Source organism: Hemicordylus capensis, chromosome 2, assembly GCF_027244095.1.
Source record: "Hemicordylus capensis ecotype Gifberg chromosome 2, rHemCap1.1.pri, whole genome shotgun sequence".
Classification (NCBI taxonomy): Eukaryota; Metazoa; Chordata; class Lepidosauria; order Squamata; family Cordylidae; genus Hemicordylus; species Hemicordylus capensis.
This window is the reverse complement of record NC_069658.1, coordinates 311829935-312118292: the sequence shown is the minus strand read 5'-3', so window position 1 is coordinate 312118292 and position 288358 is coordinate 311829935. Positions and strand designations below refer to the sequence as shown.

Below are 288358 nucleotides of genomic sequence, written 5' to 3'. Positions count from 1 at the left end.
GGTGATGCAAATAGCCTCTGCACATGCACAGAAGTAACAAAAATGGCCTCTGCACATGTGCAGAGGCCTGAACCAGGCTGCAGCTGCCCTGGGCTGTCATTTGGGAGACCGACAGGGGGCTTTGAGGAGCCCTCCCTGCCACCTTCATTGCTTTTCTGCTGCAGCTTCCTCTAAAGGGATGCTATGCAAGCCACTCTTTCACTACCCCCCCACCTACCCACCACTTTTACTTTTACCCTCTGGATTAGGGATGCCCCCTTTACTTGTAAAGGGAAATACTCAAGGATTACCCTTCATAAGTGTATCCAAGCTTGTCCATGAGCTGCCGGCGGTTCTTCAAACTGGGGGATGCTCTGGTTCGAATTCAGATTGGCATCTCCCTTTGGAGGGCAAGGCTGGTTCAAATTTGGACTGTCCAAACTGGGCCAGCTTGATGCTGAGCCTGGCTCGAAGTGAGCTTGCTTGCACATCCCTAGTAGCAGTCCCTAAGCGTTCCTGTTTGTATTGTTTTGAAGTGTTTCTAATGACTGTTAATAAAGGCAATGAGATAATTGTGCAGGTGACCATAGCATAACTAACTTGGCCAGTGGTATAGCAAGGGCAGAGAAGGCCCATGTTTATCCACTGAACATGGTGGTGCGACTGTTCCTGGGGCAGCATGTGTACACACACCCAACTCACCCACAGCGGGGTCTCGGCAGTGCTCCTGCCACCTGCTGCCCACTGCCTTTAGCAGGGTTCCTGGGCCTGTCCTGCTTCCATCAGGCCTGCAAGCCTGCTGGGAATGGAGGTTCACATGTACCTTGATGGAGACAGGGCGCATGTGTGCCTTCCATTCCCAGGGGTGCTCCAGCCTGACAGAAACAGGAAGGCTCCATTCAGGCTCAGGAATGGATGGTGAGCAAGTGGCAGGCAAGGGGTGACGTGAGCTGGTAGGTGACAGAAGCAGGGGTGATGGAGACAGGAGCAATGGAGTTGGGAGCAGAGCGAGTGAGTGGGTGGACAGCAAGAAGCAGGGGACAGCAGGGACAGCTGGCCAGTCAGAGTGGGGAGGTGAGGGAGGCAGCCCTCAGAGGCAGAGTGGCTCGTATTCCAAGGACACCTTGGAACATTGGTTGTTCCACCCCTGAACTTGGCCATTTCATAAGGCAATGGCTGCCATTCGTCAACTTTCAATAATAACTTTTCAGGCAATTTTCACAATGTCATGTGTTCTACAGCACAATATAATCCAACATGTTTGAAAACTTAAATTTGTATCTTAGAAAATTATAAACTGTGAATCTTTTTCATATTAAATATATTATATTTTAGATTAATTTTACATAGACCAAAGGCTTCCCCCCGCAAGAAGCTCATTTAACCAGATAACTATGCAAATAATTGTAATGCCATTTTAGCTCTTCTGAATAATAAATTATCTTGTGTTCCCAAAACATGGCCCACTTTGCTTAATAATATTTTATTCAGCAGCTAACCCAAGAGAGAGAGAAATGTTAAACATTTAATGAGCAGTAAGACAAAATACACATTAGACAAAATAAAAGGAGAGTCCTATGATAATTTGGCTATTTTATTTTTAAAACAATCAGAAGTGAATGTCTCTAGAAATCAGCTGTTCCTAAATTTTTGCCAGTCTTGAAATGGATGCTTCCATCATCTTTGTTGAGACCAGAAGAAATGCAGACAACCTTTGGGAAACTCAGGGCAGGAGCAGTGGCATTGGCTTAGTAGAAAATCCAGGTTAAAGGCTACAATCCTAATACACTGTTCATCAATAAGTCACACTGAATAGAGTGAGATATACCTCTAAATAAACAATGTATAAAATTACACTGTGAAAGAGGTTTTTTAATTCTATCTATCTATCTATCTATCTATCTATCTATCTATCTATCTATCTATCTATCTATCTATCATATATATGGTGTATTTCCACAATGCTTTCCAAGTGGTTTACAATTTTAAAACAAGCAGCAAGACTAAAACAAATGAAAACAACTGACATCTTCAATAAGACAGCATAGATGCACTAGGAGGAAGATCCTCCCATGTTGCGGAGAACTTCTCACTACCACTATGCCTGTGTCTCCGGCAAGGTGGTAAAGTGTATCATCAAGTCAGTGTTGACTCCTGGTGCCCACAGAGCCCTGTGGTTTTCTTTGGTAGAATACAGGAGGGATTTACCATTGCCTCCTCCTTTCATCATCTTCCTATATTGCTGCTTCCTGATATAGTACCAACGGGGATTCGAACTGGCAACCTTCTGCTTGTTGGTCAAGCATTTTCCTGCTGTACCACTTTAGGTGGTGTGTCTATAGCAGGGGAAAGATAATTTTGATGATCTGCTCTAGCTCCGGAAGTGTCTTGTGCAACCTGAAAAATATGAATTAATTAATTAATTAATTAATTAAATTCATTCATTATGGTCACAGACCAGCAATAGCTGAAAATATGCCCCTGAGGGCTGTGCAACCCTCAGGGACATGTTTTTGGGTGGCACAGGACATTTCTGGAGGTAGAGTAGATTGTCAAAATTTGCTCCCATACTACTGATACTGCACAGCTGGAGAAGCTCCCCACAGCATGGATGCATCTTCCTGGTGCATCCATGCATCCTTAGTCAGAATGTTAGCCAATATCAAAAGCAGAAGGCACTTGGTGGAAAACCAAGATCAGCATTGAGTCAAGACTAAGCAAATGCCTGTTTGAATTAGGCATTTTTATGTCATGGTCAATTGTGGGGAGTGTGAGAGATCAGCACACTTGTGGGGCAAGGGTGTTCCACAGTCCAAGTGCATTATCAGGTATGCCATGTCCCATGTCATCACCAACCACACTTCTGTAGGTGGCAGGACATGAAACAGCCTCCAGCTAACTATCTTAAGACTATGGGAAATCTAATGCTGCTTTCAGCAGAGCTAATGCCACCTCCTGTTGCTTGTGTGATTATAAGAGTTAGGAAAGCCATAGTGTTTTCCCTCTAAACTGGAAGGGAAAACCTTTTGTTTCTGTTTCATAAAGTTGGTTGCAGAGAGGTGCACATACATTGCAAAAAAGCAGTTAAGAGCTTTTGTTGAGATTGCTTTTCATACCTCATAATCACTATAGTAATTTTATCAACACATATTAATCATCCACCCCTCCCCATTATTATTATTATTTTTTTAAGGAAAAAGGGATGTTGTCTTTGGCATGCACACCATGTGCACAGCTAGCATTGTGTGGCCAGTGAATTGACTAGAAATCTAGGCATTCCAGAGGAATGATCACAGTGTGGAAGCATTGTCCTACCCCACTGCAACTAAGTGGGGAAGGACAATGCTTCTGACCCTTTTTAAACAGTGGCTGGCATTCTGTGCAGCAGAAAGTTGACCTTAGAAGCCCAGCGGGGCTGATGAGCAACACAAAAGCACCGATGGTGTTGTGCAACAGGGCAGCTGTGGAATGACTTAAAACATCTTCCAGACAATTGTGAAGGGCATTGACAATTGTGCAGCAGTCCCACAGTTTCCTGTTGCATAGCTGTGTGGAATGTTGGATGCTGGTGCCCCGAAGAGAAATGCAGTGCCAGTGGAAAGAAAGCAAATGGTGTCTGGCTGGGATCCCAGGGACCATTATTTGAAATAACCTCCCCCCGTGCTCTCATGTATCCGTCTGACAGATGTGCTCCACCCCTATCAGCCACTTCTCAAGGGCATTGTTCATCTCCGTTTCACCCTCTTTTCCCCTGCCAAAATATTCAAAATTGTTTGCAAACCCTTTGTCTTTAACTGAATATTTTATATGTTTTAAGGTTTGTTTTTTAAATTTTGGCTCTTTGTATTTATTGTGAAGCACATCAAGACTTTTGTAATAGGTAGTTTATAAATGTATTGAATACATAAATGACAGAACCTGCATAATCTCCTACAATCCATTTACAATATTTATCAGCCATGTACTAAGTATAGAAATAGAATTTTCTGTGCTACCATATGTATGGTTCTCACTGTCATGAAAGAGCAAGGTATGTCTGTTTTAGAGGTATTTTCCTATTTCATTTCTAATATAAGGCGGGGGGGGGGGTCATTTCCTTGTTAGGACATTTTTAAAAAGCGTTTCTGGACCATCCAATAGTGATATACTAGGAAACATGGCAACTGTGAGATATTAGACCACAACTGTCAGCTTTAGTGTAGGCAGGCAAGGAGTAGGAGTGGGGATGATTGTTTAGTGCTTTGGGGGCTCCACCAGCCTCAAAAGCTAAAGGTGTTGGGGAGGGCTGAGGTCTCTAAAATGGTCTTGACCTCTATGGAGCTGGCAGAGAGGAGCAGGATGTGCACCAGTCTGATCCAATGCTCTGAGCCAGGGTGCAATTGCCCTGAAGACTTTGGGGTATGGACATTACTGTCTGACCTCCAGCCTAAGTGTAGGCCTGCATTGTAGAGTAGGGGGAGGGAAATATACCAGCTGCAGTCACATTGTCTTTAATGCTTAATAACATTGTAGTTGTTTATCCCCATTTTATTGTCCAGGATCTTTATTGCATTGTGTCATCTGGTGTGGGGGCAATTATAGCACAACAAAGAAAGATAAGACTATTTCTATGTTGTTGTTTTTTAAAAATATACCAACTAATTATTAACTTAATTATTATTAAGTCTGGAATCCAGCCTAGATTAACCTGGGAGTAAATTCCATTGGGACTTACTTTCAATTGATATGCACAAGACTGAGCTGTCCTTCACTGAATACGCCTTACAGCCATATGATTCTGGTACAGGTTGAATCATAAACAGGACAGAGTTTAGTCAGAACCCTTTGCTTGATTTGACTGTTTTTCCAGGTGTAGGAAGGCAAGGGCAAGCAATGGATGATTATTTATGGGCATGCTGGCACTTGATAAGTCAGGATTTCCATGAGAAAAAAGCCCATAGCAACCACACAGTACTGTCACAGCAAGAATGAATCCCAGCAAAGGAATTCCAGTGGTCACAGTAGTTCTCTGCTGGAGGTTTTACAGACAGGGCTGTTACCCTGAATCTCTTCCAGAGAAGAGTGTGTGGGTTCACACACCAGCCAAACTTACCCCAAAGTCCATCTAAGAACATTGGAAGCACTCCACACAAAAATCAGGCTTTGTCTTCCAAATTCTAGCTTATCTCGATGTATTACCGGGTTTTTAAAATGCTGGTTTTAAGCAACTTTTCCTGAAAATGCTGTGGCAGATAGGCAGGTACACTGATGTGGAATCATTAACTTGAAAAGAGGGAAACCCTCTTTAGGAATGCAGATATAGGCTTTAGAAATCTCAACTCACCAATTGGCTAGAAGGAAAACATGGAGGCATGTGATGTGAACCTGCACAAAACAACAACAACAACAAACCAACAACCCAAGGGTAGGGGCTGCTTCCCTCAATGCTGTGAGTAATTTAGATTGGCATTGCTAAACATTTAGGCCTCTCTGCAGCATGAAGCCATGTGTGAATAACTCTCTCGTGAACTTTAATATAAGCATGCTTTCATTTGCAGTATCTGAGGACTAAACTAGACATGGTGGCAGCAGCATTCATTTAGCTGTCCCCTTGATCTAGAAGGTGGGGTGTCTGGGTGTTACTTTAACAGTCATAGGAGTGTATAGGAAGGGGATGCTGAATCCTTCCCTTCCTATATCTTACCTTTGACGGCTGCTTTAAGCACTTTTTGCAATACCAGCAGTGTCCGCTTCCATCATGTCACAGTTTACCCTTAGCTATCTTAAGTCATTTGGGGTGAGTTGCAAATGGACCTCTTTTTCCCCCAGACTGATTTAAATAATTGCCCTAAGTATGCCATTAGTCAATACAGAGCTGAAAGAAATCCAATTATTGAAACAGGTTGCTGTGACATGAATATATCGTTAACATATTAAAGCTATTCAGTCATACTTAATAATGGAATTAGCCTGCAGGCAATTTTACAAAGAAAAATGAACATTAAAGTGATCATTATTTCTTTTTTGCAAACTCCTAGAACAATATCCTTTATGGTGTATTAATTAATTAATCACAACAAACAAGTTATATCATATACCCTGCCTGAATTTTTCTAGAGTCCCTTTCCTCCACCCCCAGCACGGAATTTAGTCACATTCTTTTACACCAATGGGCAGCAACTGGCAACACTGATATTCTTCCTTGCTAGAAAAGAAAGAGGGCAATCAAGACTATTATGGCATTGTGATGCTATCACTGTTGCTTGGAGGGGTGTAGCAAGGTTGGAAACTGGGAAGGGGGAGTGAAGATGAATGCCTGGCTGCCCCCCTGCCACCTCATCCTTCACATCCCAATGTCTTTGCTGCAAAACTATAAAGACGTGGAGAAATTATAGTTTTTAGAAGGCAAGTAAAAACTTGGCTTTTTACCCAGGCTTTTAGATAAGTGTGCTGTTTTTATTTCTTGTTCTGCTGTTCTGTAGGATGAGATTTATTTATTTTAAATTGTTTTGTATTTTCTAAAAATATTTAAATTTAATATTTGTATTGTTTTAATAGTTTAATTGAGTTGTATTGTTTTAAACTATATTGTAAACGGCTTTGAGATTGTCTCAATGAAAGGGGCAAAACAGTGGGTTGGGTGGCAACACTGACTGATGTGAATTAAAACAAACCACTAAAACAATAAAGAGCTAAAACAAATTAAAAACAATATAACAACAATTAACAATTTAAAAACATTTTAAAACAACAATTAAACAATTACAGTTATTAAAAGCCCCCAAATTGGGTTAGAATATTAAAACCGATTAAAAAACCCTGGAAAGCCAGGCCAAACAAATACGTTTTAAGGGCTCTCCTGAAGGCTTATAGAGAATTCAAATTGCAGATTTCCACAGGGAGTGTATTCCACAGCTCCAGAGCAGCTATAGAGAAGGCCCGCCTCCTAACTGGAGACGAACCTTCTCAGATGACCTTAATGTGCGGTGAGGATCACACAGAAGAAGGCGCTCTCTAAGGAAACTCAGGCCTACAGCATTGAGGGCTTTAAAGGTAATAACCAGCACTTTGTATTTTGCCTGGAAACATATCGGCAGCCTGTGCAATTGTTTCAGAATAGGTGTAATATGGTCTCTCCGGGTTGCCCCAGAGACCAATCTAGCTGCCGCATTCGGAACTAATTTAAGTTTCCAAACTACGTACAAAGGCAGCCCCATGTAGAGCGCATTGCAATAGTCAAGCCGGGAGGTTACCAGCTGGTGCACCACTGTTTTGAGGTCATCCTCCTCAAGGAATGGGCGCAGCTGTCGAATCAGCTGAAGCTGATAGAAAGCACTCCTGGTCATGGCCTCCACCTGAGAAACCAGGGTGAGGCCTGGGTCCAGGAGTACTCCCAGGCTGCGCACCTGCTCCTTCTGGGGGAGTGTAACCCCATCCAGCACAGGAAGATCTAACTCACTCCTCAGATTCTGAGCCCCCACAATGAGCACCTCCGTCTTGCTTGGATTCAGCTTCAGTTTGTTATCCCTCATCCAGCCCATTACTGCCTGTAGGCAGGCATTTAGAGAATGAGTGCCATTTTGTCATGTCCCCTAGCTCTGACAGCGAGGAAGAAAGGGAAGCTGTCGGCATTTCAGCCGAGTCTGGAATGTCTGAAGGGCAGAGCCCGACTGCAGTGGAATTAGCTGACGGTTCAGAACAGACTCAACAGCCTGAACCAGCAGAAAATGTCAGCGACCAATCGGGGGATGATTTAGGCATTGGAGCTCCACCGACACCACAGCAACGCAGGTGTTTCAAACGCAGGTCACAACTGGAGGCGGTGCAGAGGAGCAAGCGCCTGTTATCGAAGGCTGACAAGCCGTAAATCCTGACACCTGGGAGCTTTCGACTGGCTCCATAAATTGGAGCCTCTGACTCCCACTCATTGCTGAGTTTCAACAATTGTCATTCACCCACAACAAGCAGCCGAGCCGTGTACTTCACTGGCCTTGGGCCAGACCTTGACACATTTCCTGAAGAGAAAGGGAGAAGTAGATTTGGGTGTCATCAGCATACTGATAACACCTGGCACCAAATCTCCTAATGACCTCACCCAGCGTTTTCATGTAGATATTGAAAAGAATTGGTGACAGAATGGAGCCCTGAGGGACTCCACATAACAGCTCCTGCTTTGAGGAGCGACTGTCACCAAGCTCCACCATCTGGGATCTACCCGAGAGATAGGAGCGGAACCACTGCAGAGCAGTGCCCCCTATTCCCAACTGCCCCAGGCGATCCAGAAGGATACCTTGGTTGGTGGTATCGAATGCCACCGAGAAATCCAAGAGGACCAACAGAATCACACTCCCTCTGTCGATTCCCCAGTAAAGGTCATCCATCAGGCTGACCAAGGCTGTCTCAACCCCATAGCCCATTCTAAAGCCAATTTGAAATGGTCTAGATAATCAGTTTCCTCCAAAACCGCCTGGAGCTGGTTAGCCACCACCCTCTCAATTATCTTGCCCAGCCAGGGTAGATTGGAGATTGGCCTATAACTATCCATTGCTGAGAGATCCAGGGAAGGCTGCTTAAGAAGTGGTGTAACTATTGCCTCCCTCAAACAGGGAGGCACCCTACCCTCCCTCAGCAATGCATTTATGATATTAACTAGGCCATCTCCAACAATCTCTCCGCTAGATCGAAGCAGCCAGGTTGGGCAAGGATCCATAGAACAAGTGGTAGGGCGTACCGCTCCAAGCAGCTTGTCCATGTCATCAGGAGTCACAGGTTGAAACTGATCCAACCTAACACCGCAAGAGGGATCGCGGGATACCTCCCTCACAGACCCTGCAGAAATAGTGGAGTCCGAGTCAGCCCGAATACAGGAGATTTTATCCGCAAAGAACCCACTAAAGGTGTCACAGCAGAGTATCTCCAGGAGCTGATTTGAGGCAGAAGGAGCAGAAATTATACTCCTCACCACCCGGGATAACTCTGCCATATGAGAACCCGCAGACGCAATACGCGCTGAACAAAAACGCTTTTTTGCTGCGTGCACTGCCATTGTGTAGGTCTTCAAATGGGTTCTATGCTGCATCCTTTCAGATTCGAGCCAAGGTCTCTTCCACTTGCGTTCCAGTTGCCTACCAAGCCGCTTCATCCCCCGCAACTCCTCCGTATACCAGGGGGCCATCTTAGAAGCAGGCCTGGAGGGATGCTCAGGAGCAATAATATCTACTGCCCTGGTGAGTTCTCTATTCCAGGTTCTCACCAGGGCATCAACAGAATCACCGGCCGCACCAAAATCGAAACCCTCCAAGGCCTTTTGGAAACCTGCTGGGTCCAGCAGCCTTTTTGGGTGGACCATCCTTATAGGTCCATCACCCCTGCAGGGGTGGATTGTGACCGTGATACCAACCTTAACCAGGTAGTGGTCTGTCCATGACAATGGGTAACCACCAGATCCCCCACCCACGGAACACCCCCCTGATCCAAACAGAAGACCAAATCCAGTGTGTGGCCGGCAACATGAGTTGGTTCAAAAATTAATTGGGACAGGCCCATAGTTGTCATGGCCACTATGAACTCCTGAGCAGCACCAGACAAGCCAGTCCCAAAGTGGATATTGAAGTCCCCCAGCACCAAGAGCCTGGGAGACACCAACACTAACTCTGTGACCAGCTCCGCCAGCTCAATTAGGGAGTCAGTTGGGCAGCGGGGTGAGCGGTACACCAACAGAATCCCCAATCTATCCCTAGTTCCCAGCCTCAGAAATGCACGTTCAATATGTCAACTGTATCACAGGGGCCCTGGTAAGGGAGATAGTATTTTTTAGGGGTGTGCATTTTTGATTTTTCTTGTTTCGATTTGTATCCGAATCGAAACACCCCTGTTTTGTTCTGTACCCAAATTTTCTGAATCCGAATCAGCCTTGTTTTGTTTTGTAGCCGAATCGATTTGGATTTTTAAAAAGGATCCCAGGGCAAAAAGAGTGGGTGGCGGTGGTAGTGTCCAATGGGTGGAAGATACCACCCAAATTTCAAAGGAATTAGGCAAAGGGCTGATTTTTTGTGAATTTTTTAAAGTTTACACATCTTTAAGAATTTTCCCATAGGGAATAATGGGGATTCCAGCAAATGTATCACTTCAAATCAAGGGGAAAGGGATGACCCGGAGTGGAGTGTGGTGGGTGGTAGTGCCCAATGGGGGCAAGGAAACTTCCAGAATTATCTCAAAAGAATTAGGAACATAAGAAACTGCCATATACTGAGTCAGACCATTGGTCTATCTAGCTCAGTATTGTCTTCACAGACTGGCAGTGGCTTCTCCAAGGTTGCAGGCAGGAATCTCTCTCAGCCCTATTTTGGAGAAGCAGGGAGGGAACTTGAAACCTTCTGCTCTTCCCAGAGCGGCTTCATCCCCTGAGGGGAATATCTTGCAGTGCTCACACATCAAGTCTCCCATTCATATTCAACCAGGGCAGATCCTGCTTAGCTATGGAGACAAGTCATGCTCAGCCACAAGACCAGTTCTCCTCTCCATTGGGCAAAGGGCTGATCTTTTGTGAATTGTTGAAGTTTACATGCCTTTTAAGATTTCTCCCATGGGGAATAATGGAGGTTTCAGCAGCCCCATAATTCCACTTGGGGGGCACTGGGGTCTCCCAGAGCGAGGGGTTGTGTAGTGCACATAGGGTGCCAACCACCTCCATACCCACAAGCCCTTGGGGTACTGGGTTTTGTGTTTCTGAGGTGTTCATTGTAGATTCTCTGGTAGCATATGAGATTTTCAGTGAAAAACAAGAATCCACTCTCATATGCTACCAGAAAATCTACACTCAGAACACCACAGAAACAACAGAACCCAGCACCCCATGGGTTAGCCACCCTTCCCCTGGCCAATGTGGGGTCAGTAAAGAGTGGCAAGAAGCAAAAGAGCCAATGGGGAACAAGGAGGGAATTGTCAGCAGGTCAGCCCATGATTTAGGTAACCAATCAGAAGGCTGGAAGGGTGGGAAATTCAAAGAGATATCAAACACAAAATGGAGACTGACTCAGAGATCACCACAAAATGGAGGTCCGAAACAACAAAACATTTTGTAGCCGAAACAGGGACATTTTGTTTTGTATACAAAACTTTTGGATCTGGAAAATGGGTGTTTTGTTTTGTCTACAAAACACCCCAAACAGGCTGTTTTGGGTACAAAACGTTTTGTATCCGAAATGTTTCGCACATCCCTAGTATTTTTATGGACCACAGCCACTCCACACACACACCCCCGGCCCACTTCCCCTAACCTGCTACAAAACAGAGTAACCTGGAGGGAGAAGCTGAGCCCATACTGGGCCACTCGCCTCCCCCAACCAGGTCTCAGTTATACATGCCAGGTCAGCTCCTTCATCCATGATCAAATCATGGACAATTTCGGTCTTATTTTGAACTGACCTGGCATTACAAAGGAGCAAGGTCAGGCTCTGTGGGTAGTTGGTGCTGCTCCCCAAGGCCTGAGACTTGTCAGAACTGTTGGAAGCAGAAATAGTGACTAGATTACTCATTTCTCTTCCCCTGTAACGGCCAGCTGTTCTGCCAGCGCCAGTTCTTCTATTCCCCAACACTACAGCAATAGCTGGCCCAAGGCTGCCAGGCGCACCCCCTGCATCATCCCCCTCAAGAGAGCCCAAACACATCTTTTCAGGTATAGATACACCCTTGGTTATTTAATTTTGCTAATCTGGCATTCTCCCAGAACAGTGAATTAGAAATAGCTCAAACAGTTTTAGTAATATCAAAGTAGATTTAAAGAGTACATGCTAACTCTTAAAATCTCTTATTTCTGTTTCACAGTTGGTCCAACTAACCATTATACAGGTGTGGGCACCTTGATAACTGTATTTTAATTTCTGTATAATATAATCCATAGGTTACATATTGTCTGTGGTGGTATAGAACTGTATAAATAAAATTTTTTATAGATGTAAGCACCTTAACTTAAAATCTCAGGGTCCTTTTGAAGCATTTCCCCCTCTGTAGTTTCATTGGCATTTTCTTCAGTGGTTTGGTCTTTAGACAGGCTTAACAGCAATGACCTTGGATCGTGTTTGCATTATTTTCAATTGCCAAAGAAATACTAAATTAGAGTACAATAACACCTCAGTTAAGAGGTGGTCAGACATATGGTAGCGTTGTTGAAATGTTGAGATGATGGGAAGAAGCTGATATTTCCTCTGTTGTTGAAGCTGTGGTCCATGTTCTGGATTCATGCTATTCTGGCCTTTGTTTTCCTGATGCAGTGCATGGAATCAAAACATCAGTTCTGTTTTTGAATTAATGTTGAATTTTGCATGTAATTTAAAGGTCATCAATTCCCCCCGCTTTTTATTTCAAGTAAGATCACAGCATTACATATAACATAATCAAGGATGAGAATTATATAATTTAAAGGTCATCTCTAAAGAATACAGAGCAGAAAAATTGTATTTGTAGAAATAAACTGCATGTCAACCTGAGACGAAACAACTCTACATGCACAACTTTGGCACATCCTTTTAAATATTTAAACATGGAAAAAGGTTTGGGTTTATTTTCCTACGGATTTAAATATAAAAAATACAGTGCTACACTTGAAACTTTTTAAACTTCTAAATACATCCATTTTTTGTTTTTGTCAATTCTATACACTTATGTGGAAATAAGTCCCAATGGGGACTTCTGAATAAATACATACAGGATTGTGCTAGATTCCAGATAGGAACCATTCTATGGCTTTGCCAGATAGATTATTCATTAATTCTTAGGTAATTCTATTCTTAACAAGAACAGGCCTAGAAAAACCTAACCTTTCTGGTGGGAGGTCATGCATTAATTTCACTTGAAAACATGCCTGCTAGCATTCTGTGCAAAGATTATCTATAATTAATAATACAAAATAGTAATGCAAAAGAAAAGGGAAGCTCTAGTATGAACAATACAGTTTTTCAGGTTACGACACTATTGTGGCTGCTAAAGGACTTTTACTTAGTCAAGAACAGCTGGTACCCTCACCCTGTCAAGCCACTCCTACCACACATTTCCTTGAATCTATCCATCCAAAGCTTCTTCTACCTGTTCACCTCCATCTCTGGCAACCAGGGGCGTAGCTAGGGGAATGGGGGGGCGTGTTCACCCCTCTCCCCGGAGGCCCCTCTGAATGAGGGAGATAATGAAGAAAATAGGGAGAGGTGGAGCTGTAGGGCCCTCAGGAGCTGGGGGGCCCAAGTTGTTTGAACCCATCTGCTCAATCATAGCTACACCCTGCTAGTAGCAATGAAAGTCTCCTTTTTAGCCACAATTGCTAAATGGCTCTTCCAGGTCCAAAAGCAATAGACTTCTGGCACCAGATGCTGGGGCAGGCTGTTGTCCTCGTGTCCTGCTTGTAAGCTTTGGCTGACCTCTCACAGAAACAAATTGCTGGACTAGACAGTGAGTCTGAGACAAGACTTACTTAACTTCAAACCATAAACTGAAGGCAAAGCAGAAGACGAGTTGAGCCTAAATGCACAATTCTTCCTTTGCCCCCACATTTGCAAGACATCCATTTGTACAGAAGAGACACTGATGAGCTTAAGAGGAAATTGACTTGGCCAAGGCCACAACACGGAATACAAGACAAAGAGGCCTGAGTCCCACCCAAACCTCAAAGCCATTTCCTCTTCCAAAGGTTACTGCTTCTTTGACTCCATGTGTGCTGAAATGATATGCTGTGCCACACTCTGAGTTATTGCCACATCAGCTTTCCTAGGTTTTCAGAGAGACAAAAGGAACAACAAATTCAAGTAGCCTCAGAAAGGAATGTGGCAAACATTACTTCTTCACACAATGCACAATTAAGTTATGGAATTTGCTGGTGCAAATTGTGATCGTCACCAGCATAAATCACCTTTTAAAAGAAAAAAATAACTATCAACAAATATTAGACTTCAGTGTTCAGAAGCAAACTACCTTTGAACCCCAGATGATTCTGATTTTCCTTTACTCTAAATGCTATCTGTATCATAATTGCTATTATATGACTAGTTATCCCAGCCAAACAGCCTATTTTTAGCCTACTTTCCAGTACAGGTTAAGAATCCTTTATCCGGACTGCTTGGGACCAGAGGTGCTCCGGATTTCTGATTTTTCCTGATTTCGGAATATTTTCATAAATGAGATATTTTGGGCATGAAAGATTACTGGGTTTTTTTTTTAAAAAGGTTTTATTTAAACTATATAATCAAATAAGCATTGAATTTACTCAAACATGGCATTTCAGGTGGAAATGAAACTCAGATGAAAATGAAGTTCCTTCATGCCTTCCCGCCAAGCTCCTTCCCACCTTCCCTCCTTCCCCTCTCACATGCTTTTCAATGGGATCACACTCACACATTTCTCAATGAGATCACACTCCTTCCCGCCTTCCCTTCTCTCAGACTGGCTTGAGAAGCCTGTGAGTGGCAGTGCTTCAGAGGCAGTAAACAAAAGGCAGATAGCAAAGCCTGAGGGGAAGAACTAAAAGGGGAGCTAATGAGCTGTGGAAGCAACAACAGTGAGTTTAGGGTAGGGTAAGTGATCACTCCTGCAAACTGCGCATCCCACCCAATCTCAGCCCCAACGCTTCCCAGCCGATTACAGAGCCGCTGTAATGTTCTCTCTGTGAGTTGCGGGCTTTTTGCTGCTTTGTTATACAGTACTGTATATATTCTGTTAGCTGCTGAGTTGGGGCCGGGATTGGTTTGGGGGCTGAGGGGGTTTTTTTGTGTGAGAGAGGTTGCAGCTACAAGCAATTTTTCTCTCTCTCAGTGTGGTGTCTGGATTTCAGAGCTTTCCAGATTTGGGGAGTCTAGATAAAGGATTCCCGACCTGTAGCCTTATGAGATAACCCAACATTCTCTCTATGTGTGTATGTGTGTGTCCGTGTGTCCATCTGTGTGTCCTCCCCCATCAACACCTGAACCAATATGAACCAAACTAGGTGCAATGGTAGGGACACATAGGGACAACTCAATGGCATAGTATGTGATGATGTCATCCATCCCAATCAAAGATGGTAGAAGTGTAAACTTTTGAGGCTCAAGGTGGGCTAACTTGTGAACCGCCTAACTGATTTGAACCAAATATGCTACAGCTGTAGGGACACATAGGGATGCCCAAATGGTGAGGTGTGTGATGATGTTATTCACTCCAATTCAAGTTGGTGGCTGCATGAACATCTGAGGTGCAAGTGGGCTAATTTGTGGATTGCCTAACCCATTTGAACCAAATTGGGTACAGTGCAGTGAGTGACACACAGGGAAACCTCAATGGCATAGTTTGTGATTATGTCATCCACACTGATTCAAGATAGTGGACACATAAACTTTTGGGGTGCAAGTAGGCTAACTTGTGAACCACTTAAGTGATTTGAACCAAATTTGCTACAGCTGTAGGGACACATAGGGATGCCCCAATGGTGTAGTGTGTGATGATGTCATCAACCCCAATCCAAGATGGACTGGGGTTGATGGCATCAACCCCTAACCCTAACTGCCCAGAGATGTAAGTTTTGGGCGGTATAAAAATATGTTTAAATAAATAAATATATAAATGTGTGAACCTTAGAGATGCAAGTGCACTAACTTGAGGACTGTCTAACCAATCTGAACCAAATTTGGTACAGTTGTAGTGAGTGACACACAGGGACACCTCAGTGGTGTACTTTGTAATAATGTCATCCACCCCGATCCGGTGGACACTTGAACATTTGAGGTGCAAGAGATCTAACTTGTTGACCTCGATTTGAATGAAATTTAATCCAGTTGTAGAGACAGTGAAAGGAAAGTCGGCTGATTAGTTCTTACTAGAACAACTTGTATTAATTTTTATGGGATATCTATTTCATTTTCATCAAGTCAGGGAAGTCTGGCTTGAAGGGGAAGACTGAAAAATCCCCAGCCTAAATGAACTAAAGCTTCAGCTTTCTTTATTCTCTCTACAAGCCTTCCCCCATTGCCCAATAGACTACAGTTAGAGTAAGGGGCAGGACTAGGGTGTGGCTCTTACCAATCACACAGACTAGAGGAGGGGCTTCTACACAGTATATAAAGGAACTGCCTGAGCTTTAGTTCATTTGGTTTGGGGAGCTCCCTCAAGCCCAAAAGCTTCTCTGATATATTCCAGTAACTCAGGGACAGAGCCTTAAGAACTGTAGCCTTAAAAACCAGCCATTGAGGGCTTTTGCTCAGCCCAGTCTGAGCTGTGATTAGAGTGTAGGTTTTGGTTTGAAAAAGATAGGGGTTTTTTTGGTGGGGCAGGGGCGGGGAGAGTCCATTAAACATATTATGAACCAGGAGAGGAAACTCTTTGGAAAATATACTGTATAAGCTTTTCCAGAATCACAGAGAAACCTCATAAATATTGAGCCGCTCTGAATTGAGTTTTCCCACTGTTAATTCTAAAGCAACAACCAGATTGTGAATTATAACTCCTATGTCATCATGTCATGAGAATATATCTCTTTTCAGATTCCATACATTTCTTACTGCAAAATTAATTTCCCTCACAAATTCCTCCCTACATTTTATTTTCCCATACGCAGACAATCCCAAAAGAAGGAAAGAAATATATGTTTTCTTTTCACCTCCCTTAGTTGTGCCTTCAGTTTTAAAGTTTGTGCATGGGGTTGTAAATGAGCTTTTGGAAAGAGGAAAAGGGATCTAGGCCCTGGAAATTCACAGTCACAGATACTGCTACAATAAAGCAGTCTGGGCCATCTCTCAAGAAAATTACTAATTTTCTCTGAAAGAAGTGAGATTCTGATGCAACATCAAGGTTGTGCCTCAATCTGTACCCCTCCTTTACAAAGTACAGGATTGGTGTGACCCTCTGGACCAGTTCAGGTGATACCTTGTCATCCCACACAATTAGAAACAGGTCTGAGAGCATGCCTGTTGTGACATATTTTGTGATATCCCTATGCCCTTCTGGCATACTCCTTTATCACATTCGTGAGTGCAGGGCTGTTTGTCTGGATGTTTAAACAAGTATTTAGAGTGTGTGTAGAGAGGCCATCTCTTTAATGCTAAGTGGCATCCTGGCACATTTATTTCTTGAGTGGGTTTCTCTGAATGGCTGCTCTACATGTGCTCCAAATACTTGTATTTGTAGTGTGTATGGAGTTGTTATTTGGATGACTGCCCCCCTCCACACCAATGATAATGTGTGCATGCCTGCAAATGATAAAGGATGTGCTGGGAGGGCATCAGGACATCATAAAAGATGTCATGAAAAGTATGGGCTTGGCACATCCCTTTTCTAATCATGTGGGCAGGTAAGGTGTCACCTGAACTAGACTTCTGATATCATCTGTTGGGCAAGCATGGAATAAATCTTGCAGATCCCATTTGCACACTGGCATTAGTGCACTGTCACCTTAAAGTGGCGCAACGGGGAAATGCTTGATTAACAAATGGTTCGAATCCCCACTGGTACTATATCGGGCAGCAGCGATACAGGAAGATGCTGAAAGGCATCATCTCATACTGCGTGGGAGGAGGCAATGGTAGGAGGCAGGAGGAGGAGGGAGGAGGCAATAGAGGCCACTCCTGTATTCTACCAAAGAAAACCACTGGGCTCTTTGGTGCCAGGGGTCGAAATTGACTTGATGGCTGTAAGAGATTTGAGATGCCCAAACCCCCTTTGTAATTGGGAATAAATGGGGATCCCAGAATCCTCATATTAACAAGACCTGTGGGTTCTTTTTGATGGTCTTGGCTGTTAGGACTCTCAAGACCCAAGAAGACATGAGGAGAATGAAGGGGTAAAATCAATCAAAAGGATTTATTTCTCACCAAAGTCCAGATAAATCTCAGCAATAGCAAGACTCTTTCCCCTTTCTCTACAGCAGTTAAACAGTTTAAGCTGACAACTTCAAAGATTTTCAAAAACAAAACCCCTCCTTGTGGTTACTCAATTCCGCTGGGCTCACCAAAAGAACCTTGTGTTTCCTCTTTCTACTGGATGCCGGGCGTTGTCAAATTGATCGATCGACTCCCTTCTCTTCTTCCTCTTTTCTCCTCCCCTGTTCTCCCTAATACCTATCCCCAGATTGGGGTTTATGCACCCTTACCTAGTCACCTACGCATTAACAATGATTGGATAAAGAAGTGGTCTTGACCATCAATGATCTTTGGTCAAACTGGTTCCCTTTGACATTTAATATTATTGGCCAGAAAAATATGCGAAAGCAGAATATGGGCGAAAACATGGGCGAGCGACCCCTTCAAGCGCAACACTGAGTTTGATGCACTCTCGTTTTTAGACAGTGGAAATGAGGAAGTTTGCCTGAGCTGACAGGCCAACTCTCTAATTTTAGACAAAAGCTTAGGTGGGGGCTATCCTTGACAGAATGGAATATTACTGGGGAGTTTGTATGGTCAGTTCAGGAGAAAAGATATCTAATTTGGATGTAATGTGGGAGACTTCCACCCATTCAAGGTAGGAGTGTGTGTTGGACCGTAAAAGGATGTCTAATTTTGAACATAGTGCGGGGGATTTGGGAAATCACCTATATGACAGCATTCGCCCATGAGTTCGTGCCAGGGCCAAGGCCTGAACTGCACTCAAACCATTGGGACTCATGTGAAGCATTTATCTAGCATAATATGGCTAACTTATCTAATACAAAAATGACCTCTATCAGAACTTACATGGCACACTTTACCTTTACTAGTGCACTGCTGCCAGCCAGAGCCTTCATGCCTCTTCTTTAGGTCCCTATCCTCCTCATCAAGGGATGAGGGAGTGGGGAACAGTTCAAATCAAGATGCATTTATTTTCATTCTGTTTTTGCCCTTGAGATGACAGTTTCACAATCGGTGCACACTCTATCAAGAGCTGTCACTGTCTTTAGCAGTTTGCTGTGTTCTTTTCATACCAAAATATGGATGAAAATACTTCTCAATTAGACATGCTTGAATGCTAATTGCAAATAAGGGATCCAATGAATATTTCCTCCATTTAATTGAACAAATGTCTCTATTATTAAATCAGTCTCTAAATCGCATATAAATGATTCACTAATACTTCATCTGTCATTGAACAAAATGTTACTGAATAATTTATTTTGCATCCAGTCCATCCAGAAGGATTCTAAAAAAGAAGCAAGGTGTATAGCAGAGAAGAATCAGATCTAATATATTACCTTCTTTCACTCCCATTAATTAGTAATTAAGATGGTAATAGTAATTAAGATAGGTACAATGCTGTTTACATGGGTAGAAGAAGAGAAGATTAGAAGTATAGAGATGAATGTGTGTCCTTACTTGATAATGTGCAAAGCTTGCTGCTTTCCACCCTTATGAGCCTTATATGAGGGAAGATAAGAAAATAGGTAGGGAACCTAGCTAAAGAAGCCAAATGGACTATGAAAAGGAAGTAGACCTTACTCCTTTTTCAAAACAGCATCTGTACAAGCCTAATGACTTTGGAATGTGTCAGAGGACTGGTTCAGGTGATACTTAACCTCTGGCCATTGTGTCTGGGCAATGATGATGGGAGCTGTAGTCCAACAACATCTGGTGACCAGTGTTCCCTGTAACAGGGATTCCCAAATGTTGTTGACCACAACTACCATCATCCCCCATAGCACTGGCCTTTGACTGGGGATGATGGAAGCTGTGGTCAACAACATCTGGGCATTAGGGATGTGCAAACCGGTTTGGATCCGAACTGGTTCGGATCCGAACCAGGGCAGTTCGGCAGTTCAGATCCGAACCGAACCAGTCATCAGGTTTGGGCTGCAGGTTCGAATTTGAACTGAACCAGGGGTGGTTCGATTTGGACCGGTTTGGACCAGTTCGGACCAGTTCAGACACCCAAAAATTGTTAGGATGGTAGCTAGCACCAAGGGGTACCTGTCACCCCAACCCCAAAGCAATCGGACACTCGTACGATTTTTAATGAATTTTTGAACATTATTTTTATTTTTTTCTCATAGGATATAATGGGACTTGAACCAGGCCATTATTTCTTATTGTGGAGCACCCATGGGTGCCAACAACCATGCAAACCCTGAAGCAATCAGACACCCTATGATTTTTCATGAATATTTGAAATATTTTTAATTATTTTTCTCATAGAGTGTAATGGTACCCGAACCAGTCCATATCCCCTATTGTGGAGCACCTAGGGGCACAAAAGCAGGGTGGGTGGTAAACAGACAGGGGTGCCTATCACCCAAAAAATCCCAAGGCAATTGGACACTCTTCTGATTATTGGTGAATTGTTAAAGTATTTTTGAATTCCTCATAGAGAATAATTAGCAAATGAGATTTTCAATGAGACACCATGAATCCACTCTAATATGCTATCATAGAATCCACACTCAGTACCTCAGAAACAACAGAACCCTGTACCCCATGGGTTAGAAACCCATGGGGGTGGTGGCACCCTATGTGCACTACACCACCACTCGCTCTGGGCCACCCCAGCACCCCCCAAGTGCACTTATGGGGCTGCTGAAAGCTCCATTATAACTTATTATGAGGAAAAACCTTAAAGACGCGTAAACTTCAACAATTAACCAAAAATCAGCCCTCTGCCCAAATCCTTTGAAAAAATTCAGGTAGCTTCCTTGCCCCTACCTGGCACTACCACCAACCCCACACTGCTCTAGGCCACCCCTTTGCCCCCGACGTGAAGCTATACATTTGCTGACACATCCATGCTTCTTTATGGAGAAAAACCTTAAAGACGCGTAAACTTCAAAAATCACTTAAAAATCACCCCTTTGCCCAATTCCTTTCAAGTAATTCTGATAGCTTCCTTGTCCACCCTAGGAACTACCAGCCACCACACTCCACTCTACGACACCCATTCCCCCCGCCCCGACGTGAAGCTATACATTTGCTGCAATCCTAATTATTCTCTATGAGAAATTCAAAAATACTTTAACAATTCACCAATAATCAGAGGAGTGTCCAATTGCCTTGAAATTTTTTGAGTGATAGGCACCCCTGTCTGTCTACCACAAACCCCACTTTTGTGCCCCTAGGTGCTCCACAATAGGGGATATGGACTGGTCTGGGTCCCATTATACTCTATGAGAAAAATAATTAAAAATATTTTAAATATTCATAAAAAATCATAGGGGTGTCTGATTGCTTCAGGGTTTGCATGGTTGTTGGCACCCATGGGTGCTCCACAATAAGGAATAATGGCCTGGTTGGAGTCCCATTATATCCAATGAGAAAAAAATAAAAATAATGTTCAAAAATTCATTAAAAATCGTACGAGTGTCCGATTGCTTTGGGGTTTGGGTGACCGGTACCCCTTGGTGCCAGCTACCATCCTACCAATTTTTGGGCATCTGAACCAGTCCGAACCAGTCTGAAACGGTTTGGATCTGAACCGAACCAGGGGGTGGTTCGAACTAAACCAAATCTGAACCACCCCCTCCTGGTTCGGACCCGGTTCGGATCCGAACCGAACCGGGTGAACCGGTTTTGTGCACATCCCTACTGGGCATCCCTGTTACAGGGAACCTTGCTGGGGACCCAAAGCTGGAACCTTCTGGGCTTTGTCTGGCCTAGTCTAGTTCGGGTCTAGTTCTAACCTGAACCAAACCAGGCCAATCGGTTCTGTGCACACCCCTACTTCCTATTGCCCCAGGAATAACAAGAAAAACAGTATGGAAAGGTTGGGGATGCTGATGGAGAGGCTGGTAGAGAGCAGCTGGAGAACTTCTCCCAGCTGCCTCAGAATGGTTTGCCAATGACTTTCCTAACTGCAGGAGAGAAGGAACTTGGATCTTTTCCAAAAGACTGTGCAACTTTCCCAGGACTGCAGGAAGAGGAAATAAACACCAGTTTGGCAGTCTTTGGCATTTGGCAGATGCTATGTCGTACAGCCTTGGCTAAAGCCAGTCCAAGCTCAAAACTGAATCAGAGGCCACTTTGAAGACTATGGCGGCCTCTGAATATGAGGGCTGTTTTGCACAACCTACATATTAGGAGAAACTTCATAATAATAAGGTAAGTTTGACAAGTACCTCAGAGATAGAGGGCTCACCCTTGCTGGAAGTCTGCAAGCAGAAACTTGACAGCCATCGATGCTACTTTTGAAGAGCCTCCAAAAACTTCCGCTGGTACAAAAGACTGTAGCAAGACATATGACCAGTGCAGGTTTTTGGAGCATATTACTACCCTGCTTGTTCACACTCAAGTACTCAAGGTAGGAGACATCCCATGGAGGCCAGTTTGCAGATAGCCTTCTGAAACCTGAAGCCAGCAGCCCTGACCTCCTCACATCTGCCTGGAGATGAGCTGTAGCCCCTGTACTGCCCGAGTCTTCAAACCATCTTCAAGGGCAGCCCTGTGTGGAGAGCATTCCATTTCATCAGAATACATGAAGAATCTTTATGGCTTGAAGACAGCTGTTTATCTCCACAGAGACATTCTATAAAAGCTGTCCTCATACAGAGCAAAAGGCAACATTAACTGAAGATTCTACAACCTCTTAGCTTCAAGCAAAGCATCTAGAGAGCATATCTTGAACTGATAGCTACTTTTTCTCTGAAAACTAAAGAGCTGTGGCTGGAATGAATATTTCATTGTGCTGTGTCACCATATGTATGATAATACAGACTTGGAGGATATTAAACCTAATTGCTATCTAATTTTTTAAATGCCATTTAATCCACTTTGGGCCCTTAAATCATCATTTCGACATACTAATGAGATTCTATTTGTTATCATCTTAATAGGCCAGACTGGGTAATTTGTTTTGCTCTTTCTAACTTTTCATTAGATATAGAGAAAATTAATCCAATCATTATGTGAAGCTTTTGCTCAGTAGAATTACCAGGGAGAAAGAAAGCTATTTTGAGTCTCCCCAGGTGTCTCAGGAATATCAAATAGCAGTTATTTAATGGAGAGCAGCCACAATGGCTTGCTTGTCATTGATCACTTCTCTTTAGTTTAACTAATGTCAACAAATGAATTGGAAAGGCCAGGCACCTACTCAACAACAAGTGGTCTTTATCTCCCTTGAGGAAATATCTTAATCAGTGAATCACAAACGGCCAATACTATTCAACTGCTAGTTCTAAAATATATGTTTCTATAATTTTGATTTGCTTCCATGCTACATGAGTGAACACTAGCATTCTCTCCATCTTGCCTGTTTACTCATGCAAACTTAAATATTCTAATCCTTAATCAAGATATTGCTTGTTCTCACTTGAAAGCCTATGAAAAATTTATCGGTGTTAGTTTGGATTGTATAATAATATTGGTGTTTTGTTACATTAAAAGATGACTCTAGGTGCACTGAGGTAACCATTTTGTAACCAGTGATGTTTGCTTGGCTGGTTGTTTCTATCTTTGTTTGTTTGATGGCATCCTACACCATCCAGTGTCCTGTCCAATCAAATTCAGGCAGAACTCTGAAGGCAAAGGCTTCAGTCACTCAGTTTAAAAGGTGACAGCTGGGCTAGGATTGGCTGGACCTACCTGAACATTCTGGGGAGACTAGAATATAAATAGAGGATCTGAAGAAGCTCATGGGGAGAGTTGGCTGGAGTATCAGATGGAGAACTCTGGAGGAAGAATGGCTGATGAAAGGAGGCCTTTCCCCTAAGGCAGCCTAGGGAGCAAAGCAGAAGGGCAGATATTCAAGACCTGGTCATTAGAAGGGTTGAGAGGGAGCTGGAAGAGATAGCTTCAAAAGAGCCAAGTGTCTGGTCTGAGAATCTCACCTAAGGAACTTTGTCCCTACGCCTTCAGGAAAACTAGCAACTGAGAGGGCAGTTGGCTAGTGAAGATACCTCATCTTTGGGGAGCCTGGCAGTTTAGGGCAGGGGTGGGCAAACTTGGCCCTCCTGCTCAGCTGTTGTTGTTTGTCCACCCCTAGTTTAGAGGCTAAGTGACAGCAATGGAGTGGAGGACCAGACTGAAGACTTTAAACCTGATACAGCAGACAAGGCAAAGTTGGACAGCTGCAGCAGAACCTTTTGAGCCCAACATGTTAAGGATACCAGCCAGAAGAGCTATACAAAAGCTCCCTTTTATTCTGAGGCTTGTGTCACCAAGGTGCCTCGGGAAATGAGACAGTGCAGAGAGGCAATATGGAACATGGTTTCGGTAGGAATTAAGGCTAAGCCCAACCTATTTCGACCATCTCTTTAGACCTTTAAGATTATTTCTTTACAGTTGGAACTCATTATCCATGGGGGGTTCCATTCCCACTGATTTCTGCAGATAACAAGTCACTGGGAATTGTGGGGTTAGATTCCTGGAGGTAAAAAATTACCCCCAAAATCAGTTAAAAAGCAGAAATAAGTGAATTAAAATTCTGTGCCATGCTCTGCAGGTGTCCAGCTGTCCCACCACCACCACCAAAAGTCAAAATCTGCTAATTTTCTGCAAAAACAAAACAAAAACAAACCCGACTTGTTTCTCTGGTGTTTTTCTTTTCAGTAGCAATTTAGGAGTTGTATCCTCAGACTAGGTATAAAGTTTCTTACCCTAACCTTATGAAGTAGGCTTCTGAAAGCTTTAAAAATACAGATCTGGTAAGAAGGAGAAAGTCCTGGCAAGTGGCAGCAGGCCATAGGTGGGCAGGTGTGCAAGATGGGAGATGGGCACAAGTGGCGGGAGGCAAGGAAGGGGTGTGTTCCAAGCAGCCTGTGTTCCAAGAACACCTTGTGCAAGCTGCCTCTTGTGTGAGGTAGAGAAAGGAGCTCCCTGCCAGTGAATCAATGTACCTCTGACTGAGCAGGCTGAGTAGCCGGCTTCCAGTACTGGCCATGGCTACTACTCCATGTGCAGTACTCCAGTACTGGCATGGCCACTACCTGGAAGAGGGTCTGTTCAGGCCTTCTTCTGACCATCCCCAGTCAGTGTTTCACTGAAGTGCTGATTGGCTTGGAGCAAGACAGGAAATAAGCTCTGAGCCAGCCAGCCCAGCATCTCATCAACAAAACACCAAATAGCAGGAGGGGTTGAGGGCTTCATTCACCAGCTGGGTGGGCAAGGGGGTGCACTGGGTGAGGCAGGAAGGGGTGCATTGGTAGCTCAGGGACTGTCATCCCCCCCTTGCACCATTGTCCCCACACCCATGGACACCATATATCTCAACTTCTATGCTCATAGGAACATAGGAAGCTGCCTTTTACCAGGTCAGACTGTTGGTCCACCTAGCTTGGTATTGTCTGCACAGACTGGCAGCAGCTTCTCCAAAGATGCAGGCAGGAATCTCTCTTAGCACTATCTTGGAGATGCCAGGGAGGGAACTTGGAACTTTCTGTATGCAAGCATGAAGATGCTCTTCCCAGAGGGGAATATCTTACAGTGCTCATGTGTACTCTCCCATTCAAATGCAAAACAGAGTGGGCCCTGCTTAGCAAAGGGGACAATGCATGCTTGCTAACACAAGACCAGCTCTCCTGCTCACTTGCAGCCTCCACACATGTGGATTGCCCCCTTCCCCCTCAGTGGAGATAGCAACTATGTATGCACAGAAAGTCTCCATGGAGTAACTCTCTTCACTAAGGGAATGGGTTATCTCTTGATGAATTGGTGGGGAGAAGAAAAGCTTGATAAAAGCCTCTGCTTACCTAAACAATAAAATTATTTCTCTGTTCAGCTCCTAGAGAAAAGGGACATTTGCGGGGCTCTTTCCAGGTGAAAAGCTGCAAGTAACCTAAACACTGAATTTCACTTTCTATTTCCTTTCAACTTGCCAAAAGTATTTAAGGAGGGAAGACGAACAGACCTGCATGTCAGAAAATGCATGTAAGCAGAATATAAATGAAATGAAAAAACAAATGAATGAAAGAAGTTTTTATTTAAATTTTTCCTTTCTCATCATCTTTTACCTGTAAAGATGTCTTAAATTAAGAAAGGTCATAGTCAGTACTCTCTCTTTTGTTTGCTGACAATTCCACAGTGTACCCATATTCAAAATAACCCAATGCCTTACTTTCAGGAAATGACTTGCTTGTTCAATGCATCTGTCCCAGTGAAGCCACAGAAACCACTAAGCTTTTCCCCAGAAGAATTAACTTCTTTTTGCAGAATGAGACAGCTATGACTGGTCTCCTTTAATCTTCAACAGTCTCAAGTAACTTCCAAGACAAACTTCTGTTAACACACTTAATGAGTGTTTTCTACAAGATGAGTTCTCCAGACCAAAAGTAAACAGGAACAGTGACTTCTGCACACATTGCTAGTAATAAGATACTTAAGGATGACTAATGAAAGAGAAGGCGGCATAAATCAAAGTATACCCCCTGCCCAGCATAATGTACTTAAATCCATTTTGATAGTTTTTGTACCTTGTAATATCTTAATTGAACATAACATACTGCAGTATCATAATTTAAGGGAAATAATGCCATCCCTCATGATGGGCACAGCTAATATTAGATGGAACAAACAACAACAGGCAAAATATATCTTTATGCTCTATCACTACATGGGTGGTGGAAGAAAGGTGAGGTGCAATGTTTTCAAGTTTTGATTCCTAATATTTACTCCAAGGCCACCTATCTTGAAACATTGAGATTATACTTCTTGATCGTAGGTAGCCTTAGTGCTTTATTCTGATGAAAAACCCGTGGTGTGTAATGTAAGTTGCCTATGGGTTTGGCGGATGTATTTTAAACTACAGTTCTGGCACACCTAATTGGAAATCATCAATGGGCCTTAACTTTCACATCAACATGCTCGATGGTATTCACTGAGGTATTCACAGGTATCAGCTGCACCAGGTCTTCCTCCTGACTTGACTGTTATTTAGCAATTGTTTACTCATCCCCACAGTCTTCAAGTTCTACAAAGCCACTCCTGAGGGTTGGGGAATCCTCTGGTAAAGATGGGATGTAGCATGGGAGGCTGCTGAGGGAGGGGAAATGAGCAAACATTCCCCACTCCCTTGTACAGAAAGAACATAGGGATATAGGAAGCTGCCATATACCGAGTCAGATATATTGTCTGATTGGTCCCTCTCGCTCAGTACTGTCTACACAGACCGTAGTGGCTTCTCCAAGGTTGCAGGCAGGAGTCTCTCTCAGCTCTATGTTGGAGATGCCAGGGAGGAACTGGGAACCTTCTGCATGCAAGCAGGCAGGAGCTCTTCCCAGAGCAGGCCCATCGCCTGAGGGGAAAATCTTGCAGTGCTCACGCATGTAGTCTCCCATTCATATGCAACCATGGCAGACCCTGCTTAGCAAAGGAGAAAAGTCATGCTTGCTACCAACTGTCCTGACAGTTGGTCTTGTGGTAGCAAGCATGACTTGTCCCCTTTGCTAAGCAGGGTCTGCCATGGTTGCATATGAATGGGAGACTAGAAGTGTGAACACTGCAAGATATTCCCTTCAGGGGATGGAGCCGCTCTGGGAAGAGCAGAAGGTTCCAAGTTCTCTCCCTGGCTTCTCCCCTCAGGAGTGGCTTTGTAGAACTTGAAGACTGTGGGGATGAGTAAACAATTGCTAAATAACAGTCAAGTCAGGAGGAAGACCTGGTGCAGCTGATACCTGTGAATACCTCAGTGAATACCATTGAGCATGTTGATGTGAAAGTTAAGGCCCATTGATGATTTCCAGTTAGGTGTGCCAGAATGGAAGTGTCTTCCATTCATGCAAATCCAGGGCACAACCCTTCCCCCTGCCCCCATGGATGACTTATATAATATACTCTCTTTTGCATCATACTTTACTTAAAAGGCAACAAAACAACAATAGCAACCCCCATCATTCCTACTCTGATTGTCTCACTCCTAGACTACTGTAACGGCCCATTTGCAGGCCTTCCCTTTGCCCCTCTAGCCCTTAGATGACTCTGGAATAGTTCTGATAAACATTATCATTCCCTTCCATAGCTATAATATGCAGTTCCTATTGCTGAGTCCCTGTTTTGGCTTTCTTACAAAGACTGCTGTTTCACTTCAGACAAGGACTTCTTTCTGACTTCTCTCCACATTCTCTCTATGGCTGAATTCATGTAATATGCACTTGAAAATTAAACTGTCTGGAGGCTGCATGGAAAGCTGTTCCTAGGAATATTTATTTATTTAAAATATTTATACCCCGCCCCTCCAGTGCACTACTGCTTGGGGCAGCTCACAACAATGAGATAGATACAAGATACAATAAAAGCAATAACATTAACTAAATTAAACAAAAAAGTTGTCAGATTAAAAACCACAATCATTATTAGGTTCAAATTAAAGGTTATTTTAAAAGTTAAATGCTGAAAATTATAAAAAGCTAAGGAACCTACCAGATATAACCAAAAGAAAAAGAAAAAAAGGAGCATGAAAAAGCCTCCTTAAAAAGGTGTGTTTTAAGGGTTTTTTAAAAAAAAAATTGAGGGAGGGAGCATGGAGAAGCTCTTCAGAGAGGGCAATCCAAACCCGAGGTGCCACAACCAAAAAGGCCCTGTCTTTAGTTCCTGCTAACCAGATCCCTGTTAGTGGCAGGGCCTGAGGTGATGAGCGGAGGGCCCTGGCAGATTCATATGGGTGAAAGTGGTCCAACAGGTACCGCGGCCCCAAGCTGTGTAGGGTTTTAAATGTCAATACCAGCACCTTGAATCTAGCCCGGAAGCAGATTGGTAGCCAATGAAGCTGATGCAGAATGGGTGTAATACTCATGAAGCAACTTGCACCCATGAGCATCTTTTCTGAACCAGCTGAAGCATCCAAAATGTCTTCAAGGGCAGCCCCACATAGAATGCATTGCAGTAGTCCAATCTGGATGTTACCAATGCATGAGTGACTGAGGTCAGGTTCGTGGCTCTCCTAGAGCAGTTCCTTTGATTTCACCCTGACACCCCCATTCTTTTTGGGATTGTGGGATGGGATGTGAAGCCACATTCAGAAAGCTCATGTATGTGGATAGTTTTCAGTTCAGAGCAGCTTCCATGTGGCTAGATTTTCAAGCAGCTACCACACCACTCTCTGCATGTATGAATGGACTTTTGAAGCAGAGTAGGGTTAAATGCCTAACCCTACTCTGCTTCTACCTCACCAGTCCTCATTAATAAAAATAAACAGCAGCAGTTTCAGTAATAAAGGTAGTTGGCTGCAAGATCACCTTATCTTGGGGAAAGGAAGAATCTGGATGTCCTTAAGATCCTGATTGGTAGCTGTTGTGATCTTGAGCCTTAGTACTGACAGTACAAAGTGTCCTAAAATAATGCAGCTCCTTGACAAATATAGTTAATGTCCATGTGCCTATGGAAGAATCTTGACTTAGCCTTCCTTAAAGCAAGAAGGATGTTCTCCCTCAATAGCACCCAAGCTCATACAGAGAGCCTGGGAGGATTTTAATTGTCTCGTTTAAATTGGCCTTCCTTTGCCAATTTGCCCCAGCTTAATTCTAGGTTTCAACCATGTGGTGTCCTGTGATTAGTTCAATAATGTCTCTGCTAGCTCATGTGCAGGAGAGGAAATAACCTCTCCCCAGCTTCAACAGGTGCAATCAGGAGGGCTCTATAAGCAATGAGCCAACTCAGGGGGACTATGTGTGGGGTAATATCTCACCCATTGTAGGGAGGGATTGACACTATCTTTGAAAGAAAGGTGATTGTGAGCACTCTCTCTCTCTTTCGCTGTCAAGTCAACAAGGGATATGTCCTAAAGGAAGATGCTTTCGAAATGCCACAGATATGGGAGAGCAGGATAAAGAAGCCACTATTTTGCACTGAATCCCATTATTTTCCCCTTCTTTCATTCCTCAGCTTTCCCCCTGCCCATGCCAACACTCTAGCGGGTTTCTAGGAATCTCATCATGTAAAGCCTTGCAGCCTTTACCTGAGGTGATTTATCAGTCCAGTATGTCACAGCATCTTCTGCTTTTTAGCCCATGCTAAGAGAGCCATGCTAGAGAGCCAGCATGGTATAGTGGTTAGAGTGCTGGACTAGGACCGGGGAGACCTGAGTTCAAATCCCCATTCAGCCATAAAATTAGCTGGGTGACTCTGGGCCAGTCACTTCTCTCTCAGCCTAACCTACTTCACAGGGTTGTTGTGAAAGAGAAACTCAAGTATGTAGTACACTGCTCTGGGCTCCTTGGAGGAAGAGCAGGATATAAATGTAATATAAATGTAAAATGTATTTTCAAATATGGCCCCCAATGATCAGAACAGCATATTCTGCATTATGCATTAGTGCTGTTCTTGCTATAGAAAGGCACAACTGTTTCAAGGATGCTGGTCCAGCCCTGCATTTATGATGTTTAAGGGAAAACCAAAGACAACCACAGGGCTCTGTGGTCACCAGGAGTTGACACTGACTCGATGGCACACTTTACCTTTTAGGGAAAGCATACCTGCCAATGGTGGATTAATGGAGAGGCAGCGTAGGCATTTGCCTGTGGCGGCAAAATTGAGGAGCAGCAAATTTTGCCCTTCCTCAAGTTTTGCTGCCCCTCTCTGTGGGCAGCGGCAGCTGCAGCAAGGGTGCTGTGGGCAAGAAGGAAACCCCCCCTTTTACCTTGGGGGGGGGAAAGGCAACCTTTTTTTGTTTAAGGTAAAAGGGCGGCAAAAGCCTTTTTGCCTATGGGCGGCAAAAAGCTTAATCTGCCCCTGATACCTGTCCCAGTGACGGCAGCAGCTCGGGATGCCATAGTGGCTAAAGTCTATTGAAATCATCAGGCATTTTATTTGCAACTAATATGTTCTATTGATTCATGACTGACTGACTCGAGATTGGGAAAATGTCTCCCATTAATTGTACTGTATGTGGATAAAAGGAATGCATGTACGTAAGCAGTATTTATTTTTCAGCAAGAGGCATTTTGTGTGCTCACACTTCTAAGTATACTGCCATACAAAAAGAGTAGGAATGCTCTGTGTTCTGTAAAGATATAAAATATTTTAGAAATCAGAGATAACTGGGCTGAGAGAGTTGCAAGAAAGATCAACTATCTTTTCAGCTATCCCATTGCAAGAGGTTTAATTTATTGCTTAAGGAAAGGAAGATAACTTTCTGTCAAGGAGAATACATAGATCTTGGTATCTAGTGTTTTTCAGATGATTTCTTAGGCCAATTACAAACTCAGTAGTTCTGCATCTTTAAAACAAATGCAATTTATTTAGCCCTTTGCTCCAATGCAAGAAACTCCTCTGCCAGCATTCTGATGAAGAATAACCAAGTACATCATTAAGCTAATGAGACTCATATGCTCTTACAAAAAAACCCAAACCCAAATGAATGAGCAGACATATTGAAATCATGCTAAAAATGCACGTGTTGATTATCCCTTGCACTTTTTCTCATGTAAATCACCTGTATGTAAGGCATCTGGTGGAAGAAAACATCTTACTGCCTTTCAGCTCATTCTTAAAAGCAAAGATTTGAATAAAAGAAATAAAAGATTCAGGCTGCCAGAATCACTTCAAATTGCAGGAAGACTGCAAGTCACAATAGAAGCCTATTGACATACAGGAAATGGAACTGAATAGTTCCATTTAAAATCTACATAAACCCAAGATTTCAACTTTAAAAAAAAAAGATATGCATCCACAAATTTCAACCCCAAGTAATAGGATTTCAACAGTTTCTGTAATGTGCGTGTTTCAACTGCCTTATCTGTATTGGCTCTTCTCTGTCTCAAACTCTGGAAAATAGAACTTTCTCTATCATTATTTTACATAACTAATTTTTTGCATAACCATTTTTGGAAGGGTGGTATATAAATCAATCAAACAAAGACCCTGGAATTCTTGAAGGGAAAATAAACTAGTTTAAATTGGTCAAGATTTTTTTAGTTTAGACATCTCCTGAGGTGGCGATCTGATGCATGCTTGTTTGGGAGTAAGATCCATTGAACTCAGTGGGATTTAATTCTGAGTAAACATGCATAGGACAGGCTATGGCTGAGCCATTTTGGAAGGGCGGTATATAAATCAAATAAATAAATAAATAAAATAAATAAATATGTAATAAGTATTTTAATCTAAGTCAGTGGCTAACATCCTGGATAGTACTGCACTAGTATAATAGTGCCTGACAGCCAGATTAATGCTGCACCATAATGCAAGTGGGAAGGTTTTTGGTGTGGGTTTTTTGGTCTTTCTCCCCTTCTCTCTGAAGCCTGTTGTGCTTCCAAAAAAAAAAAAAAAAGTTCCTGAGGGAAAAGAGGTAATCAAAAATGGCCCCTTCCTGTTTGTGGGATGGCATAGCATCAGTATGGAAGTCAGCCTATATGATTGATTGATTGATTTAATAGACCCCTATTAAAAAAGCCCTCCCTTGATCCCTCCAACCTGGACAACTATAGACCTGTGTCTAACCTCCCCTTTTTGGGCAAGGTGATGGAGCGTGTGGTGGCGTCCCAGCTGCAGAGGGTCTTGGATGATACGGATTATCTGGACCCTTTTCAATCTGGCTTCCGCCCTGGGTATGGGACTGAGACTGCCTTGGTCGCTCTAGTGGATGACCTACGCCGGGAACTAGACAGGGGGAGTGCGTCCCTGTTGGTTCTGCTGGACCTCTCGGCGGCGTTCGATACCATCGACCATGGTATCCTTCTGGGCCGCCTCTCGAGTATGGGAATCGGAGGCACTGCGTTGCAGTGGTTCCGGTCCTTTCTTGAGGGGAGGGTTCAGAAGGTGGTGCTGGGGGACTACTGCTCGGCCCCGTGGCCGTTGGTCTGTGGGGTCCCGCAGGGATCGGTCTTGTCCCCCATGCTGTTTAACATCTACATGAAGCTGCTGGGAGAGGTCATCCGGAGATTTGGACTGAGTTGTCAGCAATATGCGGATGACACTCAGCTCTATCTCTCCTTGTCATCTGATCCTAGGGAGGCGGTGGATGTCCTGAATCGGGGGTTGGAGGCCGTGATGGGTTGGATGTGGGCTAACAAACTGAAACTGAATCCGGATAAGACAGAGGTACTGTTGGTCAGTAGGAGAGCCAATCGGGATGAGGAGATTTTACCGGTTCTGGATGGGGTTGCACTCCCCTTGAAGGAGCAAGTACGCAGCTTGGGGGTACTACTGGACCCGGCTCTGCTTTTGGAGGCTCAGGTGGAGGCGGTGGCCAGGGGTGCCTTTGCACGGCTTCGGCTGGTGCGCCAGCTGCGTCCCTTTCTCGAGAAGGCAGATCTGGCCACGGTTACCCACGCCTTAGTCACGTCGCGGCTGGATTACTGTAACGCGCTCTACGTGGGGCTGCCCTTGAAGAATATCCGGAAACTGCAGCTAGTGCAAAACGCGGCAGCGAGGGTTTTATCCAGAGCTGCCCGTTGGGAACATATCACCCCCATTTTGAAAGAGCTGCACTGGCTGCCGGTTCGTTTCCGGGTCCAATTCAAGGTGCTGGTTTTGACCTTTAAAGCCCTAAACGGTTTGGGCCCAGGGTATTTGAGGGACCGCCTGCTCCCAAGGGTTGCTGCCCGCTGGATGAGGACATCTGAGGGGGCCCTGCTCCGGGTGCCGACAATGAGGGAGGCCCGGTTGTCGTGCACTCGGGACAGGGCCTTCTCTGTTGCTGCCCCCAGACTCTGGAATGCTCTCCCAGTGGCCATTCGTTCCTCGGACTCCATCACGGCTTTTAGAAAGCTTTTAAAGACTTGGCTTTTTACCCAGGCTTTTACATGATTGTTTTCTACTGCGGCTTCTCTGTGTTCCTATTTGTTGTATTTGTTGTGTTGTTTTTATGCCTGTTTTTATATGTTTTTGTACTTTTAACATGATGTTTTTATTGTGTTTTTATTGTATGTTTTTAACTTTTGTAAACCACCTTGGGGTTATCTTTTTAATGAAAGGCGGTATATAAATGCAAAAATAAATAAATAAATAAATAAATAAATAAATAAAGTGCTGTCAAGTCGGTGTCAACTCTTAGCGACCACATAGATAGATTCTCTCCAGGATGATCTGTCTTCAACTTGGCCTTTAAGGTAATATAATAGCCAATATAATTAATTAGATTTAAATTGTCAGGATTTCTTTTATTACATTTTTAAACAAATGCTATATCTCTTGCAATAAAGTTTAAGTATTGTGGCTCTTTTGAAATGTGTTAATTATGTGCACCATGTTGGGTAAACTTTTAAAATTCATGTAGCTTTTTCATGCTCTGCTATCCAGTAAAGGTCATGTTAAAAGTCAACATGCCATGTGCTTTGTTTCACAATTAATTCCACTTCTTTACTTGGGTTCTTAAAAGATGTTGTATATTGTGCTCTGTCCTTCCCCACCCGCCCCATGCCCATTTAGTGTCTCTTTCAGCTTAAGTGCAGCTGTAGGTTGTTCTCTACAGCAGAACAATGCAAGCTGAATACAATATTATTTATATTTTTCTCATTCCATGCAGTTTTCTCATGGGACTGGGACCAACATTGTGGCATATGCAGATCGGCTCCACAGGGAGTTGCGGGTGGGCGGGGGATTCTATTTTCAGCAATCCCTGGCAAGCCAGGTGGCTGTACTGGGCAAAAATCAACATACATATGTGCCAAGGGATGGCCAGACTGCCAGAGTGAGCAGTTTCACTCCTTCTGTTGACCAGTCACTGCTACCTGGAAAGGTGTTGGTGTGGTACCCTTCTCTGGGGCTTGCATGAAGCAATGAAGCTGGGTGGTGACAGCCCTGGGGCTTGCATGAAGCAATGAAGCTGGGTGGTGACAGCCCTCTGACTCGCATGCATTTCTCTATGGCTTGCCACTCTTATGAGAGAGCGGTCCTTGGGAAAATGGGCATCATCACACATTATTAACAATTCAGCCCCTGAAACACCATCCCGGTGTACCCCAAGATGGTTATTCTCATGAGTAATGCCATAGAATGCAGGATTACACCCAATGGGAAGTGGCTGGGGCCCCCTTCCCCTACTAATTTGTATAAAAAATGGAGCAGAGCCACTCAAGATTTCCAGGGGCTGCCTTTTAACCCAGACCCCGGGTGTCACTCCCCTGGCATGTGTTTTCTTTGTTGGTAAACAACTGGGTTGTCCAGTTCATGGTGCCACCAGGACTCCATGTGCTTGTACAAAATTTTCTTCATCCCTTGATGTGTGGAGACCTCTCCACAAAGTGCCCATCTTGTCATCCTATCCCCTTTCTCTTCAGATTGCCAAAGTGGGGGAACATGAGACACAGTAGAAAGTGGGCATTCCCCAATGTGGCATTTCCCTTTGACATGCTTTGAAGCTTGAGACGCAGCAATGTGGTGTTCCTGTTGCTGGACAATGGCTGGAGGAGTGCAGAGACAGCGGGGGGTGGGGCAAGCACGAGCAAAGAGAAGAGACCAAAGAGAAGTGTGGCAGGCATAAAGCTGCCATGTTTCTCTGCTTGTCTGAGCTACCCTCTCTATGGTTTCGGCAGCTGTCATAGCAGTTACAGTGGTGGCAGAATTCGGATGACACAATGCCACCTTCAAACCTCATGTTGCAGCCGTGAAATTCACTACAAACTGATGGCTCTGATTACAGTTCAGATCAAAAACTTGGGGTCACTTTTGTGAACAAACCACAGTTTCACGCATTCTGACAACCACACAATGGAACCTCTGCCCCCTTCACCTCCAGTTTAGCATTATTTGTGAAGGCAGCCATACTCTCTATCTTTCAAACAAACTTTATCTTTTTATTTAAGGTAAACAGGTTCACAGAGCTCTCTCAGTTTGTGTCCTCTCTCCTCTACAGCTAGGCAGGAAGTGGGCAGTTTTTCCTCCTACCTTGATTCTCCACAATCATTTATCCCTCCTCCTATCTAGTTGTTTGCACCCACACAACCAAAAATTGGGAGAGCACACAGCTCCCAAACCTGGGTAGGACACAGTTTTTGCTTGGGTGAATGGGCTCATTGTCTTGGAGATGGGCAGGCCTATTAATAACTCACCCACTTGGAGTGCATTTTGGTTCCATCTTGTCGTCTGCAGGTGGACTCCTTCATGTTGTTCCACTCCCGGCTCAGTATGTGTCATTGTATATATTGTATGTGTCATTGGTACAGTCTCCCTTTCTGCATTCCTCTCCTCTGTACCTTTCTCAGGCATGTCTCCTTCTTTGTCAGCATGGGATGCACATTCTGTCTTTGTTGCCCTGTGCTGAACTGTCAGTTGGTTATCTGTGTACCTCATATCTAAATCCATGGGTGCACCAGATTCTTCTGCTGTTTTCTGGAGGTGTTGTCTGTAGGGGTGTGCATTTTGGATTTTTCTTGTTTCGATTTGTATCCGAATCGAAACACCCCTGTTTTGTTCTGTACCCAAATTTTCTGAATCCGAATCAGCCTTTTTTTGTTTTGTAGCCGAATTTTCTGAATCCAAATCTGAATCAATTTGGATTTTTAAAAAGGGTCCCAGGGCAAAAAGAGTGGGTGGTGGTGGTAGTGTCCAATGGGTGGAAGCTACCACCCAAATTTCAAAGGAATTAGGCAAAGGGCTGATGTTTTGTGAATTTTTTAATTTTACACATCTTTAAGAATTTTCCCATAGGGAATAATGGGGATTCCAGCAAATGTATCGCTTCAAATCAAGGGGAAAGGGATGACCCGGAGTGGAGTGTGGTGGGTGGTAGTGCCCAATGGGGGCAAGGAAACTTCCAGAATTATCTCAAAAGAATTAGGAACATAGGAAACTGCCATATACTGAGTCAGACCATTGGTCTATCTAGCTCAGTATTGTCTTCACAGACTGGCAGTGGCTTCTCCAAGGTTGCAGGCAGGAATCTCTCTCAGCCCTATTTTGGAGAAGCAGGGAGGGAACTTGAAACCTTCTGCTCTTCCCAGAGCGGCTTCATCCCCTGAGGGGAATATCTTGCAGTGCTCACACATCAAGTCTCCCATTCATATGCAACCAGGGCAGATCCTGCTTAGCTATGGAGACAAGTCATGCTCAGCCACAAGACCAGTTCTCCTCTCCATTGGGCAAAGGGCTGATCTTTTGTGAATTGTTGAAGTTTACATGCCTTTTAAGATTTCTCCCATGGGGAATAATGGAGGTTTCAGCAGCCCCATAATTCCACTTGGGGGGCATTGGGGTCTCCCAGAGCGAGGGGTTGTGTAGTGCACATAGGGTGCCAACCACCTCCATACCCACAAGCCCTTGGGGTACTGGGTTTTGTGTTTCTGAGGTGTTCATTGTAGATTCTCTGGTAGCATATGAGATTTTCAGTGAAAAACAAGAATCCACTCTCATATGCTACCAGAGAATCTACACTCAGAACACCACAGAAACAACAGAACCCAGCACCCCATGGGTTAGACACCCTTCCCCTGGCCAATGTGGGGTCAGTAAAGAGTGGCAAGAAGCAAAAGAGCCAATGGGGAACAAGGAGGGAATTGTCAGCAGGTCAGCCCATGATTTAGGTAACCAATCAGAAGGCTGGAAGGGTGGGAAATTCAAAGAGATGTCAAACACAAAATGGAGACTGACTCAGAGATCACTACAAAATGGAGGTCCGAAACAACAAAACATTTTGTAGCCGAAACAGGGACATTTTGTTTTGTATACAAAACTTTTGGATCTGGAAAATGGGTGTTTTGTTTTGTCTACAAAACACCCCAAACAGGCTGTTTTGGGTACAAAACGTTTTGTATCCGAAATGTTTCGCACATCCCTAGTTGTCTGTTACATTTGAAAATCAGTCCATTGTCCAACTGCACTTTATAGGATCATTGGTTCTCTTGCTGAACTACTGTTGCCTTGTGCCATGCTTTGTCCTGTTCTGTTAGAGGTTTTTCCTCTCATGGTATCCCTTGGTACTATTTCTGGAAGATTCCTGGCTGATCAGTTGTAGAGCAGGGCCTGTCTCTGTTGCTGTTGCCTCCTCAGTTCACTCAGAGATGCCCTTGTGAATCCTGACTCAAATTGCCTCCCGCTTGTCGGTAGAAGTGTTTTAGTTCTCTTACTCAGAGGTGCTCTTACCCCTCAACTTAAGGGCTGAAGTCCAGGGCCTCCACAGCCCCTGGGGCCCCCTAAATCCTCTTTAGTCTGTCCCGAGTGATGTGGTCACTTGGCCAAGCATGCTAATGTTTAATTTGCAGGGGAGGTGAGCCTCCTGGGCTCCAAAATTACCTAGATGCACCTCTGCTCTTGCTCATTAGCTGTTGTGCAGGACTTGAATTTGAGTCTTGGGATGGAGTGTTCTAGTGGTCTAGTAGTGCTAGATATGGGTCTGTTTCTGCCATTTTTGCTTTTCTTAGGAGGTTTTTTGAGGGGCCTGTTTTTATAGCTGATTCTACCTTTCTGTTACTTTGAGAATATCCTAGTGATGAAGTAATGCAATCAAAATCCCAATCTTTGCTTAATTTTTTGAATTTTTTGCAACAAACTGGGGCTCATTGTCTGAGAAGACGGTGGTTTGGTATCCCACAGAGTGCAAAATGTGCTTTTATCTTGCATATGATTGTTCTGGCAGAAGTGTCTGGTAAACAGTCTATTTCCCCAAAATTGGAGAAATAATGTACAACTAGCTGATCCGGCGCAGAGCATCTACACCCCTGTCTCTCCCCCACATCTTCATTTCATCTCCATCTCTTCAGCCCCAATCCACCCTCCCCCCCCTTTCAGCCCCAGTCTGTTCTTCCCCTCCCAGTCTGCTTTCGCTGACTGCCCGCCAACGGCACTCCCCCTCCCTGCAGGCCAGCTGTCCCTGCCGCTATCTGGCAGCTGCTTGGAAACTCTCGCGAGAGATGCCACACATGGGAATGTGTGTGTGTGTGTGTGTGTGTGTGTGTGTGATAATATAGTCCTCGTTGTGTGTGTGAGAGAGAGATAATATAGTCCTTGTCTACCCAGCTGAACAAATCTATGTCTACTTTACTTTTGCTCACAGTGTCTCTGGTATATCATGTGGTACTATGTTTTCTCTGGGTTGGTGATCTTCCCAGGACCTGCACACTGCACATTTCTACATGAATGTCTTAATTGCTCATTCATTCCTGGCCTGTCTGAGACATCCTTTTATTTCCAGATGTGACATGTGAGGAATGTATTTTGTGCATGATCCCCCCCCCCGCCGCAAGTGTTCCTAGTATCATTGCTCTTTCTCTCCGAAATAAAAAATTATATTGGCACAGGATGCAGTGAGAAGAAACAGTGTGGGGGACTCAAAGGAACACTCTGCTCCTGGGCCTCTCAGAGTCTTAAACTGCTCTCACAATCAAATGAGCTGCAACTTCTTACCAGCAGTGGCATTTAGGTGGTTGTTGTTGTTTTAAGCAACAACAAAAAATATCATGAGATCAGTCACAAATCGCCCAGAAAAATATGTACTTCCCTCCTTACATAAAGCTGATAAATGCTGGGAACTAATTTCAGAACCATTTGAACTGCGAAGAAAATAATGTGATATATTGTGGAAACATTTAAATAATTTGTATTAAAGTGATGGACCATGTTGCTATGATAAATCTGCAGCTCCATTTCCTACAAGTGTTCCATTTAGGGAAAACTATTCTATTTAGCAGCAAATATATTATTTTGATGTCAGTTAAATTTATTTCTAAGTAAGTGTACTTAGGACTGCAGACTTTAATTGTACAGATTACATTTTAAACATGGAAAACTTACACACACAGATAACAATTAAAGGTTTTTAATGTTTTAAAAGAGTGTGAACATACTTTGGTACTACCAAAATCTTCTATTGCCTCCTGCCTGGTGCATTTTGAAGACAGTACTTAAATTATAGGGCAGGGGAAGGGGACCATCTCTCTTAACTCCCCGCACCCCACCCCCCCAGTCTCCTTAGCCTTTTAGATGGCTACAGATTTGCTGCAAATTAGGGGCAACCAGGAGGTGGGGTTGTAGATTTCATTAAAAGTCTCCTACTCTTTTGCTCATAATCGAACCACCTATGAGGAGTCCATGACACTAGTCATTAGCAGGATATGGTATACCCTACTACCTGCCCCCCAAACAAATGGGCCAGATTAAATAGAATCTTTATAGGAGGTTTTCTATGGACTATAAAATACAAGGCCATTTTTATGCTCCCTTGCACTATTAAGGGGAAAAAAATAGCATTCTCCTTTCTTGATTTTGCCACCACTAAAGAAAACACTTATATTTTGGACCTATGAGAGACTATCCAGCCACATTTCAAAATGGAAACTGAGGACCATTGAAACAGTGGCCTAGCTTTGAAGACTATTTTGTGAGGGTTATCTATTCTCTTGTACAGAAATTTGAGAACAGTGTTTGGTGTAATGGTCCATGTTTCAGCACACTTAGCTTTTAAGTAGGTTCCAGCACAGGAAACATAGACGTGTGACTTCCTTATGTGGTCACTTGTAAATGTCAACACTAGAGAATACATTTCACATGGGTTGCTAGTGAAACATTCAGACTCAAATAATATACATGGTATGGAGGGGGAGAAAGTGAGATGAGGAGAAATAAGTTGTTAATATTTCTAAAAGCCACTGTAAGGTATTGCCTTTACCAAAACCAACAACATTGTGATTTTTTTAGTTGGTCCTAATAAAGCTACTACACTACTGTGATTCTGGAATTTTCTAAGGGATCAGCATATAGTTTTTCTATTTATATTTCTGTGTATATGTCATCTAAATAACCAACTAATTTTGAAACAAATTATATCTCCACATTTCTTCTGAGGTTACAGATGACTTTGAAGCTAGCTTCTTCCCCTTTGCCTGTCACTACTTCTTAGATGATGCTGGCTGACATGCTGCCCAGGTGATGCTGGCACGTCCCGCAACAGAGTTTCAGCCCATTGACTGATATCCTGACTCAAAGTGTCCATCCTTCAAGCAGTTATGAGAGCTTGTGCACTGCTCTGCTGACTGACTGACTGAGTGCAATTGTGCCAGAGCTATTGTGCTAATATTTGGGGGCACTCTCCTGCATTCAAGAAACACTCCGTGGAAGCGGAGACACATCCCTTAAGTCAGGACCACCTTTTGCCACAATTCTACTCCTTAGAGCAGGGGTCCCCAACCTGCGGCCCTCCAGATGTTGCTGATCTATAACTCCCATCAGCCCCAGCCACAATAAGTTGTAGCTGGGGCTGATGGGAATTGTAGTTCAGCAACATCTGGAGGGCCGCAGGTTGGGGACACTTGCCTTAGAGATCTGCTGGGGGGAGGCTCTGCTCCACTTGCTGAGGTACGACTGATGTGCACAGGGAACAAAGCCTTCTTGATGAAAGCCCCCAGGCTCAAACTTTGTTCCAACAGATGTTCAGGATGCTCTTTTCCAGAAGAAGCTAACAGAATGCCCCTTCAAGAGGATCTTAAAGACTTATTGGCTCCACCACGTTTTAGGGATATGATTAGCACTTGCTGTTCATTTTGATGGTTTTGTTTTTTTACTTTGGATATGGAGTGTGCACAAACCAAAAATAGGAGTTTGATTCCAATCTGGATCGAATTCAAACCGAACTGTGTGCTGCTGAATGAGTTCAGTCAAATGGACCAACCGATTTGGTCCGTTTGACTGAAATGTTTGGGTGATTCAAGTGGCTATACATGTAAAGGGAAATCCATGGATTCCCACGCCCTTAACTAGTAAAGAGGTGGGAGAATCCACTGAAGAGAGGTGAGGTGGTGGTGAGAAAAGTAGCTTAAGGTGCTTACTGGTCCAGCCCAGTGTGGCTGCCAGCACTGCTGTTCACCACCGCCGCCCCCCACCCCGCCGGGGCACAGCCCAAGCACATGATGATCCCTCTTTAAGCAAGCTGCCCACATGGTGGTGGTCTGATTCTGGCCTCTGTGCATGTTCATGATGGCTGGCTTGGCGGGTTTGCCACCAAGGTGTCCCTGGGATCGAGCACAATCCTGTCAGTTCGCATACTTGGACAAAACCAGGCTTGGCTTCGTACAGGCTCATTATGTTAGCTATAAAACCTACTATGTAATTCAGAGATGGGCTGAGGCAATATTGCATCTCTGAGGCACAGTTCAGTGAGGCGCTTCACACGACATGTGTGAAGTGCCTGTTGGGGTTCTGTGGGGGGAGCTTAGCCCGCTCCATCATGTGGCCAGATTGGCTGCCCACACGGCTGCTGGCTCCATCATGGAGCCGGCGAGCGCTGTGGGGATCGGGGGCCGTGTGTCCCCCAGAAGATCAGGGATGCCCCACACGAGTGCACAGGGCATCCTGGAGAGACCCCATGAGCCTGGGAGGCTGGCTTCAGCCTCACAGTCGGGGGCCTACTCATGTGTCACCATGCACCGGAGTGAAACATAAGCAAACGAATGAGGTTAACGGAGTGCTCGCTCCGTTAACCTCATTTAAGGGGAGGGTGTTCTAGGTGGGCTAGCCGCTTTGGGAATATCGGGCTTGCCCACAAGCCTGGTGGTTCTCACGATTGATGGAAAGTGGGCTAAGCTGAACGTATAGCTGAATTATTTAGCATTAGGAGCATGGAACCCATGCCTTTAACAGCCATCTGAGAAGTAGGGGTGTGCACAACCCCCAAACCACGGTTCAGCTCAAATTCAAATTGAACTCAAGCTGAACTGTGTGCTGCCAAATGGTTCGGTCAAGGATTCCCCTTTACAAGTAAATGGGTGGGGTTCCTGGCTTCTGGTTGTTTCCATTATTGCTTAAGGGGTGGCTGGGAGGATGGGCAATGCGAAGGGTTGTCAAAGCGTCTTTTTACCCACCTGGCTAAGTTCTTCAAGCCTTCTTACTTGCCTAGTACAGCTGCTGGCACCTCTGCTTCCCCCTTCCCCAGCACAGTTCATAGCACAAACGTGCGCGACCCTACCTCTTTTAGCAAGCCACCCGCATGGCAGTGGCTTGGTTCCGGCCTCTCCAGTTGCACAGTGGCCACTTGTGTGGCATCTGTGCATTCTCAAAGACCACACAAATGGCCTCCATGTATCCATGGAGGCTGGAACTGAGCTACCACCGAGCGGACATCTTGCTAAAAGAGTCAGGATCACACATGTTTGGACTATGAGCTGCACGGCGGGGGGGGGGGGGAGCGGCTACACTGGCAGCTGTGCTGGGTGAGTAAGAAGGCTCTTTGACAACCTCTGTTGCCACTGCCCGCCCCCCAGCTGCCCGTTTGGTGCCAAACTGGTCCACCTGAACTTGGATTGGTTCATATCAATTGCAGAATGAACCACCCCGATCCAGTCTGCGATTGAACTGGTTCATGGTGAACCAGTTCAGTGTTGAATAGTTTGTGTGCACCCTTGATGAGAAGCAAAAATGTATCTGTTGAAGCTTCATAAGGAACACAATGATGGAAAAAGCCTCACATAATACATTTATAGTAAAGATATGCGACTGCTAAGGGCACATGACTCTTTTAAAAATAGATTACAGGCACATTTCCCAGATCATCAGGTGCCAGGGCAGCTTGAGATTGGAGAAAAGTTTTCAAGAAACTAACAGTGCAATCCTAAGTAGGAGTAAGTTCCAATATCATCAAGCGTGTTTAAGCCCTAGGAAGTGTGGTTATGACTGATGTGTACGTGTCCTATACATGAGTACATTATGAAACTTTGCTACTATTAGTAAAATTCTTTTTACTATTGATAGCACTGCTTTACTACTAATGCTAGTCACAATACTACTATCATTATTTGAACGGAAGGTTTCTTTTTTAATGGTATCCCCTGTGGACCTGGTATGAATCTCTGTAAGAAGGAGTGTGAAGACCTGTGAAGATTGTAGCTAAGCAAGTAACCATTTAAAGGGCAGTTAAGGGTTTGCAGGTTGTTCTTGCTGTTAGAGATGATGATTTCCTGCCATAAATATTTTGTATAAGTCTCTAAATAACCATTACATCATCATTAGAAACCCCAGAGAGAGGCAGTCAGGAGTGTCCAAAACTCTGGATGCACCACTCTGACATTTCTAAACAATTTGTAATGGTTAATCTTCACCTCCCGTACTGTGCAACAATCCCTTAAGAGCCACATTACAATAAGCCACAGTACAAATGAATAACAAATATAATATTCAGGATCTAAGGACATTCAAGAGTGTTTATTGTACAACAAAGTGTTGATTGTTGGAAATGAAGGTGGAAGTCCATAAACTGTATACAACCATCAATTTGGTAAGGAAATATGTAAATAAAACTAGATGCAGGACCACTTACTGAGCATAAACCTAGCAGATGCACATCAGCATGACTCTGCTTTAAATTCCATTAACAAGTTGAGCTGAATAGGGGGGGAAAGTTTGCATGACAGGTTTAGTTAGCCTTATTTCCTATAAATTTTCCCCTATAACACAATAAACTCACATTATGAGTTGAAAATTGATGACTCAAATTTATGTTAATATGCCTCATGGAAACAAACTCCCCAAGTGTAGCTGTATTTGTTTCTTGAGGAAAATAGAGCAAAAACAACAAACTAGGATTTCCTGGTATATTGGACCATTTCTTGCAGCATGAATCAAGGCTTGGGAGTGGGGGTGTTAAATAAGTCACCAGGGCCTTTTTTTTACACAGCAGGCTTTACCATGAATTTACTGTGAGGCTTTACTGCAAGTTTGAAGTTTCCCCAAAAAACCTATACAAAAAGTGGATTTTTTTTTTTTTACCCTGGATATAAATCAGGCTACACTCTGCCATGAAAAACCTGAATTGTGTGTGAATTGCTCCCCAATAGCTTGCAGGGACTTTGGGGTAAATCTGACCGATATGTGAACGCATACCCTCTGTTCTGGAGGAGATGTGAGCTAAAAGCCCTGTGTGAAAAATGCCCAGTAACTGCTAAATGATCAAGAGGCACTTTAAAAAGTTGTTGTGGCTCTCAGCAGGGAGAGAGAAGTTCTTATTCAGCCCAGCACAGTGATCCTCCCGTGACTGGTGCTGGTCTTTCCCTGGAGTTTTAAGGTTGTGAGCTCTTTTGGGACGGAACCATTTTTTTTTCTTTTTACTATGTAAACTGCTTTGAATTTTTTTTTTTTGCCCAAAAGTGGTATATAAATATGTTTAATATTATTAATTAAGGATAATATTACCTCATGTGTCATACCAAAATGCTGTCCTAAGGCCTGAATTTGCTGGAACAAAAAAAAAAGTACTTTGTTCTAAGAAGTATCCTGTTCTTGTGCATTATATGGATTACAGATTAAGTCTGGCTTGATTTGATTTGAAGAAATCCAAGGAGAACTGTGCCACAACAACATGCAGAAGTTATGTTTGCATGGAATAAGTATATGGATGGAGCTAACAGGATTGGGCCCATTGACCCCGGGTTAATCTTTCTCCTATGCAATGAGCCTATGAACATATAAAGTATATATGCAAAGGTTTTGTCCATGTGTTCTGTACCATGTATTTTTGCAGGGTACAGATTGCATGTACTGAGATTTTGTATGTATAGCTTCAGCTTGAAAAGGGAAAGGGAAAATGTGCCGTCGAGTCGATTTTTACTCCTGGCAACCACAGAGCCCTTTGGTTGCCTTTGGTAGAATACAGGTTTACTATTGCTTCCTTCTGCGCAATATGAGATGATGCCTTTCAGCATCTTCCTATATCGCTGCTGCCCGATATAGGTGTTTCCCATAGTCTGGGAAACATACCAGCAGGGATTCGAACCGGCAACATGCATAGTTTCTGTGCAGAAATTTAGAGGGAGGGTGAGGGTGGAAGAGTAGAGTCAATAAACACAATCCTACATCCCATGTTCACATGTTGATTGCACACAGATATGTAGCTCAGCTATTTTAAACCAGCGCTGCAAAATCTTGCTGCCCTGTCAAGACAGATCAACTTGAAAAGTCTCAGCTCTTTTGAAAGACATACTTTGTCATATGTACTTTCAGATGCATATGGCACATCTGAAAGTGTAGATTCTTCATCAGGACATAATGACACTGGCTTACAGTGTCAAGGATGCATAGAGCAAGGATGCACAGATGCAGGGTTAGAGTAGCCTAACAGAACTTCCCAACTAATTGCAGTGGTGCAACAGGGAAGCACAAATTTTTGATGCCCTGAAAATATAGTGGCAAAGAGGCCTTCCTGGGGAAGGGGAGGGTGTCAAAAATTGCAGCTTCCCCACTGCATTGGTGCATTTCAAGAGTTCTGTTAGGCTGCTCTCTCCTGCACTGATGCAACCTTGCTCTGAATGTCAGCCATTATTAATAGGCTGTAAACATGTATCTGCTGTTTATCATGCTATTTATCTTGTGTGGCTGTAATTCAAAATCCCCACAGAATTCTCCAGATTTCACCTTAGATATGAATGAGAGAAATATTCTATTCCCTCAAGGATATTTCATTTACATTAAAGGTTTACTTAATGGAAATATTCTTTGTCCCAAAATGTGGCATATTGATGCATGTCATTAGTCATTTATTTTCTTAGCCTTTTTTCTTTATCTTCCTTTTGACAGACATATCAAATTTGGAAGGTGCGATTTTTTATTTTGCTTCCAAAAGAGATACAAATTTCATTTTCCTGAAAACTGCAAAGTCCATTACTAGAACAAACAAAAGAAAAGGATTAAAGGGAATCTTATAGCTCACTCTTCATTCCTGACTTCATTTGACCTAATTTACAGATCTTGGTTTCTCCATGAGACGGAATATGATTACAAAGAAGAGAGCGGAAATTCCAAGATGGAATTGCTGGAAAAGTCAAACTGTAACTAACATCTGACCATTTGTATCAGTGTCAGGTTTAAGCCTCTTGCTCCCTAATGAGCAACCTCTTCTCAGCTGACATTTGACATGTGCACCCCATCCCAGCAAACCATTTCCTCGAAAGTTGATTCACAGATGCTAAGTATTAGGCAAGCTACCTGCAGATGGATCATGAAGCATCAGCAGATGAGATTAAGGAAGTGAAAGGAAGACTGCTGACCTTATAAGAACCATTACCTCAGCAGGATCAGCGCTCTTATACTTCACAATAAACCCTTATCCTGACATCAAACAGATAATTTGACAAATGGAATGCCATACTTTGTTTTACTGAAATCATTGCTCAGACATTTGCTCTGCAAAGAGTGGTGCTTACTTAACCAATCTTGGCTTCTATTCAAGTCAAAAGCAATGGTCATTCTTGTCTGTCCATAACTCAGATCTGTTTCGCAATATCTGCCCTTAAGAAATGGACATGGCCAGTCTTTTACAGTTTGTCTCCAGAAGCAAAATAGTACAGTAAAGTTTATTCTTAGAAGAACCATGCCAGATTGCCCAGTCACTCATTATTTCCAGCAGATAAAAACATGTATGGCAGTGAATAACTGAATCCCAACCTTCACTTTTTTGTGATTTTTAACATCTGCAACAGTAGCTTGAGTTTTTGTGAGATTATGTTAGGCCTGTTCCACACATTGAACAAGAAATACAGGTTAGCCACTAAGATGCTCAGCGGGGAGCCTTCGGGCAGTTAGAGCTCTCTGATATTGACCTGTATGATACAGGAAGAATAAAAAAATAAGTCATCTCTAAAATGGTAATGTGGTAAAAGGCCTTCAAAAGCTTTTCAGCGTTATTGCAGGCAGTTGGAGATTCTTGCCATTTATAGGTTGTTTTAAAAACTACATTACACCTTAACAATGCATCAAAAGAGCTGTATATCAATTAGGTTCATATATAACAATCAAAATTTGAAAAAAGAAGAAGAAACTTGAAACAGAAAAAAGTAAACATTAAAAGTGCCACTCATGTTAACCTCTTCTGAGTGAACATTTAAGAAAATATCAGTTATTTTTGGAGTACTTGATTAATTCCATTCTGTTTACCTAAAAGTAATTTAGCACTTTATAGATCACACACTTAACTACTGTGTGTGTGATCAAATCACATATATGACTATGATTTGCAAATATAGCTATTTCAAAACATTTATTTCTTGTTCTTATATGGTACTTCAATCCTCCCCCGCCCCGCCCCCCCCTGCACTTTTTGTACTAGGTCAACAGTAAGGACCTATCCTTTTTCCTGGTGATGGTAACTGCCCAAACCTATTACACTTTATGGAGATATAAAACTGATGAGATGAGAGGGGAAGACACAGGCTTTCTCTTCCTCTTCCTTTTAAAATGGTAACGTGTGATATAGAGATTTGTGCTCATCCAATTCTCTATGTAGGGTTCAGATACAATTTTTAGAGCAAAAGGGGTGTTAAATCTTTCACCCCACCCCCTACTTTCCGCTCCACGGTCTGTATCCCCAGGCCCTTTTCTGCTCAGTTGAGCATAAACACTAGAAGTGAGCTTGGCTGAAATAAAAGCTTGGGGGAGGGGGAAGTAACACCACTATGTGGTCAGGTATGAGAAGGGCATGCCCCTTTTGCTCTAAGAACTAACATTATGAGGACTGAAAGGAAATGTGCTACTAGGAACGTGCTATCGCCCTCTGGATCAAAGCACTGAGAGTGACCTAGAGTTGGAGAAATAAATAAGAGAGGCGTCAAAGAGGGACAGGGCAGTAATAATGGGTGACTTCAACTAGCCACACACAGACTGGGTAAATTCACATTCAGGTAGTGAAAGAGAGGCCAGATTTCTAACTATGCTTAATGATTGTGCCTTAGAACAGTTAGTTGCAGAACCAACCAGACAGATGGTGACCTTGGACTTAATCCTGAGCAGTGCCCAGGACCTGGTGCAAGATGTCAGAGTTGCAGAGCCAGAGGTATATCTAGAGAAAATAGTGCCTAGGGCAAGCACTGAAATTGCGCCCCTTGTCCAAACTTCTGACACCCATCTTTCAAATAACTTTACCATAATATCAGCTGAAAAATACAAGTCAAGCTTGTTAATCTTTTAATATTTCAAAAACTATTTAGCAGTGGATGTAGCCAAACCAAAAAATGCTGGAAAACTACAAATTTCAGTATGCTGGGGCTCATGAAATACCCAAGAACTATGTGGAGGTGTACTTGGAAAACTAAACAGAAGTGCCTGTCTGATTCTCTACTATGCATTGTAGCATTACTATTACATAAGTTTTTAAAATAAATGGAGAATTTGACTTTTCCCAGATACCTTGAAGATAATTAAAGGATATGCAGAGTAAACTGTGTCACTGCTTGGAATATATTTTAGTGTTTCAGAAAGTCAGTTAAAATGAGAGAAAGAGAGCAAGAAACTCCCAGTGGGCCTTAATACTAAGGATTTCACACTGGTTCAAAGACAAACTCACCATTAATAGCTATATTATTAAGACATCACATTTAACTCACTTATACAAGAAGCAAAGTAAGAGCAAATGAATATAATCCTAACTCATAAGCTTCAGCTCAGTATTCACAAGTCCTGATTCTCTGTACATAGTGCCAAACTAAATATGTGAACAGTGACATACTATATTAAAACCTGTCGCCCCTTTGGGGGGCTTCCTAAAGGCTGTGGGGGTTCTGCAAAGGTTTCCCCTCCCCCACTGGCCTCTAGGGCCTCACAGGGACCTTTTGAGCATGTGCAGTGGCCATTTAAAAAAAAAAATTTTATTTTTAAAAGTGGCCACTGTGTATGCTCAAATGGCCTCTGTGAGGCCTGGCATGGCCTAGGGCCTCACAGAGGCCATTCGAGCATGCGTGGTGGTTATTTTGTTTTCGGCAGCCATTTAAAAATATTTTAATTTCAAAAAATGGGGCCCCCTTCAAGTGGCGCCCGGGGCACATGCCCTACCTGCCCCACCCTAGATATGCCCTTGTGCAGAGCCATTGGGTAGCAGTGACCATAGTGTGATCCAATTCAGTATATATGCAAGTGCAGAATTGTCAAGGAAGTCCAACAGAGATGTGTTAGGCTTCAGAAGAGGAAATTTCTCAAAAATGAGGGGACTGGTAAGAAGGAAGTTGAAAGGGAAAGTCATGAGGTGTTGTGAGCCAAGCCTTATTCACACTCTGCATATGTTCCAGAGCTAGCAGTGAGAATGAGGCTTGTTCACTCTAGCCAAACATTGGCTCAGTTCTTTAAGGCAGCCATGTATGAGCTGGATTTGAAAGGAGAAAGAAGACACCATAATCTCAGAAAGTTCAATGGGCTTTATTAAGGCAAATTGGTCACAAAGGCATGAATGATAGACAAATAAATCAAACAATTCAATCACATTTCCATTTGTAGTGTAGTGTACAAAATCCTAACTATCACGTGTGTTGCATGTGTGTGTTCACAGTAACTACTCTAACTAGCACGGGATAGAGAAACTGGAAAGGAGAGGGAGTTGCTTGGAAGGGTGAATGGCAGGATGCCAGGGTTTAGTAAAGGGGAGGGAAGTCTGAGGCAGAGGCTGGTACTTGAGAGAGGCATATTACTGGATCTTGTCATGGCCAAACAGATGTGAGCAGGGCTATGTTCATTGTTGGAGAGCATTGCAGACAAGGCTTTAGATGAAAAGCTGGTGTAGGAGTTCACAGACAGAGATAGCCCCTGATTCCTCATCTCGTGGAAATTACAGGCTGGTCAGCTGAACCTCAGTGCTGGGTAAATTGATGGAAAGCATACTTAAGGACAAAATTGTTAAGCATATAGAAGAACAGGCCCTGTTGAAGGAGAACAAGCATGGCTTCTGCAAAGGAAAGTCTTGCCTCATTAATCTTTTGGAGTTGTTTGAGAATGTCAACAGGCATGTGGATAAAGGTGATCCAGTTGACATAGTATACTTGGACTTCCAAAAAGATTTTGGTAAAGTTCCCCACCAAAGGCTCTTGAGTAAACTTAGCGGTCATGGAATAAGGGGACAAGTTCATGTGTGGATCAGTAACTGGTTGAAGGATAGGAAACAAAGGATAGGTATAAATGCACTATGTTTTCAACTGTGTGTTTTTATGTCTGTTAAAAGTTGTTGTACACCGCCCAGAGCCTCTGGATGGGGCGGTTAATAAATAAATAATAAATAATAATAATGAATTGACAATTTTCACAATGGAGGTGGGTAGGAAGTGGGGTCCCCCAGGGATTGGTACTGGGACCAGTGCTCTTTAACTTGTTCATAAATGATCTAGAAGTTGGGGTAAGCAGTGAAATGGAAAAATTTGCAGATGACACTAAACTTTCTAGGGTAGTCAAATCCACAACAGATTGTGAGAAGCTGCAAAAAGATCTCTCCAAACTGGGGTGGCCGACAAAATGGCAAATGAGGTTCAAAATGGCAAATGAGGTTCAAAGTAAGCAAGTGTAAGGTGATGCAAATGGCAAATGAGGTTCAAAGTAAGCAAGTGTAAGGTGATGCATGGGGGGGGGGGCAACTTCACATATACACTGATGGGATCTGAGCTGTTGGTGACTGACCAGGAGAGAGATCTTGGGTCATGGTGGAGAGCTCACTGAAAGTGTCGGGTCAGCTGTGGAAAAGGCTAATTCCATGCTAGGAATCATTAGGAAGGGGACTGAAAATAAAACTGCTAATATCATATTGCCCTTATACAAATCTATGGTGTAGCCACATCTGGAATACTCTGGTCACTATATCTTAAGAAGTATACTGTAGAACTGGAATAGGTGCAAAGGGCAACCTAGATGATCAGGGGCCTGGAGCACCTTCCTTATGAGGCTAGGCTACAACATCTGGGGCTCTTTACCTTGGAAAAGAGGCAACTAAGGGGAGACATGATGGAAGTGTATAAAATTATGCATGGAGTGGAGAGGGTGGACTGAGAAATCAATACCAGTTGCAGGGGAGCAACAGCAGGAAAGAGGGTATGCAGATACCTCTTGCCTGTAGGCTCCCCAGAGGCATCTGGTAGGCCACTCTGTGACATAAGATGCTGGACTAGATAGGCAGGGCTGTTCTTAGACAGGGGCAAACCGGGGTGTAAACAAATGGGTCTGTCCAAATGCTGGTCAAAGAGCTACAGAAACCTGCAAATGTCCTCTTTCGCAAGGGGACAAATTTGGTGCCATGTGAAGACCTTTTCATTTACCCAGGGCCTTTAATCTTTTGATTGTACTGCTACTTTTTATTGTCTTAATATTTGTTTGTTTGTTTATTTATTTATTTAAGTTTTCTTATATGCCAAGGACGCTAGGTGGTGAACAACAACAATACCAATACCAATTCATTTAAAATAATAATAATAATAATAATAATTAATAATAATAATAATAATAGTTGTTGTTGTTGTTGTTGTTATTAAAGGGCAAACACCTGGTGAAACAGGTGGGTCTTAAGAATGGCCTTAAAAGCAGCCAGGGAGGGGGCTGAATGAATCTGGGGGAAAAGAGTGTTCCAAAGAAGGGGGGCGGCCACATAAAGGGCCCTCCTATGGGCCCAGGCACCACACACTACACCAGGGCCTGGGACACTAAGGAGGGCCAGCTGAGAAGACCCCACAGGCCGGGATACAACTGGCTGAGCACCCATGTTGTGATGGTTTTATGCTTTTGCTTCTAAACCACTGTGAGAAACTGTTGGCAGGTGGTATGTAAGTACCCTGAATAATTAAATATATTTCTGTTGGTTTGTGTTTAGGATTCTCAGTCCCTGACCCGGAGACTGCATCTATTTCTTCCAATGTTTTGGAGTAATGAGAGAGAGAGAGAGAGAGAGAGAGAGAGAGAGAGAGAGAGAGAGAGAGAGAGAGAGAGACAGACATTATGCATAGCAGCATTGCTTGACTCTTGTTCTAGCAGTCATTTTATTCACGTACTGCTCTGGCCTGCTGCAGAGTGAATTTAGAGCCTTTGCTGAAGCAGAAAAAGGGCAGGCAGTGAAAAAAATGATTTCACTCCCCCAGCTTTGTGCAGGGGGTGGTGACTTTGCACTACCTGGCCTGTGTGGAGCACAGGGTGGGGTTAGGCTGTAGGCATCAGGAAGAGGTGGGGTGAATTTTGGAAATTCCCCACCTCCTTTACCATTCACGGCCTGCTGGTGAGACTCCCTCCCCCTCCCTCTCAGATGGTTTTTTTGCTGGTCATCTGTTTGGGGGCCAAGTGGAAATGTTTTGCTTTTCAGCAAATTGGTCTAGCAGGGGAGTTTTTTTACCTACTCCATCCTGTCCTCTTTAGTTAGTTTTGCTTACAGCTGGCAGGCTCAGTGCAGGCCATGTTTCCATTTAGAAATAGGTTTATTCAGTGAGCATCCATGGGCATGTTTTAAAGGGGGACTACCAGGGGCAGAATAAACTTTCTGCTGCCCATAGGTAATGAAATATTTGCTACTCGGTCCCCAGAGACAGATTTCCCATCAGCGGGGGTGGGGGAAGGGTGGGAAGTTTAAAAAAAAAAAAACCTTTTAAAAACCACCACTGAGGTGCAGAAGGAAGAATGAAGAGCACACATGCAGAAAGGCCCTGAAATGGGCTGCAGCTGGCTGAAGCAATCATTTGGGAGGGTGGAGGGATGGGGGAAGGAGTTCCCATCACTGCCTCTGCCATTCCCACTGGCCTGTCCAAGGGATGGATGGGATGGTCATTTCAAATTAGTTCATTTGGGAGGGCGGGTGGAAGGAAATGGGCCACAGCTGCCTGCTACCCAGACTCTCATATGGGAGGGTGGAGGGATACAGGAAGGAGTCCTGAATGCCACACTCGCTATCCACCCTTGCCATCCGATGGCTGCTCTTCATTCTTCATTCCATACCATACAGCGGCACTTTTTAAAAGGTAATTTTAAAAAAGACTAAGAACTTTCCTTCGGCCCCTTCCCAGCCATCAGATTTTGCCTCCCCTCAAAATTTGCCACCGGAGGCAAGTGCCTACTTTGCTTATGCATTAATCACCCCTGGAGACTACCCAAACAGTCCTTAATAGCTTGGCAGCTTGAGGGCTATGACTGGGAGTCGGGACAGGGGTGAAGCTGTAGGCACCTCTGTGCCCAAGAGCCACTGAGCATCCAGGATGAGCCACTAAGGTCTCCTCGCCCCTGGCTAGGGTTCCCATCACCACCACCAGCCACCTACAGCTGTTGCAGCCAGCTGCTTCCTTTGGTTGCTCGCCTGGCTCCAGGCCCATCCTCCTTCATCGGCTGGGCTCCTTCCATTGTGGCTGATGGAAGGAGGGTGTTCATGCATTCCTGGTGGGCCAGTGAAGGAGAGTGGGCCTGGAGCCAGCAGGCAGTGACAGCAGGGGTGCCAGCTGGGTGGGTGGGCAGCCAGCCAACTGGAGGGGGGAGGCAAATGTGCAGGAAGTGAGTGGGGTGTGTGTGTGTCTGTGCACTGCCACAAGTGGGGAGGCCATACTGTGTTCACCTGTGGGAACCTGGGCCCACTCTACCCTTGCTTCACCCCTGGATTGGGACCTTCAACTTTGGTAGCACCACCCACTTCAAAAGCAGAATGGCTTGTGGGGGTGATGCCTCTGAATGACTCTGACCTTCCATTTGGGCGATTGGTGAGGAAGAACAGGGGTTAGAATGCCTCTGGACCTATGCTCTGAGCCAGGGTGTAATTGCCCAAATACTGTAGGTTTAAGGCAAGTTTGCTTGAGTCTGGCACCTGGCCCAACCACTCACTATGTTGTTTCAATAAAGTTGTGACCACTTTCACCCACAACTCTGATCAATGTATTTTTCTTGCCTCACGTCTTCATTGATATGGGGACAATGTTTGAAGCACACAGTAGCTTCAAACAGTACCTGTTTGAGCTAATGAATACAAATCCCCTTTGTGTTCAAGAGAAAGAAGTTTTAAACATCTGTTGCTCGTTTTGAACAATCTGGAATTTGCTTTGACATCCATGCACAGCAAAATGTGGCTTGTTCATAAACTTTGCTTAGAACAAGTCAGGATACAAAACTGGGATTAAATTTGCCATGATATCCAGGCCAAAAAAAATCCCAGTTTGTTGTAAACAGAGTTTAGGAATAAGCTAGGATATGAAACTAAGATTGAATTGGATGCCATGGCAAATTAAATTCCAGTTTCATATCATGGCTTTTTCACAAAGTCGAGTTAGACCAAGTCGTGGTTTTCTGGGTTTGGACATCACAGCCAGTTTGTTCAAAGCCAAATCTGGAAGTTTAAAACTTTCTCCCCTCACATGTGAAGGGGAAGGGAAGACCACAGAAGCCCAAGGCTCATGGATGCCATGTAGAACCATGATTAAACAGGTTTCCATGTAATATCTGAACGGAGCCAGTGAAAGAGCAGGGCACCATTGTTGTATTGGCTGTACGTCTTGAGCTGTTGCAGCATCAAGATGTCACAGCCATCCTACTGTAATGCAAATCATTGCAAGCCTGTTATAGGAAAGGTGCTGATAATCCTTTGTTTTGAAAAAGTTTCCTTTAAAAAAAAAATTCAGTCTATCAGAAACATGCTGAAACAAACAAATAAATTCACTTTCGGTGCTAGCTATTTGTAATGAGAGCACTAAAGCTTGTTCTAGTGTATTTTCTTCTGTTACTGTTTCCTCTCCGTCTTCTGCACAACCAGTTACTTTTGTAGTTGTTTGACAGCACTTAACATTTGATGATGCACCATAAAGTACTGATCAGCAGAAGATAAATGCTGCACTTTCATTTGACCTTTGGTTGTTTTGCTTTGTAAACAGAATGCAAGTGATATGCCTCAAGACAGGCATGTAGATTTGATTTTATTTTTTTACTGCTTGTAGTCCTTTATACCTAGGGAAACTCCACCTGAAATTATTTGGAAAAGGTTCAGTCATAGAATCAAGAGTAATTGCTTCCTTTTGATTATACCTACAGAGTCATATTGTACAATTACAAGAGTCACAATGGCAGAAAGAGATGCTCAGAAAGAAATTTATATGACAATGTAATATTTCATAATATAACACTTGAAAATTAGCTTTGACAACATGAGAAAGAGGGTATAATATTTCTGAAATATGGAAACTCTTACATTTCTGGTCTTTCATAATTGCATGCACATTTTTCTTATGAGCTCAGCAAAGACTCGGGCCAGGTTTGTCAAATGACTACATACTGGTGGGCTGAAGTCATCAGAAATTCTGTCAATAAAGGCTAATAATGGGAGCTACTGGGCATTTTTTCAAAGTAGAACTCTTAAGAACTCATGAACTCATGAAAATATTCCCATCAGGTTGGTAATTTGGCAAGATGTTTGAATAGATATATATTCACCACTTATTTTAATTGATTGATAGTTGGATGTATTTGCGTGGGTGTTGTGCAATTTGTTCATTGTAGTGATTCAAATTAAACTAAACTAAACAGTTTCCCAGCCAAACATCACAATGGGCACCATTCCTGTTTTCCAAATGAATGTCATGTTCTGTTTTTACAGCTTGTCAATCATTTATTCCAGGTATTCAGAATATCACGACTTGTAAATAAATATGTGGGGTGGGAATTTACTAATCACCTTTGTATCCTACCTTCCTCCACAGAGTTCAAAGTAGCATTCATGAGGATTAATCTATCCTGGGAGATAGGTTCAGCTGCATAGGAGTGACTCACTGATCAGTTTCATGACTGAGCAGAGATTCTAATTTGTATCTCTGTGGTCCACCACTCTATCCCAGTACCCCATGGGTGGGCATCAGGTATTTTGGGAGCTACTGTTGACTCCCAGGCTTATCTGAAGTAGCTCTTGGGCTTCTGGACTTGCTCCTCCCACCCCTTCCCTTCCAGGTAGAATTACAAATATGATTGGCTGGTTGAGTGGGGGCATGGCACACCATTTAAAATCTCTCTCTCGCTCTCTCTCTCTCTTTGAGTGATCAGGGATGCTTTTAACTTTCTATCCTATCAAGTATTGTCCAGTTTCTGCTCCCACAATGCAGTGCTCCTTTTGTGTCCTATAGCAGAATTTCCCCATGATTTAAGGGTGGGTAATATTTAAAAATCCCTTATTCTGTTGATGTGATTTTTTTGTTCCAGCTGCCATCTTGCAACTGGCTTCCACCTGCTCAAGAGAATCTGCTTTGATACAGAAGGTCCCAGGTTCAATCCTTAGCATTTTCTAGGTAGGGCTGGGAGAGATGTGTTGGAACTTTAGAGAGCCACTGCCAATCAGGGTATACAATACTGAGCTAGATAGACCAATGGTCTGACTCGGTATAAGGAGTGCCTATGTTCCCTCCTGTGCTATTTGATGCTGATAGCTCCCAAAGGAAAACAAAAGCTAAACTAAGCAGTGATTCCAGAAATCTTAAGTCTGCCAGCCCTTACTCTACATCACTTTGGTTCTCAGCCAGCCAAGAGCTGAACAAAGCAAAACATCACAAAGCAGGATGTAATAACATGGGGGGGGGGGTTGTTATGTTGGTATATTATTTATCTATAATACCAGCAAACATTTTAAGGAGCTGATCCTGTAAGAGCCTCTAATGACCTCTGGGCTCCTCAAGAAAACAGAACAGAGGTTCATGTCATTTCAGCAAACTATGACAAGTGGTTGCTCTGTTCCACTTGTGATTCATCATGCTTGTTATACAGTCCTTGCTCTGGAATAGCTCTGCAGCTGTTCTAACAATTTCCTTAGAAGCCAAGATCTGCTTCCCCATGAACCTTCAAGAGAAAGGGAACATCACCAGAAGTACTTGTCACAACTGCTGTGTTTTGGGTGGTGCTGGGCTCAGATATTACTCCAGCAGCTTGCACAAGTGGACAAGTTGCATCCTTGGGATGGTTCTTCTGATACACTTAGACCTGACCTGATGTGTTCTTTTGTAAATGTGGATGAAGCTCTTCGTGAATCTCCACAATACCCTGTAGGTGAGACATGAATTGTCACCCTTTTAGGGTTCCCTTAATTTGGGAGGAACCCTTGTATCTCATTATTCTGCCATGCATTGATGGATGTTTACAATGTTCAAGATCTGTTTCAAACCACTGCCATCTTTAATAAAGCTGATCTTTACCACTGACTAAGCAAGAGAGAGTGTGTCTCCTTTTTTGTTAAGTCAGCAAAAGTCAGCTTCAAAACGCTGGCAAAAGTTCGGAAACTCTCATTTGCCCAGACAGAGGGGAGACTCTGAGTAATTCATCTTCTAGGTTATCAAAGATAGAGGGAGACAGCTCTTTTCCACTTTGTTTTTAGCCCAAAACACACTTTGAATGCACGGCAAAGGGGATTTCAATAAACAGAGTCCTATATAAGCCAAATAAAAATCAGATCGGAAAACATTATGTTCAAAAACAAGAAAGAATCCTTTGGCACCTTAAAGACTAACAAATGTGTTTTAGCACAAGCTTTTGTGGAATGGAGCCTACTTGGCAATATGTTTAAGGCAACAGCAGTTTAGAGCTTCACTGTCAGTAGTGGTACATATTTTTAAAATGAAAAGGAAACCTTAATGCATCCTTTAAAAAGCTGCTCAGAAACCTGAGAAACTACCGGACAATTTTACCTAGCATAGTGAGTATAATTTGCATCTTCTTCCTCTTCTTTTTTAAAAAATGAGGAAACTTGATGCCGCTCCTTCCCTCTCCTTTCCACATTAATACTTTAAAAGGCACACTATTCATTGTTTCAATATGTCCACTTCTGGTTGTTGAAAGACCTGGACATTTATGGTCTGCTGCTCACTACAGGAAGAAGCTATATAGCCTATGCGGAGGTGAATGATGGAGGCAACGCTGGTGACTTACCCCTTTCCATCTCAAGAATGAAAAGGGTCCAGATGATCCCCCCTTCCTTCCCCGTTCTATATTACCATCCCACCTCCCCACAAATCAGCGTGGGTGGGGGTGGGCTTGGGGAATCCCTCTGCTCTAAGACATGGACCAGGCGGCGGGTTGACATTCTGGAGTGCGGGAGTTTCACCAGCATCAGCAATCACGTTTTCTTTGTGCGTCTCCTTCCCCTCCAAACGTAACTAATGAAGCAGAGTACAAGTGAGGCGTTCCCCCCCCCCACCCGATAACTCAACAAACCGGGCAACGCTGCTATTCCGCGGAGTGGTGGGGAGGCGCAGGGAGAGATCAAGGGGTCTCGAAAGGCTTGGCATCAGGGTGTAATTAACAGTGATTGATGGGCCACTGCCTCCGGGTTTCAGGTTAGATAAACAATTCGCGCAGTTGGTCAGTTTCCCTGTAACTTTTTTTTAAAAAAAGTCCCTCCTCTCCTGCTTTCCAAAATCTCCCCTTTACTAGGAGGCAGCAGCAACAGCAGCTGCAGCGGCGACGGCCACCACCACCACCACGCACCACCCCCTGCAACAAGACACACCGATTGTGCATCTGGCGGTAAGTCGCTTTGTGGAGAAGCGAGAGCGATCGGAAGGGGTAGCTCGTGGGGGGCTGGGACGGACGCGCTGCTTGTGCCATTGACTAGAATGGCTGGAGAGGTGGGCAAGAGAGTCGTGGATGCGGGACGGAGGGAGATTCCTCAGCCGAGAGATCCGCGCAGGCTTCAGAAGAAAGAGCCACTCCAGGTCCACCAAAAGCGATTCCCTCACAGTGCGACTAGCTCCCACCCCGCTCCCCTCGCCCCTTTCTTCAAGGCTTTAGCCACACACTTCAGTCCAAGGACTCTCCGGGTCTACTCGTGTTAATTTCTTTGCAAAAACTCTCATTTCTTGATTTTCTCCCTGGGTTGGAATGAATCGCATCAAGGCCCCGGGGAAGACAAAACAGCCTTATGGTCACTGCAGCTCGTCTGGAGAGAAAGTTGGCTCTCTCTCTCTCTTCTAATCCTTTAAGGAGAAATCAGCCCAGGACGACCTGAACTCTTGAAGCTAAGGCTCTTAGCCTCACAAAGTTTCGTAGCATTAAAGTAATTGAACAGCATGTGGCTCCTTCTAAGTGGTGGGACCTGTAAGCACACAAATAAAACTGTGGCAGTCCAACAGAATACAAGATTCTATGAGCCAGGAAAAATTTTTTCAGGCTTCCAAGAAAGAAAGAAAAAATCCAGCATTAGCTTGGGTAATTTAGGAAGTACATTAACAAAAGGGTGGGGAAAGAAACATAACAAGAATTGCTTCAAAATGTTTCCCAGCTATTGCTTCGCTGCAAACAATTCCCTGGGTGGAGACTGATTAGTGAATGTCTGCAAATTAAGTGATAGTTCAGAGCAAGGAGAAAAGTTTGTGGACAAATAACAAGCTCTCTCTTCTAAGTCTGCAGTTCCTGGGTGATGGCATTTTTCAAAGCCTTTGGGAAGCTGAGAAGAAAGAGGGGGGAAAGCCACTATTGAGCACTGTAGACATGGGAGGGGAAAGTGACAAAGCCTTAAATTTGCTGTGAACTTCTGGCTGTGTTACGTCAGTGTGGCCATCAGTGTTGCGTCTGGCCATCAGAGTGCAAAATGCTGTACAGAACACAGGAGTGACTCTAAGCATAGAATCTTATCCTGGGCCAGTTTGGCTGAAGCAACCTAGTTTAACTACAAGGCAACTGAAGTGATCAGAACAGGAGGTTGGGACACCTTTTCTGTGAGGAAAGGCTAAAGAGTTGGCAGTTTTTTAGTTTAGAAACAGTTGACTCAGGGGGAACATGACTGAGGCTTATCAAATGTGAAGGCTTATCATGGTGTGAAGAAAGTGGATAGGGAGACATTTCTTCTTCTTTCATCATATTAGAATCCAAGGGCATCCTGTGAAATGGGTTGGCAGTAAATTGAGGACAACCAAAAGAAAGTACTTCTAATTTCAACACCAAATTAATGCATGGAATCAATGCTCAGACAGCTTTAAAAAGCAATTAGGCAAATTTGTGGAAGAGAGGCATGTCTGGGGGACTTTTCCCAGGGAGGGGGCAAAGACAGCAATCGTAAACTCACTTAGCTGGGAGTAAGCCCCATTGAATTCAATTGACTAGCGTTATGTATTCATTCATTCATTCATTCTGTCAATCATATTTTTATACCACCTGATATGTAGATCTCTAGGCGGTGTACAGAGTTAAACCATAACAATGTAAAACAGAATAAAAACAGTTAAAATTCACAAGACAAATAAAAACAATCTCACAAGAAAAAACAGATAAAATAGTTTAAAATTAATTTCAGTTAAACGCCTGGATTTGTTCAGTCCTGGGGGGCAACTGCTTCCCCTTGCTCCTTCTCCAGACATTATCCATGAGCTGGTTCAGATGATGAGGATGGAGATGTACCCGGAGTGCACCCATCCTGACATCACTGCAGGACATCCTGGTGTGCTGTTGGGGCATCCTTCAATCACATGAGAGGTATGTTCATCTGAATTGCCCCTCTACACACGCTCCAAAATTCTGGACTGACCTGTCTTATAGGATCGATGTAAGGGTTACAGAAAGATAATTATATGTGAAGAACTCTTAGCATATGAAATAGTTATATCAGTTATTAATACAATGGTCAATGCATGCGGGGGGCGGGGGGGGGAGGAGATGAACTTTTGTTCTTCTTCTTGCCCACTTCTCTTCTTACCTTTCCCTCATTGTCACAAAAGGATTTTTATAATTGAAATTTCTTCTCATGGCCATATCTGAGAACTCTGGGTGAGAAGAGAAGGGAATGAGATTGGTATCTGAATCACTTTGTTGGCTTGATATCCATAGCAACTGAGCTTCTTTGCAGGACCAATACACATTTCTGTTGGGGGCACAGAGATGGAGCCTCTGTGTTAGAAAAGGTGTGTGTTTCCATGCATCACTATGGTATCCCTCTTCTTCTTTATAGATCTCAAAACCTGTTTCTTGAAACAAGCCCAGCCCAACAAAACACCTTTTCTGACACAAAGGTTAAGCACTATACCAGAACAAGTAATACATGAGCCAATTGTTATTCTTCCAGAAGGAAGCTTTCCTGACCAACCCAAGGAAATGGGGCTTGGGAGCGACCCCAGGGGAAATTTAACTGGTGCTCTGAAGCATGCAAGCTGGGGTGACTCATTCTTTAGGTAGAGGTTCTACACATCCTCCTCAGCATGGGGGTAGGATAGAAGTTGACAAAGGCACACAAACTAAAGAAACTCATTCAAAAAGAAAGGTGTGATGTAAGCAAAACCACACACATGCACACACACATATGCATGGACACCCACAAGACAAAGTAAAGGGAGACAGTATATCTATAATCAGTAGAAGCCTAAAAGCCAAGATTGGTGAACAAGAGTGCCTGGTACTATGAAAGATATAAGAAATACGATGAACAAAGGAAAATCAATGGTTGCAACTATCCCATTAGATACAATATATAGGAAATAAAGAATGATTATTCTAAAAGTGGCATAGTATTTTATGTCAAACTAGTGTTTTCTAGCCCGTTGTAATAACGGGCGCTAGTAGGGGAGAGTTTTGCTGCCTTCCGCTGCCGTCTCTGCCTTCCCCGTAGCCCCTGCCCCCGCCCTCGCCCTCTCCCAGCCGGCCCCGCTTGCCTGGCTTTCCCCCGCCGCCTCCTCCACTCGCCGTCCACCGCCAGGCTTCGTTTTTTCAGGGCGGCCGCTTCTGGCCGCCCAAGATGGCCACCGGGTGCCGGTGGTCGTGTCTCCCTTGCCCTGTTCTGCGCCTGCGCTTCGCGCAGGCGCAAAACAGGGCAGGGAGGCACAAACACACGCTTGGTGTCCGTCCACGGACGGACACCAAGCGTTTTATTAGAGAGGATAAGACACTAGGGCAGTTCACATGATCAGATCTTGGGTAGGAAACAATGAGTTCTACCCAAGTTTGAGGTGTGTGTGTGTTTTTTTTTTTTTCTTCTCATCGTCTGTGAGTGAAAAACAAGCTTGGAGGTGGAAAGCTTGATCATTTGCTAAGCCCCAGCTGGGTAGGATGGTTTCCCCTCCTATTTCGTTCTCAAGCTGAGAATGACCTTGATAGTATGTGGCGGCACTTTGAATTAATGGCTCCTAAACATGTTTAAACAAGTAGTTGGAGTGCAGGCTTAGGGCCATCCAGATGAAAATTCTCCCCTCTCCCACGTGATCAAGGGATGCACCAGGTGGGCATTGGGCTATCTGTGAAGAATGTCCCTGCTTGTGCACACTTGGTACACGTGCTCCTTCATTATGTGGGCTGGGGTTGGTATTGTTGGAATTGGCTCATAGTATCTGTTCTGTAGCTGGCTCTCTGCTGATATTAGCCCTAGTTCTCACTGAAGTGCTTGGCTTGTGTCACGCTGGAGGGGGGGGGGAGCTTACATGCATGCATGTTCCTTCATACAACAATAACAAAAATCTGTATCAATAAAACCCAGCTTTTCTTCCTGAAAATTGTGAAGGGGTTTTCTTTTTTCTTTTTGTATGGAGGACAATACATTCATGTGATTCCCATCATTTGCAATCTGAAATGGTATAGCCCAGTCAGAGGTCATATAGGCCAACTCAGTGAGAACTTGGCTTAAATATAGTGCCTGCTGGTACTAATAAATAAATCAAGGGCTACTTTGGAAACCGAAGCAACCACAATGTTATAAGGCAGTGTGATTCCACCTGTAATGTCTGATACTACCAAGTCATCCTGCAATAAGGACATCATTTACAAATCAAGAATCCTGTTAAACATTTCATCTGGCAGCCCCACTATGAACCAATTGTTTTTCTTTTGCTGGACAGTTCCCTGGCAAAGAAAGAGTGTGTGTATTTTGATAAGGTTAGGGAAGATCTGCTGCCTGAGTCACTTTTCCTGGATGTTTCCCCCATTTCTGGCAAGCTGAATTAAATGATTTCAGCCTGCTGAAATGCATGGCCACTTTGTACTTACCTGCAATGTTCTTTATACTGCCATGGAAGTACAGATTTCTGGGAGATACTATATACAGTACATGATCAAATGTTATTACTGTTGATACACAAACAGGGGGCAAGGAATATCACTGCTATAGTTGGTGGTTCATCATTCAGTTGACCTGCTCTGTTCAAGCAGGAGAATGTGGATGGGCGTGCAGGAGAAACACTATACTGAGCACTCTAACACAGTGATGCAGTGTGGGGGAAAGGCAGCTGCAGACAGCAAGAATTATGGACAATCTTCTCCTTGTGCTTAGAACATTTGATATTCTTGGAGGTTGCTCACACGACAGGGCAGGGTGGCAGGGGGAAGGCTGGTTGAACTCCCCTTCCCTTCAGATGAGCGCTTGACTGTTGCCGGGAGCACTGACCACACTTCCAGATGATATGCACTGCATGGTACAGTGCAGAGCTCCAGAGGCCGGGATGCATCCCAGCGCTCTAGGTGCCTGTCTCTGTGTCTGCTGGGTCTGAACGTAGCCCCAGCAAACACACAGTCTCGTAGCCTGGATTAAGTCTCTCTTGAGCCCTAAACCCGGCTAAGAGTCAGGGTTAAAAGGTGGACTAGGTAGCCCCGCCACACCAGGATTGGGCCTGACCCCGGCGGTTCTCATGTGCAGCCTAACCCAGCCTGGGCATCCCTAGCCTGGGGTAGGGTCCATTTGAGAATAGCCTCTTAATGTTGTCAGTGTGTTTGTAATCCCTCCTTCATTATTGTTCTCAGATTCATTAATATTTAGTAATAACCTTTAGAGGGATAGCAGTTTGTCTGTGCAGCAAAAACTATGAAGACTCTTGCAGCACCTTAAATACTAACATATATTGTAGCACCATTTATCTTCAGTTGAAATACATTTATTCATCTTTAAGGTATCACAAGTCTCTATATTAATATTTAGGAAATTCCCTACATTCAGAATTTTCTAAATTAATATTAGGAAAGTACAGGACAGTTAAAACCAGATCATTCAGCAGCATTGTAGTGTATTCCCTGCTGTGGAAGGCATATTTCTTTCTGTTTCATTTTTGAAAGGTCAAGTTAGGGGTCAAAACATTAATCTGGCAATTCAAAACAATTACACGAGAGTACATCCGTTCTGGCTTGAATTGAATCTGTTACTCAATATCTGACCCATGATGTTTTCTAGCAACTGATAAGTGGTGTGGAACAAGAGAGTTAGAAATGGTTTAATGTTCCCTGCAGGAAGCTTTCATTTTTAAAAGCAAGTATAATAAAAAGCAATTGCTGTCCTTGTGCGGTTATTTTGTCATTAGCTGGTGCTAATTTGGTTGTGGACCAAAAACATAGGTCTCTCCCTCTGAGGTCATAGCTCAATGGTAGAGTATCTGCCACTGAGAATGGGACCAGAGAAGATGGAGTCATAACTCAGTGGCAGCTCGATACATGTAGAAGTCCCAGGTTCAATCTGTAGCATCTTCAGGTAGGGCTAGGAAAGACTCCTGCCTGAAACGTTAGAGAGACACTGCCAGTCACTGTAGATGACACTGAGTTAGATGGACCAGTGGTCTGACTTGGTATGACAGCTTCCTAAATACCTCTCCTTTGGGTTTTTCCTTATATCTGGTGAAACTAACCATCAGCTCATGCTGTAGGTTTGGATCTTAAGAACCTGAATAGCGTTCTGTGTGCAGGATGAGACTTTCTGCCTGCTTCTTCCTGCTGTGGTTGCTATGCCATTCCCCAAATCTACTCCTGAGAATTGCGGACCTCCAAAATGGCCATTGATGTTGTGCAGGCAGCTGGAGGTGGAGAGAAACTGGTGTAAACCAGGGACCATTAGGGTATAGACTACGTATTGAAGATAATCTTACCTTTAACACATTTTGAACTGTACACAGTCATAGTCATTCAAAAGTAGTGAAGTGGTGGATTTTTTCCATTCCCCCTCACCTCAATGCATATTTATGTATAGAGCACTGATTCTAATCTCTGGTAAGGATATTATGTACAGAACCAAAATGGGGTTGTTTGTTTTAAAGTGCTAATATGGTGTGAAGACTCCTACTTGAAGCAGCAAATAAGGAATAAAGCTATAAAGTCATTAAAACACATTCTGTATTAGACTTTTTTACAACTTCATATTTATAAGTACAGTATATCATGTGCATAAATCCATAAGTATGCATTTTTAAAAAACCAATCCATAGTATCCTCTCAGTTTTGTGGGGAACAATATTCCTTGTTATACAGTACATTTTAATAGCTAAAACCAAATTTTGTGTGTGTGTGTGAGTGAGAGAGAGAGAGAGAGAGAGAGCGCACACACACAGAGATGTGAACAAAAACTGAAGGCAACATTAATCTCATGTGGAGGTGGAGAGAACTGAAATATCCTAATAAGAATTGCCTCTCTGTAGTCCAACTAATGTCTTATCAATATTAGAATCTAGCCATGAGTTCTATGTTGGTCTCAAGGCTCCCATCTACCAAACTGCTCGTGAAACTCGAAGAGTACTCAAGTAACATGTAACAGGACCTGTGACCCCAAACAGTATGGTGTCCTGCTGTGTGCCCAAGAACTCTTGCAAGGCCCCAAGTAACATTTTTTAAACTGTGACTAAAATTCAGATGTAGTTGTATGGCTCCAAAATACTTCATTTGCCTCATGAAGGAAATCTTTTGAATGTGCTGCTTGCTCAGTGGCTCAATATTATACATTACTGTTTTGGAGCACATAGCAAATGCATTTATGTTTTTTCTAGAAATGATTGGCTTTTTGAATATTAAATATGAAGTCTTTTTTGACACTCTTGAGCTGGGAGTATTGGGAATAAGATATGTTCTATTCAGCTGTATTTCTCTTGACTTGTGTTAGAAGCTTTTCATCTTCTCTAAAATGCAGCTGTTCCAATTTCCAGTAACCTCCTGTTTGAGCATTTCCTTCTTAACCTACTTGCTAATGAACTCTGTGCCTGGATTTAATCCAAAAGCACAGGGAAAAAATATAACCAGCCTAATTCCATGCTGTTAGTGATGAAATGTGACCAAAAGAATTTAATTGATATTGGGAAAAATGGTTTTGATGCATTAGAAGAACCTACTTCAGAACGAACATTTGTTTTATGATTGAAAGTAGGCAGTAGAAGTTGTATAATGGCACAGAAAAGCATAGGATCATGGCAGGACTGTTTAGAAACAAAAGTATAATTGCAAGAAAACAATTCTAACAAAACATTTGTGCAAATTCACAAATTCAACTCATGCAAAAGTTGCAGTATGCCAGATGATGCAAAATGTGACTGATAACAATGAGAAAAGTATCATGAAAAGTCCAGGATCCCCTAGAGCCCATATCCAGATCAAGCAAAACCATTTTTCCTCCCCCTGCCAAAGACACTTCCTGTGGACTCCATATTCCCCACAAAGTCGTAACCAATGAATATAACACTATTCTGCAACAGTGCTGTCAAATTCACAGCTCTGCTACATTGTGTAGGCTTCTAAATGTCATGGAATGTGACACTAAGTAGCAAACTTTGTGTGCACGAAGAAAACGTGCCGTTGTGTTGTAGCTATGCATGCTAGTTATACTCACATACCATTATGCAGTTCTGAATTTTCCTTCTAAAATGTACTGTTTTATGGCCTAACCAGTGAACTTGAATTAGTGCATGTAATCTGTTGGCTGTGGAATGAACTCCAGACACCAACCAACAGCAGCACTACATAGAGAAGAGAGTTGTTCTTCTTTTTGCTGAGAAGAAAATCTTGCACACAGAAAAAGAATTAAAAGACAAGACTCAAGTTACTGAAATGCAAAAGGCCACAGCTTTATTGGTTAATCTAAGCATATGCAAGAAGTTAATCATATTTAAATTCTATTTTAATAACCAACTACCAAATGTAGGTTCCTTCCTAATCCTATTGCACATCGATTTGGAACCATAATTGGTTCTGATGTCATGCAAGACATATCAGGACATTTTTAACCAGAAAGATTCCATTACTTTCTTCAGACCCACAGTGAGTAGCTCCAACCTGGCTCCAAATGATGGCACATTTCCCCAGTTCTTCTCCTCACACTCCTCACAAGATGTGGTAAGGGTTAGGGATGTGCACAGAATCGAGTGGGGGTGGCTTGAAGGGGTGGGGGGAGGACTTTAAGGGCAGGGGAGGTGTACTTACCCATCCCCTTGCTTTCCCCCCACCAGCGCTGGAGTCCTGTAAAATCTTTCGGGGCGGCAATATACCTCCCAGAGTACCTTCCCCTCTTTGGCCTGAAGTGGCTGGAAGTACCGGGCACATGTGCGCACATTGGGCGTGAATGTCATGATCACACGTGCACCTGTCTGACTGCACAAGTGCACATGTGATGTGTACATGCACACATCCGGCATGCACATGCATGCCCAGTACTTACGGACACTTCTGGCTGAAGAGGGGAAGGGGTGGCAGGGAGGTACACTGCCGTCCCGAAAGATTTAACAGGACTGGCACCCTCCCCCGCTCTTAAAGTCCTATCCCCCCACTGCTGAATATTCGAACCAGCCAGTGTTCAAACCTGTTTGGAGGCCCATAAAAGTGCCTCTGTACAGGTCCGTGCACATCCTTAGCAAGGGTTGCCTGTTGGAATAATCATCTCCAAAGCTGGGAGAAGCATTGCAGAATGAGATAGGCGGACCCCAATGGCTTTCAATCCAGCTCCTCCTGCACTTAACAGCCTTGGAAGGTAGTTCTGTGGGAAAGCCTTTTAAATGCATCCTGCATTCACACAAACTGATTTTGCTGTAGCCTTGCTTCATGACCTCAGCTCCACATGAATAGGATAAAATTCAGCAGGTTTTGGCTGCAAATCCTTCAAGAAAATAGCATTCATCTCATTAAAGAAAAGTGTATATCATCATCCTTAAACAGTTATGAAAATGAGAATGATGTCAAGAAGGGGAAATAATTGTTTCCTCTCCCAAATTAGATCACAGTCAACTCAAATACTGGTTCACCTTTCTATGTGCCTTATCAATATGTTTGGGATCCGAGGCATCCTGCCCTCTCCTCTTCTACATGACAGACCAAATGAAATCAGTGTCTGATTGCATTTGTCAAAAAATGATTTACCCACACTTTTACTGTGAATCAAAATAATCTGAAGCTGTGGGTTGACCTTCAGCCAACAAAAAAGGTCAGGCAACAACTGGTTCTACTGCACACGACAAAAAGTCTAGACCTTAGCAAATGAATGTATGCCAAGCTGTGATCTGATGCTGGAACTCCTGACCATAACATGATGCCTGGGTTCCAAATAAGCACCCACTCAGAAGCTCCATGCATGCCTATCCCAGTTGACCAATATCATAACAACAATACAGCCACAATAAGCCAAAGGTTTCAACCAAACCACCAAAGGGGTGGAAAATGCTGGTGGTGAGAAATCCAAAACGCAAGCTCTGAAAATAGCCTTATGATTAACCAAAAAAGGAACAAGTTGTTCTAGTAAGAATGAATCCGCCTACTTTCCTTTCATTGTCTCTATAACTGGACTAAATTTGGTTCAAATCGAGGTCCACAAGGTAGATCTCTTCTGCCTCAAATGTTCATGTATCCACCATCTTGGACTGGGGTGGATGACATCAACACAAACTACACCATTAGGGCGTCCCTATGTGTCCCTACAGCTGCAGCAAATTTGGTTCAAATCAGTTAAGCAGTTCACAAGTTAGACAACGTGTGCCTCAAAAGTTTATGCATCCACCATCTTGAATAGGTATGGATGACATCATCACAAATTATGCTGTCCAGGTGACCCTGTGTGTCACTCTCTGCAACTACACCTATTTTGGTTCAAATCAGTTAGACAGTCCACAAATTAGCCCGCTTGTACCTCAGATGATCGTGCAGCTGCCATCTTGAATTGGAATGGATGATATCATCACAAACTATGCCATTGAGGTGTCCCTACAACTGCACCCAATTTGGTTCGTATTGGTCCAGGCATTTCAAAGTTGATGGGGAGGGGGCGGGACACACGGATGGACACACGGGCACACACACAGAAAGCTGGGTGATCTCATAAGCCTACTGGAAAGTAAGCTAAAAATTGGCCTAAACAGTGCAACATGGAAGAAAATATTAGCCAAGCAGCACCCATTTAAAAGTATGAACCTTAGTGATTTGATAAATAATAAAAAACTAATGGCACATCAAAATACCTCAAACCTCCATCTGCTTCAAATAAAACACACTTTCAAATACCCGAAACCTACATCTTAATGCCCTGGATGTTAAATTTATGGATGCTAAATCCCAACTGAGCAGTCATAAACCCAGTCACTTCAAGCTTCTTCAAATAATCATTTCAAACTAATATCAAGTCAGTGTGGAAAGTATTGGCATGAATGAAGAGAGGTCCAGGAAAATGAAATGGATCTGTCAGCACATCCAACCTAGTGTGATCCAATCCTTCTCCAGGTAGAGCTTTCCACTTCAAAACTGGGGTAATGAATAGATTTTGGGGAGGCCAAAACCAGGAGTGATTTCAGTGTGTGAGCTTTGCAACCACCACTTACATTTACATCTCTGCCCAAGATTTTCCCCTCCTGCCTTTTGTTCCACTGTCATATATTCTCCCTTCTCTTCCACAGAACAGACGTGGGATAGGCTTCCATATTTTATTGAAGTAAACTCAATGACTGAGTATTCATTCCCTAATTTTGTATCCACTTTTAATAACAGTTCTTTGTATTCTGAAAGAGTCCTAGCCTCCTGAACCTTTTGTCTTCTCTGAGATATCTGACAATCCACTATCCAGACCAACATTCCTAGGATCAACACATATTGCTCTTGAAGTCTTGGTTGTGAGTACTAGCATCCGAGCCAACAATACTGGACAGATAGCAGCCTGCCTTGCAGTCTATTTGGAGCCAGTGTGGTATAGTGGTTAGAGTGCTGGGCTAGGACTGGAGAGACCCTAGTTCAAATCCTCATTCAGTCATTATACTAGCTGGGTGACTCTGGGCCAGTCACTTCTCTCTCAGCCTAATCTACTTCACAGGGTTGCTGTGAGGAGAAACTCAAGTATGTAGCACACTGCTCTGGGCTCCTTGGAGGAAGAGCAGGATATAAATGTAAAAATAATACTAGACAAGTGTGCTGCATTAATAATGAACAGAGGAAAAATAACAAAAACAGAAGGAATAGAACTGCCCAATGGAAGCAAGATCAAGAACCTGGAAGAGAAAGAACATTACAAATACTTGGGCATTCTCCAGGCTGATAACATCGCACACACTGAAGTTAAAAGAAAAATTGGAAGTGAATACATCAGGAGAGTTAGAAAAATCCTCAAGTCCAAACTCAATGGCGGGAACACCATACAAGCCATAAACACCTCGGCTATACCTGTGATCAGATACACTGCAGGAATAATAGACTGGACCCAGGCAGAGCTAGAGACGCTGGATCGTAAGACCAGGAAAATCATGACCATGAATCATGCTCTGCACCCCCGCAGTGATGTCGATAGGCTATACCTGCCTCGCAGCTCAGGTGGAAGAGGAATGCTGCAAGTCCATCAAACAGTAGAGGAGGAGAAAAGAGGCCTTGAAGAATATATCAAGGACAGTGAAGAAGATGCACTTCAAATGGTCAATAACACGAAACTATTCAACACCAATGAAACAAAGCAGGCCTACAAGAAAGAACAAGTCAAGAACCGAGCAGAAAAATGGAGAAATGAGCCCCTGCATGGTCAATATTTGCACAATATAAGTGGAAAATCAGACATCACCAAGACCTGGCAATGGCTTAAGAATGGTTGCTTGAAGAAAGAAACAGAGGGTTTAATACTGGCTGCACAAGAACAGGCACTAAGAACAAATGCAATAAGAGCAAAAGTCGAAAAATCAACCACAAACAGCAAGTGCCGCCTTTGTAAAGAAGCAGATGAAACAGTGGACCACCTAATCAGCTGTTGTGAAAAGATCGCACAAACTGACTACAAATAAAGGCATGACAAGGTAGCAGGGATGATACACTGGAACATCTGCAAAAAATACAAGCTACCTGTAGCCAAAAATTGGTGGGACCATCAAATTGAAAAAGTGGTAGAAAATGAAGATGTAAAAATATTATGGGTCTTCCGACTACAAACAGACAAACATCTGCCACACAATGCACCAGATATAACTGCAGTTGAGAAGAAAGAAAAACAAGTGAAAATAATCGACATAGCAATACCAGGGGATAGCAGAATAGAAGAAAAAGAAATAGAAAAAATAACCAAATACAAAGATCTACAAATTGAAATAGAAAGGCTGTGGCAGAAAAAGACCAAAATAATCCCAGTGGTAATTGGCGCCCTGGGTGCAGTTCCAAAAGACCTTGAAGAGCACCTCAACACCATAGGGGCCACAGAAATCACCATCAGCCAATTACAAAAAGCAGCTTTACTGGGAACAGCCTATATTCTGCAATGATATCTATAACCATTGACAATAAAATTCTGGCATCCCAGGTCCTTGGGAAGGACTTGATGTCTGGATAAAACAAACCAGTCAATAATACCTGTCTGACTGTGTAAACAAGAAATAATATAATATTTAGATATGTGTGGTTGAGAACAAAATGGATTCCCCTAGCACCAGTGTAATTCTCCCTGAACTGATGAGGTGTCAGGTGAAGAGCCACCCCAGGGCACACAGATTTGGTACACACATGTGTGTAAGAAGCACAGGTTTTAGCAAACATGGTAACACCTTAAAGGGTGCCCTGAAGGATGGCGCTAACATGCACCAGTGCATAATTGCTCAATTAATTCTTTTAAGCCATTTTGTGTGTTGTGTGAACCCTCGCGTAACTCTCTGGAAATTAGACGTGTGGAGGCCATTTAATTGCCCAGAAAGGCCATAAACTGTGTGATTATTAAACCTGCAGGGAGATAGTACAAATCCATCCAACTGCCTTAGATCCATTGATGTTTTAACTTGGGCCCCGTTCATACATGCATGAACCTTACTTTATATAGCACTCAGATACTGGCCTACCTTACAATGAAATCGTAAGGTAGGCCAGGATTATCATCTCCATGAGAGATATAAGGCTGACAGGACATAGTTCATGACTTGAAGTGATGACTTCTAGCTCCTAGTGTTTGCTCCTAGTTACTACTCTGTAGAACCGCTTCACATAGTTAGCTTCAATTCAATTTGATTCAGTACCAGTTCTAACATTTCCATGCCGTTCTGTTTTCAAGTGGCAATTATGTCTGTTTTCAAGTGGCTATACATGTGTGAATTCAGGTCTAAATACACGTGTAGTCATTCAGTGCTGCACTTCTTACCTCTTATTTGGCCTCAGTTTTCGGTGACAGATGACAATTATAGCTAGAGGCTTGAAGAGTGATTAGGGCCCTTGAATCTCTCTCTCTGGTTCCACTTGAGCTCACACAATCTACCACCAATCCAGCTGGCACTTGAGGTCTACCTGATCTACGATGCTGGGGAGATTCTGTGTAATTGTGTTCTAACTAGTACTTTGTGACCATAGAAACTGTTGGCATTCTTATAACCATACTTACCAAATGGGTTGATATGGCTTGAGAAGGGTGTTCACCTTTACTATAGTGAAAAAATAACCTGTAGTTGGACAAAAGACATTGGAAGGAACCACATTTCAGTTATTTTGTGTTGAGCACATTACAAATGCCAGGTTGAGTTTGAAGGGCTGATGGAGAGCCAAGGCTGCCTACTCCTGGACTAGTACTTCTGGGGTTTTTGCCTTTGCAGCTTCTTCTGCACAACTGATTCAGTTGTGTCCTTCCCAAGAGCCTCAGTTTCCATACTATTGTCCTGAAATATATATATATTTTTCTACCAGCCAGTTGGGAAGAATTATTTCAGTATATGGTTATCAGGTTGATCACTGGGTAATGCATATGTAGTCTAATCTGTAGAATCAACTCTAGAAGAAATGTCTATACTACATTGAGGAAAACGTTCATTTGAAATTGTATTGTTAAGAAATTTAAAATAACTACTGTTAATTTAGATTTGTTTTTAAAAGATTGAACCTTGTAATTCTTAAAAAATCCTGTCTATTTGTAGAAATGTTTTAGTATATTTTGAAATTTGGTGTAAGGTTTCTCTCTCTCATTTTAGATATAATGCCCCATTCCATATTACTTGTGTAACTTCCTTTGAAATCTATAGGGATTTTTTGCATGTGGAAGGGATTTTGTATCCTTGATACCAGAAAGCCTTTCTTCTTTCATGTTCTTTATCTGTTCTTTATTTTATATGTTTTTGGTTTAATGTAAGTACAACAAAATATAGAACAGGCTTGCTGTCTTCGATTATCAATCCAATGTTAGAACAACACATTGCTGATAAGGTATTACATTAAGATGGTAATGTGCTCTTATCTAATCTCAAAAGCATTTTTTGCAGCATCCCTCAATGCAAACTTCATGAAGAATGTCTCCAAGCTCCATTCTGTTGATTGGCATGCAGGGCACAGATATCTGATTGTGCTCGACTTGGGACCTGTTTAAGTTGTACACTGCAAGTCATGGTTTCCACCACACCAAGTTTCAGCTGTTGATTTTACTTGGATGATGGATAAATAGATGTTACACATCCAGCTTGAAACAGCTCTCTCTAAAATCCATAGATCTATGTGGGCTGCAATACTCACATTAAACTTCTGTAAAAGTGGGCATTCCCATTCACTGGTAGGTAAGAGTATTCTAATTTATTTTAGTAACCATGTAAAGTGCTATTCTTTCCATCATTGGTTTTCAAAGATTTAAAATAGAAGCAATACAAGTAAAATGTGCTTTTCTTCTTGCAATTTAACACAAATTGGAGTTTTGAGACATTTCTCATTGTTGGCAACAAAGACAGAAAACCAAAATTTAAAAATTTAGCTGAAAATGTGGTTTTTCCTATTTTACCATTCCCCCTTAAAAACATATTTTTTTAACCATTAAAAAAAAAGTCAATGAGGCTGTTCTCATGAGCAGTCTAGCTCAAGCTAGGGCTTCCCAGGAGTATTTCTCTATCCGCCCCCCCCCCCATTGTGTGCAGAATGACTTTTGGTCTGGGCAGTAGGGGGTGTTCACAAACCTGGTTTTCCTGGTTTGGTTTGAATTTGAACCGGGTTCAAACCAGGTTGGGGAGGTTCAGTTTTGGTTTTGCTCGACACCCTCCCCACCTTGGTTTGGATCAAATTCAAACTGGTTCGAACTGGTTCAAACCCAGTTCAAACCATTCTGAACTAAAACTGGGTTGGTGGTAGGCACCCATGGGTGCCAACTACCACCCAAACCCCAAAGCAATCAGACACTCCTATGATATGTAATGATTTTTTGAATTGTATTATTATTTTTTATTTTCTCATAGGGTATAATGGGGACTCTAACTGGCCCATTATAGCCTATGTGGAGCACCTAGGGTCACAAATGTGGGGTGAGTGAAAGCAATCGGACGTGAAAGCAATCAGACGTGAAAGCAATCGGAGACTCCTGTGATTATTGCTGATTTTCTGTAGAATTTTTTTCAAATTTTGCATTTCTCCCATAGGGAATAATGGGGATTTGAGGATGCCCCATTCCCCACCTTTGGGGGTTGCCAGGGCTCCCCAAATTGGGTCTGGAAGTATGGCAGGTCCAGCCTCCACCCCCCCAAGACACCCCCAAGTTGATAGGATTTATTGTTGATTAATCAGGAATTTTAAAAGAATTAATTTCTGGCTCCATTGGAAACCATTGCCTGAGCCTTTCCATTCAGAAAGAACACTGTGTGCCTTTTCACCTTAATAGCTTAATTGCTGTGAACCAAACTCAGAGTTCAGAGCAATAAGCAATTAAGGTCAGTAGGTGAATAGGCACTCTGTTATTTCCTATGGAGCCAATGCATGTCTATGGAGCCAAAGATTAATTCTTTAAAATTCCTGATTAATCAACAATAAATCCTATCAGTTTGGGGGTGATTTGGGGGAGTGCAGGCCAGCCCTGTCATGCCCCCGGACCCAAAGGTGAGGAATGGGGCATTCTTAAATCCCCATTATTCCCTATAGGATAAATGCAAAAATTGAAAAAATCTTCAGAAAATCAGCAATAATCACAGGAGTGTCCAATTGCTTTGGTGTTCGGTGGGTGGTAGGCACCCCACTTTTATGCCCCTAGGTGCGCCACATAGTCTATAATGGGCCGGTTTGAATCCCCATTATACCCTATGAGAAAAATTATTTAAAAATTTTAAAAAATCATTATATATCGTAGGAGTGTCCAATTCCTTTGAGGTTTGGGTGGTAGTTGGCACCCATGGGTGCCTATCACCCAACACAGTTTTGGAGGCTTAAACTGGTTTGAACTGGTTTGAATTGGTTTGAATTAAACCAGGCTCAGTTCGGTTCAAATTTGAACTGGCAAGTCAAACCCAATGCCTAGTTCAGTTTGAATTCAAACCGTTGAACTGAAACAGTTCAAATTTGAACCAGTTTGCACACCCATACTGGGCAGTAGTGTCAAAGCAGTGTGTGCACAAGTGCATTCAGAGTGGAACCTTCCTGATTTAACCAGAACAGGATCTAAAATTAACTGAGCAGACATCAAAAAATGTGTGAGCATGCACATACCTTAGAGGGAACACTGCTGCCTAGCTCAGGCTAGGCTACTTGTGTGGCATGCTGGGATCCGCACAGTTCACGGCACTTCCACCCAGCCTAATCCTGCTCCCAAGGCTGGCTCTTAGCCGAAGTTATGGGGGCAAGTGCTCCCTTAACCTGGCTGCTTGGATCGTATGTTTCCTTGGGCTCCATGGAGCCTGAAGAGACACAGACACGGGCACCCAGAGCATCTGTCTGACATAGGAATCCACCAAGGCACCGTTCTTGTCACATGGTGCATTGTGGGATATCTCTAGGCTGGGAAAACAAGTCCCAGCCTTTGTTGATCTGCACTGCCAGGGCTGAGTGGTGCATGCTCCAAAGCAACTAACATCGATAGTGTGGGGAAAGGTAGGTTGAATCTTGCCCACCCACCTAACTGCCCACCCGTGTGGTCTTGTGTATAGGCTGTATTTCTATTAAGTTGCTGATTTTCTTGTGAAGTTTGGAACAATTGTGTGGTAAAATGAAATAACATAAGACTAAATAGTAAAGAAAATTACAACATCTTCACCTTGTAAGTAACGGTTTGCTTTGGCAATAAAATATCGTAAATTGGCACCCAAGAAGGTCGGAAACAGTACAAAGCATACTCATACCACCCCTTGCTTTCAGGAATGCATCGCCTGAAATGAAAGTTCTGTGATCTTTCCACCCGCCGTCTTCTGCACTTCATATGGGATTTGCAACATTGGAGTCTGATCTTACTACTCACAAAGCATAATGCGATTGCATTGCCTTAGAAGCCCAGTTCAGAAATTGTGCGCTCCATGAATAGCAACGTGTGAGCGGGAAAACAGGAGTGTGTCAGCCAATGATACCTCCCACACTGATGTGCTCACTGGCCAGTGGCCACACCCCTAGGTTTCCACCGGTTTGAGGTGTGGCTAGGAAGGTTATTTGCATGTGATCTGGAGTTTTCAGATCCGTAGGCTTATGGCTGTCTGGGCTTTTCTGATCATGGGGAGGGCTGGAGACCCACAATGAATTGGTACTCTGCTCCGCAGTATAAATATAAACAATGCATTATAAAAATGGCATTTATAAACAAATATTTTGAAAGAGCTCATCTTATAGGAGGCCCTGGTGGCGCAGTGGTAAAACTGCCGCCCTGTAACCAGAAGGTTACAAGTTTGATCCTGACCAGGGGCTCAAGGTTGACTCAGCCTTCCATCCTTCCGAGGTCGGTAAAATGAGTACCCAGAATGTTGGGGGCAATATGCTAGATCATTGTAAACCGCTTAGAGAGCTCTGGCTATAAAGCGGTATATAAATGTAAGTGCTATTGCTATCGCTATTATAGTTGTGTGCCATTGTTGTTATTGAGCATTAAAAAGCACTTTATGGAGGCATTCATACAAGGAACGCTGGGGTGGGGAGGGCGTCAGGGGGAAAGGCAGGGTTTCACCTATATTCCCCCCCTCCCCGATGATTCTGTGCTAAGTCTTTGTTGTGCTGGCCTGCGCTCAGACAATCTGCACTGTTCCATGCAGAACTGATTGTGAGAAGCCAGGACTCATTTTCCCAGCCTCTGGATATCCTTCAATGCACTGCATGATGAGCGTGGTACATTGGGGAATACCCCATGAGACAGCTGCTAGAGCAAGCAACCTGAGCACACACACAATCCTGGCGCTGGAGTTAAGGGGGCGCTCACACCCTTAACCTTGGCTAATGGATGGGCTTCTAAGTGGGGTTAGGTGGGCAGGCAGCACTGGGATCCCTGGAGATCTTGGCACTGCACATCAACAGCCTAACTCAGGCTGGGCTGCCCTAACCTGGGTTAGGCTGCTCATAGAACAGCCTTTATAATTTGTACACTGTAGGCATCCTGACTAAAGTAAAATAAATATTATGGAGTATTTAATCTAGTTCATAAAGCCACCTAATGGCACAGTGGGGAAATGGCTTGAGTACCAACAAGCCAGAGGTTGCCAGTTCAAATCCCCACTGGTATGTTTCCCAGACTATGGGAAACAGCGATATCAGGCAGCAACAAAATAGGAAGATGCTGAAAGGCATCAGCTCATACTGCGTGGGAGGAGGCAATGGTAAACTCCTCCTGTATTCTACCAAAGAAAACCACAGGGCTTTGTGGTCTCCAGAAGTCAACACCAACCCAACAGCACACTTTACCTTTACCTTAATCTAGTTCATAAATCCATTTATAAGCGTTTGTGAAATTATTCTTTTCCCCCAAAGTTCTCCAGTTATCCTCTCGCTTCCAGACTCCAAGCTGTGTTAGTATGTTAGGAAAGCATAGAAAACAGAGAGGTCTCCAGTTCAAATAGAATCTGTAAACTCAGTTTAGAGGTACAACAGGGATATGACCCACCTTCCCATTGAATAAATGCCAAAACTGACTCGCTGTGTTGGTCCCTGATCAAGATCCTGAATAAGTTAAAGTGCTAAGATTTAGTCAGTGGCTGGGAGCTAGATTGGTTAAAGGGGTAATCTGCTTGCCTGCCTACAGCCAGTATACGTACAGCTGGTGAAAATGGAATTCCTAGATCAGCATGTTGCCTCTCCCGCAAACGGGAGCCCCACCCCCTGCTGCCCACTGCTAGGGAGAATGTCAGCTATGAAGAATGGTCTAAGAGTAAATGGTGCCTTTAGTGAGTGGTAGGCCAATTGGCAGTCATCTGTGCATGCAGTTTCGGGATATGGGCTTCCAGTTACTTACTGCTGTTAGTTTTATGCAGTTCCATTCACCTCAAAAATGCTAACCTGAAGTCTTAAATAAAGTGCTTTGAATTATCTGGCATATGGTTTAGGTTGCAGAGCTGTACTGTGCCACTGGGACTGTTTTGAAATCTACAGTTGAGTTGTATCTGATGCCTAAATACTGTAAAACCCATTCTGAAGGACAGTAATGAAGAGAAATGTGCATGTGTGAAACATTCAAGCCCTTAGCAAGTGAAAACAGAATTCTAGAATTAAAAAATCCTGTAGTTTAAGAGCAGAGTTAAGGTGATTACAGATTCCTTGTGCACCAAAAAGCATAGAAAATGTAAACCAAGGTTACACCTTAACTTTCCACGGCTGCTATTATCAGAGCAGCCGTGACATCTCCCTCACAGAATGAGATGCTAATTACCCCCTTGACCCAAATGGTCAGTACTTTTCTACTAGATCTTACTAGCCAAGAAGTCCAAGAGTTGAGCACACAAATGACTGACTGCACATTTCCCCCCTCTGCACTCTTTGCCCACATGCTCAGACCACAGTAACAGAAGTTCATACAACAAACATGGACCAGACTTTGAAATCTTATAGCATTAAGAATGCAAAGTGGCTTTTAAAAAACTAAACCAGGTAAAGGCACAAGCTTTTATTCTTTAGTTGTTGTTTTTTAACATATTTTCCCCTTTGTATTAGTTTTAGGCATGGCAACAAAAATGGTGGGCGACAAGAGTTGCAAAATTGTATTTCAAGGCAAATTTTGAAATTGCAGTAACTCGGCCATTTTTTGTGTGAGAATTTTCTGAAACATGGTTAAATTATACTTCTCACAGAGTAGATACTGAAGCTCTCTTCACAATCCATGATGAGAGCTTCTGTCAGGTTTGCAGGGAGAACGGGCTTAGCCTGCTCTCCCCACAGACAATCAAAGTGCAGCCCTGGGCAGCGGGATCGGCCGCCCACAGGACTGCCGGCTCCGTCACGGAGGCGGTGGGGGCTGTGGGGATCGGGGGCTGTGTGGCCCCTGGATGTCCCAGGATGCCCCGCGCAGGTGCGAAGGGCATCCTGGAGGGATCCCCGAGACGGGGAGACTGGCTGCAGCCTCCCAGTCTGGGGTCTACCCGCATGTCACCGTGTGCTGCAAAACAATGAGGTTGACAGAGCACTCGCTCCATTAACCTTATTTAGGGGAGGGGGAATTGGGCGGGCTAGCCACCTTGGGAGCACCGGGCTCGCCTGTGAGCCCGGTGGTTCCCACGGACACTGGAAGGCAGGCTCTGTCTGGGCCCACACCTTTTAGTCCCAACTCCCTCGCAAACATTCAGTAACCATGTAAAGTAAGTAAAGTGTGTCGTCGACTCAATGTCAACTCCTGGCAACCAGAGAGCCCTGTGGTTGTCTTTGGTAGAATACCAGAGCGGTTTAGCATTGCCTCCTCCCGTGCTGTATGAGATGATGCCTTTCAGCATCTTCCTATATCGCTGCTGCCCGATAGAGGGGTTTCCCATAGTCTAGGAAACATACCAGCGGGGAAGGGATTCAAACCGGCAACCTCTGGCTTGCTAGTCATGTCATTTCCTGCTGTGCCATTAGGTGCCCCCAGTAAGCGTGTGTGTGTGTGTGGGGGGGGTGTTTGTTAATTTGTGCGTGTGTGTGTGTTAATTTGTTGATAATTTGCATTCATAGTGTAATTTGTAGATGGATCCACACTGCACTCATAAATTCACCACTTCTGAAGCTCTTTAAATCTGGCGGCAGAAAGGATCAAATTGTAGCAATGTGGATACCATTAAGCCACCTCTGATTAGGGATGTATACAGAACCAACTGGTTTGCACATCCCTACCTCTGTTGTGGCTGACTACTATGTCCCTCCAGTACATGGGATTCAGTGGCAAACCTAGGATATAGAGCAATTTGGGGTACTGTGGAAATTTATCTTGCACAGATAATTAACAGCAAATGATCTGGGGAAGTGTGAGAGGAGGCGCTTACCATGGGGTCTATTTATCCAGGTATCTTAAGTTTCAAGGTACAAAGGTATATATACAAATATATGAATTCATTTACCCACAAGTAGAGATAAATTCCAAATGCAGGTTTACAAAAGGACAAATCACAAAACCATATCTATCCAATATTATTATACAGTAGCTTTGCTTGCTCAAGGTAGCGTGTGCCTTGTTAGGAAGGCTTTGTTAGGAAGCCTTGAAGCCTTGTTAGGAAGGCTTCCTTGTTAGGAAGAACAGAACACCCCCTCTCTCTCTTGAGCAGTGTCCCCAAAGCCTTCCTGTACTGTTCATACAACTCCTATAGGAGGTCCCAAGGATCTAAGGAAGGCAAACCTGGAATGTGCTCCTCAGCTTGTCCAAGGCCTTCAACTGGTGCACAAACCTGCTCAAAGACTAGCTGCAACAATAGAAGTAAATTCATAAAGGAAAGTGTTACAAAGCCTCCTTTCCCCTCTCTCAGATCAGGAGCAAATTGGCTTCTTGTTGATACAGCAAACTCCAGAAGAGTCTAAGGACCTTCTGAGCAGGCTCTACTACTAATTAAGTAAGGGTAGGGGAACTCACCACATCCTTTAGCTTCCCAATTCAGGGATCTTCTGTTGCTAGTCCTCACCATATGTTAGCAATAACACTAGTAGTAACAGTGGGGGGCCCTGAACTCCTGAGGGCCCCCCAGCTAAGCCCCTCCCTATCTTCTTAATTATGCCCTTTACTCCCAGGGGCTGCTGGAGAGAGGGGAGAACATGGGCCTGCTCTCACCTAGTTACACCACTGGGGTTACATATGGTAGGGATGTGCACAAACATTCCCGCATGGTTCTGTGCACATCTCTAGCATGAACTCGTTTGGAGGCCCTTTTAAGGGCCTCCGAACTTGTTTGAACAGCTGGCTGTTTGGCCAGTTCAAAGGCGGAGCGGTTGGACTTTAAGGGTGGGGGAGGGTACACTTACCCTCCCTCTGTTTCCCCACCTGTCAGCGCTTCATTATCAAAGGCTCCTTTGGGGTGGTAGCATTCCTCCCTGCTGCCCCATCCCCTCTTTCCCCAGAAGTACCAGGAAGCACATGGCACGCATGCACGCGCCAGGCATGTGCCCACCAGATGTGCATGCGCACTTGCGCTAGATACTTCCTGGTGCTTCTGAGCAAAGAACAGATCGGGCAGCAAGGAGGTAGGTTGCCGCCCTGAAGGAGCCTTTGATAATGGAATGCTGGTGGGGGGAAAGTGGAGGGAAGGGTAAGTGCACCCCACACCCTTAAAGTCTGACCCCCCCACACACACCTTCTAACTTCCCCTGCTTGGTTCCGTGCACATCCCTAACCTATGAAGAATGGGTAGTGCACTGGCATTGTGGGAGCTGGGCTTTCCAGCATGCTCCTTGGCACATCCTGTTGATTCAAAATAACCAGCCAAAACTACAGATAAATGATAGTAAAACCTTTTTTTAAAAGGATTTTAACATTGTCTAGATATACAAGCTTTCTAAAGAGTCCAGTACCCAATCCAGGCCTGCTTAACTTCCAAGGATTCCAGCTTAACTTGCACATTGATTGTAACCAAAGTTTTTATGTTTCCTGTGTGCTTTTGTTTTATATCTGTTTTGTCCTTCTCTGAGATTTCTTGCTGTTGCTTCTCTTTAATCTTTTCTTGCAGCTGTTTGTCATGTAGCTTTTCCCTCCAGGTGTCTTTCTCTTTCTCGTTCTCTCCCTTAAGTGTGCCTGGAAAGGCAATGGAAGCTTCTTCATCAAATTCCATTTCACTTAGCTTTTATTTCTGATTCATTGGTAGATGTGAAAATGCCCCAAAGAGTTGTGAAATTGAAGCTTCTCATGAGTTGGAAGAGAGTCCATGGGGCTGAACCTTACAAAATGCAGAAGAAAAACAAAACATCAAAAAAAGAGCTTACATGAAGCTTTGACAGGCCTACACTGGGAAAACAACTCCACCACTGGATTTTTGGATTTTGTGAGATTCCAGGTCCGCTTTCTTTGTGATGGGCCTTATAGCAGCTTTCCACACTGCTGGCTGTGCAATAATAGTGCAAAGCAAGGTATAATGGTTGGACTAGGACTGGGGAGACCCATTTAATCTTCATTTAGCCATGAAGCTCACTGAGAGACTCTGGCCAGTCACTTATCTCCAGGGATGGATTAAACTTTTTGTTGCCCATAGGTGACCAAAGATTTGCCACCCCAGCAAGGGTTCCATTTTGCAAGTAAAGGGCTTGTGTGTGGGAGGGAGTTAAATCTGCTTTTAATACCTTTTAAAGCTGCTGCTGTGTGGTGGGATGGTGGCAGCCATGGAGACAGTGGTGAGAGCTTCTCCCACAGGTCCACCTTTTCCCAAATGACAGGCTGAACCATTTTCAGCCCTTTTGGTCCAAAATGGGCATAACATGTCCTGAACTGTCATTATTTGGAAGGCAAGTGATCCCACTAGGCACTCTTGCCACCGTCCCCGCCACTGCTGCAGAATGGCAGTTTTAAAAGGTTTTAAAAGCCAATTTCGCTTCTCCCCATAAGTACAAGTGGAAGATTAATGCATAGGCAAATTTGCCACTCCTCAAAATTTGCTGCCATAGGCAAGTGCCTACTTTGCCTATGAGTTAATCTGCCACTGCTTATCTCTCAGTCTAACCTACCTCATAGGGTTCTTGTGAGGATAAGCATATGTATGTGTGTATACGCTTGTTTTTGAAGTGCTAGTTTGAAGTAGAACCCACTATTGTACTGCTTGCACAGCAGATAGATTCTTATAAGAGGTTCTGAATCTATTTAGCAGCTTATAAAGCTTATCTTACTGCTGATGTTAAATGATATGAGGCAACTTCAGTCAAGCAGGAAACATTTTGTACAAATTCAGGTAATCCTAGGCAGAACAGTCTAGCCCTCCTAACTGAGCAAAGAGGCATCTTTCAAAAGGGGCGATTCTCTTTATTTAGCAGGGGGAGAGCAACTGGCCCTATCCATCACTGGCACAGCATCCTCCAGTGACTATTGCTGGTGTCTGTCTATGTTTCTTTCTTTTTTCCAGATTGTGAGCCCTTTGGGGACAGAGAGCCTATTTATTTATTTATTTCTGTGTAAACCACTTTGGAAACTTGAGTTGAAAAGCAGTATATAAATATTCGTGGTATTGTATTGTATTGTAGTCATGATGCAGAAGAAAAGTAGCAGAAAGACATTAGCAATTATATTTTTTACTCCATTTTTCAAAAAGGAAGAATTGGTGCAAGTCTGTGCCAATTGTTACTTAAAATGTGACTGATCCCCAACCCCTCCCGCAACTCCCTCAAGAGCCTCTAGAAAAGTGAGCAAAAGATCTGTACCTGATCCAGATCTTTTGCTCACTTTTCTCCAGGTTTAGGGCCAGGCTGTATGCATGTTCAAATGATGGCATTTCAAGGCAGTTCGTGTGTTTAAATGCATACTCAAAACCAAAATTCCCACACACCAATGTGCTGCTGCCTAATTTCTGTATCCTGCTGGATGGAAAACCATCTGACTTTTCATTTTTGTGCTTTTCGTTGCACATCAGGGAGAGGTACAAAGTGAATTAACCGTATCACAGGCACATGGTACTTCCCTACTCAGATTACACCACAAAATCTGGGCAGTTCCTTTGGATAGGGTTGGGAAAAGGAACTTGTGAGTTGTTGTAAGCTGCACTTGGAAACAGAGCACCAGTAATATGACTGGAAACAAAAGGTTATAAGAAACTGTAACTTCAGTCACAGGTCTGTACACCTATTTGTTGGCTGCAATAGTTTATTAACTATTTCTAGTGGGTTTATACTACTTAAAGAACTTAGATCTGTTACTCCAATATATATTTAAAGATCTCGTGGTTTAGGTTTAGTTTTACTACATGGTATTTTGTGCTGCCTGTAAAGATTGTATCTTGCTCTGCTATTCTTTAACTTTTTCCTCAGCATCTAACTCTCAGAATTTAAAGCTGTTGCTAAAAATCTTATGTCTGACAACAAAAATGTTTGGAAGATGTAAACATATTTATTGGGCACTCTTACAGCTATTAATTATAAGAACTATGACTACACTTCACAGAATTCCTCGGTTTACATCCTTGCAGATGTAGAAAATCTGTGTTTGTATTATTATTCAGATCTTAGTTCACCCCCCCCCCCTTTTTTTTTGCAAGTAAAAAGCAGTTACTTCAGATGCTGCTTCTGGCCTTTAGACTGTGAATTAAGAAATATTTAACTTCACATATTTAGGGGAAATTAAGGGTGTTTTTTTGTTTGTTTGTTACCAGTCAAAAAGGAGTCATGATTCAGGGTAATAGGGTGAATGTGAGCCATTTGAGGCTGTACATGGTTAAGCTTCTATAAAAGCTAGTTATATTAGTTGCAAAATATCTGAGAATAACTTAAATTCTAACAAAGCTTGCTGCTTCATAATCTTTTTTCTTCTCATTCCATTTTCTTATGTGGTGGAAAATGCTTAGGAACAGTAATTTCTTTACAGAATTTCCTGTACTGTGTTGTGAAGTCTTCTTAATGGAATCTTATAAGCTACAAAGAGTGCATAGTAAGTAAATGTTGGTATATTTCAGTTACTAGTCAGAACTAATTTTAAAAGAAATGACTTCAGCTTGACTCTTAATAATCAAAACAATATTTTTGAGCAATTTGTCAGGACTCTTTGTTTTAGTTGGTGATGGGCCTGTTTCCTTAACTTTTTTTTTAACATACTGAGATGTGGTTTGCCCCAAGCATCAGTCTTCTCTTAATAAGGATTACATTTTCACTGTGGCACGTGATGTAGTGTAACTCACACGACTCCCATCAATACTCCTAACAGAAACTGAATGTTCACTTTGATGAACATTTGTCCCTAAGAAGATAACAATTAATAGACTTCCTGCCCCTCTCCTGCTTTTAGGCAAGTTGCTTTTAAAAAAAAGAAAAAAGAAAATAAACCTTTTAATGAGTGGATTCTTTGTTTTGGAATAGTGTTACTGTCTTCACTGAGTACAAGACAGATGAAAAGTATTTTTAATAATAAGGAAATTGTTTAGCAGGTTTTGTGGGGGAATCATGAGGTTTTCTGAGCACAATTTGCTTTTCCAGTCCTCCAGGAATTGACACAACTTAAGAACTACTTATATGTAGTTCAATACTCCTTATAAGTATTCAATACTCCTTGCTGCATAATTGACTTTATAGTTTACTGTATATGTGGGAAGAAACAAAGGATATTTTTGCTTGTGCACATAAATTTTCTTATATGTAATTCAACAGATGAATTGGAATGATTTAAAACAATTATTAAGCATGTATTTGTAATGAACTAAAGGGGTTTTTTTTGGTGGTGAAGCTTCTGCCAGTGATTGACCGAGCTGCCCTAATGTTGAAAATAGGTGAGGCAGGCAGCAGCATCATTGGCCCGCCTGCTTATGAGTGCTAGGAGATATGATAGCAGGGGCAGAGCAACCATTGGGTGAATGGGTTCAAAGAAACCCCAGCCGCCACCAATCAGGGGGCACCTCACGGCCCCAACACACACCCTGCATCTGAGGTGGTGGTGCTGGTTTATCTCCTGAGCAGGGGCCGCATGGCCCCCATTCAGGAGTTAAATGGCTGCTGGGTTTGCGGCGTGGCCAGGAGCCTTAAGGCCTTAAAGGCAGCGAAGAGCCGCTCCTGGCTGCGCTGTGAATGCAGCGCCAGCCCCAGTCGAACGCAGCACCAGCCGGATTCCAACTCCCGAACGGAGCCGCGCGGCTTCGTTCGGGAGCCAGACCATGTCCCCCACATCTGACATTCAGATGCAGGGGTGCCCCCATGTCTGACGTCAGACATGGGGGGGGTCAGGGTGAGCAGGGCTGCCACCACGGCTGGACACGGGCCACTGGCGGTCAGGCTCCGCGCCTGTATGATAGTGTGACACTGCTCTTGTGGGGGCTGCACTGGTTACCTATTTGCTTCCAGGTCCAATTCAAAGTGCTGGTTCTCACCTTTAAACCCCTTCAGGTCTCAGCACCTGCTTACCTGAAGGGCCGCCTCTCCCAGCCAATCCTGTCCCGTCCTGTGAGATCTTCTCAGGTTGCCATTCTTTTGGTCCCTTGTCTCAGAGAGGTCCATAGTACTAGGGCCTGTGGAAGGGCTTTCTCTGTTGCTGCCACTTCACTTTGGAATTCTCCCTACCCCCAGATTTGGTCTGCCTCCTCCCTTTCAGCCTTTAAAACCTCATTGAAGACATTTCTTTTCCACCAGGCGCTTGCCCTTTAAAAAAAAAATCAATCTCAGATGCTTTTCTTGTCTGTACACCGCCCTCAGTCATGTGTATTGGGCAATATATTAAATCTCTTAATAATAAATAAATAAATCCATCAATAAATCTCTGGCTGTCATTGGCTAAGTTGTGATCCAAGAGAGGAGCAGAGTGGGAAGTAGGGCCTTGGAAAGGAGGGGTAAAATAAGCAGTGGCAAGGATGAGTTGGTGGGCTTCAGAAGACTGCAGGTTAAGAGAAGTTGGGCGAGGGGGTGGGGTGAGCTAGGAAAAAAATGGTTAGAAGTGTAATTGGTCAAAGAAGGACAAGAAATAAGCGGGCGGGGGGGGACTAGAAAAAGATGGTTAGAAGATAGGAGTATGTGGCTAATAACATCAGGCATGACAGAGGCTAAAACTCACATATTGATCTAAAATCACCTACCAGAGCTTTAACGGGAGGTTTCTCGTATATAGAGATCCAAATTGTCATATGTCCTATCAATGCACCTCTACCTGTAATGATACTTTAGATAGGGAAAATTGATTGTCATTAACTGGCCTAGTTTTACCTCAGTGGAAGTCAGTGGGAAAATATATTTGAAATTGTTTTAATGTAGGCTGGATCAAATGCCCCTGGCTGATTTCTAGCTTGTGACCTCATTAGCTTTTGCATTGTAAATGGTTTGTGACTTGTGACTTCTTAACCTTAACCTAATCTTAATCTTAAACTAAAATGATGACACAGAGACTGCTTTATTAAGAATGTCTTAGCAAGAATCTTGTCACCAGACTCCAAGCAATCTCTCACCTCATTCTTATAAGAAACTGTCCAAATTCTGTACTTAATTTATGGAATGGTAAATAGTTTCTGGTCATATTGTGCCCTTCTAGAAAGAACAGATGGTAATTTAAACAAGTTTGTAATGGGATAAAATGTTCCAAGTCTTTGACAGATCATATCCATCTGTAGGGAAGAATTGGGGTTGTATAAAGTAAACAAGATAAATGCAAAGAATTTGAATTCCATCTCAAAAAATAGCAGAGCTTGCAGGATGCTACAATATGAATACAGTGAAGTAGCATGCTTTCCGACAATGTTGCTGTGGTTCTATGCCTGTCCCTTTCATTATGGACATTTAAATGTGTTCTTCTTGTCAGATAATCTTGCAATAGGATGCTCACTGTGGAAGACATGGGCACTCATTAACATAGAAACTTCAGAAAACTGACATCTATTACAGACATTCAATAAAAGCAACATGTTCCCTATATAAATATATGTAAATGAGAGACATCAATCATTACTGAGCCTTTCTTGGCACTACAATGCAGGACAAATCTTTTGAGTGAAAGGTATAAGAATAACCTTGCTGGATCGGACCAAAGATCCATAGTCCAGTATTTGTTTCCAAGAAACAAGTTGGATGCTTCTGGGAGGCTTAAGCAGCACATGAAGGCAACGTTCCTCCCCTGTGCTTTCCAGTGGAAAGGAAAGATATCACATGAACAGGAAAGCTCTCAAAGATCTTATTCAGTTCTGATTTTCTCTGTTTGCATTTACTCTTATTCCAGAGTGTGGGAACCCTCACATTTTGCTTAATTACAGTGGCTTGAAAAGTTGCTGCAGGTAATCACAAAAAGAAAGAGTATACAGTGCACACATGAATTGGAGCAGGAACACCCCATAAGGGTGGGATGGGATGCAGGTGAGGCTCATTCTCACTCTCATCTCTCCATCCTGGCTACCTTGCTCTGCCTTGTTTTCCCCGCTGCTGTCTTAACCCAAGGCATGCCGGCTGGTGATTCACTTAGTTCTCCAACTGGGCAAATAACCAGCCTGCACACCTACTGTAAGGTTAACACTGCAGTGGGCAAAATGACGAAGAGTGAGGCAGCTGGGGTGGTGAGAGGAGAGTAGGTATGAGCCGCACAGGGGCATAACTATAATAGGGCAAGGGGAGACAGTTGTCTGGGGGCCCACTGCCTTGGGCCCCCCCCCAGAGGCAAGTCACATGACTGACACCCCCAGCTGCACACCTGCCTGGGGCTTCCTTGTATTCATCCTCCAAAATTGATGTGAGTGTTAAGACCAGGAGCTACCAGAACAGCATGTCTTTCTCTAGTACCATCAAATGACTTGCATCGTCCACAGTTTACAAAATGGTTACCACTATTCAGCCTCATTTAAGATTTCTTTACTTCATGAGCTGAGCTTCAATGACGGGAGAGCATTTTTTAAATTTAGTCTCTGGGCCCACTCCAACCTTGCTACACCCCTGGAGCCCCACCAGTGGCCCATTAACCACCCCCACCACTCCACCCATATGGAATGCGCCAGGACTGCAGGTAGTTCAAATTGTTTAAACCGTGCCAGAACAGCATCCTGCATAAGAACATAAGTGCTGCAGAACCAGACCAAAAGGTTATCTAGTCCAGCATCCTGTCTCCCAGATAGATACCCATCTGCCTCTGGAAGCCCACAAGCAGGAGAAGAAGGCAATACCCCTTTCCCGCAATTGCACCCCTGCAGCTAGTATTGAGAAGCATACTACCACTGAACTTGGAGGTAGCATAGTTGTCATAACGAGCAGCCATTGTTGTCCTCTGTACATTTGTCTAATCCCTTTTAAAGCCATCTGTGCTAGTGGGCACAACCCCTTCTGGCAGTGAATTCCATAAATTAATTATGTGCTGTGTGAAGAATTGTTACCTTTTGTCTGCCCTGAATCTCCTGACATTCAGTTTTATTCTATGACCAAGCCCTAGTATTGTAAGAATGGGAGAAAATATCTCTTCACACCATGCATAATTTTATAAGCATCAATCACAACTTTGCTTAGTTGCCTTTTTTCTGAACCTTTTTTCGGAAGGGTTGCCCCAAACCCTTTCCTCATAGGGGAGTTCTCCAGCCCCGGGTTATTTTGGTTGCGCTCTACTGCTTCTTTTCCAGCTCTATAACATCCCATTTAAGATGTGCTGACCAGAACTGTACTTCATGGCTGACATCCTAAATTATTTTATGGAAGTCCTATTGAAATTCAATAGTCCTTTGGAGTAATTTGAGTAAATTAGTCTGGATGTCAGCCAGTATTCCAAAGGTGGCCACACAGTACACTTGTATGATGGTATTACCAACCATACCTTTTAACCTGCCGTTCTTTCAAGGACCTCAGAGTGATTATGGTTCTCTCCTTCCACCCCTGAATTTCTCATTGCAACCATGTTGTGAGGCTGGTTAGGGAGGAGAGCTGGTCTTGTGGTAGCAAGCATGACTTGTCCCCTTAGCTAAGCAGGGTCTGCCCTGGTTGCATTTGAATGGGAGACTCCATGTGAGCACTATGAGATCTTCCCCTTAGGGGATGGAGCTGCTCTGGAAAGAGCAGAAGGTTTCAAGTTCCCTCCCTGGCTTCTCCAAGATAGGGCTGAGAGAGTTTCCTGCCTGCAACCTTGGAGAAGCCGCTGCCAGTCTGTGAAGACAATACTGAGCTAGATAGACCAATGGTCTGACTCAGTATATGGCAGCTTCCTGTGTTCCTGTGTTCCTATGGTTAGGCTGTGAAAGCAAGTGGGAGACTGACTCAGGTCTCCCCAGTCCTAGTCTGACACTAACCACTACACCACAATAGCAGTTTTATACCAGAATAAATTGAGATTGCCTGAACCATATGGGGGAACCACTTCAGAAATATAACTTCCAGTGGAGTTAGACACACATGTGGCTCCCTGTTTTGGCAGCAGCAATGATGCTGCTACAATAACATTTGAAGCAGGCCAGAATATTCCACAAAGCACAATTTCCCACAAAGCAACTTTCAAGCAAGTTCTGTTTATCAGAGTCTAATTTATTCATTTTGGGAAAGCTCTCTGTGAAGACATTTTGGAATTGCACACCATTCTGCAGTGTGCTGAGCTCCCCTCCTCCCCAATAATAAGATTCTAGTCAAAATACAAGACTAGAAACAATGTAATTCAAATGTAGCTATTGGATCTGGCAGGTCTGTGACACTGGGGAAGATGTGTTATAGCTGTACAGTATGTACTGAGGTTTATTTTTATAGATAGCTTACAGTCTTCTCTATCGGATGGAAACTTTATCTGCTTGAAGGACTTGGTTTACATATCAATTGTTTCTGCATGTTTATTTCTGTTGCATTAAATTTTACTCTCCTGGGTTATCTGTTGTCAATGAACTATGGGCAACATGTGTGGATGGCTTAAGTATTAGCTCATTCTTTTTTCCTTGTGTAATAATGACTTATATTTCCTTGCTTAATTCCTCTGTGTTTATAATTTTCCTTCACTAGATAGTGAATAAAAAGTAGCTTGTTTTCAAAGGGAAGAAGTACTGGCAAATGTGGAATATTTCATGTAGTGGCTACTGTCCCAAAATGACTTGTTTTCATCAGTTTATACCATGTGGTGCAGATTTTTAATGAAACTCCACCGTAATTTATGGTATGGGTTTTTGTGCTCAACAAAAACAAGATGTTGACACAAATGAAGAGACCTATTCATTACCCATTGCCCCAATAACAAAAAGGATTGATTTGTTTTCCATTGTTGTTAGTAACAATAGATCCACATGCACAATTCACAGCTGTGTTCTTGTGCAATTTTTTGCATTTTACTAAAACATTTTACTAAAAATGCCCATTAAGTGTTCCTGCTAGAATGTGTGCTGTATTTTTAAAACCTTGGATATTGGCGTGTTTAATGTTCATGGCATGATCAAGAGACCTACTCTTGGGGCAGGGAAGGGAGGGGGAAATATCTGTTGGAACTAAATTTGTCCTGCTGAGTTGGAAATAAGAACAGTAACATTGTATTGTTGTTGTTAACTGAGGCATAAAAACTGTAAACTTCATTTGGAGAATTAACATAAAAGAAATATGAATGCTAAATAACTGATTTTCCATTGAGGGCCATGCACCTCTAGCAGCCTTTAGCATCTGCCTAGACAGGGCAGTGAAATATAGAAAGGAAATGTCAAAACATATGCCCAGTTTGTTCCAGAGGATATCCTTGCTTGCCAGCTTCCACTGTCTCCTAGGCACCTCTATCGCAAAGGCTTCTGAGTGACCAATTCATGCACAGGCATTTATTCACTGAATAATTTTCCCTTCTATATTCCTTGTCCTTCTTGGGCCTCACCTACAGTCTACTCACATAATGCTTCTGTAGGTCATATGAGACTCTGTTAATGGAACTGACCCTGGGGTGTTTGGTGAGCACCCCCAATGTTCGGGCTTTGTGGGGAAATTAGCTCTTAAAGGGGGTCAGCTCCATCAGTTTTAATTTGTGCAAACATTTGGACTGAAGAAATGATTGAGACAAGGTATAATTTCAAAATCATAAAAGAAGAATTTATTTGAGGGAGAGGGATACAGAAAATAGAATTCTGTGATTAGAGCAATAAAAATATGCTTCTAGATCTACTACTATGAGGCATTTTAGCTTAAAGTCCTAATTGTGTAAGTTCCCAAGCGAGCAAGAGAAAAGGGCTTGAGAGATGGGGGGTAGCTTGGATTTAAGAAAGAGATAGATGGGGGACCCAAGAGTGGGGCAAGTGTTCACTTTCACCTGATCTTGATGACAGGACTTCTGGACTGCAGAATCTCACTCCTCAGTGTGCCGGGGAAGCAAGGTAATTGTGGAGATTAGTAGAGGGAGGGGTGCCCACGAGAAGGGTTTCTCTGTGGGTCCAGCTTCCTATGAGTGTGAGGCAAGCTGGATGGATCGGCAAAAGGACCGATCCAGATAGTGATTTCGAGCTCTTTTCAGGGTGCAAGAGAGCACAGGATGGAGTCCCAAGTATAGCATACAGGGGAGCATGAAGATTGCTTGTTGGAGTCCCAGGTAGCAAGACCAAAGGAGCACAAGAGAGTGCTTGTTGCAATGGAGTCACAAGTAAAAGGCATGAGGGAATGCACTGGGACATGGAACTGGGAATACTTATATCCCAAAACGTGCCATGTGGGGGGGGCACATTCCTGCAGTCGTACTTTGCTGATTAGAGGGGCCAGGGTGGGCCTGGATGGAATGCATTGTATCTGATTGTTCTTCCTGTGTGTAACAATGTGGGGATCGCCTTTTGTGTGCAAGGCTGATTGTGATGAAAAGCTGTGTATGCAGGTGTGCCAGAGATAATCCATACCAGGATGGGCTCTGCAGTAGTCCTATCAATAATTTCAGTGGGTGCACCTCTAGGTCTACGTCACTGACTCGTCTCCCTTGTAATGGGGAGAACATTACTTCACTACCTTATCTGCCTTTCTTCCTGTTTGGCATAATCAGTTCGTTCATGTGTTGTTATCTCCTGTGAAAGGAGTGAAGGGAGTGAGGTGGTTCACTCTAAGTTTAGAGAGGCTTTGGATGCCAGTCAACTTGCTGTAGTTAAGTCTCGTCTCGAGACTACTTAGATGGGAACCCCGCATAGGGAGGGGGCATGCATCTTGATCAATGTTCCAATTTGCTTTGTTTGTAGCCAAATTTAGGAGCAACTACCAGCTAAGTAATCTGTCCCCATATGTACTATAAACTGAGAGCTCACAAAGTGCAATCTCCAAGCCTGGAGATGCGACTGCAAACAGAGAGGCTCCTGGGAACCAGGTAGAAAAAGTGTGGCTGGTAACAACTCCTTGTGGTCAGCTGACCACTTGCTGAGTCACATGATACTCCTGTAAGCTAACTGCCCAATCATTGCATCACATGTTAAATTTGTGGTTTATGTACCAAATGTGAAAGATGGGTGCACTTAGGAAACCACTGTTGTTCAACAGTAATGGAGATCACTTCTGTTGGAGCTTTGGCAGTCTTTAGGGCACAATCACCTCCATTCAGCTAAGAGCAAGATCTGCATAATATGATGCTTCCAGTGAAAGATACTACAGGAACTGATGTAATTTTGGAGGATCTTCCTTTATGTAGTCCAGAAACTACAACTGGTACAGAATGCAGCAGCCAGACTGGTCTCTGGGACAACCCGAAGGGACCATATAACACCAATTTTAAAAGAACTGCACTGGCTACTGATAGTTTCCAAGCAAAATAAAGGTGCTTATCATTACCTATAAAGCTCTGAATGGCTTGGGTCCAGGTTACTTGAGAGAGCACCTGCTTGGTCATGAATGCTGCCACCTATGATCACCAGGGGTGGTCCAGTTACAGTTGCCTCTGGTTCATCCGGTGGTGACTCTGGCCTGGGCCTTCTCCGTGGCTGCCCCAAGGCTTTGGAATGTACTCCCTGTCAAAATAAGACCTTCTTCATCTCTAATTGTTTTTAAAAAGACCCTTAAGACACACCTGTTTTCTCAGGCTTTTAACTAAAACTAATTGTTTTTATTCTGTGAATGTGTTTTAATTGTTTTTGTTCTGTTTTGTATTTGTTGCAAATTGGAATATGTATACCGCTTAGAGATACATATATCAGGCAGCATATAAAAATAAATAAATACACAATAGTGCTAGATTCTTAGAGCAGTATGTTTCTTCTGGGTAGCTCTGTCATGAATAATATGGTGGATGTTCTTCTGGGGTTGAGGAGGAGGAGGAGATATATGTTGCCCCACCAAGTAAGCATAAGGCCAAATTTGATATAACAATCATGACCCCAAATATGGGACCTACCCAATTGGATGACTCAATGAGCAATTATAACGTTGGCCCAGGCCCCTTTAAAAACTGGGGTCTTCCCTAGGAAGGGAGGGTGCCAATTCACGTTACCTGCACATCACCAGTAAAACCAGCAGTCTGCTCCAGAAGCTGCTGGAACAACATCCCACCTATGTTGCTGGACCTGGCTCTTCAGAGCTAGTTGGGGTCCTGATCTCCTTTCTTTTTAACTGTCCAAGGTGGGTATTCCTCCTGGATCCCTGCCTCAGCAGAGACTTAAGCTTGGCATAGGACAGGAGAGACAGGTAAAACAGAAGAAATGGCCCATTGGTTTGGGTGTATTTCCTCAGCTGGTGAAATGTTTAAGTCTTCCCCTGCACTTAAGTTTTAAAGACTGCACAGGACATTTGGACCTGTGTTCAAGCTTGTATAAGAGTTTATTCCTTGCTCCTATGTTTCAGAATGAAATAAATACAACTTAGACCAATGATATGACCCATAGTAATAAAGTAGTAGGATCAAGGCCTTAAATGTAGCAATTTCTTTTTATTGGTTAATAAAGTATAGCATAAGCCATTCAGTACAGAACCACATATTGTAAACCACATATTACTTATGGAAAATACCTCAACAACTTCCTGTGGTAATAAGGGAACACACTCTGTAATTTACAAAAGAAACCAAAACAGAGGTTCTAACATGATTTGGTTTGTAGGGGAAATCTGGTACCAAGCTACAAGCTCATTAAGAACCTAAGAACCCCACACAGGCTTCATGGACATAATTTGATTGCAAGTATTTTCCCCAAGAATCCTAGAATGGCTGGAATTGCAATTAGTGTGCATAAAAGAATGTTTTTTACTCCATGCAGTTTGTGTGTGTTTTTTTTTAAAGTCAACCTCAAGGGTTTTGTAAACGGAATTAAATGAACAATACAACTCAAATGCTTTGGTGCTTATCCAAAACTCAGTAAAGCCAGCCAGCCACCAGCCACCAAAATTCAAGTTGCCTTGAATGTCCAGAGAGCTCTTTATGTCCAGAGAGCTCCACAACTTTGTAGCTTGTGATTCTCAAACATTAACCCCCTTACTATATTACATGGCAACCTGTTTTGGAAAAGGAGAAAAAAATTCTTATTATAAGTCATGGACATTTGCTCTTCAGAAATCTTGATAGAAATTTCCAGGATATATGTCATGCACTGGTTTGGAACCTGGTTTACATTTTGATCTGCAATTGTGCCGTCTTAGGTGGAGTTGACATTGTTAGAGGTTGTTGATTTTTACCCACAATAGGTAAAACAGCAGAGCACTAAGGAATGAGCACACACTCCAGTTACAGAGTAGGTAGCAGAGGATGGTTTGGATATTGCAGCTATTTAGAGAAAACACATGGAGATCCTTGTGTGACTAAACACTAAACATTTATTGGTTAAATACACTTAGATAGGAAAGACCTATATCTAATCTAAAGGACTCCATAGTGGATAGGTAAGGAGAGAGAGAAAGAGATGTTTCCATCTGCTCTCTAGGAGGAAAGGAAGGATTGTGACTCAGCACAGGAAGTGCTGCAGAGTCAGTTCAAGGGTCATAGAGTAGGGACAGATAGGGAGACCCCGACTCACTGTCTCTACTCCCAGTGCCCCTAGTGGTCATTAGTAGGGGTGTGCCCGGACCGGTCCGGAGGCGTGTGACATGTAGGGAGCGCGCACACGGCCGCCGCGAGTGCACACGCGCGTCAGAACGGGTGCACATGTGGATGCTGTTGGAGCGCTAGCGGGCTAACAACGGGGCCAGGGGCGGCAGGGACAAACCCTGCTGCCCCAGAAACTTTTTGAATAGTCACAGTCCCGGAGGGGGAAGAGCGGCGGGCGGGGTAAGTACTACCCCCCCGCCCTTAAAGCTACAAACCCCGCCCCCCCATGCCCATGCGGACCGGTTCGGGGGCATGAACACTCCTAGTCATTAGGACAGTTGGTGCAAAAGGTCGATGCACTGGAAGTTTATCTCCAACACCCCTTCTCATTGCCTGTCGCACCTGGTCACGACTCCCATCTTCTCATGAAGCATCGGGAATCTGTCTCTGGATAAAGACTTAGTTAATCCATCTGCCAGCATCTCTTCTGTGGGGAAGTACCTCAGCTGGACCACCCCTTTTTCTTGCAAGTCCCAAACATAGTGGTACTTTATGGGAATATGCTTAGTTTGAGATTTCATCTTCTCCATTTGGGAGATCGGGATACAACTTTGGTTGTCCTCAAACATCACTGTGGGTTTTGGTTCCTCGATGCCAAAGTCCAATAGTAGTTGGTGTATCCATACTGCTTCCCTGCACACTTCACTTGCTGAAATGTACTCCGCTTCTGTGGATGATTGTGCAACAAGTGACTGCTTGCGGCTACTCCAAGTTATGGCTCCACCTCCATACAGGAACAGGTGTCCACTTGTGGACTTGCGGTCCGTTCTGTCCTCACCCCAGTCTGCATCCCACAAGTTTGGGATTGCTGTTTGCTGGGATCTCCAATACATAATGTGCAGTACCTTTCAGATACCTTCCCAGTCTTTTGACTGCTATCCAGTCCTTGTTCGTTGGCACACTCACTTTTCTGCTCAGGATTTCCACTGCTGAGGCAGTGTCTGGCCTTGGCACTGTGGCTATGTACAAGAGTTTTCCAATTGCCTTTCTGTACTGGTTGTTGGCTGGTAAAGGCTGGCTGTCCTCATCTTGCTTCCAGAAATCAGCATCTATTGGCGTGCTGACTTCATTGGCATCTGTCAGTCCCAGGCATTCTAGAAGATCTTGTATCTTCTGTTTTTGGTTGAGAAGGACCGTTCCATTCTCTTCTCTTTCTATTTGGATGCCAAGGTAATATGAGATGCTTCTGAGTTCCTTCACCTCTATTTCCTTGTTCAGGTGTTGTACAATTTCATGACTGTCTTGCATTTCCTCATGTGCAAGAATAAAATCATCAACGTAAGTCAGAATGTAAGTCCACCTATTGTCTCTGAGTCTAGAATATAGGCAGGGGTCAGCTTTTCCTTGTGTGAACCCCTCCTTAAGTAGTAATTGATTCAGTTTCTCATTCCACGCTCTGGCTGCCTGCTTTAAGCCATAGATGCTCTTTTGCAGTTTGCACACTAGCCCCTTCTTTCCAGGTTCCTCAAAGCCTGATGGTTGTTGCATGTAGATGTCTTCCTTGATTTCCCCATGTAGGAAGGCAGTCTTTATATCCAAGTGTTCAACTTGCATCCCTTTGGCTGCTGCCACACTGAGCAATGTTCTAATTGACGTGTGTTTCGCAACTGGTGCAAAAGTATCATCATAGTCCTGACCATAGACTTGGGAGTATCCTTTGGCTACTAGTCTGGCTTTGTAGCGCTGTACATCCCCTTCTGCATCCTGCTTGACTTTGAAGACCCATTTGCATCCCACAGTCTTTCTTCCAGTGGGTAGTTCCACAAGTCTCCAAGTCTCATTTTTGTGCAAGGAGTCAATTTCTTCCATTGCTGCTTTTCTCCACTTCTCAGCTTCATCAGCTGGCAACCTCTCTATATCTTGCCACGTAGTGGGTTCTTGCATCTCTCCTCCTTTAGCCATGAGTGAGAGTCTGTTAGGAGGAACCCCTTTGTTATGCCTCTGTGAGTGCCTCAGTTCTGGTTCTGGTTGTGCTGCCCCTTCTGAATCTGGCACTGATTCCTCAGGATTGCTGCTTGACTCCAGATCCATTTGAGTCCAATCATATGGCTCTTTATTCATCTGGATTTCTGGGGAAATCTTTGATGCTTCACCTTTATTTGGTCTTTGTCTTTCATCGAAATACACTGCATTGCAGACTTTGACCTTTCCACTTTTTGGATCAAGGATTCTGTATCCTCTAGATTCATAGCCAACAAAAATTCCCATTTCACATCTACAATTGAGTTTGGTCCTCTTTGCTTTGGGAATATATGCATAGGCCATTGAACCAAACACTTTGATGTGTCTTAGGGAAGGTTTTCTGTCATGCCAAAGTTCAAATGGTGTCTTATTTATTGCCTTGGTTGGCAATCTGTTTTGCAGGTAGTTAGCAATCATCACTGCTTCACCCCAGAACCTGTCTGCTAGATTGGCATCATGCAGTAGACATTTGGTCATTTCCACTAGAGATCTGTTCTTTCTCTCAGCTACCCCGTTGAGCTGTCCAGTAAATGGAGGGGTAGTCTGGTGAGAGATACCATTTGATTTCATAAATTCTTTCATCTGGTTTGACATATATTCCCCTCCATTGTCTGACCTCAAACACTGGGGCTTCCTTCCAAATTTGTTGTTCACCAGTGCAATATATTCTTTAAATTTCTCAAACACCTGGCTTTTCTCTCTTAGAACATACACATAGCAAAATCGGGAGTAATCATCAATGAAAGTCAGGACATACCTATTTCCACCTGAACTGACCGGTAATGGCCCACAAACATCTGAATGCACCAGTTCCAAAATGGTCCTGGACTGTACACTTCCCCTTGCCGGAAAGGTTGGCTTGACTCCCTTGTTAAGAATGCAACACTGACATCTGCTGGCCATTTCTGGACATGCCCTTATATTAAATCCCTCGGTTAGTTTCCTCATTTGGGAGTCAGTTTTAAAGTCTAGGCTTCGGTGGCCCAATTTTCTGTGCCATAAGAAATCACAATTTTTGTGTTGGCAACTACTTGCCACATTTGCTTGTGCAGTAGCACAGTCCACTTCAAAAAGTCCATCATCCTGCATGTGGGCAGTCATGATTAACTCATCACCTTTAGAGATGTAGCATACTTCATTTTCAAAAATTGCTTTGCACCCCTTCTTGAGTCCATGCCCAATTGAAATCAAGTTGACTTACATCTCTGGCATGAAAAGTGCATCATTTATCTTAACCTCATAAGCTTCAGTAGCAGAGCCACAAAGTATCTTTGCTGTCCCCTTTCCTGCCACACTTATCTTCCTTGAATCTGCTAATGTGACATCTGATTTGTAGCATGTGTCGAGTTCAATGAACAGATTGCAATCACAGATTATATTCTGGGATACACTTGAGTCCAGGATGAAAGTGTGACCCTGTGTTCGCTCTCCTAAGGTAATGCTGTAGCTCTTGGCATTACTACTGGCCCTTTCAGATAAGCTACCTTGTCTGTGCTTCTCCTCCCTTCTTTGTTTATCGCCATGACTCATCCCTGTGTTTACTTCATTTCCATGGTGACCAGGTCTGTGCCCTCTGAGTTTCCCACTCTTTGGATATGCTGATGAGTCACTGAGGCTACTTCGCTTGCTAATGCTGGAATTACTTTGCCTGCTGAAATGTGCCAGAGTGCCATCACTTTCAAATTTCTCCTGCTGCAACTTTATATTAAAATTTCTCAGACTTGACGCGACATAATCAACCTTCAGTTCACAGTGAGACAGTTAAAGAGTGACAATTAGGGGTTCCAAACTTTTAGGCAGGGATTGTAGGATTGCCCCAATTAGAATAGTTTCATTCAATTCACATTGGTTACTCTTCAAAAGCCTGTTAATTTCTAAGATATTTGCTATGTGGGCTTCAAAGTCTCCCCCTTCCTGCAGTTTGCTTTCACATAGCCTTTTATACAGGAGAAAAGCTGCATTTGCAGAGACTTGGCCACATTGCTTTTTCAGTCTACCCCACGCTTCTGAGGCTAAATCAGTATCCCGCACATAGATCAATAAATCATCGCTTATACTCAAAATTAAAAGGCCATACGCATGTTGGTTTTTCTTGTCCCACAAGGCTTGAACAGCTTTATCTTGGGCTGGCCGTCTCTCCGTGAGCACTTCAAAGATTCCTTTTGTCATGAAGATCACTTTCATCTTGAGGGCCCAGGTTTCGTAGTTATTGCCATCCAGTTTGGGAAAAGAAGGAGCCATTCCTGAGTAGGCTGTAGTCACAGGATCCATACTGCAGTTTCTAACTAACTCAGCTGCACTTTCAAAAATGAAAAATGAAAAATAAAATAAACTCTGCTTGTGCCTAGAAGCCTGTTGCTCCTGCTGGGCCCATAACCCTGTTAGAGGTTGTTGATTTTTACCCACAATAGGTAAAACAGCAGAGCACTAAGGAATGAGGACACACTCCAGTTACAGAGTAGGTAGCAGAGGATGGTTTGGATATTGCAGCTATTTAGAGAAAACACATGGAGATCCTTGTGTGACTAAACACTAAACATTTATTGGTTAAATACACTTAGACAGGAAAGACCTATCTCTAATCTAAAGGACTACATAATGGCTAGGTAAGGAGAGAGAGAGAGAGATGTTTCCATCTGCTCTCTAGGAGGAAAGGAAGGATTGTGACTCAGCACAGGAAGTGCTGCAGAGTCAGTTCAAGGGTCATAGAGTAGGGACAGATAGGGAGACCCTTACTCACTGCCTCTACTCCCAATGCCCCTAGTGGTCATTAGGACAGTTGGTGCAAAAGGTCGATGCACTGGAAGTTCATCTCCAACAGACATATATAGTAGAGGTATTTATTTCATTTACATTTACATCCTATCTTTTTTTGTATCATAGGTGATGTACATGGGGTTCCCAAGAAGTCACTCAACCTGGCACTGCTGGCACAACAAGGCAGCTATAGCATGTGCCCTCAAAACTAAGTCCTGGGACTCATGTCCTTGGGATTCCTGTGACAAGTTTTCTTCTTTGCTTGTAAAATCGTTTTATTTTAGCTGAATTTGTAGTTTGCCATATCATAGATCTCCCTGTAGGTATGTCATGGATCACCCCATGCTGTTGCCTGGCCTCAACCAGCCCTGTGACTTTTAAGTTTAACCTCTGCCACCAAGTAGACTTTTAGGCTTTCTCTGGATGAGTCTATGAGCCTTCCAAAACTCCACTGTATTTTCCCCCAAAAAACACCCTTTATTAAAGGCATGGGGTGGATAAAACAGACAGATGCTACAGATACAAACAAGAAAATTGTACTTTGAAAGTATCTCAGTTTAAATGAGTAGTTTCTTTGTAAGGTTTAACACCAAACCAGCAACAAAACAAGCATAAGGAAGAAATAAAATCTAAACTGATCTAACACTGATCTAACACTGGGCCCTAACTTGGAGTTCTCTGCAGTCTCCTCATATTTTCCAGTAATCCTGGCTTGTCCCTTGTTCAGCCTCAGGTCCAGCAATGCTTCACAGTTCTGGGGTTTCAGCCCCAGGCTGTTTCTTATTGCTGCAGAGTGCTTTAGCTCTCCAGAGAATTTCCACTCTCTCTGTTAGTGATTTTTCAGCTCTTTCCAGCCCCATATCTGATTCTCTCTCAGACTATTCTGACACTTCCTTCATGTGGACTCTTCAGTTCTACACTTCCGAGCTATTCACACGAGCAGAAAAGAGGGTGACCTCTTGAATGCAGCTGGAAACCTATTTTTACCTCATAGCAAACAGACGAGCGTTTCCCAGCCACAGCTAGCATTGTTGGTCCTCCAGCCCCGCCCCTGGCAGAAGCAGTCCCCTGAGTGGACAGGGGACTGTCCCAAGGAGACCACTCAGAGGGCTCCAAGCTGCAGTCCCTCTTTGCTGCTCCCTGGTAACTGCATCACTGTCAAAGGCACTGAACTCCATCCCCTGATGCCCAAATCTCCCAGCCCACAACAAGGCAGGGACAGAAGGAGAGAGAAGAGAGCAGCTGCAGCTGCCAGCCAGCCCCAAAGGAAGAGCCACACACACCCCCAACGCACACCCCAGATCCAGAGGGACAAAGCATGAAAGCCAAATAAAGAGACCCAGTGTGGGCGTAGGAGGGTGGGCATGTGGGGGAGGGTGTCCCCATCACCCACCTGCCCTGATGCTGCCACTTGCTACTCTTGCAGTGCCAGGAGTGGCAAAGTGTCGCCCACACCTGCCCACCCTCATTGGCACTGCTACCCTCTGCATCTTGATGATGGTGCAGAGGGTGGACAGGTGGGTTCAGTGGCACACCCAGGCAAATTGGGCACCTGGACTGCCCCCGTCGTGAGGCCCCCTGGCGCTGCTGTGAGCCCCCTACTGCCACCATGAGCCCCCTGCCACTGCCATTGCTGCCATGAGGCTGAACCAGCAATGCTTGCGCAGACAGTCAGTCCAGCAGTCGCTCCCACTCCACCCGCCACCACCACGGGGTCCTGCCCCTGGCCGCACACATGGTGTCTATAATACTTGTAACAATCAGCAATTTGGCCTTGCGGCAGCGGCGGACAAACCCATAGCAGCCGTTCAATGCCTTCCTCACACCTTGGGGGCCATGGGCAAGGGCCCCATGGTCCGGGGGTAAGAGCACCTCCGGGCGGGTGGGTGATGCTGAACACCTGCCTACTCACCCACCCACCCCGTCCACTTGCCATATACTATGTTCCGCACATTTTTGAGGGCCCTGCACTCTCCCGGTATGGAGCGCATCCCCGCCTCCACTTGCAGGGTGCAAAGGGCTCCACTGGGGGCAGCGCAGAGCGGCCCTAGTCAGCAGCAGTAGCTGGTTCTGTCGCCACCGCCACAGATTACCAGACTTGGAGAGGGGCCCCGGCTTGCTGCCCCCTCCTGTGAGCCCTGGGACTTCTTCAGTGGCAGCCCCCCGCCCACTGCCCCCCCCCACGTGTCTGTCACTTGGGAGTGGCTCTGGGTGCTTTTCTAGCCTGGAAGTGAGCATGAAAGCTAGCCGAACTGCTGGGAGCCTCTGGAGGTGGGATGCGTGGCGGGGCCCTTTGCGCGCCAGGAAGGGGCTCCTCTGCCTGCGGGAAGGCCGGCCATCCATCCCACCTGCTTCCCGCCTGTTGGAGACCTTGTCAGACCCACCCGGAGCAGCCGCCGCCTGCTTGGGAAGGAGAAGAGCCTTGGCAAGACTGCTGCTGCTCCCTGCCCTGCCTTTCCCTGGATTCTGAGCAGGGCAGGGGCTGAATTCTTGGGCTCCTTCTTCAGCTCCTTTGCCGAGCGCATCTCTAGCCCGATTCCTTTTGAACTGGCTCCCAGCAGCAGCACTCCCTGTCCACCCCCACCGCCCCCCCCCGCAAACAGAAAAGGGAGGTTGCTGACCCTGCAGAGGTATATAGCCAGGTTGGAGGGGGCCCAGGGACCAACATGAAGCTAGGCGCCTGCCCCTGTGACAGCTGTACAAAGGAAAAATGACGTGTGTGTGTGCGCGCGCCTGCACATGCACACACACACAAACACTGCTCAGCTCATTCTACATCCTCTGTGCCACACAGTCCTGCAGATGGCAAGAGAACGGGTGGGCGGGGAGGGGCCAGCAAACACGCAAGTGGCGAGGAGGGAGGGAGCAAGCAGACGGGCGAGTGAGCGAGCAGGCGAGTGGGCGAGCAGTTTTTCCACACTCACACCACACATCCTTCTGCACCCCACCCATCTATTTGGGGGCCTGACTGAGGATTCTCTTTCATCCCAAGGATCTCGCACCGGGACTGCCCTCCTCCCTTGAGGAGAGGCAGCCTTCTTATTTCCCCACAAAGTTAACCCTGCCATTCTGTCCTGCAACACCCTGCATGCCTATCTGCCAACCAAAGGCCCTTCACTGGCAGGACACCCCACCTCCTCTCTCCTCTCAGGCGAGGGTGGCCATTGGGCAGGCTAGCACAAACAAGGGGGGCTGTGTTTCAAGGCATTGGCCCCAGCATCTTTCCTCAAGTGGGAAACTCACTAGGATTACAGTGCTTCAGAGCGTGTGCAGAAAGCACTGCCTGAGGCCAAACATCTGCAAGGCTGTTGCCTTGAGCTCCTGTGCCTTTTTGTGCCATGATGTCACCTGCTGGCAAGGAACACTCTTTGCTGTGTGAACTGTCCCTGCTGCCTCTGGGAAGCGAGCACTGGTGGGTCCCCGCCAATGGAAGCCCTTCTCCCCATGGCAGCAGCTCTCTCCCTCCCTGCTGTGGGCTTCTTCTTACCATAGTGGACAAGCACGCACTCTCTTCTTCCTCTCCCCCTCTCACTGGCACCAGGCAGGGGAGAGCAGGGGCCCCATCACTTGTGCAGTTTGAACCTGGAAAGGGCTAGGGAGTGGGATGTTGCCCTTGCCTTGGGGGTTGGGGATGTATCACCTCTGGGGCAGCAGTGGGAGGAAGGCACCAGAGGGTAGCTGCAGGGTCTGCACAGGTGATGGGGCTGCTGCTCTCTCATGATGCTGGCATGGGGTGGATGCCATGTTCCTGTTTTCCCTTGGGCTGATTTGCAAGGTGCCTGTCACTTGAAGAAAGTTGCTGCTGAGTGCTGTGGCTGGGCAGGCTTTTCCCAAATGTTCATCTTGCTTTGCAGGGCACTCTGGTATCTAGGCTCTATGGTATCCCAGTAAAGAGGAGGGGAGGGAGCCTCAAGCAGCGTCCCACAGCGTCCCGTGGCTCCATACGAGCACTGGGAGGGGGTAGGCAACCTCCCCTGCTTGCTAAACCTGGTTTTAGAGGATGGACTGGGACCTGGGTGACCCTCTTTTGACAGAACCCTGTTTGAAAGCTTGCTGAGGTTTCACACAGGAGTGCTAAGCCCGCCTTCAGACCTCAAGCCCTGTTTTTGCTGGTCGTGAGAATAGCCTCTTCTTCTTGCAACTTGAACTGCGCTCTTAGACGCTGAGGTGAGTCTCACAATCAGTGAGACTCTCCTGAATGGGCTTAGCGGGGAGAGAAGGCTTAGCTGGGAGGCATGTTTTAGTGGGGGCCTCCTCATGTGTTGCCTGGCGTGCAGCCACACCGCAGAAATACATGATCAAATAGACAGGGTTAGCGGAGCACTTGCTCTGCTAACCTCGTCTAAGGGGAGGGCTACCTAAGTGGGTTACCTGCTTTGAGGAAACCGGGCTCACCTGTGAGCCTGGTGGTTCTCACGCTCACCCCAAAGCGGGCTAGGCTCCCTTAGCCAGCTTTTGGCTCATCATGAGAATCTCCTCTCTTTTTCCAGCACTCCTAAATCATTCTGCACATGGTCTCTTCTTTTCCAGCACCAAACCTGTAGTACTACTCAGCTGAAAGCAGCCTCCTTATATACTTAAAATTCCATCCCATTTTCCCAAGTCATCCAATCAATATAACTTAAGTTCCTTCCATTTTTTGAAACATAACCAATAAAATAAAACCTCCACTTCCCTCCAAAATCAAACCAATACATTTCATCACCCTCAAAAATGAAACTGCTGGACAGAAGCCATGAACTTCTGAGCCTTGCACAGCTTTCTTAACACAGGGAACAACCAAGACAATTGGAACATAAAATATTATATACAAAAAGAGAAGGTTCAGGCCTCATTTTGTTAGAAGGTAAACGGCCGGCGGGGGTGGGGTGGGGTGGGGGGAGACCCACTACATTATTTTAAATTCTATTACAAATGAGCAGCTGCAATATCTACAATCCTGATCTGCCAGGTTAATCAATCACCTTACCAAGCAAGTCTGAACAGGAGGTTCATAGAATGCTTCCAAAGATTCCTGATGCAGGTTTCTAAGGAGATCTTCCTCATGGTCAGAGTCAGGGAAGCTATAAAACAGAAGAAGACTTACTTCAGAAAACCCCAACTTTACATATATGCTGATGGGATCTGAGCTGTCGGTGACTAACCATGACAGAGATCTTGGGGTCTTTTCAACCAGTTGAAAGTGGTTGAAAATGGTAGAAAGAGTCGACTCAGTTGTGCAGTAGTGGTAAAAGAAGGCCAATTCCACACTAGGGATCATTAGCAAGGAGATTGAAAATAAAAATGCTAATATAATAATGCCCTTATACAAATCTATGGTGCAGCCACATCTGGAGTACTGCATACAATTTTGGTCACTGTATCTTAGGAAGGATATTGGAGCACTGGAAAAGGTGCAAAAGCAGGTAACCAAGATTATTAGGGGCCTGGAGCACTTATGAGGGAAGTCTACAGCATTTGGGGCTCTTTAGTTTGGAAAAGAGGCAACCAAGGGGAGACATGATCAAGGTGTATAACATAATGCATGGAGTGGAGAGAGTGGACAGAGAGAAAATTTCCTCCCTCTCTCAAAAGACTAGTCATCCTTTGAAACTAAAGTTTGAGAAATTTAGGACCAACAAGAGGAAGTACTTTTTCATACAGCACATAATTATGATGGTGTTTTTTGCCATGGGATGTGGTGATGGTCACTAGCTTGAATGGCTTTAAAAGGGTCTTAGAAAAATTCATAGAGGGCAGGTCTATCAATGGCTACTATTTTGGTGGCTGTGGGCACTTCCAGTCTCAGAGGTAAGATGCCTCTAAACAATAGTTGCAGGGGAGCAACAGCAGGAGAGAGGACATGTCCTCACCTCTTGGCTGTAGGCTTCTCAGAAGCATCTGGTGGGCCACTGTGTGAAACAGGATGGTGGACTAGATGGGCCTTGGGTGGGACTGTTCCAGCAGGGCTATTCTTAGGTTCTTGTGACTGTAGGAAAACCTAAAGGGCACACAACTCGGATGCTTTCTGTTTGAAGAATATTATGGGCGTGATTTAAAAGATCTACAGCCATAGTTTACACTAAGAGGCGGGTCTCATGATCCGTGAGGGAGCCCCGGGTGGCCGGATTGGCTGCCCACACGATTGCTGGCTCTGTGATGGGGCTGGGGGGAGTGGGGGCTGCACGGCCCTCGGAAGCCCCAGTATGCCCTGCACGAGCACGCAGGGCATATTGGGGAGACCTCCAGAGCTGGGAGGTGGCTTTTCGCCTCTCGGTCAGGGGTCTACTCTTGAGTAGCCACTGTGCGGAGCCGCACCACGGCTACTCACGAGCAGATAGCCTGGGTTTGCGGAGCGCTCACTCTGCAAACCCGGGCTAAGGGGCGGGCTACTTGAGCGGGTTAGCTGCTCAAGAACCACCGGGCTCTCTTGCGAGCCTGGTGGTTCTTGCGATTAACAAAAATTGGGCTAGGCTCTCCTAGCTCAATTTTTGTTCACCAGCTATTTTTCCTGGATTCACATGACCAGAAATTGGGAGTGCTTGTGCCACAGGAATATAGGATTTAACAGTTATTGGAGATACTTTTAATCATGTGAAAATAAAGATATATGGTATTTTAAAAGAAAGCATTCCTGAACCTTTCTAAGTTTTTAAAAGATCTGCGGTGGAGTTGATGGGGATGTGATGGGATTCCAATGAACCTGTGGTGTGTGGGTGGGTATTTCAGACCACCTCCCTTTGGAAAAGCCAAGATTTTCTAGAAAGATCAGTTTTATAGATTACAGAAAGTATGGAGGTAATGGATTTTATTGCACATTGGGTTCTTCTCTCATTCTATCAGGATCGCATTATTCAAAATTCATATAAAGGATTTCAACCCTATAGCCCATCTTAGCCATGTTTACTCAGAGTGTTTACTAGATCACCATGTTTACTAGATCACACTGCGTTCACTGGGATGTTCTTAAAGAGCACTGGTCCCAGTACCAATCCCAGGGGGATCTCATTTCTTACTTTCCTCCATTGTGAAAATTGTCCTTTATTCCTACCCTCTGTTTCTTGTTACTGATCCGTACATGAACCTGTCCCCTTATCATAATAGGATACAAGTGGAGGTTTTCCTCTTCCTAGAAGAGGAACTTCTAGAATTTCTTCCTAGAAATTTTTATTCAAAGTCCACTGAAAAATAAGACAAAGTTACATATAAGAATTTGTTTGAGAATCTTCTACAGCTGGTGATATTGTTATTTCTGAATGACAGCATTTTACATGAAACAGAGGCACATGCATCTCTGTATCTAACGAATCAAATTAATTCCATTATCTTTTATGGCAAGATTATGTATGAGCTATTTTGATTGATTGGATACATCTGTGTTGCAGACTCATTAACAGAATGATAGAAGCAAGCACCAAATTCAAAGATTTAGCTTTCATTCCTGAAGAAAAATAGAAAGTGTGAATTTTCATTCTCAGCATCTTTTCATTCTCAGCATTTTGTCTTGTAAATCTTTTTATCCAGAACATTTGTTTGAATTTGACCTGTTTGAAATCTGTGGTAGTGATTAAAACTTTAACAAGAGCATTTCAAACATGTGCTCCAGTTCATCCTGCATTAAAATAATAATTTTTAAGCCTTCAGCTAAAATACACTAATTGGTATTTATGCATTCTTTATGTAGGAAAGTTTGTTTTGTCAATTGAGTTTCATAGTAAACTAAACAAATTGTTAGTGGCTAGGAAGGGCAGATGCATTATTGCCATATCTTAATATTTAGTATCAATTTTCCCCGTACATCTTAGTAAGCCATGTCTAAAGGAAAGTGTTATTTTTCCAGCTTTGGGCTACATATACATTCAATGGGTGAGATTCTGTGCAGCCTCCCATTGATACTAAGGACCTGCCAGGATCGCTGCACAACTTCAAAGGAAGTCCCAAGTGGGTAGCAACTGGGCTGCTGCTTAAGTGGTTCCACACGCTCCATCGCAGTACTCCTTTCTATTGGAAACAACAGGAAAGAGAGCAACGCTGCTGCCTGGAAACACTCCATGCATGCATGCATGGAGGCCATTAGTGTGACATCTGCACATGCACTGAGGCTGGAATCATGCCACTGTTGCACTGGCTACACTGCTGGAGGGAACACTGGGGTTTATAGGGGCTGCAGGCACTGGTAAAGTGTCCTCTCACTGCCTCCCCATCTGCCCTTAGAAGACTTTTAAATGCAGGATTCCCCTTTTTCTATAAAGGGGAATCCTCACGGGATTCTCCTTTACAAGCATAGCCCCTCAGACTGTCAAACCTGTCTGTAATGAACTGGGCCTAGTTTGATTTGAACCTTTTCTTGAACAAAAATGGTGTTTTTTTGAGGCCAGTTCTGTTCAAGTTCAAACTGGTTGAACCAGACCAGTTCGAGCCAAACCCATCTTGAGTCTAACTGGTTCTGTGGGATTCCCCCAGCCTCCCCCAGGCTCCAGAACATCGTACTGGACATTGCTGTGGTGATTGTGTGCACGGCAGTGCAGCACAGCTAGGGCCAGTCCGGATCATCTGTGGGGAAGGTAGGCTTAACCCTGTCTTCCCCGCCTGTCCCCGTGCAATTGTCTGAAAGGCCCCGTTGTTTCTAATGACTAGGCCACACATGCATATTCTTGCTGACTGCAGCCCCAGGAGACTGCTTGCATGTGTGAAAGAGCCTCTGTAAATCTAGCACCAGAAAGAATGTTACTATAGCATGATGTCCTCTCATTCCTATTATTTTCAACAGAGTCAGATAACACATTCCACTGCCAGTCATCCAGTGATTAGAAATCAATTGATACTTATGAATCTGTGAATCAACCGTAGCAAAAGGGTTTATGCAAAGAAGAGATTGAAATGTGTAGAATTTCACTTCAACATGGACACAGAAAAGGCTCGTGCTTACTTTACACTCACAGCCTCCAGGCTGCTCTATCTCAACCCTTATAAACAGTACAAACCAGCATAATTTGGTTCCAAAAAGGGGGACAACAATCTAGATTACAACAATATTAACTAGATTTTGAAAAAGTACTCCAAGGAGACCTACTACTACTACAATGATGGATATTTATATGACTGATATTTATATGATTTTTATATCCACAACATTCTTCAACAAAATTCTCAAAGTGGTTTACATAGAAAAATAAATAATACATAAATAAGATGGTTTCCTTCCTGTTCCCAAAGGGCTCACTATCTAAAAAGAAACATATGTTAGACACCAGCAACAGCTGTGCTGGGGTTGGGGTTGGATAGGGCCAGTTGCTCTCCCCCTGCTCAATATAAGAGAATCACCACTTTGAAAGGTGTCTCTGCTCCGTTAGCAGGGGCTTAACCAATTAGATGTATATAATCAGCTTAGAGTGCAAAATATAAGCTACTGAAGAAGACCATTTTTGGTCAGAACGCATTTGGTCTCTAGGACATAAGAAACCTTGTTTGGTAATTTATTATTATCTTGAACATTAATAAGAAAGTTTACATGGCTTCATCTCTTTTTTTGGATTGGCAAATCATTGACTACAACTTCACTCCTGTTTGGATATAGTGGACTGTGCTTTAGATATCCATTGTCCTCTTTCATCGATGAACTACTTGCTTTTGGAATTTTAGTACAACTTTGGCTATCGATGAGATTGGACTTTTGTCATATCCTGCTAATAATAATCGGATTTTACCACATAGGAAGTTTGTATGATTTTATGGTCTTTTAAGTGAATTATGTTTTAGTTATATACATTAATAACTAAAACGTAGTTCACTTAAAAGACTGCGCATGCGCATGGGCCATTTGTATGGCTAGGTCACAACCCAGCCATGCAAATGGCCCGTATGCATGTGTGCCACCCTAAAAAATGGCCACCATACACTCACAGAGGGCCAAAATGGCCTGGAAATGGGCCAATACAGCCTGTGGGAGACTGGGGAAGGCCGGTAGGGGAACGGGGAACAGGGAGATGCCAGAGACCGCCCCCTGTCATGGCCGCAGCACCCCCAAAGGTCACCACTCCCCTCACCGGACAGTAAGTCATTCTTTAAAACCTGAAAATGGAACACACACACACTGCCCTCAAAAGGGCCCAAGAGGTTCGGTCTGACCTCAGACTGAACCAGGTCCAATTCAGTTCACAATCGAACCACTCAAACCGAGCTGGTTCAAATGCCAACCATTTTTAGTTAGAACCAGTTCACACATCCCTAGTATAGTATAGTGTTTATATAGTAGCATTATTGGATTTTTTGTAGATTGTTGTCCATCTCAACCCTCATACAGTACCCTTTCAACAGCTGTCCATCCAGCCACATTTATGCCATGCCATGCCTCCAAACTCCAACAGCAACCACTACTTCCACCACCTAGAATTTTTGGAGGAGGCGGTATATAAGGAAAATAAATAAATAAATAAATAATAAATCCGTCAGACCAAATTCAGGCCTCTGTTGCTACTGTTGCCTGCACCACCCACCAGAGCCCTGATTCAGTCACATGTCTAGTCCAGCTAGTCCATCCCAGGTGTGGGTCCAAGAGCAGCTGGGCTTGCTATTGCTGCTGCTGGAAAAGAACAGAGAGTGTTGACAGAATGGAGGGCAAGTGGAAGTTTGAGGTTTTTCACATTGCTGCATGTGAAACAACAACTTCCTCTTCCTCTTCCTCTTCCGCCCTGTAATGTAAAATCCATCCACTCCTCCCCTCCATAAGAACAGACCTGCTAGCCCAAGGCCTATCTAGTCTAGCATCCTGTTCCACACAGTGGCCCACCAGATGCCTCTGGGAAGCCCACAGTCAAGAGGTGAGGGCATGCCCTCTCTTCTGCTGTTGCTCCCCTGCAACTGGTATTGAGAGGCATTGTGCATCTGAGGCTGGAGATGGCCCACAGCCACTAGACTAGTAGTCATTGGTAGACCTATCCTCCATGGCCTTTTAAAGCCATTCAAGCTTGTGGCGAGCCTGTGGCAGAGAATTCCATATTTTAATTTTGCGCTGTGTGACAAAGTACTTCTTTTTGTCATCCTAAGTCACCTAATGGCACAGCGGGGAAGTAATCTGCCTAGGGAGCAAGAGGTTTCCGGTTAGAATCCCCACTGGTGATAATCCCATAATCCCAGATATTATTTATTATGGTGTTTCCCATAATCCCAGATTATGGGAAACACCTATATCGGGCAGCAGCAATATAGGAAGATGTGGAAGGGCATCGTCTCATACTGTGCAGGAGATGGCAATGGTAAACCCCTCCTGTATTCTACCAAAGACAACCTCAGTGTTCTGTGGGCGTCAGGAGTCAACACCTTCAATGGCACAACTTTATCTTTACCATCATATTTGGCTATACATTTACAACGATGAAGTGTTCCATATCACATCTTCAAAATGATTTAATGGAAAGGGGGAGTATATATTACAGCTGCTGTTCTAGTCTTGTCCACTGTCCAACCCGGCATTTAAGAAATTAACTAAACAAGAGTAAAGTATTCAAGAATTCATCACTCAAGTGTGGCATTATACAAGAAGACTACATAATTAATTTCTACTATATCTAAGAAAGAGTAGGGAATGAATACAGTGAAGCATGGCAGAACAAAGACGGCAGTTTAATCTATCTGAATTATTCTGAGCAGTTTTATTTGAAAAGCATAAAAGCATAAGGATTCATTCTATGTAAATCAGAGAGAGAGACTGAGAGAGAGAGAGATGAAATAAAGAATGCCTGATGTGCATTTGCCTACATTACAAGACCACCAGCCAGTTTAAAAGAAAGGACATGATTGGCAGTTTATCCTCAGGAGAACCAAAGTTCTTAGCCAGCCAGCTAGTGTGTTGAAGATCAAAGCATAAACACATTAACAGAACTCCAGTTTTATCTGCAGCAATCAGTCTCTTGCTGTCAGGAGTGTGGAAAATCATCGAAACAGCCACAACCAAAACACGTGGGAGATTGATGTGGGGAAAGCAAAATATGGTGCAATTAACATGTTACTGTATATTGCAATAGAATTTCACTATTAATCACGGAAATGGCATTGTCTAGACGACTTTGACTGATAATTTATTTCCCACCATAAATACAAGATAGACTCCTAGAGCGAGATTTATTGTGACACAAATGGCCCATGATTCTTTCAGAGTTCATTATCAGACTTGAATCAAATCCTATGTACTATTTTGGAGATCTGAGTATAGCAGTGTGAAAAGCCATCAGAATAATTGGAAAGTTAGGAGAAAGTGAGAGCTCCTGTGGAAGATTCTCTGTGTTGGGGTTTGATCTGAAGCATCCTGGCTTGATCAGGCTTTTTCTGGCATGAAGTTCAGCAGACCAGGGAATACAGTCTTGGTTAATAAAAGCATTTGGCAAATCCACAGCACAGATGATACAAATTACTGGCACAGACAAAAATGCTCTTTCAGCCTTCATTCAATGAGTTACTTTCTTCCAATGTGAGCAAATGTGCCACATCCTTAATGATGCTCATGCCTGTGATGACATGGGTATTATCAGTGTGAACTGGCAGTTCATGTATATTGCTGGAATAAATTTCTTTGATTTGAACAGATTTTTTCCAGCTCTGATAAGCATAGGAATTCAGAGGATTGCATACTTTCACAGACTACTTCAGTCTAAAGTTTCCCTGTGCAAGCTGTGTCAAAGAATTTCTGGGTTCACATTAAGGGAAGTGTCTCTGTGCATTGTTCCTGAGTAAAAGGGGAGATTTTGAACATATCAGTACATTTTGGTACAAGTTTAGAGTAGCAGATGGATGGGTTTTTATGGTATGAATATAGAGAAGCAGAGAAATGCATGTTTTTTGCATGCATGTAGTGGAGAAGCAGAGAAATGCATGTTTTTTGAAGTCCCATAAGCCAGCATTAAAAAGCTAAGAATTATAATTTAATTGGGGAAAGGATGATTTTGTTGAAAAGGCAGTCTTGAAAGTACAAAATAACCCATTCTCAAAACCTGCTTCATGAACAAGGTTGCCACATTTGTCAGAAGAAAATTTCTGGACACAATCATCAAAAGATGTGTGTATATGCAAATGTTAAAACCTTACTTTTAAAAAAAACCCCTGGGATTGGAAAGAGTACTCAATAATGGAGCTTGGTGACTGATTTGTGCATTTATAGTGTATGTCTGAAACCTGGTTATCTATCCTGGTTAAGAGCAATTTAACCACAGCAGTTTGACCAGGATTGCCTGGAAATTCTGGGTTCTCACAATCAGCTCCATGGGGTTCAGTGATCTGGTCTGTCTGTTTGTTTTTTCAAACTTGTATACTGCCCCAAACTTCTGTTTCTGAGCGGTTTACAACAACTTTTTAACCAGGAGTGTCATGATTGTGGAACACATAGAGACTATTCACATGATTGCAGAAAATCAGGATAGCCTCCGCTAGCCTGAAATTCTGCAATCGTGAGAACCACTGGGGCTCGGCTGCAAGCCTGGTGGTTCTTGAGCAGGTAACCCGCTCAAGTAACCCGCCCCTAAAACCAGGTTTGTGGAGCAAGCGCTCTGCAAACCCAGTTTTTTTTAAATCATGGGTAGCCGTGGCATGGCTCCGCACTGTGGCTACTCATGAGGAGACCCCTGGAGGGGAGATGAAAAGCCGCCTCCCGGCTCCGGGGGTCTCACCAGCATGCCCTGTGCGCTTGTGCAGGGCATGCTAAAGCTTCCAGGGGCCGATCGGCCCCCGCTTCCCCCAGCCCCCGCCGGCTCCGTCACGGAGCCAGCAATCATGTGGGCGGCCAGTCCTGCCACCCATGGCTCCCACCTTGCTCGTGTGCAGGTATAGCGGGCTTAGCTCACTCCGCAAACTGGGTCTCAGTGATTGTGAGACCCGGCTCATACCGTTTTTCTAACAGTAAAAGAGTAGTTTGTGTAGTCCACACTGCCTTGCCATACTGATTAACACTCTATTTTGTGTTAAAGTATCTCACAAAGAGGTCCTAGTAAACGTCTTGCAATGTCTCTTTTTAAAGTTTAGATAAATGCTATGTGATATTCCTCATCCTGACCGACCCTCATATTTCCACGGCTTCTGTTAATTCTTTATGCTCACCCTAAAAATTTGTTTCTTCTGTTTCTAATTTCTTCTGTTAGAATAAATGGGAGAGGACACTTTGGTTACTTTACAGACCCATACAAGTGTTCTTTCTTTCATTGGCTGACAAGGTGAGTAAAATTATTCAAAACAGTCCCATTGAAATTAATATTTTAATTTTAAGTGGGACTACTTTGAGAAATTTTCCTCATCATGTCAGCCATTGTTTTAAAATATGACTTCAGAAATATTTGTGGGCAGAGGTGCATATTTTTTTAGTGATTAAAAATGTAACGAATGAATTATCCTGACAGGAGGGAACAAATTATATATCATGAAACAGATGAAAAGCAATATTGGCACAAGGATGCAGAAAAGACAATAAAACAACTGCAATAGAGAAGTCTTGGGTCTGGACCAGTGTTCCCTCCAACAGGTATTCCCAGATATTGTTAACTACAACTCCCATGATCCCCAAGCAAAAGCCATTGCATCTGGAGGTTCTGGGAGCTGTAGTCAACAACATCTGGGAATCTCTGTTGGGGGAACACTGCTCTGGACATACCCACAGTCCTTCTGTTGCTCTCCTCCTAATATCCATTGTTTGCTACCTTGTGACAGGGCAGATATCGATTTCCTAAACAATGTGCATTCATTGTCTGAATGCATGGACAATGCATGAAATGAGACCCATTCAGTTTGTTTTTCAAGCACTCCAAAACAAATGGGTTTTGTGTTTTGGAACACCATCCATACCCATTAATACCCATTTGGAATTCAAGTCTCACTTTATTCAGCAGAAGGAGGTTCTGCTGGTGGCTTCCATTTTATTTTCCTATAATAATTTGGATATAATGTCTGTCTGGAGAATTATGGAGAAGAAAAAGGCAGAGCCAACTGGCAGTTGCCATTTTTGCACACAATTTTTGTAGAATAATGTATCTAGGGCACATCTGGGCAGACTTGGACCCCACACCACAGTTTAGTTCAACAACATCTGGAGGTCCAAGTTTGCCCAGCCCAGACCTAGGGCATTGTGAGAAATAAAATGGCAGCCACTGGGAGGTATCTGTGTCTCCACAGAGAACCTCTGCTGTATTCACCACAGCTGCAGGCAGCAGGGAAAAGTCTAAGGAAAAGAAGATTAACAGAAAGAAAAAAAAGCCAATGAATGTAACAAAACAAATATCTGTATACATACATAGTACTGAAATGAATCAAACCTTTAATTAAAAAAATGAATGGTGTATTTAAACAAATTTTCCCCTTGTACTTCTATCACCTGGCTTCAGAGATTGGGTTATGACAATTATTGTTATTAGACTATACTGTCCCACTTCCTGCAGTCTAGCTCAATAAATCTGCTTGCTTAGGGCACTGTGAACTTCCAAGATTTGATCTGGGGCCCCAAACATACATACATTTGTTGCATTTGTAACCTTTCCAGTAATGCATAATAGGAAGAGTAATGCTGAACCTGATTTGTACATATGCTTTGGTGTAAAATTTCAAAGGTCTTGATAGTGGAGAAGCTTTCTATGGAACTTAAGGTCAGGCGGATTTCACATTATTTTATTTGTTTTGACTGAGTTGTCAGAAAGTTGAGTAATTATTTGAAACATGCCTGAAGGATTTAAAAGATGTCTCTCAATTATGCATGCTTTTCTAAAACAATGTGTGTCATTTCTGCTTAGAGCCTTACAATGTTAATTGCTTTTTGGCCTCAGGGATCTAATTTTTTATCCATCTCAAATTTCAATTTCTGAGCAGTTTATGCTGTACATTATATAGGATAATCACAGCAACAAAACTTCAGTTGCCATTTGTTCAGTCATGTTCTGAAAGACTCTTCAGTTACCTCTGTCAGTGTGTGGCTCAGTAAGATTGCCAAAAGGCCAAAAAAGCTTACAACTTTTGGCGAGATCATCTATTTCTGGATTGTGAGAGTGTGAAAAGAAGCACTAGTCCAATAGCTGACATAGCCTCTTGGAAATAACTCTGGTAGTATATGATTTAAATACAGGAAAAATCATCTCATATATTTTGTTTAAAACAATTTGATTTCATATGGATCTTGCCCACTTACATTTTCTTTACTGTTTACTCTTGGCTATTTATTTGTACGACAGTCAAGTGCAACAAGTTTGGGCAGTTGTGTGGTACCCCTGCTAACTGGGCAAAGAGGTACGTTTTTAACATGGTGACTCACTTTATTTAGCAGGGGGAGAGTAACTGGCCCTATCTACCCGCAGCACAGTGGCTGTTGCTGGTGTCTGTCTTATGTTTCTTTTTAGATTGTGAGCCCTTTGGGAACAGGGAGCCATCTTATTTATTTATTATTTCAATATGTAAACTGCTTTGGAAACTTTTTTTGAAAATTAGTATATAAATATTTGTTGTTTTTGGTAGGAAGAAACACAGAATATAATGAGATGTTTTTACCGGTGTAGCCACCTGATGGCACAGTGGGGAAATTACTTGCCTAGCAAGCATGAGGTTGTCAGTTCGAATCCCTGCTGGTATGTTTCCCAGACTATGGGAAGCACCTATATTGCGCAGCAGCGATATAGGAAGATGCTGAAAGGCATCATCTCATACTGCACGGGAGGAGGCAATGGTAAACCCCTCCTGTATTCTACCAAAGAAAAACCTCAGGGCTCTGTGGTCGCCAGGCGCTGATACCAACTTGAGGGCACACTTTACCTTGGCCTTTATTTTCTGAAATATGTATTTTCCAGATCAAGATACTTCATAGCAGAACACTGAGGGCTCTACTCATTATCTGAAATGGACTAGAAGGCAGAGAGCTGTGTTTCCATCTCCATTCAGAGTTTAAGAAGCCTGTTGTAAGAAGTCAGAGCATGCATAGTATAGTGATAGGGGAACTTTAAAACAAAAGCAACCAGCAGCTTGGGGAAAAAACAAAACCCACTCTTCCAAAACTTAGAAAATTGAAGGGTGAGCAAAGCAGAAAAGGTTGAACAACATAAAAAGGGAAGAAAAGAAAAGTAGAAGAAAATAAGACAATGGAAGCATTTGCTGAGTATGCTTATTATGACAGACAGTAGCAAGAAAACTGTTTCAGTGTCAGGCTTTTAAAAAAAGGAATCGATTTTGTGTTCTCTGTCTCTCTGTTAGTGATTGTGCAACTTACAGATATGCCCTGCTCAATCCTATAATCGTAACCTAGAAAATAAAGATATGAGGCCACAATGTTTAATAAGAATGTGCTTGTCTGGATGGATATGGATATGTAGTAGGTATGCAAATGAACTTTCCAGTTTGCCAGCCTTCCAGGTTCATTTTAAGAAAAAACCTCTTGGTGATTTTTAGGATTTGAATAAACAGATGTATACACTTTCTCATATTTCCAGCTTATGTGCATATTTAGAATAGTCCTGCTTAGCGGTTTGGTGATTTTGACCTTCAAGCAGGATAATAATTGAAGTATTACCCTTATGATTTCCTAATCTGTGAGGTTGCATACCTATTTCACATCAGTACACTTGCCTTCCATGTTTTTAGTTAATAGTGTGTCTACATCTTTTTGTGCTGGGAATTTCTGAAAAGGATGGAAAATGTAGAAGGAAAATGAATAGCATTCTTTTCCCATTAGAAATATTATCTTTAGAGCTGATTTGTAAATAAATCATTTTTCTTTTAGTGCTTAACTTGTAATATATTTGAATGTCACTTCAAGATCTATGAATAGCCAGTTGTTTAACCAGAGTTGGTTGGGGAAATATGTCACTGGAAATATCATACACCTGGGCTATTCTCCTGAGACCCTTCCTTTTCCTCTCCCTTGCTCTATTCTAATTAAACACATATTTTCAGCCATAGAAAATCAAGTTTGCATTTTAACTGGGCCCCTTGCATTCATAGGGACATACTGTTATAGTTAGCACTCTTCTGTTACTACTCTGTGTGTTTGTTTTCGAAAATCAGTATGTAAAATGTCATGCGATATAAATAATTAATACTAAGTTAGGAAGGACTACAAATAAGAAAAGAACTTGTAGGTTTGCAAGATGTAGAATCAGAAGGATGTGATTTAGGCTGCACTTCTGCAAAGCAGCTTATACCCCACCACTAATAACTATATGAACACACAAGCACATACTTCAGCTGTGCTTCCCGCTGGAAGGGCCTCCTCCTCCTCTTCCTCCTTTTGTCAAAAACAGCCATAGATGGAAAAGATGAAGATAGTGAAGATTAGGGTGGGCAGGAAGGAGAAAGGTCACTCTTTCACTGCACCCCATTTCCCCACCAAAAATTATCCCCTTGTAGCAGCAATTTGCCCTAAAGCTGATATCACTTCTTCAGGAGAGAGAGAAAAATCACTTCAAGAATGCAACTTTCCATGGAAAAATGGGAATTGGGGAGTGACTCTCCTCCCACCAGTGTCCCAACTCAGCCTCCGCCCACCCCATCCTGCATGCTAAACCTATCTATACCTGAAAGGAAGAGGGCTTTGCATTTAAAACACACACACACAACCCATTTCCAACATCAAAGAACTTGGGGGTGGGAACCCTAGTCTTGGATTCAGGTAAATAGGGTAAACACCACTTTAGAAATAGCCAGCAAGAGCAGCACCTCTTCCCCTCAGTGGGGAAGCTGACAGTTATTTAAATAACTGTCTAGTTAGTTTGCCTCAGCTTTTTTGGTTGTTTGATTGTTGACTAGGTGGTGTTGTACACAGGCACTGCCACAAAAGGATCTCCTTCATGTGTTGAAGGCTTTTAGGGAATGAATGCCATTTCCTGATGATGAGGATGTAAAGGAAAAGTAGATTTGGGTGTCATCAGCATACTGATAACACCCAGCACCAAACCTCCTGATGACCTCACCTAGCGGTTTCATGTAGATATTGAAAAGCATTGGTGACAAAATGGAGTCCTGAGGGACTCCATATAACAGCTCCTGTTTTGAGGAACAGCTGTCACCAAGCTCCACCATCTGGAATCTACCTGAGAGATAGAAGCGGAACCAAAGCAGTGCCCCTTATCCCCAACCCCCCCAGGTGATCCAGAAGGATACTATGGTTGATGGTATCGAATGCTGCCAAGAGATTCAGAAGAGCCATCAGAGTCACACTCCATCTGTCGGTTCCCCAGTAGAGGTCATGCATCAGGCCAACCAAGGCTGTCTCAGCCCCATAGCCAGTTCTAAAGCCAGTTTGAAATGGGTCTAGATAATCAGCTTCCTCCAAAACCACCTGGAGCTGGTCGGCCACCACCACTTTGCCCAAACAAGGGAGATTGGAGACTGACCTATAACTATCCATCACTAAGGGCTCCAGGGGAGGCTTCTTAAGAAGCGGTCTAACCATTGCCTCCTTCAAAGAAGGAGGTATCCTACCTTCCCTCAACAATGCATTCATAAAATTAACTAGGCCACCTTCAACAACCTCCCTGTTAGACTGAAGCAGCTAAGTCGGGCAGGGATCCAGAGAACAAGTGGTAGGTCACACTGCCCCAAGCAGCTTGTCCACATCTTCAGAAGTCACAGATTCAAACTGATCCAATCTAATACTGCAAGCAGGATTTCTGGACACTCCCTTCATTGACCCTGCATATATAGCGGAGTCCCAGTTGGCTCGAATACAGTAGATTTTGTTCACAAAGAACCCACTAAAAGCATCACAGCAGAATGTTTCTGTATTTAAATAGCTGTCAGCCTACCCTCTGGAGAGGTGCTCTCAATGGCTATTCTATTTTTTATTTTTTAAGGACAGTTCCCCAACTGTTCCCTGCTCCAGGGTAGGGCAATTTACATGGGGATTTAATAAATATTGGAATTGAGTCCAGCTGCTCCTCTTTAAAAAAACTGCACCCACTTACATCAGATGGAGCTCTGAAGTGGAAGTGGACTCCAGGGTGCAGGAAGCAAGTAAGTCTGAGTGGAGTGGAATGGAGGAGTGGCAGGCAGAGCCGACATTCCCAAACAGGTAGCCACACCTCCATCTCACACTTTATGTCAGGGGTCTCTCCATATGGCACAGCAAAAATGCTGGAGTATCCTACACTGCCATCTTCAGCACTCTCCCCAAGTGCAGCTTTTTAAACACACTTATATTATGCATTAAGGGCCAATTGCCATGAATTGTGGTTAAAAAAAGCCATTGGCTATATGAATGACACTTGCTGCTAACATACTCAAGTCACTGTAAATCCCTCCCATGTAGGAACTCCCCCTCTACCCTAAGCATAGTGAGGCACAAGTAAATCACCCTTTGAAAAAGCTCCAGTTGAGCTTGCTGAGAATTTTTTGTTTTTAATCTTTTCTGTCTCTTAATGTCAGTAAGCATTTTCTAAGAGAAGCAGGTAGGTAATTCAAGGGGTGGGGGGAACAGATGGTTTTTTTGGGGGGGGGGGTTGAGGGCTCAGTTTGAACATACAAAGGAATGAAGCTTTAGGCTCGGGATTGTATATAGAGGTCTTTCAGTAAGCTCTTTCTGCTGCTGATTAAGTTGAGGTCAGCAAAGGGGAGAGCAGCAAGTGTGGGTTAGCAAAATGAGTCCATTTTGAGCCAGATCCAAACTCCAAAGGCATTTTGGGGTGTCAAATATTTAAATTAGTACTTCAACACACACCAGTCTGAAGTTGAGTGACACCACTAATGTAGAATAAAATACAACAATCATATATTTATAACTGAAGAAGGCAGAACTCTATAGTTGTTTGTCTCCCAAGAATGGTTCTTTTAAACACTCAAATGCTAAATAAGGCGAATGCGTAAAAATAATATAGTGAAATACAGAGTTCTGCTCTTTATTTTGTTGCTTATATATTTATGAGTAGATAAAGAGACAAAGTTCTTGTTTCCTTTTTTGAAAAGACAGAAAGAAATGAAAAACATGCATCTTGGGATATGGTGCCTACAGTTCTTGGATGATATTATGATTAATTCTATATGTAGGTTTCCAGATGTTGAAATTTTATCCCAGTCTTAAGGTATCTATAATGTTTAACAGGATATGTGCAGAGTATAGCCTTTAACAAAGTTCTCTTTCATAAATCTAGGCTCTAGTTGCAAAGGAGAATCAAGGGAAGTATTTTTGACCAGGAGCTGAGTATACAGAAATTCCAGGGGAAAGGAAAGAGAAACCAATAAAAGATGAGGAAGACTGGATGTTTGCTGCACTTGTTTAGGAAGATTATGGATAGACATAACGTGTCACATTTACGTTCTATGAACATTGTCCTCTTAGTGCTTATTTGGACTGGCATCTCAAAAGCTCAGAAGGATTGCACAGGTGTGGAGTGTAAGCAGCTGGAAAATTGCATGGAAGAAGTGCTGGAGCCAGGTGAATGCTGTGCCTCTTGCCTCCATCGTGGCTGCACCTGCGAAGGCTATCAGTACTATGACTGTGTGAATGTAGGGTTTATAAATGGCAAAGTACCTGAGGGGCAATCTTATTTAGTTGACTTTGGAAGCACGGAATGCTCTTGTCCCAAAGGGGGCGGTAAGATCAGCTGCCAGTTCATGCTGTGCCCGGACCTTCCTCCCAACTGCATTGATGCTGTGCTACCAGCCGATGGGTGCCCACAGTGTGGAAGAATAGGCTGTGTTCATGAAGAGCAGAAGTATGCAGCAGGACATACCTTTCATATGCCTCCATGTAAGGTTTGCCATTGCCCCAATTCTGGAGGGGAGCTTATGTGCTATCTGCTCCCGGACTGTAATGAATCCACATTAAATCCCCATAATCCATCTGAAGCAGGAGACACAGAACCAGATCAGCACTATGATGATCCCTACAGTTATGACCAGGAGGCATCAGATGGGGACAACACTCAGGTAGAGCCACCTAAAAAGTTCTACAGTTATGCAGCACATACAGAACAAGAGAGCATTGGCCAGGAGCAAAGTGAAGATTATGATTATCTTGCAAGCAGTGTTACTCCCCCTCCATTAACCCACCCTCTTTCTCATGCAGACGCTCTATCACGAACCATCACAAGTGCTCCTATGCACCATCCTGAAACTGATCATGCCACTGAAAAGAGTGAGGAAAGCATTGATACAAGCACGGTATCAACACCCCAAAGGCAGCAGACATATAATGAAATTACCACTGCAAGTAGCATTCAAAAGGGTCCAGTTGCGGCTACAGCTGAGATGCCAAAAACTATGGCAGAAGTGAGCAGGAAAAATCTGGGCAGCCGAGAGAAAAACGAACAAGAAAATTTTAAAATCAAACTAAACATGAAAAGAGAGCACAAACAGAAAGAAAACAAATTAGCAGGCTTTAAAGAGTCCAATATGACTCAGTCACATGGGATAAACTCATTGCATGATAAACATGAAGAAGATCATTTTCCCAAGGTCAAGTTTAATCCAACACTACCATCTCCGATTGCAATGAAAGAAGACAACAATCGGATATCCCCCAAACAGTCTCAGACACTTTACCACTATCAGCCTGAAGAAGACGTAGATCCCAATTCTGTTCATACTTCCTCCAAGGTACCAGAAGGTAAGATTTTATATTGAATGCCATAATGCTGAATCATCCTGTTAAAAAAATAAATCTTGATATTTGCCTGCTTCTTCTATAATGCCTTAAATAATTTCAAATGAGGATGTGATATCAAAATAATTAGCAATAGTCCAAAGCCAGAGTTCAGTGGCTGGAAATGTGCTTAAATCTGTGTTCAGTTGCGACCAGTGACTTTAGTGGGACTATTCTGAATGAGAGGTTTAGCAGTTGTAGCATATTCTCTTTTTCCACGTTTTTTGGGAAAATCCTCCTCTGATCTTGTATAAATAATTTCTCAGTTTTGTAGAATTTACTGTCGTGTATTGCTATCGATCTTACTTTGATTCATAGATTATGAACAGTGTTCTCGAATGTCATGCATCTTCATTACAGATGTTCAGTTTGAGAAATGTACTTGCTGTTCAAAAAAGGTCAAGATTTAAACATAATTGGCTATAAATATCTGCTTTAGCTGATCAAAATATGGAGTTATGACTATTTCATTAAAGAATAAGTACTGAAAGCATATCAGACAGGTATGTTTCTGGAATTCTCAAGTGATTTACAGCTTATAATATCCAAAAAGACTTATATGAATATAAAAAGGAAATAAAAATGATGATAATGTGAATATTTTTATACACGTCATGTTGCCCTGCTGTAAATTGACCTCAACTCCTTTCTGATATTTTTATGAAGTATGAAAAGTTACCTTATAAACGATAATATGTAAAACAGAGATTTTCAGTAGAGCTGTGAAGCTTTGGGGGAATATTTGGATTGAGTTTGCCATCTGGTTCTGACTGAATCAAAGCAGATTGGATTGACTTGACTAGGCCACCAAAGCTGCCTCACCAGACCCCTGAAGTAATGTAATGGGCTGGGCAGAGCACAGGACACAGGCTGCAGATATTTTATCTTGCTTCCAGTGGCAAGGGAGTTGTGGTGGTGGTGACAGCAGCTTAAGATTTTTGGGAGCTTTTCCTCTGTAGTATTGGGAATTGTAGTGTTTTCTGGGGCTGCAGCTCCATAAAAGATTATAATTCCCAGAAATAGCTGTGTGATTAGTAAACTCTGCCAGAAGACATTTTCATTCTAGTGCACCACCGTAGTATCTTGGTGAAGTTTTGGTCCAGAATCAAAGCAACCACTTTGAATTGGGCCAGAGGGAAGTAGGAATCTTCTTTCCATTGAAGCCTAAGGTAACTCCCAAATGGAAGCAGGGCTGCTTTGCACTGCCCTAGCTTTCAGCCTTTCATCTTCTTGAGAGCTGATTCTCAGATTTAATGATGCTTTCCCAGTGCCAAAAAGTACATTTCCATAGGTATACATTTCTGACTGAAAAGGATAGGGTTTTGTTTTGTTTTTTGGTGAGATATGTGAATTCATTAGGAAACAATAATATGAGGCCCGCATTCGAAGACAACAAACATTTATGCTTGTACTCAAGAATGCTTCTTTTAAAAGTTATTTGCGCTAGTGTGTCATTTGAAAGTGAATGGGAAAAAGAAAGGAGACTATATCAAGCTCTTTTATACCATCTAACCTGTAATATTAACTGGCCCTATCCACTCCCAGCACAGCACCTCTAATGACTGTTGCTGGTGGTTATCTTATGTTTCTTTTTAGATTGTGAGCCCTTTGGGGACAGGGAGCCATCTTATTTATTTATTTATTTATTTATTATTTCTCTGTGTAAACCGCCCTGAGCCATTTTTGGAAGGGCGGTATAGAAATCGAATAAATAGTAGTAGTAGTAGTAATACTACTATACCATAGTATTATCTATGCTGAATGGCAACAGCTCTCCGGAATTCAGACAGAGGTCTTTCCCAGCCTTACCTGGAAATGTCAGGGACTGGACGGGGGAACTTCTGCACACAAAGCATGTTCTCTTCCGCTGAGCTTAGTAATAGTCTCCCATTGGAGACCAAGGTCTCTGGTTTTCAAAGAGAAACAAAGTTCTTTGAAAAATAATGGGGCTACCATTTGCATGTATAAGATCCCATGGACATGGACATGGAACAAATGGTTACCACCGCTATCCACCCACTGTGTTTGACCAAAGCTTAGAACAAACATATACAGTTTGTGCTCCAGAATGTTTTAAATCTGCAAAAGGGATTGTTAATAAACTATGTGCCATTCTAATTCGAGCAGTGAGAGCAAAGGACACTGATTTAAATAGGAACCAAGAAATGGTACTTTCCCAGTTCGTTTTCCATCAGGCTTAATGCCAACAAAAATATTTATGCAATTAAAAATATCTTTATGCTATTAAAATGTTTTTAATAAGCTCACCATCGTGTTCATTTTGTGTGCATGTTTGTGCTCATAATACTGTATCTACAAAACGTTCAGGAAATACTGATTATTTGGGGGCTTGACTTGTGTTGCATTTCTTCATGGTAACAATAAGCCATAAACTGATCCCTTCCTGTTCCCACTCTGATGAGAACTGAGATCAGATCATAATGGCTGCTGTCCAAAACAAACCATGTTCATGATCTAAAGATTGGGATGTCTGCCTCTCCCTTTCCTGTCAATCTGAGGGCCCCTGCACTTGCATTTCTCATTTGTTTTCTCATTTCTCATTTGCCAGTGCTGACTTAATTATTAATGATTTTGGTCCTAATCAGATGGAGACCTTATGCTTTCAAACTATGGTAAAAAAAAATAGCCTGAACTATGTCAAAGCTCCTAGTTCCAAAATATAAAATGAATTCATTGGCACAGAAAATAAATGCTATACATGGACTGGCTGGTTGCCACTTCATGACCTATTAGAAAGAACAGACAGAGAAAGGTTAAGATTGGGGGGGGGGGGGCGTTAAACCACCTCTGCAACACTGGTGTGACCACTGTCCAAGTGGATTTAAAAACCATTTTCTCTGATATACTGTGAAATGCTTGGGCCAGTGCAGATGATGCACTCCCTGCCCCATGATTAGAAAGGGGATGTGCCAAGAGCGTGCCTAAGCCTAAGCAGTCCATGGATGTCCATGGGCCTTGTCTAAGCAGATGGATGTCACCATTTAATGGACCCCGTCTAAGCAGAAGGATGTCACCCCATCTAAGCAGTCCATGGATGTCCCATGGATGTCCTGATGCCTTCTTGCCGCATCCCTTTATAGTATAGGAGAGTTTTTCCAAATGCGTCATACATGTTCCAAATTTGGATCACATGCTCCAAATACTAGCTTGTTGGTGTTTGGAGTGCATGTGTGATCTGTGATTGAACAGCTCCCTCCCATGCAATGAAGGAACACACTGTGAGGCCATTGGGACATAAATGCACGGTGTGGCAGTGGGTGTCTCCACCTTTTTAATTACATGAGCTGCGGAAGTATTGTCTGAACCAGACCCTTGAGGAAATGGGTTGAGTATCAATTCTGGGGCGTCAATGCCTTCAGCAAGCCACAGTGTTGTATGAAAGGTAGTCATCTGAAGTCTTTTTCTGTGACCTTCTGTTCAATGCTTAGTCATCCCAGCCAGGCTGAAACTAAATGTAATGAGAGATATATCACCATTGAAATACCACAGTTTTATCTCTCTTTCTCCTCCTCTTTCCCTTGATAATTACTTCTCCCAGAGATGTAAGTTTTTGGTGGTATAAAAATATGTTAAATACAGAAAGAAAGAAAGAAAGAAAGAAAGAAAGAAAGAAAGAAAGAAAGAAAGAAAGAAAGAAAGAATTAATTGTTGGATTCAGATGTAACACGAAACTGGAACTTGGCAAACTCACGGTTTCAATATTAAACTGGAAGACGTTCGTCAATCTCCAGTTCCAGGAGAGGGGAGCTGCTCCCTGCTACTTGGCCGCCGAGGCAGACCCCAGCAAGCTCCATGGCCAGACTGTTGGCAAAGCATCAGCATGTCAGCAGAGTGACCATGACTGGCCACAATCTTGAAGTGTGCCAAGCGCGATTGCGCATATCCGGCATGGACCTTCTGCCTTTGGAAGGGAAAGAACATTTAAATCCCTTTAAATACCATGCCATTGCAGTGCTTCTTCTGACAGTGATGGTATCACCACCACCCAACAGATCCCTACACCCAAATAGTCCTGAACACAATCTGGGGGCAGGGCTGGCTGGCTGGGGCACTGTTTCCCTGTTATCCTGGAAAGGGAAGGGAACATGGAGACTTCCAAGGAGGGGATATGTATATGATGGAGGGTGAAGGATGCTGGTGGGGAGGGGTCTGTCCTGCCGTAACATAGCATGCTGTTGTGAGGGATCACCCCATCTAATCAGTCCATTTTGACCAAACTACATTCCTGCTGCTTCACTGGCAGCTTGATGTCAGTGGGCTCCCCCTTTCTTAAGAGGGCCAGCATACTGGGGAGAAACATTGGATAGGACATCCTAGGTCTCCTGTCAGACTACACACTCATGAGTTGAGCTAACCCACCAAATGGGGCCCCCCAACTCTCCATGGCAAAAAATCATTGCAACCCCCCCCCCCTTGCCTGTGAAGCCTTGCACGCACCCAAAGGAGATTGTGACGCTCCATGTGTTGGAGCTGGGCTGTGTGCACAGCTGGAGAACACCAGGTGTGTGGACAGATCTTTAAAACCCATGCAAAATTCCTGGCCTTGGTCTGGCATTGTGCCGTAGCAGATCTGCTGGCATGGGGAGTTGTGGGAGAGGTGAGCCCTGATTTCCAGCTAACCCAGAAGAATAGGGTTGCCTTTCTGGGGCATAAGCAAGAGTGCACATGTCCACATGGGTGGACGGGCTGGCAGGGGGCATGCTTTGACAGCTATTTGGTGGCAGTTGCCAAGACAGGGAAAGTCACCAGGGTACCCATCCCTGCGGCTTTCCTCCATAGAGCAAGACTTCCTCCATAGAGCAAGAGCCCCAATGGCCTGACATTCTCATGAGAGAACAATCCATGGAAGAAGATGCTTTGCTATTGGGCATCCTTAGAGATTTTGCTTGGCAATTCTCTCTCCTCCCATTCTCATAAGTTGTAAGGGGGTTCTTTGCCTGGGTCAGCATGCTTCTTCTGTTCTGCTGCTGCCTCTGAGCACTCTGACTGGAGCCCTGCTGATCCTGGTGACTAGTTCCCCTAGGGAGCTCAAACTCCCAAGGGGAAGGGGCTAGGGCCCCCTTCCCCAACCTTTCTGTGAAAAAATAGAACTTGGCTGCTCAATAATCCCTGCTTCAGCATGCCTTTTAAACCTGACCCCAGGCACACACACACACTGCTAAATGTTCCACTCCTGGCACTGTGATGTATGTTGCCATCGGAAGTCTTTCTGCTTGTGAACTTACGTCATTGTCACTTCCTTCTTGGGGAGCAAAGCACTTTGTGTCTGCCCTGTCATCATGTCCCCTTTTCCAGGATGGGGGATAAAGGGATAGAGTGGGAAGAAGAAATGCCCCTGTGTGACTGTACCCCTTGACAAGTTGACAAGCTTGGGATGGAACACGTCATCATCCATATTGCTGGCCAACTGCATTGCTGGACTGGAGAAACTGGAGGTCTCAACGGCAAACCTTTGTCCAAACTGAATTGGAGTTTGGTGAGGCAAACCACAGGTCACTTTTGTGAAGTGCAGTTTGTGAACCGCAGTGAAGTGTGGACTGAAGTGAAGTGAAGTGTGAAATTTGGAAGTACTGGAGTTCTGACCTCTCCCCTGTTTAACTCTGGTTTCATGTTATCTCTGAATCCAGCCAATGTCTAGTAATATAAAATCCACAGTCACTATTCCTTTCCCTAATGACATGGAAGAGAGGCATGGGTGATGTTATTTCGGACATTATTTGTCATTTCTAGATGTTACCAAGGGAAAGGGATGTTGAAGATGTAAAACTGTTGTTTTCAGTTCCATCTTGCCTAAGAGAACTGGAGGAAATCAGCATTATAAAATGTGCTTTGACTTTCCTTCCTTCCTTCCCTCCCCGCCTCTCATATATATGTACCCACACAGAGACAAACTATCAGACCTCAAGTGTATATATTTTCTTCCCTCACTATTCTTCCCTCAGGGCTGTCTGCCTGAACACCTAAACATACAGAGGCCTAGTTAAAGTGATTCTTCTCTCTCAAATAATCTGAGGAAAATCATGTGAACCTGGCCTCTGCCAGATCAGGTGTTCATGTGGAAGGCCTACTTCACAGGAGGACAGGTGGAAGAGCCTGCACTGTTGCACTACTGCAGCACCAGTCTGGAATGAATGAATGTATGAACTCCAGCAATGGCATTTCTTTTTCTTTAGAGAGCCATTAGTTGAAGCTGCTTCTTATATAATGCTTTGGGTATAAAAATGTCAACAAATCAAAGTGTTTGACATATTTTGTAGTGGTATAAATGGTTTAAAAAGTTATACTTTCTGGGTCTGGAAACATTATTCCAACCCTCATATTTACAGTATCCTGAAAAGGTTCTCAGCACTGTTTCAGGCACTTGAATCAAGTAATTATTCACTTCCCTTCATTATATTATAATCACAGCTACAAGGTAGCCACTATGAGTAATGATAGCATCATTTTTGATTGTGTTTTTAAAAAAAAGTTGGCAGCATATGGAATCTGGCTGTGTTTTATGGATATTACTTTTGCTGACATGGGCTGTATAGGTTTTGCAGCAGTGCCAGCACATTTTCTAAAACATGGACCTGAATCAAATGTTCTGTTTGTATGGGAGTAAATGAAAGTGCCACAAGTATCTCACATCCGATCAAGCCATGCCTGCAACATCCTTCCTCAGCAACATTCATCCAAAGCTTTTCTTCTCTGCTCCACCCTATTGAGGCCAGTCCTGTCAGCCAAGATAGCTGAATGAAACATCCATTTTCAGAGACAGAATACCTCTGAATATACAATGTTAGGAACATGCCACAATGGACGGCTATCACTCAAGTTCTACTTGTAAGCTTCTCAGAAGCATTTGACTGCCCACTGTTGGATATAGATAGAGACAAGTGGGGTGACCCAAATTATAAACTCAGGCAGTGGTGACTGACATCTGAGCCCCAAACACCAGGTCCCCCTGATCAATTCCCCTTCATTAGCTTATCCTCAAATGTAAGTTGAGGATTACATCAAATCCTCTTTGCCAAAGAAATCCCTAATTTTGTCCCACCTATGGATGTTCTCCTTCAGTGTTACTTGCATCTGAAATTTTTTATTTTACTTTATTTTTTGTTATCATCATCATCAACAACAACAACAAATATTTATACACTGCTTTTCAACAAAAGTTTTCAAAGCAATTTACATAGAGAAATAAACAAATAAATAATTAAGATGTATCCCTGTCCCCAAAAAGGATCCATCACAATATAAAAATATCACAATCTAAAATATATATCCCACTTTTCAGCTGGGACAGGCTATCAAAGTGGCTTACAGTTTAAACATAAACTTGAAAGTACAATATATTAGGTGGAAGTTTTTATGAGAGTCCAACTGCAGATGGACTTGGGGGCTGGCCAGTATTAAAGATGCCAGCTCACAGAAGCATCCCTTCCACTGTTCTGCAGAAACCTTTTGGGTGTTAGTGATGTAATGCACAACTCTAGGGGGCAGAGGGAGGTGCAGGTGGACTCAGGCTGACCCCCAACCACCACTACACTTAGCAGTCTGATCCACTGTTCACATGCCTCAGGCTTAAACTCATGAAACTCAAAATTGCTCTATGATGCAAAAATTGAAGGTGATAGCTGCTCCCCAGTCAGCAGCCCCCCCCCCCAATCTTTGCTTTCTAGCCCAGTCTGTCTCCATACACTAGGCCCAAACAACTGTGCAGTGGCATTCTGTCCTCCATCCTAGAATCAAGGAGCAAACCTGTGAACCTTTCTTGTTGTCTTGCAATAGTTGCGCACTAGCACTAGCACAGGAACCCCAGAGCCTAAAGAAATGACCTGATTCAAAACAGCAACCAAAAAATGTATTTGTGGTGCATAGTGTGTGTGTTCTGTAGAAGAATCACACAAGCAGAAGCATTATTGAAGTTTATATATTTACGTTACACAACAGCAGTAGCAATCAAATCAGGATTAGTAATTAAACTAGAAATAGAGGGGGGAAACAAACATTCTTTGCATGTAACCCTTTGACTGAGACATAAATGGATTAAATTCCAATGAAATGAATCAAGCAGCCATGCAGGGCTGATTTATGCAATCAGGGCTATAGAACTCACAGGAAGGGATGTATTTGTTTTTACATGTTCCTGTGAAAAAAGGGTGATATTGACAGCCCATTTTTTACAGGCAGATTACAAAGGAACCATAAACGCATCTCATAATTGGGAATGTCTTGTGTCTTTGTTGGGAGTGGAACCAAATTACTGCTTGGTAATGATAGTTGTTTTAATTGGGGGTAGATGATGACTCATATGAATGCAACCATATGTGTTTCATAATTAAATGCATGTGGAATTTCTTCTTGGTAACTCCTTGAGTTCGTATGAGTGGAGTCTATAGCCAGAGGCTGAATGAAAATTGACTGGATGAGAATGGAAAAATGTTAGGCCACATCTGAAGTGTACGTTGTACAGATGCTAGAACTGCCTTCTAGTGCCTGCCTTCCAGATATCCACAGCAATTCTGCATTGCTTACTGACAAAAGCAATGAGGTAATCTTTTAAAGGGTCCATTGTAAAGCTCCCTGGCGGTTCAAACAAGGTGGGATTAGTGAGCCATTTCTAAATCAACTGACTCTGAAATCACCACATAAGGCAATCTGCTGGGGGAATGAATCCACTCTTGGAGAGCCTGGATTCTCATTTAGATACTCACTAAGCCTGAGCCATGCAGGATCTTCAAATCCTACATGTGGTGGGTTTTGGGATCTTTCAGATTCACATAGGTTTCATATTATGGGTTAGCAGTTTTTTTACTTCAGAGAGCTGGATTGGAATTATATTAGGAACCTGAGAACCACATCTAGCAACTGAGCTTCTATGATCATTAACATTTGGGTATAATTTATACAAACATGACAAAACACCCTATTGTGTTACTTGCTCTAGGGTACCATTCTTCTAACTGTAGTTTTATGTCTTTAGAGAACCCGGTGTAACTCTCCCAACAAATGTGAACATCGAATAGCATTATCTCTCATAGATTGTGAAACTTGTAGCACAATCCTATGCATGTCTACCAAATAAGTATGCATATGATTGCCTTGCCTGATTTAATGTACTTCCTACAGGAGCATTAGATGGGAAATATAAGGAAATACCTTTATATAACTTGATTATACCCTTGTGGTACTAGAGCTATTGAAACAACTGGACATGTTTTATTATTAGTTTTATAAGGATATTCACGATAGTTTTATTTCTCCACTTTTAGTAAAAAGGCCATACTGAGCCCGGCCATACTGATGTTTTATCTTCAACATTTGTTGTCCAATTTCCTTAAAAGGATTCAGTTTCCTTAAATGTTGCTAAATTTTGTTTTGTAGCTTGTAAAATTCGTAAAGATATATTTACTTGATGTAGGTATCCCTTTTTTCAGTTTGTTATGTATGATGGTTACTGTATGATATTATTTAGCTGGTCTGACTGTATCTGAATCTAATGGTTATGGGGCAATCCTAGGAATCTCTACTCAGAAAAAAATCCTGCAGTGTCCAGTGGGGCTTACTCCCTGGATAAGTGTACACAGAATTGCAGCTGGAATCAGATTCAATTATGAGTGAGCAACTTCCAGGCGAGTGAGCCTACAGCTTTTATAGATTTGCAGTTAAAGCCGTACTTTCATATGATTGCTGCCCTAAGCTTTTAAATGTTACATTTCTGGTTTGCACACATCCATTCTGTCTGTCTCTATAATGTTATGCCAGTTTATATATTCAAAGACATCCATGAATGTTTTATCATGGACTCATATAGTTTGCTCTGTAAACTATATCTACACATGTGCATGTGCACACATAAAGACATTCTAAGATACTTTGTATAAAATGCATGCATCAGGAGACCTTTTGTTCAAATAATAATAATAATAATTGCAGGGACTTATACTGATGAGTGTATTTTTCCTGAAGTGAAAAGCAATGCTGATCTTTTTGTTCTTCTTATTAACAATTTCCTGGTTAAAAAAATCAAAAATCAGATGTGGTTGGTTCCCTCATGTCTTTGGTTAAACATCTGGCTCTACTACTGTTCTTTTATATGTCTCTCTTTGGTGTCCAGTTTCCATCTTCTGAATCATGTAAACTTTCAACTTGTGAAATGTCATACAGTAAAATGCTATAGTTTGGATTATTTTCTTCTTTTCTTAAAATTTTCATTTTAATTTGATATTTCAGTGCAAAAAATGCTGTACTTTCTCTGTGTAATGAATAACACTGATGGGAATGGAATAAGTTAAAGTTAATTGTTGAAGTAACATTCTGAAAAAGCAAAGGCAAACTTTCAAGTAATAGGACCCTCCAGGAAACTAATCATTAAAACCAAAGAATGCAAATTGCGCTTTGTTAGTTCAGGTGGGCTAACTGAGGCAAATCAAAGCACAAGGTTTTGAAGATAATGAGAACAATCTACATTCCACTGGAGCCAAGTTGAAACTGCCATTGATGCTAAGGGAGATGGATTACGCCTCTTGTAATTAGGAGCAATGCTTGCATTTGTGCAGGGGCCAAAAAACCAGTTGCTCTGGCTATCTGCCATGTCACAGCCAAAATGTGGCACCTTTTCACTAAGCCACAGGAAATGCAAGCTTTCAACTTTTGTTTCATGTCAGCACTCACTCATAACTAAATATGTAGATAATGCTGAGAGACAGTGTGCTGTAGTGATTAGAGTCTTGTACTAGGACCGGGGAGACCCATATTTAAATCCCTATTCAGCTATGAAGCTCACTAGGTGACTCTGGGCCTTCTCTCTCAGCCTAACCAACCTCACAGGGTTGTTCTGAGAATAAACATAACCATGCACACTGATGTGGGCTCCTTGAAGGAAGAGTGGAATATAAATATAGTAAATAAATATGTACTTTACAAATCATACATGATCAAGATATTGCCCTCACACCAACCAGAACAATGCTCAAAAAACACACTGAAGGCAAGACTTGGGAGAAAAGGCCACAGCTTTATTGATAATTTCCAATTGGATTTTGCTGCTGGAAAATCCACCCCCAGGCAAGTGTAGGACCAACCTATGCTGAGATTTGACAAGGTAGCCCTTCCCCAGCCTGATGGGTGACACACCCTGGCTCAGAATCTGGCATCAGATGCAATGCTGATACCTGTCCCTCATAGCCAAGCCAAAGGGAAGGACTTCATGCCCCCAGCCTGACAGCCTTTGAAATTGTGAAGTCCCTGAAGCAAGTGTGAGTGTGAAATGTAGCCCTCGAGCTGCAAAGCATCTTAAGGACAGATTGCACACTCCTTTGATTTAAATAGTCCCAAGATGTTCCCCAGTGCAAACCCCAACTTCCACTGAATGCCCTCATACACTTCCCCGCCCGTTGTGATTTATCTAACTAACCAGTGGTACTGAACAGAGTAGGCGAAAAACACCCCACACAAAGCCAATCAGATGAAGTGCAAAAATTTCTACTTGGCCTCCAAAAGGACAGCCAGCCCAAACCTGTTCTATACCCAGGGAGGGAGGGGGAGGTTGGTATAACAGGACTGTTTCTGGGAAGGAATGTGTCAACCAATGGCTCTGCAGCTCTGTCCCTATCCCAGAACAGCTAATCTTGGCAGCCACCATGCTGCCTGCTCCCGGGGGGGTGGGGTGGAGGTGTGGAACAAAGTGCCACCCCCCAGCATGGGGCTGTTGGGTGGCCCAATTGTGCCCTGGAATATATACAGACAGCCTGGAACAAAACTTGATTTATTCAGTTGTGAATGTGACTCAAAGGCTGCCATGTGGTCCCTCCTCTTCGCTCATCTTGATTCCTGTGATAAGTGGTGATATTTCTGTTCTGATTCCTGGTTTGTTTCAGCCATAGATCTGGAGCTTTTCTGAATTCAGGACCTGTGGTTTACATCCCAAGGTATCAAAAGCTGAGCTGTGTGTTCTTTAGAGGTTCCATGCTGGGACTGTGAGAACCACAGAATATGCTAGGGGTCAATCCAGAGGATCTAGACAGAAGCTGAAAGCCAAGAACATGCACGGGTCAAGGGGAGTAACAGTTAAACCCAAAAGGGTCAGAGCAGGAGATGGAAGTCAGAAACAAGCCAAGGATCACACCCAGGAGACCATCAAGAAATGTAGCAAGACAAACACACCAGCACAAGAGGACCTTAATAGTGAGGCAAGCCCTGTTTTTTCTTCTGCTGCTGATGAATTATGGCATAGGAAGGCCAAGGAAAGGTCTTATAACTATTGTTCCCTCTAAGGCGTGTGTGTGCTCACAAGTTTTCTGATGTCTGCTCAGTTAATTTTAGATCCCGCTCAGGTTGAATTAGGAAGGCCCCACTCTGAAGGCATGCATGCACACACTGGGACCACTGCTTATAACGCTGCCTACTCAGAGGTGCCCCTAGGTTATTTTGGAGCCTGGACTAAAGGCCTTTGGAGGCCCCCTCCCCTGCAAATTAAGCATCATCATGCTCCGCTGGGTAACCACACCACCCAGGACAGACTAAAGAGGATTTGGGGGGGGGGGCTGTGGAGGCCCTGGACCTTGGCCCCAAAGTCCAGCGGTAAGAGCACCTCTGCACCTACTGGTCTTTAACTAATCTCCTTCAGTTTCAGGCACATAGGAACCCCCACACATAGGCACATAGGACCCTCACAGTGCTTTCACTACTAAGTTCCAATGCTTTCTATTCTGAAGGGCAGCCTCTACAGTTGGGGCCCCAATATGGGGGATCTAGGGGCCTTGTAATTTCTCAAAATGTCCTGTTCTAGACTGAAGGCCAGACAATCCCATAGGGCATGATCCATATTTTCCCTCACACAGTACAAACTAGGCACAGGTCAGAGTCACGTCTACCTGTTATAAACAGATTGTTTTGCAGAGCACATGCACTGACAAAGCATGAAACTGTCAGAGTCCACACCAGAACCAGCTCTGGACTCTGGGAGGACGACTCCAGTGAGACAGAAACATCCTCTGCCATAGAGCCTTTACCTGAACAGTCAGCAGACCATAAACCCCAGGGTCCTGATCCAGAGCTCCTTACTCCAGGCCCGGTACAACACACTCCATATCTTTGACCAAGGGGGCCCCATGGGGAAGAAAGAGACTCTCCAGCAAGTCCCCCCACCCCACTTGCCATATGGCCCAGAGGTAAATCCCAGGATCAAGGCACCCAGCATTGATTCCCCAGAAGCTACTGATGCTGAGGCACCCCAGCCCAGGCCCAAGAACCCCCAAACACCATGAGTCCCTCCGAGTCCCCTGTGAGGCAGATGATGCAAGCTGAAGGAGGAACTAACTGCTAAGTGCAGGAGTACACACCTTGCAGCCTGACACATGTCCAGCAATGGGGTTACTCAGGAGTAGGTGTAAGCTGCCAATCCAAACTCCTTTAGAGTAGCTAATCTACTGCCAGTAACCAGGAAAGGGTGTGGCATCTTTCCTGGTTATTGACTCCAGTGGGCTTCAGCATCCCCTTCTCATGCCTTGATCCTAGCTGCCACCTTGACATCTCACTCCTTGCAGCCAGCATTGTATATTCTGTGGTCTTGATCTTTGACTCCAGCTCCTGAACTAGTGGGTAAGTTTTCCCAACAACTTCCTGGGTTCCTGGGTGCATGACAGAAACAGAGTAACCTTTCATCTGACCATTTTGCCCAAAAAGTTAAAAGTCATCCAAATGTGTGCATACAGAATAAATCCTTCTCTCAGTAGTACCGTCAACTAATGCTTTGCCAATCCCTTTTAAGTTCTCATTTAACACAACTTTGGGGTTGGGTTCCTTCCAGTTAATGGCATAAATTGCCTCTCTGGAGGTGGTAATGGGCTGGATGAAGGAAAAGAAACTGAAGTTGAATCCAAATAAGATGGAGGTAGGGATGTGCAAATAGGTTTGGGGTTAAACTGAACCACCCCCTATTCGGTCCAACCCCAGACCAAACCCCCCACCCCGGCCCATTCGAGGGGTTTGTGGTGTTCTTTTTTTTAAAAGTTTTTTTTTAATGTAAATTTACACCTTCCAGGCATGACCTAGGCCATGCAGAGAACCATTGCGCAGGTGTAGCAGCTTCCAAAACGGCCACTGCGCAGGTGGAAAGGCCTGAATGGGCCAAAGAACGGCTGAATGGGCTGGTTTTGAATGGATGGGAGACCGGCGGGTGGAAGGGGAACCTCTGCAGACCGCCCCCCCCCGCCACCTTGGAGAATTCCCCCAGAGGCGGTATGTTTAATTAAAAAAAAAAAAGCTTGTGAACCCCGCTCTCCTGGACCGAACTGGACCGGGGGGGGTGTTTTCAAGGGGGTGCCGGACAGAACTTATCCAGTCCAGTCTGGTTTCAGACTCGCACCAAACCAGACCAGCAGGTTCCGTGCGCACCATTAGATGGAGGTACTGTGGAAGGTTGGGACCTGAGAGATGGTTCAGATCTACCTGTCCTGGATGGGGTTACACTCCCCCTGAAAGATCAGGTGCTGCTGGTTCCAAAACATTCTCTTGCCTCTCAAGTTGAGGCAGTGGTCAGGAGTGCTTTCTATCAGCCTTGGCGGATATATCAGCTACACCCATTTCTTAATGGGTGTAAATTACCTTTTAAAAATTACATTGGTGCATATGTTGTTAACCTTGAGGCTTGACTACTGTAATGCACTCTACGTGGGGCTGCTTTTTATGTACTCCAAAAACTACAATTTCCTACAATTGGTATGGAATGCACTAGCCAGATTGGTCTCTGGGACAACCCAAAGGGAACATATAATAGCAATTTAAAAAGATTTGCCCTGGCTACCAATATGTTTCTGAGTGAAATACAAAGCACATTAAGAGCATAAGAACATAAGAACAGGCCTGCTGGATCAGGCCCAAGACCCATCTAGTCCAGCATCCTGTTTCACACAGTGGACCACACTGTGGTCCACAATTGGCTGGGGATGGTGGGAGTTGTAGTTCAAAAACAGCTGGTGGGCCAAGGTTCCCCACCACTGCTCTAGTGGTAGCTGCTCCATACTTTTTCTTTCCCACTTTCTCTCAACCCAGATCATCCTCCTCCCCCTTCTGCTGCTCTGGCAACTGGTCCAGTGAAAAGGAGGAAGGTCTTGGTCACCTTCTCCCCTCTCCTTCCACCCTCCCTCTTATCACACCTTGTGGAATGCCACTAGGGTAGGCATCCTATGAAATATAGTTTTCACAGGAAGGGCACTGGGTATCCTGTAAAAACTATATTCCAAAAGGCATTTGATTTACTGCCCTAACACAGTGTTAAGTTAAAGGAATGTTTAAAACAGTGTACTGTCCTTTAATAAGGCCAACAGTTTTATTTTATTATGTATTTTCAAGGTATATTACCTTTTTTTCAATTCATAAAACAAAATTATTTACAATGAAAACCACCAAAATTAGAACACAAAGCCATAACAATAGCAGTAAAACAATAATCTTTCAAAACCAGAACTACCAGAGCCTGTAAAACCAAAGCACTACCAAGAATCACTCAGTCAAAAACCCTACAAAAATGCTAAGACATAACTTGGTGCCTGAAGGAGTGTAAAGTACGGGCTTTGTGGACCTCCAAAGGAAAGGAGTTCCACTGTACTGAGACCACCACTGAAATGGCCCTTGACCTCCTTTCATGATCAAGACGATCCAGTTGATTGCCCTAGTTGCACACAAAAATGGAATGTTCTATATTATAAAAATTCCAAGCCAATACTATGTCTTGGTTTAGGATGTGATGTATAATGCCTTATTTTGTAAAGTTCCTCCAGCTTCACCTAAGCCTTCTGAATTGTTTTATTGAATTACTCTTTGTCTTACTTACTCTTTCTGGCACGGTTTGTTAAAACAGTTTTTACACTGATCTTTAGCTATGACCACAGGTCCAGCTTGTACCAAGGGAGTTGTGATGAATAGCAACTGGCGACTGGTGGATTTAAACTCAGCCTTTATCTCAGAGGAAGTCCACGTGGGGGAAAGAAAATTGCTGATTCATTCCCTCCATGTTTTCTCAACAAAGGCTGTCCCTCTGGTAATCACTGCCACCACACCCAGATTATTACAGAGTTTGCCCCCACCCTGGATTTGGGTGAATGTCCAGGGAACTATCCATCTCATTTGCCAAATGGAAAAATACATGAACCTCCCATGTGTAGCTTACTTGTGAGGAGAAAAACTTGGTAGTGTGCTGCTGAGCAATCAAACCTGAGGCATGTTTGCACCAGAGGAAGACCTCTTTCCAGTTCCCCCCTTTCCTTAGTTGAAAATCCACTCAAAGAGGCTGCTTAAAATTGTAAAGGACCAAACAAAAAAATCCCCAAAAAACCTTTATTCAAAATACTACAGACTGCTTCAGTCTGAGACTCTCCCTCAGCTTCAGTTATAGGCAACAACAAACACTCAGTACTTTACAAGATTACTTCCACTCCACTGGTATTTGGAGTTGCACACTTTAAAGATCTTGGTTACTCAGTTGCATAGAACATAAATGCAAGAAAATAAAACAGAAAACACCCCCAGTTCTAAGGCACCTTTAAAAGCACCTTTACAGAGTACATTGACTTCTACAGAGCCCTAATTGGATAAAATGGCTCAGGCTAGGGTTTCTTAGAAAGTTATGTTACAAAATAAAACACGATAGACCAGTTGTAAGGATCTGCAAAGCACTAAAATAAAGAAATCGGACGCCAACTACCTAGCACACGGTTCCCTGGCTAAAACTTTCGCCAAGCCCTGGCTTCTTCCCTGAAATCACCAAAACCATGGTAGAGATTTTAGCTTCCTGCAATCCTGTCTCTCAAGGATGTGCAGATTTCCTTCCCTGAGAGGATTCTTCAGGCTAGTTTTGACCATGAGGCAGAAAAAGCTCCATTGCTTCCCACTAAGCCTTCTGCCCATCCTCTCTCATCCCCTGCCTGGCTCCAACTGCACGGTTGGAGCAGTCTGAACAAAGAACCCCTTCATTTCCTGCCACCAGGCCTTCTATGTCCCGGTCACCGTGTGCTGAGTGGCTGATACCCCAGAGGTTGTGCCTGTCAGTCAGGACAGGGTTTACTTTTGATTCACTATTTAGGGTAAAGGAGGGGCAGATTGCTACAGGAGTGTACAGTAAAACCTTAAACAAGTCTTCTAAAGTGGTAATTGATGAGGCTAGGTAGGAGAGGAACTTCCACAACCGAGATGTGGCTGCTCGGGAAGTTCTGGCCTGCTGCACATTTTGTATTCGCTTTGCCTCTTTTCTTCTAAACTTTACTTATTTCTACCAACATGCCTTAGTGGCCATATTGGAAAAGTGATGGTTTACCATGTTCAGTTTCTCCTTTATTTTGCTTCCAGTTAGATGATACAGTTTGGAAGACAGACCAGTCTGTAGAAGGACCTGCTTTAAGTTCAATCTCTGCACTAAGTTATATCTTCTGACAATGGAAATGATATTTCTGGTTCTCTACCTTCAAAGAGCCTTTCCTTTCCCTTCAGATTCCTGCCTGTACTTTTATATCACCCATGGAAACATCTTAAATTCTTCTGCTTTGCCTCAGCCTATATTCAAGACCCATCCTTCTTCTTTTTTTATATAGCAATACACTGGCTGTCTTGCCGTTCCCAGAGAAAAATGCTAATTAGTACATTCCATAAGAGTTTGTTGGGTACATTGGGAGTGAAGTATTATTAGCTAGTCTGCTCAGAAGGCATACATTAATTACCCAAGCACTTTTATGACCAAGGGGGAGGGAGATAACTTGACTTTTTCTTTATACAGTTTCCTGCATGGGACTTGAATATTGCTCCAATCCTGTGAATCTCAGAAGGGTAACAAAAAAGAGTAGTTGCCATATGCCCTATTTCTTCATTCTGCAAAAGCCATGAACAAAGCTGAGAAGCATAAAACATTTTAGAAGCACTGCTGTTAAGTTTTATTACTGTTTTCCCATAATTTCCCAAACCTTTTCCCTGAAAGAGAGAGACCCTTTAAAAAAAAATCACCAGAACTTGCTCATCAAACACTCCATTGGTTACATTGCCTGCTTTGTCTCTTTCCCTTCAGCCCATTTAGTAGGATTCCTGAATTGGAACCACACAGCTGAAATAAAACTTAAAGCAATTAACCAATCAACTTGAATCTGTTTAATGGGATACCTTAAATGTGTTCTTGACAATGGAAGAAAACAGTTTTTTTTAAAAAAATTATTATTTAAAGAAACAAGTTAGCCTGGATGTTTTGTTTCATTTAAAATCAGGCCACATTCTTTGTCTGCCTCGAGTAGGCATTGAGGAATTTTAAATGGACTAACATTTAAATGGATTAAATTAAAACATTCCAAATGTTCAGTCCATAGAGCTGATGGACAAAATAGTGCATGGAAGTCATTCACATATTGCATCAGTACTGTCCCATTGTATTAGAAAAAAACTTTGAATCCCGCCCCCAACCGGAGTTTGAAAGAGCACTTGCAAAGTATTGTGTTACCCATTTCTTGTGCTAGTACAAAGTAGAATATATTCCTTTGGGTGTCCAGACAGACAACATATTCATCCTAAGCCTCTGAAAGCTTCTAGGTGAAAGGAGTGCTATAAATGTAGGACCAGGTAGTGCCTTTCATGTCCTTAGTTTTGTATATGTATTTAACATAATTTTATACTGCCCAAAACTTGTGTCTCTGGGTGGTTTACAATAAAACAAAATAAATGACAACATAAAAAGTTAAAAATATTACAACAATTAAATAATTTAAAACAAACAATGTTGAAACTAATAAAACAGTATTTAATTAAAAGCCTGGGTGATCAAATGCATCTTTAAAAACTTTTTAAAAGTTGTAGATGGGGAGGGAGTGAATTATTTCATCAGTGAGAGCATTCCAAAGCTTTGGGGCAGCAGTGGAGAAGGCCCGTCCCCAAGTAGCCACCAGTCGAGCTGGTGGCAACTGCAGATGAACCTCTCCTGATGATCTCAATGGATGGTGGGGTTCATGACGAAGAAGATGTCCTCTTAAATACTCAGGGTCCAAGCTGTTTAGGGCTTTATAGATTATAACTAGCACCTTGTATTTTGCCTGGAAACTTATTGGCAGCCAGTGTAGCCCTCTCAATACAGGAGTAATATGGTTTCTCCAAGATGACCCAGAGACCAACCTGACTGCTGCATTCTGGACCAACTCTAGTTTCTGGAGTACATACAAAGGCAGCCCCACATAGAGAGCATTGCAGTAGTCCAGTCTAGAGGATACCAGCATATGTACCACTGTTCTGAGGTCATTTATCTCAAGAAATGGATGCATCTGGTGTATCAGCTGAAGCTGATAGAAGGTACTTCTGGCCACTGCTTCAACCTGGGACACGAGGGAGAGGCTTGGACCCAGAACAACCCCCAGACTGCATAACTTTCCTTCTAGGGAAGTGTGATCCCATACAGAACCAGCAGATCAAACTCATCTCCTGAGTTTTGACCCCACACAATGAGTACCTCCATCTTATCTGGATTCATCTCAGTTTGTTATCCCCCATCCAGCCCATCACCTCCTCCAGGCAGACATTTAGGGAGGTTATGCCTTCTCCTAATGATGTTGATGTATCATCAGCATATTGAAAGCACCCTGCACCAAATCTCATGGTGATCTCTCCCAGCAGTTTCATGTAGCTGTTAAACAACATTGGAGACAATATGGAGGTCAGAGACACCAAATAAAAGTTCAGCAGTCCACCTAGAGGAGTGTTTTATAGCTGCTTCCCTCATACACACAGATAAATCTTATGTGGATTTATTCAGCAACAACTCCGTTTTCTCTTTCTCCTTTCCCTCTCTTTTCCTTTCTGACTCCTCCCCCACACTCTCTACAGGATCCCCATTGGGACAAATGTCCAAACAAAGTGCAAAAGATAACTGGATAGGATACAACTGTTGGTGCTAGGACCCTAGCAGCATCAGTTCTCAGCTGCAATGTCTCATAGTGACCACAGGGGTTTTTTAGGGTCCTAAATAAAAATGCTGCACTCCTCTCCTCTTTGTTCTTCCAGTATTAGTCTCCATTTTGCCTCTCCAAATATGGCTGTTAGTTTTGTTCTCTCTTCAGCCATGAGTGACAGCTGAAATTAAGCTGCAGGCCTTTTCACAATTGTTTGTAATCTTTTCTTTAGTTGTAGTTCTTCAATACTAAAGAACTGTCTCAAGACCTCTTGTTTTGCTGCTTTCTCACCAAACTGGTTTTCCTTTGCTATTTGAGGACTGAAATGCCATTCTTCCCCTGCAAAGGGTTATGGGGCCCAGAAGCCAGTAAATAAAAGAAAAAAGCCTAGAGAATTAAATAGAAAGCAAAGCAAAGAGGAAAGCTTTGGAAATGGAGATAGCACAAGGATTCTATATGATTGAAAAGTTGCAAGGCCCTGAGTATGAGCTCTGGTCTTTCAAGATGGAGATGCTCCTCAAGAGTCATGGACTTGGCATGTTCTGCACACCCAGCTTCCTGCAGATGAAGGAAAGGAGCAGAAAAAATGGGACAGAGCAGAAGAAAAGGCATCAGGAATGATTTGCTTGGCTGTGAGTGACCCAATCTTAGTGCTTCTAAGAGACAAAGAAAATGCAAAGAGTATGTGGTAAACTCTGAAGGGATTATATAAAAAGAATCCTGTGGTTTCGAAAGTGCATCTAGTAAGAAAACCAAGCAATAAAAGACTTAGAGAAGGAGAAAGTCTGTCCAAGCATATAAATGAAATGTTAGAAATATCTAGGCAACTGAATGTTCAAGAAATAATCATGCCAGATCCAATTTTGATAGGATTGCTGTTGAATAGTTTGCCACATTACTTTGATAGTGTGATTAGTGCCTTGGAAGTCAAAGAGGATGCAGACTTACATTTTATAATTAACCATCTAGAGGATTTTGATTTGTGCAGAAGGGATGATAGGCAACCAAAGGAAAGTGAAGAAAATGCACTTAGAAGCTTGCAAATAAATAAGACATGCTTAATTTGTAGAAGCCACAAACACTTGCAGAATAAGCATCCCAAGAATAGAACACTTTCAGACAAAAGGCAAGCAAAACAAAGTTGCAAAGAGACTGAATCATCTGGGAATACAGAGTACAGATTTACAAGCAACCGGAAACTAAAGCTAATAATCACAGGATATACCTTGCAAGAACAGATAAAGTTGGGAAGCCAAGTCTGAGAAATGCAGCGGAGGCATTTGCATTGACTCAGGTACTACAAGCAACCTGATTAGAGAAAGGGAGAGATTTATAAATCTAGATACAAGTTGTAAAATCCCTATATATTTGGCAGGTGGAAAATTGATGTATGTAGAAGGGAAAGGATATGCACAGTTGTTCTGAAAACTGGAGGAAGGAGAAACCATTGGATTAACAATTGAAGAAGCTTTGTTTGTTTCTACTCTAGAAACAAGTCTGATCTCTGTAAAATATGCTTCAGAAAGGGGCTATGAAATAAAATATAAAGGAAGGCACTGTTCCATTACTCATAAGCAGAAATTGCTTATGAAAGCAGTTTTACAAGAGAATGGATTCTTTGAAGGAGAATGTGTGACTGAAAAGGCCCAAACTGTGAAGGAATGCACACACAAAGGATATCTGAATTTGTGGCACAGAAGGTTTGGCCATAGAAATGCCAAAATGATATGTCAGGCTGAAAAGTTGGATTTGGTAAAGGGTCTGAAAATAGCCCCCTGTAGCACTGGATCAAAGTGTGCATCCTGTATAAGACCAAAGGCAACATGGCCTGCTTTTCTTCCACACAAAGAAAAAGAAACACAGCATCCATTGGATCTGATTCATAGTGATGTTTGTGGACCTATGCAAGTTAATACATCACTTTCATTGATGATTATTCTAGATACACACTTACAAACCTGTTAAGTGAAAAGGGACAAGTACTAGAAAGACTAAAAGAAAATGTTAAAAGAATGAGCAACAAGTTTGGAAGAAAGCCACAGATCCTCTGCACTGACAATGGTGGCAAACACAGGGAATGATGTCATAAGAGTCCTAAAGGAGGAGGGCACTGAACACCAAAAGACGGTTCCTTATACTCCGGAGCAAAATGCAGTGGCAGAAAGAAAGAACCATTCTCTTGTGGAAATGACCAAATGCATGCTTGTAGATGCTGGTTTGGCTACCAAATTTTTGAGAGAGGCCATGATGGCTGCTACTTACCTGCAAAACAGATTGCTGGCAAAGGCCACAGGAACAACGCCACATGAGTTATGGCATGGCAACAAGCCCACTTTGAATCATATAAGGGTGTTTGGATCTTAAGTATACACCTATATACCAAAAGCCAAAAGGACCAAACTCAACTGTAGATCTGAGGAAGGAATACTTGTTGACTACTCCTTAGTATGTAAAGGATATAGGATTTTAGATCTTGCCACAGAAACAATAAAAATATGCAACACAGAATACTTCAGTGAAAATGAAAAACCAACCACTAGTGAACTGCCAAAATTAGAGCTCAATTTTCAGTTGGAGAAAGAATCAAGGCAATATGACCAAAAGGAAGGATACACTGTAAGTTTTACACATGGCAGCTATTCAGCAGACAAGAATGCTGATGATGAATAAAGATTGTGGCATCCAAGAAGACAAAATAAAGGTGTTCAGCCTAAGAAACATTACTACATTGCAAAAGGAGAAAGGTTTCAAGAACCAAGCTCATGGAAAGAAATTGATAACTTACCTGCAGCTGAAGCACAAAACTGGAAGGAAGCTGCAAAAGAAGAAATGGAATCATTGCACAAACATAACACATGGACACTCACAGAGCTACCTAAGGGAATAAAGGCTGTGGGGTGCAAATGGATTTTTTAAATTAAGCAAAATGCAGAAGGAGATGTCCAGTGTTACAAAGCAAGACACTGAACAGTGAGATAGAAGTAAAAGTACCTGAGCCTGTTTAACACTATCTTGAGATACACATAGAGAGACATGAGGATGGAAGCTATTTGCTTAACCAAAAACAGAAAATAAATGATTTACTAGAATATTTGGGACTTACAGAGGCCAAAGAAATGAGTACACCTATGGAAACAGGTTACCTAAAATAGAAGGAGAAGAGTTAACTTCTGCCAGACGACAGTGAGTACAGGACAGCAATAGGAAAACTTTTATATGTTGCTATAATAACAAGACTGGATATAGCTGCATCTGATAAGGAAGCTGGCTGTTGCAGAACAGGAAGTGGCCAAAAGTGGGAATCTTGAGTAGGAAAGTAAGCAAACCCAGCAAAGATGACTGGACTGTGGTAAAGACATTAGCAGGTACCTAAAAGGGAGAATTCATCTAAAATTAAAGTTGCCTGCTAGTAGTGGACCAAAATTAGTAGGTTATATGGATGCAGATTGGGCTTGAGGATCAAACAGTCCGCAAATCAACCAGTGGTTATGTATTCTTTTATGGTGGTGGAACATTCAGTTGGTGCAGCTGCAAGCAACCAATAGTTGCTCTCTCATCTATTGAGGCAGAATATGTATCTCCACACTACTCAAGCATGTTAAGAGGTGGTGTAGCTGCGCAAGCTAATGTCAGATTTCAACATAGACGAACCAAAACCCACTGAGATGTTCAAGGATAATCAAAACTGCATCCAGATCTCACAAATGGAGAAAATTACATTTAGAACAAAGCACATTGAAACCAAATATCATTATGTGTGCGATGCACAAGAAAAGGGACTTGTGAAATTGATGTATTGTCGAAGTGAACAAATGGTAGCAGATGTGTTAACTAAGCCGTTGCCCAGGAATCATTTCAAAACCTTGAGAGAGACATTGGGACTTATAGACAGCAGCACAAGCTGATGAGAAGGAGTGTTGGAGCTAGGACCTTGGCAGCATCAGCTTGGGGGTGGGTGGGATTAGTGCTGGACTTTTCCCTTCTTTGTTCTTCCAGTGTTAGTTTCCATTTTGTCTCTCCAGAGATGGCTGTTTGTTTTGGTCTGAAATTACTGCTGAAATTAAGCTGCAGGCTTTTTCACAATTGTTTGTAACCTTTTCTTTAGTTGTAGTTCTTTGATACTAAAGAACTGTCTCAAGACCTCTTGTTTTGCTGCTTTCTCACCAAATTGGTTTTCTTTGCAATCTGAACTGCCATTCTTCCCTTATAACAACAAGGAGGAACAAGGGAATCTTCTAGTAAAGGATATGTTGAATCTCATAACCATCCATATTACAAATCCTTTCATAAAAACCAAACACGGTATTGACAGGATCAACATTATGAAAAATATTAATTGGTTGGTTCAGAAAAAGTTTCATTTTTAATTGACTATTACCAGACTGTCTGCTTTCTCAAGAATCACTTCAATTGCTACCCCCCTCTCAGCTTTTGGTGTCATGTACGGCACTCAGCCAATGTCCTTTAGAGGAATAAATGTAAGTACATTGTTATTAAAAATGACAGCTCTCTATTGCATATTGCCCTCACCCTGCCTTTGTCTACAAGTACTGGAGAATCATTATTTTAGAGCATTTTTTAAAAAGTTCCCACTAGTGGATTGCATGCTTTAAGTTTTTCCTAACTGAATTACTTTACATATAAAATGGCAAGGATTCAAAAGCTCAAAGCTGGCACTGTATTTTGCATTGTGATTGAAGAAACCATAAACAAAGAATATGTATGTTTCATGGTTTCCCTGCTTCTTGAACTGAAAATTAACACTAATAAGTTGGAGGAAAATCTTGTGCCCTGAGCCTAACTGTATCTTTGGAAAATCTCTGCCTCTCATTGTGCATTAAGATTGTGCATGATTTTTTTTTAATTTTGTATATTGCTTAGGTTTATGAAGCAGGCTAATTTGAGAGTGAAAGTTCAACCTTATTACTTAAGACTCTAATACTCAATTGACTATTGATATTTGCACTAACTTTGGCCATGAATTTGTGTAGGAACCACATTAACACAGCTTTGCCATACTTGAAATTGTGAAGATTTAAATAGTTTTCCAACGGAAACTTAACATGCCATGAGCAAGCATCTAGGGAGAATGAAATCTTGTAGGAGTGTGTATTGTGACTGTATCCTCTGGCTCCATTCCAGACCTCTATATGCTCATCTGAACTTCTGCACACAGCTTACATACATCCAAGCTGTACATACATATGCTCTCTCTAAGCTTTTTGTGTATTAGCAAAAAATAAAAAATGCAGGCTATAGATTGCACGGAGACAGCCAATGCATATATAGCTGTATATGCTTAAGCTCTGTACAGAAGTTTTGTATTTTATTTAGTGTGTGGGGTAGAGTCAAAAGGGAAATGAGAACGAGAAAATTGAGTTGTTTCTGAATAAACTCTTAGATAAATCTACAGAAGATTTACTTGTGTTTATGAGGGAAGCAGCTAAATGTTAGGTGACAGATTTTGAACCAGCTAAGTGTGTGAGCCTGCAAAGTTGGTGACTGTTCCTGCAACCTCATTTCATTGCATGACTGGGCCTACATTCCTGCACTGTTTTCTGCTATCACTGCTGCTGATTGTTTCTCCAGCTTCCTGACCTGCACAACCCCTGTACTCCCTCCTGCCACCCATCAATCCTGGACTGGATGCCCACTACAGCATAGTTCAGATCCCCCCAGCACCTTTTTTCTTGTCCACTCCAGGAGAACTTGCTCTGGAAACAATGGAGGTCCTATTTCTGCAATTACCTCCTCAACATACGGAGCCCTGATCCAGCAGAGCAAAAGGCTATGTTGTTTCTCTGTTTGGGCCATGAAGGCCAGATAATATATTATCATTTGCCTCTGCCTGACAACTTGGAAGGGAGTGCCAGTTCTCATGAAGCTGCTCTTCAAGCCTTAGGTGATCATATCAACCCTACTTTGAATGTGATTGCTGAACATTACAAGTTTTATTCTAGATCCAAACTGCCTGGCAGAGGTGCTTGGCAGAGGTGCTTGGACCTTTGGACTCTGGATTGTGCCTCCTAGGTCCAGGGGCCCCTCCAAAGGTCAGGGGATCCTGCAGCCACACCGTGCCACTCCACTGCTGCCCCTGTGCCTGCCTCCCCGGGCGGCTCCAGCACCAGCATACCAAGCTGCACATGGCTGCAGCACTAGCTGTTTGGAGTGGGGTTGTGAGGAGGGGAGAGTTCCCCTTTAAAGAGATGTTTACCAGGGGGGGGAGGATGGGATAGGGTGGTGGCAGTTGGAGGGAGGGGGCGGTGAGGAGGGGAGAATTCCCCATGTTACCCTCCATCTGGGATGGGAGGTGGTGAGCTCCAGCTGCTGGTTTGTTTGTTTTTTAAAAAAACAGTGTGCAAAGGGGGGGGTACCTTCTCCCCTCCCCATCGTGATGGGGGCCCCCCTCTGAAGCCCTTCAGTTCTGGGCTCTCAAATGGCCTGGGTACACCACTGCTGCCCAATGAATCTATTGATTGGTATGTCACAGCATTGTGTGCCAGAAGTGTAACCTGTGAGTTTGCCATCTTTATTGGTGAAATGCTTGGGGATCAGATTGTTATGAAAACAAAGTGTGTGAACAACTGCTTTTGGAGCAGAAACTTACCATGGATAATATTATAGGGAGGGCTAGGAAGGTTGAAAATGCTCTTCACTGTACAAAACTGCTCTCTTTGGTACCCCAAACCCAACCTCCTGAAATCCAGGCTGTTCAGTCTAAATGCTTCCAAACCAAATCTTCTCTATGGCATTGCACCAGAAAGTGGCAGCACAACAAAGGAGCTGCCAATTCTACTCTTGTGGAGACTATGCCCACAAAGCCAGTTTTGCTCACTGTCCTGCACAGAAGGTCACTTGCAACAGGTGCAAAAAAAAAAAAAAAAAAGGGAGGGGACACTTTGCTACAGTTTGAAAGTCTACAATCCACTCCATTACTGATTCATGATATGATAAGGATGAGGCAAATGAACCACTTCCTGACAGCATTTTAAGTGTGACAGAATCAGAATCTGCTTCTCTACATTGTCAAATTAAACTTAATGGCAATGAAGTGCAGCTGCTAGCTGATTCTGGTTCTCAGTACACTGTCATTTCTTATCTACTTTACAAGAAACTCCTTACTATGTCAGTTCTGTACTTGCAGTCTTCAGACATTCATCCTTGGAGACATCCACCCATGGCAATATGGAGGTTGTCCTATTGCCCAGATATCTGAGGGACCGCCTGTTCCCAAGGGTTGGTGCACACTTGACGAGGTCATCTGAGGGGGCTCTTCTCCGGGTGCCGACAATGAGGGAGGCTCGGTTGTCGTACATGCGGGACAGGGCCTTCTCTGTTGCTGTCCCCAGACTCTGGAATGCTCTCCCAGTGATTATTCGCTCCTCAGTCTCCATCACAGCTTTTAGAAAGCATGTAAAATCTTGTTTTTTTACCCAGGCTTTCATATGATTGTCTCTGCTGCTGCTGTTTGTACTGTATCTGCAGATAGTGTTAGACCCAAGTCGCATGGAACCTGTATTACAGATGATAGCGTATCCATATGCTTATATTACTTATTTCTCAGATATTTTTTGCTGATACTCTTGGCACTGCCATATATTTCCAACCTAAAATTCAGATTAAGGCAAAAGCAATACCTGTGCAACACAAAGTGAGGACCCATAACATTGTGTCAACCATTTAGAGAGGAGCTCTTCAGACTACAGCATGCTGACATCATAGAGCCTGTTGATTCATCAGAATGTGTCTCTCCCATTGTTCTTATGTGGAAATCAAATGGTACACTTCGAATATGAATAGATTTAAGAGATGTGAATTCCAATGTGGTAGTGGATTGTAATCCATTATCTACCCATTGAAATGCTGCTTACTTGGAAAGAGGCCTCAGTGTTCACAACTTTGGACTTGTCTTTGGCCTAGCATCAAATTCCTCTGCTGAAGAGTTCTCTCAGCCTTCATTACTCCAGAGGGTCTTTTTCAATACAAAATATTTCCCTTTGAATTAGCTTCTGCAGCTTTGGTATTTCAACTAATGATGCATGCAATTTTGGGGACGATGGATGGCATCACATACTTTCAGGATGACATTTTACTGTATGACAAAACCATTGGCGAGTTGATGCTAAACTGAAAGTCTTAAGAAAACTCCAATATAGACTTACTATCTCTGCAGAGAAATGTTAGTATTGCACACATTCGGTGATGTACTTGGGACACACAATATCTCAGAGTGACATACATCTCAAAACAAACTTGGTGAAAGCTATTTGGGAAGCACCAGAGCCACACAACAAAGATGCACTTCAATCATTTTTAGGACTCTGTGTGTTACTTTGAATTTGTTAGACAATTTGCCTCAAAAGTTGTTCCATTATGTCATCTTTTTTTAAAAAAAGAATGCAGCATTTAACTGGGATACATCCTGCAAGGCTAATTTTCAGGCTATCAAACTGGCCATTGATGAAAGCCCTGCTCTCACTTCATTTGACTTGTCTTTGGCCTAGTGAGGCACACTGTTGTAACCACTGCTGCTTCTGAATATGGTTTGGGTGCTGTCTTGACCCAACAAAAAGGGGTTAGGGAAGTTACAGTTGCCTTTGCTTCCAGAGTGCTTACTGCTTCAGAAAATATGTATTCTGTCATTGGAAAAGAAGCTCTAGCATGTTTCTGGTGTTGAGGCACTTCAGGACTTACTTGTGGGGTAGAAAATTCACTTTACAGTCAGACCATAAACTCCTATCTGCTTTATTTACTACTCTGGGATCAGTCGAGTGACCCCAAGAATAGCCAGATGGACCACCAGACTAATGATTTTGATTTCCAGGTGGAATATCTTCTAGGTTTTGGGGATACAACTGCAGATTGTTTGTATGGACTTCCACTTCCAGGCCAAGAGGAGATCCCAGAAGACAAGGATGGAGTAGAAATTGTGCAAATAACTTCATCCACTCATGGAGTGAGCACATCTTCTGAATGGAAAGCAGCCCTCAATGCTGATCCAGTGCTTACTGAACTTAAACTTTACATAGCTAATGAATGGCCATGCAAAAACAAGGTACCGGAACATCTTCAACCATACACACACATAGCAAATGAGATGTCTCTTCTCAATGAGCTGATGCTGAGGAATGATTGTTTGGTTGTACCAACCTCCCTACAAGCAAAAGTGATCAAAATTGCCCAAGAACATCACCTGGACACGAGCTTGACTAAAAGGTAAATCAGATAAGGGTTTTTTTGTGACCCAGTATGGTCAAACACATTGAAACTGTAATCTGGCATGGTATGGCTTGTGCTGTATCTGACAAATTGCAGAAGACTTTTACCACCCCCTTGACTCCAGTAGAGTATACCAGTGGTTCTTGGGAAAATGTTGTTCTGGATATAATGGGGCCTTTTGATAACCAACCTGCAAAACAAAGATTTATTATAGTGATGGTAGATTACTATTCCAGGTGGCCAGAAGTTTCATTTGTTGACAACATTACTACAAACAAGGTGATCCAGTTTATGGGTACAGTTTTTGCGAGGGAAGGTCTTCCTAAAAATCTGGTGACTTACAATGGAACACAGCTTACCTCATTTGAAATGGAGCAATACTTGCATAACCATGGAATAACACACAAGACTGTTTCTTTGTAACATCCTTGAGGGAATGGCTTGGCCGGGGGGCGGGGGGATGAACAACTTAGGGAAAGAAAGATTACAACTGGCTACTATGCAACAACAACCCTGGAAAGAGGCAATCTGTGAAACTCTATTTGCTATCAAACTACTCCTTATTCTACTACGGGAAAATCACCATTTGAACTGCTAAGAGGATGCAGAACTACAACCAAACTTACCCAGTGGCAACAACTGATAGGGCTTTTCATGCCATCATCTCACTCTGCAGGTACAGAGATTCATAATCAGGTAAGGGAAAACCAACAAAAATACTAATTGTATGTGGATCAGAAATGGGGTGTGAAACGGAACATTTCAGGTGGGGTATTTTCTTCGAGTATGGCTGTCTTATGAAGTGAGAAAGGGATGTTCCCGATTATTCTGTACGAAAACAAATTATCGAAGTCCGAGCAGATTCTGTTGGATGATGGGAAGAAATTGAACAGTTTGTTACTTTCCAGCATGCTTACTATGAGAAAAGAGAGAAGGGAGTCTGATCTCCAGAAGGAACTGGAGAGGAATTTGATATTGCCTCCAGTTTTGACCTTACAGAGGAGGCTGATGAAAGTGATGGACAATCCTCTGTAACAGAGAAAACATCACCAACAGCTCCTGTGCCAGAGAACGCAAGAATTAAGAAAAGTGTGTGTGTGTGACAGGAGACCACCTAAAAGACTTCAAGACTTTGTCACTGAATTTTAAATTAATCCAGTTCTGGTTGTTATAAAAGGGAGGGACGTGTTGTATTCTGTCTAGTAATCTTTTATGTTTTGTTGTTGAGAAGTTTGTCCCAGTGAGGATCCTGTAGAGTCAGAAAGGAAAATGGAGGGAAGGTTGAAGGAGAAAATGGAGTTGTTTCTGAATAAAATCTTAGTTAAATATACATACGATTCATTTGTGTTTATGAGGGAAGCAGCTATAAAACAAGAAGGCTGAGTGAGCATGTGGAGATTGAGATAGCATCACCAAGCATGTCTTCAGAGTTCAGTTTCTCCATGGAGGAACCCCCAGATTCTTTCAAATGTGAGTTTTTAAACAATTGGCACTATCTTTAGGCAGAATGAAATGGTACAAGGGACTCGGGCCCTAGATATTTGGACTTTCCCCAAATGTTTCTGCCCACTAATCAGGTTCTGGGTGGGGCACTGGTCTGTTTGCTGCCACTTAAGCCCTATCCATACATATGTTGTACATACATTCAAGTGTCTGTACACACGTACAGTTATTTGTGTGAATGACTGTGCATGAGTTCTTTTTAAAAGTGAACCTGGATAGTTCATAACCTCTCTGATGCAGGGCTGAGATAGGAAGCATACTGGTCTACATGTACTGAACATGACATGAATAACTAAGTGCATGCAGATCTGTACATACATTGTACAAAGATGGTACTGTGTTGAGCATAATGTGTGAGTAGGGCTATTGAGAGGTTTGATTGTCATGCACATGGGAACAAGTCTTTCTTAGTTGTTGCTGCCAGGATTTGAAATGTGTCCTGGAAGAAGGCTGTCCTTTGGTTTCCCTTGCAGCCATCAGGGAGGAAATAAATACTTTCCTATTTACCAAGCCTTTGACCTTCAGAGTAAAAAAGGTGGGTGTCCCATACATGCTCTTTCAGGCATGGTGGCTGCGCGAGAACTGATAAGCAGTGTTAACAAGTTTAATAAAAGTCAGTGGGCCAAGTGCAGAGCATAAGGGGAGCTTTCCTAGAGACCTTGAAAGCTAGGAGTGGATCCATGGAGCATGTGAGGTAAAAGTGACCAAGGAATAAATTATAGCAGGAGCATTTATCCTTGCTTTTGGGGATCTTGACCTAAAGTTGTAAGAAAAAGTACAAATGCTAAATGTTTGAAATGGAAAGTCTTTGTAATGTAAGAAAAGTCCTTTATTAATAAAGTAGTATAAGCATCATGCTCCACTCAGACTTGTATTTTAAAAGAAGATGTGAATGCTGTCTACAAGAAAGCATAATGATGTCACTGGGGAAACTGGATAATAATTCAGATCAGATGCTTCAATAGAGATATACCTATACTCATTATACTGCATGGGTAGCATCCACAATTGAATAGAGATCTCTGTTTCCCCCAGTATATTTCTGAGTGACGGATATCCACTCAGCTGGAGAGTATTCAAATAATCTCTAATTGGAAACTAAGCTTTATTACTGCATTTTGCACTGAGTTCACACACCACAGTGCTGTGAATTTAGCCTGGTTAATGAGCCTTTCAAATTCTAGGATCAGCACAATTCTTTCTAATGTGTTACTTTCTCAGAGCTACTCTTTTCTGACTATCTCTTGCACTTTAATAGTTTTCACCTCCTGCTTCACAACATCAGAGCTCCAGAGTTCTAGTAGCAACTTAAATGAAAAAAGAGAGACATGGGAGATCTGGGGGACTGCCAAGTTTTTAAAGTAATGAATTACACAAATCAGCAAGTGTGCTGTTATTGATGTGGATTAGTTCAGGTCACCACTTGGTCTCTAATATCAGTTGTACAAGCTCATTTTTCATTGAAAGACAACATTTTCAAGACTTCATAATCAAGTCATTTGTCATGGAGGATGGTAATCAGAGAGTGAGAGGATCCATTCTTTCATCAGCATACCTTAGACTATTTAAAATTCAGTTAAACTTCTCCTGTAATGTTTGCTCTGAGGAATACTATTAGTACACACAAAGATTAGTGTACTAAGTACTGAAAAGAAAACAGGAGACATTTTTATCTGTATTCTAATGGGGAGAAAACTACACTTTGAAACACCAATGAATATATCAACATGGTACACTACTGCTCAGCTCTGTTACAAGAACAGCCTGTTCAGGGCCTACAAACAGCACCACTCTATATAGTTGGGAGCTGCAAGCTTGAAGTCTCCATCTTGGTTACTTGGAATCGTGGGACTGTGAGCCCTCCACATACCCATATTTGGCATACTCTCAGTGCTTAGCACAAGCAGCATGGGGCAACTTTACCCCAGGTGTGACATATGACTGAAAGATACCCTATGCCCCACTCTATTTTGCAATTTAGAGAAGGGTGCTGGCTATGTAAGATGCAAGTTAAGGAGAAGGACTATTTCTCAAAAGGATAGTCAAACCCATCTTGTTGTTGGCACAAAGGCTTAGTCTAACTAAGTTCAAAAGGAACTCAGATAAGGCTGTATCACTCCCACCTCACTATTGCAGCATTAATGGTCTGATGGGGGTCCAGGGAAGAGGCTTGTTAGTGATCTCTTGATCCAAACCATGCACCACACTTGGCTGCCTTAGAGAGCTAAAATCCCCTGGATTTTCCCTGGAACCAGCCACTTTCCTGGTCCCCTGGCTTGTGAGTGGCATGTTTGTCTCCCTTCTACCCTGTCCTTTTGCTTGGCCCCTGGGAAGGAGAACCCCAGTGTTCCCCACCCTGCAAGGGTGACAGACATCCCAATGGAATTGGAAGAAGGTATTACTAATAATCTGTCCCACACTCTCCCTCCTCCTAAACCTGAACTCTGCACTCCTGGTCCTCTCTCTCTGGCAAGCCTTAAGCTGAGTTAATCACAATTCGGACCTTTAAGCTAAAATCGCCTCTTCATGAGTCTCTGATTTACATTGCTAGTTAAAGTTTTACTGCCTTTTATCAATTGCCTAACTGTACCCCAATAACCCTTGAATAAAACTGATTGTACCTTATTCCTATCTCAAGCCTTTATTTCCAGACCAAAGCTTTGCACAAATTTACACTGTAATGGACTGTTCACTGCAGTTGTGCTAATTCCACACACAAGCCCAAAAGTAGTCTCTGGACATTCTGCCAGCAATCTAGAATTGTTCCATTAACATCTCACAACATTAATAAAATACACATCTGTTTTCTCATGTAACCAGTTTTTGTGCCAGTTCAACCCCTTGAGCATAGGTAAATTTCTTGATGTAAAGATCATATATTATGTTTTATACTACTGCAATAGCATTCATGCTAGTGCAAGACTATTCTGGATCCTACCCATAGTGTGCACCAGGCCAGCAGCCATTTTCTGGGTGATGGATGCCATTCCATCATGTACATGGAAATGGTTTTGGCTGTTCACGCACTACTGCTCATGAGTAGACATAGAGGGAGCCTTGTTGCCTATCTAGTTTATCTCCATGCTTGATACAGGAAATGCATAGCTACAGAATCTCCAACAGATGGGTGTCTAGCCTCTCTTTGAAGACATCCAGCAAGGGAGAGTCCATTACCTAACTAGATAATTTTATTTATTTATTTATTATTTAAAATATTTATACACCATCCCTCCAGTCCATTACTGCTTGGGGCAGCTCACAATATTAATACAATATTAATACAAAATATAATATAAAATAAGACTAATAAAGTTAAACAAGTTAAAAGACCAGGCTAAAACCACAATTAAAATTACATTAAAAAAAATTATTTAAAAGCTAAGAACGAGAACTATAAAAGCTAAAGAACCTACCAGATATAATTGGCTTCATTGTCAAACTGCTGTTAAGAAGTTCATCCTAATCTTCATCAAAATCTACCTTCCTGTTACTTGTGCCCATTATATTTAGTCCTGCCCTCTGAGACAACTGAGAACAAGTCTTTGCCTTTTTTGTGACAGTCCTTTAGATATTTGAAAGAGTATTTTCATGTCCCTATCCCCTCAGTTTTGTTCTTCTCTAGTTCCTTCAACATTTTGTCATAGGGACTGTTTTCCAGACCCCTGACAGTCTTCATTCCCCTCCTCTCTTCCAATCTGTCTACGTCCTTCTTAAAGTGTGATGCCCGGACCCGGACACAGTATTTCAGATAGAGGAATAGAAAATATCTGTGTGAGCAAGCCATTAATTGTAGTAATGCAGAATTTTGACATTTAGTGAGCTACAGTTTGTATTTTGGATGCTTACTTAAGCTTACATACATGAGACTTCAATCCACTGGTCACTCTTCCATGAGAAATATATTTGTTTTTTATATGATTTTCCTAGGCTCGGGTGATTCTAATCTATATGTGTTATAGCTGCTTCCCTCACAAACACAAAATAATCTTATGTAGAATTAACTAAGAGTTTATTCAGAGACAACTCAATTTTATCCTTCTCCCTTCCCTCCCTTTTCCTTTCTTGCTCCAGCCCACATACTCCCTACAGGATCCCTCCTGGGACAACCTTCTAAACAACAAAACATAGAAGATTACTAGATAGAATTACTGTGCCATGTCTATCTGCCTGTATGACATCCATTTAGAACACCCCTGACTTCTGCTCCTCAAAAGTGATTTCATGCTGTTGCTGCTTCTACGTTTACTGCCCCTATAGACTTCAGATATCCAGTGGCTGAAAACACTATCAAAGTATTTCTTCCAAGCACTTTTGCTTAATTTATTTAAAAATACCTCATGGAGATATACAGTAATTATGCATGAATGTTATTGTAGCTATTTATCTTGGCTTAGCAAATTCCATAAGGGAAATGTCTGTCTTGTGGATAGAAATAATTTACATGAAGATGGTGAAGAGAATGACATCTAACTGTACAGGGCATTGATTCTGTGATCATTTCTTCAGGCTGCCTACATGAGCTGAATTAAATGTACATAACTTTCCTTTGAATGACAAAACTATGGTGTCCATTCTTCATGCTACGATACAGTTGTGTCTTCATCTGGAATTCATTATTTCTATTTGTTCAGTTTTATTTATTTATTTTCTTAAAACAATGGCTCACATTCTGCATTCGTGAAGTGGAAGACAGCAGTATGCCTGAAACGCTGTCTCAGAACTCCGTCAGCATTTTGCTGAGCAGGCAAACATGCACAGAGAGGGTGAGTGGAGCTATTTTTGCTGCTCTTTTTTCCCTACAAAAATACCATTTGACTTTAGAAATATGTCACTGAGGGCTGCATAACTCTCAGGGACATATTTCTCCCTTCCCTCTCTCCTTTCCCTTGTGCTTTGGCTGCTCAGCAACCTGACTGAGTTCTGAGACAGTGTTTCTGCAGGCATACTACTCTCTTCCATTCAGCTAATTCTATGTAGAATGTGAGCCATTATATCTATCTTTTTATAATAAAACAACGTTTTCAAGTCAGTTTATTAAAAATAATTGAAATAAAGGCTTGGAACCTAGGTAACTACAGGAACAGCTGCTTCCACATCAACATACATGCTGCAAAAGTAAAAAAATAATAATTAGAATAATAAATAATAAATAAATTATTATTTCTGAATAAATAGTCCAGAACAAAGACCTAATAAATAAACCTTTAACTTGCTGCACACAAAACTTATCAGACTGAGTGCCAGGTGAATATTACAGGGTGATACATTTCAAAGTTGGGGTGCAGCCTCAGAAAAGGCCTTTCCCCTCCCTTCACCCACCTGAATGCTGACAGCAGTGGCATCCAGAGTGCTGATGATCATGTATGCTGATGTGGAAGCAGCTGTTCGTTTAGTTACCTAGGTTCCAAGCCTTTCAAGGTTGAATTGTGCCTGAAAACAGAACCCCAGGAATCCTTCTGATTGTGCTGCATGTCTTTTTTACCTGTGCTACATACAAAGAAGGTCCAGTTCTCCAAGGCAAGGCTGGAAGATAGTTCTCCTGCAAAAGTGAATGGGGATATGGGCATCTCCTGATGTTTGAAATAGGTGGCATTTTAGCCTGGTTCAGACATTATACTGTGAGAGTGTACAGATGTTTGTGTGAATGACTGTACCTGTGTCCATTCTAAATGTGAACCTGGATACAGGCCCTTCAAATGCATGGTACAGATAGGAAGTGTACTTCTGTACCTGCATTCAACATAACATGTGAATGACTGTACCTGTGTACACTGTACACTAGCTGTACAAGGGTAGAACATAATTTTTGAATGGGCCTTTTGTTCAATTGAAAACAAGTGGTCTGAGAGTCCACCTGTTGTCTGCTTTCCCACTACACTCTGCAGCCTCAGAGAAGGAGACTGTAAAGGAGAATGGTGTGAGGGGAGAAATTTGCATTCATTGTTGCCTTCTTTTTGAAAGTGAGAGATATAAAGAAATGTGACGTACAGCAACTCTCCTCTGCAACCTTTCCAGTTAGGATGATCAGCTCTTGACCTGTGGAATTGGAGGCCTGGCCCAAGCCACCATCACCCCATGTGTGAGTGGCATGGCAAGCCACTGCTTCCCCATCTTTCCAAGTCAAGCTTCCTGCTACTAGGGAGAGGGCCTTTTCCGTGGTTGCACCCCATTTATGGAATAACCTCCCCAGTGAGGTTCACCTGGCTTCATCACTTTGTTCCTTTAGATGTTCCTTTTTGTTCACTTAGGCCTTTTAAATTTTTAAGTTTTGATCTGATTATAATTGGAGGGGGGGTTAAAGTCTTTTAAATGGTTTTGTATTGCATTTTGTATTTTCTCCCCCTCCTCTTTTGGTCTGTTATGATTTAATGCATTTTGTGTTTTTATCTCATGTTTTAATGTTGTGTTGTAAGCAGCCCAGGGAAAAGTTGTTGTTATTGGTTTTGCTCCTTCATCCCCCATCTTGCCAGTGGTGCATTGAGCATGCTACTCTTTCCCACTCGACATAATCTCATCTGTTAGCTCCTTGGCAGTGCACAGAGAGTGCCACTTATTCTAGTCAGTCCAGATCTCCTCCCACTCCCACCACTTCCATGGTGGTGCACAAAGCATGCTATTCTTCTTCTTGTCTCTCTAGCAGTGTGCTGGGTGTACCACTCTGCCCCTGCTACAGTTCCCTGGTGCATCTGTTTCCTCCCTCTCTGCAGCAGGTCCTTTCCTCCCTTTGCCCTTTCCTTCTTGATGGTTCTGGGAGTGCCACTGTCCTCCTCCTCCCATCTCTGGCATTTTCAAAAGCTAGAAAGAAAGGCAGGTGAAGAGTAGACTGCTGTGCTAGGCAATTCTGCTCTAACCCTGCTCTCTTGTCTCCTCTCTACTTCTTTATGCTCCCTTTTGCTCTAGCTTTTGAAAATACCAGAGGTATTTATAATCTCTACCAGGCCTTCTACAACAACCCCCTTTGGGGGAGCCACTTTGGGGGACAGCCAGGGCGAGGGCCAGTTCTCTTGGCCTAGGTATTTGTATGGGGGGGCATTTAATAGTGGAGCTTCTGTTTTAATTTGTCCTGGGTGAGACAAACTTAGAATGTGTCTGGGCTTAACTGGAGATGGGGAGACAGGGGCGTGTCCACTGACTGTGGGGCAACCATTCCGGTTGGCAGGTCAGTGGGCCGTTACAGGGGAAGGGGACTTGGAAATCTAATAGCTGTTTCCCCTTCCGGCTGTCCTTCCAGCTCTTTGACCTTTGGGAGCAGTGCCGATCTTCCTTGGAACCTCACCTTGCTCCTCTGTAATGCCAGGTGAGTCCAGAACAAATCAGAAACCATCCATGATTTGATTCTGGATGAAGATGCCGACCTGGTATGTATTACAGAGACCTGGCTGGGGGAGGCTGGGGGCCCAGTGTGGTCCTGGCTTTTTCCTCCAGGCTACTCTGTTGATAAGCGGGTGAGGGACCATAGGCAGGGAGGTGGAGTGGCTGTGGTCTATAAGAATAACCTTTCCCTTACCACGATCCCTGTTAGAGTGTCGGACCATATCGAATGTGTGTACTTAAGTCTGGGGACCAGGGATAGACTGGGACTTCTGTTGGTGTACCGATCGCCCCGCTGCTCAACAGGGTCCCTAACCAAGCTGATGGACTTGGTCTCGGACTTAGTGTTGGAGTCCCCCAGGCTTGTGGTGCTGGGGGACTTCAATGTTCACTTTGGGACCAGTTTGTCCGGGGCGGCTCAGGAGTTCATAGCAGCGATGACAACTATGGGCCTGCTACCCCTGCTAACTGGGCAAAGAGGCACCTTTTACCGTGGTGATTCTCTTTATTTAGCAGGGGGAGAGTAACAGGCCCTATCCACCCCCAGCACAGTACTTCCAGTGACTGTTGCTGGTGTGTGTCTTATGTTTCTTTTTAGAATGTGAGCCCTTTGGGGACAGGGAGCCATCTTATTTGTTATTTCTCTTTGTAAACCGCCCTGAGCCATTTTTGGAAGGGCGGTATAGAAATCGAATTATTATTATTATTATTATTTCAAGTGGTCTTGGGACTGATGCACATTGCAGGTCACACGCTTGATTTGGTCGTTTACTCTGATCAGGGTGGTGTTCTGTGGGTGGGGACTCCTGTGATTTCCCCATTGTCATGGACGGACCACCATCTGTTTAAGGTTGGAATCACAGTCACACCCCACCTTTGCAAGGGCAAGGGCTCTATTAGGATGGTCTTCCCAAGAAGGTTATTGGATCCAATAGGATTTCAAGAAGCCTTGGAGGGATTTAGTGTTGGCTCTGCTGGCAATCCTGTTGATGCCCTGGTGGAGAACTGGAAGAGCAAACTCACGGGGGCAGTAGACATGATTGCTCCTAAGTGTCCTCTCCGACCCGCTTCAAAATTGGCCCCTTGGTATACAGAAGAACTACACGGGTTAAAGCGGCGAGGTAGACGACTGGAGCGCAAGTGGAGAAAGACTCAGCTTGAATCTGACAGATTGCAACATAGAGCTCATTTGAAGACCTATGCTCAGGCAATATGTGCGGCAAAGAAGCGATTCTTTTCTGCCCGTATTGCATCCGCAAGTTCACGTCCAGCAGAGTTGTTCAGGATTGTGAGAGGGCTAGTGAGTGCCCCTCATCCCTTGAATCAGAATCTGGAACCACTGATTACCCTCTGTGATGTGTTTAATGAATTCTTTGTAGGGAAAATCTCTTGTATTCGGGCTGACTTAGACTCCGTCTCCACAATTACCTCAGTGTCTGATGTGGAGGTGTCCAGCGACTCCTCTTGTGTGATTAGGTTGGATCAGTTCCAGTCTGTGACTCCTGAGGATGTGGACAAGCTGATTGGAATGGTGCAGCCTACCACCTGTTCTCTTGACCCTTGTCCGACATGGTTTATATTATCTGGCAGGGGGGTTGTTGTAGAAGGCCTGGTAGAGATTATAAATGCTTCTCTGAGGGAAGGTAGGGTGCCTCCTTGTCTTAAGGAGGCAATTATTAGACCGCTTAAGAAGCCTACCCTGGATCCCTTGGACTTGAACAACTACAGGCCTGTTTCCAACCTTCTGTGGCTTGGCAAGGTAATTGAGAGGATGGTGGCCTCCCAGCTCCAGACAGTCTTGGATGAAACTGATTATCTTGACCCGTTTCAAACTGGCTTTCGGGCTGGCTATGGGGTGGAGACTGCTTTGGTCGGCCTGATGGATGATCTCCAATTGGCAATTGACAGAGGAAGTGTGACTCTGTTGGTCCTTCTGGACCTCTCAGCGGCTTTTGATACTATCGACCATAGTATCCTTCTGGAGCATCTGAGGGGGTTGGGAGTTGGAGGCACTGCATTACAGTGGTTCCGCTCCTACCTCTCGTGCAGGTTCCAGATGGTGTCCCTTGGGGACTGCTGTTCTTCAAAATCTGAACTTTTGTATGGTGTTCCCCAGGGCTCCATACTGTCTCCAATGTTGTTTAATATCGACATGAAACCGCTGGGAGAGATCATCAGGAGATTTGGTGTAGGGTGCTACCAGTATCCTGATGACACCCAAATCTATTTCTCCATGTCAGCATCATCAGGAGAGGGCATAACCTCCTTAAATGCCTGCCTGGAGTTGGTGATGGGCTGGATGAGGGATAACAAACTGAGACTGAATCCGGCTAAGACGGAGGTACTCATTGTGCAGGGTCAGAACTCGAGAGATGATTTTGATCTGCCTGTTCTGGATGGGGTCACACTTCCCCAGAAGGTACAGGTACGCAGTCTAGGGGTGCTTCTGTTTCCGAGCCACTCCCTGGTGTCTCAGGTTGAGGCGGTGGCCAGAAGTGCCTTCTATCAGCTTCGGCTGATACGCCAGCTGTGTCCATTTCTTGAGATGAATGACCTCAAAACAGTGGTACATCTGCTGGTAACCTCCAGACTGGATTACTGTAATGCGCTCTATGTGGGGCTGCCCTTGTACATAGTCCGGAAACTACAGCTGCTCCAGAATGTGGCAGCCAGGCTGGTCTGTGGGTCATCTCGGAGAGACCATATAACTCCTGTATTGAAGGAGCGACACTGGCTGTTGATATGTTTCCGGGGAAAATACAAGGTGCTGGTTATATCCTATAAAGCCCTAAACAGTTTGGGCCCTGAGTATTTAAGGGAATGCCTTCTTCGGCATGAACCCCACTGCCCACTGAGATCTGCTGAAGAGGTCCGTCTGCAGCTGCCATTGGCTCATCTGGTGGCCACTCAGGGACGGGCCTTCTCCGCTGCTGCCCCGAGGCTTTGGAATGCGCTCCCTAGTGAAATAAGAGTTCCTCCATCTCTGACAGCTTTTTAAAAGTCTTTAAAAACACATTTCTTCACCCAGACTTTTAATTAATGTTGTTTTAATGGTTTTAATGCTGTTTTAAAATATTATTTTTAAAATTTTAAATTGTTGTAATATGTGTGCCCCCCCCCTTTTTGTCTTAATGAATGTTTTACTTTGTTTTTATTCTAACCACCCAGAGATGTAAGTTTTGGGTGGCATTAAAATGTTTTAATAAATAAATAAATAAATAAAATTTATACTATAAAATACCAGAGGTGGGAACATGAAGATGAGAGCAGCAGTGATGGTGACTCATGCATCCATGTAAGGATGCATGAGTCACCATGCATCCATGGTCACCACTTCTGCCAATCTGCTGTAGTGGCCACCTACCAATCCTGCTGAAGTGACCACCTCACTCTGTCTCAGTACTGGGTCAGTCCTCACCGATACAGTTGTCTTTTCCCATTCCTCTTTTTTTTATGAGTCAACCAGACTTGTACATGGCATTGATTATACCATGTACACACAACTTTTACACAATAGGATTATTGTACACTTTCAAATCCACAATCTTAAACAGTGCTGGAAATAGAATTCTGGATGGGACTCTCAAACATGTTGTCAGCCAGATTGCAGAAATCTCAGTAGGCTTGAAGTCAAGTTGAAACTCATTTTATCATAGTCAGTGATTCTGCTTTGCTCTGGGAGGGCAGATAAGGCTTGTTGATGTCATTATGCAGCTACTGCAAAAGAGTTCACACTGGCAGGGTCTTTGGAAAGAACGAACAATAATCTTCACACTTCAAGGACTTTCTTGTCTCTTACCCCAGGAGGCCTGTCAAGCTCCAAAATCCCTGTGGTGTGCTGCTTTCCTACCAAAAGGTGCTGACTCTTATTTTTAAATGGTTTCTCTGCCAAAGGGCACTAGAATATTTATGCTAAAGAGAGGCATTCTTCTCAAATAATTTATTTGCTTCTGAATATCTCTAATGTTAGAAAACATGCCAATTTGGCCTTCATCTTCTTCCAGCATAATAGAGTTTACAAAGAAACTATAACATGTTTTGGCAGAAGCACTGAAAGTTTTTTCAAAGGTTTTGGATGACATAACTGAATTCAGTGTTGGGGACTTTGAAATATTTGGCTATGATACCATATGATTTGGACTGTTTCTTTAATTGTGGCAAAGTTGTGTGTGTGTGTGTGTGTGTGTGCATGCGCGCATGCACACCCATGTCTGTGTACTCTTCGTGGCTTTTTGCTACATCAGCCATCACTGGGTCAACATCTGGGCTAGAAATTGTAACACTTCTGGAAGTTCCAGAAAGTGGTACTAGGAGACCTCTTCTGTTCCATGGCAGATATTATGTGGGTTGCCATTTTCTCTTCCTCAGTATTCAACCCTACATAAAATTGCTTATGGAATTTGCCTGGGGTTTTGGGTAAGGTGCCATCAATAAGATCCTGGCACTCTGCTCTATTACTACTTCTCTATCTAATCTAAGGGTGCATCTGACATTCTGAAAAGGCGTGTGGAGTCAATAAAGGACTGAATGAAAGCTTTAAAAAGTGCAACTCAGTCTAGAAATGGAGGTGTCCATGATATATTTGATCCCAGAGTTTGTGTTTATCCTGTTCCGGATAGTGTTGGACTTTAGGTTCAGCAGCTGAACTAGCTGAGCCCCTGTATACTCAGTTTATCTGTGACCAAAAATGCATTTATCAACTTAATTTGGGGTATTAGCTTTTCTCCCCCTCTTAGAACATAAGAACAGCCCTGCCACATCAGGCCCAAGGCCCATCTAGTCCAGCATCCTGTTTCACATAGTGGCCCACCTACAGGCAGGAGTTGAAGGCATGCCCTCTCCCCTGCTGTTACTCCCAGCAACTAATATTCAGAGCCATCCTGCCTCTGAGGCTGGAGGTGGCCTATAGCCCTCCTCCATGAAGTTATCCAAATTTCTCATAAAGCCATCCAAGTTGTTGGCTGTCACCACATCTTGTGGCAGAGAATTCCAAAGGTGATTATGCTTTGTATGAAAAAGTACAATGCATAATGCATTCTGTACAATGCATTCTGTTTGTTCGTCCTAAATTTCTTGGAAATCAAGAAATTTCCTGGCAATCTTGGAAAATAAAGATCCTGTTACCACCATCTATATCTTTATACTTCCATATTAGGCTTCTCCAATGCGCTTCACATGGGGCTGCTTCTGAAAATTGTTTGGAGACTACTGCTAGGCCAGAACTTGGCAGCCAGGTTGTTAATCTGAACTTTGCTGCATTAACCTTGCACTTAAATACCTTTACAGGCTTCCGGTTGGTTTCTAGTACAATTTACTTAACTGTCACTTAGAATCCTAAATGGTCTACAATTAGGTCAACTAAAGGACTAATGAATATCAGTCTGTTCATGTGCTGTGCCTTGCTCCAGGTGAGGAGTGGAACAAGGCAGAACACATGAGCAGGTTGATACTGATGCCACATTTCTCATTTAGCACCAGAAATGAGTTGAGGGCCAGTGTTGTGTGCATGGGTTTGATTACTCACATGCACCTACTAAAGTGCCATGCCCTTTACAGTGGCAGAGGTGATACAAGATAATTGGCAGACTCATGCTGCCACTACCTTCATTGGATGAGCACCTCCGTCAGCCAGTCCTGGGGAATGTGGGGGAGGATGGGAGAAGGAGGAGCTCCTATACAAATCAAGTTTCTCATCCCTTGTGAGGATAAAAGTGTTTTTGGGAGAAGGTCCATTGGTTGAATGTAAAAGAATTGCCACTAAATGTGGTAGAAGACAGATGCCACTTTAGTGGCAGAGACGGCAGCCGTCAGTGGGCAGAAGAGGGACTACTGTTCCCTGACCACCACAACCACCTCTTAGTAATCTAGGGCTGGCTGGAAAACTATGGGAACAGCACATGGTACAATTACCTGCCCCAAGGCCCACTGAAATCTTGTTTCAGTGAGATGCAAGTGAAAACAATTTCGTTTTGCCATGCTTTCAAAGGAGGATGTTGATAAATAGCTTAAGGAAATTGCTGCTTTGTATTTCTGTATTCTAATTGGTCATCTTTTATTTTATTAATTGCTGTCATGATGTTTATTGTTGGAATGGATTCTGTTTGCTGTTTTGGACACATTTTGGTGGAAAGGCAGGATATAAATATATTTAATAATGTATGTATGTGCGCACATGCATACCCAAGTTTGTGGCTAGTTGTCAGTTGGCATAAGTCAAAACAGCAGCACTGAATCTTAGTGACTCCGCTGCTGTGGGTGTAGCTTTGCCAATTTACACAAGTCAAAAGGCTGGCTCTTGAATTGTATAGTCTGCCTTTTGTTTTTTATTTCCTTTCCAATTTTTCCCCTTGGTAGGTGGTACGAAATAGGCATTTAATTAGTTGCAGGCTGCAAAGCTAACCCCTCACATTGTTTACATTTCTGAACGAGTCTGTATCTGGAATGTACTCTGTGGTTGAAAATGTTTCCGTCTCCATAGGAGGCTTTATAGTTTGTATTTATGAGATGATAACCATCTTTTCTACTGTACTGAGAAAAAAGGAATTCTGTTCCAAATAATGGACTTGAATGCATATCTTTTAACCTTTTAAGTTAATAAAACATTTGTGACATGATGCACTTTCCTGAGCTTATTTCAGTGACTGGTTTTGTGTAGTTGTCACTGGTCTTTTCTGTTCAATTGGAAGCATAGCCAATATTTAGTGCCAGGCAGTCATCTTTGCATAGTGATGCTATATGCACATGTAACCTTAATGATTTGCTCCAACTGTTGGAAATTGAAAAGCTGTGGTGCGCACATATAAGCTACAGCCTGGCTGTTTTCAGTCCCCAGAGCTGAGAACAGTTGAAGTGCAGTTAATGATATGTGCACACAGGGAGCAGTTCAGTTGTTTCCACCTTCTGGAATAGAAAATTGATATTTTGAGGCCTCTCTGGTGAACCATATGGACAAAACACCTAGTTAAAAGCATGTAAGTTATAGGAAGTGTTTTGGTGATCTTTTATTAAGGGGGCGCAGGAGTGCCCATTTAGAAAAAAGGTTTAGAAAAGCTTTAGAAAAAAGGTTCCACCATTATATAAAACTCTATTGCTTATAAATATGACAACTGTTTAGCTCATAACTTGAAACTTGGCACATGTGGTCCACATGATGAGGTTTACTAATGTGCCAAATTTCAAAGAGATCTGATAAAAATTACTGCAGCTATAGCAATTTTAAAAGGTGATGGAAATCGGTAAATTGACCCCCTTTTCTCCAAATGTTATTCAGGTCTATCATCTAATTATTTCAAAATTTGGTGAAAATGACTGATGTTTTCCATTAGGCTTGTTTAGGAGGAGTGTCTTTTACTGGTCTGGTTTGGTTTTGATAGCAGTTCAAAAGCCTATGGGAAGCAAGTCCTGGCGTTTGTTTGTTTGTGTGTGTGTGTTTGTTTTTATTTAACCTATTTTTAGACCACCCAAAATTTTTGTCTCTGGGCAGTTTACAACAAAGTAAAATAAATGACAACAGAAACGGTCAAAACATTAGTTAAAATAAAATGAATGACAAAAGAAAATTTAAAACATTAGTTAAAACAAAATAAATGACAACAGAAAAAGTTAAAGCATTACAACAATTTAATTTTAAAAAAAATATTTTAAAACAATGTAAAAACTATTAAAACAATATGTAATTAAATGTCTCGGTGAACAGAAGTGTCTTTAAAGACTTTTTAAAAGTTGACAAGAGATAGGGGGCCCCCTCTTATTTCAGCAGGGAGCACATTCCAAAGCTTCAGGGCAGCAGCAGAGAAGGCCTGCTCCCAAGCAGCCACCAGACGAGCCAGACAGACCTCTTCTGATGATCTCAATGGGCGGTGGAGCTCATGACAAAGAAGACATTTTCTTAAATACCCAGGGCCCAACAGTGGAGAACACTTGGCTGGAACAGGATGCAGGGTGACTGAACCCCCTCCCCAGCAGACTCTGGGGCCAAAGTAGGGGTCAACCAAGTTGCCTCATGCAACTGACAAATGGAAGGAACCCCAGAGACACTGACAATATGTATACAACAGAAACACATATAAATGCACAGATGGAACACACACACACACAATGCTCAAATGCAACATATAAACACAGACACAATGCACACACAAAAACATAGATGCCACACAAAAATGCTCACACACGTGCAATGCACAAACATGATGCAGTGCAAACAGGCATGCAAAATAAATGCAGAAACACAGACACAACACACAAATGCAACACATGAACTCACAGATACAATGCACCCAAGACATAACACAGAACACATGCAACAACCTCTACACACAGCCACACAGACACTTGCCATACACATAAAATGAGAAACACACATTCGCACAACACAAATACATGCACTCACACAACATAAACATGTGCACACTCATAAGCATATGCACACAACACAAATGCACAAAAACTTCCACAGTTACAGAAACATTCACACAAGAAAACAAGCGCACACACATACACAGCACACACACACGTAACACAGAATTACCAACACATGGATATTAATACAAGCATGTGCACACACACAAATATGTGGAACTATGCAAACATATATGCACCACAAGGGCACACACAGAGGCACAAATGCAATCCCTCTAGCAAGGACAAGTACACAAATGCAAACACACACAGATAAATAAAACATACATTTGCTTTCTATAGGCCAGTTTGATGGTCAAAATGTTAGAGAGCTCAGGAGGGGAGATTTTGTTATCTGCCCCAGCTACAGCGGAAGTGCGCAGATAAGGGAGCACTGCTAATTAATATGGTCTGGAGACATGGAGTCAAAGTTCCCAATAAAGTAGTTTATTTGCGAAATCCATCAGGGAGATAGATAAGGCCTATCATGCCTCATTGCTAGCTACATATGGGAGGAAGGAGATGGGAAAAGAACGAAGTCTGTCTCTCCAGGTGAGAGAATGAAACCTGAAACTATCAGTCTTACAAAGGGGAAGTAGAATAGAGAAAGCATAGTCAGAGAAGGAATGCCTTTACTGGCTGTATCTACCTCTGTAATGCCCCTAGCTGTTAAGCTGCGTCTCCAGCACAAAAAACTTGCCAGTGTAAGACCAGAGTTAAGGCTATCTCAATCTGGTTCAAGCTTCACAAAGCCGGGAAATAGGAACCTAAGGCTGATGTCTTTACAGATGTGCCACATGGTCAGTAATGCTGTTGTGCAATGTCACAAATTGTGCTCACTTCCAACTTGCCCGCCATGCACCTCACGCTTCCTTCATCTTTGAGGCCCAAATCAATATGGAGAGGGTGGAGTGCCTGGCACCAGCAAAGATGCCCCATGATGTCCTGCTCCTGTACTGTGTTACAAAACATCTGTATTTCTAAAGTAATTCTCCTGTGAGTTGACATAATTGTTATTTACATTCTTAGCTTGCACAGGTTGGGTTCATGGAAGGGCATTGTGGGTACATAGAGGGCAAGCTGGAAATGAGCACAATTGGTGACATTGCAGCACAATGTCATTACTGATCACGTGCCACGTCTGTTAAGACAGCAGCCTTAGGTTCCAATTTCCTGGCTTTGTGGAGTTTGAGTCAGATTGAGATAGCCTTAACTCTGGTTTTAAACCAGCAGGTTATTTGGCCATCAAATTTAAATTATAATCCACCACGTTCCTAATACTTCGTGGGGTAAGACATATTTGAGTAACTTGTTTTATACTATTGTTAAACTGCCCAGAGATGAAAGTTTGGGGAGGTGTACAGATTTGATTAAATAACAAGTACATTTGCTCCACAGGTTCCTTTTACTGTACATTTGCTCTCTGCAGTTTGGTTGTGCAGACTGACTGGTGGATAGCAGCAGGAATGCACCTAGGACATTTTGGTGCCCCCCATGAGTTAAAAGAAGTTTCCCGTGATGCCGAAAGCCTCAATAATTTTATCTGCCATGTGAGAGGCTGGGTGGTGGGGGTGAGCTGAGCAGGCCTCCCCCACCCCTGTGGTGGCAGCTGCAGTGGTGGGCAGAGCAGGAGTGGCTGCTGGACCTGACCATTCGGCCCAGAGGCCCTTGAGAACTGCGATGTGCTCCAGCATGCCTGTGCAGTTGGAATAGAGTGTTGCAAGCCCCGACGTTATGGACTTGTGGCACTCTGTTCCAACTAATTCATGGCTGTTTTTAAATTGTTGCATTGTTTTAACTTTTATATGTGTTGTAATTGTTTTTATGTTAACCGCCCAGAGATGAAAGTTTGGGCAGTATAGAAGTTTAATAAATAATATTAAAGTTCATTAAATAATATTAAAGTTTAATAGAAGTTTAATAAATAAATGTGGGAATGAGCCAAGCAGGCCTCCCCCACACCTGTGGTGACGGTGGTAGTGGTGGTGGTGGTGGTGGTGGTAGGTGGAATGGGAGTGGCCACTGGGCCTGACTGTTTGGCCCAGTGGCCCTTGAAAACTGCGAGGCACTCCAGTGTGCCTGCACAGTTGTTGTTGTTGTTGTTGTTGTTGTTGTTGTTTTCAACAGTGGGGGAGGCCTGCTTGGCTCATTCCCACACCCTAGCCGCACACATAGTGGGTAGAATTGTTGAAGTTTTTGGCACCATGGGGCAGTGGCAGGGTGGGCGTGGGATGGCATGGTGGCAGGAGACCCCTCTGGGCCTTTGGAGGCCCTCCTGGACCTTGGAGGCCAAGGGCCGGGGCCCCAGTGTCCGAGGGTAAGAACGCCTCTGGATAGCAGTTTAATGCCTGAGCAATTGCATGGCACGGTTGGGATTCTCCTGTCCTTCTTGAAGTGGAAGGTCCTCAGGCTAGTCTAGCACTATCAACAAAAAGTGGTTGTCCCTGTCAGTTGTCAGTTTCTTGTGGGGAATATGACTTTCAAAATATTCTTCGCTTCTTGTGGCCAAAAAATTGGATCATTTAGTTTGCTTATTGTATTACTTCAAATGTCTGGTATTATTTTATTACACATGCAATCAAGAAAAAAAGTGTTTGAGTCTACCAAGGTTTATTTTGAAATATTTACCCAGCTACTTGAGTTAAACACACACAAAAAACCAAGATGCGTTTCTTTAGAACTTATTTAATGTGTAGGTGTTGTGGGTAAGCCGGGGCGGCTTCCCTTCCCACCCTTGTTCGGGTCTCTTGGTTAGGTAATTTGCCAGACACCAGTAACAGAGTTTCAAATCAAACTTTATTGTGTTAACACAGAGTTCAAAAGGTGGTGGCCGCCCCGAGAATTTAGGGCAACCTCCTTATATAGTATGCCGTGAACAACTTATTTTCGCACCTGCGCACCTTAGCTCGACTGATACCTATGTCCATATATGGTTATACACTTGGACCTACAAGCCTTGATTTGCTGAGATAGCTCCTATTGTATCTTTCCTGTACACGTGTCAAGTTCCTGCCCCACTGAAAAAGGTCAGGCCTGTTCCTTGCATTATCTATGTTACTGCTTATTGGCATGTCTTGCACCTGCATAGCAAAACAGTTGTTTCCTGGAACACTTTAGTGGTTAAGCTACATCCTGTCGCAGAGAGACAGTCAGTAACTAACCACATCCTGTTACAGAGAGACTAATGTCTGTTAATATCACATCAGCTTAAGCTGGAGCAGGAAAATATTTTTAGCTTGAGCATGTTTTGAAAGGCTATCATGAATCTCAACAGGACAGAAGACCATCACAAATCTCAACACTCCCTCCTTTGGGGGCCCCAAATGACCTATTTAGGGGGGCCCACCTGAATGGTATTTGGCATCCAGGTTCTCTCTTATCTCGGCTATCTCCTCTCGGGTCAGCATGAAGAGATTCGGGGTCCCATGACCCTTTGGAGCCTGTCCCATCCTGGGGAGCATAGACATAAGGTTACAATAGCATTGAAAACAACAGCATCCCCCCACTAGAAGGGAGGTGATTATGATACAGAGGACAAGATTTCGAAGCCAAGAGAGGCTAGGTAACCAAGAGATTAGAGACCTTTCCACCACCCACCTTTGGTCATGGTCAAGCTTTTTGTGACTTCCCGCAGTTCCTTCAATTTATTTTCAATGGGGGCTTTGTTATCTGTAATGTTAAAACAGCATAACCCTTCAAAAGGTTCACATCCATAGTTATTCTTTAACAGCAGGTAATCAATGGCCACTCAGTTTTGCAGAACTCCTGTTCTGACCTGATCCAATTCTTCCATCAAGAGGGCAATAGCCTTAGAGGTTCTATTGACTGTCTGCTGTAAAGGCAAGCTAGACCATTTGTCAAACAGTGCAGTTGGATATTAGATCTGGGCAGTCTTACAATTGAAGAGGAAAGGGCAATATGCTCAGCAGGAGTCAACGGGCAAGGCATATAAGCCATGACTCCTTCGCATTCCTCCTTTCCCAGATCTCGCCTGGTTCGGTGAGGCTGAGCGAGGATCCTCTATATGGACTCTTGGGAAGGCAGGGGTGCTAAGGAGGTCAGGCACCCGAGGGCACACGGTCCTCCTTGGCTATAGGCAGGGATATAGGTATAAGTCTGGTGCCCACAGAGCAAAAAGAAACCCTTTGGGTTCCAGAGCAATTTAAAGAGAAGGGTACTTCTGGACTGTTGAGGTCTGGCCCTCCCCTGCAATCTCTTGGCAAGAAATGGCTGGATAACATCAGACAGGCAATGGGTGCCAATCAGGAGAGTCACTTTGCTCCAGAATGCATGGGCTTTACTTGAAACCACAATACTAGAAGCCCAGTTAGATTGTATACCCATAGGAACACAGGAACATAGGAAAATGCCATATACTCAGTCAGACCATTGGTCTATCTAGCTCAGTATTGTCTTCACAGACTGGCAGTGGCTTCTCCAAGGTTGCAGGTAGGAATCTCTCTCAGCCCTATCTTGGAGAAGCCAGGGAGGGAACTTGAAACCTTCTGCTCTTCCCAGAGCGGCTTCATCCCCTGAGGGGAATATCTTGCAGTGCTCACACATCAAGTCTCCCATTCATATGCAACCAGGGCAGACCCTGCTTAGCTATGGGGACAAGTCATGCTTGCTACCACAAGACCAGCTCTCCTCTCCTCTCGTACTCAAAAGGAGGAAAGGTACCACTAAGTCCAGGAGGATGCCAGCATGGGTAACGGGTACCATCAAGGAAGCTATAAAAGGGAAGGAGACTTCCTTCTGAAATTGGAAGGTCTGTCCAAATGAAGAGAACAGAAAGGAACACAAACTCTGGCAAAAGAAATGCAAGGTGACAATAAGGGAGGCGAAAAGAGAGTTTGAGGAACATTTAGCTAAGAGCATCAAGGGGAATAACAAAAACATCTTTAAATACATAAGATGCAGGAAACCTGTCAGGGAGGCGGTTGTACCAGTAGGCAATGAGAGAGTGAAAGTGATTATTAAGGGGGATATGGAGATTGCAGAGAAGCTAAATGAGTTCTTTGTAGGGATGTGCGAACCGGTTCGGATCCGAACCGGTTCGGGTCCGAACCGGTTCCGGTTCGGAGGTTCGGATCGAACCGAACCACCCCTGGTTCGGTTCGAATCCGAACCGAACTGGGGGTGGTTCGTTTCGAACCGGTTCGGACCGGTTCGGATCGGTTCGGAAAGCTGAAAATTGGTCAGATGGTAGCTGGCACCCAGGGGTACCTGTCACCCAAACCCCAAAGCAATCGGACACTCGTACGATTTTTTATGAATTTTTGAAAAATATTTTTATTTTTCTCTCATAGGATATAATGGGACCCGAACCAGGCCATTATTTCTTATTGTGGAGCACTCATGGGTGCCAACAACCATGCAAACCCTGAAGCAATCAGACACCCCTATGATTTTTTATGAATATTTGAAATATTTTTAATTATTTTTCTCATTGAGTATAATGGGACCCGAACCAGTCCATATCCCCTGTTGTGGAGGACCTAGGAGCACAAAAGCAGGGTGGGTGGTAGACAGGCATGGGTGCCTACCACCCAAAAAATCTCAAGGCAATTGGACACTCCTCTGATTATTGGTGAATTGTTAAGTGTTTTTGAATTCCTCATAGAGAATAATTAGGATTGCAGCAAATGTATAGCTTCACATCGGGGGGAAAGGGGTGTCATAGAGTGCAGTGTGGTGGGTGGTAGTTCCTAGGGTGGGCAAGGAAGCTATCAGAATTATTTGAAAGGAATTGGGCAAAGAGGTGATTTTTAAGTGATTTTTGAAGTTTACGCGTCTTTAAGGTTTTTCCTCATAATAAGTTATAATGGAGCTTTCAGCAGCCCTATAAGTGCACATGGGGGTGCTGGGGTGGCCCAGAGCAAGTGGTGGTGTAGTGCACATAGGGTGCCAACCACCCCCATGGGTTTCTAACCCATGGGGTACAGGGATCTCTGGTAGGGGCACCCCCATGGGTACAGGGTTCTCTTGTTTCTGAGGTATTGAGTGTGGATTCTATGATAGCAAATGAGATTTTCAATGAGACACCATCAATCCACTCTAATATGCTATCATAGAATCCACACTCCGCCTCCTGCTTCTTCTCTGTGTGTGTGCTTAGTAGGGGTGTGCAATTTGGGATTTCGGGTGATTTGGCTCGGACCCGAACCGAATCACCCCTGTTCTGTTTTGTGCCCAAATCTGGGTCACCCGAATCACCCTTGATTTGGTTCGGATTTGGATTTAATCCGAATCTGAATCCGAATCGATTCGGGGGGGTAAAAAGGGGCCCAGGGGCAAAATTTTGGGGTGGGGTGGTAGTGCCCAATGGGTAGAGTCTACCACCCCAATTTCAGGGGGATTGGGCAAAGGGCTGATTTTTGGTGAATTTTTAAAGTTTTAGTGACTTTGGGGCAGTTCGGGGGCAAAGCATGGGATCTGGGCAAAAGGAGTGGGGTGGGGTGGTAGTGCCTAATGGGTGCAGGCTACCACCCCAATTTCAGGGGGATTGGGCAAAGGGCTGATTTTTGGTAAATTTCTGAAAATTTCATATCTTTGGGGCATATTGGGGCATATTGGGGCAGAAAGTGGGGCCTGGGGCAGAATAGTGGGGTGTGATGGTAGTGCCTAATGGGTGGAGGCTACCACCCCAATTTCAGGGGGTTTGGACAAAGGGGTGATTTTTTGAGAATTTTTGAAGTTTTAGTGACTTTGGGGCAGTTTGGGGGCAGAAAGTGGATCTGCCCCAAAATAGTGGGGTGGGGTGGTAGTGCCTAATGGGTGGAGGCTACCACCCCAATTTCAGGGGGATTGGGCAGAGGGCTGATTTTTTGAGAATTTTTGAAGTTTGGGTGTCTTTGGGGCAGATTGGGGGCAGAAAGTGGATCTGCCCCAAAGGAGTGGGGTGGGCTGGTAGATAGTGCCTAATGGGTGGAGGCTACCACCCATCCCCAATTTAAGAGTGATTGGGCAGAGGGGTGAATTATGGTGAATTTATTTGTATGAGGTTTGTCTTCATAAGGTGAAGTGTGCTAAATTGATTACTTCCTCATATTATTCATAGTAAAGGAAAGTGTGAAAAAGTGAAAGTGGGGTCATGAGAGTTGTTTAATTGAAAAATATCTCATTTGCTATGATAGAATGAGAATTCACACCTTTTCTATTCACCATAATTCACCCCTCTGCCCAATCACTCTTAAATTGGGGATGGGTGGTAGCCTCCACCCATTAGGCACTATCTACCAGCCCACCCCACTCCTTTGGGGCAGATCCACTTTCTGCCCCCAATCTGCCCCAAAGACACCCAAACTTCAAAAATTCTCAAAAAATCAGCCCTCTGCCCAATCCCCCTGAAATTGGGGTGGTAGCCTCCACACATTAGGCACTACCACCCCACCCCACTATTTTGGGGCAGATCCACTTTCTGCCCCCAAACTGCCCCAAAGTCACTAAAACTTCAAAAATTCTCAAAAAATCACCCCTTTGTCCAAACCCCCTGAAATTGGGGTGGTAGCCTCCACCCATTAGGCACTACCATCACACCCCACTATTCTGCCCCAGCCCCCACTTTCTGCCCCAATATGCCCCAATCTGCCCCAAAGACATGAAATTTTCAGAAATTTACCAAAAATCAGCCCTTTGCCCAACCCCCCTGAAATTGGGGTGGTAGCCTGCACCCATTAGGCACTACCACCCCACCCCACTCCTTTTGCCCAGATCCCATGCTATGTCCCCGAACTGCCCCAAAGTCACTAAAACTTTAAAAAATCGCCAAAAATCAGAGGAAGGTCCAATCGACTTGAAATTTGGGTTGCAGGTAGAACACAAGGTCCCCTTTCAAACCAGCTATTTTTTGAGATCCGAACCGGTTCGGTTCGGATCCGAACCGGTTCGGATCCGAACCGAACCGGGGGGTGGTTCGGCAAAACCAAAACCAAACCACCCTGGTCCGGTTCGGACCCGGTTCGGATCCGAACCGAACCGGGAGAACCGGTTTTATGCACATCCCTAGTTCTTTGTGTCAATCTTCACGGCAGAGGATACTGAGTATATACCTGTTCCTGAACCAGGCTTTTTGGGGATGGAGGCTAAAGAACTGAGTCAGATAGAAGTTACAAGAGAAGAAGTTCTAAACTGTCTGGAAAAACTGAAAAATAGCAAATTGCCAGGCCCGGATGGCATCCATCCAAGAGTCCTCAAAGAACTCAATGTGAAATTGCTGACCTCCTTGCTAAAATATATAACTTATCCCTACAAACAGGCTCTGTACTGGAGGACTGGAAAGTAGCAAATGTAACACCAATTTTCAAAAAGAAATCCAGGGTCGATCTGGGAAATTACAGGCTGGTTAGCTTAACGTCCGTTCCAGGCAAATTGATGGAAAACATCCTCAGGGATAAAATTGTAAAGCACATAGAAGAACAGGCCCTGCTGGGAGAGAACCAGCATGGCTTCTGCAAAGGTAAATCTTGCCTCACAAAGCTTTTGGAGTTCTTTGAGAGTGGCAACAAGTGTGTGGATCAAGGTAATCCAGTTGACATAGTATACCTGGACTTCCAAAAAGCTTTTGACAAAGTTCCTCATCAAAGACTCCTGCGGAAACTTAGCAGTAATGGGATAAAGGGACAAGAACATGTGTGGATTGCTAACTGGTTGAAAGACAGGAATCAGAGGGTAGGTATAAATGGAGAGTTTTCACAATGGAGGGAAGTAAGAAGTGGGGTCCACCAGGCATCTGTTCTGGGACCGGTGCTTTTAAATTTATTCATAAATGATCTAGAAGTAGGGGTGAGCAGCGAGGTGGCCAGATTTGCAGATGATACCAAACTCTTTTGGGTAGTGAAATCCAAAACGGATTGTGAGGAGCTCCAAAAGGATCTATCTAAACTGGGTCTCTCTAACACTGTGACAAAATGGCAAATGCGGTTCACTGTTAGCAAGTGTAAAGTGATGCACATTGGGACGAAAAACCCCAACTTCAAGTATATGTTGGTGGGATCTGAGCTGTCGATGAATGACTGGGAGAGGGATCTTGGGGTCATGGCGGACAGCTCATTGAAAGTGTCGACTCAATGTGCAGCAGCTGTGAAAAAGACCAATTCCATGCTAGGGATCATTAGAAAGGGGATTGAAAATAAAACTGCTACTATTATAATGCTCTTATACAAAATGATGGTGCGGCCACACCTGGATTATTGTATACAGTTCTGGTCACCACATCTAAAAAAAGGACATTGTAGAACTGGAAAAGGTGCAGAAGAGGGCAACCAAAATGTTGGAGAGGAGAGCTGGTCTTGTGGTAGCAAGCATGACTTGTCCCCTTAAGCTAAGCAGAGTCCGCGTTGTTTGCATATGAAAGGGAGACTAGAAGTGTTTGCACTGTAAGATATTCCCTTTAGGGGATGGACCCGCTCTGGGAAGAACATCTACATTCCAAGTTCCCTCCCTGGCATCTCCAAGATAGGGCTGAGAGAGATTCCTGCCTGCAACCTTGGAGAAGCCACTGCCGGTCTGTGTAGACAATACTGAGCTAGATGGACCTATGGTCTGACTCAGTATATGGCAGCTTCCTATGTTCCTTTGTTCCTATGTTCAGGGGCCTAGAGCACCTTTCTTATGAGGCAAGGCTATAACACCTGCTACTATTTAGTTTAGAAAAAAGACAACTGTGGGGAGACATGATAGAGGTCTATAAAATCATGCATGGTGTGGAGAAAGTAAAAAGATACTTCCTCTCCCATAGCACTAGAACCAGGGGTCATCCCATGCTGGATTAGATGGGTCTTGGGCCTGATCCAGCAGGGCTGTTATGTTCTTAAGTCCAAGTATATTATGTCAACCGGATCAACTTTTTCCACATGCCTGTTGACACTCTCAAAGAATTCCAAAAGGTTAGTGAAGCAAGACTTGCCCTTACAGAAGCCATGCTGGTCATCAAGGCCTTTTCTTCTATATTAGCTGGGCTAGTCACAGAGCATCTGCACCTCTGGCCAGCCCACCCACCGCCGCTTTCCCCCACCCCCACACACCACGCCACCATGCTCAGCTTTCTGGCTGGCTTGCCAGCTGACTTGCTGTCCCCCTCTCTTCTTGGCCCCCCTGTACTTTCTGGCGGGTTGACCTGCTTCCTTCCCGCCCCCCTACGCATTCCACAAGTTGATGATGTGTTTTGTGAAAAAGTACTTCCATTTGTTGGTCCTAGATTTCCTGCCGCTTCCATTGTCTCCCATCCCATCGCTAGCCCCCAGGCAACTGCTCTCGCAAGAGCCACCATGTTTGGGATTAGCGACAGGTACGTTTAACAGAATTAAATATATAGATATTTAACAATTTTGTCCTTAAGTATGGTTTCCGTCAGTTTACCCAACACCGAAGTTAACCCACAGAGTGCATCTTTTTGGTTCTTGCCTTTGAGCAGATTGTTGAAGAAATACCTCTTAGCTTGAAAGTAAAATCCCCTAATGAGAAATTAACGAAGCACCTCTTGAAGCTTTCATTCAACAAGCACTGCTTCTGAAGTGGTGTGGGTGTTGGGGGGAATACTGCTAGCACAGCACTGGTTTTAGAGAACAAAATATTGTTCCTTTCTATTAAAAAAACATTGAGAAGGGGGGAAAGTAGTGTATTGACTTTCAAGAGATTTTTGTTCAGTATCCATGACATCTTTCAGTGGGACTTCAGTGCATTTAATACTCCCTTAGATTTGTGTATGAGTCTCTGTGCATTCAGCTTCTGTCAGTTTTATTCTATGAATGAGGTTATTCAGCATGAGCAGATGGCAAAGGGCATTCACATACAAAACATTCCATTTCCTGAAAGAATAGTGTTACACCTGCTCTTGGCTTATCAGAGCAGTGAAGTTCCAGGTGTACAGCAGGTTCTGTACAGCAGGTTCGGGTTCTGAGTTCTCTGTTTTCCTTTGCTTACTCAAAAGCTGCTTGTCTGTCTCAAACTCCTTTTTTGTGTGTTCTTCCTTAAACACTCATACATCTTGTCTAGATCAACTCTTCCCATAGGGTGAAGATGGTCACTTGCCACTTTACCAGACTTTGATGGATCCTCCAGTTGACATCAAAGGTCAAGAAATGGCAGGAACAGCTCTTCCATAAGGTGAAAAGATGGCTTCAGGTGGAAATTGTACCAGGGGGCAATAAGTGAAGGCATCCCACCCCACCCCACCCGTCACTGTGGATGTCACCCACCTGTCTGCCACCACCATCCCAGCTCCTCACCACCCCTGCTACCCTCCCTGTGTGTTCCTCACCCACTTGCCAGTCCCGCTCTCTGCCTCACCAGTGTAGCCCCTCTTCCTCTTGAATTGGACACATTCTGTCACATTCTGCTCTCTGGGTTGCCTGTATTGCTTTTTTCAGCTGCATTGTCCTGGCTGGCCTCTCTTTGCTTCTCTCTCTCTCTCTCTCTCTCTCTCTCTCTCTCTCTCTCTCTCTCTCTCTTCAACATCAAACTTTGGCTTTAATCTGATAAAGGGACATGCTATTTTATTACTCCATGGCCCCTTGGGTAGCATTGTGTAGATGAGTGCTGTTGACCCCAATGACTCAGTTTTGTTTAGTTCTTGATGTATAGCTTCTATTAGATAATGGAAAACAACAACAACAAAAATACCCTGCCAATTTAAGACCAGCGTTAAGGCAATTTCTCTTTGGCTCAAGCTCCACAAAACCATGAAATTTGAACCTAAGACTCATGCCTTAACAGACAGGGCATGTGATCAGTATGATCTTGTGCAATGTCACAAATTGTACTCACAACTTGCCCACAACACACCCACACTTTTCATGGTCTTTGAGGCCCAAATCAAGATGTGGAAGATGAAGTGCCTGGCATCAGCACCAATGCCCCAAGTTGTACATATGGGTGCATGGAGGTCAAGATTTAAGTGAGCACAATTTTTTCCTTGGTTTGTGAAAAGGAATTTTACAGTGTTGGCATTCAGTACCTTCCCCAATGTCACATATAGAGGCTATTCACACAACTGCTCAAAAGTGGGCTAGGGAGCCCAGCCTGTATTCGAGTGGTTGTGAGAACTGAAAGTCTGTTAAAGTAGCCTGCTTAATCCCCTCCCACTTAAACGAGGTTAGCGGAGCAAGCAAGCTCTCTGCTAATCCCATTTTGATGATCATGAGTTGCCATGGCAACTCATGAGGAGACTCCTGGCTGGGAGGCTCCAACAAGCCTTCCAGCTTCGGGAGTGTACGGGGCATCCTGGGACTTGTGGGGGCCAGGGGGCCCACAACCCCCACCACCCCTACCAGCTCCATCATGGAGTCAGTAATCGTGTGGGTGGCCAATCCGGCCACCTAGAGATGGCTCCCTGAGAGACAGATAAGCCCGATCTCCCTGCAAACCACCTCTAGATCTTCATAATGTTGATTCTGAAGAGATGGTGTATTACATTATAATTTATATATTTCTAGAGCAGCTGTAGGACATTGTCTGCATGGTACTACAGTATGTAGAATGTTATCTTGGTTGCACATGGAATGCTGTGAAGTGTAGTCCTCACCAGCATGGTCCCCATAGAACTCTGTGGGGAAGGTACTGGGGAGGACTATACTTCCCAGTGCTTTGTGTACGCCTTCAAAGATGATTCTGGGGCTAGATAGGGATCTGTTATTCTGATCCCCGAAATAGCTCTCACAATGGATGTTTTTTGCCAAAGTGGTCCTCACTTGAAAAATAGAGAAGATCACTGTCCTATGTAGTTTTCCCATGTAAAAAGAAATATTCCTTCCCTTCCCTCACTGCCAAAATTTAGGAGGTAGACGAAAGAGATACCCATAGGCTTTGGGAATTATGGATATTCATTGAACTGGGAATTCTGAGATGCCAAGCACTATAAACAGCAGTAAATAGTCTAAACTTTGTGCTATTGCCTCAGGTTATTTTAATGAATTTGGTGTAGTTAAAGTGGCTGACTCCACTGAAGTCAACAAGACATTTTCTTATTGCAGAAGTCATGTGCAGTTTTCCTTTCAACGTTTTGACAGTGGAGGATGGGCAGCCCAATACTGTAAACTGAGAGAAGTGTGAGGTAACTCTGAAGAACTGTGAGGGAGTCACCCTCTGCTTAACAGATAAGAGAGGGTAGAGGAGGGGAAAGAAAAGGATGTTGCAACCCTGGGCAGGCTTACATAGAAGTAAGTCCTTATGAAGAGAGAAGGCTAATATATTCTGTATCTTTTTACTTCTACAGCTCTACACAGCTAATTATTCATGTGTTTGTGTGTATGCATCTGTGTTTCTGTGTACACATGCAGATGTTTCTCTGTGTGCATTCATGATTGTGTGTTACATGCACATTTGTGTGTAGTGTGTGTGCTGTCTGCATGTGTTTGTTTTTCTGTTTGCATGCAGAGGCGCTCTTACCCCTAAACTTCCAGGCTGAAGTTCAGAGTCTTGACAGCTCCTGGACCCCCCCAAATCCTCTTTAGTCTGTCCCAGATGCTGTGGTTGCCTGGCCAAACATGATGATGCTTAATTTGCAGGGGGGTGGGGCTCCAAAAGCCTCTAGGACCAGGCTCCAAAATTACCTAGGTGCCCCTCTGTTTGCATGTGTATGAGTTTGTGTGTTTCTCTGTGTGTTCATTTTCAAATTCATTCCATACACCTCCAGAACCATCACTGTCTCTTAACTATACTAGTTCATTCCATGCCTCCTCCCCATATTCCAACTATGGAGTTCACATTCTATAGCTAAAATAATATTTATTTATTTATTTATTTATTTATTTATTTATTTATTTATTTATTTACATTTATATCCCACTCTTCCTCCAAGGAGCCCAGGGCGGTGTACTACATACTTAAGTTTCTCCTCACAACAACCCTGTGAAGTAGGTTAGACTGAGAGAGAAGTAACTGGCCCAATAGGCATAGAATCCACTAGCTGGCTTTCCCTGCCAAAGTCAAACTGGTCACACTCTGTATAACTTCACCAGGATCTGCTAGCCATAGGATATAACGGGGAGGAAAACCCCTGCTAAAAACTTCACCAAACCATTAAAAGGCACCCCTCCTAGACAAGCCTGAACAGAGTACCTCAATCATTTTTAACAAATCTGAAAAAAAAAATGTATGATATACTTTTCTAAAGATTGGGCAAAAAAGGACCAATGTGTCAATTTTCAGCACTTTTTATCTCGCTATACTTGGGCGATTTTCATCAGATCACTTTGAAATTAAGAACATTTGTAGACCTTCTCTTGTAAATCACACTTGCCACGTTTCAGGTTATTAGCTCAACAAATGTCATATTTATAAGCAATATTATTTTGAGACTTATAATTAATATAACTACCATGGTGGAACCTTTTGGGGGGGGCTACTTGCCTTAATAAAGGAGCATTCCTGCACCCCTTTAAAAGTGGTGGGACTTAAAAAAAAAAAAAACACTACACAAGGGCATTCCCTTTTAGTGAATCTTCTTCTGAGATTCAGCACAGGACTTGAGGAAGAATAAATAAAAGCTCCATAATTTCCTCCCCATAAGTTATGATACAGTTCACCAGGAAGTTTTTTAAAATGCTTATTCCATTAAAAATTAAGATAAGGATTTTTACATATAGCTGGGATATTTGGGACATGAACCAACCAAAGTTGAGGACAGTTAATTCCCAATGAATTTCAAAAGAATAGTAAAGCATGTGCTTAGCATTCTTCCATTGCAGTCATGGAACCTAAAAATCTTTAGCTAAGATTTGATTTTGTCCTTTACTCTTTTTTGTAGTTCAATAGCAACTTTTTAGGACATTAATTGCTTGTTCTGAGAATGCACTGGTTTTTAATGATGTGGAAATTACTGTTTTGCTGGTGGAAAATCTCATCTACTATTGATTTTTTTTTTTAATGGCAAGATGTCTGCTATTGATCTTATTTTTATAACATGTTCTGTCTACTATTGTGTGATCCTGTTTCCAAATAATAAGCTGCACTAGGATCAACTCGTTGGAATCAAGATTTTCCTTGCCAGAATTGTCGTGACTTTCAGTGCTTTATTCGGCTTCCAGAAGTCTTATTCAAGAACTGCTCTGGATTCTGATATTTTGCCAGGCACACGTTGAAGCATACCTTTGCAACCATAATCACCTGAATGAACACACACACACACAATTTTTAAAGCTAAGATTCTGAGGTAGTTGAACTCTATCCCACATATCACATATCACATTTTGCAAGCTGAATACATGGAACAATATCAACAATTCCTTTAAAAAGTTTTTTAAAGTTGTGGGGCTTTTTGGAATTTAAAAGGCTATTTTAAAATATGTATTGAGTTTCTCATTTTGATTTTTGGATCAATTCAAGAGAACAAAATTCAAGGAAGGGCTACCTATACTTAAAGTTCCTTATATGACTGACAGCTTTACCTGGCAAACACAAAAGATTTTGAGAAAACATGGCCTGAAAGCTAATGTAATTTGTACAGCACCTATGAACCTGAAACAGCATTGGTTTAAGTCCAGACTCTGGCAGTAAATGTGAGGGCGGGGTGAAGAGGGAGGTTGTTTGATTTGTGAGAAGGAAAAGGGTTGTTGCCAAATTAACAGAATGGTGTATAAGATCATATGTCTGGAATGAGAAGAATTTTACATTGGGGAGACAGGGCGACCCTGTTAAAAAGGTATAAAGAGCATTTTGTAGACATGCAACATAATAAAAACAGATTGAAACCCTGGGCCAAGCATATGAAAGAAAAACATGAGGGAAGAGTTGTACAAACAAAGATGTTTATTTTAGCTATTGAAAGGAATACAGAAAAGTGTAAGATAAAATAGACCATGTATATCTTGTTTACACAGTCAGACAGGTGTTATTGACTGGTTTATTTTATCCAGACATCGAGTCCTTCCCAAGGACCTGGGATGGCTGGATTTTATTGTCAGTTGTTATAGATCATTGCAGAATATAGCTGTTCCCAGTAACGCTGCTTTTTGTAATTGGCTGATGGTGATTTCTGTGACCCCTATGGTGTTGAGGTGCTCTTCAAAATCTTTTGGAACTGCACCCAGGGCGCCAATTACCACTGGGATTATTTTGGTCTTTTTCTGCCACAGCCTTTCAATTTCAATTTGTAGATCTTTGTATTTGGTGATTTTTTCTATTTCTTTTTCTTCTATTCTGCTATCCCCTGGTATTGCTATGTCGAATATTTTGACTTGTTTTTCTTTCTTCTCAACTACAGTTATATCTGGTGTATTGTGTGGCAGATGTTTGTCTGTTTGTAGTCAGAAGTCCCATAATATTTTTACATCTTCATTTTCTTCAACTTTTTCAATTTTATGGTCCCACCAATTCTTGGCTACAGGTAGCTTGTATTTTTTGCAGATGTTCCAGTATATCATCCCTGCTACCTTGTCATGCCTTTGTTTGTAGTCAGTCTGTGCGATCTTTTTACAACAGCTGATTAGGTGGTCCACTGTTTCATCTGCTTCTTTACAAAGGCGGCACTTGCTGTTTGTGGTTGATTTTTCGACTTTGGCTCTTATTGCATTTGTTCTTAGTGCCTGTTCTTGTGCAGCCAGTATTAAACCCTCTGTTTCTTTCTTCAAGTTGCCATTCTTAAGCCATTGCCAGGTCTTGGTGATGTCTGATTTTCCACTTATATTGTGCAAATATTGACCATGCAGTGGCTTATTTTTCCATTTTTATGCTCGGTTCTTGAATTGTTCTTTCTTGTAGGCCTGCTTTCTTTCATTGGTGTTGAATAGTTTCGTGTTATTGACCATTTTAAGTGCATCTTCTTCACTGTCCTTGATATATTCTTCAAGGCCTCTTTTCTCCTCCTCTACTGTTTGATGGACTTGCAGCATTCCTCTTCCACCTGAGCTGCGAGGGAATTAAAAAATTAGAAAAAGTATGTGAGGAGGGGATCAGTCTCCTTTCTCTCCTTGATGTTAGACTTGATGCTGTGAGGAGGGCAACAGTATGTAACCCTTTCAACCTGAGTTGTACAGCATGGAAAAACAGGTTTTGGAGCAACTGCCTCCCATGTTTGTTAAAGGCTAATTGACTTTGCTTATATACATGCTCTCTCCTGCTCTGCTCTGTTTATTGTGTTCTCTTCAGTCAAGTTTTCTGATAGGCTCTTCTGTCTCCTTTCCTCTCTTCTCATGCCAAGAATCACCCTAGAACAACTGGGTGAGTGAAGGTTAGCTCAAATCTGCAGAGGAAAAGAACGTTATGAGAGTGAGGATTTTGCTATATATTAAATATGTATAGAGCAGGGGCGTAATTATAATAGGGCAAGGGAAGACAGTTGTCTGGGGGCCCACTGCCTTGGGGGGGGCAGAGGCAAGTCACATGACTGACTCCCCCAGCCACGCACCCCCCTGGGCTTCCTTCAGTTGTATTCATCCGCCGAAATTGATGTGAGTGTTAAGACCTGGAGCTACCAGAACATCATGTCTTTCTCTATGAGCTTCAGTGAGGGGGGACCCATTTTAAAATCTTGTCTCTGGGCCCACTCCAATCTTGCTATGCCCCTGGTATAGAGGTATGGTAATTAATGTCATTAGTTTATTTACCTTGTTAATGAAACTTGCTAAACCTTTTCAAATGCTAAACCTTTTCAGAAAATGGGCCAGATTTCTTTTAGAAAATGCGGTCTTCTTGAATTAGGCCAAAACTTCCAGGGTAGTTTTCCTTTCCATTCCAAGACCATGTAAGGAACGATCGGCATAGGAAGATAGGTCAGTACCAGGCTAGCTGAAATCTGCAGAGGAGATACATGGCCTGTGCACGGGCACAGAAGTCAAGATTGGGTCCAATCTAATCTCATCTGACATTAAAAATATCAGTTCGGGATCATTTGGATCCTTCTCAAAATCGGGGTTGGGATTGGGATGAGGGTAGGGGTTGGACAAAAGCATTTATAAGTTTTTACAGTATCTGTGGATACTCACTGTGAACCCAGAAGAAAACTAACATAATACCGGTCACAGTGCAAATGAGGTAACTTCAGAGAGTCTAAAGGGAAGTTACTTTACACCAGAGAATCTCAAGAGAAACCCAGAAATCGGCTGGCAGCTGCTAGTAAAAAGTGGGCTAAAAACCTTGCTTTTTTTTTTTTTAAAGAAAGATTAGATGTGGATGGGCAGATGTGGTTGGAGAGAAGAAGGGGCTGCTAAGGAGCAGAGTGCTGTGTGAGTTGGAAGGCTGGACCACTAGCAAAGTAGGGTCAGGCTGAAGCTGCTGGGGGAGTGGCAGTGAGGAAGCTAGGTCTACTGGAACTTGCTCGGCCTTACTCTAGAAGGCTAGCAAGCTTGTTTGATATTTTTAAATTGTACTCTTGCCTAACTGAATTTTCCCATTTGTTCCTGTACTGTTTTATTTATTTCTGAAGACTTTATTACAGTAAATATATTCTTGTTTCCCCACTGCTTTACCATTGTTTCTGTCTGATGTTTTGTTCTCACCTTATGCCTACTTGCCCTGTTTATTTACCACCCTACTGGGTTTTTGATATTTATGAGAGACAGAGGGCTCAATGACTCAGAGTGGAACCAGTTTTTTTAAAAGCCAGAAATCCTAGACTGGTGGCAGCGAGTGTTTAGACTGAGGGCCAGCTGACACTTTTTGCCATAAAGTTCCAATCTGGTAGATGGGGAAGCAAAAGAGAAAGTGGGGGATATTTTGGGAGGAGTACCTGCTACACCACATACCCCTTGAGGCAGGAGCAGCTGGTGAGGACAGCGCTGGGGAGCGGGGGATGCAAGAGGCACCTTTAAGCAATAGTAAGCAGGTGCTTACCAGCATGTAAGCAGCACCTGCAAGCTGCTGCGCTCAGCCCACAATCCCACATGGGGCAGAGGCGCTCTGCTGGGCATCCAGCATGGCCATGGCATGCCCCTGGTCTCTGCACATGTGCAGAAGCTCCATACAGAGGCTAGGGCCACACTGCAGCCGCACCGGATGCCGGGTGGAGCCCTGCCGCCCCGCGCGGGATTGTGGGCAGATCACGGCAGCTTGCAGGTACTGCTTACATGCTTATTATTCTTTAAAGGTGCCTCTCACCGCTGCCGCCCCCCCCCAGTGCTGCCCTCACTAACCAATCCTGCCTTGAGGTAATCCCTTTCTTATACTGAGATGATTTTTCTATAGCTAGGAGGAGGAAAAGAGGAGGAGGAGGAGGAGGAGGAGGAGGAGGAGGAGGAAAGATATGGAGAATGTATTGGGAAATAATTCCATAATTTGGAATGTGTGAGAAATCCATAATTTCTCCTTGGGAGGAACCCTGAGATTTGGAAAGAATTTCAATTTCTCCTTGGGGGATTTCTGAAAATCCAAGAATTGCCACTTTGGAGATATTTCACAAAATTCAGCTTGAACCCTGGGAGCCAGAGTTTGTCTCCCCTCAGGGCAAGGCATTCTTCAATAGCTTTGCTTTCATCTTTGTTAGGGCTTTTCATTCTTTCTCACATTTTGCCTTAATGGAAGGACATTCAAATTTTTTGGGAGGGTTGTGCTAGGTCAATACTAAACAAGAGCAGAAGGTTCCAAGTTCCCTCCCTGGCTTCTCCAAGATAGGGCTGAGAGAGATTCCTGCCTGCAACCTTGGAGAAGCCACTGCCAGTCTGTGTAGACAATACTGAGCTAGATGGACCAATGGTCTGACTTAGTATATGGCAGCTTCCTCTGTTCCTAAGACATATGAAGCATTTGTGCAATGGAAATGAAGTACTCTGAAAAGACCCCTAGGCTCTTGCATATTGCCTAAACCTAGTTGATTTCTCTCCCCCTTGTAATTTATCTAAATTGACAGAAGCACTTCTAGGTAATTATACAGGGCCAAAAAACTCAAGAGCAAAAATTACATAGATTCTAATTTACTTGCTGTATCAGGTAGATGCCTAATTACCGTTTCTATTTTTGTAAAACTTTCAGGCTTGTATACCCAATTAATCCTCTGCAAAGTACAAGCTTGTATCTCTTAGCTGATGTGCTCAAAATATATTTGAAATATGTAGTGATGTTCTAAGATTCAGTCTGATTCAATGAATGTGATTCAAAGATAAATAACCCTCTGAATGAACAAACCAAAACATATCTGCAGTCATCTGCACAAGATGCCTAATACTGCTAGGTATTGTAAAGTGTGCTGTCAAGTCAATTCCGACTCCTGACACCCATAGAGCCCTGTAGTTTTCTTTGATAGAATACAGGAGGGGTTTACCATTGCCTCCTCCCGTGCAGTATGAGATGATGCCTTTCAGCATCTTCCTATATAACTTCTGCCTGATATAGGACCAGTGGGGATTCGAACTGGCAACCTTCTGCTTGTTAGTCAAGCATTTCCCCGCTGTACCACTTAAGGTGACACTAGGTATTGTACAAGGTTTTTTAAAAATACAATCTGTCACTGTAGGTGCACAATTTAAAGACTACACACATGAGAAGAGAGAAGGGGAGAAAAGAAGTCTGTGCCCATAAATGTTTGTGGCTATCTGGATCATTGCCACAATATTTGAGAATGTGGTTCACATTGAGATAAAGCTTGGCCTTTATTTAAAGCAGGCTATACACACATATCTGTGAGGCCACCTAATGGTGCAGCGGGGAAATGACTTGATTAGCAATCCAGAGGTTGCTGGTTTGAATCCCCACTGGTATGTTTCCCAGACTATGGGAGACACCTATAACGGGCAGCAAAGATATAGGAAGGTGCTGAAAGGCATCAGCTCATAGTGCGTGGGAGGAGGCAATGGTAAAGCCTTCCTGTATTTTACCAAAGACAACCACAGTGCTCTGTGGTTGCCAGGAGTTGACACTGACTTGACAGCACACTTTACTTTACTTTACTTCACAAACATACCTAAGCAGACATACTCCAGTTAAGAAAATTACTAAATCCTGACTGCAATAAATAGAATGCTAATTTTTGGTTGAGAATTACTTAGAATATGTCCACAGAAAATTCTTTGTTAGATCACTCCAAGTGATGTCAACTTTGTGACTAACTATAAAAATCTAACGACTGTGCTCCTGATAGCTACCAGTAATTTCCTTGACTTGCTCATAACACAAGCAGACTACTGCAATTGGTGTTTCCCCACTGTGCCTGTAGGCACAGCCAAGATTTATTTATTTATTTGTTTGTTTGTTTTAAAAATACCTGTTGACTAGTCCCTCCCCTCCATTCACCTCCCCCACAATGAATCTTAACAGTAATTACAGCTGCAGCCGCAGGCATTTCCTGGGGACTTAAGAGCTGCCTGAATTTAATGGATCGAGGCAGAGCCTTAGGCTATCAACTTTTTCATTAATCCAGGAAATACCTTGGACTACAATCATAATTGCTGACATTCTTGCACAAACACTGATTACAGAAGTTAATAAAGTGACAAAGGAGGAAGCCAAAAGAAACAACAGAAGTTGAGCTCACAGTAGATTTTTAAGAAATGTTGATTTGCCACAAAACGTAGTAGAATAAACAGTAGAAGTAGAAGAATAAACCAACACTATACTTTAGGATGTTAAAGTTCGTGTGGACTAGTTGACATCTGCACAATGAAGGCCAAGCAGAGAGGTTGTGTTCTAGGGCAGGGATCCTCAACATTGGGCCCCCAGATGTTCTTGGACTTCAACTCCCATAATCCCCAGGCCCAGTGGCCTTTGGCTGGGGATTATGGAAGTTGAAGTCCAAGAACATCTGGGGTCTCAACGTTGAGGATCCCTGTTCTAGGGATTTTGACATCATCCTTTGTCCCCACACCCGCAAACATGGCTTAGGTCCGAATTATCTTAGAGAGTGCCTTCTTCGACACGATCCCCACCACACATTAAGATTATCTGAAGAGGTCTGCCTTCAGTCACCACCGGTTCCTCTGGTGGCAATTCAGAGGTGGGCCTCTCTGTAGCTGCCCTGGGGCTGTGGAATGCACTCCCAGAAATCTGTAACCAGAATTCATTGCTGGCCTTCAGGAGAGCCCTTAAAACCTAGATGTTTGGCCAGGCCTTCCAGGGTTTTTAATTTGTTGTAAATTGTTTTTAATTGCTGTAAATGTTCAGCCTAGTTCTCCAGGTTTTTTTAAAACTGTCTAAATGTTTTAATTGTTAAGTAGTTTTATGCTGTTTTTATAGTTTTGTTTGTAATTGTTAATTGATTTTAATTGTTTTATTTTGATGTAAACCACCCTGAGCCATTTTTGGGAAGGGTGGTATATAAATTGAATAAATGAATAAATAAATAATAAACACAGCACCAATAAACACACTGAAACGATTATATTGGGAGAAAGGGACACAACTTTATTATCAATTTAAAGAACTCGGTTTAGTGATGAAACTCCACCCCTGCAGTGTGGGCCTAACATAAGCTGGGGTTGGACAACTAGTCCTTCACCAGCCTTCTGGATGACACACTCTGGCTCGGGGCCTGGCATCAGGACGATGCTGATATCTCCTCCTCATTGCCAACCCAAAAGTTTAGGCCCCTTTCATGGACTTCATGCCCCCTAGCCACACAGCCTTTGAAGTTGTGATATCTTTGAAGCAGGTATGAGTGTGAAATGTAGCTCCTGAGCAATGAAGCCTCTAAGGACAGATTGCACACCTCTGATTTAACGAACCCAAGGATGCTCACCAATGGAACTCCAACTACTGCAGAAACCTGTTCTGTACCCTGGCGTGGGAGGGAGGGAGAGCCCACCCAAACAAGACTGAGCCTGGGAGCATGTGGGCTGGCTGAAACAGTCTAACAAGCCCTGCCCATCCCTCAGCAGAGCCTAATCCCATTGGCTCCTGCGCCTGCACATTTGTGGGTGGGGCAAAAAGCCACCCCCCAGCATGAGGCCTTGGGTGGATGTGGTCTGTTCAGAAACTGGATCATTTCCTTCCTTTTCTAGATAGTGACCTCTGGCCAATTAGCTTGTCAGAATTTCTCTTATCTGGGATGAGCTGGGCTTTGGTTCTTGGGATTTGAAAGCAAATGCTAATGCATGACACTACCTTATCTTGCCAGTGTCTTTCATCAGTGAAATTTGTGACAGCTGAGATAAGGTTGCTAGATGACAACCTAGAGGTCTTTCCTCTGCCATTTGAAATTCTAGAGGCAATATGGAGAGAGAGAAAAACCTTCTGCTCAATTCCTTTTTGGGTCATGTCACCCACATGGGTCTTACCCACCCACAAGAAGAAGCCTTTTACTCTAGAGCAGGTGAGGGAAGAGTGTGGGGGAAGGGCCTAGAGATGTAAAAGGATGGACAGGTTCCCATAATGGTTGCTGCCAAGGCTGGGCTGTAGTATTGCCCCTGGAAACGTTTGCAGTGAAGTGTGGTGCAACAGGATGTGAAATGCTCACTCATCATCACTTTTTAGGTTCTTCTGTGGCTGTTTGCACTTCACAGTCATGATGATCTGCCTCTTTTCACCTCTATACCATTTCATCAGCATAGAGAAGCTTCTAGCATTGTGATGAGAGGCAGAAGCACAATGTCAGAAGACAACAGCTACTGCAAAGTTGTATGGGTGATGTGGGGATGCTTGACTAGTTTCTTGTGTCTAGTTTCTTGGTACACCCATGAAGCTGTACCAAAGTGCTGGAAGAATGCAAGCAATGCCTAGTTGCCTAAAAGGCCAGAAAGGGATAAGCTTCGTCAGAGATGAACAGGGAAAAAATACTGCTGTTGTCAAAGCCCGGTAGTGGGCGGAGCAGGAACAGGAGTGTCACAACATTCTATTCCAACTGTGCAGGTGCGCTTGAGTGCTTCGCAGTTCACAGGGGTTGCTGGGCTGGATGGTCAGGCCCAGGGGCCACTCCTGCTCTGCCCGCTACTGCTGCCACCATGTGGGGAGGCTGAGGAAGTCTGCTCGGCTCACTCCCCCATCCTCCAGTGGCTAGAATTATTGAAAAAAATTGGTTTTATCAAATGCCCCACTGCGGTTTGGCCTCACAGTGGGGCAGTGGCGGTGGGTGTGGGGTAGAGGCAGGAGCCCCCCTCAGGCCTTGGAGGCCAGGGGTCAGGACCCCCAGGTCTGGGAGTAAGAGTGCCTCTGTGCTTCAAACTAAACATGCTGGATGCTATGGCCACATACAGCCACCATGGGAGACTTGAAAACGTTCTTCCCAGCCGTTCTGGAGTTATAACATGGGTTCCAAAAAGAGGGAAGGAATATTTTTTATGAAGGCAAAGAGACATTTCCTCCAAATAAGGCATGCTTGATGTTCAGAGTGGGGTTTTCAGTTCCTGCACTTTTTGTAACTTTTGGCTATGGAACAAATTAGTCATGGCACTAAAAGGTTCTTCATTTAAAACATTCATTAAAAATCAATGAGTGGGTCAATCTCCTTCAAAGACCACACACTTAATGTGCTACCACCATGTAAAAAATCATTCACGAGGTGTCAATTTTTCATATTTCCCACTGATCCCAATGAGAAATACAACATAAGTCATGAAATTCAAACTGAAAAATCTGACATGATCCTACTATCCAACAATTGTAAAGGGTCCTCATTCTGATTCCAACCATTTGCATGATGGATTGAATCATGTTGGATTGAACCCAAAAATTTTGAGGAGCATAGGCCTTTGTTCACTTATTTTCCAGGAAGACAGAAGACAGAAAAACAGAAATGCCTTCCTAAAATATTAGACTGTTTATTGACAAACAGCAGACCATTTATCTGAATGAAATTTTCAAGGCTGAGGGTTATTTCTTTTTTATTTAAACCTGAAGCTAATAAATGATGCTCTCCTGGAAACATTACAGACTAAGCATGCTAAATTAGCTGACCCCTGACCCATATGGTTCAAGGTTCAAAGCAGAAGGATTATACAGTGCTCTGGCCAGAGGGAATATTAGCTTGTCTGTTCATTCGCATTAAGAGCAAGTCAACCAAATAATTCAGGCCGATGGTTATAACTCTGATGCATATGTGTATGGGGTAGGGAAATAAGTTCTGTTTATCACCTTTTGGCAGACTAACTTTTGTGTTTTTACTTGAGTAATCACTCTAAAGAATTTATGAAACAAATAAATCTGTGAACAAAGAGAACATTAGTGGAAGCAGAGGAAAGAGCAAAAAGGAATATTGTCAGAGGAATCTATATATGAATGTATGAACTTGGAAGGTGATGTGGCGTTAGCATTTGAAGTAGCAGAAAAAATAGAAACAAATCACTGCTATACACAGACTGTTTTATGTAAGAAGAGATATATTTAGGGCATAGTAGTATTTTATCTGTCTCAGTATAAGTTATTTGACTGAGGAACATGACACCTATCCACAAGAGCAATTCCTTCCAAGTAAATGAGAAAACAAAAACAGGCAGTTTTGGGCTGTAGTTGAAGGCACTAGAACTATAGGCATTTATGACTTTTTAACTTACACTAAATGAGGTCATTCACACAATCAAAAACTGTGTTCTACCCGAGTTTGGGAGGCGGGAGCTGTGCGTGCTGCCAATTTTCAGTTGCATGGAAGCAAGATAAGAGGAAAACTTGGGTAGTGTGATTGTGTGGAAGCAAGATAGGAGGAAAAGCTACCCAGGTTTTTGGCCCACTTTGCTCCCACACAACTGAAAATTGGGAGCACATACAGCTCCCAAATCTGGGTAGAACACAGTTTTTGATTGTGTGAATGACCTCATTCAGTTATCCTGAAATACACACACTTAACCAGCTGCTTGGATCGCGTGTCAGCACAAGCAGCTTGCAGCTCTTGCTGACATAGAGATATGTGCCTAGAGCACCCATCCCCTGGGGGGAAACAAAGCCTGGTAAGGGCATTGGGTATCCAGGTAGCCAAGGCATGACCAGGGATGACAGGATCTGGGATAACTACCAGTGTTCTGCCAGGAGCAGAGGAAGTTGCTTCAATAACTGAAGAGCAGAACTTGGCTGAACACCTAAATACGAAAGCAGCCCTATTGAGTGTCCAAATGATGAATTATCAATATATTAAAAAGCAAGCACCAAGACTTGGGGTGCTCTGGCACTTGCTGTCACTAAAGTGTCTTCTCTTCTGCCCTTTTTCTGAGTGCTCCCAGGAGATTGAAAAGTTTTGGGCAAGACAACAACATTGATCTATAGATTTTGAGTCTTTATTTGAGAAGCCTCAGGGAAAGAGTAAGCAGCTGAACCTTCTTCCACAGGTGACCTACAGAATACGTTTCCTCAAACTGAATCATAAGTCAGTAATAAGCCCTTACTGATTCACCAGCATAGCAGTCGACTCTACCTCAGAATAGCTGTATGAGCAAATCTGGACTCGAGTGTGGGATATTGCATTGTGTGCAGTACTAGTTCTATAGCATGCCCGTCTCTCAGAGCATGGTCTGCGGGCAGATAATAAGACCTTGCTAAACTAAGCAGGTCTAAGTCTGGCCAGTGCCTGAATGGGTGATTGTCTGGAAACCATGTATGCCACTTTGAATTACATAAAGGAAGATAGGTGGACCATGAATTTAATAAAAATGTAGATAAATATTATTGATATCCAAATGTTTGCATTGTGCTGGGAGGCAGATCCCAGCAGTCCTTTTATGGAGAGAAATTTCCTGAAACCTAGATACAGGAAAACCTTGGTATTCATAGGGGTTCTGTTCTCGGCTAGTACTGTGGATATCAGAACCACGGATACTGAGGCATAGGAGCAATGGGGATTTGGGGTTTAGGTTTCAAAGGGCAAGGAAATAGCTAAAATGGGTGTGTGTGTGTGAAAAAATGCCAAATGAAGTGCCCTACTGTACTTTGTGGGTCCCACCCATTCCAGCAATGCCCGCCCCCCCCAGCATCCACTCCACTATTTTTTGGTGGAAAATCACAATTTTTAAGCTGCTTTTAGTTAAAAGGAGCCACAAAATGGCTCTGTCATTCAAAATCGTGGCCGGAAATGACCTCCGAGGTCATCTGTGGATTCAACCTTTCCCCCATCCCGTTTTTTTCTTGTGTATACTGAGGTCAGGTGCCTGTTACCCGATCGCAGATATGTGAAACCGTGGATGTTGGATCCGCAAGTAACAAGGTCCTCCTAAATTGTGGCTGAGATCTAGCAGATTTCATTTCATACCAAAAGTCCTCCCGAAAATAAAATCTTCCTCCATCAGTTAATAGTACCCAAGATTATCTGCACAATTCAGCAGCTATCAAACATAGCTCAATCAAATCAAATTTGAGTCAGTTAAAGAGGAACCACTATGAGACATGTGGGGCAAACCCTCCTTTCATTGAGAAAAGGACATGATTGGATTTGGGTGTGGGCGGGTGTAGGGGGGAATTCCAACATCAACATGTATTTTTACTCACTTGTTTTCTTTATGATACATGATCTGTGACTCTCTCCTGTGGATACACCCACAGAAAAGAAAGTTCAAAGGCAGACTAGGAGCAGAGTTTTTCTTTAGCTGTCTTTGTACTTGAAAGCTCTGCTCATGTTATGAGTCTGAGGAAATTACCACATAATAAATGTGTAGTCTAAGAATTAAACCGCTAATCCTTTTGGTAGTTCTGAGCAAAACACTAATGTAATCTTGAAGAAACACATCAACAATGCTAAAGTCTCTACTACTCGTTCCCAGAGGATCCAGACATTAGTGGTTCAGTTCCAGGTATATTCAGGTGTGAACTGTCTACTCATTAGGGTCAGATAGTAGGGTCCTGATGCCTTGCAGCTGTGGATCTTCCTTGGGGTCCTCAAAGTGTAAAAAGCTTTTGAGAGGGTCCCCCAATGTTGTTGGATTATAACCCTCAACTCCCTTCAGCCATTATGGCTGTGTATGATGGAAGTTGTAGTCCAGCATCTGAGAAACCAAGGTTGAAAATCCCTGTTTTAGTGTGTAATAGGGATGTGCAAACTGGTTCGAATTAGAACCAGGGTGGTTTGAAGGTTCGAATTCGAACCGAACCAGCCATCAGGTTCGAGCTGCAGGTTCAAATTCAAACCGAACCAGTGGGTGGTTTGATTCGAACCAGTTCAAACCAGTTTGAACCAGTTTGGACATCCAAAAATTGGTAGTATGGTAGCTGGCCCCCAGGGGTACCTGCCACCCAAACACCAAAGCAATCGGATACTCGTACGATTTTTTATGAATTTTTGAAAATTATTTTTTTTCCTCATAGGGTATAATGGGACTCCAACCAGCCCATTATACCTTATTGTGGAGCACCCATGGGTGCCAACAACCACCCAACCCTGAAGCAACTGGACAGTACTACGATTTTTTATGAATATTTGAAATATTTGAAATTATTTTTCTCATAGAGTATAATAGGACCTGAACCAGTCCATATCCCCTATTTTGGAGCACCCAGGGGCACAAAAGTAATGTGGGTGGTAGAAAGATAGGGGTGCCTACCACCCACAAAACCCCAAGGCAATTGTACACTCCTCCGATTATTGGTGAATTGTTAAACTATTTTTGAATTCCTCATAGGGAATAATTAGGATTGCAGCAAATGTATAGCTTCACGTCAGGGGGAAAGGGGTGCCGTAGAGAGGAGTGTGGTGGGTGGTAGTTCCTAGGGTGGGCAAGGAAGCTATCAGAATTATTTGAAAGGAATTGGGCAAAGGGCTGATTTTTAAGTGATTTTTGAAGTTTACGCGTCTTTAAGGTTTTTCTCCATAAAGAAGTATGGAGGTGTCAGCAAATGTATAGCTTCACGTCGGGGGCAAAGGGGTGGCCTAGAGCAGAGTGTGGTGGGTGGTAGTGCCCAAGGGGGGCCAGGAAGCTATCAGAATTATTTGAAAGGAATTGGGCAAAGGGATGATTTTTAAGTGATTTTTGAAGTTTATGTGTCTTTAAGGTTAGCAATGAGAGTGGATTCATGGTTTGTCATTGAAAATCTTATATGCTACCAAAGAATCTACACTCAGAACACTTCTGAAACAACAAAACCCAGTACCCCATGGGTTAGCAACCCATGGGGGTGGTTGGCACCCTCTTTACACTAGACCACCACTCACTCTGGGCCACCCCAGCACCCCACAAGTGGCTTTAAGGTTTTTATCCATAGGGAAGAATGGATAAAAACCTGCAGCCCCATAACTGCATTTGGGGGTGCTGGGGTGGCCCAGAGTGATGGTGCCAACCACCTCCATGGGTTGCTAACCCATGGGGTACTGGGTTTTGTTGTTTCTGCACTGTTTCTGCACAATAAAGTCATAATAAACTCACAAGAAAATCACAATAAGCTCACAAGAAAATCACAATAAAAATGCAACTATTTAACAATCTTGAAAGTCTAAGCCATTTCAAGGCAAGACCTAACACAATCAACAATATATTGAGGATAGATCCAGAAGCCCAACATCCCACCCCCAAAAGCTGGCCACCTGCAGGCAGCTGGAGCCAGTGGCTGTGCCACTGCCCCAGCCCTGGCTATATAGCTGGGCCAGCCACACCCCCACTGTTCTCACCAGCAGGCCCAGCTGGCCACAATGACCCACTCACCCAGGGAAAGGAGCAGCCTGCAGGCATCAGGGTTTTTCCAGGAATTAACACACAATGGCCCACATGACAACTCACTGGCCATATATACCCACTTCAGAACTGAGCTTCTCAAGCTTGGAGGCTGGAGAACTGGGCCAGATGGCATCCACCCAAGAGTTCTGATGGAACTCAAATGTGAAATTGCTGATCTCCTAACGAAAATATATATCTTGTCCCTAAATCAGGCTCTGTACCAGTGCAGCAGTACCAGTGTAAGGACAACACTATACATCATGTGGGCCACTCTATGCCCACCAGTTCTTGATGATACATACCAGGTCATTGTCTTCATTCAGAATCAAGTTGATGGTTTTCCATTTCAGACCTGTCACCCAGCAACAAGACTGGAAGAACCAGGTGGAAGATAGCACAATTGTCTAACTATATGGCCCACTATACTTTCATCATCATTTTTCTCTCTCTGCCCAATATCTGCCCCAAAGTGGCATCTTGTCAGGGCCATGTCTAGCTTTGTGGTTAGTAAGGTGCCTTTTGTGTCTCCCCAGCTCCAGGGCCCCCTCCTTCCAGGTAGTGCTCCTATAGTCTTATTGGTGTTTGTCACCTGCCTTACAAGACAGGAACCTGAACACCAATCCAGCCATAGTTATGTAGTGAGGAGGAGAAAGAGGAAACACATTTGCTCACCTGTTCAGTTTTTTTAAAAAAAAGAAAGAAAGAAAGAGGAAGAAAAAGAGGAGATGGGGAAGAATTCTGTGTGAGGTCATGCAATGCAGCACTCACTGGCGGCTGGTTGGTGACTGGGCCCTCTCCTCCATGGGGTCCTTAAGGGAAGATCCGGTATTAGGGTAGAGCCTCCACAGGGTACTAGCCTCTCAAAAGCTGCCTGAGAACACCACTGTGTGTCAGTGGTCATGCATCTTGTCCCTGCTGCACAAAACTATCTGCCTGGTCCCCCAAGCATATCTTGTAAAATACAGCAAGCAATATAGAGATGAATAAAAAGAGAATAACAGCCACATACTAAATAGCCACAATAAAATTGCACAATAAAGTGCAAAGTGTAATCAATAGTGCAGTCAATAAAAATGGAAAGTGCAATGTACCAAAAGTGTGGGTTAAGGGAATGTAAACTGCAGTGATTGAAATAAAGTGAAAATACAAACAGTTTTCAAACTACACAGTATAATAAACTTCAAATCATCCATTAGGTCAAGGATAGACAAGGGTTCATCTAAGAAGCATTTTATCTTAGGGAAATTGAATCAAAGAGTTTCAAGGTGCTTATTGAAGCATAATTCTAGTCTACTGACTGCCTTGAAGACATTCTATATCTAAATTATCCCTACCACGTTCCTGTTGTCTGCTTCCGTGAAACCTCCTGAGCAAGGTAGTTTTATAATTACTTTTTTTGTAGTCCAAAGTCTCAATAGAACTAAATAAAAGGATAGTACTGTAGGGTAAGTTTTCTGAAGTCATCTTCAGACATAATGTAGAAACGCATGTCCCATAGACCCATGGTTCCATGCCCCCTCTGCCCCCACTCTCCCCTCCCATTTGGATGAAACAGGGAGCGGAGCGCCTTCTCTGCAGTCTGTCTGATGGCAGAGGAGGGGAAACTGGCTGCCAGGTCTTCCTTCTTTAATTAAGGACAGGTCTGGCAGCCAATAGCAGCTGGAGGGGTGAATGAGCTTCCTCCCTCAACTCCAGTTGCAGAAGGGGGATACTGTGGTGCCAGTGTTTAGACGTAATGCTGGCACCCCAGAACCAGAGGTCCAGGCAGTGGACTTCACTAGAAACAGAAGGTACAAAAGGCAGTTCGGGGAGGGAAACCGTGGGTCCATTTGTCACGAAACTGTGGTTTCCCTCATTTGGACGTAACGTTTCTGAAATCAGAGGTCCCTTTACCTCCAGTTTTATGTTGCGTGCAAATGTGGCCTTAGTTCTAAAGAATGATCCCGTGTTGACTCAGCTATATGTTCTCTGATTTTTAAAGTGTTATGTGATAAGGATCAGGCTAGACATTTCAATAACTAAAATAACATGACACACTTGCTTCAGTCTTTGAAGAAGTAGGCACTCTTCACAATGGTGACCATTGTTGCAATGGATGATGGAAATTGTAGTCCAGCATCACCTCAGAACCAAAGATTTGGAACCCCTGCTTTAACACATCAATTCTACTCCTGATAGGATGCTGTGGTTATTCTGCTCAGGGGAAATCTTTTTTTCCCCTTCCCATTTTCAGAGTTCACTTTCATAGGAACAAAAAATAACTGCTATATTTCAAAATTTGGGTAATTTAAATAAAATTTATTTATTATTTATTAATAAATTATAAAATATTTTAATAAATTATTTAATATTTAAATTATTAATAAATTTATTATTTTGCACCCTAGCAAAGGGTGCAAAATAATAATGGTGCAAAGATGCTCTTAGATTTTTTTTTAAACTACCGTAACCCGCATAGATCATCTGTGCGCTAGTACTTGATAGATCCCCTCACCCCCACCACCACTCCCTCACCTCAAAGTTTTCTCCACCCTCACCTGAGATGTGTTTCTGCTCCTCCTCCTCCATCCCATTGCATCCACCCCCCTCATCCCCTCACTCCTCTTGGTTGCTCCTCCATCTCATTGCTCCATCCCCCTCACCCCTCTTGGTCACGGCTGCAGCATTGCCGGTGCTGATTGGCCAAACCACAGCCCCCTAACCCCAGAGACCTCCTCACCCGAGCCCTGCTCCTGCTCCTCCCCACAGGAGTAGCATCAGAATTTGACTGGGTCCTTCCTCACTGCTGCCGCCATAGCTGACCGATCCCCTCAGGATGCTGACAGGCTTGGGCCCGTCCCTCACCTTCCTGCCTCCCTCCCCCAATAGTCTCTGTAGCTCCAAGCAACAGCAAGGGTTGACTGAGCCCATCCTTGCTGCCACCGTTGTGACCATGGCCACTTGTTCCCCTCAGGCTGCTTACAGGCCTGTCCCTCGTCCACCTTTCTTTCTCTCTTTCCCTCTCTTCTTTTTCTCTCTCCTCCACTTCCTCTTCCTCTCTGTCTTTCTTCCCTTCCCTTCCCCTCCCCCCTCTTCCTTCCTGAGTTAACAGACCTTGTTCATCTTATTTCCTCATCTAATTCGCACAGTGGCAGCCTCCGTCTCCTGAAGGGGCTCATTCTTCCCTCAAAACCCCTCTCTTCTCAGACCCCTGCCTACTATCCATATATATTCTTCTCTCCTCTACAATCTTCCCACCAGTAACAGCTGCATTCCAACTGACCTTAACCATCACAGGGGCTTCTTCCCTATCTGCATATGGAATTCTCACTGTCCAATCACCATGGTACTCCTGCTCTATTACTTCCTATTTGTAAAGCACTGTGTGGGCGGGGATTTCCAAGCAACATTTGCCACGGACCACCTAAGTCTTTTATATATATACTAGCTGGGCAGGACACAGAGCATCTGCACCTCTAGTTCTCCACCCACCCCCTGCCACCGCCACTGTTTTCTTTCCCCACCCACCACCATCATTTTCTTCCACACCCACCTATCTTTGCCATTTTCTACCCCTGCCCACCTGCATGCCCGCCTTTGCTGCTGCCGTCCCCCCGCCCCACTACAAGTTTGTTTCCTGCCTCGCCCTCCAGCCTGTCTGCTGGCGGTACCGCTTTCCTCTCTCTCTGCTGGCCGCTTGTTCACGAATTCTTGTGAGCGCTGCCACTTATGGGATTAGCGACAGGTTCACCTTAGGTGATAGATAGATAGATAGATTCATACTGCTCCTGTGTGACTAGGAATTCTATAGAATATATAGAATGATGGTTAATTCAGTCTTGGCAAACAGCATCAATATGGATTCATGCTTTTCAACATCTGTGCTCATTATCATACCTGGCAGATACATTGTCTTTGTCATAGCATCCTAATTGTTCCCAGAAGCTTTTTGTGTACAAAATGTTTTGTGGACAAAAGGGAACCTTGGCATTTGTTTTATTTTTGTCAGCAAGTCAGGAACTGTTGGCATTATTGCTAATTTGCAACACAGGCCATTACACTTGTGGGGTTTTCAATAAAATCTCAACAAAAGCACATAGTGATAGAAAAACAACCTGTGTATCCTATTCTTGGTTTGCTGACAGCACTGGATTCTTAAAAGGTTTGCCAGCTGCATCTGCCCTTTAACTGAGCTTGTAATTTAGTACACCTAACTATATTGGCCACAAATCACTCAATCTGGGCTATGGAGATTCTGTATTGAACCCAAGTTCTGTAGGTCTCTAGAGAAGTGAAATTCAGATCCTTAGATTTAGTCTTAAATGCTTTCTGGTCCCTGAAGAGTATCATCTTTATTGAAGATGGCCAATACTGGGCAAATAATACTATTTCATTACAAGACATCATAAAGGTAAAGTGTGCCATCAAGTCGATCTGGTGCCCACAGAACCCTTTGGTTTTCTTTGGTAGAATACAGGAGGGGTTTACCATTGCCTCCTCCTGCGCAGTATGAGATAATGCCTTTCAGAATCTTCCTATATCACTGCTGCCCGATAGAGTGACAGCAGGGATTCAAACCAGCAACCCTCTGCTTGTTAGTCAAGCATTTCCCTGCTGTGCCACTTAAGGTGGGCTACAAGACTTCACAGCCTTATGTAATATTACTCACCAGCCATTTTCATCAAAAATAAACCACAGTCCTTGCTAAATCTTTGGTAGAGATTGACCCAGTATGATACATTGTTACCCATGCTGTTATCAATTTAGAAGGTCAATAAAAGTATGTCTTATTGAAAAAAGTTCTAAAAAATCATTAAACACCTGAGCAGAGTTAGTGATGAAAGAAAAAGATGCACAACTGTTCGCCACTTGTGCTAATTGATAGAAAGATTTTTAAAAGAGGAGCTCCCGTAAAGTTTAAGTCTCCAAAGTGTTTTGATCCCTTCAGTGATCTGCACTTTAATGATGTGGGTGCTGCTGTGATATAGCTCCTTAAACACTTTTTTAAGGGTCAACAACGTGTTCCCTCTTACAGAGTGCTTGCAGACCACAGAAAGAACTGGGAAGTTTTGCCCAGTTGTGCAACAACACATGCAAAATTACACATGGACCCCTGTCGCATCCCCACAGAGCATCCTAACATGCATGCCCTGTTAGAATGTGAGCCACTGTCTCTAGAGCCAACATTCTTTGAGTCAAAGCAGCAGAGAGGCACCAAACACAAGGGTGTGGAACCTGAGGATAAACTTTTGATATTTTTCAGATCAAATCTATTCTAAGAAAACCTAAAAATACCTCATATATTTGTATCTTCCGTTTTTCAGGTTCAACAAAAGATTTAATTGAAACGTGCTGTGCTGCTGGACAACAGTGGGCTATTGACAACAGTGAATGCACGGACATCCCTGTAAGTGGAACTGATGGTGATATTTGCAGGTATGTAACTAGCACTTAATAAACTGAAAATCACAGGCACCATGTACTGTTTCATCTGCTGTATGATCCATCTTGAACAAGCACTTCATACTCTGTTGAGATGTATTCTCAAGGACACTACTGCCCAATTTACATGTACTTCGTGATATGGAAGGATCATATGTATTTCGACCCAAATGTAGGGCTTTAAATAAATAGAAGCTGTTCAGGCATTTTGATTTAGTTGCAGATGAAATACTGAGGGCAACATACAGACTAAGTTAGTCAGGACTAAATGGTCTCGTTGATTTCAATGGGGCATAGTCATGACAACTAGTCAGACTCCTGACTTGAGTTCTTATGTTATAGGAGTGCATGGCAGTGCATTCAGTCTTGTCTTCAGGGACATAGCAAGGTCAATGGGGGCTTGTGTTCAGCAAATGAACATTGGACATCCCCTTTAAGGAGAGAAGCCATAGAACCCCTTACTGCTCTGTGACTGGTTACAAAATGGAAGGTCCCCATGCACCTGGATTAGGCATCAGACAGCTTTCCATTTCTTAGCTGAGGGATTGTATGGCTTCCCTTGTTGTTCAAGCTAGGAGAGAAGCCATGGAACACGCCCTGCCCTTCAAAATTGCTGCACAAACTGATCACCGAGCAACAGTGGAGAGGAGCAGTGGCGGTGAGGAGCAGCAGGGCAGGATGCAAGCAGTGGGAGTGGGGAGAGATGAGGGGCAGATGGCAGGGCTGCTGGAAGAGGGGCAGCCTGTGTTCATTGGACACCTTTGAACACCACTAGCTATGCACTGCTTGAACTTCAAAAAAACCCAGCTCTATCCTGAGAATTTTTTGTAACTGCTTACTCATTGCTTAGACAAGGGTTTGAGTGTTGTTACATAGGATTGCAAGTGGACAACTATTTTTTTTGCACTGATCAACTGCCTTCCAGAACTTGGCCTTTGCAAAATGCATTACTCCAGTGTGATCATCACATTCAATATGATATTTATATGAGGGAATCAAGACACTAATTCCAAAATGGCTGCACTATTACAATGAAGAAACACATGAGCTAATTCCTCTCTGGAACATAGAAAGCTGCCTTATATCAAGTCAAACCACTGATCCATCTAGCTCATTATTGTCTACACTGACTGGCAGTGGCTCTCCAAGGTTTCAAGCAGCAGTGTTTCACAGCCCTACCTGGAGATGCTGCCAGGGAGTGAACCTGTGACCTCTTGCATGCAAGCAAATGCTCTATCACTGAACTATGACTTCATGCCCTAAGGCAATCTTATAGCAGATAGCACTCATTTGTAGTCACCCATCCAAATGCAAACCAAGACAGACCCTGTTTAACAAAGGGGACAATGATGCTTGCTATCAACTCTCCTCCAGCTAGTTTGTAGAAAAAATGTCTAACCCTATTGGGAACTAAGTAATTAAAGCTCAGCTCTAAAGCACACACAAATTCCTTACAAAGGGATTTCAGCATCTTAATTAATGGAATATTATACCCATTTTATATGTAAATATAAGGTGAAAATCCTGCCCATCAGATTATATTCATTCACTTTAACTTCTATAACATAAGATTAATTGCATGACTAAAGCTGGTCTTGCTAGGAAGGTGTAGGACGGATATGTACATAATGATTCAAAAACAAAGTCTGCTAGTCGGAGAGATGCAGAAATGACTGAATCTACGTCTGCTGTGAATGAACAATGCTTGACTTTGGCTGGATTGTTCCTTATATTTTTAAGATGATCAAGGCGCAGAATGTGTGTGCACATGCATATTTTGTTCTGCAAGAGGAGGTACACACACACACACACACACACACACACACCCCATGATGTCAGTATTTATGTATGCAGAAATTAATTATTCCATCTGGGGTGGAGCTATAATAGGGCAGATGGGTTTGAACCTGTGCTGCCCAGCTCCTGAGGGATGCCTGACTTGCCCTACCCAGACGACCCTTATTTCCCAGCTGTGTGAGTTGCCATCTGTGCCTGTTTTGTCCATTTTGCTTGAAGTGAGGGAGAGAATGAACAAAACAGGAACCCATCAATGGGTACTTCTGGGTTCTGGCCATGCCCCCTTGCATATGGCATAACATGCAAGGGTGTCACTGGCATGTGTGCTGTACACACCCAAACAAAAAGAAATCTGCAGGGCTGCCAGGGAGGGGAGCCAACACAGGCCCCTGCTCCCTTGGCTATGCTGATGTCACCCTTGCCAGTTATAAATAATAACAAAATAATAGGATACGTTCTTTTATTCTTGTAGCTCATGTCTTCTTGCAAGCATGCCAGCGCAAGAATTGAAGTGTTTTTCTTCCATGAAACAGGCATCTCTTCCATCCAACAGCTGCCTTCTTGCAGCATCCAGTATTTTCTACTGATATGTATGCCCCACAATGCAGGTGTGTAATGGAAAATGTAGGTAAGAAAATGGCTACTTTAAGGAGGTGACTGTGCAGTGGAGCTCTGATTAAGAGCTGCTTGCTACAAAAAAGGAAAAAAAACTTTCTTTTTATTTAAAAAAGGGAGGGGGATGAAAATAAGAAAAAAAACCCATTTGATATTTAAAAAAAATTTTTAAAAAGAAAACAAAAGAAAAATGTTTTTTAAAGTGTACATTCATTGCCTGATACTTCCTTGTTGAAAGAGGGAAGAACATAGGAACCTAGGAAGCTGCCATACACTGAATCAGACCATTGATCTATCTAGCTCAGTATTGTCTTCACAGACTGGCAGCGGCTTCTCCAAGGTTGCAGGCAGGACTCTTTCTCAGCCCTATCTTGGAGAAGCCAGGGAGGGAACTTGAAACCTTCTGCTCTCCCCAGAGTGGCTTCATCCCCTGAGGGAAATATCTTGCAGTGCTCACACATCAAGTCTCCCATTCATATGTAACCAGGGCAGACCCTGCTTAGCTAAGGGGACAAGTCATGCTGGCTACCACAAGATCAGCTCTCCTGTCCTAAGACCGCAGCTCTCCTCTCCTATAGTAACTCCCAAATGTCTGTTAAACTCCTTTATAGCAAAAATCATTTGATTACACATGTGATAGCCTGCACCTGTCCTAGAATGCATACATTACTTAAAGTGAATTATTCAGTATATTTACTTAATTACTTTCTTTGATGCAAAATTTCCCTTGGTGTCTTAAGTTTATATGACACAGATAAATTACAGTAAGTTTTGTCTGTTCTTGAAAGTTTTTACTGGGTCTTCCTTTATATTTTTGATAAGATCAGGCTCACAGTGTCTAATCAAAAGGAAGCCCATTGAGCTTGCTAGGATTCACTTCCAAATAAAAATGTGCAGGCTGGCAGTCTGTGGCCATAACAGAGATGTTCGTTCCATTTAAGATCCACCGGAATCAATAGGACACCTTGATTTCAATGGGACATCAACCTAACTTGCTCTGAACACGACCTTTAAAGTCTGTATTTGTCAATTTCTGTGAAATTGTGCTTCTCAGTTTCAGACTCTCACCGTTCCCATATTCTCCATTACATCTTCACTACTTGGTTCTGACAATAATCTGCTAACATTTATCACCTATAACACATCCCAGGAAATTAAAAAGATGGAATTAAAAAATGCATCTATGATGTCTCAATAGATAATTTAAAAAGTTCTGCTTGAGCAATATTAGAAATAATATTGAAGTTATTTGAATAACTTAATGGTATAGTATTCATATAACTTCATTAACACTATCAAAATTGGTATTTGATTAAAATACTTGATAACAGTATAAGCTTGAAATAATGCAGTTATTAAAAAGTGCAAACTAGCTCATCTAGAATATAACAGAGAGAGGGGACCAATTTATTTATTTATCAATTGCATCTTGATTCAGTGTCTTGAGTACTAAAATAACCACATATTGAGTCGCATAGAAAACATATATAAAATACATCTGGTGTGTCCAGTGTTCTCCATTTTTCACTGTATAATGAATGGTTTATGCAAGTGGAAATCTGCCTTTTGAACATGTGTTTTGTTTGTTGTAGAATTGCTCAGAAGCAGTGTTGTATCTCGTATTTAAAGGAAAACAGCTGCATTGCTGGCATGATTGCTGCCAGAGAAGGTGATCTGTGTGGACTGGATGAAAGCGATACCTGTGGAGGATCATTTTATAAGGCAAGACACCCTGCTGAAACCTTTGTTGCACCAATGCTAACAGAAATCAGTTCACCCTTTCTGCATTTTTGAACGTTTGGCATTTGTGATCAGAGCTCTGTTTAACCCTCACCCTGAGTAGGGAGGGATGTGCATGAATCAAGATTCGAAGTGTGATATGTAGTGTGATATGTACTGCTCCTCCACTGCTCCTCGAAATTTAAAAATAACATTTGCGAACCCCCTGAATGGACCAGGGGGTTCAGTCCGAAGTCGAGCCAAACCGGGGGTGGTTCAGCTCGATCCCGAGCTTTTGGACCTACTTTGAACTGGTTTGGTACTAAACCTGTTCGCACATCCCAATCACACACCTCTGAGAGAAGGTTCAGATGAACACAGCCCTGCACACATGATAACATCAGGGCCATAGAGTTCCTTTTTGGGGGGCTGTGTCCCACTAGGAGAAATAGGGAAAAACAAGAGACATACTGTGGATGTTTGGTTCATTGATTTAAGGCTTACTACAGCTGACATGTAGCGGTTGCTCCTCTTGAGATACTTTTGGCTTTGTTCTGGTGGCTAACCCCCACCCCCACCCCACCATCTGCAAAGTAAATGCTTCTGAATGATTTGCATTTTCCAAATACTATGTCTGAAATTGTGGAGGGGCTGGTTTCATCTGCCCAACCTAGGGAGCACAGAACTATACAGTGCTTCAGACTATTTTTCAGATACTATCATCTTTCCAGGTCAACTGAGGTTGCAAGGAGAAACAAAACTGAAGTTTCCAAAGAGATACAGAGTGTTCTCTCCTATCCCAAATGGCTTAGGATAGAAAATACCCCACCATAGAAAGTCAATTCATTCCTGATTTAATGGATTAAATCAACCCATTCATTCACAGAATATCCCTGCTCTCAACTAATTTAACTTGGGAATGGGGATAGAAACCACCCCACCATAGGAAGCCCATTCAGTTTGGGATGATTTTCTTTTCATTCTATCTTTTTCTTTTTAAATAATTTTTTATTAATATATCAAGAAAAAAGAATACAGAAAAAAGAAGAGTACACAAATGTAGTATATAACATCTCATATATGTTTTAAACATCAATCCAGGAGTCAACTCTCTATCGTATCAACATTGTATCCTAACCACTCACAGTCCAGTTAGAACTTTCAATCACCAATTGAAAATGTCCAAACAACTGAATAATTAAGTATCAAAGTTAAGCAATGCTGAGATTATAAAGGAGTCATTCATGGATTCAATAGCAGAGAAAATCTGACTCTTGGATGAGGTATCCGACCCTGTGACAAACTGTAACGTATAAAAGGTTCCCAAGTAAAGCTAAATTTATCTTCTAATTTATTTTGAATATATGAAGTAATTCTAGCTATTGAGGCGTATTCCCAAAGTTTAAGATGCCAATCCTCTAGCATAGGTAATGAATGAGTTTTCCAATAAGAAGCATAAAGCATTCTAGCAGCAGTTATCCTATATAAATACAGCTCTGTATATTCTGCAGGAATATGAGCCTTGGTAATGTTAAACATAAAAATCTCTGGTAAAAAATGAAAATCTATTTTTACACTTGTTGCATCTTACGGTGAATTAACTTTGAAAATCTCTGAGCTTTAGTGCATGTCCACCACATGTGATAAAAGGTTCCCAGTTGATTCATACACTTCCAGCAATTTCCGGGATAGTTATTGTCCATCTTTGAAATCATCATTGGCATGATATACCAACGAAAATACATTTTATAACAATTTTATCTTAAAGAGCTGCTCACTGTACATTTAATGTTCACTTTCCATTGGTATTCCCATTGTTGCATGTCAATTGTTTTATTCATATTCTGCATCCATGTGATCATCAGATCTTTAACTTGTTCTGATTCTGAAGCATACTTCACTAACAGCTTATATATAAAACCCAATAAGTGCTCAATATTGTTAGTTATTAATATTTCAAACTAGCTGACCCCACACAGAGTGTCTGTGCATTCTTTGGGGCTGGCTACCTCTTCCCCCCCTCACCTTCTGCCCCAGTCTCCGGCCGGCCTGTGCCAGGCCCAGGCTGCCGGACCAAGTGCCGCCGCCGGGGCTGGGCTGAGGGCCACCACAGGGGCCGGGCCTGCCACCGCCTTGCCTCTGTGGCCCAGCCTGCAGCCGCTACAGCTGCTGTCACCTTGCCACTGTGGCTGGGCCCGCTGTCTTGCCACCACAGCCGGACCCGCCACTATCGCCTCCTCCTCCGCCTCGCCTCCACAGCCGGGCCTGCTGCAGTGACCAATTCTCCTGGGTGAGCCTCAGCCAATCAGGCGCCTCCTCAGCCCAGCCAATCAGCTTTGTGCTGGGACTCACATTCCAAGGCTCACCCAGGAGAATTAAATATATAGATTCTGTCAAATGTCTGAGAACCACCTTGCTTTTGTATTTCCATCTGTACTATGCTGCTTATTTGTGAATATTCAAACCAGGAAGGTTTACTCGCCCATTCTGACGAAAGAACTGGAATAGACTTCATTTTTGTTCTCCCAATGGTCAAACTTTTTAAATTATATGCTGTCTCTCTCCAATGATCAAATCTTTTAGTATGTTCTTCTTCATGAATTTTTTTTTAAAATATTGACGTCAAAGGAGATAATGCTGGGCTTATTCTTTTTTATGTTTATCCCAATCAGTTTGGGGTGGTTTTCTACCCTGTGCCATACATATCATAACTGGTGAAGGGCCATACTTGTGGATATATTGCATACCAACTGTGCAGCTAAGAGCATAACAACAAGGGCATAGCTGGGAGTGCAATGGTTTGCTTGTTTATGCATATTTAGGTAGCCGGGGTAGGAATATACCCCAAAATCTTGATGAGGGTTAACTGCAAAGCATCATGGACATTGAGTGAGCATTTCATTTAGCAAGGCATTTGACCTGCTCACACTTTTGACTTGATTTTTTAAAAAAATCTTGTATTTCAGATCTTTTCAGCATAGAGAATGTGATTCCCCCCCCCCCGCCGCCGCCTGGCTTGATAAGAAGTTAATTAGGGCCCTGACTAACTAACTAATATATCTGTGGTGTTATACTTAACAGCATATGAGATTTTTGTAAGAAGAGAAAAGTTTTATCATATTATAAACTATCAAGCCAGTTGATTATTATGGTATTGGTTGTATCTAAATAGATCTGCAAATTGATAAAACAGGAGGGTGTTCTTAACTGAACCCCAATTCCCCACTGAAACCTTTTGCTCTTCTGAGAGAGGCTCCATCCCCTGAGGGGACTATCTTGCAGTGCTCACACTTCTAGTCTCCCATTCATATGCAACCAGGGTGGGCCCTGCTTAGCTAAAGGGACAAGTCATGCTTGCTGCCACAAGACCAGCTCTCCTCTGGGTTTGACCCAGACTGGCAGCAGTTGCCAAGACTGGGACAGCACTTGCCCAAGTGCCTGTCCCTGTGGCTTTCCTGCATAGAGCATTTTCCCTCACTCCCCTTCCCTTGCTCCACTCTTGTGAGAGAGTGGTCTGTGAGACAATAGGGTACTTTGCAGCATACATCGCAAGCACCACTTCATACAATTAGAATGCCATCTAGTATACTTGCAATCGTCCTTACAGATGGCTCTTCTCATGAGCGAGACTAGGGAGCAAATATCCCCACCTGGGGAAGGGGTTGGATCCCCCTTCCCCAACCAATAGGTGAAAGTAATAGAACTTTGCTCCTCTGCCTTTTATACCCAACCCTTCCTGCAAGATATTCCCCTCCCAGCGCTATGGTGGGGTGCCCTGCTTATGTTGCCACTTGGAGTGTTTGTTCTTGTGAACATACATGACTGTTGTTCGCTTCTCAGGGAGCAGAACACTTGGTGCCTGTCCTGTCATCCTGTGCCCTTGCCCTACCACTTGCCAGGTGGGGGGCAGAGTGGGAATCGGGGCTACCCTCAAGTGACTGTGCAACTTGACAGGCTGAGAAGTTCAGGTTGGGGCATGGCAGGGTCCCTGTAGCCTGGCAACTCCATAGCTATATAGCTGACAGGAGGGGGAGAGGCTGGTTTTCTGAGAGGCTGCCAGTGAGAAGCACCAAAATCATGGAGCAGCCAAGTCCTCGGACAGGTCTGCACTGCCACCTCTATGATTTTGGTTTGAAAATTGGCATGAAATTGTGGTTATAGCTGTGCCCGCAGTCGGACGTAACACTTTTGATGATCTTCCCAGAGAACAATTTGTTATGGGGTGGCTAACAAATAAAGTTGTTGTTATGTGGCGATGAGTGCAGTGCATTGGAGGATTCCCCTGGGGGATGGGTGCTTTAGGTGCCTGTCTCTGTGTTAGCATGGGTTGCAAACAACCAGTATTGACACATGATCCCTGAGTTTGGTTTAACAGGGTGCTCGCTCCATTAACCTTGGCTAAAAGCTGGGCTTCAAACTGGGTTTGGCGCCATGGCAGCGCCAGGACCCATGTGGATCCTCGTGGTTTTCACGGGTAGCCAAGCTCAGGCTTGGCTGCTCGTGAGAACAGCCCCAGTCTTTAATTGCTAGTTGAAGCTTTTTATTACCACTAAATTTTAATTTTCAGAACACTGTTTCAGTATTTCTAAAACAAGTATCAACGTTGAGGGCACACTAATATCTCACTTAACTGTTATAGATGCCAGCAGTTTAAAAATATATATTACCATTTGCATCAGACATAAAATTGTCTGATGCATATAAAGAATAAGCAAGAAAAAATGCATTTTATCTTAAATGTCTTTCAAATTGAGGAATTTTGAATCTGTGCTCTGAAGTGCATAGATTTAGAGACTGCAAAGCACTGAAATCAGGGTGGTGTTTACACACATAGATAGAGATAGAGATAGAGATAGATAGGAAGCTGCCGTATACTGAGTCAGACCATAGGTCCATCTAGCTCAGTATTGTCTACACAGACTGGAAGCAGCTTCTCCAAAGTTGCGGGCAGGAATCTCTCATAACCCTATCTTGGAGAAGCCAGAGAGGGAACTTGAAACCATCTCCTATTCAAATGCAACCAGGGCAATCTCTGCTTAGCTAGGGTGACATCATGTTTGCTACTACAAGACCAGCTATCCTCTCTTCAAAGTGATGAATAAGTTAATAAGTGCATTGCATTGCCGACATATCGACTTATTATATCATAAATGTTTTAATCATTTTATCCTGTTTTAAATTGTATTTCAACTTATGTTCACTCACAAGGGATGCACATGTCAGGTGGTATATACATGTGATAGATATAGACTAAAAGGTGAAAAATAATACCTATACATCTTCTGTTGACTCCTCTGTATCATGCACCTTGGCAAATGCTGTTTTTAAAATGTAGCTCTTATTAGTCATTTTTGTTTTCTGGAAAAATATGTGCAGTTCTCTTGTTTCTTGTGGCTTGGTTTTACAATTTGCAAATGGAATAATAAACCGGATGCCTTGGGGGTAACTATAATTACCTGCTGAGGTAAATTAACTTTCTCAGTAAGAAAGAACAGGTCTGTTATACTTGAATCATCAGCTTCTAAACTTCATGCAAGATAGCTGTGAGTGATTTTAACATTTTTAAAGGGGCAGGTCAACTGTTGTGTTTATTATTGTGAAATCTGACACAGACAACTAGGAAAGGTATTTATGGGAAGAATAATCCTGAAACCTTCCTTGCAAACATGGTGATGCAAAGCAGTGATCCTGATAAATCTATTTTATGGTGTTTCAGTCACTGAAGCACAAAGAATCTTGTGCAGCTACACTGAAGGGCTGGTTCACACACACAATCTGCTTGTTTATACATGCAGTGGGGCATGAAAGCCCTCGGACATCTTTACTCTCCATTATTGTGCATAGAACCTTGAAAGCAGACCAGAGCCTACACACATAAATTGCTATGTCAATGAGTTCCACTTACGTACTGCATCTTCTTGTTAAAGAAGTGTATGGGTTGCATGAATGAAGCTGATTCATGTGGGCATTCATACGCATAAACTCCAACTCACATTCAAGGTTTTATGATAAAAGAGGAAGAGATGTGAGAGAGCAAGACCTAGGCTTGCTCTATCTCAATGCACCACATTGCATGTCCTACCTGAACAATAGGGTTATATATGAACCAGCCCTAAAATAGCATCCTCTTTGGTGTAGCCTGAACTGGACATTGAGAATGCTTCCAAATCTCTCTCTCACTCTCCTTTAAAAACACTCAACATGCTATCTGGGAACACATGATTACTGAGACCATTTTTATTGTTTGTATCTTTGTTGTCCAATATTACTCCTAGCAGGTGAGTCCTCTCTCCACCCTGAAAGAGACCTTTGTGAAACATAGGTGGAATAAGAAGGGTTCTGGTGCAGCAGCACCAATGGCTGTGTTGTTAATCAAAAGCAAGGAGTAGCATTTCTATTTTCAATTGGATATTCTGCCACCTTACTCTGTCATAACTGGGTAAGAAAAGCAAGGCACAGGAGGAGGAGTCTCCTGCTAACTGAGCAAAGAGCCACCCTTTAAAAGTGGTGCTTCTCTTTATTTAGCAGCGGAAGAGCAACTGGCCCGATCCACCCCCAGCACAGCATCCCTCCAGTGGCTGTCGCTGGTGTCTCTATTATGTTTCTTTTTTAGACTGTGAGCCCTTTGGGGACAGGGAGCCATTTTATTTATCTATTTGATTTATCTGTCTTAAATTATATCTATGTAAGTGGTGTAAACCACTTTGGGACCTTTTGTTGAAAAGCGGTACATAGCAGAGCGCCCGCTATGTTAACCTCATTTAAGGGGAGGGGGAATGAAGCGGGCTAGTCACCTTGGAACCACCGGGCTTGTGGTTTCAACATCTACTAGAAAGCGGGCTAGGCTTCCTTAGCCCGCTTTCTGGTGATCGTGGGAATAGGTTCTCAGTATGTCAAAATCTGTGTAGATGACTGGTGTGAATAAAATGTGTAGGCTTCTAAAAAGCATGAAGCGCAGAATGAAAGTAGAAATAAATGTGCTCTCCTTTTTGAGTACATTGGTCTTTTTGTAGCCAAAATCTTCATTATATATTTTAATATATCTGTCCTTTCATCATTCCAAGTAGATTGAATTAAGTAGTCAATATAAACACTGAGATCTTTTATTGTTCTATCCAGTGATAGTTAAGGGACATACGAGAACTTCAATGGTTTTCAGAGGTGTTCTTTGAGAAAAACCTGGTATTAAACTAAAAATGAACTGATTTTTACAAAATTAGGTGATGGATTAAAATAACTAATTGTATTAATGTATACAGATTTATTTATTTTAATTAGTTGACAGAAATATCTAAAGGTATATAGATAATGCCTGGAGAGAATATATCTATGTGGTCGCTAAGAGGCAACACCGACTTGACGGCACTTAATCAATCAATCAAAATCAATATAGATAATGAGGCTATTCACAGGAGCAGCCCAAACCAGCCCTGGGTTGGGCTGCTCGTGTGGAGTGCCAGGATTATCCCAAGCCCCATGCTTCTGCCCCTGCTAGCCCAGCCTTTAACCCCATCCTTTAAGTGGGATTAGATGGTGTGAGTGCAACCTCAACCCCTGGGTCAGGGTCAGAGTGCAAACTCGGATGCCTGGAGTGCCCAAATGCATTGGAGACATGGTGCATTGTGGGATACTTGGATGTCACAATTCATTTTCTCGGCCTCCAGGATATTGTTCAGCTTGTGGTGGTGTTCATAGTGTGGGTTCACAAGCCATTTGACTCAGTTATTCTGTGGATGGTCTCGGGGGAAGGTAGGTCCAACCATGTCTTCCACCCTGACCCCCTGACCCCTGTTGCCACGGTCATATGCATGACGTCAATGGATCTTTATTGTGGTATTTCTTTTCTAAGCTGAAGACTTAAGTCTCGTCTTGCCTAAAATAGAACTGTAATGACCTTTTGAAATAGGCAGCCTATTTTTGCAGTTATTTGATAATTAAAGTGACTGGCTGACATCCTGATTAAATTACTCGGTATTACTCAGGGGTTACTCTAAAGGACTTATAAATTTCAATTAGACCATCAAGTACATTTAGTCAGGATGATAGCCACTGATTCTACTCTTCTTGACACTTGTTTTATGCTACTGTGATGATACTTACTTCAACAAAATTAATTCTTGTTTATATTTCCCTGATGGACAGTAAAATCATGCTTTTAATTTTGTGCATCATATTGTGGTGACTATTGAATATGTGAGAGAAGCAGCACACACTAGACTGCTCTAATAAGTCAAGTATTTATTGTTTACAACTTGCTGGAAAGAAAACTTACAAAAGTAAAAAGCAATTCAGAACTGACTCTGTTATTGGTCCATCTGGACTGAAGACTGTTCAGGCCCCCCGGGGAGATCATGACACAGACCTCTGTTGCAAAAACAGTGAAGTTCCTCACATGGCCTGTCGTATCCTGAGGCATTCTGGACTTGCCTTTTAAAGAGGCGAGCCACAATGGTGACTTATTCCTTAAAAAAGTTTCCTCTAACACTTCTGACTATAGAGTTCACATCTGAGATTGAACCCAACAAAACTAAAAGGTGTGTTTTGATGGATATTAAATAAGGCTAGAATGTGATGTTATGGAGGATGCAAGATTCCATTGAAAACACAGCCTTGCAATCACTTCTTCCTATCATCTAATATTTCAAAATATATTATGTGACATCATAGTGCTTAGGGTTTCCCTAGTCTATTGCATCAGTAGTTGCTTATGAGGAAATTCTGAGTGATAACGTCGCATCACACATTGTATATTATTACATGTTACTGGGGGGCAAGAGAAGAAGGTTTAGGGCTGCTGCTGTTTAGTTCTGTTCTTAGGTAAGAAATAAATAAAATGATGGTTGACCTGAGTCCAGACGATCATACTGTTGAAATCTTGTTGAATAAAGTTTATTTTGGGGTGTCCTATTTGTAGACAATATAAGTATACTGGCTGACATACTTTGCAAACGTCATTGTGTTACAATTTCATGCAGTTGCACAAGTGCGCTCTTGCGCACGCACAAAAATTGTGAAAACATGGCTGTGCAATAATACAGGCACTTTTCCCAATGGCCATACAATTGCACAACTGTATATGCACAATGTTTGCATGTCTACAAGAGTACATTTGTACAGCTGTGTGCATGTTGTGTTACAATGTGCATGGAAGTTTGTGCAGTGTCTCAGCCACTAGCTTTATACACCTTGGAAGGAGACAGACATTTTGATTGATTAAGTGTCATCAAGTCGATGTGACTCTTTGCAACCACATAGATAGATTCTCTCCAGGATGATCTGTTTTCAACTTGGCCTTTTAGGTCTTTCAGTGGTGCCTTCATTGCTGTTGTAATAGAGTCCATCCATCTTGCTGCTAGTCTTCTTCTCTTTCCTTCACCTTTCCCCAGCATTATGGACTTCTCAAGGGAGCTGGGTCTTCACATGATGTGTCCAAAGTATGATAATTTGATCCTGGTCATTTGTTCCTTGAGTGAGAATACTGGATTTATTTGTTCTATGATCAATTTGTTTGTTTTCCTGACTGTCTATGGTATCCTCAAAAGTCTTCTCCAGCACCATAGTTCAAAAGTATGAATACTTTTTCTTTCTTGCTTCTTCAAAGTCCAGCTTTTGCATCCATGGAGTGTCACAGGGAAGACCACTGACTGAACGATTCTGATCTTTGTAGGTATAGACACATCAGATAGACATATGAGCTCACAAATTAGGTACAAGCCAACAGCTTGCAATGGTATCCCTAAATTTATCCTTTTACTCCTCCTCCCTTCATATAAATGAATAGTTGCCACTCATACAGGAAAATAGTAAAATGCTGTACTTTGTTATGCTTTCATGGTAAGGACAAAGCCTGTTCTTCACATCTGACAGACAGTGAGTAGCACAGCCCTCAGTAACAGGGGTCCTGTGTGTATCTCTGTGTGTGATGTTTCTGGGGAGAGAAAGTTTTGCAACAAAGTAGCTCTCAGTATGCACAAACTACTTCAGTGACAAATTCTGTTCTTGGTAGTATCGAATGACAGTAGCGCAGTTGTCCTGATAATGGTCTCTTTCTCTTACAGCCATGTTGTGATTGCTGCACATTGGGCCTACGAGTAAAAAGTGAGGGTCGAATCTGTGAGTCCAATCCAAATCTTGGCTACCCTTGCAGCCACGTGATGCTTTCGTGCTGTGAAGGAGAAGACCATCTTATGCCTCCAGAGCTAAAGAGGCACCCTGAACCACTGCCAACAGTGACACCTGAAAAACGTAAGTGCTGCATTGTTAATTAAAGGAAGCACAGAGATGTGAGTCGTCTTCTCACTCTATAAAAAAGGTGATCCCACTGGTGATCCCACTGGTAAACGAAGTGAGCTACTTGTTCTCTGTAGCAGTTTTCCAAGAAATTTCTATGCTTGTAAACTGTTGTAGCTATTATTTCTCTTTGCATCACATTTGATTCTGCTCCAATCTCTTCTATTTATTGCGTGTCTTGGAATTTGTGAGAAGTGTCATTTTTTACCAAGAGAACAAGCAGGTTTCACAGTGAGTTGTTGATGTATATAAGCCAATTTATCCACAATGCAGAATGGAAGTCATTAGCATACAGAACATGATATCCACATATATTGGGGGCTGTGGAATATGTCTGCAAGAGAATGAATCTGTATTCAGGTAGACTATAAAGCATATATAAAGCACAAACCATATATACAGGTGTTGCAGGATGTAGATTGTGCCTCAAATATAGAAGCATCGAGTTATGGAATGTCTGATTCTATGAAGGAATACTTTGTATTTCATGATTTTTCCTCTCCTGGAAATGACTTTACTAGCAAGCCAGAGATTGCCGGTTTGAATCCCCACTGATATGTTTCCCAGACTATGGGAAATACCTATATCAGGCAGCAGCGATACAGGAAGATACTAAAAGGCATCATCTCATACTGCACAGGAGATGGCAATGGAAATGGTAACCCCCTCCTGTATTCTACCAAAGACAACCACAGGGCTCTGTGGTCACCAGGAGTCAACACTGACTCAACCACACACTTTACCTTTAAGTCCATGTTAATCAAAGGTAAAATGCCTCTTTGAAATGTAACTGAAGATGTTTGAATATCTTTCCTCATCTGTGCTTTAAACAACTAGGCAGCTTTGAACCTTAAAATAACAACACCATCAATAAAAACATTCATTGGAAATATATCTATATCTATATCTATATCTATATATCCCATAAAGACCCAAACTCCCATAAAGACCCCTACATCCTGAGTATTTGCTAGTCAATGAGATAACAGGAGAAATATCACTGTAATGGTCTGGCTGCAGCAGTCTGAACCATGAGGGGGAGGGGAGGCAAGTACAGCTGTGTGTTAACTCGGAACAACGATTGGATCAAATTCAATATAATTCCTATCAACAACATTTTGCCTCATGTTCTCAGTGTTAAATCGCTAATATTGGCACCACCTGATATGATATTTTCCATATTGTATTGGGCTGCATCGAACTACATCACTTGATTGGACAGATTTTTTCATGCTTTTTTCTGTTGCTAAGGATGTCGCAAACGTGCTTTTCACCAAATGTTGTGATGTGTCATATATGGACAACATTGCGGTGGGAGGAAAGAGCAATGATGTGATTAGCATCTCTGCTTCAGTGTCGCAGGCTTGCAGTTGCTCCAAGCATGCTGCAAATTGGTTCATCTCCCTTTCTATCACAATGCTTATGGAAGAGACATAGAATTGTCTATTTTAAGGTTTCTGAGCCCAAACTCCACCCTTCTGTGTGTGACTCTTTAGAGGAGCTTTAGAAATCTTTTAGAGGACTTTAGAAATCTTTTTAGAGGAGCTTTAGAGGACTCTTTAGAAATAACACCTCAGATGTATATCCACCTATAGAAAAGAATCACCTCAGAAGTTTAATTTGCCTTAATTTATGTTTAATGGAGGGCCAGGCCTCTGGAATGGGGAAAAAACACCCCCATGAATGTTATATTGTTCTATGTTTCAGCTCCTCATCTCCTCTCCTCTCCTCAATGCTCATGTTGACCAGTATCTTCAGCTGCTCATTTAAGGTACTACTTGGCAAGGGAGGATGCAATCTGAATGTACTGTATGCATTCAAAGCAAAAGTGTGAAAAGTATGTTTGTGTGGGGGGGGGGAGGTTTGCCTGCTCCCTGGAAAGCTTGGCACTTCTGCATGAAATGGGAGTAGTATCAAGCCCTAAAAGGGCCTGCCATGCCTCTCATTTGTATCCAATTTTGACTTGCAAGAATATTTTTTGATGATTTCCTAATTTCCTTATAGCCATTATACCCTATAGAATGATGCATCAAGCAATTTGATCTAGGATTGTATAATCATTGAATGTATGATTCAATAATCACTTGCATCAAATTGGAATAGGTTCAGATTTAACAATTGCATAAATGCACTGCCTTTGAGGCAAGCAAAATAATGTATTTGGGCTCCTCTTTTCCTTCTCCCCTGCTATGGCTTTCACTACTGCAAGCAAGAGGAATTCCTCTCCCCTACTGTCTTTACAAACAGCTCTCATTTATTCCAACTGTCTTAACATTTTAGGGTGGAAATAAATGAGAGCTGTTTGTAAAGATAGTCTCAGAAACTTGCTTAAGCAGAGGGAGAGCATTCAGATTTCGAATGGAAAATCAAATACCAGAGAACACAATGTAGCAATAACAAAGTTAAATCTTTATTAGGAGAGGGAAACAATAATAAACACATTTTTATATTATAAAATTTTTTAAATATATATTTAGGGGACGGGGGAGCCCATAAGAGCAATTTTGTAGCAAAATCTATATTATATTATTTCCAAGAGTATGCCATGGTCATTTGGAGTATTTCATTCTCCAAAATCCATATTTCCTCTGATCTTTTGGGACATTTAAAGGTTTAGGACATTCAGACCTTATGTACACCTCAGATGTATATCCACCTATAGAAAAGAATCACCTCAGAAGTTTAATTTGCCTTAATTTATGTTTAATGGAGGGCCAGGCCTCTGGAATGGGGAAAAAACACCCCCATGAATGTTATATTGTTCTATGTTTCAGCGCCTCCTCTCCTCTCCTCTCCTCAATGCTCATGTTGACCAGTATCCTCAGCTGCTCATTTAAGAAACTACATCACCAATACTCCACAAACTACAGTTAAAAATACAACTATGCACAAAGGAAACCAAAACCAAGAACAAAACATTATGACACATAAAACCAACAGTTGCCACAGCCAAAGAGAGTGCTGGGAAGGAACAAGTGCAGAGAAAGAGTGGGTGAAAGGAAAGAAAGAAGAATGGGAAAGTGGAGTGTGGTGATGGTGGTGGTGTGGGTTGAGGAGGAGGAGGAGGAGGAAGAGGAGGAGGAGGTTTTTCTAAGCACAAATTAAAAAAGAGAAAGAATGAATAGAAGGAGTGAGGGAGGGAAAGACAACTGAGAAAGGTGATCTATAAAGCTAAAAAAAAATTCCCTGTCATTTTACCCATCATATTTGATGGTCCTTCAACTAGCAACATAATAATCCACATAAATGCAACAGGGTAGCCTAAAACATGCTGCAAACTAAGCCTAACTAGGCTGATTTCCTCTTTAGTCAGGTATTCCAACTAATTAGTTCATTTTGGTGAGATGACTGTCTCAAGCAGTCAAGCACTGGAATGGCAGTAGAGCATCAAGCATCCCCACCACCACCATTGCTGCCTTAACCACTTCCCTTTGCCAGGTGCAGTCCACTGCCATGCAACGAGCAAACTCCAAAACAGCCCTTCTGGCAGCAAAACCTGCTGCGACCACCAGAGGTGAATTCACCAAGTTAGACAAAGAAGAGGAGAAGGTAAAGGAGACTGATGTAGCTGTATGCATGTGCATATGTGCCAAATAAAGCAGCTTTCAGTGTGTGCAAGGGGGGAAGTGGCACTTGGTGCCCAGCCCCATAAAAGCCGTTATAAAAGAAATCAGTCTGTTGATCTGTCCAAACAATTGTTTATGAGCAGATCCTTGCAAACTGTGAACTTCCCCACCCTCTTTCTTTTCCCAGTTCTGTTGATGATAGTCTTCTAGGAATTGCTAGTGTTTGCGAGCAATTTCATTCTTGGTTGGAATCTGCAACACAGCTAGCTGAAGGAGAAAGCACCAGCCCATGGCAGCTGGCTGCATGGTGTCGTCTAATGACTATTGCCTTAGGCAACCATACATTTACCAAATGGGGGGCAAAACTTGGACCTGATGCCCTGTAAGGTTTCTTAATATCCAGTCAAGTGTGTCTGCTCTAGTCATTTGCAGGTGCAATATTTCCATCTGTCACTATGTAGGTTCTGAACATTTTCCTTTTCTATTTCTTCAGCCTTTGGGGACTTTATATGTGTAACTGAATTATTTTACTTTAATGTTCCATAAATTATGCATTTAGAGATCATAAAGTAATTAATGCAGCATGCTATTATTTTTGATGTTTGATTAGTTTTTACATACAACAAAGCACAGTGATATATTACAGCAGAATCCATGTCAGGAAATAATGTGGCAAAGAGAGATGTGTATTTAATGCAAATCTTTTTTTAAAAAAAAGAGGGGAGGGGGACAAACGAAAAGTCCTATAGGATTGGTATTCTGTAACTAAGCCTCCTTAAATGTGTGTTGTTCTATTATACAATTATACCATTAGGAGAACGTGTTAAGTATGTAGAAATTATGTGGTGGAAATTCAAGAAGAGAAACCATGTTCTTCTGAAGAAGCAAAAAAGCAAAAGTATTGTAACTCGTCACAATAATTGGTATGTTGAGGCACATGCTTCATTAAATGCATGAAGTGAGCGGACAGAATATAAACTGACATGGGTTTAAAACCAAATAGCAAGGTTAAAACTAAACAAAGCTTGTTGTTGCAATAGCATAAGGACATAACTCATGGTCATTGCACAAAGAAATTTACTTCTACTCTAATTGGTCCAGTGAGCCCTCAAGAGGGACCAGTTCAATGTCAAACCAGCTTGAGGTTGAGCCGGTTCGCATATCCCTAGAGATAACAAGGTAGAAAGGTTCACTTGGCCTTAAGTGAACTATGCCTATGCAAAGTGCATAGATGGAAGAGAGCTTGCATTCCTTTTCCTTTTGTCTCCTTTCAACTTTAATTGGGTCTGTTCCATATGTCTCTCTGCCTATGCTCTCATGCAATTGGAGACAGGCATTTTCTTTTGCTTGTTGCAGTCATAAGAATATAAGAAAAGCCCTGCTGGATCAGGGCCAAGGCCCATCTAGTCCAGTATCCTGTTTCACACAGTGGCCCAAGAGATGCCGCTGGAAGCCACAGGCAGGAGTTGAGGGCATGCCCTCTCTCCTGCTGTTACTCCCCTGCAACTCATCCTTTCTAAATGAACCTGGAGAACATTTTCTAGGAAAAGCCTTGCCAGAACAACCTTTTGTCTGAAATGCAAGCAACATGTCTCTTCCAAACAGGCTAAGGTCAGGAAAATGGCTGAAAGGCTAAGTGTGAGAGGTACACTGAAGCACTCCAAAGTGGCATAGCGAGCATGGCTAGTAACATGTCCCTCCAGTACGCTACTGCTTGGGGCAGCTTACAACATTAATAAAATAGATACAATACAGAGCAATAGAAAATTAATAAAAGTTAAAAGATCAGGCTAGAACTCCATTTAAAAGCTAAACGTTTTAACAGTTAAAAATTTAAAAGGTTCTGTAAAAAGATATGTCTTCAGTTGCTTCACACTGTATTTCTCCTTAGGGTTTTATCCAAAAGTCAACACTCCAAAGTAATAATTTTTTATTATTTGCACAAATAGAACACCCATTTCTTGGGGGAATCCCCCAATGCACCACACATGTTGCATGGTGCATTGTGGGATATCTGGAGGCTCTTGGAATATACATCGCCCAGGCCTCCAGAGCACTGTGCTGCGCCATGGAGCATGGATCGTCTGGGAGTGCAATCCACACTCCTAGCAACATTGCAATGATCATCAGGGAGGAAGGTGAGTTGTACCAGCCTTGTCCCCCACCCGCCCGGTCATGCAAATGTCCAGCATTTTAATCAGCCATGCTTTGACTAGAGGAGATGTAGCAGATGCAGTGGTGACTAATAACAGTGACTATACAAAACTTTGTAGGGTCTCAGAAAAAGTATGCTGATAAACAAAGGGCCTCCCCTAAACACAGATATATGTTCTATACCTTTATCTATATTTTGAATACATTTATATTTAGGATTAAAACTATATGGAATCACAAATCTGATTTCTTGCTTCATTAAAAAAAAAAAAGGTAACATGATCTAAAAGTAATCTGAATAAAACCTGTATAAATCTAGACCCAATATATACAAAGACAATAAGCAAAATATATTCTCCAGGGTAAAAAAACAACAACCTCATCAAATATATGTAGAGAGATCTATAAACATATGAAGTCTGTATAGAAGAAGGATGCAGCCATACTTTGACTAGAGGAGATGTAGGAGATGCAGTGATAAGTAATAACAGCTAGTAATAAACACATTATGTGAGAAAGTTTGAAGTTGAATATTGTCCTCGTGGGAAAGGGGCTGTGGTTTATCAAGAAAGTGGCACCTAACTACACCTACATGGACTGGGGCCTGTGATGAATGGACTTCTTTCTTCTCAGCCCTACATGACCAAGCAAGCGAAAGAAGGAAGCAATGGCAGGGGTCGGGGGGAAATCACTGTTGCATATGTGGCATAGTGCTGGGCAATGCATGGCTAATATTTGATCCTGTAGTAGTATTACTTGAGAAGGACATGAGACAGAGTCAGATCTGGCATCTGGTTTTTACTTGCTGATATTCGTACATTTTGTCTGTTTTTATCAGAAAGAGAAGCTACTTGCTGTTGCCACCACACACAACCTGGCATATCTTTTATTATAAATCACAGTTTTGGTCTATTAGAATTATCTGCTGAAACAGAATTCACAGGAATTAAAATAAATCTCAGTTTGTAACTGAGGCCTGCTTTTCATTCTCTAGGACAAAATATAAATTGATCGCTGCTGCTTTCCTCTCACTGTTTCTCTGTTCAACTAAGACCATTGGTAAGCCATGAAAAGAAATAAATAGGTGGTGGGGCGGAACAAAACAAAACACTGATTAGTCCCCTACTATTTCTGGACTGAACTTATCAAAAGAAACACCTTTCTTCCCCCTGGATCCAATTTACTTTAGGGAAATATGAATATTTTTGGACTATTATATTGAAATCCTTTGGAATCTGAGATTTTTAAAATTTGTCTTGGACAATGTCAGGTATCATTTTAATGTGTGATTTTAAAGACATGTTTTCAGATTAATGTGTTTTTCATGTTATTTCCTCTTCTGTCTTCTGTTGTTAGTATTCTGTTAAATGTTCCTTTAAGGAACATTTTCAAAAACCTAAGTGTTTGGCATGAAATAGTTGAACCTTGATGAACTTATTATTTGGATCCATTTCAGTTGGGTTTCAAGCATAGTTTTGGTATGAAGATTGCTTTGATCACTCTGTGGGGTGATCTGTGCAATGAGAAAGACAGGGGAAGTGCACCCCTATTAGATCTCTTGGTCCACTCAGCAGCTTCCAATACCTTCAACCGTGGTATCCTTCTGAAGAGGTTGCTTGGATTGGGTGTTGGAGGCAAAGTTCTGGAGTGATTCTGCTGCTACTTGGATGGCCATCTACAGAATGTGGTGCTGGGGCACTCTTGTTCTGCCCCGAGGAGTCTTCATTGTGGGGACCTTCAGGGTTCCATAATGTCCCCCATGATTTTGAACATCTATATGTGGGAGAGGGGGATAGAGTGAGGGTTCATTAGTATGCAGATGATATTCAGCTCTATCTCTCCTTTTTATCAAATACAGTGGTCATCCTGAATCAGTCCTTGGACATGGTAATGGTAACTATGACTCAGTCCAGACAAGATGGAGGTGCTGTTAATCAGTGTTTCATCTGTCCAGTTTGGTGGTGCACAACCCTGCTCTAGATGGGGTTGTGCTTCCCTGAAGGAGCATGTTTGTAGCTGGCTGCTTATAGATCCATCTCTTTCATGTGAGGCTTAAGTTGGCCTCATTGGCACATAGCACCTTTTATCAGCATTGGTTGATGAACCAGTTACAGCCCTATCTGGACAGAGATAGCCTGGCAACAGTTATCCATGCACTGGTAATTATTGTTTCAATGCATTGTGTCATTGGATTATTGCAGTGCATAATCATTGCAATGCTATCAGTTGCACTGGTTGCCAGTCTGCTTCCAGGCCCAATTCAAAGTGTTGGTGCTGATCTTTAAAACCCGAAATGACTTAGAACAACCCTTTCTGAAGGTGTGTCTGCTCCAATACATTCCTGCCTGTTCTTTATAATTATCTTCGGAGACTCTCCTCTGGGTGCCATCACTCACAGTGGTGTGAGGGAGGCTGCCAAGGAGAGAGACTTGTTAGGAGTGACCCCTCTGTCTATGGAATACCCTGCCTAGAGAGGTTCAGCATTTAGGCGCTAGGCTTCTTCTACAGCTGGGAAAGCAGAATCTTCTCAGTTACATAAGGCTGCATCAAAATAATTGCATAACAAGAAGATGAGAAATCTTCAAGTGTTTCATTAGCACTTCATAGCTAAATACATGTGAAGACTATTTTATTATTTATTATGCACAAATTGCCATTGTGCAGAGTTAACAAATGCAACTGCAAGTCCTTGTTTGAGGACCCCTGCTAACTTGACAAAGAGGCACTTTTAAATGTGGTGATTCTCTTTATTTAGCAGGGGGAAAGTAACTGGCCCAATCCACCCCCAGCACAGTACCTCCAGTGACTGTTGCTGGTGTCTATCTTATGTTTCTTTTAGATTGTGAGCCCTTAGGAGACAGGGATCTACAGTATCTCATTTATTTATTGTTTCTCTGTGTAAACCGCTCTGAGCCATTTTTGGAAGGGCAGTGTAGAAATCAAATAAATAAATAAATAAATAAATAAATAAATAAATAAATCTAAATTTAGAAGGAGAGAGAGATGAGGGCTATGAGCTGCTTAACACTTTGTGAAGGGTGGTAAAAGGAGATAATCAACTGACCTGTGCAGAGGCATATCTAGGGAAAATAGTGCCTATGGCAAGAGCTGAAATTGCACCCCCTGTCCAAGCATCTGACACCCATCTTTCAGATAACTTTAACATAATATCAGCTCAAAAATACAAGTCAAGCTCATTAATCTTTTAATATTTCAAAACCTATTTAGCAGTGGACGTAGCCAGACCAAAAAACGCTGGGAAACTACAAATTTCAGTATGCTGGGGCTCATGAAATACCCAAAAACTATGTGGAGATGTACTTTGAGAACTAAACAGAAGTGCCTGTCTAATTCTCTACTATGCATTGTAGCATCACCATTACATAAGTTTTAAAAATAAATGGAGAATTTGACTTTTCCCAGATACTCTGAAAATAATTAAAGGATATGCAGAGTAAACTGTGTTACTGCTTGGAATATATTCTAGTATTCTAGACAGACAGTTAAAATGAGAGAAAGAGAGCAAGAAACTCCCAGTGGGCCTTAATACTAAGGATTTCACACTGATTCAAAGACAAACTCACCATTAATAGCCATATTATTAAGACATCACATTTAACTCACTTATCACAAGAAGAAAAGTAAGAGCAAATGAATACGATCCTAGCTCATAAGCTTCAGCTCAGTATTCACAAGCCCTGATTCTCTGTACATAGTGCTAAACTGAATATGTGTACAGTGACTTGTAGTATATTAATTTTTTTCAAAAAACTTTACCTGTAGCCCCTTTGGGGGGCTTCTTAAAGGCTGTGGGGGATCTGCAAAGGTTCCCCCTCCCCCCGCTGGCCTATAGGGCTTCACAGGGACCATTTTAGCATGTGCAGTGGCCATTTTTAAAAATAATATGTTTTTTAAAAATGGCTGCTGAAAACAAAGTGGCCACTGCAAATGGCCTCTGCGAGGCCTGGCATGGCCTAGGGCCTCACAGAGGCCATTTGAGCATGCAGGGTGGCCATTTTGTTTTCGGTGGCCATTTTTAATTTTTTTTTATTTTTAAAAATGGTGCGCCCTCTTCAAGTGGCACCCACGGCACATGCCCTGCCTGCCCCACCCTAGATACGCCCCTGGACCTCTGTTAACTAATGTCAAAGGCAGGAAATGTTGATGTCTTCCCTGTGGCATGCTGAAGGAGGTCCACATGCATTTGCAACTTTCACTTTTGGCCATGGAAAATGCACAAATTCCTCCTTTGCAAATTACTCAACTGTGCCAAAAGTCACTAATGAATATTAGCTTTTGTTGCTTCTCAGCATGCTAGCCAGTTATATGACAATTAAATAAGATAAAAGAATTAATTTGTGCTAGTAGAATTATTCAGTTTCTTTCATGGGTAACACAGAGTTTAACTTGGATTCTCTTCCCACCCCGCCCCCCATTTCTGGTATATCCAGATAAACAGGTCAGAACGGTATCTGATTTAGCTGAGTAATCTTCCAGCATTAAGTACTCAAAGTCATAGACAAAATAGGAGTTTATAAGAAAAAACTTTGCCTTTACCTATACTGATATTAAAAGTTATCTATCTCAACCCAATAAACATATAGTAATTATCCATAAATTTGTCCATTTGGCACTGGATTTATCTCTACATTTGACATTGCCAAATGTTATTTATACATTTGGTGTTTGGCATTGGAGTCCCCCATGCTTGTGGTGGTGGGGACTTCAATGTTCACTTTGGGACCAATTTGTCCGAGGTGGCTCAGAAGTTCATAGCAGTCGTGACCACTATGGGCCTATCCCAAGTGGTCTTGGGACTGACACACGTTGTTGATCACACTTTTGATCTGGTCTTTCACTCTGATCAGGGTGGATCACTCTTCGGAGACTCTCCTCTGGGTGCCATCACCCACAATGGTGTGAGGGAGGCTGCCAAGGAGAGAGCCTTCTCAGGAGTGACCCCTCTGTCTGTCTCGGACCATGGATCACTCCTGTGATTTCCCCATTGTCATGGATGGACCACCATCTGGTTAAGGTTGGACTCATGATCACGCCCCACCTCCACAGGGATGAGAGGCCTTTTACGATGGTTCTTGAGATAAACAATTTCAGAACAGTGGTAAATATGATGGTAACCTCCAGACTTGACTACTGCAATGCAATCTATGTGGGACTGCCTTTGTACATAGTCCAGAAACTGCAATTGGTACAGAATGTGGCAGCTAGTTTGGTCTTTAGTTCATCTTGGAGATATCATAGTACTCCTGAGTTGAGGGGACTACATTGGCTGCCGATAGGTTTCTGGGCAAAATACAAGCTGCTGGTTGTAACCCATACAGCCCTAAACAGCTTAGGCCCTGGGCATTTAAGAAAACATCTTCTTCACCATTACCCCCACGGCCATTTGAGATCATCTGGAGAGATTCTTCTGCAGTTGCCACCACAATGTCTGATGGCCACTCAGGGACGGGCTTTCTCCGTTGCAATCATGACCTCCCTGTTGAAATGAATGAACTCCCTGTTGAAATAAGAGCCTCCCCATCTCTAACAACTTTTTAAAAGGCAGTTAAGACACATTTGTTCACCCAGGCTTTTAATTAGATTTACAGTTTTTAATACTTTACAACAGTTTTAATATTGTAAATTGTTTCAATTTGTACTGTTTTTATCGGAAACTGCCCAGAGACATATATTTTGGGTGGTGAATGAATGAATGAATGAATGAAAGAAATCTGTATTAGACACTGAGCCGGATTTCATGATCAGTGAGACCCGGTTGATAAGGGTGCATGGGGAGAGCGGGTTAAGCCCACTCTCCCCGCACATGAGCAGGGAGGGAGCCCTGGGCGGCCGGATGGGCCGCCCACACGATTGCTGGTTCTGTGATGGAGCTGGCAGGGGCTGGGGGGAGCAGGGGGCCGATCATCCCCCGCCAGCTTCAGCATGCCCTGCGCGAGCATGCAGGGCATGCTAGTGAGACCCCAGGAGCCAGGAGGTGGCTTTTCGCTGCCCCTCCGGGGGTCTCCTCATGAGTAGCCATGCCACGGCACCGCAGCTACTCACAATTATTAAAACCAGGTTTGCAGAGCACTCGCTCCGCAAACCTGGTTTTAGGGCAGGGGTACTTAGGTGGGTTACCCGCCTAGGAACCACCAGGCTCGCAGCCAAGCGCGCTGGTTCACATGATGGGGCAAAATCGGGCTAGCCTCCGCTAGCCCTATTTCACCTCATCGTGTGAATAGCCTCTATCTATCTAAGGAGCTAAGGGTGGTATACATACTTAGAGGTCATTCACACAATTGAAAACTGTGGTCTACCCAGGTTTGGGATCTGTGTGTACTCCAAATTTTTGATTGTGTGGAAGCAAGGTCAGAGGAAAACCTGGGTAGAAGTGATTGTGTGGAAGCAAGGTTAAAGAAAAACCTGGGTAGCTTTTCCTCCTACCTTGCTTCCACACAATCACTTCTACACAGGTTTTCCTCTAACCTTGCTTCCACACAATCAAAAATTGGGAGTACACACAGATCCCAAACCCAGGTAGAACACAGTTTTCGATTGTGTGAATGACCTCTTAGTGTCATGGTTTTGCCCTCACAACAATCCTGTGAGATAGGTTAAGTTGACAGTGACTGGCCTGTTAAACATCTGTAGTCTAAATCCAACAATTGCACTGCACTGGCTTTCTTGTGATCAGATTTTTGAGAAATTGAGCACAAGATTGAGGAATACCAGTGTTTGCCTTTTCTGTATGACCTCAGGCAAATCAGTTTGCCATTATTTCTTCTGTTTGCCCTTCACATTGCCTGATAAAATGAACTGTGCAGGAAGAGCTAAAGCAATTCCTTTTAATCAATGGCATTTTAAAATTCTGTTCTCTCTGTCCCTTAACATTTTTTTCTGCTAATTTACTGATCAATTCTGTTTGACCTTTAGGCTTTCCCCTCCTACTCATGGCAAAAGAACAGGAGAAGTGCTAACTTGCCGAATACCCTAATGTGTCTATATATGCTTAGAGCAAGCTAGCAGTGTGAATTGACATGAAAAAAGATATTCGCCATTAAAAATAGAGCCCCTCACATGGGTTTACATATGTTCTTTATCTCTTGGAAAGTTATACATAGGTTGCAAATAAAGTAAAATCTATGAGTCTTAGTTAGAAAGAAGGGCTGGTATTTGTATTCAAATGCTTACTATTTTTGTTTGGGTGTATTTGTATATGCACTGCAGCTTTTACAAGCATCTGCTACTGTTATGTGCTGTGGGCATCTAAAAGAACCTAGGGAACCTAGGGAAACATATCCCATCTTCATTCATGCTTTCCTAAATTTATTGCTGTTTAGTACATCTCTTAGCATTCATGATTCTTTTATACAAAATCTTGGGCTGAATTTTGGAGTGCTTCTAGGAATGAAAAATGGAAGTACCACTTTTGCCGTGCACTGCCATCAGTGTAGTGATGCGGACAGCATTCCTGTTGGTGGCAGTGAATGGCAAAAGGGGTAAGTCAATTTTTATCACCATAACTCTTTCCAAGAGACACTGAGGCTGTCTAGCAGCCTAGCCCAAGCTAGGGCAGCCTAGCCTAGCCTAGCCTGCTTGTGTAGAACACCAGGATCTGCGTGGATCCTGACGCACCCGCCCAGCCTAACCCCACTCCCAAGCCTGGCTCTTACCTGAGATTAAGGGAGCAAGCACTCCCTTAACCTGGCTGCTGGGATTTGATTTCCATGAGCCTGCGTGCACCTGTTCCTCTGCAGGGCATGTGCACAGAATATAAGAACATAAGAAAAGCCATGTTGGATCGGGCCCAGGGCTCATCTAGTCTGACACTGTCCATTTTTTTCCTACCTTCTGTGTCCTGTCCTTCAATCAGTTACCAATCCATGACTGAACCTTTCCCCTTATCCCATGACTGCTAAGTTTACTCAAGAACCTTTGATGGGGAAATTTGTCAAAAGATCTTTGAAAATCCATGTATACTAAGACAACTAGATCACATCCACATGCCTGTCGACAGTCTCAAAGAATGCCAAAAAGTAGACTCAGTGTCATCAAAGAACAGGAGGCAATTTCGCCTTGCCTCCAAATATGCCTTCCTGTCAGAAGAAATGTTGCCACCACAGAACCAGACTGTGGCACGAAGAGAGGGCAAGGACTGACAAACACCCTGGAGAGGGAGAACAGCCACATATCACCCACCACTGTATTTCTGCTACCATTGTCATTTGGGGACAGGTTAAACCGTGGAAGGAAGAGGACTTGTTTTCCAGCCTGTCAAATAAATGGGCATGTTCTTAGCATATAGAAATGTTCAGTCATGTAATCTACATAAACAGAGGACTTTCCCCTGGTTTGTTGTTTTGAATAATGGCTCAGGAATGTTTGCAGTTTCAGAGATTGAGGATCACAATGAAGCCTTGTCGATCAGTAATGAAGGCGAATTGTCAAACAGCTTACCTGGAGATGACCTGGATGAGTGTCTTGTCTACCCAGGAGAGCTCTGTCAACATCTATGCATCAACACAGTGGGATCTTATAAGTGCTCCTGCTTCCCAAGATTTACTTTGCAGGATGATGGTCTCAGCTGCAGCCCAGGTGGGAAAATATGTAGGGTGAAAAAATGGTCCAGATTGCAGTTTGTAATTACTTCATCCATTGTGAATTAAAGGGAGAAGGAGATGTGTAAAATAGAAATTTAAATTTATTTCAATTGTGCTGGTAGCCCTCATTAGGTAATCTGAGTATATCAGACACTAATCTTTCTTGTCTACCTCATTGAGGGATGTGGAAAATTCTAATTTGGGAGACTGAAATAACAGTATTCTGCCTTTTCCTTCTCTTTCATTGTTACTTAGATCTTTGGAACTTATAAAATTCGTTGAAAATCCCCATGCAGTAACAGTGGTCTTTCATTTTTATCATCATCATACATACATAAAAATGATACCTATGGAAGTAAATGATGGTTTTAAATGTCTGAGATCATAATTGTGTGTTATATGAAGTCGGATTAATTTGTGGACAAAGTAGTTTGCTCATGATGCTAGGACAACAAGGCCATCCCCTAATTACTGTACATAAGTACTGTAATTAGACTCTAGGCTTACTGATGTGTTATTGATATAGCAATAATGATGTCCTTGGACTCTGCCACCTGTTCTATCATTTAAGTGGATTCATCTTTTATTGTGATGATAATGATGATGATGACCATCATCATCATCATCATCATCATCATCACCATCACCATCACCATCACTATCATAATAAATATTTGTATTTTGCTTTTCCATTAAGAAAACTTCACAAAGTTGTTTCAATAGCAACTCACTATTGTAGCAACTTACCTGTACTATTTTACAAAGCTGCAACTGCTTTTCGATAAGATGTAGAGGCTGGTCTCACAAGCAGCCAAGGTCGGGCTAGGGCAACCAAGCCCAAACTTGGCTGCCCAGGGGAAGCACTTGGAGCCAATCGGCTCCCTGTAGCACCTCAGCAGCAAACCCGGCTAAGAAGCCGGTCTCTTAAATGAGGTTAAGGGAGCAAGCAGTCCCTCAACCTGAGTTACCTGACCATGTGTCAGCGATGGCTGCTTTCAGCCAGTGCTGAAGCACTGATGGGCCCTTGCCTGCCGCTTCTGCTGCCTTCCCCACTGACCGCCCTCAAGCCCTCTCACGTGGTAAGTAACATAACTTATATTTTTCATATGTGTAACCCTAATTGTATCTTAGGAACAGGAGGGCTGCTTGAATTGCACAAGACAATTTTGACCTCACAGATTTTTGTGGACCTACAAAGCAATGTTTTGCTTTGTAATCATATCCAGCTTCCTCTATATTTGTACGTTTTAAAATGACAAGAAAAAATGTGTTTTGCACTTGTAAACCTTCAGTATCATCAAGCCAAAGTTTAGCACTTTAAGAACCATAGTTCAACATGGAAGAGATTTAGCATGTGTTTAACACTCAGTTTAACTCAATGCCATTTTAAAATGCTCATATTTGAATGGATCATGGCCACTGTTTAAATCAATCAAAATCTGGCAGAGGTCGTAATGGCAAAGCTCATGAACATATCTGTATCCGTACAATATAACTGGGGAGTGCTGTGCCATTTATTGCATGTCTGAGATTCCAGTCCATAACTCTCCAAGTTAAACATCTCAAGTTTTTCAGCTGAGAAAGACCATGGCTTGAGATGAAGCAAAATCAATAGCTGCTTCATATGGAGTTAAAAATCTATATAGGACCATGCCATTTATTGTTGTTGTTGTTGTTGTTGTTGTTGTTGTTATTATTATTATTATTATTATTATTATTATTATTATTATTATTATTGATTCGATTTCTATACCGCCCTTCCAAAAATGGCTCAGGGCAGTTTACACAGAGAAATAATAAATAAATAAGATGGATCCCTGTCCCCATAGGGCTCACAATCTAAAAAGAAACATAAGATAGACACCAGCAACAGTCGCTGGAGGTACTGTGCTGGGGGTGGATAGGGCCAGTTACTGTCCCCCTGCTAAATAAAGAGAATCACCATGTTAAAAGGTGCCTCTTTGCCAAGTTAGCAGGGGTTAGATGCTTAGATGTACTGTTTAGTCAGGGGCTTAACTATAATAGGGCAAGAGGAGACAGTTGTCTGGGGGCCCACTGCCTTGGGGGCCCCCCAGCGGCAAGTCATATGACTGACTCTCCCAGCCGCGCACCCTCCCAGGCTTCCTTCAGTTGTATTCATCCTCCGAAACTGATGTGAGTGTTAAGACTTGGAGCTACCAGAATAGCATGTCTTTCTCTAGTACCATTAAATGACTTGCACCGTCCACAATTTACAAAACCTTTAAAAAAATAATTTAGAATGGTGTTCTACACACTTGATCTTAGCCAAAAGGCCAAGAAGCGATGGAATGATGTTCTATTGTGGCACATAGGGGTGTGTGTGTGTGTGTGTGTTTACTTCAGTGAGGGAGGGCCATTTTAAAATCTTGTCTCTGGGCCCACTCCACCCTTGCTATGCCCCTGTGTTTAGTTTGTCATACTTGGAATAAATGTCTATGGTAGTGCTTATATGAAGCAATACAATTAATGTTGATATGTTTCATTTACATAAATGAATAGATTTTGAAGAAGATGGACAAAACACTGCCTTAGGGGACAAAGCTACTCTTGCTCCAGAAACCCTGAATATTCAGCCTGTGACAATCAACAATTTACATGTGGAGGAAGATAAGTGTAAAGGTATGAATGATAGGCTAGATGGAGTAATAAGATGGTTTACAAGGCTGAAATAAATTCCAAAGCTTCCTTGGATATTTTCATTTCAGCACACATCCACACATTACTTGCCTACAATATTAGCCTGAAGAGAGAGACAGATGGAATCTCAGAGGGTAACATACTGAGGTAATTTGAGGTTAGCTTCTGAATTCAAGTTTGTTTTGTACTAGTTATTTAGCCTTGTTTAGGCAACACAGCTACATGTGGTAGCTTCAAACAGGTGTATGCCCATAAAAGAAGGAGGGTACATAGTGATCAAGGTTACAAAAATAGATTAAGTTTATTCACACAACCTTTTATTGGGTTGGGGAGTTCAGGCGGGGAGGGCAGGAGAGAACCTACCTCCCCCCCAGACAATTCAGTGGCAATCCCAGCCGTGCGGCTTGTGTGCCTACATGACTGGTGCTACCACAAGTGGTGAGACATTTTGGTGGCTGGGAAAATTCACCCCGGTCTCTAGATATCCCACAATGCACCATGCGACAAGCACCGTGCATTGAGGGATTCCCCCTGTGAGCTCTGTGCACTGGGCTCTGTGTCTGCTTGGGCTGTGTGCAGCCCAAGCAGACACACAACCCCATACCTGGGTAAAAGGTAGTGTAAATTCCCAGGCTACCTGTGGAGGCAGTGCCAGGATGGGCTTCGATCCCAGTGCTTCACACGAGCATCCTTACCCTTGTAGGGCTGCTTGGGTGGACAGCCTCATTGTTTGTTTTTGCATTTTACATTCTGGACATTTTACATTGCATTTTACATGGCAGGGAATCGGGATCAAAATTAGGGGGCAGGAACCTTAGAACTCTAAAGGAGGGTTGCTTTGCTTTAATTTTCACACATTCTGAAACATTGTGTTTTCCAGATAATGGTCCCTGCAAGCACAAATGTCATACTCTGGAAGGAAGGATAGAGTGCTCCTGTTTACCTGGCTTTGCCCTCATGTCAGATGGGGTTTCTTGTGAAGGTGAGTGAATGTTGCAATTGTTTTCACTAAATTTATTTTACTAAAATATATTTAGGCAATCCCTCCCCCGCTCCCACCCTCTCTCATAAGAGTAGTACAAGTCAAGAGAACTGTTTATAATGACCTAAAAAGACACTTGCAATGTCTATAGCAGCATGTTGGACTCAAAACTTGCGCTTTCACATATGTACGTGTCTAGACCAATGGTTTCCAACCAGGGTTACTCCAGATGTTGCTGAACTACAAATCCCATCATCCTCAGCCACAATAAATGTAGCTGGGGATGGTGGAAATTGTAGTTCAGCAACATCTGGGGGAACCCTGGTTGAGAACTACTGGTCTAGACCACTTCATGAGAAAAATAAAACTAAATGCAAGCATATTGTTCTTTCACTTCTGCAAAAACCTGTGCAATGTCTTAAGTGGAAGTATGAGGACCACTACAGAAGCAGAGGCAAACACACTTTAAAACCTCCCTCATGATCAGGACAATGCTTCCACACCTATTGAAGGCCTAGTGCACATGTGTTTCGCACTCTGTATGTGCTCAGAGTGAAAGAGGCAAAGTCACATCATACATAAACTGAATTGGTTCTTAGAGATGGTGACCATGTAGGATATGGGCGCACAAACAGACATAGAGGAAGACACACTCAGAAAGTTCAATGAGCTTTATTATAGAAAGTTGCTCATCAGGATAAAATTCAAACAGGTTGTCCAAATTAAACACGTTTCTGATTCAAGTGTAGTGCAGTGTGCCTAGTTTTTACATGTGTGTGCAATCAATAATTACAGCTGTCTAACAAATCCTAATAAAACATTTAGAGAGAAACAGAGAGAGAAGAAAGAAAGGAGGGCTTAGGAAAGGGATGGCAGTGATTAGTAGGGAGGAGGGATGGTGGGGGAGCAGGCTGAGCTGTTTGTTGAATAGGCATCTCACCAGGTTCATGAAGAAGGCTTCAAAGGAATTGTTCATTGCTGGGGCTTGGGAATGATGCAGGCTTCAAGCAGTCAGGCAGGCTGGTGGTAGATGGAGAGAGAGAGAGAGAGAGAGAGAGAGAGAGAGAGCACCCTGGCTGGGTAGTTTTGACATCTCACTGCACAGCAGAGGTCACAGACAGTCCCTGTCCATGGAAAGAATTCCTGCTTTAGCCCCACGGCTTGAGCAGCGAACTCTGGGATCGCTCTTGAGCAAAGATCTGTTGGTTAGGCAAAGCTTGCTGATTTGCCATGTCCAGAGACCCCTTTTTATAGCAGCTGGATCCTATAGACCTGCACTAGGAGTTCTTTCAAGATAGCAATTTCAGTCATGGATCTCCAAAGTGTCAGTCGCTCTTATCATAAAACTTCTCTCTCTTGACCAAACTGTTTCTTTGTTAGACCAGTTCAGAGCAGCATCCTCTGCATACTGTCTTTTTCCTGTCAGGAAGCAATTTGCTCCTCTGTTTGTTCTCCAAACATCTGCATTTCTTAAGTTGTTGGTCTGTCTTTGCCTAAGAGGCAGGCTCCTAGTGCCTCTTGCTCCAAAGAGTGTTAAAAAGTCAAAACGGGTTGTTTAAGAAGGAAGAAGCTACCCCTGTTTCCCCGAAAGTAAGACCTACCCCGAAAGTAAGACCTAGCAGTAATTTCTGATGTACCGCTAATTGCCCTAGTGCATTTTTGGGGCTAAAATTAATATAAGACACTGTCTTATTTTCGGGGAAACACAGTAATCTATATGTGTGAGACAGCAATCAAATTATTTCTTGCGTACATCTACCTAGTGTGTAATTCTAAAAAAGAATGTTCAAAGTAACAGCAAAAGGGTGCATGTTCGAGGATCAACTAGCCTGATTAATGCATTTGACTAAGGCAAAATGATATAGGTGACATCAACATGGCAAGCATTCTGTCAGAGGAAGTAAGGGATTAGCTTCCAGCTTGTCTCCTAGGAGTTAATCATTTCACGCAGAGTTGAGTGAGGCCTTGCAACAGGGAATCTCTCAGTGGAATTGCTGGCAAAGACACACAGACCTCAGCCAAAGTTCCTGCTGGGCTATGAGTTCTGGTCCAATATGAGTGGCCTGGGACATAACACATGAGACTTCACAATCTAGAAGATGCTTTAAATGGCAATCATGGTGGTTGCCGCCATACGTCGGGTGTTAGCATACAGTGTCATGCCACAGGAATTGGATTACTTCTCAGTGCCATCACAACATTAAAAAAAGAGTTTTGATTGTATGCAAGAGATTTCTCATTCTCATGGCAAGCACCATTGGAGATAACCACAATGAGTAGTGGTCACTGAAAGTTTGTTATGTGTATCACACATGGGGAAATAGGTATACCAGGATCTTGCATTTAGTCTAAGGTGTCATAGATAGCATTGCACAAAGCAACCTCCCATCTGCATTGTGTGATCTGCCTACTAGAGCTAAAAGTAGGAGCAAAGAGATTTTTTCACTTCTTATTTGCTTGGGAGGACATTCATCAACCTCAAGAAAGACCTCTCGCCTCTTTATGTGACACTTAAAAGAAAATGTCCATAAATTCCAAAGAAACTGAAGAAGAAGTGTCAATAAAACAAGATTGCAAGAGAACCCAGCTGAAGATCCATAGTCCCCAGTTCCTGAATAAATCTGGTGATTTGAAAAGATAATACAAGGACATGATAGCACTGTAACCTCAAAAACACTGTTAATTAGATAGTTCCAGTGTAGAAGAAATGTTATATTATCCCAGGACCAGTTCTAATACAATTTTATTTTTTCCCCTCACTTTTGTCTGCAATGTGTTGATAAAGATCTGGATGAGTGCCTTACAGGTACTCACAGTTGTTCCAGAAGACAATTATGTGTGAATACACTGGGATCATTCTACTGTGTCAACCACAGTGTTATCTGTGCAGAGGGCTTTGCTCTCAACATGCATAGAAAATGTGTTGGTAAGAGGATAAATGTAAACAATTCTAGCACAATTAATTTTTTTCTTCATGCTATGCAATGTGTTCACTTTCAAACATCATGTGCTATACATCTCTCTGTTTGTTTAAGTCGATTAAAACATATGCCCCATTTGCTGACCTGTTCTTAACATCATGCACTTTGTAGCTTTTGCCCTAGCAAAACATTCTCCAGATCTACTTAGCCATAAATGTTCATAGCTATGATGACTCTTACTCTGGTGTAGAATACAGTTAAAATGGGTCATACCAACATTACCATTTTATCACCTGCCTTTGTATGGATGTTTACTGATTTAATCTGACATTTACTACTTGTATGCTGTTGAGATGCAACAGCTTCGTGCTTTTATATTATGAAAGCAACACAAGCCATTGCAGCAAGGAATCTGTTAAAAGGAATCCGTAATACTAGTAGGTGAGGCCCGTCGCTGACTGGGCAAAGTCATTTTGCACACATTACCCTGCTAGGAAAGTTTAAGAAATGAAATCCAGGAGGCCCTCTAATACCGCAGGAGTTACATTTGCAGAAACAGCAATATTGGTGTGCTTTCTCTAACCCAAAACATGGAGTTAGGTTTCTTAGCTAAACAATCCCCTAAACAATCCACTCTCATGGTGAGTGTGGATAGAACAGCCTGCATGTGGCGAGTGGCTGTTTAAACTTTGCACCTCCCTGCGTATCAGCTGAGAAGTGTGGGGAGGTGTGAAGTTTAAATAGCCACTCTTTCTTCATCTCAGCTTCAACATTAGTCTGGATAAACGGCAATGCAAAAAGATTTCAAACCACCCTGTACCAGTGGAGGTAAGAAGTACTTGATATATCAACCTGATAATGACATGAAACTGCATGGCTACAGGGTAGTAATCCTGAACGTCAGACATGTGCTGTGTTGTGTTTCGTTATACCAGACTTAATAGAAACCTGAAGGTCCACTGTGGTCAACTGTCTGGTAGCTCCAAGCTCATTATGTGAAAAGAGTGGCAGCAGATGCAAAATCTGTCTTGTTAGTTTGAGATATAAGAAGTTCGTTTTTTTAAAAAATGTACCTATGCAAAAAACAAAGTACGTCTTCTACAAGGTTGGCCCTATGATGAATTAGGGTGAAGTGGGCTGACTCAGATGGTAGGCTGTGAGCCTGACAGCTCACCCAGAAGCCTCCCTTTCTGCTAAGGAAAGTGAAATAGCACCACATTACTTAATAGAAAAGGAAAGAATGGTGAGATATTTAAAAGGAGGAAGGAGTGTGTGGGGGGGGAGGGAGAGGAAGGGAGGGAGAATTTTAATAGGAAAAAAGCAAAAGGTGAGGGAAAGGAGGAAGTACCATTTGGTGCTCTACTTTAGGCAGGGAAATAGCACGGGGCTGCCCTGCCTTCTAGTTCAGATTTGCATCATATCCACTATAGCACAGCATCTCTCGTAGATAAAACAGACTGAACTTTGTCTCTGACACATATTCCCAATGCACGTGTTTCCTGTCCTTGTGTTTGCCTTTGCTGTACGTGTAGCACATGGGGTACACTTGTCATTGTTAACATTTTCTTGGCTTTTTTCCCCAATGCAAGGAAAAACCACTAATATATTATAGTTTCTAATCTATTGAACTGCTGTCTCAGTCCCTCAGTGCAGCCATAAGGAATCCTTGGCCAGCTACACTGCTTTTGTGCTCCATCTTGAAGTATTTGGGGGGGGGGATGCTAAGAACTTTGAATATCTTGTCTACAAATTATACATTCCTAATGTTCAAAGTTTTTTAATAATATCAGTATGTGTGACTGTAGTAAAGAGGCATTCCATTTTGCCTCCACCATAGATCACTTCAGAAGAATATTGTCCCTTGGATTTCCTTGAGACAAATCATAAAAGATTTAAATTCCAGTTGCATCATAAGTAGATTTCCAGAATTCTTGAGACTCAGGCATCATGAAAAGTCACCTTCTGCTTATGCAGCACAAACACATAACTTCTGTGCACTTCCTTGAATAAGTATAAAACGATTTTTACACTTTAAAGCTCCCTGTTTACCACAGATAAGACCCCCCCCCTCATTTTTGTTGAATATATTTGTGATATTAGGGATGTGCACAAAACTGGTTTTTCCAGTTTGGTTCAAATCCAAACTGGATTCAGACCAGACTGGACCAGTTTGGTTTTGCCCTCCTCTGGACTGGGGCCTGGCTTGTCTCAAATTTGACATGTTGGGCCCAGTTTGAGTGATGCAGTGGGTTTCCATAAATGTTATATTAGTAAAATCAAAGTACTTACTCCCACCGCCGGCTGTGGGGGTACTGTGGCAGCTATCTTGGCACTCTGTGCATGTGCAGTGGCCGTGTTTTTGGCCTCCACGCATGTGTACAAGCCATTTGCGTGACCATGCAATTGCATGGTTTTGTTTCAAGTTCAAAACAAAATGCAGACAACTGAAATATTTTGTCAAAACAGCAGTCAACCTGGTTGTTTCAATGAAACAAAACTCAAAATGTTTTGAGTGCTTCAGCCATAGGGAGCAATGGGAAAACTCAAAATACCCCATTGTTCCCCATAAGTAAGCTCCTAGGGACTCTAAAGTGGGTTTGGTTCTAGGACATGATGGGTGCTACCTACCACCCAACCCACAAAAGAAATGGGCAAGCAGGTGATTTTAAAAAAAATTTTGCTCCCCCCCCCCATAGGATCAGAAGCCATTGCCAGAAAACCAATCAGCAAGGGAAAAACAGGCCTCAAAAATGGTGCTTGAAACATTAAAATGTTTCAAATAAAAACAGGGTTGTTCTGTTCCAAGCTCAAAACAGGCCCATTTTGTTTCAATCTCAAAGCACAAGAAGTTACCCATTTTGAGTCAAAATGCTTTGCACATCCCTGCTAGATAGGAGACCTCTTGGGAACCCACATAAACCACTCTGATCTCCTGAGAAGAATGGGATACAAAAGAAAAGAAACAAAAAATAAAATAACCCTGTAAGGAACTGACCCATCCAATTCATGTGAGAGAAATTATCACTGAGTCACCCTTCCCTGTTACCTGCTGAGCTGACCGGGTTTAAACTTTATTTAAAAGAACAGACAAATCTCTGGTAGATTGTCTCGCTGCATCCAAGCACTCCTTGGTTAACAGAGTTCCTCTGACGGGAATAGGAATGCTAAAATTTCCCATCTCCTCTTTACTTTTCTAGCAGGCAAGTATAAAAACGTGGTACCAATTATATATGCACTAGTATTTTTAAGCCAGTTAAAATAACGGGCGCTAGTACCTTTTTTGTTTTGTTTCCTTTATTCCTTCTCTCTCTCTCTCTCTCTCGCCCTCCTTTCCTTCCTTTTATTTTTTTCCTCTCTCTCTTTATTTCCTTCCTTTTCTCTCCCTCTCCCTCTCTTTCCTTTCTTTCCTTTCCTCTCTCTCCCTCTCCCTCCTTTCCTTCCTTTCTTCCACCTCTTCTCACTTCCATTTTTCTGTTTTCTTTCTCTTTTCCTCTTTTCTTTCTTTAACGGGCTCGCTCTTTGGGGATGGCTGCTCCACCCTCCCTTCTGTCTTTTTTTTTGTCCTTCTCCCTCACTCCTTTCTCCTTTTGCTGTCTTCTTCCTTCCTTCTTTACTTCTCTCTTTCCTAATTTCCCTCCCTCCCTCCTTGTTTCTTTTGTCCTTTTCCTTCCCTTCTCTCTTTTCTCTCCTTCCTTCTTTCCATCTTTCTATTGTCCTGTCTCCCTCCCTCACTCCTTCCTTTCTCTCTCTCTCTGTCTGTCTCTCTCACACACAATTTAAGAATAGGTCCATTCCCTCTTCCTTTCCTAAAACAGCTGTTCTGAGAGATTTTAGCTATTCAAGTGCAGATTCGCGGGGTGGATTCGAGGGACAACCTGACATGCATTTGCGCACACATACTTCTCCATCCCCTGAGCAACCCATATGTGAAAGCCTATTATATTATTGCCATGTGGTAGTGCCTCTAGCTGGCCTGAGGTGCTGGAAGCGACACTGATACAATAGGGGCAGTGTGCGTTATGACGGGGTGGGCAGGCTGTGTATGCCGCGCTTTCTTCTAGAGACAAACTCCTAGAGGGCATAATACCTACTCCGACCAAGTAGGATCCCAAGCGTGGGTCTGGCCATTTCCGGAGGTGTCACTGAGTCAATGCTGGGAACCGCCTTGGGGAGCCTTTGCCAGTTGGTGGAGCGCACCCGGAGGATAGATGGAACAGCGGCGCCTTATAGAAACCACTGCCCTTTGTAAGGTATGACTTCTATGTGCTCAGGCACCGTCAGGCACACAAAGGTCGCATCCCGCAGCCACGTCTGAGGCAGGGACCCATCCCCGTCTTCCACCTTTTGCACCCACAGATATTCTGCTGCTCATTCGTGCTCTCTTTCTCTCACCCCCTCCCCCCACAGGATGCTGTATCAATTAAAGTGTTTGGCCCTAATTGGTGATGATGAGCCACTCCTCCCGAGAGATGCCTACGGTAATTAACAATCCCTGCCCCACCCGCTCCCGGCCCATTTGTTGTGCTGGCTGGAGGCAGGCCTGGCTTTCTGCCCGTCGGCTGCTCGGGAAGGCTGCTCTTTATTAAGGGCTCCCGAGGTGCAGGTGAGGGGCGGTGCCTTTCTCTCGGGACGCTGGCAGCGGCCTCGCTTGCTCTTGCTTGGTTGGCTAAGTGGAGCCTCCAGCTTCAGGGGTAGTGTACCTGTCTGAGCAGCTGCTGTTGACGCTAGACAAACAGAGCTGGGGGTGTTATGTGAATGCTTTTCCTGCATGCTCTGCTTGTGAGTTTCTCTCAGCCCGCTCTTGGGAACAAAGCTCTGGACCCGATGGGCTCTGGAGGCCCAATCCAGCCAGGCGCTTCTCCGGCTATAAAGCCCTCCCCGCTCCGCACGCTGACTTCTTCACCTCGCCCTTGGAACGCTCAGAGGAGAAAGAGTTTCTGAGCAGCTGCTCCTGTGTGTTGGTGATCTCGTGGCGGCCGTTATTATATATATCATTTGTGGTGTGCATGCTCCAATCATGTAGGTTGTTTTCCCGCCCTTGGCCGTCGGGAGGGGGGTGGGGGCTTATAATTGGGCCTGTGGGGGGGGGATTGTGAATTTCACGGTGTTTTTTCTCCCACCACTTCTGATGTTTCTGGGCTAGTTGCGCCTGGGCTGGACTCGCCCCCTCTCCCGTTTGAATGTGTGTGTGTGTGGTTTTTTTGTTTGGCTTTGTTGGTTTTTGGGCAGCTGGGCGGGGTGTGTGTGTAGTGCTTAATGTCAACTTTGTGTGTGGGGGGGGCGGGTTTGTGTGTAGTGCTTAATGTTAACTTTGTGTGTGTGTGTGTGTGTGTGTGTGTAATCCCCGCCTTTCCCCGGTCTACGGCTGGTTCCGCTGCTTCCGCCTCTGCCTTCGCCGGTTTTTTGATTTTGTTTGTTTGCTTTTTGCTGACTCTGCCTTCCTCTGGATTCTGCAGCTTCAGGCTAGTTCCACTTCTGTTGCTTCTGCCCTTCTCGGCTCCCACCTCTCTTTCTTTTTGTTCATCATGTTTGTCATGCCGGTCTCTTCTCCCCACTCTTATCTCCTTGCCGCTTTTGCTTTCTCACTCCCGCGGGCCCGTTTTTTTACTTATTTTTCCCCTTGGTCTTTTCTGTTGGTTCCCCGCTGTTCTCTCGGTTCTCACGCTGCTGCCACAGCCCTCCCGGTTCCTCCTCTGCCGCCTCAGCCCTCCCGGCTCCCCCGCTGATGTCTCTGTCCTTCCGGTCCCCCTGTTTTCGTCTAACATGACCGCCCGTGTCTGCCAGTTTCCCCCGCCGCCTCTTCCCTGTCTTTGCAGGGCTTCCCCGGCTTCTTCGCAGCAGCCGCTTCTGGCCGCCCAACATGGCCACCTGGTCGCTGCGGTTGTGTCTCCCTCGGCGTGTTCTGGGCATGGGCGGAGCGCATGCCCAGAATGGCCGAGGGAGGCATGGACACACGCCTTGGTGTCCACGGATGGACACCAAGGCTTTTATTAGAGAGGATAAGTGGAGCTGTAGCTGGCTGTTTGGGGACATGTGAACTAGAGGCTTCTCCCCTCCCCCACCCAGAGTCAGTCAAACAGTCTGAGAGGGCTTGTACAACAAAGAAAACAATTTATTGCAGATAGATAGATAGATAGATAGATAGATTAAACCACTTCAGGATACATGTTGCTGTAGCAAATCATATTAGCTTAAAAAGAGTATTCAAAATGCTCAGATGCTCTCAAGCGGTGCTTAACTTGTTCATTACTAGACTGAAGTTGGATTGCAAAAGCTGGTACTTGGGAATACAAAGCAACAGACACAAACGAAAATAATTTTGAATGCAAGTCTAAAAACACTTTTTCCTAAGTCTAACCTTAGGGAGGAGAGTTGGTCTTGTGGTAGCAAACATGACCTATCCCCTTAGCTAAGCAGGGTCTGCCCTGGTTGCATAGAATGAGAGACTTGGTGTGTGAGCACTATAAGATATTCCTCTTCGGGGATGGAGCTGATCTGGGAAGAGCATCTAGGCTCCAAGTTCCCTCCCTGGCATCTTGAGACTGAGAGAGATTCCTGCCTGCAACCTTGGAGAAGCAGCTGCTGGTCTGTGAGGACAATACTGCGCTAGATGGACCAGTGGTCTGATTCAGTATATGACAGTTTCCTATGTTCTTATGTTAACCTTCTGAAGCCATAAGCCTTGGCTCCCTCCTCTTGGACCTCACCAGGACCTAGGTGAGACCAATTCCCTGCAATACCTGGCCCAGGGACTTGCAGAACGCGCCCTGCGAGGACTTGGCAAGACTCTATTGCTCCTTCCTCACCTGGACATCCCTTCTTCTTCCCAGAATCCCTTTTGGAGCCCTCTAGTCCTGCCCACTTGGTTACTGATTGGTTCATAACCTAGGGTCTCCAGCCTGTCAATCAAGGTCAACTGCTTTTTTCCCCAGTTAACTCTATCAGTGATGACTGGCTGCCCACTACAATTCCATTTTACTTGTAATATAAACTTGTATTTACTTGTAACCGCCCTGAGCCTTTTGGAAGGGCGGTATAAAAGTGTTAATAATAAAATAAAATAAATAATAAATGAATAAAAATAAATAATATGACAGAGACTTTGTAAGAGATGGAATAGATTCCTGGAGAAAGCAAAACCTAAAAAAAATTAAAAACCCTGAACAAATTGCTTTAAGTAAAACAGATGTATTCAATAAAATTGAACTGAAGTAATCTGAAGAAAGAAAAGAATCTTGAATAACTACAGATGCAGCACAAGAATATATAAGAGTGTTGGTTAGCTCAGGATAATTTTTAAAAAACCATGCTGTATTTTCAGGAACTGTCAGGAGCTTTTCTGAATTACTCAGAATTGAAACTCCATATATGAATGTTTATCACAACTTTGCAGTGTTGGTCTGATGTTATTAATTATCCCCAGATGTTATACTAGGTTTGCAGCACGAGTAGGTGCATCTGTGCTGAAACAGCCATGTTCAATAGATGTGGTGCAGTTTTGCCAAGTGTCTCTATGTTTTGGCACTATGACACCACATGGCAATTCTGCTTCATTGGAGCTATAGCCATCCTTATGGAGAGGTACTTTGTAAAAATATTTCTCTTCTATTCTCTAGACTCAGGGCATGTCTACCAACTGGGTTTGTTGTTGATTAAAAAAAAAAATTCTGAAAGGGGGGGGATGATAGTCCTGGCAATATTTTCTTTGGAATATTCATAATATGCAGTGAATTATGAAGTTGTACTTGCTATGTTGTACTTGCTATGCAAATACGAGTTGTACTTGCTATGCAATCACATGCCTAGGATAAGGTGGAATGATCACTGCACCAGAACAACTTTGCAGTGTTGGTCTGATGTTATTAATTATCCCCAGATGTTATACTAGGTTTGCAGCACGAGTAGGTGCATCTGTGCTGAAACAGCCATGTTCAATAGATGTGGTGCAGTTTTGCCAAGTGTCTCTATGTTTTGGCACTATGACACCACATGGCAATTCTGCTTCATTGGAGCTATAGCCATCCTTATGGAGAGGTACTTTGTAAAAATATTTCTCTTCTATTCTCTAGACTCAGGGCATGTCTACCAATTAGGCATGTACTTGATATATCCGACAAAGTGGGTTTTGGCCCATGAAAACTTATGCCACAATGTATTATTAATCTATAAAATTCCATGAAAAACATAGTTGTTTTTACTACAACAGGCTAACATGGATACTCTTCTAGAATTTGTCTTTATGGATATTGTATCTTTATTTATTTTATTTAGCACATTTATATACCACCAAACAGAAGTGTCTCATGGTGATAGACAATCTTGAAGTTCTTCATTGAAACCCGACTAACCTTTGCTTCTTAGGTAGATGACTTCTTAGATAAAAGGAAATTCCTACATTCTCTTCTTCCCCTTGGGAGATGTCACAATGGGAGAAATTCCACTTAGTTTTCATTGTTTGTGCTGTGCCATCTCAATAGCAGCCCTTTGTTGTTTATAAGATATTAGGGCTATTCACACAATCATCAACGTGAAGGTAGGAGGCATCAATCCCAGCTATTAATGATTGTGAGAACTCATGCAAATCCCTCCAATTGAGCTCACTCAAATGTGGGTAGTCCAGCTTCTGTACCTTGTTCTTTACTGAGGTAGGAGCAAAGAGAAGCTGTCCTACCTAAGTGGGTTGATTGTGTGGGTGCATTTGCTGTTCCTAGGAGTCCTTGCGAATGACTAGCCATGTTTGTAATAGAGAGCTGTGGCTAGAGGGGCTGCCATCTGCATGCACCACTCTGCATAGCACGCACACTTGTCTTTGCTTGCAATGCCTTCAGTAGGGCTGGGCTCACCTCTGGCCCCTTCATGGTCAGTCAGAGGATGGCTGATGAGTGATAAGGTTTTCCATTCTCCAGGCAGAGCAATACATGCTGGGAAGCCCCTCTTGAACCCTGGAAGACGTGCTATGCTTCCAGCTCACAGCTCCCATAGTCATCTGAGTGCTGAGTTCACAGACCCAAACAGAGGTTCTGCTCATCTGTGGGAAACAGGGTAGGAGCTACCCTCCCCCATAAACCACACCCAGATGATCATGTGAAAGGCCTTAATACTAGTAATAAAAAGCTTTATTACATAAAAACAAAGAGGCTGCAAGTGAGAATTAGATGCATAAGAACATAAGAATTGCCTCCCTCTGGTTAGATCTAACCTCTTTGATCCAAGGTTAACAATTAGTCTTCGGCAGTAAGCAACCAAATGGCACTAGAGGCTCATAAGCAGGACATGATAATAATGGCATCTGATAATCAGAGCTGTATTACCCCTGAATATGGTGGCTGCAAATTGCTCACATGGTTAATATGTAGCTGTGATGGACCTGTGTTACATTTAATTTGTCTAATGCCTTTGATGCAAGGGATCATCATCATAACTTCTGTCAGTCCATGAGCTAATGTATGAATGGTGTTAACAAGTCATTTCTTCTTACTGTTCTGAAGTCCTACCTCATTTCTATAGGCAGCATGTGGCCAAGATAGAAGAAAAAGCTGTCCTGCCCAGCTTTTTCTCCTACCTTGCTTCCACACAGTCACCTTTCCCTCTTCCTACCTAGTTGTTTGCTGCCACACAACCAAAAATTGGGAACATGCGCAGCGCCCAAACCTTGTCCTACCCAGTTTTTGGTTTTGTGAATGACCTCAGTATGTACACTGCACAGCCTGTTAGAATTGTGAACTGTCAGGGACCACCAGCACAGGCTTAAACACCCAGTAACAAGCTGGTGTGCACATGTGTATGTGTATATTTGCCAAGAGAGAAGTGCAGAAAGTCATTTTTGTGGTGGACAGACTGACCACAAGTCCAAACCAATATATAGTTGGAGTCCTGCGAGCACTCAGAAACATTCTGACTGAAGCCATTAGTTTCTTTGTCTAAAGCTTTGCAGATGTTCACAGGATGCAATCCTAAAATGGAGTCAATATTAGAAAAGCAAATTATCTTCAAAGATGCACTTTAAAATTTCAGCCCAGGTTTCAGTATGCTAATGTGACCATATGTTGTACATATTTAGGAACTTGCCATTTAAAGCTGAATATGGCTTATTAATGCTACTGCGTGTTGTGGGAGGTGGGGAGAAAAAGAAAGAGAGAGAAAGGCAGAATAGGCTAGGTGACTAATCTACCTGAAGATTTGATGACTGGCCTGCAACTTATCTTACTTACTTACACTACCCGCTACCGAAGTCTCTAGACAGTTTACAGCATAAAACAAACCAAGAATACAACAAACTAAGAATTTAATGGTTAAAAAATATATAAATCAGATTAAAATATCCATTAAAACATACCAACTAATTAAAAAGCTTGGCTGAAGAGATGTGTTATCTCTTCCACCTATGCCCACAGTCCTTGGGCAACTACAGAGAAGGTATGCCTTTGAGTTGCCACCAGATGAGCTGGTGGCACCCTTAGATGGATCTCCCCTGCAGACCTTAATAGGCAGTGAGGTTTATAACAAAGAAGCTGTTACAGGCTTTATAGGTAATAACCAGCACTTCATATTTTGCCCAGAAACCTATTACTAGCCAGTGTAGATCTTTTAGAATCGGAGTAATATGGTCTCTACGGGATGTCCCAGTGACCAATCTAGCAGCAGCATTCTGCACCAATTGCAGCTTCTGAACTATGTACAAAGGCAGCCCCACATAGAGTGCATTGCAGTAGTCAAGCTTGGAGGTTGGCAGCATGTGCACCACTGTCTTAAGGTCACTCACTTCCAGGAAAGGGCTCAGTTGGAGAAGAAGTCAAAGCTGATAAAAAGCAGTCCTGGCCATTGCCTCCACCTGAGAGGATTGGCTTCAGAAGTACTCCCAAACTGTGAACCTGTTCCTTCTGGGGGAGTGTAACCCCATCCAGAACTGGCAGATCTATCCCATTTCCCGAACTGCAGCTTCCTACAGTGAGTACTTCCATCTTGTTTGGATTCAGTCTCAGTTAGTTATCCCTCATCAAGGCAGGCATTTAGGAAAGTTATGCCATTGTCTGATGAAGCCGAAGTAGATTTGTGTGTCATCAGCATACTGATAACACCCTGCACCAAATCTTCTTTTGATCTCTTCCAGTGGTTTAATGTAGATGTTATAAAGCACTGAAGACAAAATGGAGCTCTGAGGGACACCATACAAAAGTTCTCATTTCATAGAGCAGCAGTCTCCAAGTAACACCTTCTGAAAATTGCCCAAGAGGTATGAATGGAACCAATGCAGATCAGTGCCCCCTACACCCAGTCCCTTCAAGTGATCCAGAAGGATACCATGGTTGATGGTATTGAAAGTTTCCAAAAGATCAAAAAAGTACCAACAAAATCACACTCCTTCTGTCAATTCTCCTCTGGAGATCATCCATGAGGATGACCAAAGCTGCCTCCACCCCATAACCTGTCTGAAAGCCAAATTGAAATGGATCTAGATAATCTGTTTCATCCAAGGCCACCACCCTCTCAATCACCTTGGTCAATCACAGGAGACTGAAGACAGGCCTATGATTGACTAACTCCGAGAGATCCAGTTTTGGCTTCTTCAAAAGATGTCTAATAATTGTCTCATTTAAACCAAAAGGCATCCTACCTTCCCTCAGAGAAACATTTATGATCTCAGCTAGGCCCTCTCCAACAATCTCCCTGCTTGATAATATAAGCCATGTTGGACAAGGGTCAAGAGAACAGGTGGTAGGATGCACAGTTCCAAGCAGCTTGTTCACATCCTCAGGAGTCACAAACTGAAACTGATCCAATATAACTGCACAAGAGGAGTTACTGGATACCCACACTAAAGACTCTGCACCAACAATGGAATCCAGGCCAGCTTGAATACAAGAGATTTTGTCCACAAAAAAACTAATTAAAAGCTTCACAGTGGCTAACTGATGGTTCCAAAGCCAAAGTGGAAGTGGCCTGTATATGTTTCCTCACCACCCTCGACAATTCCACTGGACGCGAACCTGCGGGAGTAATATGCGTAGCAAAGAATCTCTTCTTTACCTCACATATTGTCAAAGCATAGGCCTTCAGTTGTGCTCTGTGTTGTAATCTGTCGGATTTGAACCAAGTCCTTCTCCATACCAAATCAAGTGTGTGACCAGCAACATGTGTTGGACCTGAGACCACTTGGGAAAGGCTCATAGTTATCATGTCCACTATGAACTCCCGAACTGCTCCTGACAGTTCAGTCCCAAAGTGAACACTGAAGTCACCCACCACCTGGTGTCTCCAATGCCAACTCCACAACCAAATCCAACAGCTCAGTTAGGGATTCTTTTGAGCAGTGTGGTGATTGGTACACCAACAGAAGTCCCAGTCTATCTCTGGTCCCAAGACTCAAGTACACACACTCAATATAAGCAGGTGCTCTGACAGGGATCCTGGTAAGGGATATAGTATTCTTATAAACCATAACCATTCCACCTCCCTGCCCACATCCTCTCACCTGCTCCACAGCAGAGTATCCTGTCAGAAGAAGCTGGGACCAAACTGGGACCAATGATATTTCTAGGGATTTTTTAGCCCATAGTCCAGTATGCATGAGCTATAACATCCTGTATATACTTTTCTTTGAACATAATATTAGATTTTATTTTTGGTACTATTCTTAGTTTTCTTTTAATTTACTTCTCTAGCATTTTTCAAATTTCACATTTTCATATGACAAATATTAAGATATTGAAAATATTTGTTTCATGATGAGATTCCGCTTGTTTCTAGACAGGTCACCATGTAGCATATACATTTATTGAATTTTCTTCTCACAACTAAGTCTCCATATTCATCTGAAATCAGTCAACATGCAATTCAAACCTGTGAAATTTCTTTGTCTTGTATATATTCCAGGGAAGGAGCTATTTATAAATCTAGAGATGGAAAAAAATAATTGGAGTCCTTTCAATTTTGTTTTCACATTTCCATATCATTCTAGTTTTAATTAAATGTTCAAGGTCACTTAGGAATGCAGTTTGCATTCTGACTGTTTTCTTCTATCTATAATTTCTGACAGCGTTTGGGTACCATTTTATTTTCTGCTTCTGGGTATATATTTCTGTTGAGACCTTCTCCTGATTTTTGGTCTAGGTTTGCTGGTGTTTGGGGGCTATTGAAAAGAATAGCCCACAACAGTTTAGCCCACAACAGTTCTGCTCCTTTGAAAGCTTTTGTGTTTTCTTATTGTCCTTCATTTGACCTGTCCTCGCCTTCTCTTTTTCCTCCTAGCTGGTTTACAGCATCATGGCTGTTTTGTGCATTCCTTGGCACAAAACATTTTTGTGTATTCCTTGGCACTGGATTGAATGTCCTTCTTTATTGCCTTTGTCTTCCTTTCTTTTTCTTTTTAATTATTTAGTGCTCTGTCTTAGAGATGGGCTGTATTTGTCTAGAACACATACATGGATTTTAGGGTGCAATGCTAACAATAAAGTCTGTATATTATTTATGATGTGTTGGTTGAGAAATTATACAGCCAGATTTTCTGAACAGTTGTTAGTGTATGGGCCACGCTACACCATGGGAGGCTTCACATAATTGCCCTTAAGTCAGTAGAGCGTAAGTAGATGGGACCCAGTGGCCATGCATGCTCCCTTTGGGCATGTTGACTGAAGCCGTTGGCACACCTGGTTAGCAACCTCTGCCTGAGATTCTACCAAGAATCTCTTCCCAACTTCAAATCAAAGTGTCAAGTTTGGCAGAGATTCTCGGTAGAACCTCAGGCAGAGGCTGGTAACTAGGCACATCAGTGGCTTCAGAAGACATGCCACATGGGAGTGCACATGCTGCAGGCACTTCCAGTTCCCCCCTACTTACTTTCTACCTACTTACGGAAAATTGTGGAAAAGCTGCCCTAAATGTCAACTGTATAGGGGTGTGTGTGTGTGTTTAAAAACATAATTAGCACCTGTTGGGGTGCTTAATTAGGATTGAGACCATTGCAGATGGGAGATGGTATTTAACCCTGCCCCCTTGCACTGCAATCCTGACACCAAAATGCTTTCCCCACCTGCTCTTTGCCTCAGGAGAGAAGATACTGTTGATCTTGTTGCTATTTTCCTAGGATCATGCCCCTGCTAGTTGTTTTTTTAAAATATGTCTTTGTATGATTGATTCATGACCTGGTTGTGGAATAAATCCCTAAGTGATAAATAATAGATCATTGGTATAAATCCCTGCTCACAAAGCAGATGCAAAGCTTCCAGCGTGCCAAGGTCTCCTGCTCCCATGCCCCTGTACTTCTATCACCATCATTATCTGTGTTATTGAAACCATTATATTTACATGCACAAAACTTCAGTTCATAATGAGAGCAATGGTGGTGGCTGGCAATAGAAGATGAAAACAGCAATGATTAGAACAAATTCCCTGTATTAAAGCCCAGGATTTCCAAGGACCAAATCTCATTCATTGATCCTGTTCATATCTGTAGTTCACATGAGCATGTGTTACTCAAGAGCTTGAAAAGTATTGTTTTGTTCTTTCTTCCATTCTGTATGGCTCTTATTCCAGGATGCTGTGTCATTGTACTCATGTATATCCTTTGTGGCCTGTTGCAGCACAGCTCAAGTGATTGAACAGCTTCAAAAATGCCCTAATGAACATGAAATCTGAATTATATTTGCAGTTTTAGTTAGGGGTCATTCTGTACATGTTGTGCAAAGCTTGCTATAGAAGCTTTCCTGTGTCTAATCAATTTTATCCACCTTGTGACCTTGATGAATGCATCATTCAGTTTAAAATCAAAAGAAGAAATATGTCTAATATGAAATTAAAGTATCTTAAGCTAGGCTGCACTGGCAGGAAGCACTGGAAATCGCTCTGTGGAAACCTTTCCTTTCAAATGAAATATTTTGTATTAAAACTTTTGAGATCTGTTTTGCTGTGGCAAGCTAGCAGAGATGAGTCCTTTGGGGCATTTTAAGCTGACGTCTGTTTTCTCTCGCAGATATCAATGAATGTGTAACGGATGCTCATACCTGTCAGAGAGCGGAACACTGTGTGAACACAATTGGATCATTTACATGTCTCCAGCAACTCAGCTGCCAATCAGGTTTTGAATTTAAGGATGGTGAATGTGTTGGTAAGGCCAGAATTTTGCTTATTATAGAATGAATTGTGATCTGCTTGATGCTTTTCCTCTCAGTACTATGGGCAGGTACACATAACCTGCCAAAAGTCAAGAAGAAGTCTGGGAGAGCTAATTGGAAGTTCCTGCAGTGAGGTTAACTAAGGCTTGAGGAGGTTAGCTTGACAAAGTTTGTAACAAGAAGTCAGTTTGGCTGGTTGTCAATAGAGAGGTGCGAACTGGTTCAGAGGTTCGGTTCAATGGTTTGGGGATTCGGGGTTGAACTGAAACCCTCCCCCCGATTCCATCTGGACCAGGACTGAACCCCGCCGCCAGTTCATGATTTTTTTTAAAAAAATAATAAAAATAATTTTGTATCTCTAGCCCCTTTGGGGGGCTTCCTAAAGGCTGCACGGGGGTGCTGCGAAGGTCCCCCCTCCCCTTGCCAGCCTTGGTAATCACCACCATGGCCCGATCTAGTGCCATTTTCGGCCCGCAAGCCGAAATCCTGGGCCTCCATAAGCTGGTGCGATGGCCATTTTGCCTGCTGCCGCACATGCACAAATGGCTTCTGCAAGGCCTGGCATGGTCCAGGGCCTTGCAGAGGCCATTTGCACATGCACAGCAGCCATTTTTAAGCACCCATTAGCACCCATCTAATGGGAGAATCCCCCAAGGCACTGTGCTCATCATGCAGTGCCTTGTGGGCTATCTTGAGCCCGGGAAATCGAGATCTGGCCTCTGTTGACCCATGCTGCTCCCAGCAGTGTCCCAGAGTAGTGCGGGGCAATTGGGTGTGGCACGTGGCTTGCGCACTGCAGGCAAAAAGAGCAATACTCTTGGGGAAGGTAGGTTGAACCCTGCCTTTCTGTCCTCACACATGGTTATGTGAATAACCCCTATGAATGTTTGGCATCCCTATGTTAAGGGATACCTGGTGTCCCTTAAAAACTGGAATGCCTGACTTCCTGATTAGTGTTCTTATATTCTCAAAATGGTTTCTGACATAAAATGCAGTGGCACATCCATTTTTAGAATATTTAGTAAGAGGTTAGTCATGGTAGAGGGCACATCTTTTTCTGTATCTTTGTGCATCTGCAATACAGGAGTAATACTTTTCACAGAGAATTTGAATAGCTAATATAAGATCACTATTGCAATGTAGCTTACATTTGATGGTGACAAGGTTGACACCTTGTGGGATGATTACATGTCACTGTAAAGCCACCTCCGAAAATTGGTGGCACCAACATTTGTTGAAGCTGCCTAAGAGCTTGAACAAACCCAATGGATTGTGCATCATATGGATTCTGCATTATTAGGGATCTGCTCTTTAAAAAGCACACTGTTTGCTAACAGAATCAGAAAATGGGGCCAAATTTATTAAGAATTGGTTTTATCTTTTTTTAAAGATATTGATGAATGTGAGAGAGGAACTCATAGCTGTAAAATAAACTTTGTATGTCAAAATACAAAAGGATCATTCTATTGTGAATCGAAGCAGCGATGCATGGATGGATTTTTACAAGATCCAGAGGGTAATTGTGTTGGTGAGTTTAATTTGAACACTATATTTCTAATATAAGTGAGTTCCATATATTTTTACATTACCCATTTTTGATCATGTTTAATGTTCCTTAAAGTTCTACATTTCTTCTCTAGAACTCATTTTCCTAAAATAAAAAAAAGATTAGATTTACATAATGTTGAATTTCTAAATGTTAGCTTAATAGATTCTCATCAGCCTGGAATTTATTGCAACATACATCAAAACCAAATGGAAAGGAAAGGAACAACAGCTGGAAGATGGGTCTCTGATTAATTTAATAGCTGGTAGTGATACATTAATATATTATATTCTCTTTCACAGATATTAATGAATGTACATCACTTTCTGAGCCATGTAAACCTGGGTTCAACTGCATCAATACTGTTGGGTCTTATACTTGTCAGAGGAACCTCTTAATGTGTAGCAGAGGATATCATTCCAATGAAGATGGAACCAGATGTGTTGGTGAGGCTCTGACTAAGCTGAATATTTGGCTTGATTTAATGCACCTTTAAATTCTAGTGGTTACACTCAAATAGTTCTTGAAAAGATTCTGTACATGTGCATATCCAGCATTCCTACAAATATATGGAAGGATTTGTTACAAACTTTTTTTAATGCTAGTGATGACATCTAAATGCTGTTCTGGCTTGTGATGGACTATTTTAGCTTCCACCATAGGATATCCAACTACATATTTTCCCCACCTGCTGTATGTGTAGATAGATTAGAGCAGGTCTGCCAAACTCATGAGGATTTGGCAGTGAAATTCTTTATTGAAAAATGTTGCTTTTTTTCTGAGTATTATTATTAATCAGGTGAAGGCTCACACCAAGTACTGAGAAAAAGCAATACTGATGTTGTTTTGCAATGATCACTATCATCATCATCATCATCATCATCACCATCATCATCACCACCACCACCACCACCACCACCACCACCACCACCAAAAGGAATAGCCTGGATGGCTGAACAAACACATATCATATAGTTGTGACATTATTTCAATTCCTTTCTTTTCATGTCAATGCCCAAACACATCGCAGGGAATGTAATGTGCGAGTAGCCTCTGCTTCCTATTCTCACTGCATGTTGCCCTGTCCCCAAATGAAACCAGTGCATCTCTTGTCACTGGAAATTTCATGAACATCTGGCTTTCATGCATTTTTGCACAGGAGAGATGTGCATGTGATAGACAACACAGTAAAAGGGAACGTTACTCAATCTGCTTTTTCTGTCACATATTGCAATGTGTGAAACATCCCTCCATACTCCATCTGTTTGGGCTTAGGACGAAAATGATATTTGTGAGGTTTGGAATGTATGAGAGGCCATCTTTTGTTCTTGTACTTTGTAAAATGCCAAGCACATTGATGGTATGATATAAATTAAGAATTCGATGCAATTAGTATAGTTAGACTAGTTCCTATTTGGGGGTGTGTGTGGGGGCAGGGGTTCAAATAAATTGCATAGTGCTGCAAGTGGCAGTGGCTGTGAAGTGGAGAACAGCACAAAAAGCAATGCTGCTGAACAGCAATGGAGCTGGAAGCAATGGAGCTGGAGCTGGAAGGTCACACTCAGGCCAGCAGCTGTCACTTTTCTGTGGAGAAGGCAGAAAGGTTGTGTCCATGACCATATGGGTTGGCGTTGGGGAGGACTTGCGGGGAGGCAAGCTTCTGCCTGCCTCCCCACAACCGGAGTTGCTGAGATATAAGGACGTTCAGAATGGTTCAATGTCGAAACATTTTGTTGTTTCAGTGCCGAAACATTGATTCTTTTTTGGCCATTTTTGGTCTGGGTTTGAAATGTGTGTTCTGTGTTGGGAGGGATAGATTCTCTTTTACTGTGTGCTTCTGCAATGTTTTTCAAGGGAGGGTTACAAAATGCATTACACTCTGTGACTGCAGCTTGTTCCGGCCAGAGGAAACTCAAAACATAAAGATAAATAAAGCGTACCGGGATCTGTGAGAATCAATCTATCACGAAACAATAAGATCCCCCACCAAACCAAACACTAACTACGTAATGAAAACTAAGCAACAACTTAATCCAGTAGATCTATGATTGCAAATATATATAATCTAAGGCAAGACAAAACACACGATTGGAAATGATATCAGTGAAACAAACATATAGCATGAGTAATGATGAAGTCCATAGTGTGAAGATCGATGTACTACATAAACAATTGAGTCCACATCTCCACAACAGTGACCTGGTGTCCTCCATTTCAATGTAGGTCTTTCTCAAGTGGAAATTGGTCTTCACAAAGTAACACTAATCCACATGCTCCAAAGTCCTAATCTTTATCTTTACAGCCAACTCTATTACTTCTGGAATTTTCACTCCAAACGCCCTTTGCGTGGTCATGCAAATGGTCTCTGTGCATGCTTGGAGGCCGCAGGTACAGAGGCCAAACTGTGCCCAAACTGGCCCTGCCTACCTGGAGGAGGCCAGCAGGGGTGGGGGGAGCCATCGCTGCCCCCACCCCACCTCGCAGCTGCTTCTGCGGCCATTGCCAGAGGCACTCGTAAGTACTTTATTCCCGCCCACCTACTCTATCTTTAGGGAAGCCCCCTTGCCCCCACTTTACTAGTAAAGGGGAATCCTCACCAGATTCCCCTTTACCAGAAATTTTCTGAGCTGGCTCGGTTTGAACTGGACCTGGATTGGTTTGATCTCAGACTAGCCAACGCTGGTTCATTTTGACCCCAAACCCGCCTAGCTGAGCCAGCTTGACATGAAGCCCAGCTCGAACGGAGCCAGCTTGCACACCCCTAGTACAATGTCAATGACTAGCAGAGTACCTAAACAGGGCTCAAGACAGAGTGCTACACAAGCCATTCCTGCTTCTCCTGCCAAGCAATGGGCTCTGCTAAGAGTATGTAGCACCCATATGCGTGATCATTGCTCAGTGGTAACCATTGATTTCTACTTTGTTCAACCTCACCCACCACCACTGGGTACAGGAAACCTCTTTAGAAACCTGGCATATACTGAACTACAGAAATCAGAACTGTGGTGTTTTTGGAAAATGTACAGATCCTGTTAATGTTAACAAGGTGTATTACATGAAAGCTTTGGGCCCCTGGGTGTATAAACCAACCACCTCTGCCTAGAAGTCTAAATGCTCTGGTATGGTTTATTTAAATAAGGGAGAAGTATAAAGAACAAAACCAGAAGGTTTTTGTGACTGCAATTTCCTCTTTTCTCTTGTAAAGAGGTATCACTACGGATAATTGTATTTCAGATTGGATTAATTTATGGTAATATAAATAGATCATCTGGACAAGTCTCTACAGCAGAAGTGAATCTGTGTGGTTGCTTTCTTTTGTTTGGAGAATTCATCTTCCCAATGTTCATTCTCTCTAATTCAGTAGATTGGTTAGCAGCACCAATCTTCATCCTATATTTAATTGAAAAATACTGTAGCTATCATGAAATATTGTGTGCTTCTGACTGAATAATAATCTGGACCTAATTAAAGGCTGAACACACTGGAACACACAATTTCACAGAAACTAATCAAACGGATGAACAAATGAGTTAATAGCAACTAAAGTTGCTAATTTGCAGATTTAAATCTGTATTAAAATTAACTTCTTTTTTTGCTTGCTCTGATGCAAGGAAAGAAGCAGAGGCAGCATTTTAATAAAAAAAAATCTTTCTTTTCACTTATTGATTCATAATAAGGTGACTTTTATTTAAAAGGTTGATTATTAAAAGAGTAAAAGAACAGGAAATATCTTAAACTAAATTCAGCTTAAGTGCAGATTTCAACTATATGAACATTTATGGCATTTATTTATTTAAAGGGTTAGCCACCTTTCCATGGAAAAAGGACAGGAGAACCTCATTATTCGTGGATCCGCTATTCGTGGTTCTGCCTATCTGCGGGTGTTTAATAGACACTGTTTCCATTATCTGTGGATACTAATGGGATAAAACCCATGTATCCGAGGTTCCTAGAGGGCCGGAGGTTACTGCAGAAGACACTTCCGGCTACCATTTTGTCTTCAGGAGACAGGAGTATACAGGAGGAGGCATTTTGTGGCTCATTTTCTGGGAGGGGAATGGACTCCTGTGATATGGGTGGTTTGGGGGGCCATTTTGTCCTTTGGAGGGCATGCCTGGGCACATGGGGGACCCATGGATCACACCACAGTAAGTTTGTGACAGTTTGAGGGCCGTTTGGGGGCTTCTTATGACTTTTCCCTCCACCTTAGAACTTAACCCCTCTTTCCTCATAGCCCTAATGTCTCATTACTGCCGGGTAGGGATGTGCAAACAGATTTGATGTTGAACAGGTTCAACATCAAACATGCTTGGTTTGATAGTCCCGTGTCAAATCAACCCCCACCCCACCCCAGTTCAGTTCAGCATGTGACCAAACCCCACCAGCCATTATGGGGGTTCACAATCCTTTAAAAAATGTACTTACCCCCTCCCAGGGGCTTCTCTGAGGCCATGGCGGGGGGGTCAGGTCTCTGGAGGTCCCCCCCACTGGCCATGATGTGTAAAATTGCCCTGTTCAGGAGCTCTTTGTTCCAGAGCTCTGTTCCAGGCCTCACTCCTGTTGTGGTGGCCATTTTGGAGGCTGATGCGCATGCCCGATGGGCTTCTGCATCACCTGGTTCATGACTTGGCCATGCAGAAGCCCATTAGGCATGCATAGCAGCCTCCAAAATGTCTGCCATGACAAGGGTGAGGCCCAGAATTGGCCAAAGACTGCCAAAACAGGGCGATTTCACATATAATGGAGGCTGGAGGGGGAGGGGGGACCTCCAGAGGACAACCCTCCCCCCCACAGCCTTGGAGAAGCCCACCAGAAGGAGTAAGTACAACAAATATTATATTAAAAGACATTGTTCACGAACCCTCCTCTTATAGTGAACTTACTCTTGTATGACACAATTTGTGCAACTTTTGCATTTATGCTAATTGTGCAAATGCAGCATTATTAGGCTGATGTTCTCTTGCACAATATATGAGCCACCTTCTTAGTGGAACATAGAAGAGGAAATTTTATCTTGGAACCAGGTGTTGATTTCCTTTAACCAATATGCTTCTCATACGCCATTCCAAGGTGATTTTTAAGTGTAAAAGAGAATAATGCAGCCAATATCTTATATTGTAGGAGCTATTCTACCACTCTACTACATATTTTAGATTGTGAGCCCTTTGGGGACAGGGATCCAACTCATTTATTTATTTATTTATTATTTCTCTGTGTAAACTGCCCTGAGCCATTTTTGGAAGGGCGGTATAGAAATCAAATAAATAAATAAATAAATAAATAAATATTATAGCCAGACAGTTAGGATATAATTAATAATGGCTATGTCCTGCATCATAACCTTTCAGAAGTACTGGCTGGGATGGTACAAAAATATAATTAAGAAATAAACAAATAATCTGGTCAGAGTGGATCTGCCCAATTCTGTGGGGCTTTAACACACAGGACAATTATTTATGTGACATTTATTTAACATTATTGTTAAACATAACATGAATATAATAATTATTTAACACACACAGCAATACTGATGCACAAAAGGGCTGTTCTGGTGCAAGATTCCCTTGTGTGATCGCAGCCCATGCACTACTTGCATTGAGAATAATGCAGTATATGTGGGACATGTCAGCCAATGACTGTTTAACATTTTTACCTCTTCCTTCCTTGCAGGAGTTCAGGGCAGCTTATAACATTCTTGTCCCCTGCATGTTATCCCAGGTGTAGCTATAATTGAACAGATGGGTTCAAAGAACTCGGGGGCCCCAGCTCACCCCTTCCCCATTTTCGTCATTATCTCCCTCACTCCAAGGGGCCACTGGCGAGAGAGGTAAACATGAGCCCCCTCTCCTCTAGCTATGCCCCTGATGTTAGCCTTACAACTCTGTCAGGTAGGATTGGATGATAAAGACATTGACCCAAGATATCCAATGAGCTTCATGGCCGAGCAGTAGGGTCACTGGAATCACATGAGCCAATACTCATTATCAGCTTGATGCACTGAAATGGGAGTAGGTAGGAGGGCTTACCTTAAATGAAGAGCCAGCTTCTGTATAGAAGGAGGCTGCCTTTCAAAATTCCACCTTTCCCTCCATTTCACTGCCCTGTAATGCACCAGGGCAAGAAGCAACATCATGATGTTGCATCCATTTACTGGTGCCTTACTGGTGGAGGGGAGAGGGGAGACCATGCCCTATAATTAAGGGTGTAGTCATTCCTCTTCTCCCAGTAATGTACCAGGAAAAAGACACAATGTCATGATGTTTCTTTCTGCTCTAGTGCATTATAGGTGTGCACCATGTAATGGACCAGGGCAGGAAGAAGAATGGAGGGAGAGGCAATGATTTGATTCACTGCTGATGGAAGGCAGCCTCTTTCTTAGGAGAAGTGTCTTGCTTTAAGATAAGCACCCCCCCACCCCCAATGCTGTTTATTACCATACCCATACAATTCATTATGGTATTAAATCAACTCTCAGTATCGGAGGGATTTTTCTCAAGAATTGTTTCCAGAGAAAAATGTCTGATAGGGCTTGCATTGCCTTGTACCCCATTATTGATATGATGTGACACACAGTCCTACTGATCAGGGATTTAAACCCAGTGCTCCCTAATCCTAGACTGACACTCTGACTACTACAGCATTAAATACTAAAGCAGTGATATCTGGACTAATGCAAAAAATGTCCGTACTGTGGGCAACAAGGCCACCACAAACTCCAACAAAAATGTAAGACTAATGGCTGCTTCTTAATTCTTAATTAATATAGTATTACTATATTACTATGTTAATATATAAAATATATAATATTTTATTTGTGTCTGAAAATATCATCTTTGCTGTTATGGTTATTATTTCCATATCAGTATATTTGGGTGCAAGCAAATGCACTTGTCCATATTAGAGCATCAAGAAGATTCAACTCCTTCCCATCCATTATATTATATTCTGATACCTGTATTTTAACAGTTCACACAACCTTTTACCTGGGTGGTGGAGAGGCAGGTTCCCACCTGCCAGCCCATAGACCAGGGATTCTCAACATTGGGTCCTCAGATATTTTTGGACTTCAGCTCCCATAATCCCTAGCCCCAGTGGCCTTTGGTTGAGGATTATGGGAGTTGAAGTCCAGTAACAGCTGGAGACCCAATGTTGAGAATTCCTGCCATAGATGATCAACTGACACACAGGTCTTCACCAATTGTGTGCCCCACATGTGTGCTAGGGTGGCAATTGGCAGAGTGCTGCATCCTCTATGGTTAGCTTTACCAGTGTTCCCTCTAACAGGGATTCCTAGATTATGCTGACTGCAACTCCCAAAAGCTGAGGATTCTTGGAGTTGTAGTCAGCAACATCTGGGTATCCCTGTTTGAGGGAAAACTGGATTTACCATAGGTCCATTTACTTTGGTAAAGCCCTGGGTAGAAGAGGCTGTGCTACCTAGTCTGGAGCGGCAAGGAGCAGAGGGCTCCCGGCACTCCAGATGACATGAGCTGCCTGAGTTACCCAGTCATGTGAACAGGCTTATAGTGTACAACTGACAACAATTTGCAGTTTCTGTACATCAAGGGTATGCCTGGAAATAGGAATATGTAAGAGGAGTCTTACTTTTTTTTAATAGAGAAGAGTTCTCTTTTTTAAATGACATCTTAAACTGACATTTTTAACTTGCATAACTGAATTTCCCATCTGCTATCAGAAAATGCTGGTTTAATAAATTAGAACATCACAAACAACAGAAGAGAAAAACAATATAAAATGTATAGCAACATTAAGGGCAAATCTTCCTGAAATGATTGGATCTTTTGTTTGGTAATTGGTACCAAACATGGAGTCGTTCTAGAACCTTACAAGTTGTATTTTCATTTTATTTCAAAGCCTGTGTTTGTCCATGAGAAATACAGAACTGCTTGAAGCCAACTTTGGGAATAGAGAACTGGTGATAGCTAATCACTTTTCCTGCAGTGTCAGGAAAAAGTTAATAGTGCTCTTGCTCCCTTTGACTCACGTAATGGAAGCTTCTTCGTTCAGTACAGCTGCCTGCAAACTGTGATATTCAGAGAGTTACCATCAACTTGGGCCACTGTGGTTAGAGTAATTGCTGCCTTTTGCATCTTTAGACGTTGATGAATGTCAGACTGGTGTACACCTCTGTGGAGAGGGACAGATTTGTCATAATCTACCTGGAGCTTACCGCTGTGACTGCAAGATGGGATATCAGTATGATGCATTCAGCAGAACTTGCATTGGTATGTATAGCACAGGAGGGAATGATATTGCTGATTGATGAGACATGGACCTCAGACCAGTATTTAACGCTGTTGTTTTGGGCACAATTATTTATTCCATGGCACTGTAGCTCAAATAAGATAACAGAAATTGCTTCTGGAACCACTTTCATGCACAGTGACCAGCCATAGCTTCTGTATTCATCAGAAGTATTTTTGAGAATTTGTCCCTACTTCAACTGCAGACTATTGATTGGGGTCAGTGGTGGGGGAAGCCAGCCGGCGGCCCATATTCTTCCTGCTGTGGTGGCCCCCCTGCCCCACCGTGTCTGACGTCAGATGTTGCTGCATCTGATGTCAGATATAGGGAGGCGTGGCTTAGCTTGCAGAAGGGCCCATGTGCCCCATTTGAGAGCAAATACTGGCCAGCACTGCTTTCGCAGCATGGCCAGGAGCTGCTTTCTCTGCCTTTAAAGGCAGGGAGAGCATTCTTGGCTGTGCTGTGAACATGGTGCTGGCTGATATTTGCTCCCAAATGGGTGCGTAGCCCCATCTGTGAGCAAAGCTGCTCCCCAGGGCACATACCAGACAGGTCCGCATTCATGCCACATTCCTTTAAAGGCAGAGAGAGCAGCTTCTAGCCATGCTGTGAAAGCAGCGCTAGCTGGTATTTGCTCTCAAATGGGGCACAAGGCCCGTATGCAAGTGAAGCCATGCCCCCTGTGTCTGATGTCAGACGCAGGGAGTGTGGCTGGGGCACCAGGCACGGCCCATGATTGGCAGCGGCCTGGGATCTTTGAACTCGTTCACTTAATGGTGGCTCCACCCCTGATTGGGGTAATCTAAATCCAGTTTTTTCCCTATAGGTTAAAAACTCTTCTGCTGTGTCTCCATTCTCCACAATGCTTAGTGTCTTCTCTCTCCAAGAAGAGAGACCATAATAGATCATTGACCAGGTTCTATTTCTGACACTGATATTGTAGTTCCATTGCAATGGAAAAGTGCCTTGATAATATGTACAATTAATTGTTAATTCATTGGGAAACAAATAAATGTGGCTGAGTGTGCAAAATCTTTCATAAGCTTAGAAAATTATGGGCAAAGGCTTAAAAAAGGACGAGTGGGATATATAACCTTCTTCCCGCTACCAAAACATTCTACTGTCATGTGTATCCATCAGCACAACTGCTCTTTTGTGATTTTTTTTTAATTAGCCACTGAGAATTTGTCCATGGTGAGACATATGTGTCCATTCTCCTCTACCATGTTTAAGGGTTAGTTTAATGTTTGGCCCCAGTGTATTTTATTGTAATTATTGTAAACATTTTAAATGCAGTATGTTACCACTATATATATTACTAGTGGGCCCGGGCACAGAGCATCTGTGCCTCAAGCGGGCCCGCCGCCACCTCTGGCCTCCCCACGGCCAGGCCAGGCCGGGCCCACCGCTGCCGCCGCCGCCGGCCTCCCCGCGCCTGGCCCGCCGCCGCCGCCGGCCTCCCCACGGCCGGGCCTGCCGCCACCGGCGGCCTCCCCGCCGCCGGGCCTGCCGCCGCCGGCCTCCCTGCAGCTGGGCCGGGCCCGCCGCTGCCGCATGGCCCGCTGCCTTGCCTCCGCGGCCGGGCCGGGACCACAAGCCGCCGGCTCGGCTCCGCCTGGGCCCGCTGCCGCCTCGCCCGGCCGGGCCCGCCACCTCAGCTCCGCGGCCACCATGGCCGCCCACACTCCTGGCCTGCTGGTTCTCCTGGGTTGTGCCGCCAGGACCAATCAGGCGCCCCCGCAGCCCAGCCAATCAGCTGGGCTGCTGGGACGCATTTCTCCTGGGCACACCCAGGAGAAATATATATATAGATAATATTCCTCAAGTGGATAGCTGTCCAAAAGGATAAACGTTACCCACAGGGATACAGGATATAGTAAAGTCCAGAGCAAATCCTTACCCACCATATAAAAACATTTATCTCATAACATAGTGGGCCAGTTTGCAGCAGCCTCGTTCTGTGAAGAGGAATCCTCTACCACACCGTGATTACATGGGGCCAGAGCATGCAAACAGGCCACTAATCATGGCCAGTTTGCACACCAGTACTATACCAGTATCACTTGTCCAATAGTATATAAACCACATGATTAGTATCCAATCTAATATTGCTCCCTTTTGCTGATGCTGTGGATCTGGTCCATTCGTCTGCAGCTTGTGTCTCTAAACCAATCAGCATGCACCCCAGTCAATAGTCTGCAGGCTACCGGCTTTCTGTGGGTAAGAACTTCAGCAGGTCTTTCTCCTGCTGCTGGTTGGGCTACCTCAAGAAATTAACTTCTCAGTTACATAATAAAACAAACCAAAAAAGAACAAAAAGGAAATGCCAAACACACTGTTTTAACATGCTTGAAAACTATACCTTGAGTAAGAATAAATGCCTCAACAGAGTGAGCCATTTTATCTAGCTAGCTATCTTAACCTTTTAAACTTGAGATTTTTGTTTGTTTTTACATCATAACTAATACTAATACACCCAACACTATTAGGGTGATCCTGTCTATTTTTCTTTCCTTGGGACCACACATACCTGCAAACAAATCAAAAAGTACCCCAGTAAAAAGTACCCCAGCCTTTCCCCTCCTTTTGTCATCATCCCCTGCTGCTTGCTGGACTAACTATTTGACCCACTGCAGGTGACAATATGGAAGCAGCTTCAGCACTGCACTGTGCATGCTCCCTGGTGCAGACAGAGGTGCACCTAGGTAATTTTGGAGCCTGGACCTAAAGACCTTTGGCGCCCCCCCCCCTGAAAATTAAGCATCATTATGCTCTGCCAGGAGACCACACAGCCCAGGGCAGACTAAAGAAAATTTGGAAGGCCCCAGGGGCTGTGGAGGCCATGGACTTCGGCCCCAAAATCCAGGGGTAAGAGTGCCTCCGGGTGCAGATATCCATTTTTGTCCTTCATAATCCACACTAAATATTACATTGGGGAGGTTATTGGATTGCCAATAATGTAACAATGAATTCCCTTTTCACAAACCTGCCAATTTAGGACCAGAGTTAAGGCTCGAGCTTAAACCCAGGGAGTTGCAATCTAAGGCCAATGCCTTGACAGATGTGCCATGTGAACAGTAATCATGTGCAATATCACAAATTATGCTTGCTTACAACTTGCCCTCTATGCACCCACACTTTTTCTTGGTTTTTGAGGCCCAAATCAAGATTGGGAGGATGGAGCAGCTGGCATCAACAAAAATGTCCCATGTTTCCCTTGTGGATACAGTGAAGGCAAGTTGCAAGCAAACACCATTTGTGATATGGCACAACTTCATTGCTGATCACACGGCACATCAGTTAAGGGGGGAGTGGGAGGGACAGGGGGAGGGTCAAAATCTGAATTTCTGTACCAACACTTCCAGAAGCTCCAATAAAATACCAAATATCCCCTCAAGTTTCCAAGTGTTTAGCACTGACCAGTTTTATCTTTTCCGACAAACATAAGGATGAGCCAACAGATGCAGTGGGGGAAAAATGAAAATGAGAAAACATTTTTCCATGTTCTTTTTTGCCCCTGTGGGAAAACTTGGACTTTAATAAAACTTCTTGTATACTGTTCTTTTAAAATGATGCGTGAAATGCTTCTAAATTCAAGGTCCAAAAATATTGTTTTAGCTGCCCTTTGCTCATTAGTGCTTTCTAAGTAAACCAAGTAAAGCTCTTGTCTACTGTCGAAAAATGTACAACTCTAAAAACCTCTCATCTGCTTCAGATTCCTTGATTTTCTTCAGCATGTGAAAGGCACTGCTCTATTTGGAAATCCACAAAACAAATCAAGGAACAAATCAAACTAATGTGAAATAGTAGAGAGAGACTCTTTTTTCAGTTAATGACAAACTTCAGGTCTCTCAGGTAAACATGCGAGTTCTTTATGGGAAGCTATTGATCTTTAGGAAACTGGTTCTTATTCAAGAAAAAGATCAGATGTTTGTTCCATCTTGTTCACTTTTTATGGGGGTTGGGATCACACAATGTTGACTTCTGGTGAGGTATTCAGTGCTAAGAGCAGTAGAGTGCTACTGTACAGGAGGGATTTCCATATTGCCACAAAAAAATAAAATATCAGTTGTCAGGGTGAAAATGGTCAGCTAATGTGAAGAAAAACAAGATGAATTTGTGTATGAGCAGAGGATACTATGACGAGAACCATAGGCCAACCTCATTGACAAAGGAAGTGACCAATGAGGGACATGCTAAAAGGCGGAACAAAAATCAGATCTAATCAGTAAATATGTAAACAAGATGTACCAAATTTGGGCAAGGATTCCAAAAGTGGAAGAAGTATAAAAATTAAGAAAACAATGGGTGGGAGGCCTCCGAGAGTGTGGTCACCTTCAGCTAATGCAAAGAGGCAATTGCATTTACTCAGCAGTCTTCTGTAACTGGAATCTTTGGTGGAAAAATGAAACTTTGTGTGAGTTTGATTTTCAGAGTAGTCTACTTGTTTCCATTGAGTCAAGTGGCTGACAGACAGAGAGTCTGAGAGGACTCCCAAATAAATGTATATCTATTTCCTAAAATTCTGAGCTTCCCCCCACTTAAATAAGTAAGAAACAGAACTGATCTTTTATGGACAGTAACACACACACACACAAACTTAAATATTTAAATATTAAATATGCCATTTTATTCTCTCTCTTTTCTCAAAACTGATTTATGTTTATGTTTACTGTATGTTTATGACAGACATAAATGAATGCTGGAATTATCCAGGCCGACTATGTCAACACGCATGTGAAAATACTCCTGGGTCCTACCACTGTTCCTGTTCTTCAGGCTTTCGCTTGGCTTATGATGGAAAGCATTGTGAAGGTATCAGTGTTATCAAGTCCTTCAAAGCTAAAACTAACAGAGGAAGATGTGTGGAATATTTTCAGCCATTGCTTAAATTATGGGGAGGTGTGGTGGAGAAGTTTGGAAGCCCTTAATGAAATTTGCAAATTCAGCTAAAAGGTGTGCCCTCAAGCATTCTAAATGGAGTGACTAAGTGGGCTAGCACAAAAGGTATGGGGGGGTACCTCTTTTCATATTATTCAGATACTGTTATTATTCAGATACTGTTTTCAATGATATAATATGAACAAGCCATGGCTTTTATCAGTACGAACCAGGATCTAATACAGAAATCAGTGGGCATAAATGTGCTTCACTCTGATCTAGATTGCATGCATGATGATTGCATGTGTAGTAGTGATGACACCAAACTTCACATTGGTGGGGGGAGGTTTAAATACAAATCTGCAAAGTTTGACACACACACCCAGCCCATGTGAGTCAGGCTTAGCTTGACAGGGGCTTCTTCTAGTCTCTTACAGGGTCATCTCTACCCTGACTGTTTGCTTCTGCCCTACCTGACTGCTATAAATGAACAGGCTGCACCAGGGACATGAGCTAAAGGGCACAAGCACAAAGGCTCTCATCCTTTCAGCTCTCAGACATGAAGCGAGCAGGCTGGGGCCTCGGAAACAGAGAAAACAGATGGAACATCCCTTGTTTACAACAAGGAAACATAGAGCCCTTCTGCATGACCGAGGTTGTTGTGGGCTTGGTGTTATTGAAACAGAGGAGCTTGGGGTGGTTGGACTGGGCAGATGTGTATGGGAGAGCAGAAGAGTGGGGGTGGTCTGGGAGCAGTGATTTCATGGGTAGTGGGCAGAGGGAGATATGGTGGTGGGAGTTGGGCAGGCTGTTACAAGGGGAAACAGCCCAGGCAACTGAGACCTGTTCCTTTTTCCAGCTCTTCTCTCAACCCTGCCGCCCCAGGGAGCTCTGGAAACACTCCCTCTAGGATTAGGGTTCTGCTGCTGAATGCCAGATCAGTAAATGTTAAAATATCTCTCATCCACAATTTGATTGTAGATGAACATGCTGACCTGGTATGTGTGACAGACACCTGGTTGGTTGAGCTGGGTGGGGTTGGTCTCTCTCAGCTTTGTCCTGATCCTGCAGTAGCCCCGCCTTGAGGGTCGGGGAGGTGGCATCATGAGACCTTTCCCCTTTCCAGATGGCCAGTTGAATGTTTGTCCTTGAGGGTATGCCTCCAAGATAGACTGGGGATTCTGTTGGTGTACTGACCACACTGCTGCACTTTCAGTCTCTCTACCTGAGCTGGCAAGGGTGGCTTTGGGTTCCCCCAATCCTATTGTCTTGGGGGACTTCAATATCCATTCTGAGGTCCCCCTTGTAGGAGCATCTCAGGATGGCCTCCATGGCAACCATGGGCCTAACTCAGTTGATATCGGTCCGTATCCACATGGCAGGACATATTCTGGATCTGGTCTTTGCTGACCAGAAAATAAATGATCTGGAGTTGGGGGAGTTTGAGATATCTCCCTTGTCATGGACAGATCATCATCTGGTAGAGTTTAGTTCGACAGATCCATCTACCCTCTGCAGGGGTGGTGGACCAATTAGAATGGTCTGCCCCTGGAGGTTTACTCAGTTTCCAGACAGCCCTTGGGGAGTTTCCAATGTCCAGAACTGGCGACTATGTTGAGGCCCTGGTGAATCTCTGGAATGTGGAGACAGCTGCATTGACAACATTATTCCTAAATGCCCTCTCCAGCTTGGTAGAGCCTGTTCTGCTCCTTGGTTCTCCTCATAGCTTCGGGCAATGAAATAACTTGGACAATGACTGGAACAACACTGGGGGAAGAGTCGGGTTTAATCTGACTGAACATAGCAATAGCAATAGCAATAGCAATAGCACTTACATTTATATACCGCTCTATAGCCAGAGCTCTCTAAGCGGTTTACAATGATTTTAGCATATTGCCCCCAACATTCTGGGTACTCATGGGCTAGAGCCCATGGGCTAGAGCCCATTTTAGGGAATACTCTGTGGCAGTGAGGGTGGCAAAGAACATTTCCCCCCACCTCATTTGCATCTGCTCAATGCAGACCAGTGGAGCAGTTCCATGTAGCAAAGGCATTGCACCACACATCCCACCAGGTAATGCGGGAGGAACCATCTACAGCCCGTTGTAATTAATGTATATGTCACTTTGCCGATAAAGTCGCTTGCATTCACACTGATTTGGACTCCAGGTTTTTTTTGGCAGCTCCAGCAGATGTGCCTTGAATACCATCTGGTCCTATTGTGTTGGATTCTTTTCAGTTAGTGCAGTCTGAGGATGTAGACAAGATCCTGGGCAATGTGCGGGCAACATCATATGTGCTTGACCTGTGCCCTTCATGGTATCTTTCTGGACTACCTGAGAGAGGTGGGATTGGGTGGCACTGTTTTACAGTGGTTCTGCTCCTACCTCTCTGATAGATTCCAGATGGTGTCGCTTGGAGACTGTTGCTCTGCAAAGCGAGAACTGAAGTATGGAGTTGCACAAGCCTCCATACTGTCTCCAATGCTCATTAACATCTACATGAAAACGCTGGTAGAGATCATCAGGAGGTTTGGTGCTGGGTGTTATCAATATGCTGATAACACCCAGATTTACTTCTCCATGTTCATCAAGAAATGGCATATCTTCACTAAATACCTGCCTGGAGGTGGCGATGGTCTGGATGAGGGATAACAAACTGAAGTTGAATCCAAATAAGATGGAAGTACTGACTGTGGGGGGTGGGGACCCAAGACATGGTTTAGATCTGCCTGTTCTGGATGAGGTTACACTCCCCCTGAAAGATCAAATATGTAGCTTGGAAGTGCTCTGTACCCAAAGCTCCCTCTGGTGTCTCAGGTTGAGGCCAAGAGCGATTTTCATCAGCTTCGGCTGATACGTCAGCTACGTTCATTTCTAGAGGTGAATGACCTTAAAACAGTGGTACATATGCTGGTAACCTCCAGATTTGACTGCTGTAATGTGCTCTACATGGGGGCTGCCTTTGTACATAGTCCGGAAATTACAATTGGTGCAGAATGTGGCAGCCAGAATGGTCTCTGGGACAACACAAAGGTACCATATAACACCGGTTTTGAAAGAACTGCACTTGCTGCTGATATGTTTCCGGGTGAAATACAAAGTGCTGGTTATTACCTATAAAGCCCTTAATAGCTTGGGACCAGGCTATTTAAGAGAGCACCTCCTTTGTCATGAACCCTCCTGCCTTTTAGGATCTTCTGGAGACGTCCAGTTGCAGTTGCCACTGGCTCGTCTGGTGGCGACTCGAAACCAGGCTTTCTCTGGGTCTCCCCAGGGCTTTGGAATATGCTCCCTGCTGAAATAAGAGCATCTTCTCTGTTTGTTTTCAGAAAGACCCTCAAGACTTATCTGTTCTCACAAGCTTTTAATTAGAATTTTAATATTTTTAATAATTTGTTTTATATTGGTTTTATTGCATTTTATGTATTTTAACCTGTGATTTTAATGTTGAGATTTGTACACTGCCTAGAGATTTACATATCTGGCGGTATAAAAATATAATAAAGAAAGAAAGAAAGAAAGAAAGAAAGAAAGAAAGAAAGAAAGAAAGAAAGAAAGAAAGAAAGCAAGCAAGCAAGCACGGTGCATTGAAGGATTCCTCCTCAACCAGACGATCTAGGCTCCTGCCTCTTTGACTGCTTGGGCAACCTGAAACTTGAGCAGACACATGAGCCAGGACCTGGATAGAAGGGTGCGCTTGTGCCCTTTGACCCAGGTACTCAGTCAGCCCTGGGCTACTCGGTGAGGCAACCCTGGCTACTCGGTGAGACAGTGGTGCTTCACACAAGCAGCCATGCCTGGGTAGATCTGCACAAGCCTCGGTAGGGCTGCTCTTGTGAACAGCTTCATAGTTCTGGCAGTGTGGAGGGCCAAACAGAAACCCTGCTGTGAGCCCTCCCCACCCATGTTGCCAAGTAAGTTGAGGGGGAAGTTTGGAGATTTCAGATGGGGGCTTGCAGTGGGCTGAAGGTAAAGAAACCTTCAGAATGTACTTCAGAATGGATTTGTTAAAAATTACTTTTTTACTGATTTTGAAAATTATTGTTGTTGTTATTAAAATAATGATAATAATGATAATGATGATGATAATAATAATAATAATAATAATAATAATAAATAATGAAAGAGGTCAAAATAAATAATAAACTAATAATGAAAGAGGTCAAAAAATGTAACCAACAAATGCAAGATCTAATAATAACACCAGAATTAATAAGTGAAAGAACAAAGAAAATCAAAAACTGGACTGCGCCAGGTGACGATGAACTGCATGGCTTTTGGCTTAAATACCTAACAAGCCTTCATAAACAACTATCAAAACAGTTCAATCACATTATGAAAGGCGGTGATATTGAACAATGGCTAACAACTGGGAAAACTCATCTCATCATGAAAGACCCAGCAAAAGGTGCAGTTCCAAGTAATTATAGAACGATAACCTGCCTGCCAACCACGTTCAAATTATTAACTGGAATAATAGCAGATGAAGTGATGCAACACTTATTAACTAACAAACAGCTTCCAGTTGAACAGAAAGGAAATTGCCCGAACACCAGAGGCACAAAAGACCAGCTGCTGATTGACAAAATGATTTTAGAAAACTGCAAGAGAAGAAAAACCAATCTAAGTGTTGCATGGATTGACTACAAGAAAGCCTTTGATTCATTGCCTCACACATGGATACTAAAATGTTTAGAAACAACTGGGGTCAGCAAAAACATTCAGATATTTATTAAAAAAGCAATGAGCATGTGGAGTACACAGTTAACAATCAATGGCGAGGCACTTGGACAGGTTAGCATTAGAAGAGACATTTTCCAAGGGGACTCACTATCCCCTCTATTGTTTGTAATCGCCATGACCCCACTTTCACAAATACTAAACAAAACAGGCCTCGGATACCAAACATCTAAAACATCCAGTAAAATCAACCATCTGCTGTACATGGACGATCTGAAGTTGTATGGAAAGTCCCAGTCAGAAATCGAATAACTGCTAAACACTGTCCGTATATTCAGTAGCGATATAGCAATGGAGTTTGGACTAGACAAGTGTGCTGCATTAATAATGAAAAGAGGAAAAATAACAAAAACAGAAGGAATAGAACTGCCCAATGGAAGCAAGATCAAGAACCTGGAAGAGAAAGAACCTTACCAATACTTGGGCATTCTCCAGGCTGATAACATCGCACACACTGAAGTTAAAAGAAAAATTGGAAGTGAATACATCAGGAGAGTTAGAAAAATCCTCAAGTCCAAACTCAATGGCGGGAACACCATACAAGCCATAAACACCAGATAGGCTATACCTCCCTCGCAGCTCAGGTGGAAGAGGAATGCTGCAAGTCCCTCAAACAGTAGAGGAGGAGAAAAGAGGCCTTGAAGAATATATCAAGGACAGTGAAGAAGATGCACTTAAAATGGTCAAGAACGAGAAACTATTCAACACCAATGAAAGAAAGCAGGCCTACAAGAAAGAACAAGTCAAGAACCGAGCAGAAAAATGGAGAAATAAGCCCCTGCATGGTCAATATTTGCACAATATAAGTGGAAAATCAGACATCACCAAGACCTGGCAATGGCTTAAGAATGGCAACTTGAAGAAAGAAACAGAGGGTTTAATACTGGCTGCACAAGAACAGGCACTAAGAACAAATGCAATAAGAGCCAAAGTCGAAAAATCAACCACAAACAGCAAGTGCCGCCTTTGTAAAGAAGCAGATGAAACCGTGGACCACCTGATCAGCTGTTGTAAGAAGATCGCACAGACTATCTACAAACAAAGGCATGACAAGGTAGCAGGGATGATACACTGGAACATCTGCAAAAAATACAAGCTACCTGTAGCCAAGAATTGGTGGGACCATAAAATTGAAAAAGTTGAAGAAAATGAAGATGCAAAAATATTATGGGACTTCCGACTACAAACAGACAAACATCTGCCACACAATACACCAGATATAACTGTAGTCGAGAAGAAAGAAAAACAAGTCAAAATAATCGACATAGCAATACCAGGGGATAGCAGAATAGAAGAAAAAGAAATAGAAAAAATCACCAAATACAAAGATCTACAAATGGAAATTGAAAGGCTGTAGCAGAAAAAAACCAAAATAATCCCAGTGGTAATTGGCGCCCTGGGTGCAGTTCCAAAAGACCTTGAAGAGCACCTCAACACCATAGGGGCCACAGAAATCACCATCAGCCAATTACAAAAAGCAGCTTTACTGGGAACAGCCTATATTTTGCGACGATATCTATAATAACCAACAGTATTGATGATAAATTCAGCCATCCCAGGTCCTTGGGAAGGACTCGATGTCTGGATAAAACAAACCAGTCAATAACACCTGCCTGACTGTGTAAACAAGAAATAATAATAATAACCACTTTTTAGCCAAAAAAAATCTCAAAACAGTTTATAGCAAACTGTTGACAAAATGATTCCCAGTCCCAGCTACAGTCACTGGGAAGGACACTATGCTGGATGAATAGGGACAGTTCTTCTCCCCTAGCAAGAACAACTCTTTAGCAAAATTATAAGAATATACTGCCACTTTAAAAGGGCTGCCAATTTTTGTTGTTAATAGAGCTGTCTACTCATAAACAGACACACTGGCTATGTTAATTCACTAATATGTACAAGAGCAATGGCCTGAAGTTTTTGTTTGTTTAATTTAAATTTGTTTGAAAGATAAGTTAGCCTTTATTGCTTGAATGATTCTTCTCATTCATTATGGATTAGGCCTGATTCTGTTCCCCATTTTAGAGTCATATCGCCGTATTTGGACAGTGTTTCTAAAATAGTCCTTAAATATGTGGTGAAATAAGGTCTGGCGGTCATGTGAAGGAAATCCTTTGATCTGGTGAAAGCAAATCTGAGAACAAGGAGAAATCATCAAGTTGTGGCTTTTTCCTGGCAAACCATTTCCCTCATAAACTCAGTACTAATCTTTCTCTCTCTCTCTTTCCTGTATATTTGCACCTTCTTATGTAGCTTCTTGTTCCCTTTCCCTGCAATCCTACTCACAACTTATCCATGATTCTCACTAATTTGGAGGACTTAAGGATGGATGTTTGAAGGACTACACACACTTACAGTGCTGCACAGCCCTCAGGGACATATTTCTGAACACAAAAAGGGATTTTGGAGGGAATTACTTTGGAATAATAATAATTATTGTTTTGCTTTTCAACAAAAAGTTCTCAAAGTGGTTTACATATAAAAATAAATGAAAAAGGAAAGCAATGTCCTTGTGCTAAGGGGGCTCACTATCCTCTTTGAGATGTTTAGGTTAATCACCCAAAAATCTTTAATCAGTAGGCAGCACTACCAAAAACACATGGTGAATATACTCCTGAGAGCCTCATCCAATTATAGTTTTTATCAAGAAATCTACTAGTGAAATTGTATTAAATATTAGAGGAAAAACACAGTGAACATGTTGCTCACTTGCATCCATATCCACAGCTCATTAAATTAATTGCCCTATTTTGAATAGGGCTAATAACATTGTCTGGATATAATAAGACAAATATCTTCATGCTTTGAGATACAGGTATTGTTTTTTTTAAATAAAGACATGTCGAAATGGTTTACAATGAGCTTCTTCTTTCATTTAGTAGTAATTTCATCTGATCACTGCCAAAGACATGAAAGTGGATTGGGCAGATTAAATGTAACCATTTCTGTACTCACGTTTTATACAGATGTGAATGAATGTGACAACAATCCATGCAGTCAAGAATGTGCTAATATTTATGGTTCCTATCAGTGTTACTGCAGGCAAGGCTATCAGTTAGCGGAAGATGGCCATTCTTGTAAAGGTAATACATTTTCACTATGTTCCCATGATGTTCTCTTTTCCATTGGCAATACTGTCGTATAATACTGCTGGAGACTAACCTCCTTTCCTCATGTGCATGTAACTGTCTTTATTCCAGATATTGATGAGTGCTCACAAAGTGCAGGTATTCTGTGCACATTCCGATGTCTCAATGTACCTGGAAGTTATCAGTGTGCTTGTCCCGATCAAGGTTATACAATGGCAGCAAATGGAAGGACTTGTAGAGGTAAGAATGCAGCCTCCAATAAGGGAAGCCCACCCAAACAGTCTCCTAATGTTCAACCAAAATCTGCTTGCCTGTAACTTAAGCCCATTAGATCTTGCCCTGCCCTTTGGTCAGGGGTGTGCACAGATCAATGTTCATGGTTTGTACTGAATTTGGGCTGAACTGCAGCTGCGGGTCTGCGAACTGGTTTAGCTTGTTTGGCAGTTCAGGTCAAATTGGTCCAGCAGATGCATGGAGGGCAAGTCTGTACTGGAGGTATTTGAAGAGTGCTATCAAATTTCTTTTTAGTCTTTTCATTCACCAGGATAAACATACCCAGTTCCTTTCCAGACCCTGCCCTGACCCCCTTCATTGCCCTCCTCTGAACACATTCCAAATTGTCTTTATCCTTCTTAAACTGGTAGTACCTAGAACTGATCTTTCCCTTTTATTTTTAATAAATAATAAAATCTATTTTACTATACTAATTTCAAGATGATGATGATGATGATGATGATGATGATGATGATGATGAGCTAAATAAATAATAACATCCACCAGCATGTAAAGCACATTCCTATTATAATTCCTAGATATATATTTTTTGCTGGGGGCACAGGCTGGATATTAACTATCGGATTTGTGTATACACATGCTGTGAATAATCCTATTAAAACATTACACCCACTTGTGAGACCTGGAGACATTGGAGGCAGGACAGGTTTGCCAGTGGATAGGGCAGGAAGGTGTGGTCTTATGCCTACAAACCCCTGCTAACTTGGCAAAGAGGCACCTTTTAACGTGGTGATTCTCTTTATTTAGCAGGGGGAGAGTAACTGGCCCTATCCACCCCCAGCACAGTACTTCCAGTGACTGTTGCTGGTGTCTATCTTATGTTTCTTTTTAGATTGTGAGCCCTTTGGGGACAGGGATCCATTGTATTTATTTGTTATTTCTCTGTGTAAACCACCCTGAGCCATTTTTGGAAGGGTGGTATAGAAATCGAATAAATAAATAATAATAATAATCATACATACATACATACATACATACATACATACATACATACATTTCATATTTTTGTGAGATTCAATCACTTTCCCCTTCTTTACATTTTATTCATGGCATTTTTTTCTAATATAGCTTAGTGAATTCAAGCTGATATGTTTGAACTGGCATGCTAGAGTTTTAAGTTATGGATCATTGTTTTCAAAGCCGTGTGGTAACGTTTCAGAGCCAAGATGGAGAAGTAAATCTTTTTGCGACATAGGGTACCATATGGAAACAATTTACCTTTTCACCTAGTTTTAAGAATCAACTAGGAGGGGCTTAATTTACTTTAATGCCCTCTGACCTCCTATTTAAAAATTTTTCCTTGTGCTTTTAAACCAAGCCACACTACAGGCAAGAGTGATTTTTGACCCTCAGGGAAGGCTATGGTATTTCTTTAGGAGTCTGTCTCCTGTATGACAAACTGGCAGATTTCATTGCTATACTTTGCCACATGGTTTGTCTGTTAACATTTATTTTATTTGCAAACCTCTGAATGCTGTCTAGACATTTGAGTGTCTTCTGTGTGGCTACAAGAGCTCAGCCAGTTTTTTTTTGTTTTTTTACTTGAACCGGATCCATCACATCTGGTATTCCATATCTTCAGAACCACGGTTTAATACCTTGTCATCTTATTGTTCAGGAATTGTTATGTCCCCAGTAACAAAAAGAGGGTTTTCATTCCACACAAGGAAATAAGCTCCTTTGAATGCAACATATGTGAACTTAGGACTTTTAAAAACCCTGTGTGGTGCTCTCAGCTACAGAGGCATGTGCCCATGCAAAGGAGGATTTCATTCCTATTTTCAGAAATAAGATGCCAGTGAAAAACAGGTTCATTCAAGGAGAGAAACAAACCCAAAGGCAGGTGTGAATCCAATTTTATCTCTTCCTAAATATTTGTAAATTTACTGGCTCTCATTTTTCATCTTAATCCTAGACAATACAATTCTGGTGATACGTTAAATATTTAGGATCAGATAGGATGCCCATCAAGTGAACCACTGATAGCAGGTAATTGACAAAATAGGTAAATAATTGACAAAGAGATAGATAAACCTAAGCCTTTATTATATGGAGGCAAAATATACATGTACATCCCACATCTGTTAGCATAAGTGTGCCTTGGTGATATGTGTCAATAACTATGCCATAATCTGTTGATGCAGGGGATGTCTCTTACCTGGTTTTGAAATAAAGAGGCTACACATGCTTATTGTATAATTTTCTTATGTTTTATTTCCAGATATTGATGAATGTTCTATGGGAACCCACAATTGCTCATCAGCAGAGTCTTGTTATAATATCCAAGGCAGCTTCCGATGTCTTTTGTTTGAGTGTCCACCAAACTACAGAAAAGTGTCTGATATGTAAGTCCAGTCCATGCCCGGCCTAATCTATGCATAAGAGCCAAATCACTGAGTATTCTTTACGTGCTTCCTGTAAAACTGTTCTGTCTCATCATTGACTGTTTGTTGAATGCTTAATGCTGCTGTTTGATGGTATCCATGCTCTTTTTCATGTTTCCCTCTGTAGGGATGTGCAAACCGGTTCAAACCAGTTTGGTTCGATAGTTCGAATTCGAACCGAACCAGCCATCAGATTCAAGCTGCAGGTTTGAATTCGAACCAAACTGGAGGTGGTTTGTTTTTTTTTTAAACAGTTTGAACCAGGTTCCCAGAGCAAACCTAGAAAATGCCCAGTTTTGAGTCTCCACCAACCAAGCCAGTGGTGGCGGGGTTCATGAAGAAGGTGTTCTTTTAAATACTTTGGACCTAAGTGGTTCAGGGCTTTATATGTAATTAGCAGAACTTTGTATTTTGCCCAGAAATATATTGGCAGCCATGTGGTTCTTTTAAAATGGGTATAATATGATCTCTTTGGGTAACCCCAGAGACCAACCTGGCTGTTGGATTCTGTACCAGCTGCTACATACAAAGGCAGCTTGTACATTCTGTACCAGATTTGGACTACATACAAATGCAGCCCAATGTAGAGTGCACTGCGGTAGTAAGGTCTGGATGTTACAAGCATATATGCCACTGTTTAAATGTCGTTTATCTCCAATAATGGGTGTAGCTCACATATCAGCTGAAGCTGATAGAAAGTCCTCCTGGCCACTGTCTCAACCTAATAAACTAGGGAGAGGTTTGAGTTCAGAAATACTCTCAGACTGTGCTCTTTCTGGGGGAGTGTAACCCCATCCAGAACATGCAAATCTAAGCCACTTCCTAGTTTCAACCTCCCATAATGAATACCTTGATCTTGCTTAGATTCAGCCTTAGTTTGCTGTGATTCATCCATCCCATTACCACCTCCAGGCAGGCATTTAAGGAAGTTAGGCCATTTCCTGATGGAGTTGACATGGAGAAATAGATTTGGGTGTCATCAGCATACTGATAACACCCTGCACCAAATCTCCTGATGATGTCTTCCATGGTTTCATGCAGATGTTAAAAAGTATCAGAGATAAAATAGAGCCCTGTGGAACCCCATACAATAGCTTTTTTTGGGAAGAGCAACTATCTCCAAGTGACACCATCTGGAACCTATCTACGAGGTAAGAGTAGAACCATTGCAAAGTAGTGCCTCCTACTCCCGACCCTTCAGGCGCTCCAGAAGGATACCATGGTCAATGGTATTGAAAGCAACCAGAACATTTAGAAGGATCAACAGAGTCACACTCCCCCTGTTGATTTCTAATTGGAGATCATCCAACAGGCCGACCAAGGCCATCTCAACTCTATTGACGAAAGCCAGTCTGAAATGGGGCTAGGTAATCCACTTCTTCCAAGACTGCCTGGAGCTGAGATGCCATCACTCTCACAGTCACCTTGCCCAACCACAGGACGTTGGAGACAAGCCTATAATTGCCTAATACTGAGAGATTCAATGCCCTCAGATCTAATGGATTTTCACTTCTCTCCCTTCAAAAACCCATATCTCTGCCAGAAATATGTTCCTGAGGGCAGCACAGCCCTGAACAGACACATTTGTGTCTGTAAAAAGGGCTTTTGCAGGGAGAGGAGAGAAGTGAAAATTGCTTCCTGCTCCACTGTGCTGTGAACAGAAGAGAGTTGGTCTTGTAGTAGCAAGCAAGATTTGTCCGCTTAGCTGAACAGGGTCCGCCCTGGTTGCATATGAACATAAGAACATAAGAACATAAAAACAGCCGTGCTGGATCAGGCCCAAGGCCCATCTAGTCCAGCATCCTGTTTCACACAGTGGCCCACCAGATGCAACTGGCAGCTAGAGGCAGGAGTGGAGGGCATGCCCTCTCTCCTGCTGTTACTCCCCTGCAACTGGTACTCAGAGACATCTTGCCTTTGAGGCTGGAGGTGGCCTATAGCCCTCCGACTAGTAGCCGATGATAGACCTCTCCTCCATGAAGTAATCCAAACCCCTCTTAAAGCCATCCAGGTTGTTGGCTGTCACCACATCTTGTAGCAGAGAATTCTACAAGTTGATTATGCATTGTGTGAAAAAGTACTTCTGTTTGTTGGTCCTAGATTTCCTGGCAATCAATTTCATGGGATGACTCTTGGTTCTAGTGTTATGTGAGAGGGAGAAGAATTTCTCTCTATCCACTTTCTCCACACCATGCATGATTTTATAGACCTCTATCATGTCTCCCTGCATTTGTCTTTTTTCTAAACTAAAAAGCCCCAGGTGCTGTAGCCTTGCCTCATAAGAAAGGTGTTCAAGGCCCCTGATCACCTTGGTTGCCTTCTTCTGCACCTTTTCCAGTTCTACAATGTCCTTTTTTAGATGTGGTGACCAGAATTGTACGCAGTACTCCAGGTGTGGCCGCACTATAGTTTTGTATAAGGGCACTATAATATTAGCAGTTTTATTTTCAATCCCCTTCCTAATGATCCCTAGCATAGACTAGCCTAGCATACACTAGCACTAGAAATGTGAGCACTGTAAGATAGTGCAAGATGTGTAGTGTAACTGTAGAGTAAGAAGTGACTAGCCTAGTGTAGACTAGACTAGAAGTGTGAGCACTGTAAGATATTCACCTCAGGGGATGGAGCCACTCTGGGAAGAACAGAAGGTTTCAAGTTCCCTCCCTGGCTTCTCCAAGATAGGACTGAGAGGGATTCCTGCCTGCAACCTTGGAGAAGCCGCTGCCTGTCTGTGAAGGCAATACTGGGTTAGGTAGACCAATGGTCTGACTCAGTATATGGCAGCTTCAGTATATGGCAGCTTCCTATGTTCCTATTTTCTTATGAACCAAACCTCACTTGAAGTTAATTAGTGGCTCCTTGCAAGGTAGGGGTGTTCATGGAACCAGTTTGGCCAGTTCGGTTTGAATCCAGACCTCTGCTAAGGTACAGAGTACCCTTTCTCTTGCTCTTCCCCCCAGCCTTTAGGAAAGGGAATGCCCTCTTTACTTGTAAAAGGGAATCTTGCCAGATTCCCCTTTACAAGTATACCTCCAAACCAACCCACGAACCGCAGCTGGTCCAGTTCGAACTTGGACTGGCTGAACCCGGCTGGCTTCATTTGAACCGTGGCTTCTAGGGATGTGCATGGAATCAGCGCCTGCCAGTCCAAAGGTGGGGGTGGATAACTTTAAGGGCGGGAGAGGGTGCTCTTACCCCTCCTGCCGTATTTTCCCTGCTGGCGCTGTGTATTCAAACAGTCCAACGGGGTAGCAGCATACACCCTGCTGCCCCATTGCTTCCTCATACTGGAAGTGACTGGAATTTCCCAGTGTGTGCTTGCATGCTTTGAATACACAGCGCTGGGCAGGGGCACATGGTGGGAGGGATAATTGCACCCTTCCCTGGCCTTAAAGTTATCCACTCACCCATCTTTGAACTGGCTTGAACGTCAGTCCATGGAACCGGTTCGGTGCTCCTAGAAGCTCCTAAGCCAGCGTGGTGTAGTAGTTAGCGTGCTGGACTAGGACCGGGGAGACCTGAGTTCAAATCCCCATTCAGCCATGATACTAGCTGGGTGACTCTGGGCCAGTCACTTCTCTCTCAGCCTAACCTGCTTCACAGGGTTGTTGTGAGGAGAAACCTAAGTATGTAGTACACCACTCTGGGCTCCTTGGAGGAAGAGCGGGATATAAAATGAAAAATAAATAACTAAATAAATAGAATGGAGCACTGAACAGTTCCATTCACATCCCTAGTGGCTCACACATAGCTATTGCAAGGATGAAACTCTTTTTCTGCCTTCGTAAGGCTTCACAGAATGTCAGCCAATGTCAGTACATGCACCATGAACTACCGTATATTTCCTTCATAATTCCAGAAATACATTTAATATATATTTTCTACAAGAGTATATTTAAAAAATAATTCCATATTGAAAATAAAAAAAAATTCCCTGACTTGAAAGTTCTTGAAAGTTTTCCCTGGAGCTCTGCCTGGGCCTCTGCAGAGCTTTCTTACTCAGAAATATGGGTACTAGACCAATGGTGCTATTTATGCTAGAACAGTATAAGGGGGCTCCTTATTCTAGAGCAGCTTGAAATGAAATGGAAAAAATGTGCTCTTGGACATCCTTTGTAAATATGACCCATTAGGATTTTATTTAGCCCAGTCAGAGACCTGCACTTTGATGAATCACAGATTCCTTTCCCAAGCAACACAGTATGACTTTGTCTGTATTCCTCTATACACTCATTGTGGAGCTTCCAGAAAGGGCTTTTCACATTCATGATCTTTTGTTACTTGGCTATCATACTGACAACTGCATCGGTGTCAAGGAGGGTGCTGTAAAAGAAGAGCAAGCAGCTGTTAATTACAGAGTCAAGGTCTGCAGCTCTGCTGTGCATCAGCCTAACACACGAGAGATGTTTTGTGGGACTTTGCAAATTGCCCAGATGCATGCCTTTTGAATCACAGTTGCTGCATTACTAAATATTTCTTTTTTCTTTTCTCTCAGGAGATGTGAGCGTATCAACTGCTTTAACTATCTGGACTGCCAAAACACCCCCTTGCGAATTACTTACTATCAGCTTAACTTCCAAACTAACATTGTGGTCCCAGCCCATATTTTCCGAATTGGTCCCTCGCCTGCTTATGCTGGAGACAACATAATCCTTACCATCAACAAAGGAAACGAAGAGAACTACTTCAGCACTCGCAAGCTGAATTCGTATACAGGTATTGTCTACCTTCAGCGACAAGTGAGGGAACCCAAAGACTTTTTGTTAGATGTTGAAATGAAGCTTTGGCGTCAAGGAACATACACAACATTTTTGGCCAAAATTTATATCTTTATCACTTCTCATGCCTACTGAGGCATATGTACTGCCATTTGAATGTATTGGTGCTCTAGTTTCTAATTTTTTTCTACCAAACATTACTATTCTCATTACAGAACATCTGTATCTAGCCTTTTATATTATTTTTCTAGTACCTGAAACTTTTTTGTGTGAAGTTAACTTAAAAATATATTAACCAATTCCTCTTGTAACTCTGCATTTTAATGGAGCAAAAGAGGGCTTGAAGCTTTTAAACAAATGTTTGTATAGTAGTTACATGATGTTTTCAAACTTTCTCATGGTCTTGTGCCAATGACCACTTCAGAGTTAGTTACGTGGGGCATGATCCATCCAAAGTTAAGCACTTTAAAGTTATATTTCAGTGGGAGAAATAAGCACATGGTCATTGAAATGCATTAAACTTTTAAAAAGTGCTTAGGTGTGGCTGGATTGTATTCATGGACAGGTAGGATGTCAGTTCTTGGCTTTAATGATGCCTGATAAATGATTACACAGTAGACAGAATTTCAGCAAATGATCTCCATTTACCTGTAAGCTTCTTCCAGAGCAGCTTGTAAAGGGGCAGGAAGCCACTTTGGCTCACGACACACATAATATATCAAGAGAGCTTGCTGCTCTGTGAATGCACTATGAACCCTGTTTTTATACGCACATCTGTCTCCAGCTATGAAAAAGAGCAGCAGTTTCCTAGTCAGGAGAGAATGAAGAGGTGGAAACAAGAGCAGTAATGCAGCTGGCAAGCAATACAGAAGTGGGGGAAACTCAGGATTCAGTTCACTAGTATGTTAGATACAGATATTAATATAAAAGCTGAGTTCACAGCGCACTGAGCTCTTTTGCACATTACATGTTTCTTTGGCCTTTAAGTCAAGAAATGGTGATCCTAAGGGCTGCTTGTCATGAAAGAAATAAATCCAGTCCTTTGTAGAGTCTTTGGTTTAGTCCAGTGTCTAGGAAAAGGCATCTTGTGCAATTACTTTTCCACAGGCCTGATCCCAAGGCTTGCTGTCCTATTATGCATGCTTAGGATGGGGCACATCAGCACTTGTGAAAGTATGTCATCTGGCATTGTGGAGATCACACTGCAAATCTAGGCAGCTCCACACTTGTCCTGGCAAACAATTGTTCCCTATACATTGGTATTTCCCACATAAACATGAAACATGTGAAGTGTGGACAAAATACATGTGCCATTAGACACTTGTCCTATATGTTGTTCTAGAAACCCTGATTGTACACCATGTACATGCATGACACATGTTTGTCATAGAAAGTTTGGAGAAACCCTTCAATCTCCATGCCATTGCGGCACCAGATAGATGTGCTTTGTTTTATTCTCTTCATAATGTATGCATCCTTATCCACAAACAGCTTCTATCTAATGAACCCAAGTTTTGGGAGAAAATCCATTCTTAAAGTTCAATATTTTCTGATGTATTGGAAGTTTTAAGGGAAGACAGATGTGTTTTGTTTTCTTGCTTAAATTTACATTGCCATTTGTGGCACTTCCCTGGTTTTGTATTTAAATTCAATCCTTCAGAAACATTATTTTGGAGAAACTTGAGGTGCAGACAAGATGTATTATACTCTTTCAAGGATATGCCAAAGAAGAAATATACCAAACCAAAGATGAAACATGCTATGCAGTTTGAATATCTTACTGAATTGCATGGGATTCCAATTTGAATTTTAAGATAAAAACTTGAAGTTAATCAACTAGAATTAGTTTCTGCTTTTTCAGCCTGAATGACATGATGGAAGTGAGAAGCTAATGAATTTAGCATCTTGTATAAATGATATAGCACAATGCAAGTTTAAAATTCTTTTTAAAAAAATTTCTTGTATATCATAGAAAACGGGATGAGGTCCAAATACATGGGCCAATATGCTAAGTGGCAGTTTATTCAAATATTTTGATAAAGTTTACAAGTGGCAGTGGAATTTAAAAATGAAAGCTTGTTTTTTTTAGATAAAACAGTCTCTAGTTCTATAATTTTACTGAAATTCATGCAGCTATGCTATAAAAATGTTGTTGATGAAAATATACAAATATATTGATTTTTTTTTTTTACAGTATAGCTTAACCCTTTCGTTCTCCTGAATCTTATTTTGTATATAAAACAAGAGAGACGTCTTAGGGCCTTTTGATGCAGTAATCTGTAATATTATGAGATGTAAAACATTTATTTGTACTTTGGATTAAACATGTACATTCTTTCTTATGTTTAAGTTGGGAGAAAGAGAAAAAGATAGTGTTATCTGGATTTTGGCAGACAGATTTTGTCCCTTAGTTGTAGAGCTTAGTTCATTCTCGCAACCTATTTCTATAAGGGAGAAGTCCTGCATGGAAACTGCAATCCCCATAAGCCCATGAATTTTCCCAGCACTGTGTGGGCTTCCCAGGAAGCAGTTTTTTGCTCCCTGCCTGTCCCCACCCCAAACTCCCGAGGAACTCTCTGCTGCCCAGCCACCCCTGTAGCAGTGCTGGGTAGCAAGTTAAAGGGGCCCTACCACCAGGATGTGTCCCAGGGCACTCGACCCATGTTCTATGCCTCTGGGTGGTGGGGGCAAGGAATTCTGATGTCGAAATTCTGATTTTGCCAAAGTGCATAGGCCTAAATATATAGATTGAATTACCAGGTAGGAATGAGATGATCAAGACTCATGTCAAGATCACCATGGGTTGATTCATTGCAATGGTTCATAATATGTCAAATTACAGACCTTCCTACCCTGTCAGTTGCTCTGCCTTTCAAACAAACAAGCCATTACAAAGGAAGTAAAATGGAGGCAAGAGGGAACACATTTCACTAGCAGAGCAGACCTGCTTGCCCAGCTGCTTAAGTGGAAAATGACAGCCTGAAGTGAAAATGCTGGGATGAATCACAATTGTAGTTGCTGGAGATGGGCTCCCTCCTACTCTCAGTAACCCCTCTCCACACAAAAGGGGTCTGTGCTAGGGGTGCACATTAATCAAATTCTGCAATTCGATTTGAGGTTGAATCGAATCAGAGAACCATCAAATTGATTTGTCGAGAACAGCTGGCTTGACTGGCTGTCTCATCAAATTACCTTTGAATCACTCAATGTGGGTGATTTGAGTGCCATTTTGAGGCCCATTTCCCTGAAAAAAAATGGGCCTCAAAAGTATACTTTTTTCTGGAAGAGCTGGTCTACTATTTGGGGTCATCAGGTAGACCAGCCCTCCACTCTGG

At 43.0% G+C, this 288358-nt stretch overlaps 1 protein-coding gene and 1 pseudogene across 1 annotated transcript; one reads left to right on the top strand and one right to left on the bottom strand.

The window, feature by feature from the left end:
* Nucleotides 1-121708: 121708 nt before the first annotated feature.
* Nucleotides 121709-287360, top strand: FBLN2 (fibulin 2). Its single transcript, XM_053293430.1, is given in 18 exon segments — nt 121709-121712; nt 122001-122036; nt 122039-123457; nt 204572-204683; nt 208694-208823; nt 218879-219065; nt 233219-233425; nt 235951-236070; nt 236969-237070; nt 254960-255094; nt 256492-256629; nt 256950-257093; nt 264765-264893; nt 269602-269727; nt 277505-277621; nt 277739-277867; nt 280143-280266; nt 284801-287360. Coding segments are annotated over 18 exon segments (3717 nt in total). The 3' UTR covers nt 285159-287360.
* Nucleotides 235586-235736, bottom strand: LOC128348363 (uncharacterized; annotated as a pseudogene).
* Nucleotides 287361-288358: the final 998 nt, after the last annotated feature.